Source organism: Danaus plexippus, chromosome 20, assembly GCF_018135715.1.
Source record: "Danaus plexippus chromosome 20, MEX_DaPlex, whole genome shotgun sequence".
In the NCBI taxonomy this organism is placed as follows: Eukaryota; Metazoa; Arthropoda; class Insecta; order Lepidoptera; family Nymphalidae; genus Danaus; species Danaus plexippus.
The window spans coordinates 2250910-2469861 of NC_083550.1; the positions used below are offsets into that span (position 1 = coordinate 2250910).

Genomic DNA, 218952 nt, shown 5'->3' on the forward strand with positions numbered 1-218952 from the left:
AAATAATAAAATCCGCGTAGTAAATCCGAATACTAGTTTCATTTAAATGAATACTCGCGAAAACCTTAGATCTCATTAAATACATTAACCTTTGTAAACTCATTTATAATCATAAGTCTAAGTTGTGAGGATCTGTTAATATTTATTATTGTTATAAAATATCTACGTCTATATTCTTAGTATTTCAAACAACCTAGTACACACTAGCACAAGCTAGAAGCGTCCATATTTTCCTTTTTAACCGGAATAAAGGATGTGTTGTTTCAATGAATATTTATCAAATCGTAAATCGCATTTTAATGTATTTTGCACACTTTACCCAGCCTTCCGACTTGGATACATTACGTTAGAGCCTTTTTAGAGCCAATAAATTCTTATCTATAGATAATATGTTATGATCTGTTTCTGTTTTGCTCGTAATGTGTTTGAAGAAGGTAATTTTAATATTTTTTTGTTGTTCTCTGTGATTTTGTTATTTTATTTGATAAAATTATTGATTATCATTAAGAATTAAAAGTAATTTTACGGTTGTTGCTATTATGAAAACAATTTTATAATAATTTAGGTTATATGTGAAAATCAAAAAAAAAAGAGCAAAAATTCTTTTCTTTTATTATTTTTATATGTTTAGGTAATCAATTACTATTAACTCAATACTTATTAATTACCTAATAATACTGATTAATAAAGAAAAAATAAAATCAATAATAAAACAAAATAAATTACAGTAAACACATATATGGGATTTACCGAACTACTAAGTAAGTGATTTATGCATGTATATATGTTTCTTATTTCATACAATCGCAATTGATACACAAGAATACAGATGCAATACGCAATTACAGAATACAGATGCAATTAGATCTGTTTCAATTAACACCATCACGTAGCCAGCCTAGTTAAATAATATAAATAAATTAAACAGCTTTTCCCACGGAGAGCGTTGCTTATAATACATTAATTTGTTTTCTGTTAACGAGTTGCACTAATGCGAATTGCTATGCTGCTTCTCAAATAAGTGGACGGTGTCAAACAACACGCACCAAGATAATGAATATTGTATATATACTTATTCTTTTTTTATTATACTTAATCTGATATATTTTTTTTTATGTTCACGGTTATCATATTATTTTCTAATATCATATTTATGTAATATATCATCTATACAATATTTTTGTATAGATGATATATTATAATATATATATTTCGAGATAACATAAACTAATCAATTTGTTTGACAACCAAATAGAATTATATCGAAACGTATAAATAGAAAAAACTTATGTTAATTTATTTCTGTATATTGAGATTGTCGACGTAAATACAGATAGCAGAATTAAAAAAAAAAATAACGTAGTTTGAAAAATTATCGAACAATATTTGCTATGGTGGTCGCCTATTCTGTTCATTTGTTTATGGTTAATCCATGGTATGTATCACGTAGTATTGACATCAATTATTCAAAGCGGTCAGGTGGACAACCTCGCAATAATAATAGCTTAGCTGAGTTGACGCTGGCGGAGCAAGCGGCGAGAGACGAGCGGGTTGTCATTATCGCTTATACATTTTTGTATTTATAGGTTTCTGGCAACAAAATAGTTTTTTGGTTGAATAAAATGTATATATATATAAATTACTTACAATTTCTGGAATAGGATGATATTAATTTTAACATACAAAGACAAAATAGTGTCAGTGTGGCTGGGTAAATATCATTCTTACTATTTGTACTATAAATTTCTATTTAAAAGGTTTAAAGAAGAGTGTCATTATACAACTTATTTTTATTATTATTATGTTATTATACCAAATTCATCGTATAATTAATAAAGCTGGAGAATCATAAAGCTCGCAACACTTCAAATTATTTCATAGCAACTTCACTTATAACTTGAACCATCCACAGTGGTATATGTTATTATCAATTTGACAACATTAGCGCCACAATTTTACGACGGCCTCTATAAATTTCGCTCATCTTTAATTGGCGTATCCATAAAAGTTCCATGCAAGTGAGTCATGGGGTCTTGATAAATTGGTCGAGACTACTAATCAGGTAGGGACAGATTTAAATAGGATGCATTTAAAGTATCTCTAGAAACTATGCAAATGTATTTATCAGTTAAAGAATTGCTTTAAGCTGCTAGACTGTGATGTTCAATATCGAGAATTATATGCACATAAAATACGCAATACGATATTTGTATGACATATTATAGGTATCAAGAATAGACTTACAGTATTAATCACTCGATATATGTTTTGTTAAACACGTGAAGTTATTAAGACGAGTTAATTAAACATACGCTTTAATATTTTATACTGTGATCCATGTTAAATAAGAAAGTATTTTTTATATTATGTGGAAATCATTTACTTGATTGGTGCCGCTATATCAACTCGTAAATAACTTGTCTGTCCATATGTGTGAAGATAAAAGCTCGCATCACAAATAACAAACACGTTTTCATATTATAATATTCTTTTTACATTTATAATAAAAGATATGTCATTTCAATAAAGTATTTATTTCATAAGTAACCTTTTTCTAAAACATATACATTAAATAGTTTGTATTTATATGTACAGAATGAAAGAAATTTATTCTTAAATTATTTCAACTATATAATTATTCCTTTGGAAAGCAATACAAATATTTGGACGGAACCATTTGCTATTTTTATATTATACCGTATAGTAAAATATTATAATATTATTATATTATTCTAAAATACTGATATACCCTCAAATATCACTTGAACTAAATGACATTAAAACCTATTTAAAACTATGTTAAACGTTATATTCATGAAATATTCACAATTATTCTTAAATAAGATATTTCAATAACGATCAGAAATTATACAGTATCAATTTAATTTTAACATAAACTTTAAGGCGTATTCAGTTTAATCTTATATTAAATTATTACTATACAGTTATTAAATTGCACTTATTATTTTATTGCACAATGCTTTAGCACTTCAAGAAACAGTTCTTACAGGGTATTAGTCATTGAGCACTTTTAATTATGACGCACTCACACTTTCACACTGTCCAAATGTGTATGCATGTAACTCACACACACACATGTGAGTTAATTGAAATTAAGTGACAATAGTTCTTTCCGTAGGCGCCGGTAGCATATTATATGTAAATCTCTGTGTGTAATCGGTCAGTTTGAGTGTATCAGACCAGGGCGGGCTGGGGTTCCATCTCTCCATGCCATCAGTGCCCTCTATGCTCAGTGGCGTCGTTAATCTCATTCTTTTAGCGGCCGGGTATTCGATTCCTAGCGTTCAAAAAGGTTATTGATGAAAATTAAACCAAAAAGGTTGTTAAAGGAGAAAAAAAAATAAACAAAATTTAAGTAACTGGTATAAATCTGTTTTTGACATTAATGCAATGTTGAGTTGAGGTATAATAAAATTTTAAATTAAAAAAAAAAATCATAGACTCAGGTAGGTTTCGAACCCGTAACCTTTGGTATTCGCTACAAAAAAGTTCTAGTGTCAAAAGCTTGAAAGAGGAGTAATAATTATATTGCTATTATTTAAGTTAAATTTATTACCTTCAATGTTTCCACTGCCACAAGCTTCTTGTGTGTAATGAACCTGCGCGTATTGGTCATAATATTCTCTCTTACTGCACATATACATGTTACTGTTCACAACGACATCACCTGTTTCGTAATGTAAAGGAGATCTGGAAGGAAAGGCATACAATTATACTGTTATAGCCCAAAATTCTACTACCGGAGAATTGTTGGCACTGTTACGTACAAAACCGTAGTTAATTCATTATAAACTGTACCCGAACGTAGAGCCCGTACCAATATCAGTAATAATTTTAGGGTCATGTTCGAAACGTCACTCAAAGCTATCACTGGAATGAGATTCAAAAACGACTTACGCCCTTCTCCCAAAGTTCTCGACATATTTGGTTAACATTGACAACTCGTAATTCATGCTATAATAAAAATATTATTCAATTTTGATTCTTATTGCTTTGGTAAAGCGGTTTATTGTTTATTTAGTCAGTGGCATGTGTTCGTGGTTCTCCTAACTGCACAATAAATATGGTAATGAAAGGTGTCAAATTACGCGTACAGACTGACGGGCGGGGTGATGATTTTCTTATTTATATTCCGATGTGACATGACGAAAACAAATCGTATAGTGACCTTGGGTTTTTTTAAGACGATGGGATGTCTGGTAAACACTTAATATAAGGGCAAATTAATTATCTTGCGTATTCGATTTGAAACAATTGTCGGGAAAAGTGAAAAGATTTTATTATATATATAATAAATAAAACTCACCTTTCTTCACTTATTGTAGATTGTGGAGAATGTGTGGAATAATCTACTGGACCTCTATCAGTGTATATTCTCTCACAGCCATAATCGTCAGCTTTTTGACAAACATACGGCGTTATGTGGTAACCAGTGTAATCGATCTCGTTTTCTACATATTGGTATTCTGGATAGGGATCAGGGTAATATGGTTCTCTTCTAAAGAACTTTTGACATCTGGGGTCGAGCATCCCACAATTCTGGTTCTGGTATCCATAATATTGATATAACCATGAATTGGACACCATTATAGATGCTTCTTCTTCACTGTTGAAATAAAATTACTTGTGTGAGACGAGACAGATTTTTTTTTAATTTGAAAAATTAAGAAAATAAAATTATGAATTGTCTAAGCCGTTCTTTTGATAAAAAAAGTGTAGCTGCTTTGATCGTAATTGTCGTCCAAAAAATACTTTGAAATTACAATAACTTACCTTAAGACTTGGTTAGTAGCTACAATGAACTGCCTGGGAGCATCCGCAGCCTCTTTGACTTGCAGCACCATATGTATCCATAGGAACGAACCGCTTCTTTGCTGTAGCTTTACTAAGAGGATGCAACATTTGTCTTGCTCCGATTGGGTAACTGTAAGATCGAATACTTGCTAGTACATTCTAAGTTTGTAACATTTGGACGTGTTTAAGGAACTCTCACTTAGCATAAAATTTCGAAATTTTAATTTATTTTTCACATACGATCGACTACTTGAATTAATTTAGAATCAAATTATGTTGAGGCTATTATGAATACCAAATAAATTTGTATCAAAAATTATTGAATTAAACCTTTTTGATAAAGTCGTTATAAGTTGTACGTAATAAACTATTTGATTAAATTTAGAACTGTTTTTGTAATTAGTTTATGAATACTTACTTAATCTATGTTTGGTTTGAGCTTCTCTTAAACTATCCCAATGTAGTATTTGATACCATGACACGTCTATCAGATCAGTTTTCTTCCAACCTAAGTACCATTCACCGCTGAAAGTAAATTTTGTTTGAATTATTTTTTATAATGTTGGCAACACAAAAAAACACTTTTTTTTTTATCGTCGGTAGCTGTTTGCATTTCTTTGTTTCGAATTATGTAAACTTTTAAGAAGGGATATTGCCTATATTTTTATGTAATCTGTATCATGTTAGTTAGTAAACTTACTTGGTATCTATGTGTAATATCTTCATGTCCATCGAATGTATGGTAGTGAACACATTGGTGGCTCCATGAACTATACATTCCCTTGTTTCAGGCATAGCCAAAGGCGTACATGATGCTAGGAACACCGGCTCATTGCGGCTACAAAGCGGCAAATATGACACATAATGCCCTTGAACTAAAACTACCTGAAGAAATAGAATTTTCAGTGAGTTAAAAGAGAGCTAATTAAAAAATATACATATTTAAATTTCATTCTTGTTCCCTTATAAATGTATTACCATTACAATTTTAAATGTAGATATTCTATATTTCTAAATATAATTATCGGCAATGTTGCTTAGATTTGGATCGTTGTTTATTGATTATTATAACTTACTTTTTGGTCACCAAATCTCATTTGGCGTCTCGCATTTCTTGAGACGTTCATTCTGCAGAAGAAATGTCTATTCTTTGGTACATTTTCAGTCTCACTGTTGCTAGTTCTGTTCAATTCAAGTTGAACCATCTGGTGGTCTTGTCTGTCAATGATATCGTAAACGCTATCGCCATGAATCAGAAGATCCTCCTGAAATACGTAATTAATGTTTATTAATAGTCTATAAATCTTTAATTTTAACTATTTGTTAATCGATTACCGACCATAGAATGTCCTAAATATTCCGCAGCGTTCTCTGATATATACAACAGTTTTCCGTTCTGTGTCATCATCATCATAAAACCATTCATTGCCTGAAAGACATTGTAAATGTAACAAATGTTTTATAGTTTCACGGTGAACGGTCGTAAACTTGAAAAAAAAAACAAAAATTACCTTTGAAAATCCGATATTTGGTGTAGGAGTAGGTTGCTCTTGGTACTGATAACTAAAGTCGTGACTCTTGAACACTAAAACAGAAAGAAAGACCGAGTTATGGGTGAAGTAATAGCAACTAGAGATAAGATAGCGAACTAAATGCATTTAAAACGTCTTAATACGAGTTTTCGTGACTGAAGGTGAAACAAAAAGTTTGGGGACGTTTTCAAAAACATGGTCGAGATTTTGGATAACGGCATACGTGATGAGCTTAGACAAATCTGGAGCATGGGAAGAAGCGAATTAGTATAGCAAATGAAATGTTACCGATCACAATGAAGGATTTTAATTAATGCTAATGTGTGCAATCACAATGGCAACATCGTGCTTCGCTTATGACTGATAACATCGTCGTCCATATCTTACGATTATTATTGTACATTATACTTATAATTGCGCTTTAAATATAATTTTCATAGATTTAAAACATCAATACTTATTACGTTTAAGGAAATTATTTACGAAATTTTTAAATGTTTGGAAAGTAAAATAAATTTAGCATGCATTTATTTAAATTCTTATAATGTTAAGGGTAATAATAAATATATCCCGAAAAAGTCCTTCGTTTTATTGCAAACTGTTTGTCGGATTACGACTTACATTTTAGATATTACGCTGTCTTGTATATTTTTAAGTGCAATTATATCATATTGAAAATTTTTTTGGTATAATTATCTTTCTTATATTTACCTTGTTGGAAGTAATTCATTTTCCTGACGTACACACAGACCAGTGCCATTAGTTGCAGTTGTGACAGTCTTTGTCTTGTGGACGGTGGTAGGGGTAGCAGATCGCGGAGGTTGGATATCTCAGCGTTGATGAGATCGCGACGCATCTTGCTCGCGCCTTTCGTCGATTTGGTTGGCTCGAATCTGGCCAATAATTACCGATGAGTTTATTTAGAAATAGTTATAATTAGTTTATAATCACGTTTTCATATACCTAATAGTTTATTTTTCATATATTTTTTTTTTGTAAATTTTATATCTTTTTATGAAATAATTAATTTTGTGCGAAATACTTTTTATATTACATTATCCTTAGCTATAAGAACCGATTGGGTATGGCATTTCATGTTGTGATGAGTGCTAATGCTGATCTCTTGGAGAAATTATAAGTTAGATAATTCAAAGGGAAAGGATTCCAGGATTGAAACAATGCGCGGATACAGTATCCCGGACAGGTGTCTGTCGGTTAATACATTACAATATTTGTGATAGCGCCGCAACGGAAAGATGTCTGGATTTATTGCTCCTTCCAATATGTTATTGTAATGCAAATTCAACGAGTTCATTTCAAATGCAAACAATTTCTTTTCCTATATCGTTCGCGGGAATACTTAATAAGTGTGGAATAATTTTTCATTCATTTCTGTTAGATATTATCGCGTACGTGAGAACTATACGTGTCCGAGTTGACGATGTTCAGTAACGTTAATTACGTCGGTTAAAAATATAAAGATTATTTAAAATTTTACCTTCACCTTGAACTGTTTTGTTATTAAGCTGTTCTTAATTAAAGTTTTTCGTAAATTAACAATTCAAACAGAGATTAGACAATTTAAATAACGTTACTATTAAAATACTGTTTTAAATCCTTCTTTGATGCAAAATAAGTTTTCGGTGACATAACTTATAAGAAATCGTTTTAATTGGATAAATAGTCATGAACACTAACAAAACTGCGTGCTACAGTAAATTCAATAGTTAGTTAAACCGAGAACTATTTATTTATGTCTAATACCATTTACTTCTAAACCGAAATTCTCCTGTTAAATGTTTATTAATCACGAGGGCCAAACGTTCGTGAGATCCAACAGTAGAGGAAGTAGCGTGGACCGCCGCTAGCGGCGTCTTTGATCCCACCTGGCTGTGGCCACGATTTTGTGATTTTTTTGGTACCGATAATGATTGGTGCCCCGTCGATTTATTAATTTGATTGTATTGAATGATTGTTTGTTTTGAAACTCGTATTATTTGAGTTGCTATCTTTTTGGTTTATTCGCAAAACGGTAATTTCTTTTTCAACTATGAAATACTTTATTATTGTGTACAAAAATCTGCGGTACTTACATTCGATTACATTTATTTGTGATGTTTCTGTTACAGGAAACTTCTCTTCAGACTAATTTCTTTTTAACAAAAAAGTAGAATTCGAAATATTTATATTCGTTGTAATAATCTTGGATGTAATTCATTTAAAAGTAATTTAGTGACTTAAAACAATTTTAGTTCTGTCATAATATTAAAAATTTCGAAACTGACAACGGTATCGTAAAAAGATTTATTTTAGAGAAGAGTTATTTCTAATTAACTAGTTATTTCTACTTTTAACCGGATCACATGAATATGTCACTGTGAATTAGTTTCTATTCAGAAGTATGTGTAATACTGACATTAGAAATTTCTACATATTACTATTTTTGGGGGATTTGAAACTATCCTATGAACCTTGTAAATTCTGTAAATAAACGGCATAAAGAAGTAAGTAACCGCAAAGTGACTGTCTAACTTAATGTTTAAGTACCTGATTTATATTAATATTTTGTAATTTTTCATCCGTTATCAATTAAAAATATTATTAAAATTCCTGCTTGGTTCTGACAGCGAAATAAAATTTTATTTTATATGTATAACCTAAGTATACTAAGTTTATCTTTTAATTATATATAAGATGTTATACTTTGAGTAAACAAACAAGAGTACAAGAAAATACTTGATTGATAAAAAATTTTAATCGACTTTAATTTAATATTATCGAAATTTTAAATAAAAAATCAATACATTTTTGTCACGCCAACACTACTATAATATACTATGACCCTTAATCATAGATTCCTTTAAAGTAATTCATAACGAAGTAAATAAAAAAAATCTTTAAAATTAAAAATATAATATAATTACATGTTTCTAACGATAAATAATTAACTTCACAAGTATGAATATTTTCTGTATCTTGCTTATATTATCTACGTCACTGATGTATTTATTAAATGTTGACAGCAGTAGACATACCGATTATATTTTTGTTTCAGATATTGTAAAAATAAATTAATTATACCACTGCTCTTTTACAGTTTAAGTTAAAATATTTAATTGTCCGAATTATTATAAACTTTAATTTAATTATATATTATAAATAAAATGTATAATTTAATAACAATTTGAATAAGTTTCTATTGTCAATATATAAATATATACATATATAAGTATATATATATAATCTATTTTGAGTTATCCTCCTTCCTAAAAAATATGTTTTTTGTTTTCTTTAGTAGCCCACAGTAGTGTTTGCAGATGTAAGAAAAATCTTTCGTGTTTTCTGTCATCCAATCTATTTACTCATTATTTTTATACATACTTTGCAATATACTTTTTATACATTTTTTTTTATATTTACTTTATATTTTTTATTATCTCATTTAATGCGTTTTGTCTGGGTGAGATTGTATTTTGCAATGAAAGGAGTTGGTTCTTTTGTTAGAGAAATAGAACCTCTTTAGAATGAAATAAATTAAACCGTCTAACCAATGATGTCTAGTTTAAAAAGATGATACAGTTTTCTGCTCACAATGAAATATAAAAAAAAAAACAGCCTAAAATTATAAAAATAACAGTAGGTACTAAAAAGATTGGTCTCTTTTTTTTAACTTTGCCGTATGTTGATGTATATGTAACTTATATAGATTTTCCTGTAATTCTTGTACTTCTCAAGATTCCCTTTTAAAAATATCATTAAATTCGTGTTTGTTTTCTATAAAAAACTTACTTTACTTTCAACTGAAATAGATTGAAGAAATATTAAAAATAAATGTGATTATTAAAACTTATCTCGATAACAACAGAAACTATCATAATTTATACGAAGACATTTTATTAAGAAACTTTATAACTTATTAGAGAACAGACATAAAAAGGTAGAATATCAATAGTTCTCCTTCGTATTATGATAAAAATGATATCCGAGAACAAAGCACGTCTCGTTATTTTCAAATAATTGTATCTATCATTCTAACCAGAGGTATTCCAGATACAGCATCGGTCTTAGCTCAATTGACGTGATTACTTGATTACATACGATAATTCTGTCAAAAGCCGGTGAGATTTGACATAATGACGACCAGAGTATTTTATCGTCCGATCGATTTTCTATCGAACGTTCGGAACGAGATTATCTGTTGTTTTGTTACTGTTGTACTGAATTGGTCTGTCCCTATGTATTTATATAGCCGATCGTATTTGTTTTGATTTTGTATTGTACGACGGGTGTTCCTTTTTCAAACGAACCGTATTTTTCTTAATAATGTTACCAGATACAAAAATTATAATTCTGTGTAGTTTGTAAGTTTTCTAGCAGATTTATATAAAAGTAGTATAGTAGTATAGTAAAAATTCAATGTATTTATTTTGTTAAAAGTCAACATCACTAATATTTTGTAATAACGGGCAATTTAAATTTCTTAATATATAAATAAAATGTAAAAACTAAATTAAATAAACTACGTAACAGTTAATACGCACTCGTGTTTATTTATATATAAGGTTAAATATAAATTAACTTGACAAGCAAATGATCATCGCAAGTGAATTTAGTATCTATTTTTATATTATGTAAGGCGAAAATGCTGTGAGATAATGTTGTTTGTTTTCTTGTTAGTACGTTTGACACTTCAGTAGCATCTGTCTTCATCCGTTTAAGATTCTGTAAAACCTCAATATATAGTATTCTCAGTTACTTTAACGTTTTAAATTTAAATATATTTTTATAGTTGATTTTTACTAATATATCAAATAAGTTAATTTCTGTAATTTACTATTGTACTATCAATATAGTTGGGAAGTGTTAAGTATGAATTTTTTAATGATTGAAAAATTAATCCGTTGGAAATATCATTCTTAGTAGTTTTCTCATAATTGCCAATGTGAACAATGTTTTTATTTTATAATACATTGATATAAAAGTTACAATTTTATTTGTGTTAATTAGAAAAATATTTTAAGCGCAAGTTAATTTAAAAATAACATACCTACATTTTGATTATTTAAAAAAAAAATATGCTATAATTATTAATTAATTTCAAATAATTTAGAAAATGTATTAATTTTTATAATTAAATAAAAAAAAATTCTCACCTTAAAAACATTTTGCCGATAGAGCGTCAGTAAATAAACACAACACAGTTTCAATTAATCACCATATTATAGTAATATTGAATGAAACACGACCACACGGTATGAATGAAGAGGATCCAATGATGTCTCAATAACAACTAACAACCCTATTCATAAAATCACTAAATCGATGTCATATTATGGCTATAAAAAACCCATAACCGCACGCGCGGCACACAACCAGCACCCATACAACCTCGCACTACAAAAACTATTTTATTATAATGATAACGCTATATGCGTAAGCTTTTTATTAGAACTGTATTAGTATCCGAAGCCCCGATACTTCCGTGCGCGAGCGCATCGGACCAACGACTATGGGGTAGAGCCTCTCTTTCGCGCGTTCTCCTTTTGTCCAAATTCGATGCCTTAACGAGCCGCGTGTTGGCCACAAGCAATTTAAAATTTTTTAAGCTTTCGTCTTGTCATCCAAGAAAAGTAGCCGGCATTTGGTAGGTTTTTAAATCATTTGATGGCACTTAAATACGGTGCGAGCGGGATGGATAGATATTATTTACGTTTTACGTTTTGGAAGAAAGGAACGGTATGTCCGTTGTCTTACGTGCTGTGCTGTGTATAAATGAGTTTGAGAGGGACGTACGTAATGCTGTAATTACGTTTCGAGTAAAAGAGACGCTATAATGATTCTCTTTGATGACAGTTATTGATACTTTACTTAAGTGCGTTTAAGCTGCGATCCCGCGGAGGCATGTGCTATGAATCTTGATACGAATTCTTAGGCTAATTACCTTTTAATGAGCTAGCTCTGAATGGACGCTTTGTTTAGACATTGATCTACACTTTATTTCTTTAATTAACTGGTTTACATGAATTCTCCTTTCTTATATGAAATTCATGTTTAATTTCATGCTGTCTCGAAATTATTATTTTAAATTTAATCACATACCTATCGATCATGTCGAAAATATGTCTGGAATGTGTTAATAAAATATATTTTTGACGAAAATCATTAATTATCTATCACATTGCCAGATATAATTTTGGATGAACATCAAGATGTATCAAATTTAGGTAAAAACTAAAGTTATAAGCTCAGCCCTAAGGCGGCTCCCGTTTTACGCGAGACCACTGTAATCTTAAATCTAATGCTTGTTACAATCAATCACAAAAAACCGAAATACATTTACACGAAACGTTCAGTTCGCCTCACACGGATATAACAGTGATTCATTATTGAATCGTGAGAACAAAAATATGAATATTAATTGTATGTTGTATCAATGTTTTAAATTCACATTATCCGGTTATTAGAATTACTTGTAGTTTTATATAAAATCGCTGACATCACCTCCATTCATCAAAGGTTATGTTGTCTCGTACTAGTTGCTCGCTGCGGTTTTACACTCGACGAGCTTGAGATAAATATAATAAATATATTTTTTTATTTTTAGTCTTTCTTATGTTGGTTGTGATATTGTTATATTTTTTTTTATTTTAAGATTTAATACTTTTTTCTTGAAAGCATACATAATTTACATATATATATCTTAATAGACTTTTAAAGTTTGCTATATTTGGTGTATCTATAAGTTAAGATTGTTTTTAAGGTAATATAATAATAGGTACTCTAACATCTAAAGAATTCAAACATTTAAGTTTTGCGGGTTTTACTATTTCATTATTTTACTTACGTTTTGGGATTTAACTAGCGTATATTAACATTTTTAGTTTTCAAATAATATTTTCATAACATTGCAATAAAAGCTTCAGGAGTCGTTCAGGGAATAGCTTTGATATTAATGTTCATGAAATTTATGAACCAATTCAATAATAGTACATAGTTAAGTTTGATTGAAGTTTATATAAAATAAAATTCACACCAAACAACCATAAAAGCTAAACAACATTGAAATAGCAAGTGACATCGTATTTCGTACATTGATGTTTAAAAAAAGCTCTTCTCTCTCACTTCATATTTACCACCCAATAACGCAATCCCGTTATATTAATTTGTAGGAATATTTAAAATAAATTATAAAATTCTAGGAATCTGAAACAAAGAATATAGGAAGGAAGCATTACAATGTGATTCTTAATAAGGTAATATTATGAAGGTACGATACTCATTTCGGCTTTTCAAAGATTCGATGCTCGGCGGCCTGGTGACATGGGGTCATTAAGGACCCAATCACGCGCCGACTAAACTGCGACACGTGCTTATGGGGGGTGCGCACACATACAGGGGGTTCTCATAATAATGTTACATTAATTATAAAATTATTACAAAGTATGTTATATTTCCGTTGGTTATTTTTTTTGGAAAAAAATTGTTGAAGTCGCTAAATAATAATTTAACATAACATAATGCTCTTATATTAAATAGCTTATTTAATTTAATTTATATGTCATGAATCTTCTGATAGGAAGCGTTCGTCGTAGTTCATGTGATGGTGCACCATGTGTTTCGTCAGACGACGACGGTGTGTTCAACCATAAAGTCAGGGAGGTCCTCAAAAAGGTGCCGGCGTGACTTACCAAATCACGTACTGCACCCCAATGTAAACAATAGACAAAGGTACCGGGCGGTTATTAGGCTAAGCGATTGTTATCACGACGCCCTATCTCGTACGAGGAATTGGAGATGATTTCTACAGTCTTGGGCATGTGATATAAGATTCTGAAACAGCTTCCTTATGATCAGAACTACAAGGAGGATCCACTATAAGATTGAATTGTCTGCATTTTATATTGATATATAAAATTTTCTTGTGTACACATTTAAAATGATAATAAGTTTTTTGAATTTTATTATTTTATTTTTGCATTTTCTCGACGTTTCGATTACTTTACATCGACCGTGATCACGGACAGACGATATGAACTCATATTGCGAAAATTTAAGTCTCGTAGTCATCTTTAAAACTTAGTTTAATTTTTTGCCTGCTTTTTACTTGTAAGCAACAAATTAGATTATTTCTTTAGTTTCGGCAGCGTTTACGGTGTATTATTTTCCTATTTTGACGGTACATAGTATAAACCCGAATTAGGTATAACGTTTAAAAATACTAGAAGTCGGAACAGTTGACTGAATAAGTCGATGTTTATTAAAAAGAATTGTTTTAGAACAAAAATTATTTAGAATAGGACTATTGGGTGTGTAACAATAATTTTATATCAAACCAATTACGTAGTTTAGAGAATCAGTTTTGTATAACATGCTGTTAACTCTTTTAATCTGCACAAGGATACCTAACAACGGGTTAGGTTATGGCGGGAATATCTTTTTGAATATTTAAAGAAAAATAAAAAAAATTAAGTGTCTGAAATAAAAATCAAAGGCTTGTTAAGTTGTGTTGAGTTGTTAAGTTGTCTTAAAAGAGAAAATATTTCCATTGAAGTTGATCTAACCATAAAAAATATATTAATTAAGTTCTTCTTATTTATATACCTACTCGAATAACTTGTTATAAGTTAATGAAATAATGGGCCCATTAGTTGTGGTGTAATAGTTTTTAAAGTTATAAGCTCTATATACTGTGAGGTAAAAGAAACTTTTTGTATTTCCCCCTTCCACCTAAAAAACGCTACCTTTCAATCATAAATGTAAAAAATAATATGAGTTTCCTTCGATTTATATTTTATTTTAAAATATTATTAAACAAAAAAGTATCATTACAGCGCAAAACATATTTAATATCGTTTTTTTTATAAGGCTCAAATATTTTTATTAAAATTTGTATCCTTGACCCCTTAAATCCACCTGTGTTAAACTTGACCCGTAGTGCCTAATCAAAGAAATCGGCGGGCGGGCTCTGATTTAATGCCCTCGCTAATTATGCCTTGTTCAAATTGTACCTTTCTCACGGAACGCAAGCCCAGAGATATCGCGGCTTGTTTGCTTACAGGAATTGTGAATAACTTTACCACTTTAAGAAAATATTTCATATTAGATTGACAAATTTTTAGTTTAATATTATACGTTTATTAAGTAACGAAAATAAAAAGATTTTACAATAGGTCGCATGTGACGACCTTCTCGCTGAATGTCTCTATTTAAATGTAAGCTGGAAAGCCTCCATTTGCACGTAATAAAGGCAAGCCGTTGAGATTTCTTAGTGGCACGTTAAAATCTTTATACCTCAATAAAGATTGCACATTAACAAACTGTCGTTTAAACGCAGTTTACGATATTGGTATACTGTATAAGGGCTCGCTTGTACCTTATGCCCTCACTATACTTACCAACCTGTTGCCGGTCAACCTTCGGGATATTTTCATCTCTGTCACGCCCACAAAACTCGCAATATCTCTATCGCCATGGCCAATCTCAGGTCAGACTAAGCCAGTAATGGTACACATATTTAAGTAAAGATGTTGTTTTTGCAAAAAAAAGTTACGCTTGATTTCTGTACTGCAAATAACTAGTCCCGGAGCGCGATTCTGCTTTGTAATTTCGATGCTCGTTTTATTATACTCGCATCGGCGTTTACTTAATAAAAGGTTAAAATTTTAAGAACTTTGCTTTATTGAGGGACATCCAGGAATATCTTCTATGTGTGTGAACACTGGAAATGTGAATGAACGAGTTTGTAACATTGATTATATAAAGTTAGTAACAAGTGACACAGCTGTTTTACCCTGATTTGTATCACAGGCGTATTCGAGTAAGTCGCACAGATCCAGGAACGTTCTCTTCTCGTCTCCCATTCTTCCGCAAATTGGTATCGTGTCATGAATACAAGTCTCGGCCAAACTGCAGAATTGGTCTATCTTATTCTGCAAAGAAATCATAAGCATGTTCATATATAGGTTACATGTATTCTACTGTATTTACCAGCAACATTACCACTATGTTTTAATGATTTTAATTCTTTTTTTTTATGTAGTGCATATGTTTATCTTAAATATTATCAAAAACATATACTATAACGACAAACAGGTATGCATATCTAAACTTCAAAATTGTGTAAAAAAAAACTATTTCTCGATTCAAATGCAAGCGATTTATATAATTTGCATATTTTTTTCATAGCCAAAAAAATTTTAGGATCAAATTCAATCAAACAACCAATTAATCAAAGTAATAATTTATATGATTCTTGTTATTATTTTTTGTAATAAAACGAATGTTTGCATCACCGCTTCCTCAATATATCAAATCCAGTGACATCACTATCTATTAATATATATGAAATCAAATATAATTTTAATTTATAGATCAGTTCTTACGGACGGAGTGGATGCGTAATCAGGAAGATGGCAGGCGGCTGGTCCGAGAGACAATAGTATATCTGAAATATAAACACAATTATTCTTATAAAAAAAATATATATTTTTATCATATTAATATATATTTGAAAGAAAATAAATAGACCGTTTAATTAATTTCAAAATACCCTCAAAGGTATGCTAGTAATTAGTTTTAGAAACTATTTAGTCTAGATCAGATGCAATTACATATATTTATGGTCTTATAAATATACATAAGGTCTCATACAAGTTAATAGCTGTAATATATTAGTATTGGTATCGTCGAGCAATTAAGATATTGCCTGGTAATATGATAATTCCTATTTATTATTATTGTATGGCAACATCTCTTGGTCAATGTGTCTGTAGTGAAAATAAGTTTTTAATATAATCGAATAAAGACGGAATGTTAATTATAACAATTATAACAAACAAGTACTTTTCATACAAATATTAAACATTACTTTCATTATACAGGTTGTTTTTATGAGAGGATTTTTTTTTAAATATCTTAGATGTTAAGAAAATATTCTTATGTTTTGTAAACTTGTAGTAATTAGTGTACAATTCTGGTTTTAACTAATCTTCTATGCGGAACATCCGATCACTAGTTATTTAAACAGAAACTAATTGAGTTCAAAAATTTGAATATTCATTTGTCATTAACGTACATCCAGTCAGTATTTTATTACATAGCAAACTTTTCTTGACAATTTTCGCGGTTTTGAAATACATTTTAATTGTGTTAATAAATAAATAGACATATTTATAGCAAAAAAGTCTTATTTTTGTCAAGAAATCAATTGAAGATAGAAGGCTAAAAAAATTTAATAGATTTTTATTTTAGGACCCAGATATGCCCTGAATGTATATAAATTTTTTTTCACTCATTGGAATTTTTTTCACTCATTGGAAAGTTTCTGCTCTTATAATTAATGTTTATGCTTAAAATTAAAACAAAGAGGTATATTTAAATTAAATGTATCCTAACGTATTCAGTTTTAAGAATATCTGATAATTTCACTTAACGGTATAAACGATGACATTGAATTGGGAAAACGGATAGATTTTAATTATCTTAATTAGAATATGAAATAGTTAAGTTAAATTTGCATTCTTGGAATTTACGTATAATCTGTGCTTAGCTTATGAACTTAATGGTTGAATGTAATGCATTTCTCTGTTTAAGAATTCAAACGCGACGTTAAAGGACTGGTATGTCATAATATATGGCATACGGCATTTTATTTTAATCCTCATATTTTGTCTCATGAGTTTTCTCAAGGAAAAAAGGGGATGGACTGGTATAGTAGATTAAAATTTCACATTGACAAACAAGTTGGCAACAGCTACTCCAATTCGTGTGAATCTCTTAATAGATATTACCTCATAAATATATTATTTCTCGATGTGACTCCAAACATTGGCCGCCAGCATTTGTACTGCCTATAAGACAAAGTTATGCCGCCAACCAATTCGGTTTGATCCGGTATGTTGTCTGATAAAGCTAATGGAGGATGAGTCTCAATAGTTGCTTTGATATTGGTGCCGAGTATAATATGCCAAGATTTTCGTTGTTCCGCATCATTGATCTTGAAAAGGAGTTGGATTTAGAAATGGGCTTTTGAGAGCTTTGGGCTTAACTGCATTCATAAAATCAAGCTCATACTGGTAGTCGTACCATGGTTGTGTTGTTGAGTTATAGTTTCAAGGCTTCGTTTCACTTCTACCCTCGTTATTTCCTATTCACTATATCAGCATAACAAATAAAAGGTTAAAAAAGAGGAAGTAAATTTTTACAGCGGCATCAGCTTCATTTACAGAAAATGGGTCATACTTATATCAGAATTTTAATCTCTCGCAAGTCCACCACTACCTAGAGACTCATAAGACACACTTGTTTCTATACAGATGCGGCGTACCTAACTATCCAGAACGACTTGTGAGTATTTTTATGTGTATAATTTAAATGACATCTGAAATGCTGTCAGCATCCCAATTACTTTGCCTAAGCTAATTTCACGACACGCTGGATGTTGAAAGGCACTGGTGTGGACAAAATAGTATTTACCGGTGTCTATAGATAGCAGAATAGTTAATTCAACATGTCAGTCAGACTGTTGAAGTGGCTCAAAGTCAGTACCCTTCAGCACAGCTGGTCCTTTTAGAAAATTTTATTGCTCAGCATCAAAACTAACTGTTTCCATTTAAGCTTTCTGACCACCATGGGAGAATAGCGTTTATTAATAGAATTTTTCCTTTTCGCTATTTTAGCCAAGATGTTAAAAGAGGGCTACAGTTATGTTGCACGATTATGCAACAAATTGTTTACAACTTCCGGTGACCAGAGATCTAGAGGTATATAGATAGATATATCGTATTTACGATGGTAGTCTTATTCATATTGAGAATCTCGAACTTCTGTCTGGTTAAATCTGTATAGACATATCCTTCTCCCGATCACTCGCTTTTTAGTTAAAGGTGAATGGGGCTATACGAGTCAGCAGATTGGAATGTGATGATTTCATAAAATTTAATCCCCAGAAGCAAGTTTTCTTCTCTGCTGAAGGTCCTTCCAGATGCGCATAAAACATAAGTGACGTAATACTTTAGACTATAGAATAGTTTATTCCTTTCACTGACGTCCCCATGGGTGGTGAAGCTTGCCCATACCGCTCGACCAAATGTGATCACACTAAAAACCACTACTATTTTTGTTGTAATGGCCTGAATTTCTATGCCCTAGGGCTGCTTGTGTGAAAAGATTCCTCGATTTTACGTTCGTTTCACATAAATTACCTGCTATTTACGAACGTCTGGTTAACGCAGATAATAGTTTATTTTGTACTGGTATTAATACAGCTTTAGAAATCAGAGAGGCTGTGATAGAGCATGTTAGTTTCACACTTTAAGACCGTTTCTTGGGATAATGCCAGTGTTGTCAAATTTAATGCCACCAAAACACAAGCAAGTTCGTTTAGCTTGACTCCAACTTTTTCAAATGTTGGTTTTTTGTGGACCGACCAACTCCAGTTATTAGGTATTAAGGTGTTCTCGAAACTTATCATTTGGGGGTTCATTGCGTTCAAGGCTTTATTAGCTGCAACACAGCTCAGTGCTATTGCAAAAAAACTGCAGTACATCACGCCGAGGCAGGTTTATTCATTGTCTCTACAAAGTATATTTCCAGTGGTATGTGGAATTCTGCTGTCTTAATTGGGATAGTGTTGCCAAATATCATCTCATGGCTCTGGACCCCGTGAAGAGACAAGCAAAAAAAATTATCGGTAACCACGACTTTATTAAAACCAATATAGTCAGCCTTGAGTATAGACATAAATAGGGTACTTTCTCAGTATTGTTTAGGATATATTTCGGAGAATCCGGTCAGAAATTGTACGATTTTATTCTTACTTCGCCTTTTTACCATCGAATTACTAGTTGGGACACGTTAAAACCCCATCCTATTTTTGTAGATCTCCCTCGCATCTTGACGAAGCGAGACACTTTCCATTTTACGCAAGTCATGGAATTCGAATAACATGCCTGCGCCTGACTTTCCTTCCAGTTACAACTTTGGTATCTTTAAAGCAAGAAATAATAAGCTATTACAGGGACAGTACTCTCATCACCTTCGGTTTCAATTCCACGCACGTCATGTCAGATGGCATAATATTCAAACACTATATAGTTTCGTTTAAAATAATAATAATTGTATTTACTTACAATGAACAATTACGTTCATCCACATCTTGCTGCTGCCGATCTATTAAATGATAATATCCGATGCGTGCATGTTTTTGTATGGATGTATTATGTTTAGCGTGCCTATGAAAACTGTCAGATGTCTGGCATCAGGTAGTATAATTTAATTGCCTTAACATCATTTCTTTATAATCGCATATATGCAGATTTATATATCAACTAATATGTTACTGAAAGACTTTAGTGGCATATGAGGTGATATTTATAACAGGAAAAATTATTTTAAATTTTAATTTAATTCAAATTTTTATTATTTCTCAAACAGCCTCTTTAATTGTTTGTCATAATTAGTAATTAGTTCGATTAGATGAACTACATTAATAAAAAAATTATCTATTTTTCTAGGATTTAGTATATAATAATATGTATGTATACTGTAAATTAATATATAATAAGTTGTTAGTATGTTTGTAAATAATAAAATATTTTAAACATATATATCAAAATAACTAGTAAAATAAGACAGGTTCTATTAAAAATGTTGATTATCTCTGTTCTGTATTTACGAAATATTCATAGAACACTGTTTTGAGAAAATTTCCTGTCCCAAGATAACAATATAAACAAAACATTAAACTTCAAACTAGAGCATTCACGAGAGTCAGGCTGAACCAACACAGAAATGAAAGTTTTAAAGATACTCACATGTAATATTGAAATGTAAAAGGTATATTTATCTTTTGATTTTGATACACAAAATCATATTTTATTTTCAGGCATATTGATTCTGATATTTGTGTCAGAGGTTTGGTCGCATGTAGAAATCGAAGCGGAAGATTATTTTTTTCCATTAGAACCTGTAAGTATTATTAATTTGACTATTTTTTTGTATGACTTTTTTTTGTTTCGTAATTTTAATTATCTATCTCTTTTTGAACATTTATTTATTTACTACTGACTTTTATTCAGGACTCTTGTTCTTTTTTGTAACAAAAAATAATATTTGTAACTAAACAGGTAATTAATTTCTGCAAAATGGCCGACCAATGTCAACATGATTTCGTGCCCATTTGCGGACAAGACTCCTTGGGTATTTCTAGAATGTTTAATGACAACTGCGATCTATATGAATACAATTGCGATGAGAAAAAACGTGAGTATCAAAATATTTTGAATTAATAATTATAGAATTAGAAAATAACCCATTAGAAGGAAAATTTACAATTTTTTTTGATTTAAGTATCAGTATTAATTGAAAAGAAAAAAAAAAATGTAAGCTAGAAGCTTATGAAAGATAAAGAAGCATAATTCTTAAAGGACTACATATTTTTTAGTTGCCTTTGTGGTTTTTTTTTCCAGAGTACCGCCATGTTAAGATTGATGTATGCAGATACGAGGCAGCTGCTATGGAACGAGCTTAGATAATGTTGCCATTTAATGAATTGTAATTTGTTATTATATTTAATAATAAAAAATATAAAAAAATAGTTAATGATAGTAAACGTAAAAAAAAAATTTACTCTAATGTTTGTAAAGCGCTGACAAAATCTAGCGGCTATAGTTTGTTATTTTTTTAATGTTATTTTTTTAAAACAGTTTCCTGCAATAAAATAAACGTTAAAAATATAACCTCCACACACTAACAAGACGCCAATAGCAGAGTATATAATTAGATCGCAAATAATGTTCACAAACAGAAGCAACGTGTGCATGTTTGACAAACAACTGACTCGCGTATTTGACGTATGACTTACAGTGAAGTGTTGACCTTAGTGTGGGCGTTTTGAATAAGAGTGAAATACATTGACATCTAACTCTCGTTTGTTGGATTCACTTCACATTCTGTTTTTTTTTAATTATACTTATAAAAATTAACAATAACTTATTGATTAGAATTTAGTGCTTTTCTTAACAATAGAGTGAGTCATAAATTGATATATTAAATTAAGTTGACAATGACATTAAACGGAAGTTACTATTTGATATACTTTAAAGCCATGGTCATGTCAGTACCATTGAATCACAATTATTTTAATTTCGTAACATTTTCATATATAATAAATGTTGTGAAAAATATATAGTAAGTAATTTAAAACAAAGAAAAAATCAGTTACGTCTGGTCTATTTTATAATCGATTGTTGTTAAATTCTTTAAGATACGATAATACATACAATAAAGTAGTTTTTTGAAATCTATATTTACGTAGTTACCATAAAAGCCGAACAGTAACACGTGCGACTGTTTGGGCTCACATCTTTGATACATTTCCAGTTACCTTGCTACTTATATTGTAGACACAATCTACAATATACAGCGGGTGTAAAAAATTATCCGATGTACTTTTATCTGAAACTTCTATGAAATATTTACATATAATACTAATGTGTTATGTTTACGTACATATATTATTCATTAATTTTATTTAAATTAATTACTTATCGCAATCCACATATGAGCATCCTGTATATGTATTTATTCAGATGCACCGCTCTTACGATCCGGTTCCATTACCAAGTGTACGATAATGCCAGAAAAACGCCGAAATTTGCCTTAGCCCGCCTTAAGGTGACAGCACTCTTTACAATGCCACGCTAAACTATCTAGTTACAGCTAATGAGCTGAGCTATTATGGCCACTACCGTTTTAAGTTAGTATTAGAGTAAAAATTCTGACATATATATTTTTAAACTAATATTATTATATTATTAATTCAACGAACTAATTTGCTTGAAATTTTATCTTTACGTTGCTATAGAAATGAATAGCATATAGTTTATAACGTTTATTTTTAAAAATACCTCTGCATTGGAGTTTTTTTTTATGGTACCTATCCTATATAACCTTATTTTACTTAGGTTATTTTTAATGAGTTATTTATTTTAGTATTGCTTTAGATTTTTTTGTGTTTGTGTTATATTTTAGTACAATATCTCATTGTTTTATTATGTTCGTCTCCCTAAGAATAGATAGGTTGAGGTAAATATACTTATAAGTAAATTCAATAATATTTTATTAGTTGTGAAATGAATATGAATGTCATATATTAATTTAGGTTTAGTTTTATGTAAATAATAATTGCGATTTGTTTTTATTTATCTTGGATTGGATTAATTTATCTTGGACTAAGCTTTAAGCTCAATTGCAAGCCTATTTTGTTTGATAGTTTATGAACTACTCATTTAGTTACAGGATATTATTTACAAACAATATTTATAAAGATTAATTAATATTATTTTAATATATAGAAAGTTTTTAAGCAATTTAATATTCAAATGCTTTACATCTAGTATTTTCATTAAAGAAATATCTTAAACAAAGTGAAATAGATCAGAATTTATTTTCACGTACCTCCAATTCGAAGCCTCCAAAGCCTGCGAAGCTTCAGCCAACACAGATCCTTGTTAACCTAAAAAGTTAACAAGGATAGCAGCACTTAGCCGGTAAACGCTAATTCAGTGGACAAAGCATGGATTTGTTTGCGCCTAGTTGCAAGTTAAGTGGCCTAATTGTTGATAGAATGTCGGTATCACCTGTACACATCCCAGTACAAGATACGTGCAGCACTAGCTTGTACACGCGGTTTCACTCGAGTATTAGTAATTTAAAATTGACTTTACCTAGAGATGAATAAAATATTATATTGATATTTGATCAAAATACGTCGCGTCGTTTTTTTTTTATTTGAATTTAAATGAAAACAGAAACTTTGATGATATTAGTAGATATGTTTTATTGTGACAAATCATGATTAATGTCCTTGTAATTAATATGTTAGTCTGTCATTTAGATAACGGATAAATTTTTTGATAGCATCAAAACACTTAATTAAGAATATAACAGTATTATATTATTTCGTTAAATAAAGGTTTCCTTAATCCGTGCATTACTAATTTAAGAACAGTACATAAATCAGTTAAAATATTTATTGATGAACAATACTGTACACTTCTTACATTTACAATTCGACAAAACACGATTACTCATAATCGGAATTAATTAACGGAATGAATTAAGGATATTGTGATTGTTTGTTAATATGATAGTTGGTACATTTTTCTTCTGTTTTGTTCTAGAGGCAATTGATTAGTCGGCGTTCTTTGTGAGCGGCCGAGGCTTACAACAATTTCGCTCGAGGCCCGACCGCCCTAATTTTAATGGCCTTATAAAATTTATACTTAATGTATTTATCATAAGACGATGTTGAGTGGATCGGCCCTGTTTATTAAAAATATATGCTTCATTTGGTTTTCTATAGTTTTGTACATTATCGTAAAGAAATGGTCGTAAATATTTTTCAATATATAAGTACATGTGATGTAACGAATTTAATTAATGAAGGAAAACTTCTGTAAATAATGTAATGTAATTTAATGGTAGTAGAGGATTAATGTATTTTAACCAGATTTTTCTTGTTAACGTTCATCTAACCGGTTAATTAGATAAGATTAGATCTGACGTTAAAGCAAGTTCTAATTTAAGTGTCCAGGCAATGCGCCAACGACAGCGAAATAATGACCTTAAAATTAACTTAAACTTTATAAAGAACTATAAAATTCGGCCAGTAAATTAATAAACATCAAATTAATTACATTTTTTTAACGATGTTTGAATGAAAGTAATATTTTTTTTTAATATTTCTATTCTTTGGTATGTCCATATTAAGAAATATGCTCGGTATCAAATGTATTATTGTTTTATTGGTGTACGCATTAAGCATCGTACTGTAAAGGGCCACACGTAATCGATTTCACCTGAATCTTAATGCTATACAGTAAAGGCCATTTTGCAATAACAAATAAAAGATTCCGTCCAACAATGATGAGGTGGCTCCAAACAAGGATACTGTGATAAAAGGAATAATTGAAATACATGAATAATAGTGTAAAATATAATGTTAACTACACAACATAGCTAATATCTTTATCAGTATTACATTTATTTATTAATGAAAAAATAAACATTCAAGTATATATTTATCTAAAGACTTCTTGATATTCATATTACGGAATACAAAATTGATACGTATTAAATATTTTTAAATTTCATACATATGTACATTTAACGAATTCAACGGATTTTAATTTATGATAGTAATTGGTCCTATATTACCGTCGGTACGAAAACCGCTTAATTAAGTTCAAAGTACAGCTCATTATTTAGCCTTATCTTTGGGTTTTTTTTTCCCGATCACCACGTAGGGACTATAAGGCAGTTGTTAAATATTATATACCTACAGGATCTATAATCTAAAACTGCACGCTTTTATAAAGTTTTTTAATTAATATGCAATGAAAGCTATAAAAATAATTCTGAGCTATAAAAAACTGACGAGTTTCTGACGTCTCGAATGGTTCGATGAAAGTTTTTACAAGAATATCCTAAAAAAAAATACTGCCTAATTACTGCGAGAAACTTGTAAATAACAAGCTTATAAAATATTGTTACCAACAAACATATTTCAAAGTATATAAATTCAGTACTAAAAAGTCTATTCTCATAATTCTTTAACCATTAAAGTCTACCAGTAAAGAAAAACTATAATAGGTGTAATTGTTATAAAAAAAGGTATAATTTTATGTGCAAAATAATTATATTACTAATAATCATATAATATACCGTCTAAAGTTCAGGATGTTATGTGGTACATTCATGCACAGCATCCATTGATACGTGTAAATGAATCAGGACCTACCTCACGAGTGCGCGTCAATCGATGCGGATACACGCAGTGCCGCGCATGCCCGCTGTGGGTCTAACGTACATTCAGGCAGAAAAGCACTTTAACTTAAATTATATAAATATCTAATATGAAAAAATATATATCTTAATCTTGATTTTTTATATTTTTTTCATAATCTCATTTATATCTGATCTAGACTTCCCAGAGAATCCAGTGTTCTTATATCAATTGTTCCTGAATTAATACATAAAAAATAAAAATAAAAATATTTTAAGTAAAATATTTTAAGATCACAGAGTTAAAAAAAGATACATATTTTGGGTGATCACTTGGATCGTTTCATGATATCAAATCAATATGGAAAACACTCACTCTAATCCAAAATGTCTATGGTGTAGTGCCAAAACCTCGACCTACATACCATAACGCAGACTCAGAAGCTCCCCCTAACACATTTGGACGCGATGTTACTGCGGCCGATTCAGTTAGTCTTTGCGGCATTCGCGCGCTAGTGTAATACTAAGCCCTTTGCCTTACTTCCTCCTGTACCAGTGATTATTTTGGTAATAAAACCATAATGTAAGTATATCATATTTATATGAACTTCGTTTTAAAATGAGTATCACTTTTTTTAAGCTTTTTGACACTTAATCGCTGTTCGTCCTGAAATTCATAATTACTTGTATATGTAAATCAATAACAGTGGAATATGAAATTATTTCTGATGTCGCATTAATATATTTTAAATAAGATGATACAGACCATACAAGAGAGTTACGGACATTTATGATACATCGATTAATCGACAAAGTTATCGATATTGATAAAGTTATGAATGGTAGTTCAACGTGTGGGAACTATACGTGTACGTATGTATTCGTAGACAGTGGTCTTAGATATGAAACCTCATGTCTTTAATAATCACATCCGTGTTGTAATTAAGTATAATGCGGATGAAAATTTAATATTACGCCAATCGAAATAAAGTGACTCAGAATCGATGAGTTGTGTATTATTTAAGAATAGATAAAATTGCTTTTAATTTAACTTTGATTTGACATGTAACAGGAAAACAGATATTATAACTTATTGCTTTGTTATTTGAGTCACTAAATCAATGGCTACTTTTGCTTTATTTTAAATATTTTTTTAAGGTTTTTACTATAGGAAATAAATATATTAAATAAAACTATTGTTTTTCGGATATACTGCGGGTGTTTTAGTAATGTAAAACTACAAGGAACCGAAACGTCGGGATCCATTATTTGTATATATATATATATATATATATATTATATTAGGTTGATAAGATATTAGATTGTCGCATCTTGAATATGTTAGCTTGGCGTCCTTGCGCTGCTGATATGGCATCGTGCCAGACTGGTATTGAAAAAAGGTTTCTTCAATGTTACCTACTTTCTTTTGTTGATAATAATTTTCTTGATTTCAGGGCAGCACCAGAAGGCGGCACTCCTGGGGGTCTTGCCCCGGCGGAGCCCCAAACCGGTCCAGATGGTGAAATCATCGGAGGACCTCGTACTCCACAACAGATTGCTGCCCAGAGGAGGCTACAACAGACCCAGGCGCAAGTCGATGAAGTAGGTTTAACTTTTTTCAGGATCCCATGGATTTTTTATTAAATTCTTAAACTTAGCTGTCAAAAATATTTCACTCCAAACATATTGGATTATATTATATAATGACCGATCTTTGCATTATTTATATTTATAATATTAATGCAGTTATAATATTTTAAATGAAAGTGTTCGCTGTTTCCTGACTGAAAGTTACTTAAGTTTAAATACGCTTAAATTAAGTATATGAATCATATTTCAGGTTGTGGATATTATGAAATCTAACGTCGAGAAGGTATTAGACAGAGATGCCAAACTATCAGAACTTGATGATAGAGCAGGTTAGAGATATAAATTAACAATATTATATAATAATATAAATTACAACTACTTATACTAAATATTTAATGCTTTCTTTGTACATAGACGCGCTTCAGCAGGGAGCATCGCAGTTTGAACAGCAAGCTAAGAGTTTGAAGAACAAATTTTGGCTTCAAAATCTTAAGGTATAATATAAATAAAAAGCTGACATTTTCATTTATAATGAAATAATATTATTCCATGATATGATTCCAGATGATGATTATTATGGGGGTGATTGGTATCGTTATCATTGGACTCCTGTTTGGTGAGTATACTAAGATTATTACTATGAAACTAGATGTTACTTATGATTGTTTAGATGTGACATTGCCGTTAGATACTGTGATATTTGTTAAAATAGTGTTTTAATCGATGATTTGAACACAATTAATTGATTTAATATAGATATATTTGAATGGTGTGATGTTAAATATGGAATTGTATACATCCTTAATGAAATGATCCGCTTAGTCTTCTTGATGCTCTCCGCTTACTGAGGCCTTGATCTTTCACTTTTATATCTAGGATACTAGTTGTAAGCTTCACAAACCACATGTTACTGAAGCCCAGATGAGGTTAAGTTTGTAGTGCTAGAGGCTTCGTGGCGTATGTTGTGCTTACGGCTGTTTGCAGGTGATAACATTAAACAAATGTTTGGTTAGTTCGAAATCGCTCCACACCCACTATGACCGGACTCAGCCCAGCCGTAGCGGAGAATACAACAACACCTGTCCCAAGCCATTGTAAGTCGATCTGATCTTTCCTCATCCCCGCACGTTAGCTTCTAGATGTGTTGATGTTAGATGGACGCTGTAATAGCTTGCTCGGAAACTACGCTTCTATCAAATATATGTAAAAAAATATATAATTATATTTACAAAAAACATTTTTACACTTTCATTTGACATCGAGTACATGGACATTAGATATTTCAATATTGTGTGCACATTAACAAAAATCACATAAATTGTACATCGTTTGTTTTCGAATCACAGAAAATATGTTTGAAATAAGCTTACATTTTTTTACATAAAAATACATTAATTTTCGATTGAAAAAAAAAAATTATCAATTATGTTTAGAAACAACACGTCATGTACATTAATTCGCTTGTATTAATACATTACACTTTAACAAATCATACTGACGTTTTGTACACAAAATATTTTAGATATTTTGTGCCTGTGGTAAATATAAATAACTGTAATCTCATAAATTTTCGAAATTTCAGGAAAATACATGTAATCGTGCATCTCAACTTAAGGAATATTCGTATAACCGTTCGGAAATCAGCATTAAATATGAGGTCGCGTAGATTTAGTATAGATTAAAAAAGTTACGTTTCTATTTTCAAAATTATATATATATTTAAATTGTGCTTTATAGTGTTACTTACGAACTAATTATTTACTCTCACAGAACCTACATGTGTAACGATATGTTAATTTAACTAAATCCTCTTGAATTCCCATTGGAATACAATCAAACACTGTCATAAGAGTTTAAAGAAGTAATAAATTAATAAATACATTAAGATTAAACTCGGTTATAGACATAGATTAATGTGATTCGATTTATTAAATAGATAATAATATAGGTGTCAAATTTATCGTGTAATCTGTTCTAAATAGTTTGTTCGCTATAAAAAATAATTATTTGCGTGCCTTGCCTCATTGTAATTATATTTATATAAAAGTATGTTTCAATATCGGCCTACAACAATTAGCTATGTTATTTGATAGTACATAAATCGAATGGTGGTGTCTAAAATATATATATATTTAATATATAATAAAATAAATGAGTCCAAAGAATCTGTTTTCAATCCGAAATAATTGTATTATATTATTCTACACTTACCTGGAGTTTCTTCTTGAAAATCAATACAGACAGCTCAGAGTATTTCATTAATATGATGAAGTCTGAAAACTATCTTAAGTTTCAAGATGCAAAGTCGCAGTAAAAGCATCTTGTTTTCAATTTAATATATTTAAACAGCAAGAAACTTGTTGTTTTAGATGTATCCATTGATAATATAAAATATAAATATAGGCTGTTTGTTGCTAAGCATTATATTTTGCGTCTTGAATATGTAACGAAAGTCAATTTAGTAAATAAAAAAATTATTCTTTGGACTATATATTATAAAAAAAGATGTTTATTTAAAATTTAATTAAATATCGATTACAACTTTAACAACACCGACGTTTTAGTTTTAAAATAAGTAACGAAGTATAATTCTTTATTGACAATACGTGTAATATTTTTAGATTGTATCTTTGGTTGTGTTAAATAACATTGCCTTTAGTATGAGTTTTTTTGTTAAAGACAATATATCTGGAAAATAAACAGGAAGAAATTTGCAAACTTCAATAGTTTTTGCAAACAATTAAGCTCGGACTAAAGGCATTGTGAACTATTACTTATTTAAGATGTCAATTAAATTACAACTAATTATCTTTATTCTTCTGATAAAACCAGGACTTTTGACTGGAATGATAAAAAAAAAAAAAATTGTCAAAAGTTCGACGGAAGAGAAATTCTGAATTTAAAGTCTTTAAAAATAATAATAATATTAATTTTAGCTCAAATTGACAAGTTCGGAATGACGGGTATGACCTGAATATATGTAGGTACTAGGCGTTCGTTTCAAGTTACTATATTATATTCTGCTTTATATATACATGTATATCTATGTATTCATTTTAGGTGATATATTACGTACCTACATCTACAGGAAATGTAATGGTGCCATTGACAATATTAGTTTTTTATATGAATGTGTGTTGTAATAGATTGTTTTTTAATCTGTCACTATCGCTTAAGACTTTCGGTAACAATAATTAATTTAAATTATACAATTCATATTCTTAATGGCAATTTTTTTTTTAAGTACGGTTGGCGTAACGAGTTTTGATTTTTAAGTCCAACAGTACTTTGGCACAATAGTTACTGCATAAGTTCCTTGTTGTATTAAGTGTTACATTTTAAAAATATAAAATAAATTCACTTTATTATTTATTAGAATTAATGCATACATTGTTTTTTTGTTTTAATTTTTTGAATGTTTCGTTTCTTGTAAAATAATGTAAATTAAATCAATACATTATAAATGTATAATTTTTTATGTAAAAAAAATGTTACAAAAAAAAAAAAATCATTTAAATCTTTAATATTTATTAATAGTTAGAATAGTGAAGTTTTAATTGCACTTTAAAAAACTGTTTAGTGTAATAATAATTTCATCGGAATATTGTAAATTACACGTTATTGAAATACATCATATGAACCGATATGTGATATTATTGAATTCGAACCTTATACATTTCAGTTGGAATCATTTTGCAGCGAAACTGTTGCACCTCAATTTAATCTGTGTGTAACCGCCCTTATTGCAACAAAGGGCGCTAGAGGCTATTTATTATTATGGAGCTGGAACCTTTCAAATATCAATGACGTACATTACACCATTACAATGTGTTATGGTGGTGGCGATGTATCCATAATTTTATATTTAGCAACCATTGCAACGCCACGGACACGACGCTAACGTGTTAATAATGTAAGACAAAGCACAATCTTCGTAAATTGATAAATTTAGTCCTGTCACACGGGAGAATAAAATTAATTCGGAACTCATTGGATTCTCGACCGTATCCCGTTTGTTTAAGAACTATTTTATTTTATATTTCACGGTCTAAGCTCTGTTCCGTAAGCCCTCATAGACTATAGTCTGAGAATGATGTGAGAGAGCAGGCTTTCTCTTTGATACCCGCCATTTTGACTTACAGTAATGGTTGGTATGACGTGAGTTATGCGTTCGTGTCACTGGGCCTTAAGTAATGTCGGTAGTGTATGAACTCTTAATGTTAGGTTCAATTAAAAGGATAAACGATGCCTTTAAATATTTCTAAATATTGAAAAAAAATACACATTCAAACTTTTTACTCGTCCTAAATATGACATCTATGACATTTTGCATTAAGATTAGTAAATTTTTTTTTTTTAACAATTTACTTTATAATAAGGTTGTATGTGATAGTACATATTATTTTTATTTTTTAGCTTTGATCTACTTGTTATTTATGTGTTGGTACACAAGTAATGTGCGAATACGATATTTCGTTGAACGGACACTCAATTATTTTCGCTGTGGGAACTGTCTAAGAAAACAAAGCGTGTTCAGTTACAACTGATCTTGAATACAACCGAGACACTACTACGGTTCTTAAACTTTAAATTTTATTATAAATATCAATTTGATTCGATTTTATTATCATATATTTAATATATATTATTTTATACAATTAATAATTTCAATCAATATAACTCTTAAGTCACAAATATACGTTTTCTGTCCTTTGTACATAAAAATACTTATATATTATAGGTTATTTTTTTATATTTAAGTGAGAATCGAGTTATCTTAGTAGCATCATCAGAACTAGATCTGGATGGCTGGGAGATATTGAATTTAGTGTGAACACTTGGAGCATTATTTAATTGCACGTCAAGCTGAAAGCAGTTGAGGTGAGAGGTGATACTATTTGTACATTCCTAAGTACGAAAGAAATAAAAAATATTCTATTTAACGTTTGTATTATTTTGAGAATAAAATAAAATTAATACATTATATGGCGTAAGAATATATGTGATATTAATTTTGATTTAACACAGATAAATATACTTTAAAAAATGAAGAAGAAGCTACAAGTGTAACTATATTTGTATGTTAAATGTATATGTCAGTTTGTTTGTGTGTAGGTGCTGTGTTGATAGTTCCCGGTAATGAGGCTGTCAGGTGTTTGTGGTGTTTTATATTTAAGTTCTTTTGCTCCTTCAATGTTTATTCTCGTCTCCATGACCTCGACCCTCGCTTCATTGTAAATATAGACCGTGGTTTTAAAGTCGAATGACCTCAATACTTGTAACATAACAGACATATAAGCTTGGCCTGTTTAAGAGTTCATGTTATTACGTAACATTATTCTTATCAAATAAGTTGAAGGATATACTTTTAAACTGTCGAAAGCTATTGTTTGTATGATTCCGAAGATATTTGAAACCTGACTTTATACGTATTAAAAAGAATCTTAAAGTATTATTTTAAAAAATCAATTAATATAATAACTTTTTTTTTAATTATGGCTCCATTCGCACTGGAACCGCGGAATACTCTACCGAAGTCAACGTTTCTATTTGTCGGACAAAAACTGAATTGTTTACACACTAACATTAACTTTGACAAATTTCACAACCAAGTTTAAGCTTACCGGAGTCCTATGATACTTAGCAAATATTTTTCGTATTACGTAATTTATTCTGTTATGAATAATGTTTCAATACGACAGACGTAATTTAGTTCGCATCGAAAGTGAGACCAAATTTTGATTATATGTTACAAAACGTTCTGAATATATATTATCTGAACGAGATTATAACATAGGAACTTGCTTCAAACCTGACTGTACTGTTTATTTTGATTTATATGAAACCTTACGCGTCCCAAATAAATGTTACACTAGTTGATCACTCGCATATTATACAGATTATAGTAATTAGTTTGCGTAAAGCATGAGTCACATCTGTAACTTACCTTATTTTTCCGGTACATAGGTAATGATAACATCTTATCAACAATCGTGTACATTTTTTATCATTAAATATATAATTTATATTATAAATATAACTGCAAATAAAGCTCTTAAATTATTTACTTATTACCGCTATATATATATTTTTTTCTACGAGTATCTGCTGTCTGTACGGAGCAAGCCTTTGTCTTTTTTGGACATTAAAATTTATAACCAATGTAGCTAAAACATAATAATGGTTACATTTTATACTAGATATTTGCAATTCTCGAAATAAGGATACCTTAAGTAAAGTACTGCTCATAATCTGTATCATAGAAATTAAATTACTGAGGGGCAATGAAAATATAAAATAGCATTTAATCTACAAAGAAATAAAAAAATCAATATAAAAAGGGCAAACATTTATAAAAAGTCTTAGTGGTTAGTAAAAGCCAGTAACAAATATATATTAATATATATGTAAGCCATGAGCAAAGTTCAAAAATAAATATATACTAAAATTTAAATATGAATAAGGAAATAAACAAATCAAGCAATTCGTAGGTTCGATTCCTGCTCGTGTCCATGAAATTTTCATACTATATTTCATTTTTAAACTTTTGTTAAATATTAGCTCAATATTGCTTTAATGTTAAAAACATTATTGTCAGCATAATTAAGAACATGTGCATACTAAGTCCGAGCTGTGGTCAAAAAACTAACAAACACATACAAAGACTACGCCTTAATTAAATCTCAAATATATATCTAAAATGAAACAATAAAACAACTGCTTCTAACTGTACAAAATATAAATATTTTTTAGTCCCACGAAGGCACTAGGTAGGGTCTAGACAAGAATATAATGATACAATCATCGTTCAATCACGCCTGATCACTGGAGGCCGGTCCAGAATTGATTTCATATATTATTCCTATTCTATAACATTGTTTTATTAAACATCAAGAATTTAACTCTTTAAAACTGACTAACTCAGACAACAATAATAACGTTATTAAGAATATATTGCATCAAAGAATTAATTACTTCCCACATTTACTTGTCCTACATATTTCTTTACGATAACTAGTACTGTTACAGAACATTTTAGGAAACACGATGTAAATAATAAGTAAAACAGTATTATTATTATTTTATGCAGGATATATATATATAATAACGTATTTATGTATAATAATATGATCTCCGTTTACAATGAAGCTACTGGCGATCCAACGCGTGCGATATGAAACTAGATTGGAGCCCATACAATTTTGAATCATTGTCGTTATTGTTCTGACTAACACGTAACGTATTGTGATATTATAAATCATCGAGAATTACTTTTATAATGAAAATAATATGTTTATTATATTGACACTAATATGCGGTACAAGGATACGTGAGCAGAGACGCAGTAGATAGTCGTTTATGGGAACAATGTCTATGATTTCATGGACCTATATAAAATAATCAAATTATGTACAACAATATTAGATAATTGTTGATCGTTATCAATTAATTGATAAATGTTAAGCGAACGGTGGCTGTGTAACTAGTTTGAGGCAATTAACTTTACATGCTAGAGGTGTGAGATATGGACGGGAAAAGGGAGCATGCTTCATCGTGCATTCAGATATTATACTTATATGCGCATGCGGGTATGCAAGTATGACTTTGCATGGCATGCCAAAAAAATTGTTTTAAAAAAAACTTCATTATGTATGTTTTGATATTATCTATACTTAATGAATATTTTTTATTTACTCATAAAGTCATTCGATACATTTAAAGATGTTACGAACCGAACTAATAAAATCAATTCAGTGTTTACTGTAACAGCAGTACTATTAGAGGCTAAGTGCCGTCTCCGAGTACATGTTGGGGTTAAGTGATCTGAGTTATAAAATTTTACAATCCAACTACTAGATTGTTGATAATTTGATATCTACCATTATCACAGGTTTATATAGTTTAACTATATAGTTCTCATACGTTCCTTATTAAAGTTTATCCCTACTATAGTGTACTTACATAGATTTATTAATGAAAACTGGCAACACTCCGTTTCAAGTTGAAAGTTGCATACTTATAGTAAATGTTAAAAAACTTTTCATTGTATATAAAAGGTTTCAAATTGTAGCCTTCTTAGACCTATTTAATTTCGGCGTAATGCGTACTTAGGAATTATAGGATTATAGGTTAATAGAATAGAGTTGGCAATAAATTTACTTCACCAAGCCTGTATATATGTATATATACGGCGAAAGGCTTCATAGGAAGTGAATTGTTATGGAAGTACATATATATGTATTTTAAATCATATTTCTCTTTCCAGCACTGTTTTTTTTTGTGAAATTATTTAAATATCAGAATCAAGTGTCGTCATTTCCTGTTAGATCGTTTTACGGACTATCCATTATTATAAGTCTTGATATTTAACATTTCATATAACATGAGACCTTTACAAGTATCTTAAATTAAGGTAAATGTGAAATAAAGAAAGATACAATTTCAAATAAATTTATAGGAGAAATTGTCAAAATTATGTTTACAAAACTGCCAATTCTATGTATCGTTGCTGAGAGAGTTGTTTTCAGCTAAAAGTATTACTAAAAACCAAACAGCGTTGTTTTGTTAAGTTATTTAAATAAAATACAATTCCCATATAAATATTGTTCTAAATCTCATCTTTACAGATTCACGAGATACATGTCTGAGTTGAACTTTAAGCAAAATATTGTGAATACATTTCATAATGTACATGCAATTGTTATAAATGCAGATGTTGTAAACATTTAAATTGTATTTAATTATACTCTTATACTACACATAAACTATTGCTTCATAAACAACCTTTTTTTAAGTGCGTCGTCTTTATAACATATTTTAGTATAAAATAAATGTGTGATTTAAATAGTATCGAAGTTGAATTAAAACCAGTTGAGGTCCCCTGGAAGCATTATGAGTGGCCGCATTTGCACATTCGATAACATCGTCAAAGTGACATAAAATTGTACCGGCAACGCCGCGTACTAACTCTGGGTGAAGAAATATCAGCTGAAATAGAAAATGGATTTATGTATACTGGAAATGGTATATATTGAGGAGTTCGTTATTCAAGTACAAACACACGTTCACAAGGAGCTAATGCATGTGTACATTCTTTTTTAACGTTTATAATGACGGTTATATCAAGAGGTTTAATAGCTAAGCTTGCATTAGCAGGTTTATATATATATGTATTGTAGGATATGAGATGGATATGAGAGGGTAGGAGAGAATCAATGTAGGAATATGAGAGGGTAGGAGAGAATCGAACGACATATAAGCAGTTGTCAGAGGACATCAGGGCTCTTTTTCGTTCGTAACGCGCGTTGGTGTGATAGTTTAGTCGTTAGTAGATTTTAGAAGTGTGTTTAAATCTTTCGATTGTGTTATATTCGGATTCATGTAAAGATTAGTTTAAATCAAGATAGTTGAAAGTTATTCATTTAGAATTGTTTTTATTTTTGTGTAAATTTAATAAATTAGCGGTGGAATTGTATCGAATGTTATTTTTTAAAAAGTCAATTCTTACCTTGTTTCTAAGAGTATATATATATATCTATAATTTTTATAAGATTCTTACCTATGTTGTTATGAAATATGTCTTCCTAAAAAAGTTTTTCTGGTCATCAAATTCGCATTGTTATTATAATATAAACTATTCAAAACACATTTAAATAGAACGCAACTGTTTAAAATTGTATTAACCCATATATCAATGATAACATATACAAAAGAATTATGACTTCAGAAAATAAAGATTTCTTACGAAGCAAAAATCGGAAGCCTATTAAACAAAAGGGCCATCCTAGTGTAGGTTGTATAGTGTAATTAGTATAGAATAATAAAATTACTTCCAGTGTGTTATGTCTGTGTGTATGTCTTTGTTACCGGGGTTGCGCTGTGTAGTTATAGTTCTCGGGTCACGTTCGAGACAAAGCCTATGGGTTTATGTCTTAATTAAGGACCACACGTTCAAAACTATAGTACAACTGAATAACTGATATTTACTATAAGGAAGTGGTTCACGTATAGCGACATTTCAATGATCCATTTATTGTAATAAAAAAAATAAATAATATATTGATGTTTATATATATTTTGATGTTTATATATATTTTTTAAATTATTTTATTACAAACTCTTTGCTAACAACTCGAATTTCCAATCGGCTGAATGGATATGAGCAGCTAATATTTATAAGATAAAAAATTCCTGTCACGTAAGAAATTGCTTTAAATGGAAATATTATTTATATATTTCAATTAATAAGTAGCTTTTAAGTATAAAATATAAAACAATTTTAATGCATAAAATTCTCAAAAAAAAAAATCATTAGCTACAATAAAAAAAAGGTCTGATTGTTGGTAAGGATGGATGGAAAATGTAAATAAATTTTATTATCTTCCGTATTTTAGACTTCTGTAGTGTTGCGCTCTATCGATAAAAACCTTCTTTTAGTACCAAAAAAAAAGAAAGAACTAAGTTGATAATATTATTTAATAGACTTATATGGTAATATTTTAGTAGTTTCAAAACAAAAGACTCTCTTTAATTAAGTATGTATAATTTATATGTTATACAACTACAGTTGAGGTTTTTTATGCTCATTTAGATTGAAGACATTGAACTGTTTCTAATTTTAAACATTAAACATTACTTGATATTACTAGTTCATGTTGAATAACTTATTAAAAAGATATTATTTTCGTCCCATCTTTAATAATTAATATATTGGGTTAAATCTATGTTAACTTTATCGAATATGATCTCATTTGCATATGTTTTTTTCTTTAAATTATTAGTATAATTTAATGATGTCCTTAAGTAAGTAAAACTATTATCAGAAAGTTGATTTAGGACAGTTTCTTCTACATATAAAGGATAGTAAAGTATATTTTGAAATATTTATGGTGTAATATTTGTTATAACTTTTTATAGAGTGAGTTTAACTTTCTTTTAATTCATTAAATTGGGTAAGCTATGAATAAAAAATTGTGAAATATAAATACTTATATTTCACATTTTTTTTATTGTGTTTATTACTGTCAGGATCATAATAATGAAAAAATTGAGAAAAAGGGGAGGAAAAATTAGAGAATTTTAAAAAACTTCATCGTTACATATGTAATATAACTTTTTCATGTACCTACTCTTTTTTTTTATGCTTTGGCTTCATTCGCACTGGAATAGTGGAATATTTTGCCAAAGTCAACGTTTTTATTTTTTTAACGAATTATAATCTTGAGTACTTAATGTACTCTTTGCTCATCACATTTTAATAGCTGTCATTGTTTTGACAGCTGTCAGTTAGTCGTGTAGATAGATCGCACAACTTCAACATCTTTAAAAAAATTGCATAATTCCAAACTAACCTTATAATATAGGTTTGCGTTAATTAAAGTTATATTTGAATCGAAAACTTTATTATAGAAATCCATGGTTGGCATTAACAATGAATTCTGTTTATTACCAAGGTCATTGCTTGGAATGACATCTGTCACACACAATAAGGTCTGTAGGGTATTGAAGTGACATATACAAAAAAAATTATAACTCCAAATTATTAAAGGCCATATTTTAAACAAACAACAACATCCATATTCTTAAAAATCTATACAATATGTACATATATGTACTTAAAAATAAATATATTATTCCGATATTCATTGTATAAAAATCGTCAATACATTATCATACTACGTACTTAATTTAATCGTGTATATTTTGCAGAAACTCTATTTCCATGAATTAATGTAAAGTAATACAACATTAATATCAACTGAGGATAGTTAATATTAATGAAGTAATTATTATATGATTTTCGTTCTGGTTGTCTTGATATCTATTGTGTTTTCCTTTTAAATTTACGAGAAACAATCATTTATTGAGGTAAGACGGGATGGCGGTTAGAGATTTAAATATTGATTCCATTTGAGGAAAATGAATGGCAGAAAATGAAATTGTTTTTAATTTAATGAATGTAGGAAAGAATGAATGAAGGATTAAAAATCATATCATAATGTAAATCATTCATTGCTTGAATGCATGTTGCTTTTGAAATCTCGTCTGTCTGTGATCACGGTTGCTTTAGAGAAACCGTAACGTCGGGAGTATGTAGTAATAAAATAATAAAAAACGCGTGGTATTCGAAAACCTTAAATTCATTTAAATGAGAACACGCGAAAATCTTAGATCACATTAATTCTCTAGCAATAAAGTTCTTTTTTCTTAATAAATAATTCTTGCAACGGTTTAAACATGGAAGCAATGTTAAGCTGATATTTAAGTTGAAATTCATATAAAGAACATATAATAAAAATTAATAAATATTGACAGTAGCAGGATTTGACGTTTGCAACAAATTTATTTTATATTTAAATTCAAAATATTCAATAGAACATCGTATGTGACAGTGTCGGCCTTGTATTACTAACTAAAACATTAATTTAACGATCGTCCAAATGTAAGGATTAATTAATATGTTCTGACAGTTCTAAACAATGTACCGCCCGTGAGTCACCAGGGTAACATAAATCAATACAATAGTTTGGTGACAAATTCTGAGTTTCGTATCAATATCAATTGGAATTCTGTTCCCTGGTTATAAATTTACTTCAGTCTTGTTATAAATTGATTTAATACGTTAAGAATGAATGATACTATAGATAAACATAATACAGATAGTAAATAATAATAATAAAAAATGGCGGCTTCCTAAACAATACTCTATGTGTAAAATTATTATGTCAAAATTCCTTTCGCTAATTTATTCTGTGATTTAGTCATACGACCCAATTTACGTGCAGATATATAATTCGTTAGTGACAAGTGTTAGAATAGAATTTATGCATAATGTTTATGAAAGCCTTGCAGACTAATGGACCATATCATATCATATTATATAAAATATTCAAAGCTGAATGTTGCCATGATAAATTCTGTATAATGAACCTTGTGTAAATTTGTAATGAACTACAATTATACACCCATAAATAAATTATTATTATAGTTTGGCATAAACGTGTGTGCAAGTTATTAAATTTTTAAAATTGGAACACAACAGACGTTTAGAAACAGAAAGAAGATTCGGTTTAACATTATAATTATAACACCTCTTTAGGTTTAAATTTATGGCGTGTTTATCATCAATATCCCGTTCGTTGTTTTCTTTTGTAATTTATTGCCACGAGCCGTGTTTTTATGTTTAAAGGCGCCTTGTTTTATTAGTTTTTATGTCAATTTAAGATGTCTTTTATTTTTTACAATTTTATATTCGTCTGATTAAGAAATATTAATGAATTAAAGGAATTTGTCTCTATAATATAATGTCATAAATTATGATTATAACTTTAATGTTTTTGAATTACGACGAATAGTTATATATCACAGAAAAGGTAATGCACAAGAGTATCAATGTTATAGATTTATTGATACTTATAATTATGTGTAATAAAGATAGATTCTTCCACGAAAATGCAGTGCAATAATAATATTTTCCTCCTGCGTTGTGATTATTGGAAATTAAATAAAAAAATATGAAATTTAATCTCAAGAAAAACCAGATGACTACAATAATATGACATCACTGGACTCGATATTGACGTTGATAGAATCTTTGAAACCTTCGTCATGACGTAAATGGAGATGTATGTTTTTTTTCCAGTGACGTCATTAATATTCATACTGGCTGATATAAATCTTAGATTTGAATATAACCAAAAACAAAAATCCTAAAACAATTGCGATGTTATTTTATAAGGAAAGGTAGTCTTTATACAGCTTCATGGATCATAGAAAAGTAAAAAAGTTTTAAAGGAGAAGTCAGATGTACCAAACTATGATGTTCCACTGTGTTCTCATTTGAATGAATGAACCATGATCGCGACCTGGTAAACCATGGAAAGTATTTATATAATAAAGTAAAGTGTATTTACATAGTTTTTTTCGTTCATTTGTTATAAATTATAAAAAAAGTAACATATTTATCAATATTAAATTAAAGATTGCTACATTTACGTTTGGAAAATTTGAAATAATTTTACTTCATTTTTAGGTATACATTTTTTTTTTCAAAATTCATTTTTAACTGGAAAAAAATGCATAGATACAAATAGGGATTCATTTTTAAATATTGTATGTTATATAATATTTAAAATCTTTCCGCTCATTTTAGACTCAAATTAATAATAATATTTTTTATATAATGGATATATATAACAACTAATATATAATGATAGTCGTAAGGAAAATGCCATAAAACAACAGAGAGATCTGGTTCTAATTTAAATTTGTTCCAATAGGTATGATAACTGAATGTATGTATGATAAAGTGCTGATATTAGTAACAGTGCTTTTAAATATAATTTTGATATATATATAAATAAGCTTCTGTTAGTTCTATATTATTTTTGAGAGACGAAAATCAAGAGGTTTTTTTTTTATAATTGGCCTGTATGTACACAATATAAGCAGCTTTTTTAAGACATAAAATATCATCTACAGATATTATAAGTTCAGCTTGACAGTGAACACTGATGCTATGAATATACATCAGTGATTAATAAACATTCGTAACTAGTTTAACGTAAGGAGAAGTAAGTCTAAGTCCATTAAATTTAACTCGTAAGACGAACTGCTTATCAAATGACCTGATAAAGACCAAGCTGCCACCGAACAAAGTGACTTCTTCACTATTAGTACAATTTTCTTTTATGAGTAAAAGTCCTCCATTCCTATCCTCTATCAGGGAAGCCTTCCATACTTTATATAATTAACTTAAATTTTAAGAACTACTTTTATAATTACGAACTATGCTATTGATGCAAAGGGAACAGACGTTCATCACAAGTTGAATATTAACTGTAGTTTTTCGCTTTCACGTATAAAACGTACTCTTGAAAGAAGCTCAATAGTCTTCTCTTAAGATAAATAGTCTTCTATTTTCTATTAGAACATTGTATCGAATCATCTCATATAAGTTCTCAGCACTAAAAATCAGAATGCCATGTCCTATTTGAATAATCTATGGAAAATGCTAAATATATTTTATTATTGGCATATAATTAATAAAAATACATACGCTACATAAACTGTGTTACTCATATACTAACTGACTATACAAATACACTTTGTGTATTATAACTCGAACATAAAACCAAATGCTGTTAGTAACTTATATCATACAAACACTCGTTTGCCTTTCTTCATTTCGTCTTTCCCATCACAAAACGAAGCGTACGAAATAACATCGACAATCCCACGTCGTTAGCCAATCTTTAATTACAAATAAAATGTATCTTGTGAATAGCTGGTAACATTGAAATAGAATTGGAAAATATATAACTCGAATGCAATACCGGGCTGCCGGGGTTCCATAACTTACGGCATATTTATTATAGTGCGGCACAAAACACGTATCCATTGCACTCATTTGGATTATAAACGTATTTATATAAACAGTGACGTGTTAATATCGTTTTATATATCATTATTAAGTGACGTTGTCGTGTTCAAATCAGTCATTACAAAGTAATTACTGCAAATGTTTCATTTAAACTAGTCGCAACTAATATTTTCATGAATGTCATATGAAGTGTAAATTTTAATCGTTACAATTATATAGGTACAGATCGAAGCTATGACTTGCTTTTAAGCTCATTTTAAAATGTTATTCATTTTTCAAAATTACTTAATCGTTAAATTAATTAATAATAACGAAACTAGATATCGGTAATATAAAAAAATTACGCATACTTTTTGTTTGTTTGAAGGTATTTTATAAAAAATCATATAATACAGACCGTTTGTATAGTCCGTTTCGTAATAATAGATCAAACGTTCAAATCACCTTAACATTCTATCAAATAGTTGTTATTATTAATATGTGATCTCTGTTACAATGGATGCTGTATCTGAGATTAGATTAGTTGCGTATCGCACGTACATCCCGAGGCTTTGAGTTCAATCCGTATATAATCACTAATGTATACCGCGCGTAACTAGATTACGTTTGTGCGTACCTCGGAATGCTCTCTGTTTATAAACATTTTTAGTATCTAAGATAAGATTGTTATATTGTATTGTGTTTTTGGTAAGGGGGCTAGTGTCGGTTGGACCTGGTTTGGAACTCATACAAATATATAATATTCGAAAATTTGCTGTCATAAAAATTCGGTTTTATTTCCTATAATAATAAAGTTGAAATTTGCTTAAATGTTTTTATAATATATATTTTTAATGAAAACGTAAGTTGCGTATGATGGTTTTATGTGTTTTTATTTCAACATAAGAACCGTATAATACACCACGCCGTGACATTTACTGAAGAGTTTTAAACGTTTCTCTGGTAAACTGACCGTCAAATTTTTTAAATAAAAGTATATTTTGCTCGGTCTACTGATAGCTTGATAAATTGTCTAACAAGTGGAAAAGCGTTTACATTTACAGACGATTCGTATTCTGTGACTTGTAATCCGTTGTAATAGAGATCATTTTGGTGTAACTTTTGTAAGATGACAGTAAAAAAGTTTGCTAGTTAGATGCAGTGGCGGAGTGACAGCCTCCAGTTTTGCGATGCTCCCAATCAATTTGTGCCCACACGTTGTATTTCGATACAAAGTTACTACCGTGTGGGTTATTCTAAGATTTTAGAATAGAATTCATTTTATTTTTATATAAAAATAATAAAAATATATTTTCATTTATTTAAATTAAATTTATAATAAAACTATTCAATAAATCAAGTTATATATTTAAAAATTGTTGATTAAAATATAGGCTCAGCTAACGAAAGACTCTATTCGTGATTTCTGGGTGGCTCAATAGTTTTTTTGGGAAATCATAGTGGAATGGCCCACATGAGTGGTGTTTTATATAAATGCGATACGTCGGCGTTGTTTGTTCAGTAATCAAGTAGCCCTTATTAAATTTAATAACGAGCCACTAGTTATAGTAACAGGCAGCCAACAACACCACGCTCTGGAATTATAAAATGGCGGAAGCTTGTTAACCTGTGTCATGGGTTAGGTTAAAATGTACAGATAATAAAAATATCACTAATATTGTTTAAAAACAAAGAAAATCAGACAGTTTTGTCAACATCAGAAAGCGTTCTAAATTAAATTAAGTATCTGATATTTGAGGAAATTTATAAACAGTTAAATATATCTATGACTTGAATTTGACAAAAAAAAAAACTCTAAAAATATGTGTTGTTCTGAAAAAAAAAGAACCTCTTAAAAGCTCGGTTAAATCAAAAATTTAATACACATACAGCCACATACAATTCAAAAGCCATAACCCGCGCGTATAATGCGGAGTCCAAGCCTGAGAGCAGTCCAAGAACCGTCCATCTGGACTCGGTGCAAGGCCTTCAAAAGCTCCATAGCCCACGTCGCAAAAAGGAAAATTCCCAACTCATTTTATCAATTCTTCGTTTTAGTATTTGAATGAGACGGTATATCCCGCGATATTTATTGCTGCTACATATACCACTACCGACTCCATATTGTCCAGCTATAAACAATAAGAACAATAGCCTTAATGCGAATCGTATGCCGTATGTATTATTGACTAGCTTTTGTCCTCGTACTAAGGAAGCTTGGGATGTCTTTTTGTGCATAAAAATATACTCCGATTTTTTATGCCTGTGATGTTTAGATTATCGTTCTGATCTTAAAATTGACTGGTCTTGAACATAGCGATCGATTGAGATTAAGTCTTAAAACTTAAATACAGTTTGCATGAAATGTATTTATTTATATTATACGTGTGTATTTAAGTATAAAGCAGTGATTTTTTTTATCCGCTGTCGTTTTTCATCGATTATATTAGCGTTGTTTTAATCGATTTTTTCGTGGACATTATTCGATAGCATTCCACACAACAAAGGCATTGTTGAATACTTGTATAAAGCTATTGTAATATCGCGATGTGTGAGGAAACGGATAGTGGACGCGTAACACGAGATTCCTGCGTACGCGCAGCTATGCAAGGATCCATTTAGGGATGTTTTTAAACATCGATAAATTAAATGTCGATATAACATATAAATTACTTTCGAAACACTATTGATATAGAAAATTTATAATTTAATTAAGATTCAGGTAAGTTTTATCGTTACTATAAAAACGTTCGATAAGTATCCGTAGCGGCTCATCACTACTAAATTTCTTTTTTATTTTTAACCTGTGCACTGAATACTTTGCGGTATAAAACAATTTTTGTGTGCACGTGCCTTATAAGATCGATCGCTGGGTTTCTTTAAGATAAGTTACATATTACCAGAAGATTACCAAATGGGAATTACTTTAAATGTGTAATTACTCATTTTTTATTTCATACTTTACACAACATTAATTAATAAATATTATAATGAAATCAAAATATGTACATATAATTTTTATTCTTAAAAGCATCCCTTTTTGTTTTTTCAAATAATTATTTACGGTTTTTTCATATTCTAAATAGTTCAGTCAACGTTCAAATATTTCAAAAATGTGTTTTTATCGGAGTTTTTATTTTGTGGTTTGATTAAGGCATTTTATTCAACCTCAATTGACTGCTTTTCTTGTATGTTGTCCATTTTATCGAGGACCATATATACATGACGATGACCTGGGCGGAGGGACCATTTATTCTGGTGGACCCTGAATACCTACACGGTCCTTACTAATCGTATCGATTTAGTTACACTTCGACATTCAAAGAATTCACAGTAACTTTTTCTAAAGATAATTCCGTGATGGCATGCAATTTAAAATTAAATATTTATTTTAAAATTTTAATTGATCTTATTCAATGTGTAAATAACGTAATATATATTTTAATATATAAATCTATATATTTGTATATATTGAAATAAAACTAGTAACATGTAAACCCGACGTTTCGGTTACTTTGCAGCAACCGTGATCACGGGCAGACGAGATTCTCATTCTCTCAGATCTAGTTATAATAATTTTAAATGCTTAGGAAATCCGAAAAATATTACTTTTATTTCAATGAGCTCGCGGAAGTCTTTGATCTCAATCTCAACTTTGCATAGTCACATTACATTTGAAGAATTTCCTGTTACTCATTCAATGACCTTTATAATTTTCGAGGATTTACGAATGTATATCTGCAAATACACTTACTTCGTAGAATAAAATTAACAATATCTCAATTCAACCAAAACTAAATGATGAATTTGTGACACAAACGAAAACTACCAAATAAGGCAGTCAAGTCGCGTGCATCAGCTAGTTAAGATGCGTGCTACTTGAAGTCTATTGGCAAATTACACCTCTATACCCAGTACTGGTAACTGTTTTAGACTATATATTTTTTTTGTGATCGTATCTAATCTGTCAGCATCCAATGCACGCCGCCAACACGAAGCCGTCACAGTTGAACGGAACACAGCAATGTAACGCGTTTTTTTGTTTATTTTTTTTTCTTACGTCTAATTAATTTCACGCTTCCATCATTTAGTTTTTTCGTTCACATTAATTGAGTCGGCTCCAGCCTTTATCGTGTTTAATGTACACGTGCTTAAAATGTTATTCTGAAACTGAAAAACCCTAAAACGTTCCATTATTTTTTTTCTATATTTCTAAACATTTCTAAATATATATTTCACTAATTCATTTTATTATTTCGATTTTCAGATCAAAATATTATATACATGAAAATCTCTGTAAACAAAATCTATTGTCACTAATTAAAAAAAAAAAAATTTTTTTTAATAGAAAGTGAAATTTTGTGAATTGTTTTGAAATTCTCGATTCGTACATGTAGAGACATATTGATAGATAATATAAATGCCACAAATATATTAGAGACATGATTTATTTAATATGTTCATATTGAACTATATACGAAAACTCAAACTAAGGATAATACGTACAGTAAGTTTTGCAGTATTCACTAAAGCTGTTGCAAAGTCCGATTTTAAATACACATGTTTGTGTATATGTGGACTCTATAAAAACCCATAAAGTAACTTTTTGAGTGATAGAGCAACAGCAATCCATACATCCTCACGAACTCGCATTTATTTATAAAGTAGGTTTGTTACAAAACGAATATACAAGATTTTCTTCAAAATATTTCATATATATATATATATATATATTCAAACAATATCACATGACATTCACAGTTTACGAAATACGAACAAGCAGAAAAAGCAATGCACTAATTACGAAGTAATGTTTATATGAAGTGGAAAGTTTGTTTAACTTTACGAATTGATACCAAAGAAACGCGACTGTGTTTATTTCAACGTAACTCTCCTGAACTGTAGATCGTGGATATGAATAATCATGACGTAACGGAATCCCGAAAAAAAAATTGACAAATCTTATAGAGCATCACGAAAAAATATAAAAAACAAGAATGGAAATGAAATAAAATTTACTATTATTATTTGATATATTTTTGTTACAGAACATATTTTAAAGATATTTCTAAGATATTTTAAATTATTTTTATATGAGAGCTTTGTAAGGATATTTCTCTATTATCGAGTACAATCTGATCTCTGCCGCTGTAAATCACTGAACTCTACAAATTACGTCCAATACAAAAGATATCGTTCCATGGGAACAGAACTCTATGAGAGTATATAACGATATATAGAGTAGGTATTTTATTAACAGTATTCAAAGATTGTAGAGTTTTTTATAAAAAATGATAAGAGAGTCGCGCTTAATATTTTTGTTCCCTTCGTAAATAAGAAAAATTAGATTGTCTGATTCTAACAATTTACTCATGTTAATTTTGTTTTTCCGCTCATTGAAGCGATGTAGAGTCTTCATTTGTATTATTTTTATATATTTACTAACAATTTATATTTACTTATACATACCAAAATACTGTTAAAATTAGATTTAATATAAAAACCGTTCACAATTCTAACCGGAAGCAACATTTTAGTTGAGTTTTATTTTAATACCTAAACACATTTTACAGGGTCAATGACATTATTTCAAAGTTGATCTGAATTCAGTGAAAAATTCGACAGCATTAATAGAACGTTTTTCCGTCTCTATCTTAAAACGAAATGTAACTTAGCAAGACAGAGACAGCTGTAGATTGTGAGTGTTGTTATAAAAAAGCAGCAAAAAACTCAATCACAATGATGAAATAGCGCTTCCATCTCGCTCTTCATTACAGAAATATATTGGAGTGAAAGAGAGAGAAAGATATTTTGTGAGCTTCGTTACGATGTGGGCGGCGTGAATCACTGAAGAGGGAATGATTTTTATAGAACGATTCATAGTAGAGTCGTCTCGCTCTGTATATTTTTATAATATTGTCGTATTTTTCTTTTTATAACATATTTATTTTTAATTAAAAGTATTATTATATACCCAAATCGTACCAGAGATATATGTGTACTGTAATTCAGAATGCGTTAAATAATCATTTTTTATTAATACAAAATTAATCTGTTTAAATTTCATCTTTTTTTTTTATAAAAGTTATTTTAAATATTTTTTCAATTAAAATAATATTAAAAACTCTATATTTCGATATTAGCTTCCTTTCATCCTACGGGAACTCGTTGATGTCTTTTACTCGAGGAAGTGTGACGCAATAGACAACAAACATAATATTGTAATTATTAGTAAGTCTTACATGTATTATTAAACTAAGATAGATTTTTAACAAGCTTGATAATAAATTTAACACTCTACGTAGCGCAAACCGCTAACTTGATTATCACGTATACTGTTTGTTTGAATTTAACATGTGACAAGAAAGATTGTTAGTTTATTTCGAGCCACGTGAAATCTTATCAATATAAACGGCCGCTAATTGTATCTTAAATGAAACACAAATCCTGTCAGTTAGTCCCGTTACAAAAAAGCTTTAAAACAAAACCAAAACATCCATCAGTCAGAGGTGATCCCTGTATCCGTGAGAGTCATACATCCCACGAGAGGCTGTATAGTTAGTAAAAAGCGCGCGAACGCAGTGCACCGCCGATGCCCGTGCGCACAGCACGTACACACGCGCGCGACTGTCACAACTGACAACGACCATAGTATTGTCAAATTCAAAAATGGAACGAATGCTTCCTAATCGATTCTATTTCGATTTAACTTGATGTATGCGGCCAGTATTTTTTTTTGTTTTTTTTTTTTTCGGAATGGATTGAAGTGACTGTTGCCAGTATTTTGCTATATATATATTTTTTTGGAATGACATTTTTAAATACAGGTGTTAGTGTATCGTATACAGTGCTAAATACTTTTTAAGGTCCGACTAACTTTGTTCAGTCGGTTATGTGGTTACAAGGGCGTGAATTTTGACTCGTTACATGTGTGAACTGTTATCGTTGAAATTGAAGAATTCCATATGAGCATTTGTGGAAATAAATTGATGATAATTATAAATCAATAAAGGATTATACAGCCGCTGTTAAATAGAACGGTAATATTTTTTTTTGTATCTTGAAAGTAAATAAATATTTTACCTAAATATATATATATATATAAAAATCAAAAACAAAAACTTGCAAATATTTCTTCATATTTTAATAATTTTTATTTCAGTAAGATGTACAAAAAAAAAGAAGAATTAAGTATATATATACAATACATATATTGATAAAAAAAAATATTTAACATTTTAATATTTTTTATATAATAATTTCAATTAAACGTCTCAATGGAGCGATTTCGTTAAAATATATTTATATTAATATCAAAAATAATATTTTTATCTTCGACGGTATTCAAAAGGAAACATACTATGTACATCCTAGTTTTTCTAATATTTAAGGATTCAATCTGACATAACGGAGACGACCCTCGACGAAGTCTCACTTGATGAATGAGAGCATCTTTGACTAGTATAATCTCATAGACAGGACTTAGACGAAATTTGTATTCAATTTATCAAATCTTAAAACAGGATTATCGGTTCAGAAATATAATAATTATATATAGATTTTCTTATACTTCCATTATATTTTCGATACGTTGAATAAAGTTTAAAATATCCCTTAAAGTGCATACTATGTACAAAGTAGTATTACAAAGGTTCAATATAAAAGCTTTTTTATAATAATAATATATATATTTTTTTATATAACAATAGTTCAAAAACATGACGCACTTTGACGTTATATATTTTTTGTTGTCTATGGTTTTCCTAATCGCAGCCGAAATCCATTCCGGTTCACAGATTATGATTCTTGTATTGTATTATTTTATTGATTTATTCAAATTATTTGATTATCCTACTTAAAGTTCGGGTTTTATTTTTAAGATACATTTAAAATGTACAATAGTGTTAAGGAAGAGCTTTAAAATGGTATCGTAGTCGTATATAGTATGTAGAATAAAAAAATGGAAAGTATAAAACCTTATTTGAAATTTTATGAATTAGTGTTTTTTTTTAATTATCCCTATAAAGGGGTAATTTAAAAAAAAACTATGTGATTTGGAAACATGGATTGGAATTTATACCAATCATATAAATCAATGCCAGAAGTACTTATGAGACTACTTTTACTACTACTACTTCTACTACTGCTACTACTACTAGACTTTATCCAACGATTCTAAAAAAATCATTGGAAGTAACATTCACTCTAACCACGACTTCATTTTGTATGTCAAAATGTATTTTAAATTGGTTACGTAGTTTGAACACGTTTGGGTGAGAGACAAACAAACATATTTTTTTGTTAACAATATTTTAGCGTACAATAATATATACATAATTTTAGGCTGTATACACATGTAATATATAAACATATGCATTCTGAAAATTTTTGTCCGTGCAGATACTATGTAACAAGAACTCATTGTAATCAAAATATTAAAGATACATATTCAATCTTTATTTGTTATCTTGATAATAAAACTGTGATATAAAAGTATATGAATTTTACGCTTTTATTTGATATGTTAATAACTTGTCAAGCCATACTGGGTTAAGCGTCATATATGAAGAGGCAACATATAGGATTTCGTTAGGAGCCAGTTTTAAAATAGGTTTTATAAATTCAATAAGACGTACATATGAAGCAAATTAGACTTTTTTTTGTACAAGAAAAGAAAAGTTCCAAAAAAAGTCCTTAGTTTTTGGTACAAAAACACCATCGTGCCGTGACGCGCTATGGTTGACACGCTATGGAAAATTGTTTGAAATCGTAAATCACGCTTTAACGGTAGTGCTGGTGTAAAGTTTTTAATGCGTACAAATTAATATTAATTGTAAAAACAATATAGTTATTGTAAACTAATAGTTACCAATCGATTCTATAGATATTATATAGTATCAATTTACAATATTTAATAGACACATATTAATATAGTAATGAAATTTTACTTTGAATCTTAAGCTATCTTAATGCAAAATTTCCTCTGAATAAGTTAATCAGATTTCGCTTGATTGAATAATTATCACGCGTATTATAAGCACTTAATCTTATATGGATACACACTAGCTTCGCACGCGACTTCGTCCACGTTTTGAATTTGATACAAACACCAGCCAGCAGTCTATAGTCCGTTTTACGTGAATTTACACAAAATAATAAACTTTTCTGAAACAATCACACGTAGTACTTTGAGTATAATTTTTCTGTATATTTTTTCTTTTGTATGAGATTATTTACATTGAAGCGCTTCATTGGAAACCATTTATTATATTTTTCTTGAAAGAATAACAATTATGAATAAATAGTAACATAGAATGTTATAATTTTATTAGGATAGGTTATATATATAATTGCAAGAAATTGTTTAGTTGAGAGTCACACATAAATATTACACTTAAGAAATAACAATAAAAATATCTAAATATCATAAACAAATAGAGTAATAATAATAAAATAGAAGATATTTGATTAAAATGATATAATTAGATTTTTACCCTTAGAAATATATTAATTCACAAAAAAGGTTCATAATATAAAAAAAAAAATATGTTATGTTAATTTAGGTCGTCAATATCATATTTTTTTTTAGTTTATTTATTTTTTATTTACAAAATTCCTAATGAAACTGGTTTGAACGAAACAAATATCTGATATCGACCCTTGACCCCGGCCTCGTGAAACGAAATTAAATTTCTTTGCTCTCTATAACTTACACTTATACAAAAAACTGGTTCCGATTTCAATTTATCATGCCCCGTTTAAACATGAATAATTGGATGTTCTAAAATTTTTAATGGACTTTTTTTTTTAATTGTCAAGAAAAACAAGATTAAAACGCATAAATTAAAAATTATTCTTCCTAATATTATATATGTTAATATATTTATATTCAGCTAATAAAATATAAGAAAGAATTATATTGAATGATTAGATTAAACCGGGAGCCTTTTATTCAGCATGATATTCAGTGGTAAAACGAACAGCGAATGTCCTAGGAATATATTTGGATTGAAATCTGCAACGCTGTTTACTAACATATTAAATATTAAGATGGCAACATTGATTTCAAAAGGAGAATAGCCGATGAAGTCAGCCGGGTAACAGCGAGCAAATATTTAAATTTCAATTCGAACGTCGCATATCAATGGGGAGCCATAAGCCACCGGGTTTTGTTTTTATTTTTCGAAAAGCCGTACTGGCCGCACAGAGACAATAAAGAAAAAGGTACGGGAAAAAAATTAAAAAAAAAAAACAAGAAATAAACAGAATCTAGATTCGAAACACTGGCTGATTCGAGGCTGGAAACAAAAGAAGTTCGCTCCCGCCTGACCGAGATCTGAGTACGCGGCTGCATCGCGTTCAGACTTTTACTTATTTCTTTCTTTTTTTTCTGTAAACTTTACATCCATGTGATTCTTCTCCCAGATGAATCACAATAAGACTGTCTATCGATGTCAGCGGCTATTTTTTAAAATAATTACTATTTCATTTAAACTATTTTTTATAGACAGCGTACAATTGAGATGTTATACCAATTATATAATTTTTCATTTCATTGTACGCACAATGTATTCAAATTATATGAGTATTTGTTATGTGCATAATAAGTTTTTTTCCAACAACACATAATTTATTGCAATCTCTATAATCTGTACATGTTTATAAATAAATGAGATAAAATACAGACTCCAGGATTAGTTATCGACCTTGTATTAGCGTGTGCGATCATCTTGTTTGTAATTGCATTATATGTACTGTTGTAATATGACTAATACTTACATAGAAGCTCCTAAGAGATGTTTTGTCCTTAATGCTACTTATTTGTCGTATATTTCTGAACTATTACATAAAAAAACTCTTATCAATCTTTGTTTGAAATATATTTTTTTACTTTTAAATAAGGTTAAATTCTGACTGCACAAGTAAGAGAATTATAATAATGATAATATTACAAACAGGTTTAAATTACTCACTTATAAATTGTTTACCTTCCGTTTATTCAATTCAGGTAAAATTTTGGTCAAACACATATATTCTGTTTACTTTGCCAGCGGCTTCCTTCCAGTGTATGTTGCTTGTCTCATTAAGAAGCAAGCTCCGAAATTCTTTGTATCTCCGCGATGAACTTCACGGAAATCTGTTCAGCGGTTACATCCTTATAATTTAACCGACAGACAAACACACTTAAGCGTTTATAAAAAAAATATAAATGAAAAATAACGTGTATTTAAGCGACATTTGAGTTATAAAAAAATACACTAACTCATTCACCGCTATCTCCTTATATTGTAACTTAAAAAGCGCATTTATTAGCCAATTGTTAACAATATGGCGTGTACCGAGGGACGTGGTAACCCTAACCGACCAAATATTTGTCCTATATTTTGACACATTAGCACATATAAGACAGGGTGGTGCTTGTTAGCGGCCACTTAGCGGGGGTTGCAGGTGGTCTTTGTTTATGTGTTAATGCTTTTGATTTGAGGATACCAGCTGCAGGATCCTGGTACAGATCCTGGTCAGACCCGTACCAATAAATAACTGACTGATTACGTATTGTCAATCGTCTTTAATTGTATTTCGTGGTACAGGGTTTGTCAGAAATATATACGAATAAAAATTCTTTGGAAAGTATGAAGTTATTTTTAATATAAAACAATTTTTTTCTATCTAAATTGAACATGATGTAATTCTTTCAGTCTCAATATTTACAGCAACATAAGTAGATTAAATTTATAAATTCAAAGCTAATCAAAAAGGCCTTAATCTTGGAGCACTGAGATAAAGGGCATAATAAGTAGTCTTTGGCTACATGGACTTACGAATACAATCTGTATATTTTGGACGAGATTTTATTACTACTATGCTTAGTGCGATACATTCATGAAATATTACATTGAATAAAGAAAGGGAAACCACAACAACTTTCATATATTACAAAACATTGATTTTAATTGAATATAAAAACTTCGTCATAATTTAATCACTTTCTTAATAGTTTTTCTTTATTGTTCATATCATTAATTTAAGAGGACATTCAATGAGACTGTCTTGGAATACCACATCCAAAGTTTCTTAGATCCACACCTTAATTGTTAGCCATTACGCCCTACCAGAACTAATGCTCGCCTTATCATAATATGAATCGACGTCCGGATGACTTTTAGATGACAAACCTGTGTTTTCTTATACGGTTATTAATTTTGGGGCAGCACAATTTAGTTTAAATGCTAACATTATGAGAGTTCATTGATCTTTAGATATACCATTCTAACAGTTATGAAGTTTTTATTATATTAGGGACACGATGTTTGTATTTGGTACATATCACGTGAAATTTAATTTTATTCGTAAAGATATAGAGTTTATAATTGAAGACTTATCTAATATGAAAACAATTTGCATCAGACGTTTCAATAAGTCGGTATAATCGCGCAATTAATTTCTCCACTTGCTGTTTTCTGTTATCAAAGTCATCTAAGTCCATATAACTCGGGTCATCGACGCATTTAACTTAAATCTATTGTTCCTAAGTTACTATAGAAGTCACGGTTGCTTCCATATTGGCATATTGCAAACCTTACATGGTTGGAACCTAATGACCTACGACATTTCAACCGTTGTTACCGTCCCATTCTAATCCTATATGTTAGAGTAGATACGAGCACTGTATAATACGATATCGACTTGTTTTGTTCGATTTATAAGTGGCTAGGATTCGGAATCTGTTGCTCATATTGTTTCTTTAGTGCTCTGTCGATTTTATAACTTTTTTTTGTAATGTTTTGTTGTGGGGTTACACCGGGATTGATCCTGGCATATCATTTCTTATTTGTATTAAACGTTTGAATCATTTTACACAATGTAGCAACTTTATTGACCTATTAAAGTTTATATTAACGTAACACTGGGGGGTAATAAAGATTTATTTAGATTACATCGTAATTGTGTAAGATCTTTGTAGAATTTTCATAAAAGACCATGATTTATATTGCTTATATGGCTGGCTACGTAACTTGGTATATAATTTACAACTAAGCAACTATAAACAAATCTATATTAGTTATGAATTCATATATCTCTTACTTTAAATGTTTATTTTGTTTAAGTCTAAAATAGTGTTGTATATATATGTAATAATTCTTTGATGTATAAAACGGTAAAATATCTATAAAAATCGAGCTCCGTAAATGTAATCGTCTCAAACAACATAATCATAGCTCTGTTAATATAAGTACAGCACTAAACGCAGCTGTTACATAAGTTTGACAAATAAAAAATAACTTATAGTGTCCAATCACCGTTACAAAGTGATTGTAATCATTTTAAACGCGCCCTAACAACCCTACGAAATCATTGTCCCTTTAAAATCAGTTATTTGTGTGACTTGAAACGTTATAAGTCAGTTTTATCTTTAAAATAACACAAGTACAACATATCAGACGTCAAATAAGCGTCAGTTCGTTGTACTGGTCTTTAGATTTTCTATATTTTACATATTAAATATTTTTTATGACAATATATGCATTGTAATTTATACGCTTGGTTGTTTTTGTGTAATTTTTATAATATTCTCCTTTCTATTTTCAATGTCTATAGATCGTATATCCATATGAAATTTTATTAAATTCTATCAAGCTATGAGACGCACGACAATAATCAACATAACTACGAACCCTTAAAATATACTGCCCGTTTATTATATTATATGAACAATATAGGAAAATGCTATCAGCCTCCTTTATAAGCAAAGCACATTTAATTTAATCTGTACCAAAATTATTATTGTATGAACAATCTAAAATCAATTATATAAAGCCAGCCAAAACGTGCTGCTGTGACAAATATATCGCAATGAATGTCAACTCATAGATAAATGTTATAAGGAATAAATTGTAATTTATTTCATTCTATCGAAGCCCACATTAGTGTAGCCCGGTATCAATAAAAGCCGTTTTCTCTAAACCTATAAACTCAATGATAAATAAGTTAAGTATTTAAGCTAAACGACGAATTGTTATGCAAATATATCATATCGACTGGAAGCGTCATAATAATTCAATTTAATTAGTATTTTGGTTTCGGTGTGACAGCTGTGTAACTCCTCCCACTGCCTTTCCGGGATACCAAAGCCTTATTGGCTTTGAGGCAATTATGATGTTTAAATGTATTTTTATCACTCCATATATGTTATATGTTATATTTGTCATACCATAAGCGTAAGAACCAACCGCGGTTCATCATTTCCTTAATTCAGGCGTACTTTATTTTTATAAGGCTGTATCGTTTAAACTTATTTGAGTAGTTTTTTTTTGTTTAATATGGAATTCTAGTATGTTAATAGAGTTTTCTTTCTTTAGCTGTGTGAGTGTGGAGTGGCGGGCTCGGCGCTAATGATGACAACTGCGGGGGCGCGGAGGCACGCCACTCGGAGCGTACTGATACATCCTCATCAACATGTTCACGAGGTATGTGCAATGTAAGGACGAACATTCATATAATGAATTAATACACACACTATTTTAACTTATAAGAATGAATTCATCTAACCGAGCGGGACTAAGACCCGCAATCTCCGGTACATCCCTTTTCAGATGCTTTCCATTTATTTTTTTCTGAATTCTTAATTAAAGCATTAACTCAAATTTTCCTTAATAGTTAAAATATATTTTTACGTATTAAACCTTATTTAGAAAAATTATTTTGCAATGTTCATATATAAATAAACTTATCGGATGTCTTTTATAACACTTTGCATGAACACAAATGTCAGTATATATATTATATATATATTATTCACCTTACTTAACCAAATTTTCTGCGGTTAAAATTATTATTCAATTACGTAGCACACATAAGTTTTTAGTATTCGAGAAGAATCGCTGTATCACATCATATTTAGAGCCACTTCATATAAATGATGCTGTAATTCACCTATATTGCTTCGCTAAATCAATCGAAGGTTGAGTTTCGGTGATGACGACACGGTCTCCATAGTAACCATTACGGAGATACCATTTTTACACACGTGTTAATTACGACAAAGTGATTTGACGCCGCGTATATTTAATTTATATATTTGGAGACATCTTAACTTTACGATATCTAGTCGAACTATTCACATATTTGCTATTGAGTAATTATTTATATTTAACATCAATACATTGATAATAATTAAATGGCCAGGATATTGAGAGTTTTCTTCACTATCAATAAGGTCAAAATTATCGGTCTAAATTCTCTACAACGAGGACCGTAATTGAGATTTAATTTTGTTATTATTTACGTATGTACAATATTTCATCTTGCCAATGATTAGTATTTTCTAAAGATATAATATCCTTTTATTCACTTACATTGTATATTGACAGATACTTATAATAGATGCTACAGAACACAAACTTGGTTGCCTTCATTTAACAAAAGAGTTTTTTTTTATGTATCTTATTTAAAAACATGTAGTTTTATGTAATTATGGGACAAACATAACAACGATCATTAACATGGTATAAGGTATGTAAAATAATTAATTTATAAGTCAAAATTATGACTATGTTTAGGTCACTGCTACGAGTAATTTAAATAATATTTCAGCCGAATATGAGTTTACTAATGTTTATAATAATCGGTAATTGCATATAAACAAATGTTTGTAAAATGCGATTTTTTTAATGTGTAGCTATAGATATTATTATTGTTTTATTTTGACCACTTTGTTATACACATATATATACTACTATGTGTGTGTACTATTCTGTAGTATATATGTTATTGCTAAGCTTTGCTACGACATACTTCAATCCCTACAAACTGTTTATAATATAAGTAGTTATAGACGCGTAGTAAATTCTATGAGAATAACACTAAAATACGTAGAAAGGCAACTAGTTTACAGGTTCCTCGAGTGTATCTATGTACACTGTGTTATTAAACTCGTTAATAGCGCTAAATAATTACAATTCACACAAACGTATGCGGTGACGTAGAATGTGCTAAAACACAATCAAAATAGTGTAACGTTAAATATAAATACTTTTCGTTTCGTTTGAGAATATCGCTGTTAAAAAAAAGGTTATTTAAAACAATTTTACAAGAGGAATAACAAAGATTGGTTAACAATTGCAAAAGAAGGAATCGTTAATGTGTGCAAATCCATCATTCTGTTAACATTTTAAGTGTGGACCGCTAATTCAAATTGTCTCTATACTTTTTGTTCTAAGGCCTCAAAAAAAACACGTAATGGGAGTGCCATTATCGCCACAAAGTTGTGACACACAGAAAGACATACGATAAAAGAACTGTGTTTAGCTTATAAAAGAATACGATTTATTTAATTTTAATATTTTTCCTTAGGAAACATTGAGATATAAATAATATATCAGTGTGATTTAAACGTTATTTATATAATATATTAAACATATGTATTTACACACACTTATTATTTAAGTGTAAAATATTATTTCGGAAGGTGTACCACAGCTTTTTCGTAGATAGAGTATAAGTCGAAAGATTTGTATTAAAAATGACTTGCATTTGTGGTAACCTTAAAACATTTTAGAGCCATTCCAAAATTACATTATATTTTGTTTTTAACATGACGGATACAAACATAAAATCGTAATTTGTTCTTTATATTTTGTACGTCCTTTTATAAAAGAGAATCAAAATCAATCAATAACCTTGAAATCTATTGTTAAGACATACATGATAACACAATAATAGATACCTAACGAGTACAAAACAAAAATCGTAAACAGAACTTATACAATTCGCTATCCCTATCCCTATCCGTATCCCTGTCCCAATGCGGATGGGATGAAGAATGTCATTAATTCCATCCCGTTGCTATCCATTAATCAAACACTGACATATGACGACGGCACGTGGTAAGCCGGTCCGCAGGTTTGTACAGTCGGGGAGAAAACGCTTAATATTTATGACAAAATAAATTATTTAAATGAAATGTATTATATTATGATTAATCTATCATATAATGTGAACGGGTGTCGCTTGTAATAAAAATATCTTTCCTATTTTATGTAATAATAAATAGTTTTTAAATAGTCTATAGTTGGTAGGAAATTATTAACTCTATGAACGCTGTGGGCTTGAAAAAATTTATTTTGAAAAAGTTATAGACATAAATCGCTATCTCTTAAAATAAACGAATGAGTTTAATTCGTTTTTCTTTCAATTTTTAATAACAAACACAACGCTCTCACAAAAAGCTCGTTTTGTCACCGTCCATGTTACTATTATCTCTGTCACCGCTATACAAACGCTATTATTTCTTTCTATGTAAATATATTATTAAAATCGTAAAATAATATCAAACATAATATCATATCAAAGTGAACACTGCCCATGCGGTGAATTCTTGATTATTTATGTACATTATGCCTTATAATATTTATATAAAAAAAATATATAAAATATATTTTCTATTGGACAGTACATTTCCGAGTTGCATCATATCTCAGTGTGACATCCAGCCGACAGGATAGCGGTGTTTTGACATGGATATGTTCATACAGAGGCTTTAATTAAGCCATTGTCACATGATTCAGTCATTATTCTGATATAACTATCACTCACATCGAGAAATTTAGATTATATTAAGTACAAACTGTTATATTATTATTATATTTTTGTATACACTAAAGGTTTTAATCTTAACTGCAGTAACATAGACATGATCTCAAAGTGAAGTGGAACCGAAGTAAAAGATATCAATGAAACATTTAGTTATTATCTTTAATCTCATATTGTGATATAGAAAAATCATCAAAGCTTAAAGAAGAATACAATTTTTTTTTTCTTATTTTTCGTCACTGTTCTGTTTTTTGCTGTCATTATTGTGATATACTTCCTATGAACAAAAATATGAGGTTGTTCATTAAAGATAATTCTAACACATACTAAGTCTTGTTGTATCGTAAGTTGACTTACCATACGTACAAAAAATGTTAAGGAAATGTAACGATTTATATTAATACAATGAAATGTAGCCGGATTTATGTGGTTCAATATCAGGACCTTGACTGAAGCCGGCGCTATTAGAATAACAAGATATTTGACCCATTCTATTATTTGCATATCGAAATAAGTAGGTGTGTCGTAGGTGACTTTAAATATATATTTAATTGGATCCTCCTAACTCTTATTGTCTTCGTGTCTACAACGGATAGATAAAGATTCCTCTATAAAAACAAAATTAATTATAATTTAAAATATGACCAAAATTGTTTGCTCATTTGGGTATTGAAATAATGAGAACAAAAACGCCTTTGTAATAGATATCGAAGGTAGGTATAATATCCTGGCAATGCTATGGACAATGCTTATATATTTTACGTATGGACTATTAAAGCTCACTTCGTGAACATTTCTTAGCTTTAAAGGTCCTACTCACCAAAATGAAGGGTAGTCAAACTTTAATGATTATGTTCTTAAAAGAAACAGTATGCGATTTTAAAATCTCTAAATATCTTGAAATGGGTCTTCTGTATATGCATTATATGGGAGTACTTTCAAGTGTTAGATAAGCAATTTACAATAAAAATACATTTTAACACTTCTATACCCTTGCGGTAAATAACATGTTATATATGTATATTTAATTATAAATTTTACAATCATATAGCTCATACAAATATGGAATAGTAAGCTTTCGAATATACTTCCAACAATTATATGAATATTTTGTGACACAATTATTTGAATATAATTTAAAACACATGTTACATAAGTAATGAACACGTAGTTAATTCACTTTATTGTATTCATATACTGGAATATATTAAATCAAATCGTTGGCTATATAATACATTGCGGATTCTTCTTAATAATTTATAACACGAGATCGTCTAACGCCGCCATGTATAATAAACAATATTGTATCGTTCCCACGAGAGCTGTTAGTAATAAATAATCAGGATCCAATAACATTGACTACATTAAATCAAGTTCCTGTATTCGGTGTGTCTGTACTTTAATATCTATGTGATATATTGAAAGATCTCAGATATAGTAACTAGATATAAGATATAATAGAATTGTATTGCGAACAACAGCCGTAGTCAGGAAAATGGACAAAACACTATATTCTGATTTCAACTACAACCTACGTGCGTTTGTGGGTTTTATTTTATTTACCACAACAACAGATCTGATCTTAACATGAGTGGTGTCAAAGTAATGCATTTTGTTCTGTTAAAATTGATCTATAGAAGTGTTATATTTAAACTTTTCGATCGTTTATAAGGCGTTTCATACTGAGTGATAAAATAAAACACTTAATTCAACATCCTAAATTTTTCTCAAATTTACGTCTACCTCACATCACATACACAACTCGTATAGACAATAATAATCTTAGCCACTTTGAATGGATAGGCTTCGACAATAGAGCTACTATATATACAATGTACTCACAAGAAAATATGTGATCATTATATGATACTGCAGTAATTTTAATTTAAACAAGCGACCTTGGGCAGATGAGTAATTTATATATTAACCTTTAGCTAATAATGTCAGTCTTTACGTGTTACAATGGAAACAATGCCACAAAATGATTCAACAATAATGTTACTTTTTGTACCCCACCATTGTGAACGAATGGTTATATAAGTAAAATTTTATAAAGAAATAACTTTAAATAAGTTATATTATTCAGAGATATAGATATGGTCTGAATGAAGTTCATATATGAATAAAGGAATGGTCTTCTACGTTCAATTCCATTATATCATTCACTCATGAACATATGTTGTTTTTTTTTATCCTCATTTGTAATACACTTCCTATCACTAATCCAAGGTCAGTTTTAGCTTGAAGGATCCAAATAAAGCTCTGCCCATATCTCTTGACTGTATTAAATCGAATTTGTTTGTTGATATCACTTCAAGTCACGGTCGAATCAACGAAACTTATTGCAAGTTGTACGTACAATGTATTTCTAGTTGAAAACTTCATAAAAAAACATGCAATATTTTTTCTTACAAGCACAACGAACATAAATCTCACACTTTAGATATTTTCCATATATTATGCTAATAGGCTTTCAGATGGCTAAGAGGTTATATCACGTTTTATTTTACTTTTATTTGATAGATATAAATAATTTTATATTATCACTAAGATAGTAATTTTATTTAAAGCATTTCTAATATAATCGTAAAAGCTGGTGTTAATGACAGTTTTATTTATACAACAATTCCATTAGCAGATCATAAAGCAATTGAATAATACTGATTTATATCTACGATACCTGTGTGGTCCACCGTACATTCATCGAGATCGCCCGCTCAAAAATAAACATTAAACAAAAGATTTATTTCAATTACACATAATGAGCGTGAAAAACAATTATAAGGCCGTGGCTGAGGATCGGAGACAGACGTAAACAATACGGTTACACATAATACGCTTTCATATCAGGAAAGATAATTTTAACTACTATTATATACAAATACTAATATTAATAGATTCAATAGGAAGGTTTATTTTTTTGAAGAAATTCCGTATAATCTAAATGGTATTCACTTGTACGATACATAGATAAGCAGAAAAGAAATTTAAAAACCTTTAATAATATTAAAAAATATTACTCAGACAGTCGCTAGTTTGTGGGAGGACTGTGTACATTTAATTTTAATCTTCGTTTAACTGCTAGACTTCTGTCAGGGCTCGCGAATAATGAGAGTCGGGTGTTTTATCGCTGACGATATCGATTCATGAGCCTGGATACGGCCTGTTAATATATATTGGGTATAAACACAATAATAATGATTTAGATAACATCAGACCAATCTTTATATTCCATTTATATAGGATCGTAGAAGTGTAATTATATTTTTTTCTAATATTATTAATACGGTGAGTATATTGTTGTGTATATGTACGGCCATACTTCGAGGTCATATAAGCTTAAAGCTGTGGTGGTGTGAGACCGTGTCGTCGTAATTAGTGCATGCAAATGTGTTGCTAATGACTGTACATTGTGATAGCGTTCGTTGACCCCTGTGCATTTCTTGTTATCAATACATGATGTTACTCGCTGCTGAATCTAGTTGCTTTTAGAATCATCTTAGTAAAACAAATTCTTAATATATTATATAGAGAGATTTTACTTAGTACAGATAAAATTTTTATTAATTTTGTTATTACTTATACGAATCCATTAAGGTATCGGTTCAATACAAACGGATAATTATATATTTATTACGAAAATATTGTTAATTTAATTAGTTTGCCATTTTCAAAATTATAATTTGATTACATATTCACTGTTTTAACCATTCGTAATATCAATAATACAAGATCATCGGTTTGTAAACATGATTACAATAAAATATCTTAACAAAATGGCAGACGAAGGTTAATTGGTCGCTAATAACTCGGCTGGCTCAGTGTCAAATACTCTTTAGTTACTAATGCAAATATACTTGTTTGTTTGTTCAGAACATGGCAGATGTGCATACTGAATACGTTTAAGTTAAATCAAATCACTGTATGTCTTGTACAGAACATGATTTGCTGGATGTGTTATGTCTTTTAAAAGATCAATATAATTTTAGTTCATGAATCATATGTATTAAAATATTTCTCTAACAAAGGTTGATATGCTTTTAAGATAATCGTACGAAATCATGTTTGTTTCAAAATACACGATATGCATACATATAATATGTTTATTCTTTTGCGCTTGAAAGTTATAATTTAAAAAATAACCAAGTTGACATTCAATCATGAAGTTTCAGAAACGTTCTTATGCATTTTTATATAACTTAAAAGTTGGAGAGGAAACAAAATTTTAGATATAAATGTCGTAATATTAGTAGGCAGGTAAAACTCACTTAGAAGTCTTAGCAATAATTTTTTCAAGATCGTTAGTTTATTTACAATAAATCTAACTTTATATTAAATTAGCTGTCCATCTCATGTTTTTTATAATATAACTTAGAATTTGAATGAAAAATCTAACATGTATAATGGGGCGCCATCAAAATCTGACAAAATAAATAGCGTACACAAAGAAAGATCTCACTTATTACTGTGTACTGTATGAGACGTTCAAAGATTGCTTGCTCGGGGCCCCGTTTAGCGCACTTTCCTAGCCTATTGTTAGGAAAGTCTATCATAATCAGCTCTTTATAGAATGTGAAACAAGTATCGCACTTACATGGACACTTATATATTACACTTTTAGGACATAACCGGATAATATATATACATTTAAATGTGTTTTAAAAAAAAAAGTTGAACTAATAAAGTGACAACTAAAGTCTGGTCAACATGCCAATTATGGGACGGACCTCACTTGAGACCATTACTCAGATAGGTTAATTTAAAATATGTATTGATTGAAACAAAAATTGCTTCACCACAATAAAAACACCCTTTATATAAGAATGTTAAGGGTGTGTTTACATGAAATTTGAATTTCCAACGTTTGATATCGTATACGGTAAAGCCTTGTGCTGTATCGAGCTGATATGGCTGTGGTTTCCATACATGGTCTTCGACTATGGAACAAGTTACGAGATTTAGGTATTTTTTTAGGTAGATGTAAAATCAATATTTCTGGTTTCTATATAAAATGATATATATTATTGTTTTTTTTTTTTACAGATCGTCTCCTTTTAATAAATATATAAACTGTTCAGGGTTAATCTCGTCTTGTCTATTTTTAAAAAAATAAAAATTTTTTGTTAAATTTACCGTATCTTTGAAGTTTATCCACATGGTAGGTTCAGTATCAAAGTAATTCGGAATTTAAAAAAAAAAAACTAAGCCAGCATTAACTATCGTTATTTATCATTTTAGACAGACAGACATGTTCAATGTTGTGAAAAAAAAACCTTTATATCTGCTATCAGCAGATGGCAACTTTTAAGTAAATATTTAAAGTTCCTCTATCCATGATGTTTTATGTTATCCAAATCATCTGAACACATTGTTTTGACTAAATAGCCCACCTTTTCGAAGCAGAAGCAGAATTTATCATCCTTAGAAGCAGATACGGCAATACATTCGCAATTCCGTTAAAAATGTATATATTGGAAACATTAAAAACATCTAATCTATCAAATAATCTAATAGCAACGCTATAATATTAGAAAAAAACAAAACATTAAATCATAATACAATAAGAAACACAAACTATTAATCTTGGACCAATCCACAGGTCGATATTAGAAAATTGCCTAAATTATTGAGCGCTTTTGTACCGGCTCGCAGCGTGGGAAAACAGGCGGAGTTTTCACGTTAACTGGCAACCACTAAGTAAGCCTATTAGCTATCTTGAATATGATTGAGCCATTTCATTTTCACCTTAATGGAAATTGTTATAGAATATCAAATATTCCAACACTCTCGTTGACGGATAATAACTACTCTACTTCACCGATCCACAAGAGCTGACTTTCAATAATAGAAAGAGCTTTACAGCAGTAAAATCCTAGCCATAAATAAATAAAGGAAAAAACAATTTCAAATATGCAAGGGATCGCGTGCACAATTTTATTAACTAATAAGGGATTGCAGTACGCATGCGGCTCTTTATACTGATTGATCCCGTATTGGCTTTTTCTCTCCGTGGGAATTATGAGCGCAAAAACGACCATTACGTCGGTATGTCTGGAATTATTTAATATGTATGCAACCAGTAATATTAGTTGATTTCTAGTTATGACTCAGATAACTTTTGTATTGTTGTTTATTGTTCTGAGTTTACGTGACACAACAATATAATTACGGTTATCTTATTTTCGACATTGAATATTTAATTTGAAGTTTGTGTTTTATAATACATTTTGTAAACATCGTTTGAAATCTAGTCTTTTATTTTTTTTTATTTTAGCTTTTTATAACTTTTAATCATAATACAATTATGGGTTCTCGAAGAATAATCTGCGGTAGTACACAATACTTGCCCCGTAGTTCGTTCGAGTACAAGAATTAAGACTCAAATATATTCTATTATGTGGGTAGATATTAATAAATTATTTTACTCGTATACCATAATTTTATTTGAAAAAAGAATGAAAGAAAGAAAATGAAGCTCTATATAATATGTTATATCAGTAAAATATAACAAAACTACTGTTTTAGTCAGACAAACGTTCCAAAATTATCTGAATGGAAATTAAAATTTTATCGTCGATTACAAAAATATACAAAATCGGGATCAAAAGCCGACGTTAGTTTTTTTAAAGGGCATAATGACATTCGTAGACGATACAACTAAGACGTATCTAACCTTAAGCAACCAGCTATCATGTTTAAATCCTTTTTTTTTCCACATCCTATCATCATACGGAATGAATATATAATTTAACGAATAATATTAAAAAAAAAGTTTTCTTAACAAAGCACATTGTAGTCACTTAACATTTAGTTTCATAAGAAATCAACAAATATACTATAAATAAAGAATAAACATAACCCTTGTCTTATGCGTGCAGTTTACAAAAATTACACCCTAAATGGTGTACTGGACTTGAAGCATTTATCATAATTTTCAAAGATTACCTTCACTTGTCATGTTTGTTCGAATTCACTTATAAACAAACAAATTATGCGTAATAAATTTAAATGGGATTCATTATTTTCGTACATTTAACAAAGCAATGACGATAAATTTGTAACAAACTATCACAGTGACTACCTTATAAAATATAAAAACATTGCTGAAGTTTTATTTGACATAATATAAATAAAACTATCACTAAATAAAAATAAACTCAGAGAAATAACTCAGCCCAAACTAAAAATATACATCGTTACTATACTTCAGTTCCACGCGTTATATACGTAGTTACGTGCAATCAAACGTAATTTTTACGTTTGTCCTTGGTACATTTAGTTACATGTACAACTCAATCAACATATATTGAACAATTTTATATACATTGACCTTAAAACAATTGCTCTTTCACGTTATTTCAACTTCAATCAATAACGAAGGTTAATTTTAATGTTTGTTATAAGAAATCATGTGATTCAGTTGTTATAATTTATAGTTATCACAATCGTTGTTCTAATGAAATAAAACGCAATCAAATATTCATAATTTCATTTGCGCAATTTGAAATAAAATAAAGAAACAATTACAGAGTATTTTCATTTTATTGATTTCTGAAATTACATTTCCCGAACATAAACAAATCTTATGGTTACTAGTTAGTTATCATTGAAAATAGAACAAGCACATTTTCAAGACTTTGAGACTCAAATATTTTACTTATTAAAGTCTTTAAAAAATTTAAATATAAAACCTTATTACTTCTCATATGTGTATATATAAATATTAAAAAAAAAATTAACGCAATAAAATAATCTTTATGCGTTGATCAGTTTGAATACAACGTATTATAAAGTAATAATTGATTGATTGCAATTATTACCAGCAATTACACCGTGACCTCTGGCTGATACATCGTTTAATTCATTTTGCCTGTACTATAATTTATTAAATAAAAAATTAAATACAATTAAAGGATTTTATTCAGCACATATTTGAAGAACATTGGTTTGAAATAACATATTTTTTTAACGATATTTCGAAGCTCAAACATCTAACTATGCCAGAGACCGTGCAAAGTGGAGGAGTTTAAGCAGGAAGGCAGACCCTGGCTAAAGCCGGGATAATTGCCAGGAAGAAGACAATTTTGGAGCTTAAACATATTAATGGATATATGTAAAATTTATACTACATTAATTACATTTTATGGTCCTCTAGTGTAGTATCATACATAGAATTTTATCTTTCATTACCTTTTAATATTTTTAATTTCTATGGCCTCGTAGCTTTTTATTGCTATGTATTAAGGGCGTCTATGATTTTTCAAAAGTATTGAAATGGTTGTAGTCTTGACGTATGTATGTATTTGCCACACTGAGTTTGTGATAGGTATATCTCATGGAACACATGGATGGAGGAATACTTCAATAAAAAGCTGACCTGTTATCTAAGCTACTATTGACAAAATTTCTTTCAGTGATCCTTATATTAAGAGATTTCACGAATTTCTTCCTTGCCTTCTCTTGGGCACAATTACAGCAAAGTTGTCATATAGTCGTTTGACGTTCAACACCATCGTTTTTTTTCTATTATTACCGGTAATCTTAGAATTAATTGATATGATTAATCTAGTATAAATAAGCGAGCAAATGAGTACAATTGATTACATTTTATTTGTGTTTTAATCTTTATATTATTTATTTACAAAGTTAATTTTGTTAATTATATGAGGTGGCGACCGGAGGTTCCAGGAAAACTACGAAACACACTTATATGTATATAATAAAAAATTACATATTAAAACTTATAACCTATACCTAAGACTACATGATTGCCCCGATGTTAGGACAGCAATGCCATTCCATAGCTTGTGTGGTATCAGGAATCTTCTGGTTCACACGGCTTGGTGTTCGTTCCGCGGAGTCAGCGGCGTCACTTGTTATATGATATTTTATCCATACAACGATGTTGCCCCGACGATGTTCATTTATTCTATAATATGTAGCGCGTACGTAACATGTTAGAAAATATTTAATCATTCAACAATATAAATAAACCACTACCTATACGCTGCTAAATAAACTTAAATACTAAAGAAAAATATATAAATATTCATTAATAAAAACATATTTCAAAAATTATTACCCAACTTATCAGCTTAACGTCATAAAAACGTCCGAATTGATATAATGGTTTCACATCAAAAACAATATAAATATTAAATAAATCTAGTCGTAAATGATAAACCTGTCGAAATCACTGTACAGGCCGTAACGAATTTTTATATCGATAAATATAATCGGATATCGATAAACTGATCGCTTGAGATTTTAAAGAACCCACAAATTGAATGTTTAAAATTTTCGACACTAGCGTTCTGTTAAGTGTATTATTACCGTTAAGTTAAAATCAAGTTTTATATATAATACCATTAATATTTTGCATCTTTTTATAGTTATAATTAATGGTTAGTAATTTATGTTAAATAATTAAGTAATGTGACTAGTTGATGAGCAGTAAAATTTTACTATAGAGAGACGATGTATATTTTTTTTTATATTCTTTATGGTGTTGATAGTTTTGCTTATTTTACATTTCATTTTAGATATCATCGATTTTTATATCGATTTTTATATACTTAAAAGTGCTGCTGGAGATTTTTGAACTACTAGAAGGTATTGAGAATTAGAAGAAAAACCGATCGTTGAAATGAACTAAGATTTTCGGATACACTTTTTTATTTTGTTAAAACTACGAATTCCCAGCGTTTCAGTTACTTCACAGCAATCGTGATCACGGGCAGGCGAAATGAAAATTTTCATCTTAAAATCTTAGTTTTATTTAAAATGTTGGTTTTAACAGACTATTACGATATTGGTTCTGTAACTTGTTACTCAGGATGCTTAAAATATAAAGATTTCTTATTTTAATTTCATATTAATTCAGTAGTATATTATCTTTATAACTTTAGATTTGAATATCTATTATCTTTATAACGTGAATTTTAGTTGCAGTTCAATGGTACGGCAACAATTTGCAAACTTAATTAACCGCATTCCAATTTGTTGAAGCAATACTATTTTAGTAAACACACGTCATTATGAAGTTAACACTTTTATAGGAACCGGTATTGGATCGGTAAAAATGAAATACATCTGACAGCGGCAATCATAGTGATGTGCTAGTGCCTGTTTGTAACGACTTAATGGCTGTATAAATACAAATAATAGCTTTAAGACGTATTTTAGTGACCTATATCTGTTCGTAAATTAAAATGTATGAAAATAAACGAAATTAACATTCACTAATTAGGTACGAATAAAAATTACAGACAACCTTGTATTTCTCATTATCGAATAAAGTCCTTTACTAGAAAAATTATACAACTTCAACTAACATTTCGAAATCTAAACTGAAAAAATTCTCATTTATCCTTTCTCTATTATATTATACATATAAAAAAAAAAAATGATTTTAGTAAGAGAATTGTTAACATGTATGAATTATTTGATCGATTGAATGAAAAGCATACTTTAAAAAAATCCTAACAGAACTGGTATAGGTACTATTATGGTAAAAAGTGTTCAAAAATATATAGTAAGATACATAACTTTATAACATTTTCTCGCAGGTTCGACCAAGGCAAATCCACGAAAGGCGCGAGCAAGCTTCGACGCGACCTGATCAATGCGGAGATCGCCAACCTTCGGGATCTCCTGCCTCTGCCTCCCTCCACTCGCCAGAGGCTCTCGCAGTTGCAGCTAATGGCGCTGGTCTGCGTCTACGTAAGAAAATCCAACTATTTTCAGCAAGGTATGTACATTTGAATAGGTTCTATATTGAGATCTAAGACTTTCGCGAGTATTATATAATATTATCGGATTACTAAGCGTTATTTAAAACTACACACTCCAGACGTTTCCTTTGATGCAAAGTAACAGAAACGTCGGGAGTATGTAGTTTTCAAATATTAAAATATCACGTAGTAATCCGAAAATATTAGTTACATTTAAGGTACTATATTTATAAAAAAATTTTTAGGAATCATTATTATTATAGAAATTTGATTCTGGTTTTATGTAAAAAATACTAGATGTCTTTATATATATTATCTATATTTATTTCTTGATTTTTAAACTTTTAAACATGTTTTTAATTTGTGGCAGCCGGAGACTAGCTTATGATCGTAACATTTTATTGTTATTATAAAACTATCAATAACATCTGTAACTAGTAGCTATAGATAGTTTCGGCTTATTATATCAATTTACTGAAAAAAACTGTGTTAAATATAACTACCAACAAAGATATACTTACGATACATTTACAAGTAATCCTTCCAAGAATCTTCAACATATTAAATGCGTAAGACCTGTGAGTGTTTCGTTCAGTTTCTTTAGTGTATATTGGAAGAGATAAATTACACCTGTGATGTACAGCTGTGGCTATTAAATATACAGCTGTCTACAGCATTTACAGCACTTGTAATTTACCGATGATACCCAATAGTTCGACACGATATATTAAAAGGGCAGAGTTTAAACCAGCATTAGAACTTATCAGGGCGATCAACGTTCAGACTGTGTTCTTGAGAAATAATGTTGTTTTACATACTAATAAATAAATATTTTACGCAACACATCATTACTTTGTTATCAAATAATTAGCTATCAATTAAATATAAATAGGAACGTAATTATTTAATGTTTATTTTTATACGGTAATTTCACGAGTACCTATCACGGAACAAAAATTCCGTCACACTTGGATTCTCAATGGTTGGAATTAAGTATAAAATATAAATATACGTAAATTGTGAACGCAAGGTCTGACAGACGTTGACAGCCCTCAGCCGTGGAGATTAATTTATTCACGGTTTGTTAGAGCAACTGGGATTTAATATCACGAGAGTATTCAAAGGTTATAGATATCAAATGTACATTATATATTGTGTGTAGTATGTATAGTACAGGGGTTGGTTTAGGTCTGAGAGCGAATGACCTTTTCAATAGTTTCGTTGTAGCAACAAAACGGGTGTTCATGGAAAGTTATATGGTTTCCAGTCAATCAATCAAATGCATATATCTTGTCAGAGGACAAATATTCGTTTAATAATGAATAAAATTAAAAATTTCAAATTATATTTCTTTGTCATTTACTTTATTCGTTTTATCTTTTTTCTCATAATATATGTTGTTATTTCTTTAACTTTCGAATATTTCGATATAAATTTACAAAGATGTTATAAATACGAGTAAGTATTCATTTTCTGGTTACAACGGAACAAGAAACGCTAGTGAAAAGAGAATAAAACAGTCGCTTAGTTCCGCAGTTGGTAAATATAATTTATTTAAAAAGCTTTTCATCTCAATAACACAAACCAAACTCCTCCAAGCTATTAAATAATAACTATACCTTTCTAACTTGCTCGATTAACCATCAGTTAGTGTTTCCTTCAAGCTCAATTTAGCGGATTCTGGCAAGGTCGTATTACACCAAAAACGATACACACGCCATAAAAATACAGCCTTGAACCGAACAAACCGAAAATCGATAATTACATAACGAAATCGATGTTCTCACGATACGGAACACAGTTATCCTTATTGAGATAAACAATGGTTGCGGTTTTGATAGGAAAATTAGAGAAAATTAGCGAGTTGCAGCGGCTACTGTCTGATGGTTATTGGCATTAATGGTGCCCGCCGGGAATCGAACCTGGGAGAGCGGTGTCACGCCCGCACCGCACGTCTCTGACCGGCGGGAGTTCGTATTGGTGAGGAGGATACCAGCATTGAACCAAGATATTAAAATGTATATCATTTTATTAAATGACGTTTATAGGAAGTCATAATATGGAGCCCTAAATGTTAGTTTGTTAAAATAACAAACAGTTCTTAATTAGTAATTAAATTTAATTGATATCTTTACAAAATAGACCTGGAGCCTCCGTACGCGGTTATATTTTCAGTCTTGTCTTTTCATTATGTTGTTATAAAATCGTATCGTAAGATATTTATGACCGTAATTCTTAGTCGAGGATGCCGAAAACGGAAACTTGAAAACGAAGTCAGCTATCGTTTAAATAAACTCTTACTAAGAACAACATCCCATCACATGCATGTCGAACAATATAACTTTAAATTGGATGAAAAATTTTTAATGACATCAAATTATTTAGTCTAAAACTCAATCCCAGGACTTTTAAAAATAACAAAATTCCATAAATTATATTTTTTCTTGTACAAAAAACACCTAAACTCAGTATTAATTCTCGTTTATCTTATTCTTTTTGGCAATCATCCATTTATTTATTTATATATGTATACATCTTATCCATCTCTACCTTTCGTACTTTGGGACTGCCGCCTTTGTTTCAGTATGACCAAAGCTTCTAAAAGCAAGCATCGTGGGAATTGCAGTTTGCATATGATTTGCGAAGCTCGGTGATCGTTTGAATACAGATTGTCTTCTCAAACCAGTTCTAAAATAGTTTTTGTTATATTGAGAAATTCTTAACCCTTTTGGAATTTGAACCTTTTCATAAATGCTATGTGCCATTCTATGAAATTTGTTGAGGATATCTAAAAGTCATGTCATTTGGAGGGAGGAATCTCAGAAGAACGGTAATCGTGTTCAGTCTTCTAGAACAGTTCTAGAAACATCCAAGTAATAATGATTTATGAGTGATATGTTTTTAACTATTACGCTGGCAGGAGAGAAATTGTTATTGAAGTAATCATACGCCCTAAAAACCGCATCTAAATCTGTCGGTCCCTTTGAGAACTATTCAATTTTAACACAGGATGGTCATAACGTACCTTTTGTAATAACATGAAATTAATAAATGATTTAAATATATAACATTATTAACTGAAACAAAAACTGAAATTTAATGTACTACAAAACAATAGGTCACTTGAATTACAACCCTTCAGTTCCTCACAAATTATATAGCAACAAAAGTAAATGTTGATGAACAACAGATTTAAGTTCCTTTAACATCCCACTCCATTGAGACCCATCACAATAAAATACCGACAGCAATGACTGACTCAATTAAAAACCGCGTAACTCCGCGGTTCCCAGTCTTATATCTAAGTGAAATTACACAAAACGGGTCTCGAATTAGCGAACACGCACGTATGGTATTTTCTCAACAATTTTTGCATACCGCCATGGGAACTAGCGTTGAATCTTTCAGTCTAATTAGCCGGTAAACACCACTTGTATTGAGAGTTTCGATTTTTAATACAACCAGCTAAGGAATTTTTAAGCATCGGTTACAGTTTATTATTTTTAAATATCTAGGTTCAGGTAATATATGTTATATGTGGTATCTTTACGTAGTAAATGTTCATTATCTTGAATTGTTGGGATCTGGTCTAAACAGACGGTATTTGAATAAAAAAATTGCTTGTCTTTAGCCACCCCGATCTCAGTATTACTTTGTATAGCGTCATTGTTTCAAGGTTTTGTTGAGAACGACTGAAGTTTTTATATGATTGAATATTAATAGTCTTAACAAATAAAGTCCGAAGATATTTTTATCATTTTTGATACCATATAAATTCAAAATTAAATATGTACTTATAATTACATAATATGAACAAGATATTTGAGTTATTTATTATACTTTATTATGTAATTTATTATTTACAAGACGGTATTAATAAGGTTGAGTTCGGAGGCGTTTAAGATCAGATAATACATCGAAGGTGTTAAGAATGTTCCTAATGCTTTGATATAGATCAAACTGTTAAAAGCTACGCTGAATATTATGTCAGGGCATTTGTCGTATACTATAAATATAAATATAATATTTAATTCTCTTAATATTTTATATATTATATTTTTTTTATTCTCTATCACTAATTGCACTGGTAAATATTTTTTTAATTTGAAATACATTTAATTATATCATTGATGTATTAATATTAGAATAAAGAATTGTTAAATTATATTTCAAATTCATAGTTATTAGATTTTTTTTTAATAGATGGAACAAACATGTACTTATATTTTAAATAATATATTTTTTTATCTTAAGAAACGAATGAACTCAAAGTAACTGGAACGCTGTATGAAGGAGTTCTGCGAGTTTAATTTTCTTCGTGTCAATGAATTTTTCATTACAAATTCTCCAACTGAATTGCAATTCGAGTTGACTCGATGTTTCTTTAAAATAAAGAACTTAATCAAGTAAACTAATGCAAAAACAATGTATTCTAAATTATCTCTAGTATGCTTGAAATAAATATTTTAAGAAAGCCAAGTTTCGATGCAGTTTACCTACTGAAAGGTTTTAGCCAGTCATATATCTTTATATATATAGCAAACTATTTAGTGCGCTTAAATTTTTAAACGTAAAAGGGCAATAGTATCCCATAATATCCCAGCAGTAAGCAGTAACCTCAGCGTCTATCACTAGTCGTTAGTATCGATATCTTTTTACCAGACAAAAGATGTTAATAATTATTGTGGACATTGTATAATATTATCTAGATTCTAGAGATTTTGAGTACAGCTTACTTAAGATAATATTTTTCTGCGGTTTCGAAGTTACCCATATTAAAATATTTAACATTTCTTTCTTCATATCCCTTCCACGTCTTAACCGGAGACTACGATTTAAAAGGATCCCAATGAGGTCGTGAGAAAAAAGGTTCATAATATTTTACTAATATTTCACAAGTTTCGTCCATTTAAAACCATTATGTTTTTTAACTATCGGTGGTAGGTTTTTACTTAATACGTATAATATTATAAAAAGAAAATAGTTCGCTATTATTTAACTGCCGGTATATTTGCCAATATGTGCCAACCGTTGGGCCAACACATTTGTCCAATGTTTATTTATCGCCAACTTAGCGCCCAGTTTAAACAAATACATACGTTAATCCAATTAGCGTGCATGGCGCTGTATCGAATTAGCATTAATTTGAATTTTAAACAAGTCTGAAAACGTTGTAACAAGACGTAGTGACAGGTGGAGGAAGATATGTAGTCTCACAGACGCGTTATAACACATGTTCCTATATTGAGAAGTATTAAGAATTGGTAACATCGCTTACAGGTCGTAGCTAGTCTCAGTGGGTCATAGTGGGTCATAATGGGTTATAGTGGGTCAAGGCTTAAGCAAAGAGATTTATTACCTTTACAATACTCGTTTTACAATTGAATACTTTCGATACATACACAACGACCTTGAATAACTAATTCTCTCCGGTAACCTTACAAAATATTTTTAATTGAAAAAAAAATTTTGATTAATGTATGATCTCATGCGATTTTATATAATAACAATAAATAATTTATTGATCGTTCGTCATTCATGATTCAGAAATATAAAAAGTTTAGGCGAAAAAGTAATGATAAACTTACCGGCTTCTTAAACTATCCTATAACCAGGTCAATGTCTTGGAGAAAACAGAAAAATACAGGATAAGTTAATATAAATATAATATAAAAAAACATTTACATCTGTAAACTTTGTTTTTATATTATCAAAGAAAGGTAACTTACATACCCATTGGGCGAAAAGTAAAGCAAAAATAAAGAATTCGAATAACCCAAAACAATATAGAATTAATCAAAACTCAAATCCGGAGCCCTAATAATATTTATATAATAATAGTTGTATATTGATTCATTTAAGTAACAGAGAGGCAACACAAAATATTTAAAAGTAAAAGTATGTCTAGTATTGTAATTGCAACAATTTATTCAAAGCCCAAAATACTTCACGATCGTCCGGAAATCAATTAAACAATTATTAAATCCGACTTCAAATCTATACGACCTCCATACAGGCAGCTTTATTATAACTTCTCAATACAATTAAAAACTAAAATCTCACACACAAAGGGTTATTATTATTAGTCAATAAGTATTGTACAATGACGTCCAATTTGTAAGAAATTCTAGCAACTGATTAACAACTGTTTCTGTCTGTGGTTTTGTTCAACGACTAATTGATAATAATAGATAATAATCAATTAAATTAACGACTTTGTACATAGTTATTATTTAAAAATATATTTTATGAGGCTTAGATTAAAATTAAAACATTAATATTATTCTAATTTCAAATAGATTTAGTTAAATAATGAGATCTAAGACTTTCGTGAGTTTTATTCATTTAAATGAAACTAATATTTTTCGGATATACTACGCGTGCTTTATTTTTTGTTAAAACTACGTAATTCCAACGTTTCGGTTACTTTTCAGCAACCGTGATCACGGGCAGACGAGATGTGAATGTCTGTCAGTTGGTCCTGTTATTTATAATCTACCGCCATCGATTTCTTAATTTTCTGGCGTACCGCTCTGGATGCGCTCTGATATAGTTAAATGTTTGTAGAAAATCATATGAAATAATAAAGAGCTATTTGTTATCTCAAACACAGCATCGATATATTACTTTTATTCAATGAAAATTATATTATCATTTAAAAATATCACCCAAGCAATGAAAATAGAAACTAATAAGTATACTGAAATATAAGGTACATTTCAAAACAATTGTTTAATGTGAAATAAAACAAATACATTATTCTTTGAAACCATTTATGATCAAAGTATTTTATTTTTTCGTGATCCAGAACTCGTATATAAAATAGAAAAACCGATATGAAAATTAAGTGCTTCTTAATCGATATTTAAGTGAAGCGCACCAAAGGTTTCCGACTCCTGATTCATATTTAGGATTGTTGTTAAGGTTATAAGTCAAGTCGCTAGTACTTTATCGAGTTCAACATTTTGAGTTCGTTCAACACACGAAGGCTACGTCCGACTTATCACACGTCAATCCATTAACGCGTGTTTCGTTTGACCTTATATTGAAATATAAGTTCTCACTTTTTATTGTCTCTATTCAATAAATCTATTCTCTTCTGTTTCGCCGTTTTTAGTTTAAATAATTTCATTAAAGATTCATTAAACTACCAAGTCTCGATACAAATTTATTCTATGAAAGCTAACTCACTAACCCATACTAACAGATTCCAGTCACTGAACTTCTGTTATTACTAATAAATTCATCGTAAATTTTACGAGTATATTTACAATTACATGTGGTAATCGATATATCGATAAAAGTATAAAATGCCAGCCGGTTCAATTATTCCATTGACATGACGAATTTAAAATTTGATGGCTCAATCGATAATAATTATTGAAAGGTACACAAATATCATATTTCATTCATGTTTACTTTGCAATTTTTGTTTGTCATTCACTGACAGCCAATTTGGTGATGTAAATAAATGATTTATGGTAAATTTCAATAGTGATTGCAAAAACCGCGATTTCAAGGATATTAAATATAACGATTTTATCTCGTTCTATTGAATTCATGATGTGAAATAGTAAATGATTTTTTTTTTATTCTATACCCACATAAAGCAGGGTCGTATCCTAATTGTTGTATATATAATATGCGTTCCATTTTAATTCCGAGGAATGTGTTGTTACTTGGACCTATGCTATTTATTATCAAGCACAATCACCGCCCTATTATCTAATTTCTAATCTAACTACAACTTAATTAATAGTCACTTGTTGAAATCGATTTCGAACTTGATTTATTAATCGAATGACCTGTATTTATTCCTATCGATTTAAATACATAATATCGATTGTGAGTACACGCACTTCCGCTTTCATTTGTAATATGTTTTGACAAATGCTTTTGTTGGCTGTTTGTTTTAGTTAATGGCCAGGTGATTGGCCGTGTCCACTGGCTATGTTTGATGGATTCTTTAACAGAATGGAATGCAAAACATTAATAAGTTACCGGATTTTAAAAACATTAGATCACCAAACAAAATATCGATAATTAAAATCGTGTTTCATTTATTGCCTAAAATAATAATTATAATTATAGATGCTCAATCATGAAGCCTAACGTGTAATTTGGTAAAAACCGTGATTTTTCAATGAAAAAGTTTGTAATAATATTATACGCGAAATGTCAAGGGAATCTATGATTATAAAAATTAATTGCATTTAAATATAAACAGAAAAAACTACCTACCTTAAAATTATTAGACGCTTTATTCCTCGAACAGATGTCCGTACGTGTATAAATACGACGAATAATAACCGATCACTATTTAATATCTATTGATACAACGTAAGTTATATACTAATAAATTTAATTACTCCTTTATCAATAAAATGCATTTTTAATAGCAGTACAATGCAATAAATCATGCAACATTAGAAACACAAAGAGCTTTAACTGTGTGTCCACTGCTTTACAAGCTATTGACTGATCGGTCGTATTAATTAGTTTTGTGTCTGGTTGCTTAATGGCAACGAACAAAAGCTATACACGAAAAATATTTACACGTTATAAATGCACTACAATAATTTATCAACTAGATTAGACTGTAATTTCGCCGGGAGCTAAAGAAAAGTAGGATAGAGTATAGTAATATTCAACATTGTTTCCATTACAAGCAACCTCCCCCCATTAGCTGATATATTTTACTTTCAGATAAAGCTAAGTAAAAAAAATATATAATTATAGTTCAATATTTTGTATTAAATTTCTTTCTAAACAAAGACCCGAGGGTTTAAATTATTGACGACGGTCTCATTACGTGGTAATAATTACGACAAAAGACATTTAGCTTCCAGGGACTCACCTTCGGGCTAATGTGACTTCTTCGCGCCATGACTGGTTAATTCGGCTGACGAGTGTGAAGCCATAATTGCGGTTCGCTTGATAGATGAGCTCTTAGTACTTTATGTTTTGACAGCTGATATCTGATTGGTATACCGATGGCGTTGCGTAAACGGCAGGCTTATCAACTTTTGACTTTTCAATACCGATGTATATTTCCGACCTTGGTTTATATTAACCGTAAACTTTTATTATATAACTAATAATTATTGTTTTATTTACACATCAATAGATATATTATTATATATTTATAAAGACGTCACTTAAAATGTTCTCAATCCTACAAGAATTGTCGATTTTAAATGAAGTGTAAATGGACCGCAAACTCACGGTACAGGAAGACAAGAAAATATATTTCCCCTAACCTATTGCCATAGCAGGGTACGGGTCTATTTATGCAAATCGTATTGGCAATTACTACAAAAGAAATGGTTCCCTGTAGCTCACGAGCTTAGATTCGTGCGATTCCTTTTCGGGCTATATCTTAAATAATTCCATTGTCTGTCACTCTGGTTTATTAATTGTTTGGGTCATGTGTGAACATAAGGGCCGCGATGATCGTAAAGCTAGCAATCCGTTTGTATCGGACGCGGGTCTAATTAAGATGGCATTTGTAAACGTACTGTAAATAGCTTAAATAACGATCTAACCTTTCTCCGGTGTTACACCGTTTGGTAACTGCTAGGTCTTATTACCATTAGTTTGTTACACTATGACGCTATTTATTTTTAGAAAGCGCTCGGATTCCGATACAATTAAATATGCATGTGCTCAGTACTGAGATCTTATAAAATTTTAATAATAATTATTAACAAAGACAGTATTTTTTATATATTTTTTATTTCAAAAATAAAAAGATCGTCAGATGAAAATAAAAAATAAAAATTGAAATTTTAGCTGAGCCTGTTAATTCTGATCTCAAATGCCTTATAGGAATAGCGAGTATATTTAAACCAAGGCAGGTGGTTAGCTAAATTGAGATGTTCGTTAGCCCATAATGGTATGTATCTAGTCAATCTCAGCGAGTTATTTCTGTCGCCCGCCACCATAGCCGTGTGTGATTGGACGCAAGCTCATTTTTAATGCTATTCGCCTGGCTCGACATTTCAGACCAAAACCGAAAGTCATTCAGCCAAACAAATGAAGAAATAAAAACGTCCATTATAATATTAAATTTTTAATAAAATTGATTAATAAATTCTAACAAATCACAAATAAGCTAACATTTATTGAGTATTTCGAATAATGGCGTTGCAGTTTCAATTCATTAAGCGAAGCATGACGGTCGGATAAAATATAAGCATTAACAACCTCTTTGTTATTTATACAGTCGGTGATTTTAATTGCGGACACATAAAACATATGAAAATAATACACGGTACACATTTAAGTGTTACGGTTGTATATCGAAATACGTTAAGCATGTTATGCGTTAGAATCAGTTAGACGGTTCGTGAGGCTATTCGCAGTGACATGGATTAATATTCAAGACGAGCAAGCTATTATACAACGATTAAATATAATCGCCCTCTTTTATCTCGGGGGATTGTGTGAATTTATACCTCGTATTTATCATGGCTCAGGTCAAAGGTTATTTTCGCAACATTTTTGATCCAGAAACCGTTTCAACATTACTATTTAAATTTAGTCCTTTAATTGTTGGAATTATTATTAATGGTTTGAACTTATAGTCTCGCGTCGCAATTGGTTGACGTGTTTTTATTATTTATTTATATTAAAATGAATATGTTTAAAAGGTTTATGCTGAATTTATATAAATAGTTCATGTGTTCAATTTATTTTATAGTTATTATAAAAGCTCCTTTAAGATAGTTTAGAAAGTATACATTGCGTCGGGTCCATTACGGCTGAAATATCGATATCTTATCGATATAATCGGGTATAATCTCGGTTATTGTTTATCAATATTTCAAGTCGCCTGGAAAGTATCGATAGCATCGATTAATTACGATATTTGTCCATAATAGCTCGACATGACATTGATTAGGAAAGTTAAGGTGTTAGAGTTTTAATTTTTTAACATACACACATACACTTTTTTTTGTAAAATTATTTATATTTAAAATTCTCATTGTGTTTAATGATATTCCACAGACTTCGCTTTTTTTATTTTCTATTTACCTGTTGTTATATCATCTCCCAACCTATATCTATCTATCTATCTCTCGTCGTACATATTTTGATATACTTCTGAATAGGTCTAAAGTTTTAATCGAATATACAATAAATCGAGCGGTAATTAAACACGTTTTTTTAGTTAAAGGATTGTTTAGTACACACACACATTTCTTTTTAAAAACATTATATAATACATATTAATTAGTACAAAATTTTTAAATAACTATCATTGTTACTAAAAGAGAATTTTTGTAAAAATATCACAACTTATTTATTTCAATTTGATGTATTTGAGCAATAATTTAATAGTTTTGAATATTTTATAAGCCGTTCGCCCTTTTATTGACCACAGACTATAATCAATCGGTTGCACAACCTAACCGCATCTTTCAACAACCGTTTAACGAATAATATTCTCAATTACAATATCCTTTCACAAATAGTTTAATGTACTGTCAGTACAAAAAAAAATAGGAAAAGATTATATATAATACATTTATATAGAAAAAAATCCTGGTTTAAGTTAAATTTTAATTAATTGAATTATACGGTTTGTCTGGTTAACATTTTTGTGATTTTATACAAAATCAAGAAATAATATAACAATTAAATTCAAGTTATATATTAATCAATAACATTCATGGAATAAAACACTTTAATCCTAAATCTGTTTAACCCGTAATATAATCGATTGAATTCAGATATTTCCTGTTCAATTTACTTATCTGCTGACCGTACACACATAAAGGAGACAATACTGTAACATGTAATCCGATACAGATATATATCTCTGGATCTCGCCGCTCAAATTGTCAATTGTTTTGCATTTTCGCTAACAATTTAGACTTAGTCATTGTTTTGTTACTTCAGACTCTAAAATACAAGCGAGCTTCGAAACCAAACCCAAGTACAGTATTGTTTTAACAATAAATTTAAGTCAAAAATTAAAATCTGTAAAAAAATTGACATGTTTGATTAGAGCTCCGATAATGAAAAAAGCGATAAAAAATATATTTTTATTTAATAATCTTAATAAAATGAGAGACTTCTTACTTGATCTCATAGAACCAGGTGCATACAGACCTTAACAGATGGCATTTCACTTTGAATGGCAACGCTACATTTTCTTATCGATCCCAAGCACATTAGCTACGTATTAACTGTTTTATGGACGAGGCCGGTGGGTGTGTAATGTCCCTCTAAATGACAATACACGGTACATAACGCAATCAACGTACGCTTTCTCATATGCACTTATATTACGGGAAATCTCTGGAATATTCTAGCGATTTTAATGTTTTGATGCTACGTTCATGATGATGCTTGATTGATGACCCAGTCCATAAATGTAGGACTTAAACCACTCGATAATAGTATCGACCGTTCGATAATATATAGACATATTATGTACATATGTATATCAAAATGAATTTCTTATTATTTCATATAACAGATAAGGGTGCATAACTATTGTTACTTATAAAAAATTCCAAATTTAAAACCAAATAATTATTATTTGTAGACAGTTACTTATATGAAATCAAATTTATCTTAAATGTTCCTCAGTTTTCGGGTTCAAGTCATCCTATTTAATCATCTACAAATTAAATAGTGGCGCCCTTATACTATGTTAATGACAACATATTTATAATAGTATTTTAATTAAAATATTTCCTTTGTCGACAGTATTCAAACGCTTTGACATCAACCATCAACCATCGAACGCGCCGAATTTTGGATTTTCTAAGGTGAGATATATAACAAAAATGACATTTAATTCGTACTAAATTAATGAAATTATAAAATTAAGTGATTCTTAACATAATTATGGATCGAGTAATGGAAGAAAGAATATATAAAGTAATACACAAACAATAGTTATTCCGTCTCAACTCTAGCGTTTCCCACGCTTCATTATGCTCTACAAATTGGTAATTCTTATCTCCATCCCTTTTACACAAACGAAGTTACATTAACCATAGAGTGAGATAAATTATTGATTTTATTTCATGTAAACTACGTATTAAATAGGCGTGGCCCGAAAGCCTCTTATTAAGCTCAGTTCAAGTATTTTTAGTACAAATTAAATATAAATAATGTAAGATTTAGTTAATGAAATGTTCACAAATTATTATATTGTTAGCAACTATTTTGTACAAAATATTGTGAGGTTTCAATTTGAGACTTAACTATGTTACTAGTAATAAAATTACTATCATATGTATATACAAACACGATACGTAATCTCCAAAATGAAATCTGCTGTTTCAATAAAAATTTTACGTAAATTTTATTTAAATATTTATAATTGAATAACATGGTAATTATTGGTTTATTATAAAAATGTTTCAAAAACACTATATCGGCAGAAAATCGTCTGAACCTTGAGACTTGAACCGGGAAGTCGTTTATATTTTTTGTTAACGAAAAATTATTGTCATATTCCGTGAAGAAAAAAAAATGAATGATAAAATAAAAATTGTGTTAAACGAATGCTGTTAATTCATCCTCGCTTGTTCTAGGCTCTAAATGGCTTCTTGATGATGATGACTCAGAACGGAAAACTCTTGTATATATCAGACAACGCGGCAGAATACCTCGGACATTCGATGGTGAGTTTTTATTCCTTATTATAAAAAAAAAAAAAACTTGTCTATGGTCGATCATGTCTCTAACAATTTTATTATCTTGACTTCTTTTAGTTACCGCTGCTAACCGATCATATTACGCTTTTAAAATTTTAAGTATGTATTTACTAGTAATGAATGAGAGTCTATCTATTATTTATGTGTTTGAAACGTCAAACTCAGCTAAGTACGCAAGCAAAACCTAACCTGAAAATTCTGAATTACCCATTCATATCCTAACATAAACCACAATGGCGGCCATCAATCACTCGAATGTAATAACAAACTGCTAATACGTTTAAATGGTCCTGATATTTATTTACAATCAATATAGTATCTAATTTTTCTCAAAGACCGCCGGCGCGGGTCGAGCTGTGACCCCGAACGGTCGCTCGTTAGTATGGAACTCGATAAATTAATCACTTTGCTTTATTGTCTGCGCGCTTACACAGGATGATTTGTTAGATGCATAAAAATATATAGCAAACGTTACTAAATTAAACACATTATTTAAAAAAAAATATAGATATGTAATTGTTTTTTTATCACAAAAATTACATGGTCATCAATAATTATTTGTTTATTCTACTGTAAATAATGAATACGGTAATATTGTTATTTATTATTAATGCAGTCATTTTTATGTTTTCCTTGCGAAGCATCCTGTATAAAACATTTGGCGGTCGGTGCGCTACTACAAATGCACAATGATACCAGTTCAATATATTTAAATTATGATTAATAACAACTTCGATCCAAGTGTTGCCACAATGATAGGGATCAAGTGATACCTTATTTTTACATTATATATATATATATATATATATATATATATATATATATATATATGTATTTTTTATATAAATTGGTAATGAAATTGTAAAAGTAAGTGAAATGAAAATGAAATGTGTGATAGGTTTTATAATTTTAAAAAATCCAGTGAATGGAATAAAAAAAATGCACACGGAATTATATTGTTTTTAAATATTTGAAAGTGGGAACAGCCTAAATAAACATCGGGGAATTATGTAATCCATGAAACGTTTGAAGAGAATATATACGCTAATATGCAGGTGAGCTTTTTTGAACTTTAATAAAGGCTTTTGAATGGTATTAAAGCCACTGTATAATAAAACAACACAAGTGTGTAAACTGTTAATAGCAATTACAAGTCTGTTTCATTTATTTTATGGCGGAAGTTTTGATATCTGGAGCCAAAAATATAGGTTTTTAATTTGTTTTGACTATAATTTATAAAATTATGTAATTTTCATATTATTACCTTTAATATTAGGGATTTGAGCTAAAGAAAACCAAATTCAATGCAAATAAAGTAACTGGCATAAAAGTAATGCGTGGAGTCTTAGGTCGAAACTTCTCAGCATTCCATGGATTCACCGTGCTGGTGCTGAGTCCATCGCGTTGCAGGGAGAGGAGCTTCAACAGTGCCTGGGACTTGCGACCCAGGTGTAGGTTTAAGGTGCCCCTATCTAACGCGCGTTAAACGCTCACCTCCACCGTCCAAACTCCTCTCTCTGCCTAACCAAATTTTAAACGAACCTACTAGGGCCGCTTTCGAAGTGCGTTCCGAGAATGAATTGAATTTAATTCTGGACAGGCCCAAGCCCTTTAGTGACGTGTTTCAGAATTTATTGACAATACGAATAACTGTCACAAACGACTTCTAACTCACAAATAGCAAAGTATTCTCATTATGTTACTGATTCTGATAACAAAATATCGATGAATATTAACACAAACCAAATTTAATCTAGATTATCATATTTAAACATACAATAATATCATTCAAACCGATAATTTAAATACAAATACATTTGAAATTTCATTACAAATATTAATACAGAGCTGTGTTATGTATTACCTATTAAATTAATAATGTATTCGGAGACGAGATAGAATCCGTATGGTGTATGACTTCAAACATAATTCAAAAAATTATAATGACAAAAGCAAGTTTCTATTAGAAAAAAGATCTCAATCCAATCTCAAGCATCTCCAATATTCCCACGATACTGTTCCTACAAGGCCTGTAATGATCGGTGCTCGTCATTAAAATCACCAAAAAAAATACAATCAACCGTAGCACAATAACATAAAGCTCAATTTACTGCAGCAAAACTATCATCATCCGGAGCAATATTTTATTGTTATTTCGCAATTAAGATTAATGATAAGATTTAAGAGTTAATAAGTACTTAATCCAAATATCCAGTTAAAAACAATGCAGTCCAGTTAATACGGCTCTTAGATAGAAATTACGCTGTGGGCGGATTATTAAATACATCCGAAAATAATCGGCTGAATATTAAAAAAAAAAAAAAACTATCGCCGTATATTGATAATAAATACCTTTTAATTTTTATTGCTCAGATTATTTAGGTTGATACGATGTTACAGTTATTTGTAATAATGATTTTATATCACGATTTGTAGCAATTTTTTTTTTATCTTAAATTGTTTAATTAGTTTTCTATTAAAATTTTAACATTTAAATGTGATCGTCATGACATACATTCAAATAGGAAGAATACGGAAGAATAACGAAAACATCATTTTGCAATATTAATGTTAATATATATATATCTCAATTAGTTAAAGAATTAATGCTATCACAAACCTCTGATGAGAACCACACACGTTGTTAATCGACCGTATGAACAATGGCACGCATAATTGAATATGCGAACCGTACAATGTTATAACAGCAATGTTCTTTCGTCGCTAACCGTGGCGATATATTGATGTTAAACATTAATACCTTTGTTATAACATCGACCACAGTCATCTGGTCCTTCCATTTAATATCAATCGTTGGAAATTGGTTCAGTTTCTCAGCAATGGGAAGGGTAGAGAGGGTCGAGTTAGATTGGTCTCTACGTACGGGCGTAGCATAGCCCGCAGCGCGTTATGTTTATCATTGTTATGTAACTCTTTTGTGAAGTACGTTACAAAATTTATGTGATTCGATTAAACACTCATAATAATATTTAAAATCGACAATCGATATACTTTCTTAAATTAATAGATTAATAATCGATAAAAATAAGACGACACAACATATGTACTGAAATTCATTAATGTTATTTCATTGAAATAATATTAAAATTGGAGCAAATAATAAATCGTTTGATTAATTTGTAACAATTAAAGACTGTCTATCATCAACTCCCTCGGGGCCGGCAGAGGGCGTTGTGTAATGAACTTACTATGCTATTTGTTTAAACGTTTGAAGCACATGATTTATGCGCTGTATCAAAATATAACTCAGATAATTTTAGTTCATATAATAACGTTTAAACTTCGACTACAATACCAACAGTTAATGCGTCAACATAATCGTTAAACTGAAGTATTTTTTCATTTAAAAACACCATTAACTTTTTTTATTAAATGTTCCCGTATAAATATTACATTTATAATATAAAATTCATAATCAATAAACTATATCAAATCTGGGGTCATTGAGACGTCCATAACCTATAGCGTTTCGTTATTACAAATCTCAGTATTTTATTACCGTTAGTTCAACATTTAGATTATAGATAGAAATGATTGCTTGAGACGTCTCTTGTTTATTGTGAAATTCGTTTTGCTGGATACAGTTTTGCGGCTGCCGTGTTATTATGTGTAATTAAAATTAAAACTCTGTTTAATATATTCCGGTTCCGAATGTTCAGTGAAAGTTATTAAACAATTTGTATTATAAATAGGATATTATTTATGTAAGGATGTTTTTAATATGAATATTTTCTTATCAAATATATTTCATAGTTTAGAATCAACTCTCGTATTTACGACGCCTTCATACACTTACTTATAATGATTTATTACAAACGGAGGCCGCGTGTATATATCACTATATGTTCAGAGCAAGGACAAGGATAGTTTTATGGTTTTAAAGAAAATTATTAGTGAACTAGACATTTACGCCTCAGTAATAAACAATAGTTGATAGTAAAAAACTACGTTTAGTTTTTAAAAATGCATATAACTTAAAATAGTATCATAATGATTAAAGAATTTTCTCAATAAACATGAAATAGATATTACATTTAAATTGTATGTAAAAAAAGTTTTTATTTTATGAATAAACTGATCACCGTTGATCTTTACAGTTATATCCAAAAAACGCTATTCAGTCCCATGTTGATGCAGACGTAGGAATCTCGTAGTTTTAAACAAAGGTTCCAGATCAAAGTCGTCCATTTCGAAACAGTTGAATGATCTGAATACATAATAATAAATCCAAAAGTCATCGACACGAGCAGAATTTGAACCTGCAACCTGCAACCACAAATTAAAATCCATACGTTCTGGAGATGTGAAACCGAAATGTACAAAAACATACACGCATGACACAATCCTCATTTTGGATCAGTGGTTAAAAAAAGTAGGTTTCATCAATTAAATGTTCATTATATATCACACGAGATTTCAATTTAAATATGAATAAAATTTTTATAACGTTAATTGCATGGATAGTGTTATGCAACATAATATATCAAAATTTACTTGCAAGTCACTAAACAGATAAACGTTTTATAAATGTAGTTAAAACATTGTAACAATAACCAATAGTTAAGCACTTACGATTATCAAACCGATAATAATAGCTTAAATTAACCTGAGGCTATTTGTCATTACTTAGCTAACTATAATTGCTGCATATTCATAAGTACGGGTAGGTTTTTGTTCATCAAGAATAGAAGTTAAGAAGAGGTTTTAATTGTCCCAATATGATCGTCTAGTTTTATAGCAGATTTTTTTAAGTACTGTTAAGTTAATTAATCATCTTTGCATCAAAGCGGTTTAAGGACTTTATCACACAGTTTTTAACTGCAATGAGTTTCCTTGAATTACCTTTTCCAAATTTTTATATCACTTCATACTATGAATATTACCAAAAAAAATTATTTGTCGTTTTTTTGTTATCATATCGTAAAATCCTTACGCTATTTGTAATAAAAATGTTACTCAATTAAGATTATAGCTAATCATATAAATCTCCGAAATTCCTATACCTAATTTGTATCTACATTTTTACATTGTAATATAAGTTACATCTACTAATAATATATTTGATCGTGTATATTCATATACTATCTTAAATGAAACAATTATCGAGTATAACGAAATATTAGCAACGCAATACTTATAATCTCATAATTCCATAATAGCTTGAGTTATTTGCGGATATTCCGCAGCCCCCCATGCGGATGTCGGCTTGTGCGGGCGCATTATGTCTTAGCGGATCTCGTACGACAGGTGGGCGGGGCTTCACGTGACGATGGCTAGGGTTATCTCGTATATTTGAACGTAGGTTAATTAGAATTATAGTTAACAAAAAGAAAAAAAAGTAAAGACCCCTAATTAAGGGAGTGTTAATAAAATTAAAAGTGCCTTTTTATGATAAAAATTAAAAAAAAAAATTATTTGTTTTTGGCACAAATTCTGAGTTGACTTGACAACCCTAGAAGTAAAATATTTCCTGGATATTCTGAAGTGCTCTTCAAGGAATGTATGATTTAACTTAAGTTAATAAAGCCGACCTAGGTTAATTGAAATTTGTTTAATATTATACGGAAAACAAAGAAGATGCAACGATTTTATTATAACTGTCTAAGTCATACAACTCGAGGTTGTGTTGGGGTCTAGTAATTATTTTAAGAATCTGCAATTAGAGTCTAGAAAATTGATAAGCTAACTTTGTTCACTTATTCGTTGTGAAAATATATGATAGCGTCATAATTTAATATTATTGACGAATAAATGTTATACAAAAAATGTATACCAAGTGACATATATACTGAAAGTGTTCTTCAAATCAAGATCTAAATTATATTAATAAATGTGGCAAATACAAAAAGATCCCCAACGACAACAACAAGCCAACAACAACAGAGATTCAAAAATAGAATTTCATTTTTTTAAGTAGGTAAGTGTAATCTTTTGCTAGACTGCTTCGACATTTCATTAGTGTGCAAATCGCAGCAACTTTAACCCAGTCTCGTCTAAATCTAGTCTACGAAGATTTTTATCATGCAAAAAAAGTTTGCTATTTGCGTCAATCGTCATCAAAATCTCACAGACTAAATAATAATAATAATATACTTTACACATATTTTTGCACAAATTCTGTTTGTGTATGGCTACAGCAAGTCCTACTAATAATTTAATTTCTTATTGTCTTCTAAATCGAATAGAGAGTTATAAATATTAACATCGTGGTAACAAAAGGTATGATTTTTTAAGACAATTATTTCAGCAACCAAAACATTCAAAAACGTACGAAAACCCTACTGTTTATAATAATGGTATCATTTACCACACAATCCACCAGAATTCTCACTAAATTTAAGTTTTCTATCGATCGTCTTATTTGAGAATGATAGAGAACCTTTAACTATAACGCTATATTAAATATGTATAATTTTCCTTGATAAGTCACTAGTATCTCATTACAGGAGGACCTGTTGATTCACGGAGACAGTGTCTATGACGTCATCGACAAACAGGACCAGCAGGCGGTCAGGACGGAGCTGTCCAGGGCTCCCACTGACGGAGAAGACAGAGTGTTCCTCTGTCGTATGAATGTCGCTAGAAACGCGAGGAGACAGATGCGGTTTGGTGATCAAAAGGTTGGTTACATCTTCATTAGCGACAGAGATCAACAACAGTTGTCATCAACAACAATGTTGTTATGACTTTTGCGAGTTTTATTCATTTAACTGAAACTGATATTATTCGGATATACTACGCGTGCTTTATTTTTTGTTAAAACTATATACTTCCGACATTTCGGTTACTTTTCAGCAACCGTGAACACGGGCAGACGAGAAGTCTGCATCGCAGCACGCATTGTACATCCGAAAAATATTAGTTTCATTTCAATAAAAATGTTTTGTGGTACATATAACAACTTGACTTTACTCTTAATTGCTGCCTATTTAGTTTTTTAGAAAATTTCCATGGGTGTACTAAAAATTATTGTATAATTTGGAACCTGGAAGTTTGCTTGGTGGAATTTTGAGGAAAACCTCAATCAGTATGAATCTAGATAGTTTTACACTTTGACATTAAAATGATGTGTCATTTATATCAAATCCATATATAACTTTGTGTATATATTATTCGTTTGAAGAACATACCACGTATAACAAGTCTCCACATAATGAGATCTAAGATTTTCGCGAGTATTCATTTAAATGAAACTAGTATTATTCGGATTTACTACGCGGATTTTATTATTTAAAAACTACATAATCCCGACGTTTCGGTTACTTTGCAGAAACCGTGATCACGTGATCACACCTCGTCTGCCCGTGATCACGGTTGCTGCAAAGTAACGGAAACGTCGGGATTATGTAGTTTTTAAATAATAAAATCCGCGTAGTAAATCCGAATAACACTAGTTTCATTTAAGTCTCCACATTATATGCTTATACTTTAGATGTTAACAAAAACTTTTACATACGTAATTACATGTTGTATAATGGGCAATATAAAACCTACTTTATAAATAAAGTCTGAAAGATCTTAATTGACTGTTAGGCAAGAAAATTAAAAGCTACTTTTTAATTGCTTAAAGCAGAAACACATCACAACCTCCGCTCTGATTGATAGATGAAAGTCCAACTTTTAAAACCACAAAGATGTATTTTATAACAAATTAATATAACTCCATAGATTGGTTTGTAGTTTATTTAATTAAGGTTGTCTCGTATTTTTAATTATATGTTAGTGTCTATTACCTATCAAATACTTTGTAAATTAAAACGTTACTTCACAAGGAACGGTTGTGAGCACGTTGTTCAAATCGTAACGTCACTCATATTGACTTCGGTTTTAAATATAAATGAAATTGATGAGAACATAATTAACAAGTTTACTTTCCAATCGTTTTAGGTTATAAAATATACCTGTTCTTTTATTCAGTTATTGGTTCAGTAGATAAATATATTTTCTTGTTTATTTTTGTGTATATATTTTATAAAAACTGATGTTAAAACGTTAAACTAAACATTTTTTTAAATAAAAATATCTGTAGAAGAAGTCCATTGTTCCATAAAAGTCAAACATCCCTATATTTTATGTAGGTATGCACATACGAATATCCACTGATCTCTAAAAGAAGGCGTATCAGAAAAGGTCAGATTGACGGACAAATTGATAGCCATCGATACACACGTTATTACTCGTAATTGAATACTCACGTTAGAAAGCGATGGTGTGAAGTTTGACCAGATTTCCGTAATTATTTCTCCGAGGGTCATATGATGGGTTATAATCAGCTTAATGTTCTGATTACCTAAGCGGTAAGACCCACTGGCCTGAACGATTATCCCTTTACCTTGCGTAAAATATGACGATGATTTCATGAAAACGCAATAGCGAAAATAATAATTTTAAGTGACACTAAATATTCGAGTAAGACGAAAACTTTTTTTTATTATTTATACATATTCAAACGTCTAAAATAAGCTCGAACGAAATATAAATATTAACGTATATGTATAAAATCAAACCTTTAACAAATTATCAAATCAAAGAAGTCTTTACTGTAATAAATGAAAGTGGAATAATAAAAAAAAAATGACAATTTGTTAAGTGACAGTACTTAGTTTAATAGCACACGTCGGTGCTGCAGTGAGCTATTTATTCTGTCAAACGCCCACACTCAATAAGTGGTCCGCAGATAGAAGGCGAAGGGATATGGATATAACAAACATTCCCAGTTTCAAGTTTATTGTCTCCAATTAATATTCATGCAGCACGTGCTACTCCGCTGAACACGCACAGACACTAGACCTGTTTGCTTTTTATTTTTGTAAACACTTGAGAATTTTTTTAGTTTTATTTTTTTTGGTTATACATTTATATACGTTTTGTTTGTTCCATGAGTGAGTTGTACTGCGAAAATATTTTGTATAGAAAAGATAGGAAGCGAAATTTTTAACGGCCCTCGAGTTACCGTCTGTGCTGTCCCGATTCACTGTTTTTGTCGTGCGATATAATGTCGCACGTTCGCCTAATAATAACCTTCATATATCATTTTAGACGTACTTACTACGTGTACTGCAAATTGCTTTGGCTTTTATTTAAAGATACCGATGAGAATATAGTTTCCTATTATATTTTTAACTGAAAGATTTATAGTGGAAAAAGTATTTTGTAATTTTATGAATTTTATTTTGAATCTTACTTTGTTACACCACGATAATTTCTTCTTAGTGTTTTAATTTCAACATATTTTTACACTGTGACCATAATATACAATACATTTTAAACATGTTAACATTTATGTTTCATTAGTCTATTAACGAGTTTAAAATTATAAAATATATGGAAGTTAAATACAAATATATCAGCTTTTATACAACTGACGTCCATCTTATATCACTCAAATATGCTAATAGACAATTTTGCAACCTAATAATTTCTGCCAAACATATTCTAAGAAGTCTATGAAGAAATAGGGCCGTATAAATAAATTCTAAAATTAATTCAACATCATAAACAAACAGTTATGAATGTTTTTGTTATAATTTATCCCTTGTAAATGAATGATAAATGCATTATGATAACTAGATATTGAATAATGGTCACTTTATACGGGTTGTCTCATAATAGATATCAATCAGGGCAACTGTATAGTGTAGAAGCTTTGTTTTATCATTTTACTGTCTGATATGGTGTTCATTAAAAATGGCAACACCGCACCGGGAGTAATATAATTTATAATCTCATTGCATTTGAAAGATCTGTTTAAATTGTAAGTCGCTTAAACGAACGTAAGATTCAATTTTATTGCTGTAAAGCCGTAACAGTTTGATAAACCTTGTAACCTTAACTAATTAAGGGCAGATAATAAAAACAATGGCTGACATTCACAATTACAGTACGCTACGTAACTATTAACAGATACCCTCATCTGTTGATGAAGTTAAGAACTGCCACATAGCAGCTAATGAGGTTTATCGGTAACGGACCCGGTGATACTTGAACGCAGCCTCGGAACTTGTTAGGCAACTCAAAGTTAAGGATCCAATCATGTGTTTGATATATGTACATATCACTAAAACAACTAACAATATTACTTATCTCGAAAATTTAATTGTAGTCCTTATTTATTAACATATAATCTTACACTCCATACAGAATCACGTTTTCGTTAACACAATTAATTTACCTCGACTATCACTATGTCTTTTAAATACTTCTGATAGCTGCTATGTTTTGTTATCAATTGTTATTCCCGCTACCTTTCTTTAACAGTGCTATCATCTCCTCGTTAGTCGCTAACTTTTTTCTACAAGATAAACACAACAAACGACAGCACGAGACAACTAACCACGCCACCAGAATCGCTAAAACCATCCATAAGGTGATATCAATAATATCCCATTCCGCTCCCACAAACACCAGTTTATCTTTGAGTAATTTTGTACAGAGTGCACTTTGAGTACTATCCACGGCAAATGGATTTACGAGTATGGTATCATTAATATCCTTTGCAAGTTGATGGAAAACAGCTTTACACAGCCAATCAGCTAAATCGCTCCTGCCAAGTTGACGAAGTCTATGCGCTATAACACCGTGTGTCTTGTTTCCACCCTGCCAGGATTCCTTTCCGTCGCTGTAATCAATTAAGAGCCATACGCAGCTCATGTTGTTGCTATTAACAGAAGTTAACGAAGACGGCATCTCGTAGGAGTTGTAGCGGAGTGATGCTATGAGTTTAATGCATTCCTGATGAGAGATGCTGTTAGCGATGTGAGAAAACTGAGGCACATTCATGTCTATGATACATTCTGTTAGTGGTAGAACAAAAAAACTTATTAAAACGCCTGTACCAGAACAGCTAATTGGATACATGTTATTTATTTATCAATTTCTATTAAGTCAAATTTACTCGTTGACGTTGATATGTAATTTATCTGTCAATTTCAAATAACTTTTTTTTTGAGCATATTTTTTTTCTGCTAGTTTTTTTTCTTCATACTTAAATTATTTATGTGCTATGTTATAGATGTAAAATTAATATCTTAATATGGAGAACCTTATCATACTCGTGTACTTATATTTGTCAAATTATAGAATTAATTAATGGAATTAATTAAATCTTTTACAAAAGGAGATCTCGTCCCCCTCCAATGAAATTATAATGCCGTATATATAAAACTAAGATTTTTTTTAATTTTTACTGTAAACTCATACTAAATAGTTTAAAAAAGCCTTAAAACAACATTAGACTAATAACAAAACAAAAAATTGCGTATGAATTAAAATTGACTGTCATAATTACGATTCCATCACAATGGTCTGATCGAAAAGTGTCCGAAATATTAAATGTGTACTGTATATTAAAAGCGACACAGGAATGCAATTAATCACATTATTCCATTCTCTTCATCAATTATAACAAGTTTTAGCTAACATTATATGACTACCGTCCGAGCCCATCCATCACATGATCATAGGAAAACCTACAACATGCGATATTATGCTATTTCCTCACATAATAAACAACCTTATGCTACAATAATAAGAGCGTTTTCCTTTTTACACAAACGAAATAACGCGGACCGTTTAGTTATTAGTGAGAGAATAATCTATTTCTGTATGGCACATAAGTCTAATCGAAGCACATTCCAACACACAAAACATCACAAACGTTAGCCATCATTATACAATGACAAAAGAAACTTGTGCAACTGCTTCAAATGTACTCAGCGTAGCGTTCGCAAAAAATAGTATCATATCAAAAACAAATAAAGTTAATTTGTACATAAAAGTCTTAATTTCGCTGTCATACTAAATCTTTGACGAATTTTATCAAAAAAATTCTCTAATAATTCTTAACTTTTTTCTGACATTTTACATTTTAATGTTGATTACAAATAATATTCGATGCTCCACATTGAGCTGCGGACCGTACCTCGATCGGTTCCAGTATACTAATCTTATTCCATACAACAATAACGGCTCGGAACGTTCAGAGCAAAACATTCATACACAAGTATACGTCGCTTAGTATTTAGGTTAGATATAACAAATATGATTATCTATATATATCATACTATAGCATGCGGAGGCACCGTGTTATAAATAAATAGCATTTAAGCAAGAAAAATAAAATTTAAAATACAATTTTATTTCATCGAATATAGGCTGGTTCATAACTTCACAACCGAATATACATAGCTATATCCTACTTCGTATTGCCAATTTAATTTTCAAGGTTATATAAAAAAAAATGTAAACAAGCTCGTGTTTCGATTGAGACAAACTTAAAGGTCGAGAAGCACGCTTTGTGCTCGTCGTGGATCTTCACATGTTGACTTATAATGGACCATTCAGCATGAATTGATATTGTTGCTGTAATCCAGCGAACGCTTGACTTGACAAGGCTGGAATTTCTTTTGATACTGATCTCAATTTTACATCTATATAAAACACAAATTATTCTTCACATGCGATGTAATCCATCTGAATCGCGCAATGTTATTACAAATCGATAATGACTTATTAATTTAATTAACATCATATCGATAACAGAACGCCGAGATCAATCGATCACTAACTAAAACCCAAGTTTCGCAATCGGCTATGCGATCGTAATTAAAGAGCGGTACAATTACCGTAGTTTATAGATACCTCTAATTATATGTATTTGATGTTTTCTATGCGCTGTGACGAAAGAAGCCACATTGGTGTGGTCATTATTTGAATTAATATATGTACGTGTTGTACGCTGTATGGAATTATAACTTGATTTTTATAGCGTCCGTGAGACCGTGAACAAATGATATGTCTCTGTAATAGACTAATTCATTTGAGTATTCAGAATCGTATGTAATTGATGTATATTGTATGGTATTGGTTTTTTTTTCAATGTTCAATAGCGAGGCGTACGCTAAATGTTGCAATGACATTTGACATCATGCGAACCGATGTTGGCCGATTTCGAAAATGTATTTTTTGACAGTCACGTTTATGACATGAGATCGAACTAATGTAATTATCATAGCCAGAATCTTTACATTAATTTAGAGTAATAGACTTTGAGACCGATTCGGGACTTTTGTTTTATAATGTTATAATCAAAATATACTTCATATTAAAATTTATTAAATATAAATATTTTTCATATGATAAATTTCAAAAAAAAATAAAATAAAGTTGATATTAAATTATAATTTGTATTTTTCTACTAAATGAATGTTATGAACATTGACTTTGTTTTATATAAGACTCGCAATTATGTGATGTAAAGCGATATTTCGCAATAAACTCAATTTGAAAACGTATGTATTGAACGTTTAGAAATTGATGTTAAATATACGTTGTAAGATGATTGCTTCAGTTAATTAGCAGCACCAATTAAGATCGAAAGTTTATAACATTGCTATTCCGGATAAATGTCTCTGATTACAGCGCAGATGGGACAAACATTTTCAATCGATTGAATTTTACGAAACTGTTTACTTATAGTTATAGCATGGATACGAACATGGTTCATTAATATCTTATAGTGGCATGCAACATTTGCACAAATATGTAATCACATACAGACATGTGATATTTTGAAGAGAGATATTGTGGGCGCTTTTCCCTTGATGTATGAGGTAAAAAATACCCGAGATTAACTTCTGTCCGTCTTAATATTGAGAACTCTTATTACAAAATCAACTAAATTCAGATCTCTACAAACAACATCTTAATTCTATCAGATGGACAATGTCATGATCATTTGACGAACTCTTTGTACTAAATACAATAGTTACGATAACTTAAAACTAGGTATTTCAGGCTTAAGTCAAGCAAAATATCTACCTACAATGTCTTATATCGTTGTTGCACTCAGTATAACATTCCGTATAATTAAGATGCTGCCAGTTAGTATACTAATCTAAAAAGACATTTAAATCCTGATCGATGACTAGACTGGCCAAAGAAAAACTCATTTAAATTATTTATTCAGCGAAAGAAATTCTCAAAAAAGGTATTAATGCATTTTACGAGGCACTTCAGAAAACATTTAAAAGTCCGTGCCACCTTATTTAAATGAAGGCTCACACTCACACACACATGACTCGGAGCGTCGTTAGAGCGGCGATGCATTTATTTATGAAATGTAAATTCATCTGATTGTAATAGCAAAACTCCTGAGAGCCACCGCACTCTATATTAAGATGTATTATTTGCATACTGTATATTGTACGTGTGACCGTGTGTGATTTAATGGGCATATTTTTTCTTTTGCCGATCGATATATTAGTATTGCGAAGTAACATTAGGATTTACATTAAGTAATTTGATTTATTTGTATTATAAAACGGTAATGTTATTTATTCTAGATGAATATGTTATTTTTGCGATTATTGTTAAACATAAGAACGGTGAATGCCTTGGGGTACTGAACCCTTTTTTTAAGTCGTGTCTGTGTGAATTCGGGCAGCGTGCGCACGCGCAGGCTCCCATCAAGTGACGTCACCGCGTCACGATTCCTCTTACTAGAATTATAAAAACCGAACAGATGTGTGATTATTATGCAATATTTAATACGTTTCATGTGCAGTAAACAAATTTTGTAATTCATATTAAAGCTATATTTAAAGCAAGTGTATAAAAATGTCTATTATTTTTCTTACAATCATGTACTGATTTTTGTTATGAGAAATTTATAAAATTACAAATTATTTGTTAGCGAGACATGAAAATCGTGTGATTTATAATAAATTTATTAAATTACTAAATAATGTTTTAGAAAATCATGCAACGAATATAATTATCATAATTGATATTGATAATGATAAATTGGCTCTAAATTCTAATAAGAAATGTATATGAGACCTAATAAAATTTTATACAATAAATTATTATACAATTTAACGTAATTTTAGTTATGATAATTTCTTTGTAATATTATCTGGGGTGTTAAAATATTCTATTTATATGGCAACATTCACGTTTACAACTCATAAGTGCCGTTGAAGATGATTCCATGTAAAAAAAGTTTCTAAGATGGTAGGTGGTATGTGTATAGTGACGTAACAATTCGTGACTCCGGCCGAACGTGACTGATTTGACCGAATATTTTCAACAACTGTATAAAATTGTTTAGCCGATATTTCATAACAGCTGCGGTGCGCCTTTAATTGATAGTGTGTGTCTCAAATTTTCATGCAAATAATTAACAAACTTCACAATTACTGTTTGAGGTACAACAACTTGATTGAAAAACCGATCGATAAATTTCAAAGAAAACATAAAACCACAATCAAATCGAGGGTTAAATACTCATAGTTAATATCATACCATATCAATAAACGAACAGTATATTTTAATGTAGGCGGAGTCCTGGTTCTGGTATGCAGTAAACATGCTCAGACAATATTTACACTAGCTTAAATCGTATCGTAACAAAATACTAACAACAAAGCTATAAAATCAAAATTATCACACCTTTAAAACCTAGCGCCTTTCACTAGATAAAGACACCATAAACTCAAAGCACCACAAAGCCTAATAATAAAATAATTTCATATATATCTTCACATTTTAGTCGATTTAATGATCATCTAAGGTAATCGAGTCCCGTGTTTATGTTGATTAAACTGTTCCATAACTTATTATTATAATAGTTTAAATAACCAGATAGTTGAATGTTCGTTTATTAATTTTACTGTTTGTTTTCATCGAACGCTGTTAATGTAAAATTTCCATTACAACGTTAGATGATTAATATTATAGATTGGATTTACAGAAATATTAATAAAGAAACGGTCTGCCTTTTACGTAAAAAAGTTAGGTACTTGCTCGTTAATAAAAAAATAATTGTTATATGATTTATAACATTTAGTATTAATTCGACTTATTATATCACAAAGTAAAATATCCCGGAAGTATGTTTTTTTAATATTACATTTACTTATTTTTATTTTAGTGCCATATGTATTGAGAATTTTAATCGAAAGCGAAACCGCATTAAAAGTTAGTTAAATTAAGTACTGATGGATGGTGGGTTCAGCTAAAGACATACGTAACTTAATTATAACAGTAGGTATGTCTTGAAGTAGAAAGTTAAACCAAAGTTAAACGTCAAACCTTAGCAGTTGTTTGAAACGTCACGACCGTCTCCTTGTCAAACTGATTTGAGAGATTGAATTGTAATGATAGAGTGTTGGCGGCAACAATATTATATATATATATATATGCGTAAAATATTTGATATAAAAATTATTAAGAAAGAAATTTGTTGTCATTTTCTAACCTGGTTTTGAATCGCTTCTATCCGTACATTGTAGCGTTTAAAGCTACATTAAGTTAGTTAAGAACATTATGTTTTAGATAAATAAGTTATTATTTTAACTGAATATATTAACGCCTGTGTTCTGTAATCTCGATTCCCTAAGCGACGACTTACTCGCTCTGCTGGGGCGTTCCGTTTATTTCATTCGATATTTCAAATGATATCAGATTATAACCTCATTACATTCGGTTTTCGTAGGCGGGTACTTTGACGCAACTATTCATTTAAAGTTATCAATCTTCAAGGGAAACGATGAAATCTTGATATAGAATTTATTTTAAGCGTTAATTATGGTAATCACAGAGTTTAGTCTCAATTTATGTTATATATAAAATCGATGGATAGATAGCTGGGGATATCAATTTTAATATTAACAGGAATAACTAAGTGACTTTGTTTAACAAAACCAACTCGCTCATCATCAGGATCGTTGCATTAAATCTGGTAAAATTTCATCCCCAAAACATTCTCTTAAAAAAATTTAAGAGATGTTTCATTGTAATCAACAAGTACACGGTATGGTTTCGCAAGAATAGTAACAGTGATTCAACTATTCGCTTCACAAGTAAACGTTTCGTATCTTGTGCTCGGAGTGCAGTGGGCCCTATCGATTTCATCCGAACGCTAGTCTGATCGTGTATTGAGTAACCCACTATGAATACGAGAGCGCTCAACAATAAAATGTGTACCAAGGCCGGATCCCGGATCGAAGATTGTTGGTGAGCGGTTGAACTGTGAACTATTGTGTCTGAATCTTATCTTACCATTGTTGTTAAAACTCTCAGGAATGTCAAAGCTGCCCGCCCATGAGTTGAAGCCAGACGTATATAGAATTTCTCGTTATTTTGTCATTTTTTGCTTTAAGAAAGATTTATAGTAACTAGAATACCTATAGAACTTTGCACACGAAAAACAATTCTAACTTTCATACTTTTTCCTCTGACGGAAACAATTAGGCTCTAAATCGTATGAAAAGTGAGCAAATTTTATGTTTTTCGTATGTTTATACATAAATATGTAATAAAATAATATCTATTCTAAAAACAAACATTGAGTTCGCATTTTGTATTGTCGTTGTACCAGTTCTTAGCATAACTGTTCATTTTTCTGTACCAGGTGGTGTTGGTACGTGGTCATTTCGTGTCCTATCTTCCACTGTGCAGTCGCAACGAGCCAGTCTTCCTTGCTGCCTGCACACCACTCGCCATGCCGGAAACCAGAGAATGCGTTGTGCACGGAGCCACCAACGTCTTCACTACAGTACACGCGATGGACATGAAAATACTGCATATAGATACCAAGTATGTTACATCTTTATTATACTTATACTTTGAATATTCATGAACTACTTACTTACTACAACTGAACTACCTAATTGCTAAAAGGCTACAACTATTAATAACACCTTCGTCTTTGCTAGATTCACATTATCTGGCTTTAGTTAGAGGACTTTGTTGACCTTTCAGAATATTATTTTTTTGTATTCAGGATATGTCTTTATTTTTCCTACAACCGCCGTATCCAATATATACATATATTGTCGACATTGGCCTTTCTCGTCCAAATTCTATATCGTATAAATTTATAGATATAGTTTTTTTTAATACATTTCAATTCATACATCATGGAGGTCCATAATTTATCACTCGTTATGAAAATTCTAACCTCAACATTTGTTCAATATAAATTATACATACGTAACTAAAAAAATTTAATGTTTATACACACTCAACAAAGCCTTATCTAATAGCTTCAATTTAAATCAAATAAAAAGATGTCATTATATTTAAATAGAACATTAAAACAAACAAAAGCTCAAGGGCAGAAGTAAATCCTTTGCTTCCTTGTAAACACTAGTTCAAGGTAAAACAATAAACTGGTCTTATTCAAGATGAATGTCTGACAGAGCTACCGTCTGTCAAAGGCAGATGTATGACAACGTCTCTATAGAGCCGTTTCATATGCATGGAACAGCGCCTCAATGACATAAAATAATAAGACGACTCGGAATATGCAATGTATTATATACAATGGGTAGGATATACAATGTATATACATATATACATTATACAGTGGTCAGATGAGTGTCAGTCGGAACGTCACTGCATCTGTCATGGTGTATTTTATATGGATCGTGAAAATCCCTATTGTTCTGTTCATACGTACAATCTAAATTTATAATTTTTTTTATTGTATTTTTTACAAACTTACTATAATAAAAATATTTTTTTACAATACATGATGTAAATAATATATTGACATAATTATTTGAGTAAATTAAAGCGAGAGCCAAATCGATGTTCGTAAAGAAATCTGTGAAATATTCCAAACATATTATCGAATTTGTTTTGAAAGGCACGCTCATCACCTGCTAGCTTTGCATACAATGACAGTGTACAAGCTCCCTGAAGATATGCTGAATACACACTTATACAACAAGTTTTACTATTTATTCATACGACATGTTTTGCTTTGTAAGTGTCAATCCTCTCTAAATACTCTGCAAAGTAACATGTGAAACTAAACGACAACTACCAAACTATTTGCAACGTAAAAAATATATATTTTTATATTATATTTTAAAAAAATGTTAAAGATATTTTTATGAATATCCAATAGTCATTTTGCTCGACCATGTGTACTGTGCCTATAATTTGAATAAAGCTTAAAAATGTGCCTCCCTATTGCCATACTATTTACGAGAGTAAACAACAAGCCATAATATTTGTTACATACGTCGTTGTTTTGTAAAACACACATATATTGTTGCATTATCTTAATACGAATAATTTGCGTTGCATGAATAATTCCTATTTAAAACAATTGTTCGTCTAATGTTAAGCATAGTGTATATTTATGAGTTTTATTATGAGCTTTCTACACATCATAGAACTATTTACAGTAGCATGAAATAACCTTAGATGTAAATGTTAACACTGTATGATATGATATTAGTAACGTGTGCCCTTATGAGTTTCGTAATATATCAACGTCTGTCCTGGCCTTTATAAGCCGGTGGCTGATGAGCATGCATAGAATTTACAGATACTATTAAAACAAAATTACATATATTATACATTACTCGTACAGAGGTATAATTGTATAATTTCTATGAGTGATTTAGAATAAAAAAAAAGGATTTGTGGTTTTTTACGTCTCAGTTAATTTCATTCGCAAAGATTATAAATAAAAAATTGTAGGTATTATTTGTAAATTTATTAATTACTTTTAAGCGTAACCAATGTCCATACCCATGTATGCTTAGCACATGTTTGCAAAGTTACACTACAAACGAACTTTTTCTAGTCTATGAGCAGAGTTTATTAATAAAAATACATTAACTGTTCGTATGTATTGTGACGATAAAAACTTGGACTAAGATATTGGTATTTTAGAATTCCACGGGCTATGGTGACCACTTTACATTAGGTGGACTATACCCTTTTTTGTATGTATATCCCGAAATATATCCCGAAACTGAAAATAACCGTCATATTTTTATAGACGTTGAATTAAGTAGTTACTTTACATTTTTATCCTAACTTAATGCTGTGATGTTTGTAAAACATAATAATCAAGGTATATTGGCCGAGAAACTTTGTAATTAATATATTATCTATGATCATAATGGAATATGATAGAAATATTTATAGGACAAAGGTATTGATATTCATTATTAAGCCTCCTGTTTGACCTCTTTATAACATTTTATCGGTAATAAGTCACGGATATATATGTATATATATATATATATATATATATATATATATATATATAGTTTTGTTTGAAATTGTCAAATGTACCTTAAGAAAATATTCTATAATATCCTTCCTTCTCCTTAACACCATTTAACATTTTGAAGAATTGTCGTCAATGTTAAATATTTTCTGCTATTTGTTTATTGAGTACAAGTATTTATATAAACTTGAATTTCGATTGTTCAAAAACAATCCAAAACAATTGAATAATACTTTGGTTACTATTTCTATATAATTAAAAAATATATATTTCTTCGACACTAGCCTTTAGGTGAATGGGTTAAGGCTCACGCTGTTTTTTTGTGTATGTTTAAACAATCCGACATTATTTGCTTTCCTATAAAACAATGTCGACATCTTTTGGTTTGAGGTTACAACTGGGTAACGTAAATACCTCCATCAAGTTCTATGTCTTAAAGATAACATTTTGAAATATTTTATAAGAGATATCAATTTAAGCAAACCTAGTCATTATTACATTTATAACTGTTTTTCATAGTCTTTCTGTTAAAAATAAAATATTATCAAATAAAATCCTATACATAATAACAACATTTTTCTAAACATAAATTAAAAAATGTATACTTATAATAAGTTAGTCCGATTATCCGTTTTATAATTATGACAATTAATTTTCTACAAAATGTTTGTAGTTCAACGATAAACAAACTCAGTTCAGTACTACAGCGAAGGAAATCTAAGAGTTGATTAAAAAAATCGTAAATATAATTAAAATGAACTTGACACACACAAAAACAAATATGTCGGGGGTCATCAGTTATCAATCATATAGCCTTGTCAATAAACAGGCTTTTGAACCTTTAATTTGAACACTTTAATTACTCTTTTATATTCAGAGATAATTTCCCATTCAATGGTTAAAGTGTGTTTATATAATTTCTGATTTAATGTATGTAAAGTCAACATGAGATCGTAACGGTAAAATTTTAGATGAGTTTATGCCAAAGAAGTTTTTAATTTTTTTACGATTTTGCCTAAATTAAGTAGGTACTTCATTCGAGGCATACATTTCTGTGATTCAAAAGAATTTCCTACTGTCTAGTATATGAATATCTGATCAAAAGATGATGAAGAAAAGAGTGAGCTTTTGAAGATCAAAAACTCATCAAATATTCGCTAAGGTTAAACTTTCATTTCATATTCACAATATCCTTTTATTTTTTTCCTATGAAAGAGGAAATATTTTATAAGTTTTTTTTTTTATATTTGTAAATCATTTTATAATTTTGGCATATATCTAAAAAGTTTTATTTTATTAAATTTTTTTTCGTACAGTAGCGAGTGGCACCTCGGCTGGGATAAAAACTCGCTCCACGGAGTCAGCTGGTACCACCTCCTACATCCAGATTGCTGTAAAGAAGCGCAGAACAAACATAGACTTAGTGAGTATATTGATATTTACTTATAACCATATTATTATCATACTCATATATATGGGTATAGCTAAAGACATTTAAATGTCCAGCAAGTAATGTATTTAGCATTTTTAACGAACGGTGACCAACAAAACTTCTTTGTTTGTCCTTTTATTCTCGCTTATCGCATCTAGTTAATCGCTAGTAGATCGTTAATCTGTGACAAGATCAAGATCTTTGACAAGATTGTCAGTGGGTACGTCACTAAAATTGGCAAACTTTTTTACAAAGTATATAACAGCAAGTTAACCCGATTAATTATAAAAAAATATCAACAGAATATCAAATAATAAAATAACCAATTAAATAATTTAAAATCTTATAATATAGAGAGATAGGTTTTCTAAACAATGTTAATTTGTACGAACTCATTATACATAAAAGAAAAATGACGCGTGTCCTGTTAATTACCTTATGTAATATGCTTTTCTAACATAATAATATTTTTTCAAGATTAAATTAAAATCATGCTTGAAGTTAAATGAGACTGACAAGATAACGACTATATAAATTCGTTTAGAAAGTACTTATACATGGTTAAAGCTAGGACTTATTTTATAATACTGTAAGTAAAATCTATTTTAAGCCATGATTTATTGAAAAAAAAAAACGTCGAGAACACTTTGATATTTCCTTATCTTTTAAGAATATATTAAAAATAAATGATCTACAAATTCTCCATTGTTTCGTAATGCTAAAATAAAGTTCAATAAGGTACTGGCTTCAAGAACATTGTATCGTCAGTAACTTTTACCGGTGACCTCGACCTATAACTTAGAAAAAGAACGGTGAAGGCAAGATGTCAATCGCTTTGGATACTTGAAAATATTGGATTTAGTTTGTCTATTGTGTGAAGGTTAACGAGTAAGGATATATGTAGCTTTTAATAATAAACTATTTGAAAGTAGGTATTAAAGTTGAAAGGTACATTACGTCATGTGCGGTTCGATTTCTAACTTACAATTTTTTTTATTTATATTAACAGAAAAAAAATACTCTTTACGAAATTTTAGTCTTTTCAAAATTAAGATAAAAATACCATAGATCGCACTTAAAGGCCTACTCCAGAATATGCCAAGGAATCTTAATTATTTAGTAACCTATGTTTATAACTTCAAACATTTTATTAAAATGTAATTTAATTAAGGTCTAATAATACAAAAGACACCAAACAAATTTGTTTAAGTTACTCCAAAACAGTCGAGTAGTGGCAAAAAAATATATTTTATTTCGCTAACATAACCAATCAAGATAACACAATAAAACATTTCAGCTGTTGTATACCGAAACATAAACCTTCCCACGTTATTTTATTACCATTTTAACATTTCTAAACGTGGACGGTAAAATGTTAAACGCCTTGTAATGTTCCGGCCGTTGGCGGAATCTACATCGCATAGACAATAATGGTTTATAGAATATTATTTTGATTATTACTAGATTAGTTCTGTGTTTTTTTTTATACACAATTGACTTATGTATCAACAAAAAGGAATAAACATATCAATTGATATTAAGACTTTATTTTATATACAACGAAACAATACCTCGATGATATATTCTGTGTCAAATGTAAAATAACCGCGGAATTGTATTTATTTGTTATTTTGACAGTTGACTAAATTAAATTTATAAATGGCATGCAATTTACACCTGTCATGAATAGGTATTATGACATCAGCGCATGCGCACTGGGAATAAGACACATGTCAATCTAGGCCCTAAGCGATTAACAAAACCTAATAGATTATTAATATTAGTGTTTATTCAATATTTCTGATTAATATCATTCCTTTACTGTTCAATAACCTACGACTATTTCATAAAGTGATTAATTTATAGCTTCATTATGTGAGTAGATTAATATCGGAATGACAAATGAACCGAACTTTGAATTTGACCTTTTTTTAACCTAATCGTTAACCTATGCCTCAATACAAACCTCCTTTGAAAACTATTCGTGTTACATAACGTTCCTAATAAAATCAAATGCTCATTAGAAAAAAATAAAATGTCAAATTAAACTCAAATGTACCTGACACATGTCACCACTGATAACCCATGTTCTTGTTTCTTATCCATCTAACCCTTCAAAATAGGAGAAAGTGTAAATGACGCATAAGTTCTCGTGACAGTCGTGTGTGAGCGTTTGTCTCTACGTGAGCGATTAAATCAAACCTACAAATTTTATGCAGTCTTAAAAAGTTGTCAATTCTGCACTCTATTCCGACAATAAAGAAGGAAATTCTAAATTCAAACTTTTAGAAACGTGACTTTATATTTGGAACACTTTCAATCATGACAAAGGTGTGAAGACTTTCCGGGTTCAGTCCCTTATGCAACCAGTTCTGTAACATATGTACACACTGAATAAATAATTATTAAAATAAAAATGTTATTACAAATTTCATAGGGTTTTAGACGAAACCAAACGGTGTTTAGGCTATAAATATTCATTACGCGATTTATTTCTGATTTATTTGCCCAGCACCATTCATACGCGTAGGCAGATCTAAGAAAACGAGTCGCAAATCAAGCCCACTTAGCACACATAGATCTGCTATCCCAAGCGGAGCACACTAGTTACAATCCGCAATCATAGCAGTCTTCAATCTCCACAACTAAAACCAACATTCGAGATTACACAAATAATCGTCTGACATTAACCCTTATTACTCCCCGTCGACTTTCTTTTAAACGAAAAAATAATTTACTAACCTCACATCATAGCAATAAAGTTCGCATTTGAATGATTTCATTCTGGAGGAGAAGCGAAATAAGGATGCTCGTAGACGAAATATCTGTTCCGGCATGCATCTATCGTATGTCAGTGAAGTCATCATATGAATAAATTGATAATCATGTACACAAGGACCAGCTTGTGTGCACTGACCTTAACTTGATCTCATAGTTTTTTTGTTCTTATTATATATATTATTTCTTGATGATATATCATTGTTGTCTGAAGGTTAAAATAGAACATCGCTATAGAAGCCTATGTTTATACCGCGTACCAGCATCTTGTTGTTTAGGTATGTTATATATTTAAAATGTTTTCCTGCCTACAGTTCAAAGGAAAAACTGTAAGATTTTTCCATTGTTTTCATTAATGTCCAACTGTATAACTGCGCTTCACAATATCAACGTTAACTTTGACAAGGATCTTTTGAAACGGTCAATAAAATTATGTAATTTAATATAATTCTTAATTTTAAAAACACCTTAACCGTTATAGAAATATATAAACATAAAATTTATATAAGCCATGCTAATCAGATAAAAGCAATACATAGAGACCCTTGTTATAACAAGAATTGTATTATATTAAAATTAAATCCAATGGTTTTTTTTTACATTAATAGTAATTTTAGTCACATTTCTCACCTTTCTGTTGAAGTATCATTACAAACTTGGCAATAAATAGCATTATTATTTTTTTGTACAATAATTGTTTGTATACATCAATTCCAATTAATAACGTAATAGAAGGTCCGAGAACACGGATGTCCTGGAGGTCTGGTAGAATACATATTTAATGTCGACCTCAGATGTACAGCCGGCTACAAAAGTTGATAAGTTGCAATATTGAACTCTATACATATAGTAATACGGTCTATGAATATTAAGGTTCTATTTCAATATGTAAATTTCATGCGACATTCCTCTAAAATGAAGTCGTCTTAAATCCTTTAAGTAACGCTATTAATTTATTAAAGTTCATAGGAATTAGATTGTTCAATAATAATCAAATCAAGTTCCTATATAAATTTCAACAAACATAATTTTTTCTTTTTACTCTTTCGACAATTTGTTTTTTTTTTATTATTATTTATTAAAAACTTAGAACCTTAATTTTATTTTATACCAGATTTCAGATGAGGATAATTTTATGTGTTGTAACAAAGTCATACAGGTGGACATTTACGAGTAGCACCGCGGGAGAGAGCTTGTTTCAAATTAAAACCTTTAACTCAACTTTATAAATAAAGCTATTTAGATCCTATCATTATAAATTCGTATATTTAAATTAATATTATTTGCATTAAACATAAATGCCTTTCATAGTTTATTAATTCGTAAGATAACAAACCATAAAAAATATTTGTAGACATTAAACAAAATAATAATGCCAAGCCAATCGTGGTTACAATACTTTCAGATTAAGAACATTCATATCTGTTAGACTACTTATAATATAAGCACAAACACAAATTATAAGGAAAATTTGAAACTTACTTCAACCAAACAAAAGATGTATAATCGGCGATATATAGCAAAGCAATACAACCTTTATTTCAAACAAGTTTTGTGTCACAATTGTATACATAAAATAATCACCAGCCTTCCTCAGCGTGGCCGGCTACATACAAATGTGTAGAGCATTTAATTTAAAATTTTAATTGCAAACAGATAAAGTTCAAAATTCATTTGAGCTACACGCCGTCTGATTATTTCACATCTTGTTAGGAAGTGTATGCCTTAACACGATAATCCGTTTAATAACAATGATCTCATAATAGCATTCAATTATTACAATTAACTCTACATAGTGTTAATATTTTTCGAATTACCTCGTCTGCGGTCGTAAATCTACTGTATTTGTTGATGTTGCAAAAAAACACATGTTCTCTCAATATATTAAACTAATTGGACAATTTGTGATTCATATATTAAACGTTTTGCTAAATACAAATTTGATTTTATAAAATCCTAATGTATTTCTTAAGTGTCTTCAAAGTTTCGCATTCATAGTTATTGCGCGGAACTTATATACATGACGTTTAGTATAATTAGTCTTAAATAGATATTCCTTATTCATTTTAGTTTTTAGGTAGATACTGTTTTAAAATTATTAATTTAAAATCTGTGCCATTCGATAGTTTTACTCAAATCATTGAAATCAAATGCATATCAATGCATCCACTACTTTGTCATTAAAAATAATTGTTTTGTTTGCTTAATGATGCAAAAGATATGGATTTTTATATAGTCAGTGTGACTTAAGTGAAAACTGCAATTGAAACATAAACTGCGTTTGCTGAAAATTAAAATTTTCATTCTTTTTTAAAAATACTTTTACTTAATCCAATCGTAGAAGCTCTCACCAATAATTTGGCGGGTTCAAACACATGTATTAAACTCACGCATGACCTGCCTCTTACTGATGTCACGCATGATGCACGTGCATGAAGCCGCTACCTTGATGTAGCTTTCACTGACAATCATTTTCATTGTTAACAGTAACCCAATCAGAGCAAGAGCGATCTTGCATCGCGCTATTGCGCCTTCAGCGGCGATGTGGCCAATTCCTCTGGGTTCATGCGGTTCTCCAGCTCAAAGACAACCTGGAGAACTCTCAGAGGCCCGTCATCGTGTGCACCAACCAGGTTTTGAGGTAAGATCTACGGAAATTCAAGCAGGTATAGTGTTAGTGTCTGCAAATAAAAAACATGATAATGATTTTTATTTTCAAACTAAGGATATTTAATTATTTATCGTTTCGTATATTTATACATTATTGGAAGATAATTGTGGTCATTCGAACTAAAATTTCATAGTATTAGGACATAACACATAGATAAATCTAAAAAGTTTTTTCATCCATATGAAATATCCATTATCAAATAATGATAATATACAAATACATAAGGTTTATATAAAAAGAAAACTGATAACACACCAACCGATACACAATCAATTTATAATATTCACGAACCACATAATTAGTCCATAATTATAAATCATTACTTGCACAAAATACATTTTCGTAACAGCAAATCAAATATCATTACCATAATTTGTAAGAAACATTTGCACGCCACACATTTGCATAGATATGACAGATAAACTGACACTAATGTAACAGCTACAGTCTTAGTTATCTTTGTCAGAAATTTAACTATAGTCCATAGCATTATACACGTCGGACTATAGCTATTAACTTTCATACAAATTGGACTATCTCGGCAATTTGGCTGGTAACATCTCAATGAATTATTGGACGTACCTATATCATGAAATCGCCGGTGCCGTCGAAGGTAATCGGTCGTTCTTGCATTACTTATATGCCATTAATAAAACTCGGCAATCTAGCTATCAAGGGTGAAATCACTTCATCTCTGAACGCAATTATTACCTGAACAAACGTTAAATCGTGAGTTATGTACCGCGTTGATGAATCGTGTTATAAAATTTCCCCTTTTAAGTTTGATGTTTAAATTTCGATATACAATAAAAACACACTCTTTAAGCAAACTTTAATTATATCTATCAACATGTCTGAGGATACATTTTATACACATGATATAACATACATAAATATAAACACTCTTTAAACGTTAATTGAAGAAGAAGAGGAAGAAGAGAGGTTTTAAACTGAATATGAGTAATGTTTTTCAATGTAATTGAATAACATAAAAGAAGTCAACATCACGATATTTCACTCCAATATAAAATTATACTGACACAATTTTATTTTTTGTACCTTAAAATAAAACATTTAAACTTTAACAGAATATCAATATAATGTATTTAAGGAAACTACTAAACATTATTAAAATAATAGATAGAAATTCAATGAGCAATTTAATTCATAGTCGTTATTTACAATTTAAAAGCATAAATTACTTTAATACGCATTGAATCAGATACTTCCCTGTTCGTACGGCACAAATAAAAAAGCTGTGCAAACACATTACTCATAAAAGCTGGAAAGATTTGTAGGTCTGTTTACAAGACTTAAGGCTAATGCTTTTAAAAGGCGTTTCTTTGCTAACTAATTGGCTTAGAGCCGCCATTACGGCTCTTATAATTCCAAGGGCTATGAAAAATAGATGGTCATAATTTAAAACGGTCACTTACCAACTTCCCTATTGAGAGATCATTGCGAGATGACGCGCTCAGACTAGCGAACGCCCGTACTATTTGCTTTATATTTAAGTATTTCGAATACGATTGCAGTATAAATATGGTATTCATAATATAAAATTCAAAAATTTTATATAACATTAAAATCTTCAATAATACAAACAGCTTGAAACGCGTGTAAATAAATGTATTCACAAAAAATAACACAACACAACGCTTAGTTCTTACGGATAATTTATTTTAATGTTTGTGTTAAAGTTGTAGCGGAGTATATTTAACACCGGTAAACTCATAGTAGAGGTTGTAACGAATAAATAGTGTGGAGGGTGATTTATGAACTCGGAGCGGATCGATGTTACTATCGGGATGGTTGAAATATGCTCACGGGCCATTGTGATGTGAGAAACTGTGTTTAACAAGCATCGAGAGCGGCTCTTGATCGATGGTGTGGAATTTACTTCCAATATTTTGTTCGAAATATATTAAAACACCTGATTTTATGGAGTGATCTATCCTGTTTGTAATATTAAACAATAACCATTTACGACGGTCGTGTTCTTGGTTTTATTAACATCATTTTCTATGTATAATAATGAAAGTTTATTAAGGAACTGCAATACTTATTACACGCAAAAATTATGTACGTGCCAGCTTCTCAAATATATATTAATGAAGAAAAACTAAGCAGTAAGGTGGTAATTGCTTGAAATCTAAGATGTAACCAGTCCCACGTCTTCTTATCAAATTACCTAGGTAATATATTTATGACAATTACATCTAAACATTAAAATTTATATCTTTACAGCTAGCGGCATTCATGAGTATCAATTTTGCAGATAAGTCTAAATAATATCATTAAAGCGGTGACTAACATTTTAAATTAATCGTTAGTAGGCTGGTGATAGTAAATCTAAATTAATATCAACACGAGTGGGTGATGGAGTGACCTAAACAATAAGGCACAAAGAGCCAACCATTTTAAAGTCTTATATTATTCAACAGAAATTTATATATAAGTTCCATCCTCCGCGTAAATCTTATAACAAAAAAATACGGCTCGCACTATTCAATGCTTAATGCGATCACTTACAGTCAATTAACTTCAAATAAGTTTTACTCGTCAAATAGATTTTTACAGATGTAATAATGAAATATATATTTTGAATACCATTTTTTTATGAAACACGATATGCCTTAATATTTCTTCTCTCTCTTAATCCCACAGCTCTGTTGCTGCTCTCGATATAATAAATCCAGTGCTCACAGACTCGGCTGCATTGTTAGCCGGATTGCGTCATTTGTCATTCGCATGCTTGCGCAACTTGTGTCGCTTCACTTTCATAAACCTTTTAATAATACGAACCGTGGATCAACCAACCCTTTATTTCACTGACGTTTTGATGTATAAACTTGTAAAGATGTACATTTGTTTGTTTATTGTCTCTTGTATTCTCGATAGATTTATAGCTTTTAAACTATATCGTAATGTCTTAATAAATCCATAGAAAAAGGTAAATGTACATATGTAGTGCGGTGCAAATTGTCAACATGTAAGCCGCCTACGTCATGTCCGCGAGATTTATGCCCTCGAGACATACGTACTAACAAATTGGCGAATGTAAATTCCATTTAGTTGGTTATACATAACGAAGCCATATAAAAATTCTAAATAATAATATACGTATTTTCGTTAAAGGCAAATTGTATTATTTTACATTTTGAATATTTTTATATACACTTCACCTTCACTCTATAAAAATTTAATTGTAAATCAAGTAAAATTTCACAGTCCAAATCTCAAGGAGAACATAATCAGAAGTAGGAAAGGGAGGGAAAGAAATATCAGATCTTAAATTTAAACTTTTGTTACATTATGAGTCATAATTTAGTCATTTATATTCATAATGTTTCACTATATGAAATTCCATATTTACTTATTAAAAATAATAAAATAACTTTTTAGTTATTTTTCTCACAGGATGAACTTTACAATTATATATTAGAAGTATAACATAAACTGGTGTTCAAACACATTTAATTCCGAGTCAAGTTCATTATGCAGAACGTGTGTACCTTCTTATCCGTTTAGCCTTTGATTCGCGGTTATCTACGAATGCTAACCGATTTGTCGTCCAAAACATATTTAAACGTTGATTTTAGTACAGTCAAGTTCAGAAATCTTATATAATATTAATATTTCTAATCCTAATAATATTTAAGATTAAGTCATAACATAAAAGGGGACTTGGATACCACATTAAATATATAATAAAAAAAATTTGGCTTAATTGACTTTTAAAGTGTATAATGTACCTTCAATGGATCACGATGTGTTTATTTTATTATTTCTCTTGACGACTGTACCCGGGTCCAGGACTTCGTCCGACTATGTGACATTTCCCTGTATCCACTATCTAAAAGGTTGCTTCAAAGCTTAGGTTTATTTTAAAGGTTATTTTGGAACATTACAAATTTAATACCTCTCTAATGATATCATTGTTTTCTAAAACAACCAAAAGTCGAAAGGTTAAATTAAACAAATTATTTTAAACCTACAACAATAAGTAAAAATAAGATAAAAATATATCTATAATAATTTAATTCCGAAGTAAGTAAATTTTTCAAAGTTTATATTTTAATAAATTATTCTTCAGGAATACAAAATGAAAAAATAAATTCCAATGTCGTTATTTTTCACGATACTACCTTAACTAAGGACTAAGCTAAAGATTAACCACGGCTTATCTAGGTAAATAATTGTCCTGATAGTTCCATTTCATTACATAAAACGCATCACTTGTAAAATAATTTTCACACACAAGACACAACTACTTAATATAAACATTAAACTTTAGTGGCCCCCATTCTGGGTGCCGACTAATGGGCAAAGCATGTTCCGAAGTCATATGCACACTGATCTGTGATTCTTTACCGCAATAAGATTCCAATTACATTAGATCCTTTAATCATGTATCGATTCTAGTAATTTACATGCAAGCTTCAATACCTACTTATATTAGCTACAAATTTTTAATTAAAATTATATAAAATATATGACTTATGGATTATGGATTATAGTTTAGGAATATTGGTGTAAGTAATCTTTTCTATTTATTTTTCATGTAAGGATTTGATTGTTTTGCCAACAGTGAACAAGAAGCAGCTGTGATGAAAGCAAATCCGTGGCTTTATCACTATTATGCGGTTCAATCTAAACTTCATTATGGTTTGGCTTATGAAGCGGCCACCAGGATGTATGGACCTCCCCCGCCAGATATCCAGGTCTACCCTCCAACAATGCAATATACACCGACTCCCGCAGTTTGTCTTAATGGAAACCAAGCTATGATGATGCCAAATGCTGGTCTTCAGAATCACATCCCTCAAGTTCCTCCACACTTAACACCTATTCATTACGCTTACGAAAGACTTGATAATGGGCCAGTAGACTATTCAGTGTCGCTTCAAGAAAACAGGTAGGAAACCTATTACTATAGTTGTTATATTTGTATGTTGAATCTTAGTTCTACAATAAGGGTTAAGTGTTATAGTACCTATACCAAAAGTTTAACGTTAGAACTCCATTTCAGGGGATATCATAATATACGGATAGAAGATATCAGGTCTCCTGAAACGAAAAGAAAAGTGAAACAGGAGGAAGATAAAACTAGCGTACCTAATATATCGCCTAGATTTTCATCCGCTGCTGGGGACACTTTAGTCGCCATAGCAGCAACAACGGTTGCTACACGTAGGCCAGGCTCTAAAAATTTTAATATCACTGAAACGGAGATGATAGATCAATGGAATCCTAGTCCCACATGGTCGGAATCAGCTCTGCAGAAAGTTCCAGATGTTTGTCACCAGGAGTTAAGTCCATATGCAAACACAACTCCTCCGACACCTTCAGGAACACCATCAGCCTACACTCACAACTATAGCAATGCATTCGTGTTCGACTGGTCGCCAGAGCAATACGTTCCTTATACTAACAATAGATGTAGTACCGTAACAACAGAAAGTTCCTATCAACAAAATTGGAATAGAAATCATAGAACGACATTTGTTAGTGCAAATGATAGTTCCGCCGACGAAAGTTGTACTTCTAACAGGTTAAACCTTCCGGCGAGGGTTAGTCGAACGCCGCCAGACCATAACTCGTCAAGAGAAGACGAAAGCCTTAAGAGGCAAATGGGTAAATATTATTTATTAATTTTTCCTTTCTAGTTAACAGGAATAGGAAAGTGAGTTTTTATTGCTTTAATCGTGTGATCTTAACTACGGTTTTTATTAATATAAAATGACATGTTAACTTTCACTTCGCAAACAACAGTCGAAATCAATTATTTTATCAGCTAGTTTAAATAGTTCATGGAAAGTTTGACTTATCTTTTTAATGTCTTAAATTCTCGGTGCCAATGGTAATTTATATAATAAGTTGTCCTTGTTTCAGAACATCTTAATCCTGACTCTCCGTGTGCTAAAAAACCAGCGTTATAGCTATAATTTAGTAAATAATAACTATTAGATTGTTTGTGTAACATTATTACTGTTACCTTATACTCATAATATACGTAAAATCTTTGATAGATGTTTCTGGAACTCTCCTGTGATCTACGTGTTTATAAGAATCGTGTAAAATTATTTTTTAGTCTTTGTACAAACCTATGACACATAAAATGTGGTCTTATTTTAATAGATATAATTTAATGTATATATTTACATGATGATATTTTTCGTCACTATGTATATAATAAGGTAGATACAAACACGACCATTGTGAAATGTATCTTCATAGACACTTATTGTGCAATTGTTAAACCTTTGTTCTTTCTATTTGTAAGTAGTATACTTGATTATAAAGTTAGTTAGAAAAGTTTTATTTCTACAAAGTAGGCATGATTTTTATCATTGTAAATTTATTATATATTAACGAAACTAAATCCGTCCTTCCTAAGAACTGGTTTATTGTTATGTACTTATTAAATATATAAGTTTATTTAATTTCATAAATATGTTCATAGATTTAGTTTCTTTGATGGGGAAAATTTTAAAATTTACTTTGTTAATTGGATAGAAAAAAAAAGAAATATTAAAATAAAATATAAAACAAATAAAAGAGTTTCCTTCTATATATCCATTTATTATATCTAAATACAGGTTATCAAAGTCGATGCCTTTAAAATGTTTATTTATTATACTTAATTAAAAACTCCTACTCAGGCCTAAGTCGCATATTTCGTAGGAGACAAAGGTCCCTGGCCGTGTCTTTTCTACCATATGGAGTAGACAAATCGTAGAGTCTTAATATTAATCCTGTGTTAAAGTTATCTGGCAGAGCCTTAATAAGAGTTGGGACGATTTCGGATGGCATTTTCTGCAACACCACTTGAGCTCTATCCTGTCCACACTGTACTGCATAGCTGATAAACTCAAATATGAATTGCGTTTGAGGTGTCACGTCACCATTTTTACCAGCCAGCTGCGAAAATGACTTGAATAGCATCTCTAATGCCGACTGTAAGGGCTCCTTAATTATAATACCCATACTTTGACCTTGAGAATAATACAACGCATCCGAGGTATTGTCATTTAATCTGCGTACTTTGTTTGAAGAACAGATTGCATCCAAGTCTTCAGAATCATCGTGTCTTCTCTTTCTGGAGGTTGTAACCTTTCTCGATATACTATGTTCTAAAGCAGCATAAATACAATATACGCAAAGTTTTGCCAATATAGCCGATTGAGGTTCAACAAGTTCATTACATAATTTAGCGTTATATAGATATTGAGGTAAAACGTAAAGTAAAAGAGCCTGCGAGCATTTCTCTATATCCAAATGAAAGATCGCCACAACTATGTCCACAGACCTGTCTAAATCGTCTTGATATCTGAACTTAAGGGTCTGCTTCAGTAAATTTGTCACAAGCCAAACTGGCCCCGCAGTGTTTAATAAACTGTCTATAATATGAGTGGCATCAATATGCAAATACCCTCGAGTTTTTATATCATCCCATACGCTCTGCAATTGCTCTAAGATCGGTTGTTTAGAAACAATATAATGTGATAAGTTTAACGTTTTTGCCTTAAGCACTGACGGTGGATGAATGTCGTACTGTAATTTTCTTATTATTTGACACATAAGAATGGCTCTCTCTTTGAAATTATCAATTTGAGTCAATTCCACTTCACTTGGCGCAGACAGAAATTGTTGTATTATATTGATTGGCTTCAAAATAGCGTCCTGGTGAACTACATTAACATACGCGCACAACCAACTTGAGGCACAAACAGCTAATGATGCCATTTTTTGTCTAAGAGAATCCAACATCCTTTTCAAATCAGCAGACGAAATTGAACCTTGCTCCCAAGCAAAGAGAATTTCCTTAATGACACCACAAACATTTATACACAGGTCGTGTGGTTTCAAATTTGTATTCTTAAAATCGAAGTCTGGAGCACTTAAGTGATGTATGAAAATATCTATAACCTGTGAGTCACATTTCTGTAATATTTGCTCTGGAGATTTATGTACCCCTTTTTGTGGCATACACTCTCTGACCCATTGTTCGAAAAACGAATCACCATTTTCATCTAATACAGCCTCAGCACCATAATCTTGTACAATGGAACACAGTATTAGGAAAGAAATATCAAATATATACACTTTAGACTGCGGTGCATTTTTCTCACTAGCTGATATTAATGCAAACTCATTGAACTTAATTAGTCTAGACACAAACAACTTCAGCTTTCCTTCTACTGTTGCTACAGCCAAAATTGTGTCTAATGTTGTTCCGCCCACAATTTGACATAGCATCGCATGTAAAGAATCTTGTGTTTTATGAAAATCTCCCCCCATCGTTTTTAGAATTCCAGCTAAAGTCGGTTCGGCTCTTGTTATAAAATATGCTGGTACGGATCCTTGAAGTCCTGTAGGTTCTAACTTCTGAAGCATTGAATCTTTAGTTTCTCTTTTCTGATTGAAATAAGCTAATTGACTCTCGGCTACAACATTTAGCTTCACTAACGGATCTAACAATGACATTACACAATTACATGAATTCTTAGCATCAACAACATCTAGAAGTGGTGTTGATTGCAATAGTTTTTCAAAGGCTTCCACAACTTCTGTGGAATACTCTCCATCCTTGTTAGTCGTACCACAAATATTATGTAAATAGTGTATGACTTGTGGCAGTTTAAGAAAAGTAAAAGCGGCCCATATTGCTTGCTTGGAAGCGTCTTTGCTAGCATCATTAAGGGCAATAAAACATGCTCTAATTAATTCACAGTAGAGTGTTGACAAGGAGTAGCTCTTCAGTCTTTGTACCATCAGCAGCTGACTTGAGAGTTGTTGCATATCGGCACTAGGATTTGCTAATACATTAACAGCTATTAAAGCTTCTAAGCAGTGGGTAACCGTTTCCATTTTATTATTCAATGGTGCTATTTTGTCAATGTCCATATTACAAATCTTCTGTAATGTTTCATGTATAGTAACGGGTGCCTTAAACTGAGTATTCATCATCATAAATGTTGTTATTTCTTGACATTTTTTTGTAACCTCATTATACTCGTCTGGATCATTCTGTTTAGCTAAATAGAACATGGCTAACAGAAAGTCTGAGTGCACAATAGCATTGAGAATTGAAGTAGATTTTTCTAGTAGTTCTTGACTTTGAATATGATTTGAAGAAGGATATTTACTCAATGAATAGTGATATACTTGCAATAACCACAAGATTATAGAAGAAACAGCAAAGGCGAGTACCTCTTCTTCCATTTTACTACGGCATGTTATACTATCAAGAAAGCTCTCGAGAAACTCCAATAGGCTTGCAATACAATGTGGCTTATGAAATGCATCAAATTTAGCTATTCTTTGCAATACAGCAGCATATGACACTAGATGGGAAGCCAAGGAGTGTTTTAAATAGGATATAACCAGTTGGTTGGCTCCACAACCAACCATAGCTTGTTGCAGAATACAATCTGCTAGGTTATACAAATCTCCGCTCACACCTCTGGGTAATATTGTTTTAATATTTATTCCCCATTGAATATCGGTCCATCGCTCACGCCAAGCTTTTAATATTAAAGCTTTTAAAGAACTCGTTTTGCTTGTTATGTTTGATGCATCCATTTTTACCATTTTGACGGAATACGTTTCAAACATTACTCTTTTTACAGAATAAGAATCATAATTCGTCGATTCAGGTATATGTTCACAGTTAAAAAACAACTTATCTATTTATTTAACTCTGAAGAATCACATCTATACTTTTATAACTTTACACTTTGTACAATTGACAGCATCAGCATTAAACGATAAATTCCATTTTTCATATTGTGACATATTAACGAATAATAAAGTTTAATAAGGTTATATTAATATAATGCCATAAATTACAACATATGCTTAATTACAGTGGTATTTGAAATAATCAATAACTTTGCATTATTTTCCCCTGTAAAAGAAAATAAATACTTAAATGTTTGAATTTATCACCAGTGAACACTTTTGGTAAAACGGAACAACGAGAGTCGATGTAAACTCTCAGTGTCAAAACCACATGTAAACATTGTTTACTAAATTCAGAGCTTAGATAAAAAGAGTTACAGATTTCAGAATGAGTTTTAGAAATTTTAAGGAAAAGATAGAAGAAGGTGACACTGTTATTCTCTATTTAAGTAATCATTTACACGCAATAGAAGTTAAACCCGAGATTAAAAACAAAAAAGGTGAATTGATAGAGAATGTTTACCAAACAACATTTGGCGCCTTGAAGGTTAGAAATCTTATAGGTAGTGAATATGGAAGTAAAGTAAGTAAATACATATGTACATAATTTAACTCAATCTATAGATTCTTAAGTTTTTATCCTTATACACCTTCACAATGCAATACTGTTTTGTTCTTTAATTTAATTTTAAACTACTGGTTGTCTTATTCTCATTGAATATAATAGAAAAGTAGAATCTAAAAATTCTTATGTCCTTGAGTACATAATGTATAATTCGAATTTTTTTATAAAATTTACTTATAAATTTCCCAAATAGCCATTTCTACTGACAAAAGCATGCATGTAACCTTTATTTATGAAAAAAACATTATAATTTCTCTTATTAGGTTGAATTATCAAAAGGATGGGGGCATGTATTACAACCTACACCAGAGCTGTGGTCGCTCACTTTGCCACATCGAACACAAATAATATACACACCGGACATCAGCATGATACTGCTGCAGCTTGACTTGGTCCCAGGTTGTGTTGTCATTGAAGCAGGTATATAAAAATCATACATACATACAAGCAATTTTTATTCTTAATTCAAAAAGGTCATAGGATTGTTTAACATATCATATTTTCTTTTATGTGATTTTATTTAAAAAAAAAATTATGCAGTAATATCTATTTTTTTTTTAAGTAAAAATGATGAAACCTTTTTTGTCTTATGTGTATAGAAATTATTAAATGTAATAAGTTTATATATTATAATACCTATATTTTCTTTTTTTATTCTAAGATACAAAAACTAGAGTGGTATAACTTGAAAGTTGATGTTTGTTTGAATGTCTATATATGGCATTGTAGCTCTTAAACAGATTAACTGATTAGGATGGTTTTTTTTAATGTTATTTACCTTATACTTACAATAATTCTTAGCGATGTTTAGTTAATATGGTTCTAGCATAACAACAGTATCAGCTGTTTTTCAAAATCATGTTACCTTTGTAATGTACAATTATTTCGTCAAATTATTCATGCATCCCAATTCAATGGTTAAATGAAAATTATAGTGTGGGAGTATTTATAATGTTATTATTTTTATATAGATTTTTTGATTTTAATAACTAAGTTAATTGCCAGTAATTATTTTTCGTTTTATTTGCTAGACCTTATGGTACTAGCAGAGATTACATTAAAGCAGTTAAAACTAACTCACAAATAACATATACACCAGATATTACATACAGACATACGAAACTTGTAATTTTTTTTTATTACACACATGTTAAATATAAATCATTTATTATAATTCCGACTTGACGCTCCCATGTTTATTTACTTGTATAAATAGATATAGATAAAAGGAACGCCACAACAATAAGTGAAAGTTTTATTCAGTTGATTTTAAATATATAATTGATGCATAAATATGTGTATTATAATATATATGTGTATATATCATACGATACTGTCACAGTCAATTTGTTTCTATGGATTTAATAAATCAATAGCTGTTACCTATGCTGAGATACGTTCGCGATTAAAACCGCAAATTGTTTCCGCATACTATTTTTTCTATCTTTCAAGGCACAACACTTCCTTATACACAGGAAATTTCGGTATTTTATGGGCTATTACTTTATGAAACTAAGTAATAGTGTTACCTGTATTTTAATGGATACTACGATATTAGATTGAACAACACTTAATGTTACACGTTGATTTTGATCTATTTTATGCGAAAAGTATAAAACTGTACATTTATTTTTTTGGTGATAACACCATTAAATAAAAGCCCTTTACTTAATTGAATCAATTAATGCGTGAGGAATGTTAATCTATGCATATGTGTATACAGAATTTAAAAAAATTATAATAAAAGCAATCAAAAAGTACTGACTTAGATACCTTGTTAACGTAAGTTGAAAAGCAAAACTGTGAGTGAAAAATATTATAAATTAGAATCATAAATCTATAGGTACAGGTAGTGGGTCATTGACCCACGCGCTGATTAGACGAATTCGTCCCCATGGACACGTGTACACCTTCGACTTCCACGATCACAGAGCGATGCTGGCCCGAGAGGAATTTGAGGCCCATGGTATCGCGGATTTCGTAACTGTAAGTAAATCTAATTATTATAGAAATAGACTCTAACATACTTACATAGTTTTTCAATAACCTCTGTTAATAATAATGTGTGAAGATTAACGAATGAAAAACTATTAACACTCTTTAATTAACGTGATAATGTCAAATTATCTAAGCGTACTGATAAAGTTCAATCTATACAATAGTGGATGTTATTTATGATTTGATCTTAGCGTAGAAAAGTTATTTTAGATTAGAAAAACTGTTACTATGTTGGGTTCCGTACAAATTACAGTGAACGATTGGTGAACTGCCTTGGTCGTATAATGTAGAACGGATCTTATTAGTTAATGTGCTTTTTAGACTATTGTGTAGAGGGTTGTCACAATTTAAAATGAATTAAAATATATAGTATCCGGAATCAAATAGGGTAGAAATTTTCATAAATTAATGGTTAAAAAGTGTTTCAATTCAAACATTAATTGATTAAGACTCGGGCTTAATCATTATTAATGAACTTTATTATTATACGGATAATGTTTAAATTGCCAATCCTGTGTTTCGGTTTGTGTTCAATGCAGATTAAGTAAGGATTGGCCTAGTCTAGAATGTTCAAATAAAAACTTATTTCCAACCTTGATAGAATTTACAGACTTATTATTGCGGTACGCAGACTTATAACTCTATCAGAAGGCAAGTGGGTGCGTTTTAAATTTCAGTTTTAGTATCAATGATCCTTTCTGTTTTTATCGTGTATACACATGTCCTTGACAATATCTGCTTATATGAAGTTTTACAATAACGTGCAAAAACATAACAGACTGATAACAATCTAACATAAATGTAGTAAAAAAATTGACTCAGTTTTGTTCTGATATTTCCGAATCTAATTCGACAAGGGCAATCATAGTTTCTTTTGGACTTGTCATTCAAATTGTCCCTTATTTTGTTATTTCCGTTTGAATGTTAGGCACAGCACAGGGACGTTTTGGCGGAAGGTTTCGGTGAAGACCTCAATGGGAAGGCTGATGCTGTTTTCTTGGACCTACCAAGCCCTTGGACAGGTGTGAAGCATGCTGTAGATGCTATGAAAAACGAAGGTAAGAATATAAAACGGATATCCAAAAATAACAAATTTGAAACATACGTTACTTTATGAATCTTAAACTACTAAATTAAATTCTAGTTTAACGATCAATAAGATTTTTTTTTTATATTTGATACCAATAGTAGCAACTATTTTCGTTATTCGGCACATGTATTTTAATTTATTATAAAAGGAGGTAGTTAATACAATATTTACGAGATTATCCGATGTATACGTCGCAACCAATGTTAAACGTTTGCACATCCATTAATTTGCTATGCATGGTACAAGTAACATTTGTAAAGACTAAACATCGAGATAAAGATAAACTATCGCAGCAGGAAACCACTGATCCTTATAAATCGACAGAATCGATTGCGATCTGATTACCCAGTGTCGATTATACCAATGTAAGTTATTCGATTCTATTCAATAAACAAACTCCCGAACTAGATAACGATTTTAAAATCGATTCATCGGGTCGGACTCGTTAACTCATGTGGGTTCAGGGTTACTGCTAATTAGATCTACAGATATATTTATCTAGATTGTTAAAAAATATACAAAACTATTTTTATATACATATCTGCTGTAACAAATATTTTTCCCATAGTTAATATCTATTTATATAAAAAATATAATTTTACAGTAGTGACAGCCCTGCCTCACCCTTTGCCTAATTGGTAGATTCTTATAAAATCTAGATATGCATCTCTTACGTTCACAAACTAATGACACATTTTGCTATTTATCCTTGAAGGCTTTTAGTCGATTCATTGTTAGGCGACAGAAACTTTTTACAGCAACGCAATAAACATCTACAACTTCTTAATTTTTTTACCAGAAAAAAATTACAGTATTAAAGTATGATTCAAATATTCCTAAACTTTCATAGGTTTGACTAAAGTCGCGATTTGTACTGAATATATAGATCGATTAACATCAACTGATTAAAAACGTAATTTTCATTGAAGCCACATGTAACAAGCGAGACTGTTTGTTATATAGAAACAAAACAAAACAATATAAAATCAAAGAGCCACCGGCGCCGACATACATTTAAACCATCCTGCCATTCTTAAATTGGCCTATTTATTTCCCTTTTCAACACAACTTTATGGCCAAAGGCCATTCAACATCTCTGAACTATTTCCATTATGGTCGAATTAATAGCCATTTCTTTCAATTTACGCGAAACCTCTATGGAATTGGATGATAATTAATATCGAATTAAATTCTTTAGCTTTTATAATGCTGTCTCATGACTACAAATGCATAATGTTTTCGAATAATCTAACAGAATAATTGGAAAAAATATTTGAAGCCATATTTGATGGATTTGCGACAGTTTCAAATAAATGTTCGGGCTAAACTACTAAATTGGCCAAGAACGTGATAGCTTTATTGGTGAAACGTCTATGATTTCATATCTCGGAAGTGAAACCTGGAAACGAGATTATGTTAAGAATATTTACTACCATACAAACATCAAATTATTTATATTGACTGTAGTCTTTCACACGACTTCTCTCTCGAATATTCTTTATATCTTCTTATCTATTTGTGTTTTCCATCTGAGGTTGTAACTTATAAACTAATTGAAGTGATAAACACTCTTTTAAAGGAATTTAAAGGAAAATGAGTATTCTTTTGTAAAGAAATAAAGTTAACATTTTCAATACGATTTTTGTATCCGGGTAGTTATGATGTAAATGACCACAAGCACTTAAAAAACATTTATTTTAAGATCACAAACAGACAGTTCAAAATAATTTATATGTTGAAATTAATTAAGAAGCAAAAATTTTAGAAATTTCAAGTCTATTTTGCTTCTTGCATTTATGCAATACTATAATAGTTTATGTACAGAGAGCGACTAAGGTTAATATATTGAGATGAAGCAAAATACATTGGCTCAATTACGGATGCGCTTGCGCACCGCACATTCCTATACAAGCGACTTTGCCTCGGTTATACATAACAATATTATAAAGTCAGATTTGTTTGCAATAAATCTACGGGATCTTTATAATAACAGGGTAATAAATAACTCATCGAGTGTATAATTACTATATGTTAATTAAACCGTGAAGTTATTTATTAGATTTATATAAAACTTATATAGACCTGTGATATATAACTTATTTAGTACAGTTCCGATGTAACCTTCACATATTTTTTAATGTTTTCGTATTAAAACATCATCAATGCAATGTACAAATATCTAATGTTATGTTACCATCAATCAATATTACCACATAATGTCGTTCCATCCATATATATCTTTATACAATACTCGTTAAATTTCTAATAGCGGGCGTATCTAACACTTTCGTTTCAAATGATTTCTATAGGTTTATTTATCGCCCGTCGCGCTTGTCCAAATATGTCTTATTAATAAATGGTCAGAGATGGTCTCAGTGACAACAATGGCTAACAAATGTGCACTGTTCTTTGTCATCGTAAACACTGGACGCTAAACACATTTTAAACACACATTATACATCTCATTGTAATGGTGTCTGACATTTATTATGTAATAAATAAATATTACATACGTTTTATATAGACGAAAAAAAATACAACTAGATGAAATAAACCTCAATCGAAAGGTATGGACTGCATGAGAGAGCTAAGTAAATATTTTTAATAGCATTCCAAGATGGTGATGGCGGTAGTATGCAGGACATGCATTTTTCGTTCAAAGACTTAGAGGTATTACAGCACTTACTAAATGTCCGGTCGTAATCTCAGCGTTTAGTACATTTACAAATGCCTGCTCCAAGAGCATGACATATCAATGTAACTGAACACTCTCCCATGGTGGTCTTGGGAGAACAAACTAACCTCTAATAAGACGGCCCTTTAGCGCAGCTGTCGCGTCTAGAACGTTATCTTAGCGTGAAGAATAGCGCCTTTTGTGTAAGTAAAGGAATCGAGGTTCGCGAATTTCGTACGATGCTTTTCGGTACGTTAATTTACCGAGACTTATTGGGCAATTCGTGTTGTTATGCGGTATATAAGATTTATGTACGTGAACTTAAGATTAATCAAATGTACATTCAACTTAAACTTGTATATATGTTGGATATTCGATTATATCTAATCGTATAAATCTAGGTTAGACTTAGTCACAACTGTAAACAACTAAAATCGTTTGGTCAATCATGTTTTCGTGTTTGATTAAATTATTGTACGGCAGTCATAACACGGTCAAGGTTATGCTATTTTGATCTAATGTATGTAAGTTTTATTTAATTTTATATGGACATACGAATATTCTTCAAGTCAGTTAGTAAATCTCTCTCGTGACTCCGATCGCAGCCGAAGTGTCAACGACTGTTGATAACATTATCTGAAATACTCACTGAATGCCGTGTCTTCGCATGCAGCACATTTGTTATGCATTTACTATGGAAGGAAATCATAGGAATGTAATAGGAATTGCAATCTTATCTCAACTTATGTACTCAGAATTTGTTAATAAACAAAACAATATTATTCTTATGAGTTATAAAATTATTTCAAATGGAAGTTTTTTTTGTGCATAGTCAAATTAATTACGACCAATCTAATGCATTTTTAATCTTAAAATGTTTGCGTAATATCGCCCAAAAGCCAAAGGTCCGATCGGAACACGAAATACTAAATTATTTAACACAACATTCCTGAACGCGTTTAATTATCAAAACCAACAATTAGAGATATAGATCATGGAATTGTCCCAAAACATTTCACGCATACTTCTCGCACCCCTGCGGGGTACACCAATAGCATGGTCGGACGATAACAATCTTATATCCTTGTTACTTTCCAAATACATGTCATAAGTGTAATAACCACATGACATAGCCTGTCCCCTCGGGCGCTACTCGCCCAGCCATCTAGCAAACTTATACTTACAGTCGCTATACCAACACTATACTTTATTCAAATAGAAATAAGACTTATTTCAACACTATCAAACTTTCTCCCACATTATAGTAACTTGGTAAATATTCATAAATACAACCTTATATTTTGAACCCGCCATATTTTTTTCTTCAATAAAATGAACTCTATTATCAATATAAATAAGATCAATAGAAAATTTCAATACGTACGTTGTCCAAAGTATCCGCGCCACTAAATCAAATAGCAGTCAATTAAGATAAAGCTCAGAACGACAGCTTCAGACAATAGACCATATGACTAATACAGCATTTTGTTTGCTTAACAGAATTACAACCGGACAGATACTAGATAGAATGTCTATTAATAATGAATTTGTTTTATTATTTCTGATACACTACTGATCGGGCTATTTACTATAGGGGATAAACGTCGGCTTACCGCATTCACAGTAAAATATAGGCGTGCATTATTGTAAGTTTCTACGTGAACTATGATATACCGATTTCATATGGATTCAGAGCCTCGTTATCAAGTTTTAGAAAATAACTTTGAAATCTCCTTGTAGATTAAAGCTAGAAAGTTGTTGGAATACTCTCATAGTAGAGAAATTGCATAGAAAAATATTACGTACTTTTGAATTGGTATAATGTTGTTGTCCAGTCGCTGGTGTGCCCTGTTGCTGACAGATCCGGGGTGCACCAACATAGCGGACGATGGCTTTCGCAGTGGTTAGTGGTATAATATTGTCAGTATGACAACAAAAAGATTATACATTTACAAAAGATGCTCTATAAATTAATGCTGTATATAAAAATTTAACACTTATCGATAATTTTCATTTAACATATTATTATTAATTATACAACCGAAACTATTTGAAACATATAAATTCGATTTGAAGTGAATAAAAATTTTATTCATCCGCTAATAAAATTACATAAATTGTAAATCCTAAGTGGTGGATCAAATTAAAATGGTATATCAAATATAGTTCATATAAAATTCATTGTTAATGATCCCTTGAATGATATCTTGTGGCTGGATTAATTTATAAAGTGGTAAAATGCGGTTGTTAATTAATAGTAGTTCTGCTAATAGTAATGACTTTATATCGCGTTATTAATCTTAGACTTCTGATAATACCTATTGAGCCGGTACTCTTAACAATCTAACTGTAGTTATGCGACAGGCTATTAAATTTAATTTGTTATATTCAAAAATATTATTTAATTGCTTTTGACTATGTGAATTAATTAAAAATTTTATTAACTTCTACATTATTCCATTGAATTTGACTGTTATTTTATTCGTTTAGAAATATATCGGATATCATAAAAGTCCATGCAAAGGTGTTAAGTATTCCTCTAAAATATATCTATGTATAATAATATGTTGGCAATATTGGTGAAAAAGTGGTATTCTTGATATTACGCTATCTCATAGGAGGTTCCGTATATACACAATAATCAACATATATAACTATATATATGTTGACTAAGACTTAAGTTTTACAATAACTATATCATTGATCAACGAATTTCAAGCTCTGCCTTATATAAATATATTATCTCATATAATAGATATCTAAATGACATATTTGTCTGGGGCGTGGGGTAATATTTTTGCTGAGATTGTCATAATGCAAAAGTTATGTTTTATGTCTAAGACTCATTGCTTTTAGGTCACTCGTTTATTTACGACACTAGCTTTAATTTATTGCATAGTGTTATCTCAGTACGTATTTTATCGCTAACTAAATCGAATTCCATATTTGTGATTGATCGTCAATATTATTCGTATTGTCCGTCAATGTCGGTCAATAAAATATAACATCTACAGTTGCTTATAGGACATATCATTGTGATACATATGTGACACAGACAGAGAACTAAATAATACTTAGTATTTTAACTATATACGCATATAACAACATACTTTTGGTTCTTGCCAAAATACTAAGACTAGTCGTATCGTAGGCACAAATCAAAATATTCAAATTGGATATCATTAAACAGAACGACATAGCGATGTATTTATTGGTTATTGTCATATCTTTATCGCCCTCATAATTGCGTTTCAAACCTCGTCGTATATCAACAGCAATCACAGAATCATAATTTCTATACATTTACATAAGACACGTCCGAAACCAGAACAATTGTACTGCGGCGTGCCAATAACTGAAGTCTGATATTAATATAGACGTATTTCTCCTTTCTATGACCTCTCGCCTTGACTGCCGCGCCCTACGCCCGCCGCGTTCAGAGACAACGTCACAATATATAGGAACATTATTCAATTTACACGTGGAGACACCAATCTATATAATTGATTATACAAGTTTTAGTACGTTACGCAATCACGTTTATATATTTAAAAAAATATATATAAATGTACCTAGAATTTTATTTACTAAATAGCACACCTAATACGTAATAAACTATGGGAATGTTGACAGTTTTTTTGCTCGCATTCCGCATATAATAAAGCCGTAAGAACCGACGAGACAAATCAATCGGATCAATTTCTTTGAATGCTTGTGATTCATTGTTAAATAGCGTTTTAATTTTCAATAAACTTATTACAGAGAATAAATCAAATTTTAATCCAATTTCATTAACCAAGCAGTTTGTATTACGGGGGTTAGACTGAATGATTTAGTTCTTATCCTTTGAGACGTTTCTTGTATCGCTCTCATAATTTATTAAGCTCTATGTTTGTTATATTGTGGGAATTTATTTTATTAAGGCTGTTTTCATTTAATACAATCAATCCTGGAATTAATGTTTGTGTCTATGTATTAAATTAATTTATTCTTTGCGTAATTTTCTTCTTACTCTACTCGGAGAAAGCAAAAATTATTAATATGTGACCTTTTTTTATATAGAAGTTTCACTGATATTATTTATATATATATATATATATTCTTTCTTTCTTTAATAAATAAAATAACCGAATTATAACATTGCCATTAAAAATACAAACCAGCGACTCGATCGTGAACTACATAGTTAAATTTATTCTACAAAGTCATAGAATATTTTATTATAATCATTAAACTAAACTCACGCATTAAATTCATTTATGTTAGCAATTAATACGCGTTGAATGTTTTAAATCAATTCCTCGCACCCTCGAGCGATACTTGGCAGCTCGTAAGTAAATAGCCTATATCACGCTACGACTTCCAATACGAATTTTAAGTAATCTAATATTATTTATAGAATTCATATTTAAAAGCACTCGAATTTTTGAACTGAATTATCTCATAAATTTCCCCTCACTTTTTTATTTTATTCTTATATATATATAATTTTATATAAATAATATTAATTTAAAATAAATTGTACCTATATTTCTATCTATAGATTTATATTAAAATTTATTCCAAAGTTAATTGGCTGTACAACCTTACTGTAATCTCGAATCCCATTAGCCGGTTAAACGCGATAAAAATATTTGTCTCAAATAAAACGAACAACTAAATTCATATATAAATACGATAATAAATTTATCCAAGAGATTCTATATATTCCTACGTCATAATTGTTCTATACAAATTAGTATAATAGGTTAAATAATTAATGTTCATAAATTGTAACGCCTTACATAACGCCTATTAATCTATTTTGCTTATTTCAAATTCCCATTACATATTCCGCCTCTTGCATTACCCTGATGTGACGTCACTATCTCAGGCTTTATTACCCTTTGATAATATTATAATAAACAGACTGTTTTCTTGTGAAATATAATTTGTATGCTAATTAATTTTCGCCTCTTTCCTCGTTTATGATCTGCACCAATATAAAGTTTCATCTGGTTTTGTTTAGTACCCCCACCACGAGTTGGTTTTATCATGGTAAATACACACATTTCTTATAAATTTTTCATTCGTAAATCTTGCTATGTGATTATATCAATATGAATGGAAAAATAAAAGGTGTCTGTAAAAAAATTACGATACGTATTCCCTACTAATGTTAAAGTTGTTTTAGTTGCGCAAAAATTAATACGTACGGTATTTCTTTTTTGTGGCGTTACTATTAGAGTAATCTTATATATTCCAAATTATATTTTAAACAAAAATTACTTGATTTTTAATAAAATTTACTTCAATTCTATAACTATAAAGATTACTATTTTAATCTACGTAGCAACAGTATGTAACATATAGTTTATATAACATATGTTTATTAAAAGTCTGTATTGTTGGGTTTCCGTCACGCGAATCGCGACTAATCAATTTGCACGTGATGTCTTCATCAGACGCCCGAGGGCGCACCGCCCTGCGCCTGCGCAGCGCTTTGTATGCATCTATGCCTGCATTAATTACAAAACTATGAAAATAATACAAAACATTGCATTACACAACTTTAGACTATTTTATAATTAATAATGTAGATAAAAATTATACTATAGTATTTATTGGACGAAATTGTTAGTTAACTCGATATATATTAATTTTAACCACTCCTATTTTAAGCACGAAAATAAATATATAGGATAACAAAGTGGACGACATAGTATAAAAACATCCCTACTAGTATCGCGGCATTTACTTAGCCAATTGAAAGTGGCCACTTAAAGGAGTCAGTGTGCGAAGAGGCAACAAATTCAACAAATTGTACAGGATCGGCAATTACAGAAGACAATACGTGCGTGAGAGCGGCGCCTGCGCACGCAGCTCGCGAATTAGACTCGTTATCTGGGGCGGCGGTAATTAGGGAATCGTTCCCACGGCAGAAACCCCCGACAGGTGGATCTTATTATTTCTAACGGCGTACCACTCAGGTTCAACGAACTGTCTAAACTAACTTGCATTCGCATAACTTTTAATATTAGATTTTTGTCTCTACTTTCAAGTATTTAAACACACCTTTCAATAACCCATAGATAGTCAATAATCCATAGATGCATTTATATGAGGAAAATGAATATCTTATCTAAGAAGCGAACAATATATGTTTCAGAATTTATACCAATAAGAAACAATTAATATAAAATTAACATCAGTTAATAGTACGGTACTTCGAAATAAGAAAGTTATAAATGAAATCAAAAGTATATTATGTTTCTTTGTGTAAGAACACATCATATCATTATTAATAATTGTCAGAAGAAGTAAAAGTGTACCAAGAACAGAATTAGTGGATATTGTTCGATGAAAACAAAATGTACAAAGACGCGTTTAACCCTGACACGGGATGGTTAAAGTTTCTCAGTTACTTATGGCATTAAAATAAAAGCTTAGCACAGCACAGACTGTTCGTCGGTGTTGTGTAAACACGGCTCTACCTCTATTGTGCCTCTATCAAAGTACCGTATCTAAGGAATTACTAATCAACAAACATAAAATATATTTCGTGCGGACAAAGTTTGACATGAAGTCCTAGTATTCACAAAATGGGACACGAATAAATTTAAATATCTATGCGTATCTAAATCAAGCCGGTCTGGTGTACTGTATTAATTTCAATCGTGAAGATAGTTATAAATCGAGAAATGTTTCGTTTTGGTATCGATTCAATACCGTTTTTAATAAGGCATCGGTTTAGTTGACGAACGTGTGAATGAATTTTATCGCCTTTTGCGTCACAGACATGAGAGGCACTGGCATGTGCCTTAATAATTTACTGTGACACTGTTAAAGCAGTGCAATAAGTTCACGGTACATATTTAGCTAAAGGGAAATTAAACGGCTCCCAATAAACTGAGCATTCTGTTGTAAAGTGCTATTAAGAATGAGCTTATATGTGAGTGTTTGTATAGAGTTATTAAGGAACTTGGGTTAGCTCAAGTGTGTATATGTGCCTTTAGTCTATAGGTAAGATTATTTAGTGATAACAAAGATACCATTCTATCATTTTAGTTAAAAATTCGTTTACTAATAAAGTACGACAAAGATTCCTATTCCAAAATACATTAACTAATTTATAAAAAAATCCAGTGTCACGGATGTTTAAAAGCATAGCGGATTTTATTTGTTTATATATTTCTTAATGAGTAATTTGCTTTGTACTATATCTATATCATTTACTTAATATAAGTTTTTGAATCTATTTTTAATTTATCCAAATAAAAAGGTTCTAATTGAAGTTAACTCTGCGGTTGTATAGGCGTACATTGCCATTGAATGCGTATAAGGCTTTACAAGTACAAGGTCTAGTGTCAGGCTACCGTATACTCACACCTTTATATAAGGAGACGATTTAAAAACTTAAATTCCTTAATTTATATACCTATAATCCATGGTACTCATAGTGATTACATATACATATATATCTATATATATATAGATATATTAAATTAATTACTACCACTTTACAATGTGTCGACGCTATAGACTTAATTATTAATTTTCTATTTCAAAGTATACTTATTTTTTTACTTTATATTTATTAGTTTTCTTAACTATATCTGCGTAATCACACAAAGTAGGTTCCCTTATCATTTAGCTCAACAAAAATACTGTTCGTCTACAAAACACCATACAACTATTTACAATAAATAATAAAAACTTCAACGAAATATATTGTTCATTATTTATATGAACAGTTCAAAGTTAATATATATCTGTAATCAACAGTACGTAAAACAAGAGCAGACTTTGTTCTATTAGGTAATTCTATATAAGTTAAATAAAACAAACATAATACGTTATAATACATACATAGTATTTGAAATTATAATAACTAACAATTTAATATTAAAATTAAATCAAACATCACATGAGGAACTGCCAGCCAGCAGCAAAAAGTTGACTTTAAACAATATATTTTAAATGATTTATAAACTATAATAACTCTTTCAAGCTTTCCAGGTAAGATATAAACGTTTTTTACTGTTGATGTGTATTGAGCGATTGTGTTTGTTTTACACATTAAATGTATTTAAAATGTACGAAGGTTTTACTTTATATTAAATTATTTTTAAAGTAGCTAATGTAAATTTATTCCAAATTGACTCCTACTATAGTAATTTTGATGAAACTTTACATATGTATACACAATTTTTTTTAATAGTTTTGTCAAATTGGTATAACATGTCAGTCAACGGACGTTGCTTCTATAATCGGTAAATTTCATAGTTTTCAAACAATAAATAATATAACGAAACTCCTTGAAAACGACTTAAGCTAAACATTCTAATGCTGAATGGAAGATTATATTACAATATTAATATAAACATTATTCAGTGTTACAAATTCATTAATTTAATTAAACTATAAGTAAAACATTCTTTATTCTTTACCTACGCATATACTTGTCCTGGATTTCCGGTTGCGGAGGTCAAACGACACTCACTATTAAACAATTAAACACACATAAAGACCAGACTATATAATAGCAATGTCATAATGTATTACGAAGTCATAATATATTGAAAGTACTAAAATACATTCGTACTTTCAAAGATCATACATAGTTCATGATATTGAAAATAAATGTTTTTTTTTCTATGGCCTTCATCCACGCAAAGACGTGCACAGTATATTCTGCCAGTGTCGTGAAAATTAATGTTGCCAAGTTAATTTTGTGTTTGTTTAGAACTAACATTTCAGATGTCATGAAATATTTTTGATACGATTCGAGCATGTTTAGTTCACCCGGATGTCTTCTTGTGTTTGTTTCGCTCTATTTATCTTTTCTTAAGACAATCGAAATGTTAATTGATTATAAATAAACGTCATCGCTATTTTATGTGAGAGTTTCGTTTTATTATATCCCATCCGTACAGACGGGGCTGTGGTAATGATATCATACGAAAAAAGTAAGTCATTTATATAAATGTACCTATGTATATGATAACATCATTGCGTTTGTAACACAGCTTCAATATAGCGACATTATTTATAATACAATTGTTCCAACATCAACGTAACCTTTCAATTTAACCGGATTTTGCTAGACAAAGTTCGTTAGTGTTTCGTGACGATGATTTTTGCCAGGACCTGAGTTATATCGTGACTCAGTTTTCGCATACATCACTTTTACTGTTAGATTACTGTATTGGATCACGTTTCGTTTTATTAGCAACGAACTAATTAAATGATTCTCATATATACTAAAAGTATTATTCTGTAGTTCTAATTAATGATGTTATAAATTATAAAATTATGTTTGTGTAATTTATATGTAACTTTACATCCCGAACAAAGCCATTGCTAAGGTCTAGTGTTGCTAATTAAATAAGCTTTGAATAATATCGTAGTTATGAATGTTTAAAGTCACGAAAATGTCAATAGAAGGAACAGTATTGATGAAAGGAGAATTAATACTTAAAACACAGTAAATATTTTAACTTCATATAGATATAATGCACAACAAAATGGACGAACGGAGGGGAACAAAATAAAAAATTGTCTCATAGTCTGCTATAAATTGACCACTGACATATTTTCAATGCTTCGTTCGTCCGGAACCCAGTGCTAATACGCTGTATGGTATTTCATTGTCATCGATGGCTTACTCATTCAGCAATAATTCAATGCACACATACCACAATATGAACCACCCAAATTGATGAGACTCTGTGATTTCCAGAAATAAATAGCGTTGTATTTATAAAGTTAAAGCAACGAGATCTCGCTCACCGATTGTACTACGTTCTTGTATCACTTGTAAAATACTTTATTGTTCTACAGTAAGTACATCGCGTATTGGCCGTTTTGTTTAAACATAAAAATATCATGTATTTTAAATGTGATATCTTTAACTTCCCATATTTATTTTGATCGGATAAATTGTTTTAAAGTTAAAGAAAATATGTTTTTATTAATCAATACCAAAAAATATTTAAATATCATGTTCTTGTAAGGGTTATTTCAAACAATTTTGTGAAATGAATATTTAATCAATAAATAGATAAATAAAATGCCGTTGAAAGAAATCTTATGCCAATGCGAAACAACCTCATTAAGCGGAAAAGTTCAGATTTTTGGTATGAACAAGCGAGACGAAGAGATAGTAGTTATCCTTTTTTTAATTTATAACAGCGCCTCCCCGTTAGGTTTATCTGTATCTGTACTCTATGGACATATCTTTGTAACCACCACCAGATGGTACTAACAGACAATCATATTACACGCTTTAAAATATTAAAACAATTATTTACATAAATTAATTAATTATTGAACTATTCAAATATAACTTAATTAATAGTAAATTAAGATGCTATGAAAACAAACATCCTCATACATTTAAACAAATAAGTAATAGAATGCGAAATTCGTCATTCAGTTTTAATAAATTAATTGACGTATTTAAGTAATTTTATTTACTTTAATTTACGTGTGCATCGTACGAGAGCTAATGATGTACTGATTAACAATATTCGGTACAGATAGTGTGTTAGTTGTGGGGGGGCGGGCTGCGATTTTAGATTGCGCCTGCGCCGATTTATGCCATACCCGGCCGTATTAACTGATATCGTACACTAAATATCACATTATATGCGAAACAAATAACGCTCTTACACAAAAGCCTGCTATCATTTTATTTATTGTGAAGGTTATTTAAAACGATTTATGGGGTTAGACGCTTTGGATAAAATTGCTGTATAGACGCTTTGATATGAAATAGATCGGAATACGTTGTTTTATCTGACAAGGATTATTTATTATTTTCGTATGAAACGTAGCTGTGAAATAGAATCGTTGGGAGTTTTTAATGTTCTGATATTTCAGTATCTCTCGTTTTGGTTTAGTTTTAAGTAAACCGTGGATCCTAACCTCAGCTGACTTGTGACTCACGATTTTACAACGGCTGAGAATTAATTATGTGTATCATACAATATATTTCCAGAGAAATCCGTTTTCAAATCCACATTAAAATTGTTACATAAGCATATAAATTGAAATTATGAAATCTAACTTGTGTATGTTACATATTTTAAATAAAATCAATGTATTTATTATGATTTATATAATATAATAATCAGAATATTCGGGTAATTATGTCTCGTTGATTATCAGACGTTGGTATCATGTCCTTTGTTTAAACAGAATAAACCCAATTTATAAATTCGTCTGCTACACGATCGTCATTAATTATGTTGCTGGTTGGGTGGCTGAGAAAAACTTACTTCACTCATTTCGCTATCATCACCATCATAGCCCGTCTCTTTTATACACGTACGAAAATGTGAAAATCAGTTAAGGTTAGTCGACATTACTTTGTGTCGCAATACAATTGATTTTAAAACGTATTGTTCATTATTAGAGTATATTTTGGCTTGGTGCTATATAGCAGTTACGTGTTTTATTTTGGAGAACGGTGTAGGTTTTCTCTTTCGAAGGCTGTTGTGGCGAGCCTCCTTGCGTTAAATGGTGTTATCTCGGCCCTCGGATGCAGCACCTCTCAGTATATTTCTTTATCTTGTCTCCGCCGGCGGTTCACATTTTGTTTTTTATCCATTTGCTAATTTCGAAAATGAGAAGGCACTGCGATCACATCGCCATTGATCGTAGATTTAGGCTCGAGCATTAATAAAATTAACGAATGCTCTTTAAATTAATTGAACGCGTCTCCTGGAAGGTTATCATGCATCGCTCCATCCCGACTCTCCAAGACTTTACATATTACACTAATAGATTATTATCTAGCCATTGTAACTTATATTTTAGTTCTCAATTAAAATAACTGTAAATCCAATTGCAGTGACTTTTGTTACGAATTGAATACGACATAATCATAATATAAATGTGCGTTTCTTTTGTGGCGTTTTTTAGTTCAAATTATTTTTAGAGGACGTTTTTATCAGCGGTTAATAAACGCTACAAACACGCCGGTCTGTCATACTGGAATCAGCATATGAAAAAAAAACAAAGGGAAATGTTTACATAGAGCATTACAGGTGGTATTAGAGCGCCTGGGGCGAAGGCGGGCCGCCCACCCCGTAGAACGCCCAGCCCGACCTATATGCTAGCATAATTGCATATTCGCATGCATTTGAATTGTATACCATAGATGAATTGTGAGACTCATGCATTATGTTCTGGATTTCCGTTTGAACATTTTATTGTTAATTTTCCTCTTAGCTATCAAACTAATATTATAAATCTATGGCTTGCATCTTTGTTTGTTACTCAATCACGCATAAAAGTACAGAACAACTTAACATAAATGATTATACCTAGTCATATGCCTACTAAGTTATCCATATCTTTTCTTCAAGTATACTACTAGAAAAAAATAACTGAGACATAAAACTTTTCTTAACCTATTTTTTTGGTTTCTTCTTATAGAAAAAACTTATATATATATATTTAGATTAAGAAATTTTTCTTTCAAACTGTTACTTTTAACATTTTTGGTACAAACAAAAACATTAACCTCCTCTTTTTGTTAACTCGTGTTGGGCTGTGTTGTATTCTATAGTGTTATGCAATTATAATGAAATATTAATTTTAATTATAATAATTATTTTTCAAACTAACTACCAAAAGAACAATACTGTACAGTATGACCTCCTAACTCTACAATGTACAACTCATAAATTTTAATATGTGTAAAATATTCTCTATACCCTAAGAAGTAAGAGTCAATTCTCTTGCTTCGTTGAGGGTTGTACATATGTGATTTCACCGCTCAAGTTATCTCAGCTGATACATCAATAAATGTCCACTATTGTTAGTGACGGGACCCAAATCTTTTGTAATAGAGATGGGTTTTATCGATAAATTTAAATTATATTATTATCATTCCCCACCAAAAACAGAGAACCAAAAACAATTTTCAATAAAATTTATTAAATAGTAATAGTACCGGTGGAAGACCATCTAAGGGAATACAATTAATGCGAATATATATAATAAACCTGCCACATTTTATCAAATTTTATCTAGCAGCTTATTTTGTTTAGTATGGCGTCATGGATATTATAATTTAAAAAACATTCAAAATCATTCGAATCAAACGTTTAAACTGACCACAGGTAAAATAAAACCAAATTAATTATCCTTGAAAATTGATTCAATACTGGCGAATCATCACCGATCTTAAATCAGTGATATCATTGTATACTTAATTTATAACTCCATCGCTTTCAAGCGACTTTCATGCTTGAAATTACATTAATTGATAAAGGCTCGTCTTATCTAACTGGTTCATCACCTATTGTTGTGGCTAAATAGAGTTACTACAGCCAACCCACAATGGATGGCTTTCTGATTACCAAACCATAGGAAGTGTTAACTTTAAAAAAACTAATTGATTGAAGCTCCAGAATATTCTCAGCCAACGACAAAAAAGTATTTAATTTGAAGGAAACTTATTAGAAATTTATATCCCTTATGTAAAAAAAATAATCCAGTAAGTAATAAGTATTAATGAGGAAAAAAATTGAAACGTAATACCCATAAAATATTAATGAATATATGTAACAATTTAATAGAACATTTTTTAAACATAAAACACACTTAAGTTACTTGAAGAAGTTTATCCTATCCCATACTTACGTTTTTATGAAGATATACTGAAAAAAATATAATTAACATGCCAAAAATTCTGCTTCTAATGGACCATTAGCTTAAATAAAGCCTAAATTCTGGTCGAGCTGTTGTGTTCACATAATAGATCTGATGTCCTCACTAATCTGTCAACTAGTCGACATTCTTGCCCCATGACCTACTCACTATGACTAACAGCTATTGTTACCCCTCTCTGAACGATGTGGATATCCATTAAAGCTGTTTTGATGTATAAATTGAAATCAATATCTCGTTAATGGCAGCTTAATATATTTGCTGATAAAATTCAAACTTTCTTGCATCATAGTGATTTATTTAGTATAATGTCTTAATTATAATAAAAGTCACTAATGTAACTTTCAGTAAAGTTCAAATTAATTATGATTATTAACGAAATGAAAGTATTATTGAAGTATTATCGTTACTTCGTCCGAGTGAACTCCTGATCGACTCGAGGCTACGTGACTCGCGAGGCATTAAGATAACATAATACATATTTCGCCACCTATGCGCATGAGCTCCTATGGAATGGCTTCATTACCTCCCAGATCTGGCCGCATTATGCTAATATAATACGACGCCCATTATATCATCCAGCCACGCGATACGCATTTTAAGAAATGGTAACAATTTGAGAATACCCCCCCGCGGTGTTTCAACCCGAGCACAACACTCAGATTGGCAGAGTGAGTGACGTCAGCTGTCCCTATTGGTCGATAAGATTTGACAGATAACAACGAGCGGTATTTCAGAGATGTGTTCCGGATTTGGATGTTCCCAAAAATCATCTCATGCTCTGAGCGCTATCGCATCCGACTAGTCAAAAACGCTGACAACATTTTGTTCATCCTTTTTTAAAACTTCATATCGTATCTGTACATAATAATCGCTGCTCAGTCATTGCACGCTTCAAAATAAAAACTTGTCTTTGTCTTGTATGAGGATCCAGTCCAAGACACGCTAAATGTGATATGAATTGCTCATTTAGAAGGATACAATGAATTCCTAATAGTTGTATTAATTGTCACCAGGTGGTCGTTTCTGTTCCTTCTCGCCGTGCATAGAACAGGTCCAACGTACTTGTCTGGCTCTTGAAGAACACAGCTTCCAGGACATCAGCACTATGGAGATCCTACAAACGGAACTCAAAGTCAGCCGGCGTACCATTCCTGTTAGAGATCTATCATTTTTGAAGCACAAGGTAAGCTTAACATTTTAAAAGGCTCTTCAGCTTAATAATGTTTTCTGTATGTATTTTTGGCAGAGTCATATTTATTCACAAGCAAGCTACTTAATACGATACAACAAAGACCATTCAACAATTAAAATGATTAAATCTCTTTAAGCATGATCAAAATTCGAATCTAGGACCACAAGAATACCGTTACCAGAATTGATATTTTTTTAAATCTTGAACATCTGTATCATTAAATACAATATATAATATAAATAGCATATATTTTGCGACAAAGGCGAAGTAAGCTGCAGATTAAAGGCAATCTGGGCCGCCCATTGACCTCAGCTGACACATTAAGTTAAGTAATTTACGATCGCGTATACGAGGATCGATCAGAAACTAACAAGCTGGTAATTGACAGAATATCAGACGTTGTCTGAGTTGCGAAACGTATTAGCGCATATGTATAGGACGTATACTTAGAGATGAGCATCAAGAAATATAACCCAGACTTAACCCATCAAAATCTTTCTTTACTATTAAAGAAAAAACATCCTAATCTATTTGTAGTAAAAATATCATTCATTAGCCAAAATTTTTTTTTTCTTCAACGTCCAAAAAACTAAAGACTTGTTTACAATTTCCCAGCTTCATATGCACATCACGGATCTAGACAAAAAGATTTAGACTCGTAATATCTCAAACAACAAACCTGCCATCGAGTCCGTGGATTGAATAGAACCATATAACTATTTCAAACTGATATATTAACTTAAATAGATATAAATATATCGTCTGATCTCATTATTGACGGCTAGAGCTTTCGCATGGAATATTACTTATAAGGATAAAGCCTTGCGGTCAGAATACGTGGAGCTGGATTTAAGAATTTAAATTTACATGATACGCTAAATAAGCTATTAAGGCTTAATGTTTAATCATAAGTCTGTTGGATGTTACTGAAAAGTTACAGAACTTTAAGGATGAATGCAAATTTCTTTGTGTTATACTGACCATACTAATTTAATACGTTTAAAGACTTCGTGGTATTTCTTGGTTTTGCCATAACATCCGTTTTCGCTGGATAACTTCGGTTAATTAGTATCAGTAAACGTTAAAGAAAGAAGTATGTTTCTAACTGTGTAAAAGTTATGATATTTTTATCACGACTAAAATATATATATATATATATATATATATATATATATATATATATATATACGTTCGTCTTTGTTTACATCTTTTTTAACAAAATTGAAGTTCTTAGCGTAAATTTTACTTCATATTTTATTTCAAAGTATAAAATTATTAAAAATATATCAGTATTGACACACGTTGAGGCCGCTATTCGATTACATAAAAATATATCGTTATTTAGTACCGTTATATTTCTGAAAACAAAATAATGTGTCCTTATACACCGTCAACTAATTTTATTTCTCTTTCCTTTAGTTTTAAAACATTATTTTTATTTAACATTTGTAATTTAAATAACCGTAACGAGCATGTTTTGACTAAATTGGTAGTACACATAAAGTATTACATCGATAAAGATAACCGCAGGCCCTAAGTCGTGGGAAAATCTGGTTAGCTTTTTAAAATCTGTAGTCGAGATCGGGGCTCGTGTATTAATGCATTACTAGATTACAGCAGACATTACGGCTTGTACTCGTGAAAACACCAATTTTGGTACCCGCTGATATACTGTGGCACTCGAATATAGCGCAATGAATTATTACGTTTGTTATACAACGTGTTATGAACTGATAATGTTATCTATGTTAATGCAGTGCGAAACTATGATTTGCATATAACAATGTATACTGATATTTACAATGAAATTAATAAATTAATAAAATACAGCGCTTTAATGCAGCACTATTCATGCTGAACGTTATTCGCAAATCATAATGATTTGAATGCGTAGTTAAGACACTGTCATCTACCGTGGATTATACCCTTGTACCACGATAGTGTATGATTGTCTTTGCTTACGAGTTTCTCCGCACAGCACGGCTCTCAAAGCCTCGCAGTTTATTACTTTGGTAAAGGAATTTGCCACCGTTACATATTGCATTAGAATTATGATATCCTTGATATCACTTGAATGCATTTATAGTTAAATGTTCACCCTTATTGGGATTCTATAAGAACATTCCTTAATAATGATTCAATTTAGGCCAGTGTTTAAAATTTAATATAAATGTCTATTTACTAAATAAACCTTTTAAATAAAAGGCATTATTATTTTCCTAATTAAAAGCTATCTAGTTCAATTTCTAAATCGATTTATCTTTACGATTCCTAATATATACATGCCTCCCACAGAACAAATTCGGTCCACATTCTCACATCAGGTACGATCTACAAAATGACTGATCGGCGGACGTGACGTATTTATATATCTATATATATTCACTTAATAGCTCAATGTTGAACAATCAGCTCATTAGGCAATGTAAAATATGGTAAGATATTTAAGTCAAAACATACTACTTATTAGTCCTTATCGTCTTAAATTATTGATTTAATGTTTTTTATATTATCCTCTCAATATTATAGAGATATAGAAGTTCTAATCTAACCGAATAATTAATTGAGAAAGCCATTACGAACGGTTATAAATCGGTATCGATTTCAAGTCACAATCTAAACCGGTGGGCGCGTGCGGCTGTAGATATCATCTTATCAGATAGAGCGAGATCTCCTGTGTCGCCAGTTGTCGCCTCGTGTCGCCTTGTGTCGCGTAATATCGCTTGTGTCGCCCCGTGTCGCTATGTCCAAACACTACGCCTGTACAACTGACCGCGTCTATCGTAATCAATCGTTCAATACAACCCCGATTGTGACTGTGATGAAATGCATACCGAAATTTTATCTATAGACGCACTGTGATTGATTTCTATTACGAAATACATCATTTATATGCAACTTATAGTATTATATAATGTATATATATAATTAAATGTGATTAATTATATAAATTTAATCATATGGTATATAGGTATAGGATTTATGTTAGTTTTAAGGCAATATAAGACGATCTCAATATAGTCGTGTGATGTAATAAATCTGTCGCATCATTGACAGCCGTGGCTAAGACGCTCTTGGACCGTGAAATTGTTCCTTACATGTTGCAACACTTTGCATATACATCTTGTTTACATACACAAAATTATAATCTGAAAAGGTTCATTATATAATATAAATGGCGTCTTCAATTACGTAATAGTATGTCTATAGTAAATCTACATTGGAAATATACAGCTTCGGTTTAGAGATTTTTATCATCAATGGAACTCCGATGCCCAAATACCATCTTCATTCCATTTCCTTGTTAAATCTCTACAATTTGATCAAACCTCCCCTCATTTATATCTCCATAAAATAAAATAGTAAATCACAAAGTACTATAATCTTAATTAAGCTATTATCCAATACTTTTATAACTAACATCCCAAGATACTTAAAACTACCCGCGATTAAATCCTTCCGATTCATAATTCAATGTCGCCAATTCGCATGTACCTTTTATAAATGGTCCTAGTTCCGCTTATCCCGTTGATATCATCAGTTGTATGAACACACAGACGACCTTTAGAACAGCATCCATTCGAACGAGGCCGGGGCACAACACAGGTATACCGTTACAACAGCGATCTATAAATCCGCTACTTGACAAAATAATAGCAGACGCGATAGTTGGAAGCTATTAACGCCCAAAGAGATATATTGGGCTCACTCCTCTCCATCAGATACCTTAATACGGTTTGTTCTGGATGTTTCTAAGCTGCCCGATATCGAGATAATTACGATTGTGAATGTAACTTAGTGATCATGCATTGTATGCTTAAGACTATTATTCTATTTAATTGCCAGTACTTTTTGCTGTCGTGTTATTATTTCGTCTTCCTTGTGTTTTGTTTTTTGATTTATAAAAAAAACTAAATAATTTCTACTTGAGCAGAATATATACCTATATATACATACTATAACATCAATTGAATGCTTCTTCTTATTTGAATTTTATTAGCGATGTTTATCCATTTTAATGATTTTCTAACAAAAATAAAAATCATCATTTGTGAGTTGTATGTATGAATGTTACTAAAACATATAAAACCTGGAGATTTTAGGATAAAATTCATATTCAAATAACTGTAAATCAACACAAGGCTATCTTACGTCTTTTAAATTTTTTAAATAATGTTCCCCAAAAGTATTCTTTAAGGTCATTATTAAGTGCAGATTGTTTAAATTGTATATAAATAAAATTATATTCTCATACTCTTCTACCTTATAAATGGAATTAAAGTTTATTCAGTAGATCACTTGACAAATTTATTTCCAATGACACAGAGCATTACACTGTGGCAATATAAATGCTATGATCATTACCCTAGTAATATATCTAATATTCGTGCATATGCATATGTTCATGCATTTGTATTTTGTAATACAGAAAATGTGTCACTGTCCCACGTACTCCAAGTCACTGCTTCTTCAGAATATTCCGATTAATATACAATATTATTCAAATGTACAACTACGTACTACAAATACTGCTTTGTTACAAAATATCCAAGAGTAAGCACAATTCATACATATGAATAAAAACTTGATTCTTTGTTCTGACAAATTAAAATTTGTATGATAAATACATTTACATATATCTCATGTCATAAAAAACTAATATATTGTCTGAATGATGATCTAATTTGTCCTATCTTGTAAGTTTATATCAATTCAGTTTAACCTAATAAACATATCTCTCGATCCAAACTCTACATGCTCTACATTGCGAACGAACAGCTCAATATTCAGCTGTCACTGATTTGGTAAGCAAAGCAATGTTGAACGTCTCGGGTTTGGATTTAGTCGTCACTTGCATGTAACAAAAGGGCTGGCAATAAATTAACTAGAGTTCCAGTGTTCCCACGAACGGGACTCTATCAAGATGAGCCAAACAACACGTCCTCGGGGACAACGAATGCATTATATTCTCACTCGATTTATTTCCACATTCGATTTATACTCGAGTGACATTCATTCTGTTTTACGTCACTCGTAATCCTGATACGTCTGAAAGTTCTTTATTAAGGTGAGACTATGACATCACTATATAGATCTTAATTATTATATTTTAATTATAAACGTAATAAGTTATTTATAAACCTAATATAATATTTTTGTAAATAATATAATTTAATTAGTAGTACGTATTCAATGTTTGTATTGTTACTCATTTGTTTATATTTTAAACAATTGTCTGAACAAATTCTTACCTCAGTTAGTTGTTGGTCGTGAACAATAAATTGTAACTTAATATCTAGTATATGATATATATAAATCAATTATATCTAGACTGTAAAGTGATGGAACCAACTCATCATGAGGGCTGTGTTCACTAATAATTCACTTGGATCCTTACGAAAGCGTTTTGATTAATATTAGTATAACTTATATCAATAAGTCATATTTCGTTTCATGTAAATGCATCTTACACTCTTAAGTATTAAAATCATTGTATTGGATTTTAAAGAAGTACCTAACAATACGACATCAACCTGACTAATAAAACAATTTTACACCCCACATCTTAAACCATGATAACAACACTGTCCTCATATAAATGTAAAAGAGAAATGCAGAATGAAAACCTATTATTTACTTTTATAACTTTCTAATATATCAAACATTAAATTTTCTTGCTATTCGTCAAATTATCAGAAAGTAATCTATCTTGACCTTTATTTTATTATAATATATTATATCCTAAAGATATATATAAAATCTTATTTAGAATGCGCCAATAACTCTTCAAATGTACAAACAAGATTTTTGACAGCTCAATATTTCATATTTATATATTCTAATAACAAAAAATAAATCTATCAATAGGCTGGCAACAATGTAAATAAGGCCAAACAGAATACCAAGCCCCTCCCACATTATAAAAAGCAAATCCTTAAAGGAACTGGCAAACCTTGATGCTAATTACATTACTGCAAAGTATGATTGAACAGTACAATGGAATGCTTTGACCAACCGGACTGCAACATCACGACGTTTGACAACTCCATTGGACTTCGGCATTGACACCCCTGATTGATAAGCTTGCTAATGAGATGTTTAGTTAGTATACAACAAATAAAGACAATACAAAATAACAATTTTAACATAGCTAACGAGTTTGACAAACGAAATTTAAAATTTTGAAATTGGAACGACTTTGACGCATTTATCTTTTTAATATGTCTAATTATATTCAGCCAAGAATGCAGCTAATATGTACTAAGTTAGGAAGTTGTATCACGGAGGCAGCGTGACCCCAAAACTAGCTAGCCTGTGTCAGTTCGTGACCCGCCCTGACCCCGATATACTAACCGACCGTATTGTCTCATAGCGTGTGCCACAATACATAGAATAAAGCTTTGGCCATTTGAATTTAGAAGCTTGCAACATGCCAAAGTTATTGGATTACAAAAAAAAAACACATTAAATACATGAACACGGCTTCAGATAATCCGCAAAATAATCTTGACATGTTTAAAATCCTACATTTTATAGTTTCAATCGAATTTTAAATTACCACCAAAATATTGATGTAACAAATATCGATTCCTATAATCGCGAAATATATATTTTCATTTTATTGCGATCATGAAACACCACTATTATTTATTATATCTTAAAATTTTAATCCATTACAATTTTCATATATTCCAAACGTTAAATTCAATTTGACAGACGTCAAAATTAACTGCATCAATTTCTTAACAACAACGGCACATAATTTTCACACTCTCACAACTTAAGCCAAACAGATAAGCAATTTGACAACATAATAATAATTGCGTCCGTTGTATACTTTGAAATAGGAATATAGAATACAACTAATTGATCTTAGTTTATTACAAAATCTTAGTACTGTATTATAAACAATGCAATCCGTAAATAAATTTCGAAAGTTAATGAGCACATTCGGGTGCCATTGTCTAACGCTGAATGGTTGAACGGATTAATGATATTAGGTTTGCCCTCCGACCTAAGATGAAGATCACAATCTAATGTAATCTGAGATTGTATTTGTAAGTGATCGCACCATTGTCGTTATGATAATGTATATTATTTATTTAATTGCATTACATTGAATCGGTTCACTCATTATATAAATAGATCGAATATTAAGTGAATTTATGACATAAAATAATGTATTTTATGTCAACAAATATATAATATAGATAAATTGATTTGTAATTTCTTGTTAAAAATATCAAAGAAACATGAAAAACATCTATAATATTTTATTTTTTTTATTGTTATAAACTATCCGGTATCGTGATCGTACGCTCCGTAAACAATTAGTGTTGTATTTTACGGTATTTTCTTACATTTCATTCTTGGTACACTTCTATAAGTTATTGTCATTGAACCGTGTCTCAGGTCACGACTGCTGACCGCTACCCCTTTCCACTGCTTTCGGAATGTTTAATATATTTTTTTTTTTTTATAAAATATAAAACCCTAATCACTTCACTCAAAAAGTGACGTTTATAAAATTGGCAGTTATACTTCGAATATCTTTTTTTGATCGGCTAAATTAAATTAACCATAGATTAAAAATCACTTATATACATAAATACATATATATTTTCTTTACACAATATTAAAAAATATAATCCACATTAATAAAATGCACCATGGACAAACGTCCTACCGACCTTCGACACGTCAATCTATCGTCCACGAATCGAGAAGAAATTACCAAAAAAATATAACAATCCGATCGTGACATAGCCCCGTTTCATTCATAAATGCTGAGAAAAGTCTACGTGAAAGCATTTGCGCGGCAAAAGATTCGATACGCTGGGATTAAAAAAATAAATTATCGAGACTTGGCATATGGGTACATCGTTTAATGAGTGCTATTAAACAAAAAACAAATATTACTATTTTCTTGATAGTTTAAATAAAATTTCAATATCTCAAATTTTCTATAATAAAATATGAAAACATTGTTATTTACAAAAATAAATAAAATCAACCAAATTTTGCTCAGACGACAGTCGTGACATCTGAAAGAAACGCACACGAAATTTAGTACCAAACTCTGCTACTAGATGTCGCTACGGTGCTCCTGAATCACGCTAGCATTTGTTTCACCGGAGAAGTATAAGTCTCTCCTGGTTCGATGTTCAAGTTAACTTTGCGCAGAGGCAATATCGTAACCAATGAGGTTTATCCGAGGTGCGATTATTGCTAGTTGAAAACTTTACCAATACCCCGCCTTGTGGTCGTGAAACACCGACCGCTATGGCAATTTTTGAACGGCTGTGATGGCCTAATAAACTCTTGTAAACATTAATCCATTCTTAAAAGAATCAAGAATATTTTCAAAGTATTCAGAATTCTGCAGATATCCGTGTTTTGCTTAAAATAATTAATTAGAGTTTTATATATAAATAAAAGTTAAGCATTATTCCGCCTATATTCCTATTATGTATTTGCGATTTCAAAATAAAATAAAACTTAGCATTTTTTTATATTAGATTAAATAAATTGCATTCCTAAATTCGAATATTTTTTTAAGAACACCAATCCTATAAAGCGACTATTATTTCGACATATAGGCGTTTCACTTATTAGATATTAAATGTTAATAAATTTAACCAATGTCCATGACAGAAGGGATAGTGTGACAGAACTAAGAGATTATAATCGATCCAGATTTAATAATGTCACAGAAATGACATTTACAGTGGTGAAAGTACTGGCTTATTGAGTTGAATCGATTGATCGCTTTATAATCGTATTATCGGCTCATGGGGGGTCCAAGGCAAAGGTACCATGGGATACAGCTTAGTGTGTTAATTATTTATAGAGAATTGGATAGTTTATTAAAAGTGTACATGACTGATTTTATTTCAAATTAATAATTTGACAGAATGTATGATACCGTCTTTACACACAAAAATATCTCGATAAATAATTATAGAGATGACTAAACCTGAAATCTCGAAGACTAGTTTAATATCGTCAAATAATTAACAAATAAGGGTTGTTTCTTAATATTGGCTAATGTACCAATTTAACATTTCAAAAGTCGAATCAATCATAACTAAGTGGTTCAATCATCGATATTTAAGGACCCGGTCACGAGCACAAGCCGGATGTTTTAAAAAAAAGTTGCCTAATCGTTTTTACTCTCATTAATTCAATACCTACATAATTACATTCTAAAAACACTACACTTTATATACTGGAAAATAAATTGCTTAAACCAAATATTTCTTTAACAAACAATTAATTAAATAAATAGCATTGGTATATAAATAATATTATTTTATGTTCCTTATCTCAATACTGGTCTGAATATACTGACGTCCAATACCGCAAATTATTTTAAAAAAGTAAACAACCTTCTTACAAACCGCAACATAATGTCTGTCGTAAAACCAGCAAATGGCTGATCATTCGTTATTATGTTATAAAAACGATCAAATCAGAGATTATTGAAGCAAATGTGTGAATTTTGACGGAGGTAAAGTAATAAAGTTCCGTTTAATTGACTAAATCTGAACATATTAACATACAGTAGCGAAAATTATAAAAAAATTATATACGTATGGTCCTTAAAAAGGTTACAGTTGTGTCACATTTGAAAATAGAATTTGTTGTGAATATGCATGGATTTATTTATCTAAATTCCATTTGTAAAAAATAAAAAAAATAAACAATTTTAGTGTTGTAACAAACAATGTTTTTCATTGAACCGTATAAGTATACGTACGTGTTTAATGCGAGAAACCGATAACATTTTTTTTATTTCGGCCCTTCAGAACTATTAGAGAGCATCAAGATTATATTCCATCCTTCTTAACAGACAAGCCCGGCTCCCGTCAACGCTTGATAGAATTTAAGTGCATTTATTACTCAATTATTTTTCGTGATACAAAAAAAAATGTTCCGTTTCACTGTTAGCATCATAACTGTCAGCATACTACAGCGGCGTCTCACATCATGTATCTTTGATGATTATCGCATTAAGAATATAGGAAGCTGAAACAAAAACTTAAAAGCGCCGAGTACGGTCCGCGACCACTGCTATGTTTTCTACGTATTTAGTTGTATATGATTGCTATGTCGCTCTGTGTACAACCTCCACATGATTCATTTGCTCTCATTAATGACAGATGGCGGCGTAATGGCGATTGATTTACGACACCGCAACGTTTAATGGTTTCGTAATAATATTAAGCTCATATACATACATACATTCACGTATATTAATATTAATGCATGTAATGTATCAGATATAACAAAGAGTTGGAGTTATTCCATCGCGACAAAACTTTTTTCAGTAGATTCTTTCTGTTGGAATTGGACCAAGCTGTTTACAAAATAAAAAAAAAATAACGGAAGCCCCAAACATGATATAAAACTTGGAGTGGAATGTGGAAATAATATTTATGATTAATAATAATCAACACGTATATCAAATTACAAGATGGCTGTATTAAATATTTCAAAACGCTACCGACGCTATTCGCATTATATCACTCGTTTTAACATTTTCCATTACTTATTTATACGGGTAACGTCTAAATTTAAACGCGTATTTATCGACGGACATTAAAGAGTAAAGCTGTGTGATAAAACTTGTATTTTGTCGCTGTTTTGGCAGCTGCGTCTCTTTATCACCTTTTTCGATGGTCATTTGCATTACGTTGTTTTTGTTATTGAATTATCAGGTTTGAAGGATTTTGTGTTCTATTGTAAATGTCTAAGGATCTTTTTACTATGCCGGCAGAATATTGTGGGTTTTCGCTTGCATATTCAAAGAGTCTGAAAGATATTTACAATTCTTATGGATTTAAATATAAGCATAGAACACACAATATTCAGTTTAATAAAAAAAATATATTGTTGTGTACTCGGGTTTACTTAGACTCTATACCTTTGTAAGAATATTTTCTAATGTGCTATAAATTATAACTACAAGTATAATTGAGGTCTGCGATACTTTCACTGACAGTTGCTATTATAAAATGAATTATCTGCTTATGAATTAAATAGAAACTAACGTCACAACACAATAGTTTAAGTCTAATATATTAAACAATTTTGAACAAGATAAAATACACATCACGTTTTCGCTACTGCGTACTAGATGGCGTTACTAATCTTTTAGCACACGCTAGTATTTGGTTTGACGTCTCATAAATTAAACGTGTCGTTTTTATTTTTGATTGTCGTTAAATTGTAAATAAGTTGTCCATTACGCTGGACTTAAATAAAAATCGGGCTATTTCTACAAATATAATAACATGTAACTGTCCGAAATGGAACTTCCGTAAATACATTTCGGCACGGGCCAAACTACAGGCACATGATTATTTTTAAGTGTCAATAAATAATAAAGATGGCCGCCGCTGAGTGCTCGCCCATCTCTCTTATCTCAATTCTTAATGCGCCTCTTTGCTGGTCATTCTTTTTTAGAACTTTTATTTTTCTCACGTCATGCTTCAGAGAGTTTAAATTTTATGTTGACACCATAAGGGTTTTATGTTTTAATCTCGGCTTTACCATTGTATAATAAAGAATACGTTTATCTTAGACGGTAGTGTAGAAACATGTGTGTGTCGTATTTATTCTGATACGATATTTATTATACGAATATATTTTTGTTTATAAAATACACATATATATTAAACAAACTTAACTAATACCCAACAGAGAGTATGATCCAAATTATGAATGATTTAACGCGTTACATAAATCCGTAACCATAAATCAGGAGTGCAAGAACAATATTTTGTTGCATTTCCGAACGAGACGTACCATCTATCACGCGCGTTCAGACTCTGAATAAATTTATGTTGCGTAATTGCAGCGAAGCAGTGTACGTTGGACGCGTCTACAGAGATTATGTTGTTTTTAAATAATGTCTTCATAATCACAACGAAAATTATCTCAACAAAACACGGCGGACAACTTAATTAGTCGGATCAATATTATAATTACAATGTATTTAATATATACAAGAAGCTTATAACGTCTAAATACTTGTGTAAATAGAAGTACCCAACCTGTACCTATAACAAAACTTACAGCTTTGGGTCATAAAACAAGATAATTTCACATAGAAGTCGCAAAAAAAAATTAACATCCCTTATACGTTAAGATAATTCAAGAAATGTCATTATTTCTAAATATTTCCAACCAGTATCCTGTTATCTCTCTGACGTTAAAACGTAATTTTGAAGGGCTTTCTTATAATCCTCAAGGTCTGTTTTGAACGTATTTTATAAATTCATGTAATCTCAGCAGCTCAAGGTTCTATATCTATAGTACACTGTTATTATTGGATCACGTAAATTATTTGTAAGTAAAGCCTAATTATTACATGGTTCTAATTAAAGGCTAATCATATATGAATTACTTTTTATTATATTTATATAATAATACTAATTTCATTCAATTGCCACACAGATAAAATACTTTGCATAGGAATAACAATACCTAACACATGCCGACGTAAGCATGTAAGGAATATTGTAATGTGTACATACGAACATAATTGAAAAGGCCGTCAGTTAAAATTTACTTTCAGCTCACACCTGCAAAATATAAAATATAAATTGCGGACACAAAGTTTTTAAACTAAGAATAATATTTTCAAGTCACTTGAACAATGGACATATTAAATTAAATATTAAAATAATATCTGGCGAAACAAATGACTGATACTATTTTTATTACAAGAGCTCTTTTATTATCACAGAAAACTAATGAAATTGAATTCCAAAAATAAGCCAAACAAAAAAAACGTGTCGTTGTCTCCTCTTGAGATTTTTTTATAATGTGTTTATATTAAGACAAACTCGTCACTATTATAGTTGGTGGGAAGTGATTCGATGATTTTTATTGAAAAAAATATAAACTAGATGGCATATTCACTGAAGTAGAGAGACGTGACGTTTTTAATTGTATTTTTGCCAACGGCTTAGAAATTAAATAATAATTGTAACCAATATTTCATAAAAATTTTAAATTATCTAACTCATGGATAAGTCTATTTGTATTTTAGACAAAATGTGTATATATAAAAATATGTTTGAAGGATGGGGTCATCATAGCAAATATTTTTGCTGCCTTTTTGAATTTGGAATTTTATTATAATTTGATTGTATCATGGGTTACACCTCTATAAGTGTCAACGGCCTACATTTCTGTATACGTAGATTTTGTTTAAATAATGAACCGTATAATTTAATTGAAATGACCCCCAAAATGGATCCCTGTACCACATCTTCACTTAGGAAAAGATTCGATATTCAAATAGACGTCTGCGTGTTGCGGAGCGTGAAAATAACTTGTAAACCATTCCCAAACCAAATTTAACCTGCTCCTACAAAAAACGCATCAATTAGATTTCAGGGAAAATAACTGAAGCACTATTCCATTTACCTTGTGCCTTAATTTCTAAGTTTTCTTCATTTCTTCTCTTAATATCTCAGTTTCCACCTTAAATTTATGCTTCAAGATGAAAAGTATCCTCTTAGAAAGAGAATGTTGAGCTACAACTGCAAATATGAATTAACTACGTAATCATTTCACAACTATTTTTTCAATCATGGCTGATCATTGTAAAATATCAGGTAACAGGTAAAATAAACCCCATAAATTGTGATATTAACTTTCGACATGTAATATTAACATCAACTCAACCGGTACTTGATAAAATTCACTAACAAAAATACATTAAACGAATTATTATCAACGACAAACTTATAAGTATTAACACGTTATAATTGTCTGTCGGTATATGAAAGGCCGGCCGTTACAAAGGACTCGAACATCTGAGCGTCCCCTGTCATTACGCGGCGCCACCGCGTTCAATGCGCCATATTATTTGACGAATGACGAAATTCAACAATAGAATGTTGTGACGTTATTTATCTAACCGTTACGGCAATGACCTATTTTGTTCTAATATCTGTCGATACAGCGTTTTATTACTGGCCAGATATAAATATGGAGTTTATTTAACAATTTTATTTTAGTCTCATGAAAATCAAAATAGATCATAAGTGTTACGATCTTTATTTGGAGGATGTGATGTTCGCGCGCAGCCGTGACATCAATAATGACTCGCGCCCTGACCCCCTTGGAGATACAATCCTGAATATAATATGAAATATTCATAAATTATTATTATAAGGATAGTATTGTTATTTTTAATTCAGTGCGGCCAGTCAGTATATGACAGAGCTGTAACTGGCTGGTAATAAATATAGTTTTTTTTATAAATTTAGAAATAGAACACATTCTAATGAAATTAAAAAAAATTTTACACATTAATAATACGTCGATGTTAATATGTATAGAAACACTATTTATTTAATAAATCCATATAAGTATTATATATTTTTTTAATATATATAAATGTGAAGGTTTTGTGCTCGTGTGTACTACATCATAGAGCACGTACTCCATCCAGAGAGCGCAGGTGTGTTGATCTTACATTTAGCACACGATGACGCCATTAATAATAATAATTACACCATAATGATGTTGCTCATTAACAGACTGTTTATATGCAATACATTTTATGTTAATATAGTATTTATTTGTTTTAAAACCAAAAAAAATTAAAAACTTAAAATATTTAAGAACAAAAAGTAGTTTGTAATTTGTTCAGAATTATACTATAACAGGTTTAGTTATTTATAAGGGTAGAAATATCATTATATCAGTTTTCGATGAAATTCCTGACTCTAGACTCAGAGCTAGAGCCAAAATATTTTCAGACGGAGCCCTATTGTGTAACTTGATACTGTTACAAAAAACATTACTATGTATTTTTTATATATTCTTGTTTTTTTCTAGAGTTCAAACAATCCCGTAGAAGAAAAGCCAAGCAGTGAAAAGAATTACATAGTAGGGGCGTGGCCGGCGACCGCTCCCGGGCATACGGGATATTTGACAGTGGCAACACTCCCACCACAGTATATACGAAGTAATATTATTATTATTAATTCTTTCATATTTTTTTTATTGACCAAATATATATTTATATTTTTATTTGTCAATTTTAAATGAATGAATATTTTTAGCAAAATGCAAAGCGGATAAAGACATGATGGAAGATTCAAAAGCTGAAAACCAAATTGAACTCCAAACATCGGATCACGAAAATGGCAAAATGTGCATTGAAGGAAATCCATAATAATTTGCTAAAATTATTTAATTTTTAAATAAAATACATTGATGAATAGAAACGATTGATTAATAAAAAACCAAGTAGACAGTTAGAACTTTAATATTTAAATCGCTTACAATAACTTATAATATCAAAGTACACACTTATATTCTCCGTCGACACAGTCTCCTGATTTTAACGCCCTTATTTTATGGAAGTGCAAGGCAGTGGAACTTGTTTTGGCTTATTCTTTCAGTTATACTTTTTTTCTATCACAGAAATACATTTTTCTATAAAGCAATAATATTTTTGTCAGATATATATTTCACTACTGTTTCCTCCTTTATTTTATTATACGGAATGCCAGGCATTCACTATTTATAAACTTAAGTTACACAATTATACTTAACTCTAAGATAGTTTTCTATGACAACACAAGAGATAATGAATAAGACAGACCAGCAATCAGTTGTAATTTTTGCCAAAAATATTATAATATTATTTTTAGTACATACATAAAATTTTATAATAATTTAATATAGTCTTTAATAAAGCCTTCTCGCTATTTCTATATTTCTTATCACTATTTTAAAATATTTCCTAATCAAACTTCTGTTGGTTGTTAATTTTTTTTAAATTCTTTTAATACCTAAACTAAATTTCTAACGACCACAGAAAGCTTCCGATGGACCTAGTAATATTTAATCTATATACTTGATAGTATAAACATATTAATGTTAATTTAATAATTTATTTATCAAAATAGCGAAGAAGAGAGAAAGTATTTCTAACTAAACAACTAATGTTATCTCATTCGATAAACCCTAAACTCTTCATCAATCAACAGTTTCAATAGTGACATATGTTACTTCATATTAATCTGATAAATTCAAGCGTCTTCTCTGTAACTCTAAGTCAACACTAAGAAACATTTCAATATTACTCAGAGGTGACGCCTCTGTTTGTATTGCGTCAAAATCGTCATCTTAAAATATTAACAAGTGCATGAAATAACTATGTATAGTTAAAATGTGACTTGGTCCGAACAAATGTATGTTAAAATTTTATTAGAAACGTAATATGATAAATGTTTATTTCTTTTGGCCATGTTTTCCCTAAACTGTCAGTTGTCCTAACACGGCGTCCTCGATACGATAATTGTTTTAATTAAAACTATTACCTCCGATCATTTTCAAATCATTTTTATATCACTCAACTATGTAGTTTTGCATCCTAACAGGAATTTTGTGTATTTTCCACGATACAGTATACACCTCAATGAAATATGTCAGCTGTTATAAAATAAACTTCTAAATAATAGTATCTTAATCAATATTCTCCATTTCTCTCCTACTCCTTCCCTCTCTTGGCGTTTCTTTATAGATTTCGCCAAAAAATGCCATGTGTGAATATTATACTGCGCTATGTAAGGAGGGATTTGTGAATCTTACGTAATAATTTCCATTTAAACAATGCCAAACTTGATTGACGTTTATATGACAGTGACATTTGCGATAGATATTCTGACGTTTGATGTCACCAGCGTTTTTCTTTAATAAACAAATATAGATAAAGACAACTTATGCCGCACGAATTAAAATAAAACATTTTAAATAAAAAAATATATATGCTTATCTGACAAACAAATTATTTTGGACTGTCAACTGTGATCGGTCTCAGTGTGACGTATTGTTTTATTGTCAGTAGTGATGTGCGGATAACAAACCGCAAAACAAGGTTTGTATCCATTGCATTTTTGCCTATCTTCTTACCAATTGCTTTCAAATATTATAAAAAAAATATACATTAGTAATAAGTTGGCAATGAACATGATAGCATGTAGAATGTGATTATTTTATATCTGTATCCGCGGATATTCACTTTAAGCGACCTTAACACTATGACATTTGTTCCCCATTTATCTGAAGTCACTAAAATCTGTCCTGAGCTGTATAGTGGGCGCATGCGGCGTTTGTTGTCTGTTCGTGTGTGTGTGGACACGCGGCGGAGCGCGGGCTTTCACGGCGGCTTCCAACTTGGACCGAAGCTCGGGTGACTGAGACAACATACTCTTGAACTCCTGGGCAGATATAACATTAATTATTACAATATATTTACATATATTGGTTTTACTCAATACAAAACTTTTATTTAGATATTTTCAATTTAACAGTACCGTCAACCACTATTGCAGTTACATCTTAAGACTTATATAATCAATTTTTTACAAGTTCAATAATCGTAAAACCCGACTAAATCCAATCTATTGTTGACAAAAAGTAATACAAACTCTTGAAAAATTTTACTCATCATAAGATATTTTCATAAATTAAAGAAGGTATTAGGCCATTAGACGATTTTTGGTAATTACTTTTCATTAGTTTCTAATTTATTAAGAAAGTAGGATTTTTCGATTTGTGCGAAACTTTGCTGCGGTATGATTACTTGGTAAAGTTTCGTAAATTGAGGGTATATATTGAGAGATTCTTTTCGCTTCACAATATGCAACACATGTTTTAGTTGACTGTTACATATTTTTTCTCTTTGTATGTACCTGCGGATGTTTCGGTCCAACTCTCATGAGCCACTGAAGAGCGAAATCGTGTAGAATCTTCAAGTGAGGCGCCTTCTCGAGCTCAGGGGGTTCACGGAGGTATGACGTCACTATAGGGACCAAGATCCACAACATTTGGATCCCTGGAATTGTTATTATAAATAATATATGAAATTAAGACCTTATTGACACTGAATTCATTAAAAATGTGATTTTCACAGAGCACAACACACAGAGAGTGATAACAAATAAAAATAAAATACTTTGAAATAACAGATAGTATGTTTATAATATGGACGGACAAAAAGCAGTGACACATTGAACACATGTTATTACCTTTGTGCGGATCCTCTATTGAACAGACGAAAGAAATTGTTAATTTATTATATACATATATACAATAACATAATGTTGAGATCTCCAAGGCAATATGTAACTTAATGCTATAGTGATAGAGTTGTATTTTTATATTGAGGTGTCGTGTAATCTTATTTTCTTGTACGTAGATGAGAAGCAGTCTTTTTAACTTACAACAGTTAAATATTCATTGTAGTTTCAATATAATGTTAATCCATAAATTTTTAAACGTCCACATCTTAGTGATTAAGGTGTTTTTTTTTTTTAAATAAATTATCCATATATTATTTTACATACCGACACTAACAACTAACAGTCCCGATGACGAACTCTTTATTTTCTTATTATATTATTTATGGGTTATGAAATTAAATTAAATCAAGTATTATATGAGCTCGCAGAAATACAGGATTGTGACAAGAGAACTTACAAGAGATTAATTAAAAAAAAAATTATGTACTTCTATTAAAACAGGATTATTGTCTATTTAAACAGGATTTATATCCGATCACATAAAACCTGTATAGTATAATACTAACTGGCAGCGTCGGGCGCGGCGTCCACGAGGTCGTCTAGGGCTCCGACGGCGGCCACCGCGGCCCGCGCTTCGCCCGCGTCCGCGGCGTGGCGGGCTCCAGCCGCGAAACCCACCACCCTCCCCGCCAGAGACCGCGCCCACCACGATACGGAGCGGGGAGGGCACGAGCGACACCAGATGAGGCGGAGGATGGAACACACGGACGAGAACACCTGCATGAATATTGTTAGTAATGATTATTTGTAATAATTTAAAATGTGATGTACTTTATAATTCTAAGTTTAACGTTATTTATATTCTGATATTTATTGGGAATTCTTATGATAGTGAACTAGCGCCATCTGTATATTTATTATAATAGTGTAAATCAATGTTGATAATGTTTCTGTACAGTAATTTAAATGTCCAAATACATAACGATTGGTTTTATAATTTATAATAAGAGCCTTACCATTTTTATGTGATGTTTAGTGTTTTATTATTTAATGGAAACTCTTATGAGGGAAGCTAGCGCCCTCTGTGTGATATTGTAACGTACCCTCACCTGAATGTTACCTTTGAATATTATAAATAGGATGTGAGTGCTAGACAGGGGACTCTGTAACGAGTTGTGGAGCAATAAACATCTAAGTGGAAGTAATGCCTAAATTTATTTCTAACAATATATATTAACTCGTATTATATATACATATTTTTACATCACTATTATTTTTATTTGTGTTAATTGTATTCAGCCCATCACCGTTCATTCAGCATAGTGCTCAATCGGTGTAGCCGTTTCTGGACTACACCAGCAACAACATGCAAATCCTACCATTAATTGTTTTGTGCATTACATTCATAGTATTCCCAACCACAGTTCTCCTCAGACATTATATCATGATCTTCCTATGTATGGAGGGGGGAGATCTTTCTATTCTTAAAAATATTTGTGAGAATCCTTTGATATTTATATTTCATGATGTCCATAGGCATATATCAGTCACCTCTGGGTCCTTGGTGTCGAGACACTGCCGGAAGTGGTTTATACAGGGGTAGTGGAGCGGGGGGTCGGGCTCCGCCCTCGCCACTATCGCCGCCATCGCCCGCGCCCCCGTTACACTGTCTATACGTTGTTCGGGATCCTCTGTCAACATAACATGTATAGTAAGCACGTTCTGTCCAGATGAGAGCCAGTAATTAACAACTTTAATTTAATAATTTTTTTAATCTAAACTAACAATTGTTTATAATGCACATTATTATTACAGTGTGATAACAGAGACAGCAGCTGGGGTTCATTGAAGTAATATCTAACTAAAGATTTTTAAATATCTAATATACGAGACATCATAAAGCCCATCCAACACGATCGATTGGTCAAGGGGATCACATAATATTCACCTGTCTTAACACGTTCCAATATATTAGCGAGTGTGGCTCGCAGCAGCAGTGCGTGCTGTTGCCGCACCTGTGACGTCACGGGCGTGCTGCAGTCCGCCGCCAGCTGCAGCAGCAGCACCCCCGCCTCACACAGAGCGGGACTGCTCTGCAGAGAGCGGATCACCTCCGTGGACAGGTACAAAATGGTGGGCAGAATTGATAAGGCTCCTGAATATATGGGATGACAAATATATTATATATCACAGATAAGAATTATAGTTGATTAATGTGCAAAAAAAAATTATATATAGTATCGCATGTATAACAAAAAATATATTAAAATAAGGCCATAAGCAAAAGTTAAACATTGAGCAAGGTTTGAAGCTTTTAATAGCCAGAGCATATTTACTCAAAATGAGATAGAAAACTTTTATTTACGAACTAAGAAGTAGCTTTTATATCAGTATATAATTTAAACAGTGAAACAATATACAATCAATTTTATAATAACAACCTTGAGGACTAGTCAGTGTGGTCAATTGTGACATGGAGGCCAGGCTTTTTATCAGCAGTGTATCTCCGTGTACCCCTAGACCCTTCCTGACTCCAATCACCCCCACCCTCCCCTCCTGCTTGAGGGGACTCAAAGCCGGCAGCCTCCGCACCAATAGACACAAACAGACTTCCAAACAAGCGAACACCAGGGACTTCCCCGGCGGTAGATCCCCTGTTGGCCCGCCCTCCCCCAGCGTATGCACAACCTCCAACACAGATTCTGGCATGCTATCAGGCGTTGCATCCGGGGCTAGTTCTGAAATTTTGGTGAACATACATCAATACACGTGTAAATTTATAAATTCATATGTTACAAAGTACCTTATGTCATTGTTCGTAGTTTCGTTTTCGTTCGTAGTTAGTAGTTTGTGAAATTTATATGACTACATATTTCTATGTATGAGTACTGGGTACACAATAGTGATACTTGTGTGTGTTATATTATAAGTTGCGTATATGTATAGTACCAGCTGTCTTATCAGCGATGGCAGCTCTCAGGTGATCCTTGGCGGCTGTTATCACTAGTTCCAGTACATCAGCACACAACAACAGCGCCTCGATGCTCTCCTGTGTTAGACCAGCTCGGTGAATGATCTGACACACCTCGATGGCCAACGCTCTGTGAAAACATACCATATTGTATAAGAAATAAGCTTCATAATTCAATGGGTACATTTTGTTCCATTATATTTTTTTTAGTACAATTAATATTTGAGCTTTTTTTTAATTCTTTTATATTCAGACGCGGAAGTAAGGAACTTATTAGTGGAACATTAGATTGAGGTGATCAAAATATGCAAATGTATTACATATATATTTATATATAGTTTTACTAACCTATCTTTCATGAGCCTTGCTCTGTTCTCAGGAGCGTCAAGTAAAGTCACCAGAGAAAGTAGGACTGTTATTGTATTTTCCACCGTCATATCGCGCTGAGCGCACAGAGCCTCCATACAGATACCTGTAACCAATTAATTCAATATTAACATTTATAAAATAAAATCTAAACAGATACTTTCTAAAAGCGCTTCCTTAAAGTTTGCCATTGAGCTTTTTGTTAGGAAAACGAATCGTTTTATTTGACAATAGAAAATTAGAAAGCCTTACTATAACAATTATGGTATTTTTTTAGAAATGCTTCTTTCAACTTAATAATATTATTTTATATTATATGTAACAGGAATCTGTCCGTACCAAATAGTAGATGGAATTTTTCATCAGCCGGTTCGAAAAATTCAAAGTTTCCATTTTCCGTCTTGCTCGACCTGTTGTCTACTTTGTTGTCCGTTTTCTCTGAAAAAAAAATTTTAAGATTTAAAATCTACTATATCTTTAGTACAAAATAAACATCTCTAAACGCATTTTTTCTTCGCTTATATTAAAAGAATAATATTAAAATACTCTTTCTTGTGGTTTCTTATATACATTGTCTTATCTTGATTTTATTTCTTAATGTTGATCTTAAAAAATTTTTTTTTTGTTTAATTATGTCTTATATACTTTTAGTTGTTACTCCAGTTATAATCTCACCAGTATGGACGCCAGTCGTTATATCAGCATTATAGCGTAGCGCGGCAGCGTATAGCAGCGCGGGCCAGGCGCGGCCGTAGTGAGCCCGGGACGCCTCCGCCGTCTCCATGGAGTAGAAGGCACCTCCACCATGCGGCAGTTGGGACGCGAACTCTGAAAAAATTAAGATCGGAATATATATGTGGGTAATCAGAAAATAACTCAATATATACCATTTATTAAGGCTTCCTTTAGATAAAGATTCTAAAATCGCTAGCCAAACCTGTGTTCCGGGGTCTTTGTTATTTGTTTATAACATACATAATGTATAAAAATCTCAACTGACTTTTGACCCGTAGTCAAACCACAGGTTGCTTGGTTGACTATTCTACTTGAATAGTCGACCCTCGTAGTACTGTGTTTAGTTAAAATTATTGTAAAATACTTGTTTACAAATGTAGTACCCACATGTAAATGCAATATAAATCACGGATTGCCAGCAGGTAGAACCGTTTCAATTAAAATAGTAATTATAGATAAAAAGATTCATCGTAAGTAGCGGGAAACGAACCTGTGACCTACATTTGCTCTTCTATATTTTCTCTTTTTTAATATTTTATATTTATATATATTTTGAATTATTACAAATATCAATATAATTTGGTAATCAATATTAATGACAAACCCGGTGGTAGACTCAGTAGCGCGTGGTCCTTCAAGGCAGCGAGCCAATTCTCCCCTAAGCTCTCCAGTTCCGGTTCAACCAGTTTGAGCAAGCTCTCCCCCTTCGACTCAAACTCTCCGTAATCGTCGTCCTCAGTCTCCTGGGCCGTGTTGTCTGTTTGATTGTTACTCTCGTGCACTCTGTTCCGCCATTTCGCTATCTCCGCCTTGTTATTCACCGGCTTAGTATCCAGCTGTTTGACGTAGCTTCCCGGGGCGCTGTCGTTGCTGACCATGGCCACTATATACACCTAAAATTTTATGTTACCGATAAAATATATTCTACAACTTTTTTAATAAATTATAGGGATGTACCGATGTACAGCGTTATACCTCAGCCCATGCTTTAAGAATGGACAATTTCTCCAATGTTGCCATACTCTCGTTGTAAATGAGTGTGGTGTTGCCTTTTTTATTTAATTTATCCAGACTTGACACCAGCAGTTGGTGCACCCTGGAAATATATTTAAATATTCATAACCTATAGCAGACGAATGTGTTTAGAAAAATTACATCGGTTAGCATGAGATACTTTTTGTGTTTATATATTATTTACTGTGAACTTAGCAAATCCATCGAGGAGCAATGCGATCCTAGACTCCGGTCTTTTTATATTTAGAATCACTACAACCGGAACAAAGGAGTAGTATTGAATATGTAAAGAAGTTATACCATTGATTTATTAAACATGAAAAAAAACTACAAAATACAGAGCAACTGACATAAATAAATCTATTAAAGTGTCATTTCAATTGGGTAAAACATTCATCTACGTACATATCACACACAAATCTGAACCTTTCACCCTATTCATTAAGTCACCTCTAATACGCACCATCAAGTGTCGCGCACGCCTACGCACACACACAAACAACTCTCTCACTATATACACGGACGTATTGAAACACACATCATTCCCACACACACACACGCGCACGTCCCCAGTATATAAGTCCGCGTCACCTGCGCAGGTCGTTAATGTCTCTGGCGACGCCGCAGCCGATCCACGCGGAGCAGACGTCGCAGGCCGCCGCCGTCACGTGAGACGCCGTGTCTCCGGCGAACGCGGGCCGCACCGCCGCGCCCACCTTACAGATAATACACATACCAATGAGATCTAAGACTCTCGCAAGTATTCATTTAAATAAAAATTAATATTTTTCGGATTTTATTTATATTTTGTTATTTTAAAAACTACATACTTCCGGACGTTTCGGTTACTTCGCAGCATCCGTGATCACGGGCCGACGAGGTGTTAACTTATATACATAATATTATTATATTTGAAATAATTAATTTAAATGACATAATTTTTCTTATAACCTACATGGACTGAATGTAACCTAAAATATTTTAAAATTTGATAAATTTATAATTTTTTACAGCCTATTATTATTATTTTTCAAATTGTTACACGACTCTCCACTTAACAGAACTATGTAAATTTATAATAATGTAATCTATGTCTGAATGTTATGTACCTGTGCCTGGTACTGTTCCAGAAGTAGATGTCCGGGGAAATCCGGTTCCGGTGCCCTCGCGTACTGTTGTATGATGAGTTGCAGCGTGTTCAGTCCGCACAGCCTGAGAGCATCAGATTCACCAGTCGCCCCAACGAACGACATCCGCACGAGGTCGGAGAGATGCAACGAGAGGTAGTCAGCTGCGTGGAGAAAATAGTAATGATAAGTGACACGCATGCATAATCTACATCATATGCATGCAAGTTCGAAATCCCGTAAAACGTCGGCATTACGAAATATTACATGTGTTAATTAGTTATTATTAAGTTATTAAAAAATATCATATACTATTCGATTACTCTATGAATAATAACATAAAAAATAAATTTATCGATGGCCAACGAAACAAGATAAAGATTAAAAATAAACCGACTAGTAATGCAAAATCGAAATCGGTCCTAAACGTTGAAGTAGATTTCATAGCTACATTTGATATAATTCGAGAATCAACGGGTCATAAGTCGTAAAGAGTCCTGTCTCAATATATATATGTATGTGTGTGTGTGTGTGTGTGTGTACATTAAAAGTAGTATAATATAAAATATTGTATATTAATATTTCCTATCTCACCGTTCGGATCCTCTTGTAATTTCTCTTTTGCCTTCACGAGATCAAAGTGTGCGCTCTCTCCAGTAGCCTCGCACGCCCCCATTACCTTCTGGATACATTCCATGGCAAACACCTGTATACATTATTATTGTTGTATTAATACATGAATATGTGAAAAAATTAAGTTCTACCTTTACTAATGCTATTTAATATTTCATATAACTTTTTGTTTCTTTAATATATTAGTTTAGTTGTTGATATCTGTATATCTATATATCTGTATATCTTTACGTCTATATGTATATATATATCTATTTACCCTTGTAGGCCACCGCGGCTGCACTGCCGGGTGCGTCGCCTGTTCACTCTCAGCGTGGAACTCCGCCTGATCATCGTCGTCTTCCAGCTCCGTGTCAGGGTTGTTGCTATCCTCTGTATAAAATTAATTTGTTCTCTTTATATTATCATATTATAATAATATTAATTTTATAAAATATTAACTTTTATAATATGATATTATATTATTTATTGAAATGTATCACGTACGTTTGAGGATATAAACTATTAAATTAGGTATAATAATGTTCTTTAATCAAACTCACCCAATTTAACAGTTAGCACTCGTTTGGCCAAAAGTAGCCAATCCTTGACCGACTTATTGGCGGCGGCGGCCAACAGGCAACAGGTCAACGTATCCTTGGCGTATGATATCGCCATTTCGTCACGCTCCATATCAAGGAATGCAAACAATGCACCTGGCAGACCTGTGTCTGTTATCACAACCCCTGGAATATAATGTGATGACATAAATGACGTATATATAATATATAGAAGAAAATTAATTATTGCTTTAATTAATGTTAGCACAGCAATGTAGTTTGTATATTTCTTATTATTATATTATATATATACATATTATAAAACAAAGTCCCTCGCCGCGTCTTTCTGTCTGTCTGTTCGCGATAAACTGAAAAACTACTGCACCGATTATTATCAAACAGTTATTACCACTCAATAGCGTGATTCTCGAGGAAGGTTTTAGTATATAATTTGTTAAGCTTTTGTATTTACTTGTGTGTACATTAACGATATTTTTTGCTGGTGTCGGGACAACAGGAGCCGTCTCTGATAGAGAGCTTTTAACGAAAACGCTTCCTAAAGTTTTTGAGATAAAAACATATAATATGTGGTGGAATTGTGTATCTTATATAGGTCTACAGAAAAGTCCGCGGTGGCATATGTATCTATGTTAAGGATAACATACTATATCCAATTTACAACTTTTACAAATTGGCATTCCTAAAGCGTTTATCGGAAAGCTATTTACATAAATACGGTATTAAGTCTTAACAAAATAAATTAAATCGTTTTCAAGCCTACACCAGTATCTGTAAATTACTTTTAAATAATTTAAAACGGGCGTACCATTTGATAGTTATCATAATATAAGTTTAATAATTATTAAAATTAAATAGGCTATTTATTACTTTTTTGTAAATAGCACGTGCAAAGCCGGGGCTGGGACCTAGTATATAATATAATTACAATAACATTACGAGATGCCAGCAGTGACGTGCATTCCATGCATGTTATATTCTTAAATACATAAGTAACACTTCACTAAATATTAGTTATCAAAAAATTTATAATTCCATTCTATTTATTTAGTGGCAGCGCCATCTATCAAACGGAAACAGATTCATTTTCAAGCACTCGCTTCTAACGCCGCCTTTCAGCCGCCGTGTCCGTAAGCAGAACTACTCGCTGTTTATTCTCCTTTCAAATACCTACTTCAGGTTTAAACTCGTGACGGGCGCAGAAAATATTTGTATGCGAGCGTAAATATCTATGCACGTGTTTGAGATTTGAAGGCACGGCTGTAACCCAATTGTTTAAGTAGCCGATTATGTTGGTTGATTGTAAAGGGACTATTTATTTTGGGCGGTAACATTTCAGATTTTTTTTCGCTATTAAATATCTATATTAAATATCTATTTATTTTTTTTCGCTATTAAATTCTACCTTAATTACTTTTTAGGCGCAAGAGTTATTTGTAATTATCTAGCAACTTGAGTTTACAGTAGCGAGTTTTGGAAAATTACAGCTCCGTGGTGATGACGTGCTTAAACAAATTAAATAGAAACCTACACTCCGCCTACCCTACCCTACATATCTGTGAACTCCTCTGGCTGCATTTCGTACATTTAACCATGTATAAGGCCTTCATTTTATTTAAATTTACTAAAAATCCGACAGCTATTAAAGTAGTAAAACACATAATGATCGCCAATAAATTAATAAAAGTATTTTCATAGCAAAATATGTACCGCAGTAAGGTTTAGTGGGCACGTGGTCCTTAGCGAGTAGCGCGTACTTGCACACATCAGCGGCATCCTTCTGGGACAGCTGCCGCAAACAGCACAGTGCTGCTCGGCGTACAGACAGCTCGGGATTGGATAAGTCGCGCTGAAAAACATACATACATTCGTAATTTATCAAAACGTAGAAGACTTCTACACTAAGGAGCTGAAATCTAAAAGTATATAATGTGGTCTAAGTTTGAGATGAATATCACGAAAATATCTAAACTAGATAAAATACGTTTAACATATGTAGGTCCCATCCAGTATGTTTATATTTTTCTGTTTTTGTACCACCCATTTTTAAACAATACAGAAACCACTGTAATTTACTCAATTTTGTGGTTAAATTAAAAACATTACACATAATTTTATTTATGCTTCGTGGTTTAAAAACTAAGTTTTCATAGTTTTCAACGGAAATGTATTTCGAAGGTAGACAAGAAACAGACAAACGTATAGTTTATCACGTACACACAGCTGCGGAACGAGAGTCCGTAGGTTAGCGTGTCCAGGGGCGAACAGATGTAGTTGCTGCAGGCCTCCGATGGCGTCGGCAGCGCTGCCAGCACCGCCCCCCTCCCGCAGCGCTGCGCACGCGCACGTGAAGCGACCCACAGCGCTATGCCCGCATGCTAAAAGGTTTATATATTTCTATAACTCTGCTTACAATGAAAGATCATATTAACGTAAATATTATTACATTTGCTAGTTTGCCTTTTGATAAAGTTTAAGAACTTTTTCTATTTTTTGTTAATGCCAAATAAATAAATAAACCGTTAAACGCCTTATTTTTCTTACTATGTTAAGAATAGCATGCATATATATAAATATTTGATAATCAATGATGCCATAATTATTATTTCAAATAATTAATACATGCAACTTATGCTTAACTGCTCGTTTGCCATCTTCGATATAAAAAATGTTTAACATACACTGTAGCTCCGGTCCAACAACTGTGATGAGGGCTGCGAGGAGTCTGCCGATACTTCTGTGCAGGTCGTCCTGACTGGGCGGAGCGCTGAACAATAGTTTCAAAACCAGGTTCAGAGTTGACTCAACATGACTCCGGAACATCGGACCCGAAGCGTCTATTAACACGGACAGCGCGTGAAGCGACCACACCTGGGAAAAATAACTAACACTAAGTATATGGAAATAAAAATTTGCGAAACAGCTGATTTATAAAGTACTTGAAAACTAATACATAAACTGTACTATATGTACTGCGTACTGGACAAATATAAAATTTATGGGAACATCTAAAATTAAATTCTTATGGAATGTAAAAAAAACTAAATTGGTTATAATAGGAATATTGATTGATCTAAATCTATTCTCAGTAAGGAATATACAAGTATATTCCAACTGGGAAAATTTTAATAAAATTGTTTTTGGAAAAAGATTGCATTTTGGAAGTATAACATAAAATTAACCTGCACTTCCACCGCAGCTGTATCCTGGGCCAGGGCTCTTAGCACTGGCAGCGCTGCAGCGCTTGACGCAGCGCCTCTCGCCCGCTGCACAGTTCCGACGGCGGCTGCAGCGGCTGCACGGACCGATCTATTAGGAGACGTCCTAGCGAGGGCTATCACGCGTTCGCTCAGTGCCTGCGTCTCAGACTCGGTGATACACCCACAGAGCCTTCCGGCGCATGACGCTGCAGCAGCACGAACCGATGTGCTGCTCGCTGACAACCCTGCCTGGAAGGTGTGTTATGACAATATAATATATTTGAATACAGAGGGTATGGAAATATATTATAAAAAAGCTTTCGAGAAAAGACTATTTTCTATTTCTAACAAAAAACAATTAGTTGATTTTATTTGTTATTTATTAAAACGTACAAGAACAAATATAAGTTTTTGTCTAAGAAATACATAAAAATAGTGCGTGGAGTCCCTCCTAAAGAAGTGAAACTTCGTAATGTGGAAATGAAAATGGGAGGAATAGAAAAAAGTTTTTAGTGAACTCATATTGTTTCTTTAGGACAAACTTTATAAACATCGCTTACAATCCACCCATTTACTCTCGTCCCGTCTCTTTCTATTCCCCCTCCCCTTAACCTTGCTGGCAGTCGCATTAGAAGTTTCACTTCAATAATATATAATCAATTTATTTACTATGATGAGTTCGGTAGCGGTATTCTTGACAGCGTCCTGTCCCAGTGAGCTCTTCAGCTCTCCCAGCGTCCTCAGCGCCAACAACAGCGCTGTGTAAACATTAATTTGTATGGCCTCCTGACGGGTTCCTTTCGACATTTTGATGCATTCAACGAAGTGTTCGAGCATTTGTTGTCTGAAAAAATGTATAGATCAAAACTCATTAATAAATATTACTCTATAATGCAAATTATTCTATTTTCATATTATATCATTTATATATAAAAATGTAAAAAGTTTTGAAGGATTGAATCAACAAAACAACAACAATTTATCTTAACATTTTGACGTAAAATATCAATCAAACAACGGCATGAAACACAATTAATTCAATTATAGACAAGTTATATTATTACTTATATTTATTACCAATTAAAAATATAGTAAAATTAATTTAATGAAATAAAAATATATATTATATAAATATGTATACACGGGTATAATTCACCTGTGTTTGTTAGCGGCTCGTGCGAACACGGCCGGGAATAGTGCCACGGATGCGTCTATGACAGCGACGCCCAGAGGCTGAGCGCCGCTGGCGTCGCGGTACAGGCGACAAGGATCGTGCTCAAGAGCACCCGATCCACTCGCACTTAGCGGAGATATCAGCTGTGCGAGAGAGATAGAACTATTGTATTCAAGGTACATAAACCACACGCTCTCAAAAAGACTGAGACAACGTTATAGCTAAATAGTGTTCCTCTCCCATTCACACTCAGCAGAGACATCACATGTATAAGAGAGATAGAATGATTCGTTAAATAATTATTTAAGTTTTGAGACATGACACTGTATTTCACATCCATGAAGGATTACTGGTATTGATTTGTTCAATTTAGTTAATAAACAGTTGCGACAATAAAACCTTTTATACGATACCAATAATCTGGAACATTAAATTCACAGATAAAATATATTAAGATACTGAGTACATGCAAAGCTATTTAACGGGTATATACTAACATTGTTAAGTGTTAACGAACCTGTTCTTCTATGTCAGCGTGATCAGTCTCATATATCCAAGCTTCTTCACCCAGTAGGATCGTATCGCGAGGATGCATCGCATTTCTTAACATACCTAGAATGAAAATATTACATATCATTATATTAGAAAAAAAAAATCATCTTTCTTCTAGGACACACGTTCAGAAAACTGTTTCTACCCTCAAAATCATAAGACCCACTAACCAGTTGCGACGATAGCGCCTCCGGGGTCAGCGGAGCCGGCCAGCTCGGCAGCCAATAACCTTAGTAGGGGAGCCGCGGGGGCTGACAACGACCCCAGCGCAGCACACGCCTGGTATAGACGCAGACGGAGCAGGGCAGCGGGGGCTTTCAGTGACCCCCCATAGTTACGCACAACCTGACCCACGCTGGACGAAAAAGTATATAAATATGTATATTAGTCAGAAAGGAATCCACAATATATCATTTAATGTACGTGATATTAAGAGCTCCTTCATTCCTTAGAAGTCTTACAAAATGCTTATTTTTAATTTACGAAATCCTACTAAATTACCACGAGACAAACGAATTTGACAAGATATATTTAACTACATTTATTTTATATTACAAAACCAGTGAAATATTAATATCACGTGAGTTTCTTAAATTTAATACACATAGAAACAAATTGCAATGTACGTACTTGGTCAAGACAGCAATAGCGCCATCTATCGGCTGTGCGAGGCGTTTGGCGGTGTCCTCATTGTTTACGAGTGACGGACAGTGTATTAACAAACTATGTAGAGCAGACAACGCACCAGCACGACCTTCCAGAGTTACCTAAGAGGGTAAAAAACTATGGCATAGTGTATTTCTTACTTATATATGACCCAAAATCTGAATATACTCCTCATATAAATGTTAAAGGTTATGTAGATGTATGGATGTTTGTTTTTCTTCCAAGCAAAACTACTCCCCATTTTTTTGTGACATTTCACAGTAATGAAGATAAGACATAATCTCCCATGGGCCTATAATATATACAAAAAAGTATTTCTCGCGGGTTTATGGCATAAAGGTTTTATAAAAACATCACGGTGTTTGCTATCAGTAATATTTTTTATAGGATCACCGTTAATTTATTACTTAAGCCAATTCCAAAATCCAAATGGACAAAGCCGCCGACAAAAACAAGTAGTATATATACAAAGAGTAATAGAATGTTTGTACTTATACTGTTACATATACAATAAAATAATGTTGCCATAACCTATAGAGTGATACACTCTAATAGACATTATAATATTTGAAAGTAAATTTTTCTTTGGAAAGCCAAGAAATCAATTACAGTCAAGAAATAAATTAGTACTAGTAATATAATTCCCTCACCTGCCAAGTAAACGCATCGCCTCTGGCTTTTTCCGACTCCAGTTCTTTGGCTGATCGAGGGAAACTGTTCCTCCACAGTAACAACATCCGCGGAAGAAGACCACGCACAACAGGAACTCCTGATAATCACAAGACAGAGATAAAAAATAGATTAAAAAAAAAAAAAACAGAAAAAAAGGTTTTCAAAAAGAATACCTTTTTTAATTAACTTATGATAGTTACATGACGTAATTATGTAACGATGTGATAGTTATTTGAGAAATTTATGTTAAATGTGAACTATTTAAAAATGTTCTCAAAAATAACGTATGTTTTTCTTGAATAGAGAGGCAACTATTAGTATGACGTCATATAATGGAATTAAGATTTCATTGACCGAATTAAAAGAAAATTTTGTTTGCCTTAGGGGTATAGGGTATGTTAGCATCCCAGGGGTAAAAATACTAATATGAATTCTATATCAATTTGGTAATCAATTTTCTTATTAAAAAATAATTGTTCATGGTGCCATCTATAAGTGCTAAAACCAGAAAATATTATTTACGTGGACTGACATTGTTAGACCATATTCTTTGGCATTAACAAAAATTCTTGTATAACATACCCAGGGTACATATAGCACCGACTATAAGCCACCCGGCGTTAGTTCTAGCGGCCGTTAGCCGGCTGCTCTGCCCAGCCGACCTTAGTAGTTGTTCAGCCGCGTTGAAGGCGACCTTACCGCGACCGTGAGGCACACCGAGCGGTGACCATTGAACGGCACCCAGGATGGCAGCGTACGCGGCGGAATAACCTTCAAGGTAAAGGATCACAAATATTTTATTCTTACATACATACATATATTTACATTTTCACTATAATAACCATACTTTTTATTACTAAATTCAACCAAATTTTTTATAACTTTTTTATATTACAGCTTATAACCCTTAGTAAAAACATAACAAAAGCAAAGAGTTTTAATGTAAAATAAACTCAAATAATACTAATAATGTGGTCATGAAACCAAAAAAATAATAATCATATGAAAAAAGCAAATCATATTGTTTATTACAATAAAATACAACGCTTAGATCAGCGATTGTCAATAATTCAATCTGCTTACGTATAATGTACTAAGAAACTATATTATAATAATTTTAAATTAATTCTAAAATAGGTATATCTAACCGGATATCCTATGCGGTGTAGGTCTGGGCACGTCCAAGGCGTCAGCACACCTGTCCAACAGCGGCGTCAACAGCGCCGGGTGAGCGCGCCCCAGCGACCTCGCGCACGACGCCGCCGCCAGCCTCGCAGCTACACACGGGTGTTCCAACACCTACGATACAATATGTATTGTTAATAAAATCACTTAGTTAAACATTTTCTTAATTTTTTACAAATTTTTATATTAAATTTGAGCAGCAAATATCGAAAAAATTATCCGACGGTTCATACAGCTGGAAGTATTATCATAATGACATAATTTATTCCATATCAACATTGTGACAACACCGTGTGATATAATCAACTTTGGCAAAAAACTCTAAGAGAACTTAATTACATAATAATTATTTATTTTCTAACCGAGAATATGGTGTCTATGAGGTGCAAGCCTGGGTCAGATACGAGGTTATGTAACGCTGTGCCCAGAGCCAAACACAATGAGCCTGCCTGCGTCAACGCACACACTAACAGATGTTGACTGAACAGCGTCTCCTGGGAACAGAACACATGTATCAATTTATACGTGTATTAGGTATTAATTTTTATTATTAGTACCTACATTGAGGTAGCATTAAGTTATACACATAATCTTTAAAAGTGTATATAAGAAACATTACCATTTTTAACATATAACAAATACAGATATGATATTTTTTTGTAACAAGTAGATAATTAAAACATAATATAATAAACAGATTAAAAACATTACTAGAGATAAATTTTTAATACATATGTAGTTGTAAAAAACGTATTACTATGGAAGTGGTATTGTCAAAAAAAAAGAATTTAGGTAATAAATAAATTGCGAAGTTAATTCATAATTATTTTTAAATGTTAGTTTTTTTCAGTATAATAATATAGTGGCTGCACTTTGTATTACTGTAACAAAGAATTTTATTTGGGTATTTTTGTCACTTTTTGATATTATATATTTGTATATATACATATATATGTATATTTATATATGTATATGTAAATTTATATATGTCTAAATAAAATTTCTACACCGAATAAAACTTTTCAACCTTCATTTTAAAATACTTAATATATTCTTAAAACACTAACAGCTTATTTCATCCCTTATATAGTTCATATAAATGTACATAACATAATGTTCTTGTCACCTGGTTACAATCCTTAGCATTTTCCGGGTTGAAGTCGATACTGTTCATCTGCTTTGCTATAATCTGTATTATTTCCCGACAAGCGGACGCTTGGGCTTTCTCTCCGAGCATCTTTCCCAGAGTGTTCTTTAATATATAATTGATACATTTTCTGGAATAAAAACTGAGTTTGATTGATACAATTTTTTGAAAAATATATAGTAAAGGCTGAATCTGACTTTTTATTACTGTCACACACATCCAATCTGAGAGTATAATAGTAATACAATTCACTAGAATATAACTAATGAATAGTTGTTTGTTTCATAACACTAACCTCAGGAACCACTAGCGCATAAGTCTTTAGATATAAAGATATTTGTATTTACAAAACATATATATACCTGGAGTACACAGCATCCACGTGAGAACTGGCCGCCTTAGGGTTTGCGACCAGGTCTAACACGTGGCTCAAGAAAGTTGTCAAATTCCGCTCTAACCAAACACCTCCCATGTTCTGAACAAAGATCACGTATGCCTGGAAAATATTAACATTTTTACTTATTTGTAAATACTATTTTATAGTGCATTTTATTCAACAAGGTTGCGTTAAAGGTTTTACGCTCCTGTGGGGGGGATATGAAACAGAGCGAGAGGGAATGCGCCGCGCTCGAACGCAAGCGGGCAATCAATCGTGACTTGTAAGTAATGTTAATAAAGTTTGTCTCAAAGAAACACTAAAAACTCATTAAATATGAATTTCTTCCCCTTCCTGTTTTCATTCCAACGTTACGATGTTTCACTTCCTCCGCGCGGAGTCCCTCCACGCAATATTATTATTATTATTTTTTTTGTTTAGTACATTACTGATTGTTTTTCTATAATAACATAATATGATAAGTTATTTAGAGAGCTAGTGATGTGACATACGTATACATGTAAGACAGTTTTTAATCACCTATTTGATAATATAATAGACAACTGTTATCTTTTTATATGTGTTTGATAAGCAATACACTACTGGCGTGATAGGTTACTAGTGACAATGTATGTATATTTATCAGGGATAAACCCCAAAACTTGTATATCTTGTTTTATATTTCTTTAGTTTTAAATATAAATTACTAACATAATATTATATCTTACATGCGTAACACAAACACGGACTTCCCTGTTGACAGCGGAGCCAGACTTGATGATCTCACCCTTAAGGAAGGAGGTGCCTCCTCGTAGGAAGGCACCCATTAGGAGATTTAAAACCTCGTCCAGTGATATGACATTCTTAGGCGGGTCTTTCTTGTTTTGGTGAACTAGAACAGGTATTGAGATCTAAGACTATGACGAGCATTCATTTAAATGAAACTAGTGTATTCTGATTACTACGCGTTTTTTTATTATATTTATAACTACACGAGAGTTCACGTCCCGTCTGCCGTGATCACGGTCGCTGCTATGTAACCGAAACCTCGGGAGTATGTGGTATTAAAAAAATGAAATGACGCTTAGTAATCCGAAAATATTAGTTTCACTTAGAACAGATGTTCTTGTTTGTACACACTTTTAAATGTATTTTTGTTATTCGGTTTGTTACGTGACGGTGTCATAGTGATAGTTAAATTAAATAATGAGAGAGTTGCGGTGTAATCGGAGGTCGCGCTAAGCTTCTGAGTTAACTTGTTCATTCTGCACGGGCGTAACGTAAGTTCCGTGTGAACAGACTTTGTAGTATTATATTTCTTTCAGAATATCACCACACTATTTGTTCAAACTGTAGCCGAACTGTCAAATGTGGCCGAACCAATTAATTTTTATTTAGTTTTAAAATGAAATTAAGTAATTTAATTTTTTGCTTCATTGCATCCACCGACCGCTGAAATCATGATCGGTTGCTTTGCAAATATCAAGGCACAGAGTGTTAGAATTTTACCAGATTGCATCCCTATTTTAGTTTTGGTGTTGATAGAATTTGTTTCTCCGGCCTGAGTGGCTGCTACCAAAGCTCCTAGGAGATCTGCTACAGAGCATCTGAAATATATACGTAGCATAGCATATATAAATACTATATTTTACGATAATCTCCGAGATATATTAAATATGTATTAAGTATTGTTTATTTGTTTTTTTTTTAAATTTAGTTCTAGGATAAATGATAACAGACTAAAAAAATTACAGAACATTTCAAAATTTTGTTTGTAAACATATAGTCGAAGCGATTCGTTCACAATTTTCATGTAGCTCAGACATTTGTTACAGATGATAAAAATATACCTCAAAGCATAATCAGCAGTCTGTGCCGCTCTTAGACAAGCAGCGGCAATGGCGTCAACATCAGCGGGAGTGAGTCTCATCAGCGGCAGTACGTGTTTCAATGCTGTTGCTGCTGCCGCTCGTACAACTGGCGCCCTCTCGTGTTGGACCGAGGAACGAGCGGCACGAGACACCTCACGGAGGGCGGAGCCTGCTGCTGTGCCCATACCCACACAGATCTAGACAAACAGATAGATAGTAATAATAATTTTAACTAGACTTAAGAATGCCTTCGCCTTTTCTTATACCTACTATATTTTTATTTTAATATTTGCTTGTTTATTTTTTTATTTAGGCTATTTTTTTGTTTTGAATAAAGAATAATATATTATTAACTCATGTCTAGCACTAAACGATAAAATGAAATAATAAGTGGGTATTTTTATGAAGATTCTAACATACGACTTTTTAAAGTTTCTATAAAAAAATAAGAGATTATCGAGACAAAATCTACTATTGTAGTTTTTACATCTCATAATATAAACATAGATATACATATATTAACTCATTGACAGTTAATGCTGGTATATCATCACAATACCTTGTCCAGCGTAATCATGATCTCCAGCCTGGTCTGAGACTCAGCACTTTTCATGGACCTCACTAGAGTGGTGACAGTTTCTTCGTATGAACGTCCCATCATCCTGCCCAACTTTTCATACATGCTGCCCAGACAGCATATAGCAGCCCTGTAATATATATGTTATATATTAAGTCTTAATTTTTTTACATATAAAACATATACATACATGTATATAAAGCGTGATTAGTAGTACTTTCTAATAAGAAGGTAAGAGTTTTCAAATTTTCCATTAATAGATGGCCGAGATACGATATTATCTTTTAGTTTAGTGACGAAAAAACACTTTCAAGTCTGTGTTAAGTCAACGAAATAAAACAATTAGCAGTTTATTAGTGATTTTAAATGTGTGATTACATCAAATTTACGAGAAAAAGTATGTTTTGGAATCAAAGAATTTTTCTTAATTCAAAACAAGTAACTAGAGAATATTTATTATATGTATATTAAGAAATAATTTTGCGAGATATATATAATATCATTCTCTTTGATTGAAAGCAAATGTTTTGTAAAAAAAAAAACATTTAGCTGTGGCCACCTAATAATTTAAAATTAATAACTAAGACAAAACTAACAACTTTCTGAATGTTCATCTTAGTTTTGTTTTCTGAAATGCTCTGCCCTTTTGATGGAAAATTAAATTATTGTATAAATTTCAACAAAGAATATACTTAGGTGTAAAAAAGTTATTTAAATCATATCTTCATAGTTTTCAATCAAAAAATTTGAAGGGAATTATGTATGTATGTATGTGTATATGTATATATATAACAATACTTACAGTCTAGTTGGCAGGTACGATGGAGAGTCATCCTTAACTTTTATGATGTCATTGCACTTATTGACTGTTTCAAACAACAGGAATGTGTCACCGACGGAGAAGAGTGTGGCCAAACATCTCGCGAGCAGCCTCCTGGCTGGCACTCCGAGATTCTCACGGAAAAGATTAACGAGCTGAGCGACAAGCTTTTGCTGGCAGTTTTTGAGATCAGACTGGAAGAAACAGACAAAAAAATCAATCCATAACGACTATCCTATCCCTACCAGATAATAATAACAGTTTATTATTAATATAATGGTTTAATATATTCACTTTTATTTTATTCACAATGTCAGTGCCCTTGGCATTGTTTCAATCAGAAAGTGCTCTTCCATCAGATGTAACAATACTTTTGAAAAACCTTATGAACTACTTATAAATGAACATACTTAAACATAGTGACTTACATTAGTACTAATTAAAATAACACATATTTTATCCGACATTTATATAAAATATACTGAAGAAATTGTGTAGTTGACAATAATTAACAACAATAACGTCGTCGTGGCCTGGAGGTTGGAGGCCCGGCTATCATATGTGAGTGCACGGGTTCGAAACCTGACAAGTACCAATGTGATCTTTTCCGAATCACATGTACTTTCTAAGAATATTTAAACACCACTGACAGACGGTGAAGGAAAACATTGTGAGGAAACCTGGTCTTTATATTCAAATTATAAGATTGAAATCGCCAACCCGTCTTGAGCAAGTGTGGTGATTAATGCTCTGACCTTCTCCGTGTGAGAAGAGGCCCTTGCTCAACACTGGGCTCCGATAGGCTGATGATGATGATGATGATAATCAACAATAATTTAATTTATATATATTATAGCATTTGATTTCGATTAAATTCTTCTTCTTCTAGTTAATTTTTTTTCTACATGTCAGTGTTCAAGATATAATTGAGTATATAAATAAGGCCAACTTCGCTCACATCAGGCCCAAAAACAGCATGTAATGTGTTTAAATATTTACAAAATAATTTTTCTTCTTATTAAACCACTGAACTCATTTTAATACCATTTTACATATGAGGGGCTTTACATATATTTTATATATAAGGACATTATATATATAAAGGCTATAAACCAATTTTTTTAATGAAATGTTACTAATATATCAGTATATATGTCTCTACTATGCTAACACAATATTTTAGTACTATTTTTATATATACAATATTCCATTGACCAAACAGTTATACTATAAAGTAATGGGATAACTCTTAAAACCTTTTATAATTCTTTAACATAATAAGCCATTGGGCACAATTCTTGCACACACTATAATTGCATTTCTTCAACAATATGTTGACTGAAGCCATATAATACTTAAAGATACAATAAATTTGCAAGAATGTCTTGCTATTTAGTTATTTATAGATATCTTAGGATATATGATATACTTTATACTCAAACTTTATTTAATACAAATGTTTATATTAAAATAATTATTAATATAATTTTCACCTTATGGGCAGCTACAAGAACTTTGTCCAGGAACCGAAGCCATTCAAAAATGAAGTGCGGTTTCTTATCGTCGGGAAGTTGCTGAAGAGCCGCCTCATTCAGAGTCAAAGAATGTGACACCTCCATGTTAACTTCTGAATAAAATATGATTTGAGTTTAGAATTTTTTTAATAATTATTATATTAGTTTGTCTGGAAAATATTTAACACAAACAAGCTTTCCATACAATAATGTTCCATGCACTTTATAATATATATAGGATGTAAAAATTTTACGTTTATTAATTCATTATTTTTTATGATTAAAAATTAGTGAAAAATTCGTTTCATAATTATAATTGAGAAAAAATAAACTTTTGACATATTGTAATAGCGATTATAAATCAACACTTATTAAAATATTTGATGCATATCACACGTCCCATGAAATTGAAGTTTTATTATTCCCTGTAAACAATGGCGTCACCAGTGAATCAGATGTAGGCGTTTATAACAGCTGACCCAAATTTTGTATAAAACAACGCTTTACTATATCTGATACAATTATATTTGTAAAACAATGATATTAAAAATATTTAAGAATATTTTTATCCAATAAAATACATACTTACAAAACGATATCCTTTCGTTTCGATTTGGGTTAATAGTTACATGCTAGTCACCATATAAACTTAAAGATACACTGCAATAACTGTTTGAAACAATTATTTTATAACACTATTTTACAACACAATCAACTTACGATACTTAGAAAATAACATACTATAATTCTGACAATAGGTAGGTACCTACTAGCCACTTTATAAAACCAAAAGCTTTACGTCAATATGACATTTGACATTGTTAACATTTGACAATTTACGTTCATGATTATTTAGTTCAAATCGTTATACATAGGTTATTAAAATAAAGAACAGTATTAAAAGAAAAGGATAAAGTCAAACCAAAATATTAAACAATAATCTTTTAAAACTCAGTCTTGACTTATTTTTATAGATATCTATTTAAAATGTTATCTTATGGAATGTGAAAGGGAATATTGACACCAAGTCAAAAAAAGTTTGGAAAATTTAAACATCACAGAAACAATATTTAAATGTCGTTTAGGATCTTATATCTCATTGTAGGATAATTTTACAGTAAATTTAAATTTTATCGCCAAGAGAATAAATAGATTTTTTGTCGATGACGCTCCAAGTCGATATTCGATATATGTGAATAAATATGGGTCATCCCTAATGAATAAATACTGCTGGCGTGTGATATTGAGAGCTGTCAAATTATTTCTAAATTTTTAATCTAGTATTAAAAATATTAATATCATAGTCTTTAATTAGTTAGCTCAAAAATATTTTTAAAAGAAAATATATAATTTAAGACAAGCGTTTCATATATATAATGCATAGGATAACTATGCTCTTAAACTTGTATAAAATCAAATTCCAATGAATAACATGAGTGCACAACAAAGCCCGGCTAATATGCAGGCAGCCGTGGATCGCGAAAAGATATACTCATGGATTTTAGAACTATGCAATCCAGAAACACGTGAAAATGCTCTTTTGGAACTGAGTAAAAAGCGTGAAGTTGTACCAGATTTGGCGCCAATGCTATGGCACAGCTTCGGAACTATTGCAGCTTTATTACAGGAGATCACTAACATTTACGTGGCCATGATACCACCGACGCTTACGGCCCACCAGAGCAACCGAGTCTGCAACGCTCTGGCTCTTATGCAATGTGTGGCATCACATCCAGAGACGAGATCTGCATTTCTTCAAGCTCATGTACCTCTGTTCCTGTATCCTTTCCTCCACACTGTGTCAAAGACGCGTCCATTTGAATACCTGCGCCTTACCAGTCTAGGAGTTATTGGTGCTCTAGTCAAAACTGATGAACAGGAAGTCATCACATTTCTATTGACAACAGAAATTATACCATTGTGCCTGCGCATCATGGAAAATGGATCTGAGCTGTCCAAAACAGTAGCAACATTTATATTACAGAAAATTCTCCTGGATGATAGCGGTCTGAGTTATATTTGCCAAACATATGATAGATTTTCTCATGTCGCTATGATATTAGGAAAAATGGTGTTGTCATTGGCTAAAGATCCATCTGCAAGATTGCTAAAACATGTGGTCCGTTGCTATCTCCGTTTGTCTGACAACCCAAGAGCTAGGGAAGCTTTAAGACAGTGTCTTCCGGATCAATTACGTGATGCGACATTCACTGCATGCCTTCAAGAAGACAACTCAACTAAACATTGGTTGGCTCAACTGATTAAGAACTTGGAAGCCCAGCCGCCACCAGCAAGTCCCGCCCAACAGAATATGTGAGAATTAACTTTACAGAGTTTATCCCGGTACAAAGTCTTTGAAAGGTAACCATAGGTGTTTATGGACCTCATATATCTAATAAGAATATTAGATAAAACACTTGAAATTTCCATTTCACTGTGTGCCTTGTGTTGGGATAAGCTCTATGTAATTGAACAAACTAGTGAAGTACCTTGTTTTCTGTTATCATATTAAATGAGGAACATGTGTATGTGCAAATTCAATATCAGATGGAAATGTATTAGATTGGGCTAAACATTATAACCCTTTAGTATTATATATACCTAAAAATGAATTTGCACTATATGTCTAGTTAGCATTTCTTATCAAAATGACATTAAAGTAATATTTTATTATTATTTACTAAATATCAATTAGCCACATGTTGCAAACAATGTATTATTTTTTAGGTACAAAACAAGAGAGCACTAATTTTGTAAGGATGTAGTGGCCTGGACTAAAATAAACATAATATACATCAAAATGTAGCTGTGATTTATTTTTTTATTATATTTATAACAATATGATCATTTAGAAATCTGGGCCTCTGGTTGGAAAGTTTGTTACTGCCCAGCGTTTTGCACTTATGTATCTCAAACTTGGCTTACAGTTGGTGGTAGGTGGAAATTTACTTCTATCCTGTGATTTATATGTACATCTATCAGAGTTTTGATCAGTGTGATAAATGTCTTCGTCAAACTCTTTCCTTCTTGTTGGATTCAAGTTATTGACATTTATACCAATCTGTTTCATAACATTACTTTTGTTATTAAGAATTTGGGTGCCACAGCTAACCTGTTCAATGCATTGAAAGCAAGCTTTGTCTGACAAAGAATAATTAACTTTAAGCAATGTTTGCGTTTCTTTAGCGCTCCCTTTTCTTTTATTATCCATACATTTGCAAATTCCCTGATTATTTCGTTTTCGAAGTGATGTTACACAGTTGTTGTCGCACCTCAGTGGTCCCGACACGAGGGTGTTTACTGATGCATTAGTGATATTCTTTTTTGAAACAGTTATTCCAGATTTATTGCCTCGTACTTTGGAGCTATTTGTATGGGGCGGTTCATATTTCAATAATTTCGCCCTGTCCAAACTCCCGGAACGCTGGCTGATTGTTGATTTAACACTGTGCCTAATAGAACTACTAAGCAACTTTCCAGACGACATACCTTTTATATTTTCGTCGAGCTTTAATCCTGGAACTACAATATCCTGACATAATTTCTGTGCTATAGTAGGCATTAGTATTGGATATTTCGATGTCAGAATGTAAATTGTAATTAGAGAAATGGCATATTTAATGTTCAAATGACGATAGTGACGTGTTATTATAATTTGTTAATGAAAACTGTTTGATAATTTTAGGTTCATTATTACTTAAACTGATGCATTTTGAATTTGCCACCGATGGTGACAATAAATTGTATAAAGTCATCACATCTACATATTAAAGATTAAAAAATTTTACATAGACAACTCAAAAATATTGTTTTAATACTGTGATTTTTAGCAAATTAAAAGTAAGTCTAAAATTAGTCAGATTTTTATAAACAGTTAGATATCCATTTCCAATACTAATATAGGTGTCAAAAGTGTAAATACATTAACATTTTTACCTAATTAAAACCTTTATAATTTTAAGTCATAAGAGGAAAACGAATTATTTGTGTTACTAATTAAATACAGTTTTATAAGTTAAACATAAATAAATTATACAAATATTTACATTATATATAACTATCACTCATATATGTGTATGTAACTAGGTTTCTTAGTAACTATAATAAAACGTCTGAGTATAGTTTAAGTCATAAATACATTAGAAAATTTTATTTATATATAAATCTGAATTATTATTTTAAGATCGCAATAAATGTCATCATTTCAATAAATTACATATAAATATGATTTTTTTTTACTAAATATTTTATTAATAATTTTAAAAATATTTATTTTAAACTACATGTCAAGTATAAATCTTTACATGTACAGTGTCTATATATAACGACTAGATAGGAACAACATTTCGCATTCTTCTCTCACTTTCATTCTATTGTAGTTATTTTGGTTTCCTTATACATTTTGATGTATTGTATTCTTGCCTTAACAATTGTTCTGTGAAAAATCAAGTATGTCACTTAGACATTTACCGTATCACAATTTTAAGCTGTCAAAAGTTACTACATAAAGTGAGCATTCTAAAACTTAGAATAATGTATTTTATAAATCTTATATTAAAAAGACAGTGAAAGCAGGATATAGTATAAAATTTTAAATGAATATTAGTATTAAAAATGTGGGTGTTTGGTTACGGATCCCTAGTGTGGAAAGTAGATTTTAAATATGAATACAAAGTTGTTGGTTACATTAAGGGTTATCACAGGAGATTTTACCAGCATAGTATAGATCACAGAGGAGTACCAGAAAAGGTAATTGTTAAAGGTATACAAATCAATACAGAGAATAACAATTTTTAATCTCCAATTAAATCCATCCATAGATCAATGACAATATAAATGTAATACTTATATATCAATTGAATAACAATCTAGAATATTAATAATATGATATTAAGAACAACCTATTAATATTAAGTATTTCTAATATAACCTTGCATACATAAAAATATTAGACAATTAACTGTTGAATACTTAGGTATTTGTTTTAATGTTTTACTGTTATTTTTCTAAAATGAGATGTGTTAAATAAAGTATGTTATATATACATTTTCAGCCGGGGCGAGTGGTTACTTTGATTCCGAGTGATGATCCCAATAGTATTGTTTGGGGAATAGCTTACAAGATAAGAGACGAGGACATTGAAGAAGTAACTCACCATCTTGACTTCAGAGAAAAAAATGGCTATTCCAAAGAAACTGTGACTTTTTATCCCAAAGACGGAGTTACAGAGCCATTTAAATTGACTTTATATGTAGCTACCTCCAACAACGAATCCTACGCTGGTAAGATATGCCAAGCTAATTTACAAATTATTCTGATTATAACACAGTTACATTATAAAAGTATATCATAACATAGTCCATAATATCTTGAAATTTATTATAGAAGAAATAATATATGTGAAGAAATAATAATATATAAAAGAATGAATTGTAACTTGTGAACTATGTTTGTATAAAATTTATATTAATTTCAAAGATATGATTGGAAAAAAACTGTAAATATTTAAAAGGGGAAAGTCTGATATTTATTGGGTTCTTAGTTACTGTTCTATTAAGGCTTAATAGATTATTGGAGATTTTCTTTGAATGTCGTATTGCCATAATATGACTATTCAAATATTTAACTTCAAACAAAGGTCAAAACAAAAACAAGCAAAAATTTCTCATATATTAAATATTAATTTCTTATAATCATTTATTAATATAATTTAATCATGAAATTATTATTCCATGGCAGGGCCAGCGTCAATAGAAGATATAGCCGAGCAAATTATATCTTGTCATGGGCCTAGTGGGGCTAATAAAGATTATTTGTACAATTTAGCTGAAGCGATGCGTCAACTTGCTCCAGATGTAAATGATGATCATCTCTTCTCCCTAGAAACTGCTGTGAGGAGATTAGATAAGAGTTAATGAAAGTCTAATTATTAAATAATTAAAAATTCCTAGAAAAATATATTTATTTTATAAATTAATGCTATGTTATTTATGAACAAAATTATATATATATAATTATCCTTTTATCATTCCACAGAAATATTGTTATAATTTAAGTAATTCACTTTATTTGTTATGTCGTATTTTTGAAATTAGAATTTAAAATCAAAAAGAGAACATTTATTTTTACTGTCGAGGAACTGTTCAGCAGTTGTACTATTGTATACATTTATTAAGCAACAATGTTTTAAAATTTACATCATATGACTGTAATGATTTATGCTGTAATATTTAACAAAATGACAATCAACAGTTGAGTCATCAATTTAAACAAAAAGTGTTGCTGATTATTATAATAACTTAAATAACATGTATAAATAAATTATTTACTTAATACATATATCGTTTCTTTTATAAGGTTTTAATAAAAATATCAAAATTTTTAATAACATTTATTTATAAAAAAATAACATCTCACATCAATTATTTATAAATCTGTTAAAACCAGGGTAATATGAAACTTTAGAAAAATACATAATACTTTTTGACACTAAATTATGTATGTAACAATAGAAAGAATTTTCCGTTTGCACCAACATTACATAGCCACCATTATCACACCACAAACATGATTCATTTGAAGGAAATATACAACGGATCATTAATATAAATAGCTCTCAGCGTCCCTAAACATTATACATAAAGGAAAAAGGTAACTTGTTTGTAAAATATAGTACACATTATATCAAATCCTTACAACTATTTGAAGATACGGAGTCAGTTTATAGTCACGTGGAATCCCGGATTTATCAGTGATAACCCTGCATTATGATAGCGAATGTTCGGCTTGCTTCGTAACAGTAATTGAGTACAAACATATAACTTTTAGGTTTAATTAATTCTTTTTATCGACAGATAAGAACTGATGACGTCGTTGTCGTCGTGAAACCGGACCCAATTCGAATGATATTATAACTAAATTTTGAAAGTCATTAATAAGTTAAAAAAAAAATTAAATTGACAACTTATACATAAATTATGAAAATGTCTACCAAAATGCTTGTAAATGTCAGAGTTCAGTTACAACGTTTATGGTAAAGGAAATTGAAGGTCATTTAGGTTATATCGTAATTACCTAGATAAATTACAATCTTTGGCAGAATTGTTTTTGCATATTAAATAGGTAACTAACTCATTTTTCACTTTTCACTCCTTTATTGCGACCCAACAATTTGTCTAAGAAACTTCTCTTCCTTTTAATTTTCTTACCTTCAGCTTTATGATTTTCAATTTTTTCCGCTTCTGCAGTCATTTTTTCTATCAACCCTGGAATGGTGAGATCGACAAACTTATCGTTAGTCGGCTTAGTGGCAGAGTCCCTACTGAACTGTCGTTTTATTGTTGACAATTCAGGGACGTGGTCGTTTTCCTCTAATTCTAAGGAATTCCTTGAATCTATGGTCTTTTTATTATTCTCTGTTGTATCTATTTCATTTTCTGTTTCACTAAGTTCGGGGCCGTTATGCAAAATTTCGACATTTGGTTTAATTTCATTGACAGGTTTCTGTTCTATATTATCATTTTTGTCTTTAATTTCTTGTATTTCATTTTTATTGTTCTCTTTTGACTCAAACACTTCGTCAGACTCGGCATTATTAATTTCGGAATCTTTTTTATCCGTCGTATCAATGCTATCGGCTGTACTGGAAGTGGATTTCTCAAGAGAACCCACGACCTTCGGCCGTGTTGGAGGTAAAGTCCAATTAATAGGCTTATGTTGTGGTGAGTAACGTTTAACCAATTCTTCATACATTTTCTGGCGATCGATGATTGGTGATCCGGGACTTTTGTTTGGTAAACTTTGATGTTTACCTTTGTTTTGGGAATGATTACTTTCATTAAGATCCTCATCTTCCGGATCACCCAAATCTACAACAACGCGACGAGTTGGCGTCGGTGTTGAATACGGTTCGGCAAAAGGAAATTTATGAATGGTAAGATTTTCAATTTTGTACCTTATCGCCGAGACGGTGCTAGTAGTAGGAAGGGAAGCGCGGACACCGCTTCTAGTGAATGTATTCTCTCCGGGTTCATGTATATTCGACTTCAAGAAATCCCGTCGCAACTTCGATAATCGTCTGGTCCTTTCGGCCATATTGTATTTGTATTCAACATCATCGCTCTGATTGAGATCCGATGTAAAATTGTCGGAATATTTTCGCGGTCGGTAATCATAGTTTCGATCTTCGCTTCTCGTCTCACGCATACTGGAATACCCGACAGTATTGCGTTTAAAATTAGACGTCGTTATTCCGTGGTTGGTCGTTATGATGGGATCGACTTCCTTGTAGGTCGGTGTCAACGCGGTCGGGGAAGGTAGGGGCAGAAACACGGTGTCGTGCTTTTCGAAAACTTCGCGTCGTCGACTGAACTGGTCACCGCCTATCATCTCCCGCGACTTCACACTAGCTGTAGGCGATTTAGCCGCCATTTCCGTTCGATAACAAACCACAACACTTTTGTTATTGATACTATTTTCCTGCAAACACTGTATTTCTATTTTTATACGGCACACATTATGACTTCACCGGTAACATCGCGCCTATAAAAGAGTACACGTCTACACGTTAAATTGGACAATAAAGGTAGTCAGGTCGTCCGTATAAGGCGAACCGTTCGCGATATAATGATGAGTGATCAATAGAGTGTTTCCGATAAGATAGGACAGCCATGTAGCGCTTCACGTATTTCATTTATCTTTTAACAGTCAAAACAGTTGAGTAAATAAAAGCGAACGAACACAATCATGTTCGTAATTAAAAGCGGACTGAGTGAAAGCAACCGGCGGCGGCGGCGACCGAACGCCGAGCGTTCGTTATATAATGAATATTAAGCATGCGGCCCGAATACGACGTGTAGAGTTTGGACTAGCGACTTAGCACTCGATAAACAGCGACATACGAATAATATATACGGCATTCTCGTGAGATGGTAAAAAATTACAAGGTTTCAAGAAATTGTAAAGTAATTTATCCAATGAAACTATAACAAAACTGAAGGTTAGAATGTGTAGAAACTGTAGTATAATCTAGAAATACATCTTATTGTGTTTGCGAAACAAAAACACAACAAGAATTCCAACGAGTATAGTCGAACCAAATGATCAATTATATTATTGTTAAGTAATCAGCATCAGCTATTAGGTAATTGACTTTTAATTACTTTCGAAACTTTTTAATCATGCCATTTATATATAATGTAAAGTATCTAACTGTTACAAGGACTTCCACTGAACTAAATGAGAAAATTCATAAAATGAATCTCCTCATTTAGGTCATCTTATTGTAGTCGGGAATTTTGAAATCTTCACCAACCTTGTTTTCGTAATCTTATGAGGGCAGTGTTATTTCCTAATACGAATATGTAGGTACGTTATGGGAGTTTTTAATACATATTTTATTAATATAACATAAACACTTTTCAAAGTTACCTGTAAAACAATATTTATGACCGAACTTCCATTAACATTCCATTATAATATCTAAAAACATAATATTGTTTACAAATAAAAGCAAAGTGCGTGTTAAACCACGCACACAACAAAAACAAAGCATTACTTCCCTGAAATCATGTGCTCCTTAAATAGAATTGACCAATTTTTTTTTGTCATTTTACCCGGGGTACGGCGCTAATTTTATTTATATAACTATGACTAAGTACTAGTGTTTCTCTATTTGTAGGAATTCTTGTTCGGTCAATGACTCGCTCACAAAGTTGCTTCCCGAAACGGTCCCCAAATATTCGATAAAAATCTTGGATATCGACTATTTGGACAGTGATATCATAATAATTTACATTCGACTTCTCGAGCCATATATAGCTTGTGTGAAATATTGCTAAATGTAGGTGGGCTAAATGTTCATTGTTATTTCATACATATGTAAATCTTCATTGTTAAATATTTGTGAGGTGCCATTTACTTTAATAAAGATAAGAGATTTAATTTACTAATGACGTTTATTTATTCATTTAACTTGTTTCGAGTTACAGAGAACTTAAGTACCTACCTATGTCTATTTAATTACTTTTAGCTGAAATTTATCGAAAATAATCTTACCACCCTTTTAACATAGATATCCAAAAATACAATAATTATTCATTAAGTCAAGGAGTGGTTGTTAGTTGAGATTAATATTTATCTTAAAGGGTCGAAGGTCATTTGAATTAAGTATGTCATACTTGAATACATACACGTGTCTTTCTAGATGGATAGCTAGTATTGATTAGCTACACTAAAATATATGAGTGTTAGAAGTAAATAGACATATATATTCTTTATTAATGCGTTTCCACGTACAGATATTATAATTTACTTCTTGTTATTACGTAGTACTCGGTCTTAGACGTAATAATTAATACGAGTATTTATTGTCTATTCAGAAACCGACAGTTTAAACGTATTCCGTAACAATTAGGAAAAAAAATTCGTTACGCCAAAGATACATAAGTTGACAATGTAAATTCTATTTGGTATACATTTCAAGCGATGTATTAAGAAGTCTGTAAACTTTAATATATATATAACTGATATTTATTATAAAAATTGTTCCCTTATTTGGTCTCCTGTCTGTAGTTCCTAGTATTTCATTGAGTTGAGAAGCTAATGTATACATACCCTATATTAAATTAGTCCATTTATATGTCCTAGTTTAAACAATCAGACTAACAACAAAATCTGTATTATTAAATTAGCTTTAATACCCTGAACACATCCTCTTTATATTACGTCTGGTATGGCGATTTTTACCTTTAAAAATGTTTTTACTAGATTTAGGTATCAAGGTGTTCAACTATGACTAACCGCATTCGCTTGATTTACTGTTCATTCGTGCGTGGAAATTCAAGAGACTGGATAAAAGCGGATGACGTCATATATTAAGTTTTACTAATAGGTACATTGACTCTGCAAAAGATAGCGTCCTTTCATATGCCACACTTCTCGGCTTGTCTGTTACGTCACAATATTAAAAGTTGTTTTCATGTCTTACATAATATGTCACATATGTTGCATGCGTGAAAAACAGAATTATTGAACATTGATTTTATTCCCACGCTGCAACTATCAAGCTATAACAAGAGTGAGCGGATATGCTCGATTAGAGGTCTGTATCAGTATCACCATACATAATATAATATTATAGATACATAACATAACATATTATTATGTATTATTTCTATTTTTCTTTGAAGTAATTTTTTAAATGTTTTTTTTAGGTTTGAGACTCTTAACTGAAGAACCCTAAAAACTGACGATAAAATTCAACGCATACAGAGACAAGATAGCCTTGAAATACAAAATTCATGCATTTGCATTTAAAGTTACTTCTTTTGTGTTTAATTTATTGTTGTGTCATATTTGTTATAAACCGAAAATATTATATTTTGTTGTAAATATATTGGTATTAGGTAAATTTATTTTTAAGAAGTAAATGACATATAAGCTTATAAATGGAATATTAACAGAATATATCTTACAAAGTTAAACTTATGTAAGTAGGTACTATTATGATTATTTTGGAAAACATCTGGACCAGAAATTTTAAGCGACGTCAGTCTTCAATATATCGAAAATGTTAACACAGCCAGTTGTTTCCTTGTTAGTTAGTTAGTTACATGGAGTTGGTTAGTTGTTAGTTGATACGTGGAGTCCAGTGCTACCAGAGAGCTTAATTACTTTAAACACATGGTCGTGATTAACCTCTCATAGCTTAACTATTGCCTTATAAAAAGACGCCCCAGCTAAGGTCTCCTGAGAGTCAGTTATGATAGCAAATTGTATTGCTGAGTTAGACGAAAGGTGAACATCTCTTCAGTCTCACTTAGCTGTAAAAGGCCTAAGGTCACACATCTAGTCAGGAGGGATTCTTATGTTCATGAATCTAGTTTTCTAGAGGACTTATTTCTGTCATTGCTTTGATGTCCAGTTTCGTAAGAGTGACATTTTAAACCAAATCAGAGGGTGACTCATGAATGACATCGGTTTTAAATGTTTACTTTGTTTGTTGAATAATATAATAAAAGCCCTTAATATTCGAAGTACAGCCTATCGTATTCGGTTGTTTTAACCCAACTTTTTCCTTTGTATAAACAATCTTCTGATTTAGACGCAAAATTTTGACCCACTACATGTTCAACCTTTCCTTTGACTGACTGACTGGATGACAACTGATAGACAACACAAAATTATATTACTTTACTTTTACAACTTACAAGCAACGTATAAACAACATCCGTACTCTTAAACAGAACTAAATCTTTCGATTCTCAGAAGACGGCAAGAAACTAATTGTGATTGTCGGCAGTCAAAAGCCACTTTATTAAAATAAAAAAACTTTTTCTATGGGATTCAGATTTCTTTCACGAAATATTCCAATTATAGGGTATAGCTTTCTCGTGTTGCAAAAGAATCAGTTTTCGGCTAACTAAACGTGGATATTTCTCTGATGAAACATCATAAACTCGTTTCAGCTGTCCCCAATATACCTCGACATGGATATTCCGGCCATCTGGAATGATTTCGAAGTACACTAATCAACCTTAAATAATTCCACCAGACACACAAAAGACTTTCCGCTAATAATTTGATTTTGTCCAACCACTGATTTAAGATGTTCGGCTTTTTTAGATAAATCCATTTTTCATCTCAAGGAAGAATGCGTCTAATAAAACGATAATTTTTGGCAGGGCCAGCAGCTTTTTTCTCTTATAGTATTAAATAATTTTAAATGGTTATGGTATCCTTAGAAAAACCAAGGGAATCTGATAAAAGGCGAGTGCTGGTACAAGAGTATTTTCCCTTGTACCCCAATATCCTATACAGATAAACGATCTGAGCGCGAAGGGGCTTCAAACGTCAAATGTCCAACAACCAGAGAATTCCATAGAATTCTACCAAACTGATATCAGCAGTGCTATGTTTTCATGATAAAGTTTGTAATGAATAATCTCTATTGACAGTCTACCAATTTATAAATATTTTAACTGTTATGTGTAGCGTTATTGCAATAATTCCAAACGTTCTTGGACTTTTAACTATATATATATGCTAATAATTGACCTGATATCTCCATGTTACGATAAACTAAGATATAAGTCTGCAAAACTGTAATGAACCGTTGGCATCTATTAAATAAATATTGTTCTTAAGATGCTACTAAAATATAATAAACATTGTGTCATCAAGCAAGAAAATGTATTGCATTAAAATTATATAAACAGCAAGAACCAATCATATGATCAGACTTTATCTATTAAAAGAAATCAACCGGAGAATTACGATAAAGATATAGACGTACTTAGCGATAATTATGATGATAACGCTCCTTACCATTATGCAATTAGGGCGTTGGTTCATGACAATTTACATATAAAGTTAATTTTATAAAAATATAGCAGATAAATACAATGTACATTGCACAAAAATTCATATTGAATTACTTGAATACATTAAAATAAATATGTTTACCCTTAAGCCTTTCAGCAAATAATAATGTTTCATACGTGTATACTATTATTTTAAGTAAATTTGAACGTTTTAGTGATTGTCACGTAATATCTGGTATCACTTAGCTACTGAGTAATTAATTCAAATATATTTCAACTTTCATATATATATATATATATATATATCATCTGTCAAATAATTGCTTTCTCTATACAACTTCACACAAAAGTTCTTATTAAATAATAGGTCAAAGCGATAACCTTCTTTTCGATTTGGAATTTAGATTTCCTGTTCGGAACAAATACGAAATGAACTGTAGCTATTAATTAATAGATAAATAAACGGTTTTCTTTTGACTAATGTATGTATTTGGGTTATTGTGTATTTTATTAGTTTAGAATACATTACGGATACAGTGAAAATTCTTTTAACCAAAAATAACGTTCGTCTAGAACCAACTAACTTACTATCACGCGTTGTAACCAACGCTGGCATTATTATTTAATTTTATATCTCTTTGTTGTCTTTTATTTCACGATTTTATTATTATTATTGGCCATAATTGTAAATGAGTACCTATTAATAAGGTGACTATTCACATAGTTTTTATTTAATGTAAACAATGTAATGCATCTTTCGATGACCGTAAAACGTAATCCGTAGTCCACTTTGTTGTTTTTTTTTTTGATTTTGTATATATTTTATATCTCCATCGTTTGTAAAATTTTATTATGCCAAGTATATAATAAAAAAAATATTAACATAGTATTATTGATTGGAAAATGTAACAAAGGTTTTTCTATATTAGATTCTGATTTTAATACGTCTACGTGGAAATTGTGAAGTGTATTCGATATAAAGACGGAAGACATTGATTTGGTTTAAACATCCATATCGTTTTTTAAAATATTAAATTTGTATGTAATAAAAAAGTGTTATAAATAATTTTTCTTTATAAATTACCACAGTTTGATATCAACATAGATAATAAATTATCACATTGTTCCCTAATAACGGATGTTATCTTTATCTGTTCTCAAGATTTTTTTTTTTTTTATTATTATATAATCGGTTTTTTACAAGAATAAGTACATAGTCATTTGTTTTTTTTTAAATACCGGTATTTATAATTGAATACAGGTGAAAGTCAAGCATACGTTATCTCGATAGAATATGATTTTATATTTCCCTAAGCCTTAATTGTGAAATGGGTAGAAACTTTCAAAAGATGGTACAGGTACAATTTAAAATAGATAGTAGAATAATAAGTTACTATGAAGGTCGTTATTATCGTTACACTACACACACAATTCTTTATTTGTATATCTAAGTAGTAATAATTACATAGTGAGTTTTTTAAGGAAAAACGAGAAACGGTCCTTAAGTAGTCTGACGATGCAAAATCTTAGTAAGGGTCAGTAATCGTCGCTTTTATTAGTCAATACAGGTAGGAGTTATTTAACAGCAGACGAACATTTTCTTTGAAGAATGGTAGACTTTAAGGATGTTCAATATTTCTTTTAGGTTGAAGATACAATTTTTTTCTATATTCATAAATAGAACATTAAAACTAATGAAGGAAAAATAACAAAACGCAAAAAACGTGAATAGTTTATATTGTTACGATTACAATAAATATTAATTGTGAAATAACACAACGGAATATGCAGATTAAAAATAACGGTATCATAACATACGTCTATTATATTATATTTTTTAATCTATGACTTAGTTAATATTTCCTTCATCGCCAGTTCTATCTTGAGTTGTATACAAGCGACTCTCTCTTGGAATATTTGGTTGATCAAATTTATTCTCTTCTGTTCTAACATGGCGTTTTCTTTGAGCAGCTTCTGTTTCAATTCTTGTTCCTCTGGTGTGTTCATGTCTTTATTTTCTTTATTGTTCTGTGTGTTCCCTTCCTGTTTATTCTTTAACGTGACGTGGCTTCTCAGTTTAACTATTTCAAACTGCTCGGAGTTGATTTTGGCTTGTAGTAATGATTTTAGTTGTTGGTATTCAGCGTTTTCCAACTGTAGTCTCAGTACTTGCAATTCCTTTTCCGTGAATTTCGGCTTTTCGACCACCGAATCCGGCTCGGCCTCGACCTGTTCATGTTTGAAGTCAAATTCGTCTTCAGCCGGTTCGAAATTGAATTTGTCATCCGGTGTCTTAAAATCGAAACTGCTTTCGGGCGTTTTGAAGTCAAATTTATCCTCTTCCGGTTTAAATTCAAAATTAGTTTCAGGCGGTTTGAAATCGAAATTATCTTCAAATTCGACCGGAAACGTCGGATCTGCTGGAGATTCTTTAATCTCTAGGAACGCGTCTGTCAGCTGAGGTTTATCCAAGTCCTCGGATTGTTCGTTGCAGGAGTTCCGCCTCGCGTTTTCTTCCTCAGGTTTTTCTTCTACGGATGGTTGGCTGATCGGGGCTGTATTCAACTCCACAGATTTCTGGACAGCACGAAGTTTCCTCTATAAATGAAAACATAATCATTACTCTCAATCACCAGGTTGTCTATGGTCTTGTTACACTGATTCGTTTTAGAAGAACCTGAACCATGCACGTGTCAAATAAAAATCATTTGCAAAATGTCACATATGTATTTGAAGCCATGCTATTTTACTGGTCAAGTTAAATGAGAGGAGTTTGAGGTTTTACGTAAAATATCAAATGGCACATAAATATTATTCATAGGAAACGCTGTGTATTTTTGTTTAATTTAATAATCGTTATATTAACAGCACTATTGTATGGTCTTAATTTGTTTCAATAACTAGCTGTCCGGTTAAACTTCGTGATGTCCAAAGTTGATAGAAAAAAAATTAACAAATGTAACGTTTTTCGAGTGATAACCTTATTAGTATTCCAGCAATCAACAAAAAAAAATGTAGACAACTGTACTTTGTAAACTTGGTGATACACATTCTAATGCTTTTTGGTATACAGTATTTTTTGTTTGATTATTTGGGGCGTAAACGAATAAGGGCGATGGTTTCCCGTCCCAGGAACTGGCCCTACAACTGCCCATGAGATAAACATGGATTTAATAGATTAAAGGCGCAAATACTTGAATACAAACCCTGTGATTCACTTATAGTTTTTGCGAAAGCAAATCGCAGCGGAAATAGCAGTCGCTAACGTTAACACTACAATACGTAACGTTTTTTTTAGTGAAAGTGTAATATAGTGTAATGTAGTAATATTGAAAATTATATTCAAACAGTCTGTCTTATCAATTTGCATGTAAAATCGTAAAAACGCGCATTTTTTTTGTATGTTTTGATATTTACAAATTACATACATAAATTTTTTAGAGATTGCATGTAAAAACTTTAAAGAATGCTTATGAATACGATATCCTAAAAGATATATATCTATATATATATATCTATATATGTAGATCTATATATGTATATATATATATATCTATATATATCTATATATGTAGGTCTTAGACAAGGTAAATTTCTATTGTAAAATAATATATATATATATATATATAAACATCATAAGAATTGCATTGAAACATGGGTTTATTGGACTTTATATATACTGTTATTCAGATGCATGTGTACAGGCTAGTAACCTTGAGCTGGGTAACAATCCTTTGTGCTTCCCACAGTTGTTGGTCCCTTGCTCCCGTAATAAATCCGGCGTGCATCTCAGCATGTATCTGGTTCAGTAGAGATTCCTGTTTGCGAAGCTCCTCGCTTATTTCTGGAGCGGTTTCTGGGAAGTCCGAAGGAATCGCGAGGAGTGGAGGAACATATCTGAAATAATTTTAATACATGACCAAGCTAGGTTACTTGTTTTGAAATAAAATTAATATTTTCGGATTTACTACGCTATTTTAATTTTTATAACTATATACTCCCTACGTTTCGGTTACTTTGCAGCAAAACGTGATTACGGGCAGACGAGATACGTCTCGTCTGCGGTCGATCGACGAAATTAAAATCTACTTGTACTGATTCATATTAACCCAACGGTGTAGAAAGAACTGTGCAAATTCCAAAAAAAATAACAATTAACTATTAATCGCAAGTACTTCCTATATAGATGGGACAGTTATTTTAAACCACTTTGGTAATATCCCATTTCTTCAGACACTAACGGCCTATTAGTTCAGACACATCCAAGTTTTACAAGAAATGCTTTACATTAGGAATAAAATTAAACGAAAATGCTTAGCACTTCTAATACACACTTTGTGAGCCGTATGTCGGGGAATAACTTGTCCGCCTTAGTGATGAAGTAGCTCAGAAGATTGTGAGTCATGTTGAGGGCGGGGCACATGAAGGTCAAGATAGTTGACATATTCGCATGGTTTACCTGAAATTATTAATCCCCTTACACTCTTTACGATAATAATTTTAATATAATAAATAAACAATTCCTCGCAATCTTCATCAGATAATTTTTTTCCTGTATCCTCAGTACAAGGTTGTACTACGCTACATCATAGCTTTTGCTTTATATTCGCACGTACCAACTTAGGTCTTTGGATAAAATGCTACGTATATACTAAGGATGCAGGCGTATAGCTACGTCCAGGTGCTTGTGTTATATACAGCTGGGTTTGAATACCGTTTCATTGGCCAGCACTTCTTCCAGGTGTCTGACGAGCCAGCCCAGCAGGCTGTGGTTAACAGCCGGCAGTCTAGCCAGTATCGAGCGAACTGACGCCTCCCGTTGAGGTTCAGACATAGCTGTGGTCTGCTCTAACTGCCCGTGAAACTCCTGGGTGAGGATTGATTCTGGAAGTTCGCTGTGAACAACAATGACTTGAAGTTATTACATTATTATGGCTTAGGTCGTTGATTCCGGGTTAGTAAAAATATTGTATATTTTTTAAATCTGCAATAATTTGCATGGCAAATAAATTGGTAAATCTAAATTTTAATCTCAATTTTAAAATTCTATGGCCCAGTACGGAGAAGAAACAACAGTAAAGTGTGCAGAAAAGAATTGAATTCCTGGGACAGGATCGATAAGAAGACGAAGTTGGAGTTCTCTGTGATTTGACAATAACTGTAGATTTTTTATGATTAATGGCTTATATATAACATATTTTTATCCTCGGATCAGAAAAACATTTGGAAATATTTATATAAAAACGTAAAATTAAGAATTAATGTATTAGAAAAAATATTATATTATTTCTTGCAATCTGTATGGGCCTCTTTAAATTTTGAGCAATACATTGCTTTAATGTCAAAAAATAGATAAAACAAATGATTCATTTGTTTAAGATTGTAACTGTCACAGGTACACGTTTAACCTGGTTAATTACGTTTATTGAACTATTTATTATCTGTTACCTTATAAAACTTTTGAGCATAGCACACGCGACGGGCACGTCCCAGTGGTAGGGGAAGGTCGGGCCTCTGTCTGTGTAAAGCTTGCGCAGTTGTTGGAGTTTGATCTTGTCCGGCTCAGCACGATATATTTGTGGACATTTCAGACCGTGTGCCTGGTGACATAAGGTGATACTGAACAATTTATTTGTTATTACAAAAGCTCTACAATAATTATTCATCTGTATTATAAATTTCACAAGTAACATATAATTATCATTTTTAATTGTATATTATTTTTTTATTTTTCAAAAGACTGATTGACAATGATCTTGGGAAATTACCGATAATTTTCTTAAATTAGATTTTTTTTTCGCAATGCTTTTTCAGCCAGCGTCTCGTATAACTTAGTTTATGTCTTTGTAATGATGAAATCTATATTTACGGTTAATTGTTATGGAAAATTTTGTTTTGAATTTATAATACACAGACACAGTTAAGTGTGGCCTGAATAATTCATGATCTGTCCAAAGACATTCATTATGACATGAGCTGTCAGGTACGTGTGTGTCACTTTTACGTCGACAGAAACGGCGCGCAAAATTACTAACATTTGCATAAACAGTTAGTTATTGAATAAAAATAGAAATAAATTATGTAAATCTACTTAATTAAAGCAAATAAAATTGTGATCTATCCTTATTTTATACAAATAATTTGCTTGGCTTTACACACATGTACATACGTCGTTGTTAATGGTCGTTTGACGGAATGCACTATCTAACGTTATATATATCCGTATGGGAGTTTTTGAAAAACTGAATATGCATGCTTAACATGAAACAAGATATCAGCTTGTCCATTTACTACAACTGAAATGTGTATAAATACTTCAGTGAAAAACAGTGTGCCTACACAGACACTCACAAATTCGTCTATCCTTCCATATATACTAATACGTAAAATTAAAAGACTATTTCTAATTTTAAATTGAAGCTGTTCACTAAACCCATATGAAAGTAATTACGAGACCTACCGAAAACGCAACTTTTTATATTTTGTCCGTATGTTTGTTCAGGCTAATCTCTAAAACGATCGGACCGATTTTGAGGGAGTATTAGTGGCAGGTAGGTAATATAGTAAGGAGTAACTTAGTGTGCATTTTAACTGACAACAAAAATCGATTAAGGTTTTTTGGATAAATCGAACGAAGACACATAACAATGATAATGCGTACCTCGAGGGGGGTTTAAGCCGCAGTCAAGACTAATACAATAATAACTTCTCACTAACTAATTTCATTTTGTAATTAACTTAAAATCCTTAAATAAAATAATTCGTTCATCCATTTGAGAAATACAATAGCACAGACTATCAAAATTCAATTCAAACTTAAAATACGTTTTTTCCGAAGTTTTAATTATTTTTTTACTATTTTATATTTAACAACTTCATATATTTATTGTACATTTAATATAAAAAAACCCAAAACCAAAAGTCATCAATATCAAATCTCTCTGACCTGTAGGTAGTCTATGCTGTTTCTTACTACGAGAGGTAGACCGGTGTCGTCGTGACATCTAGAACGTTCCACGGATTGTTGCAACGGCACGCCGAATATTGGAAGCGCAACTGGAAGAAATAATTAAATTAAATATATCTTGTTACATTTTATTGACTTTTATGGACTTGATGAATATACTTTTTTTTTTGTACTGAAGTTAATTATTCACGATCAATGTACAACGTAAGAAATAAAAAAAAAATCTAGCAACGAAGATATCTATTGCACGTATGAAACAGTTTTGTTAAAGTATAAAGTATAGTACAGATAAGTTATAAGCGAGCAATACGTTCGACTTCTTAGAACAATAATCCAAGCGTGATTCCCGTTATTCCATAGAGAATATGATTTATTAATTATCATTTCTAATAAAAAAAAAAAAAAAATTTTTTTGTTTCTTTTTCTCTATATAAAGAATAATCATATATTTCTCTATTCAATTACCAAGAGTATTGCTCGTTACCCGAGGGGATCATACCTGTTTACGGCTTAATAAATTGAACGCTGGCTGACATTTACATATAAGCTACTTCTTATTACTCAGAAATTATGTTTTACGACCGGAACAATGTTTTAATCCAATAATGTCATGAACACGTAAAAGTACGTACATTAGAATGTATATACGCCTTTGATTATTTTTATTGTTACATTTAAAATGTATTAAACAGATTTGCAGCGTTTAAAACTATACTTATCAGTATGCGTACAGTCTCAACGATTTTTCATTTATAAATCTTAACACATAGTATTAAACTAAGTTATTGAAGTGAAAACTATTCGTGTCGAGTGTACCGACGGAAACTTGTACTAAGGAATTAAATAAGGCGGGGCTTAAATTTAAGAAGATCATTTCATATGTTTGTGTAGTGGTTTAAAAGTAAAATATATACCAAAATTAAAATATAAATAAATTTAGAATTGAAAAGGGAACACGCGGACACACAGTCAGTTTTATAGTTTGATATTGCTACGTTTGTTTGTCGTTGTTTTAAATGGATTGTAATTAGTGGCAAATGAAATAACTGTAATAAATAATGAATCTATACGCCTGTCTAAATGGGATGCTACCAATTGACGAATTGATGAAAAAAAAATTGCCTGAAGCAGACACAGGATAAATAATTTTCATCTCCAGTTTGTAGATTCATTATGTATTAATATTTTCTGCAAAGTATGTATATGTTTCCAAATATGGGAGGATTTAACTATGCTCTTAATTTATAGATATTAATTAATTATGAAAGTAATGACAGAATTATAAATGAAACTTACAAGATTTAACAAACAACAATGGATGGCGATCCCAAGCGGATAGTCTATAAACCTTTATCTTAATAGGGTATCATTATTAGATAAAAAAAAATAAACTAACATTCTGCTATATAACCTCTTTTAACAAAAACTAAAATGAAAAAAAAAGAGACAAATGGCTATGTACTACGATTGCATACAAAGAATCTCTAATATAAATCTTACCGCCAATATCAAATCCGTTTAGAAATGGATTCGTACTAAACATTTTCAGATAACATTACAAAAACAACTGGCGTTGACAATTTAAGAGACTCGTTTTGCATCGAAAATCCTTATCACTTATCTCGACTTGTTTTGTTTTGCCATTAGCACAGATAACGTAACCTATTGTCATTTCCGAACGCATCAGGTGGATGGAGTTTTGAATTAAATTAAAGAGAAAGAGAAAAATATTTTGCTCTACAAAAAAATGCTATAATTGTTGAATTGCATTAGCGTTTTTTATAGTACAAATTATTTCAGTGCTTCATTATATAAGTGACGTACTTTAAATTAAGGCAGATATAACTTTGCAATAGGAGGCATCGCGTTTATTAACAACAAATATAGGTCTTTTAAATTATTTACATTGTGATGACGTAAAAATATAAATTTAACTTTTTAATTTACATTTTTCTTTTAGCGTCAGTATAATATTTATTCACACTATTGACTTATGCAGAAGAAAAAAACTCTTTTCAACTAATATTATTCTCTAATAGCTACAAATCTAGAAGAACATACAATATATATATATATATATATATATATATATATATATATATATATATGTGTGTATTTTATTTTTGTTTTCTTCGATGTATTGAATCCGAATGTTTTATTTTTAAATAGTCTCCGTTGACAGGACCCAATACTGTATGCAAATTAATGTCATTTCAAGGTAATTCTTAATCATATAAAAAATACACTTTTTTATATATGTTACGAGAGCGTAACATATATAAAAAAGTATATTATTCATTTTAATACATGGTTATATAGAGATATAACCATGTATTAAAATGAATAATATAGTAAATAAAGATGTCAACTCACCACCCAAAGTAAATATCTCCTCGAAGGGTACCCCAGACGTGACAGTGGACGGCATTTTCGTAAGCTTCTTATCCTTCTTGTCTTTATCCTTTTCTTTTACTTTTTCCTTTTCTTTATCTTTATCTTTGATTTTCTCTTTCTTATCATCTTTTAATTTCTCTTTCGATTCGAGTTTAAACTTTGCTTTCTCTTCTTTTTCCTGTAATGTTTTTTTTTTTAAATTTCAAATTCGGATCTCTTATTTATATACACTACAGTTCCTGACGGTTATATTTAATCCACATTTGAAACAAATTTAAAAATATAGATACTAATTTTAAGATAGCCGATAAAGCATAATATTGAGTTGCGCTATTTGGAACGCTGAATTAAAAAAAAAAACTTAATGAACCAGTATTAGAAAATTATATTTATCTGATAATATAGATTATAGATAACGATTACAATTAAAAAAAAAAAAAACTTTAAAATATGTTTTATACGTTATTATCTTCAACTTTCTATTCACAGTATATCACTGTATTGCATTCGTTTAAAACACTATTACATTGTAACGCAACAGAATAATAATCGTCTACAAGGGAACCTTATTAAAAACGTGTCGCAGGTGATGCATGACGAACTATCAAAACACAACTGAGTCAAACGCTCCGGAGCTACCAAGGTCAGTTCTATACAACTTTGATATTATACACGCATTGAGATGTGAAAATTAATTGATTACCATTCATTATAATTTTATATTCTACGTTATTTTCGGAATATTGTTAATATAAGAGTTTGATAGATTCACCTTCCTTTGTGACTAACTAATACTATAAGGCAACTATTTTATATCTAAGTGTCATAACATCAAATTTATATCTATATATTATGTTAATAATCGCATAAATTTCATTTAGGAACAATACATTGTAATTTCCCTTTTAAAAATATGATATTAATTAAAATATTGTATATATAAATCGTTGATTTCATGAGGGTAGGTTGATTTTTGTGACAAATTGTTTTGAAAATTATTTGTTACTACACAAATAGGCTACGAAGCCTCAATGACACTTGACGGATCACAATCCGTGTGTGAAGGCTAAACTAATTAGTTTGCAGACTTTCAGTGACCTTAAGTACAGTTAAATACTAGTGATTTATATGAATGTCTGTATAAATCTCTAGTAGATCTGAATACAGAATAGATTATATTTTTCATATTGGTAATGGTAATTTGTTTTTTTTTTTTTTAATAATTGGTTGATCATTATTATTCCATTGCAGTAATTAACTTTTTCTTTTTAATTCAGTTCATAAACATGCCAAGCTAAAAGGTCAAATACATAGACGGATTCGGCTGTAAGGACAAAATTTGTCTTCTGCGGAATTTAGTAACCCTTTTTATTTTTTTTAAAGTAATTTCTGACTTGCAATAGCTTTACGGTATTAAAGAAGATTACAATGATCCTTATAAGTGGCTTTGAAATTTATTTAAACTAATTTGAACTTTATTGCTCTGATATAAGACATATTATGACTCCATCTCTTAAAAGACAAACATCTTTCCGCCCATGCAGTTTCTTAAAATTTGGTATCTTATATGTCCTTGTAAATAATTTATGTAATGACCCACCAACGCGCTTTGTTGCATGTTACCTTAGATGTACTACTTGCTATAAGCAATATCATTCTCATTAAAATAAAAGTACTACTTCCTGCAATTATTATGACATATCGATGTCTAAGATTGTTGAGTATACTCATTTAAACTAATCTAAGGTTTTCGGATATTACTACGCGTTTTTAGGGTTCCGTAGCCAAATGGCAAAAAACGGAACCCTAATAGATTCGTTATGTCTGTCTGTCCGTCCGTCCGTCCGTATGTCACAGCCATTTATTTCCGAAACTGTTGGGCTTACATAGTTGAAACTTTGTCGGTTGATGTATTCTGGTCACCGCTATTCGAATTTAGAATGAATTAATTAATTTTCCTTAAAAAACTACAAATGTGTGGGCAAAGATGCAGATTAAATCTGTGTAATGTCATATTTTACTACCATGGTTTATGAAATACGGCCTTTACACAACAAACCCTAAAATCAACCTCCTTGAGACAGTGTTTCAATAGAACAAAATTTTTAATGGCCCAAAAGAAAAAGCAAAACTGAAATATATTTTCAATTTTCTGGAAAAAGGCAAATCACAAAATAATATGACAAAAATATTTCAATTATCATCCCATACCGTGTAAATCAGAATATTAATAAATATTATTGAAAAAGATTTATCAGGGAAGATTTAAACTGTTATAAAATTATATATATAAAATTTTTTACTAACCTTATCTTTCTCTTTCAGTTTTCCCTTCTTTTCCTTTTCCTTTTTCTCTTTCTCTCGTTCCTTTTCTCTTTCTTTCTCCCTTTCCTTTTCTTTTTTCTTTTCCTTTTCACTCAGTTCTTTTTGTTTTACTGCATCATCAAGAACTTTTTCTTTGTCTCTTGATTTCTCTCTCTTTTCTTTACTTTTAGTGGGGAACTTAAATGATTTTGTTTTCTTAGTTTTGGATGGACTTCTGTAAAAAGAAGGTAATTCAGTAATTATAGGTAATTTATTTCCAATTTTTAAAACACTTACTAGTAAATTATAGTTTTATCTTCATATGACAGATATAATATAATTTGTCAAATTGCATGAAATTGGCTTTATTATGTTACCTGATGAATATTCATTTAATAAAAAAATGAGGTCAGTGCAATAAGAGCTTTAAAAATATTTCATTCATGCAGTTGTATACAAAAACAGATTTGATATGTATCAGTTTGTTTTAGTAAAACAGAATATTTACTTTGTATCTGTGTCTTCCTCCGGAGAACTTTCCCCTTCTAAAGCAGCATAGCCTCTGTCTTTCTTTTCTTTCTTATCTTTACGACGTCCGAGAAGATCCTTCTTGCTTGGTTTTTCATGCTCGGCACCGTCACTGACTATTAATGTATAATAACTAGTATTAAGAATTTTTCTTTTAACAGATAAATAACGTAAAATTAAGCCATTTATAAGGTATATACAAATATTAACAAAAATTAGGCTAGGTATAAACTGTTTACAAACATTAAAATGTATCACTTACAATCGCTTTCGTTACTTTTTCGTCCAGATTCAGATGCGTATAGACCTGGAAAATCTTTTTCTACATCAGGACTTTCGAAGTCCATGATTTTTCATGAATTTAAGTGATATTATATTATAGCCAAACTATGATCAGAAATAATTTCACTTCTATCACTATTATTGATTAATAAAGTCAAAATAATAAGGAAATAGACTTTTTTAATTACTTGAGCTGTCAAATGTCAAAATAACAATGGACACAGCATATATATACTAAAAAAGTACTGCAAAAGTCCAACAAATTCTTGATCCCTTTCAAAACTTTAATAAACTATGGTTTTTGTATTAGAACGACAGTAAAAAAATATTTAGTTTTGTCGTTCGGTTAAAATATTCCAGTTTACTTTTCATATTTACAAATACTGAGTTTATTGCAAAAAAATAATGTTAGTCCTCTTCAGTGAGGACACTTTTTCAATCTAGAACGTCGACGTGTTTGTCAAAGTCACTATAGTGTCAAATTATATTTGTCAATAAATGTAAAATGAAAGTGAAATGTAATTTCTGATGTAAATTTGTTATTAGTATACATTTTTTTAAATTAATAAAAGCAAATATTCAAATTAGTATTTCCTCATGACTGGTATGCCGTCTTGTCTACGTTTCTATTTTTTTCTGTGGAGTGTAACATGAAAAGTTTAAACAGGTTTTTATCATAATATAATATTTTTAGACTAATTCCCTCCTAAATGTCATGGTTCGCGGACCTCGCCGGTAAGGCGGAGAATCTTCTCAACAATCTAGACGAACAGACAGGCGCGGTCCTGCGGAATACCAATGGCATTAAACAGAAAAAACATGATCTGCTTCACCCAGAACCAACTTGGAGTCAGAAGAGGAAGCCCCTGGCGCGTAGTTCAAGACGAAATGCAACAATTTCCGATACGAGATCAACTGTTACACCTACAAATAGAAGTCCTCCAAGTAAATCTGCCCAAGTGAAACCTTTTATAAAAACGCAAGATGTTTCTTCTTCAGAAAGGTCTCCGAAAAAATCTCCACCTAGAAAACCTAATTACAGTCCCAATAACAGTCCCAAAACTTTCGCTGATGATTTCAAAGATGACATATATTTCACTTATGGTGTGAGGAAAAGACGTAAGTCATGTTATTATTTATATTTAGTAGAAATTAGATCTTGAATAAGCACCTCGATCTACCTAAGATTTAATATTAGGTGGATTTTTAATGACTATTTTAGTTGACTTGTTAACAAAGCTAATATGAAGTGCCGTCAGCATTCAAGCTATTTTTCTAAATGGGCGACAGCAGGATGTTTCTTTATACAGGACTAATAAGGTCCATAGTCTCAACTACTCAACTCTTAATGAGATCTAAGATTTTCGCGAGTATTCATTTAAATGAAACTAGTATTATTCGGATTTACTACGCGGATTTTATTATTTAAAAACAACTACTCAACTCTTACCAAACATAAGATGTCACACCATATCCTTCCTGATGTTTATCTTATAAGTATTCATGCTGGGCTAGCATTGGTTTGTAAACTTTATTTTGAATTTAACTAGGTTAGAATGTATCATAATCTATTATTGTTACTTCCAGAATAATGGATTTTTCCCAAATAAAAAAAGGTTTTATTTAGATCCCTTACTATGGTAACAATTTAAGTTTAATTTGTATTGAATTTAAATTTAATTTATATTGACCCCAGTAAAAAGCGTTAATTTTACATAATATGATTTACATTTATTAAAAAAAGATTCTAAACAAAAACATTTATTCTGAACAATTAATGAATTTAAATCATTTCAGACGAGGCAAAACAATCAACAATTCATTTTTTCTATATAATCTGTCACATTTATGTTTTGTAATGATGTCATGAAAAAAATATAATTGAACTATGTTTATTTTTTTAGGACTCAGCCTACCATCAGATTTAGAAACAATCAACACTGAACAGATGGCATATAATATGCAAAATTTGGAAGTTGAAAATGCTATGTTGAAAAATGAACTCAATGTAGTCAACAGAGAGGTTTCAGAGTTGCTTGACAGATTAAGAAAGACTGAAGATGGTAGGGCATTTTATTGATAACTTAATATAACAACATAATTTATATGACAAACATGCTAAGATTATTTGTCCTTAACTGAAGTGCTTAATTGATTTATCATGTTTTATCAAATATTACAATGAATAATATATATGTTTGTACTTTTTATATAATTTTGTTTTTTCATAAAATGTCTTGTAAAATTCACATTTTTCCAATTTTAATTAAATATCACTCAAACAAATTTGTATAATAATGTAAACTCTCAGACAAAATAATATTAATTTAATCATTATGTCAGTGTCTGAATAAAACTATGAGAAATTCCTATTATTAATCTGTGGTTAGAAATTATAGTTTTTAACAGGCTATATAATATTTTATAAATTTAAACGGATACAATGATATATTTTTGCAGAATTAAGAAGTTCTACAATAAAATTGGAAAATGTCGATAAACTTAATCATCAGCTAATTGAAGAAAAGGAACTATTGAACTCAGAAGTACGGAATGTAGCATTAATTGCAAGCAATCAGAGCAACGCTGAGTTGAAATATAAAGAACATATACAAGATTTAAAAACACAGATGACTTTATTGAATGACAGAAATACGGAACTTGATGAAAAGTGCGATATTTTAACGGATTAAATAATATAAAATTCTGTTTCAATAATCTAACAATCTGTATGTGATATATGGGGTTTTCCAATAGGGACGCTTGAACTTTGACAGCTGATTGCGGCCATGTTGTTTGAGTGACAGCTGTCAAATGCAGTGTGTTATATTCATTCCGTCCTTCCAAACCACCATGGCAGGTTACAGTGTCGAGCAGCACGTGCAAATCATAAAATTGTTTTATGAAAATGGGTCTTCAGTTCGAGCAACGTTCCGCGCACTTCGCCCGTTTTATGGTCGCGATGATCGTCCTGCCGAGTCGACTATCCGTCGATTGGTGGACAAATTCGAGTCAACCGGGTCAGTTAACAATCAGCCGGTTCCCGTGCGTCAACTTAACGCGAGATCTGCCGAGAATATCGCCGCTGTGCGCGACAGTGTCCTCGAAAACCCGCGGCAGTCAATTCCGCGTCGCGCACAGGAACTCGGCCTTTCGCAGACGACAACTTGGCGAATTTTGCGTTGTGACTTGAGCCTGCACCCGTACAAGATCCAGCTGACCCAAGAGCTCAAGGTTAATGACCATAGACAGCGCCGTGTGTTCGCTGACTGGGCATTAGAGCAGTTGGAAGTTGACGCCGATTTTGGCAAAAAAATCATCTTCAGCGACGAGGCGCATTTTTGGATGAATGGCTATGTCAACAAGCAAAATTGCCGTATTTGGGACGAGACCAATCCACACGAGGTTCACCAAGTGGCAATGCACCCGCAGAAAGTGACTGTTTGGTGCGGATTTTGGGCCGGAGGCGTGATTGGTCCGTATTTTTTCGAAAACGATAATGGTGTGGCCGTCACCGTCAATGGTGAGCGATACCGGTCGATGATAACCAACTTCTTTTGGCCTGAAATCGAGAATATGGATCTGGACAACATGAGGTTTCAACAGGACGGCGCTACGTGCCACACAGCACACGCTACGATGGAAGTTCTGCACGAGCAATTTCTGGACATGGTCATCTCGCGCGGAGGCGACGTGAACTGGCCACCGAGATCGTGCGATTTGACCCCGCTGGACTTTTTCTTGTGGGGTTTTCTTAAGTCGCAGGTCTATGCCAACAAGCCGCAAACCACCGATGCCCTCAAAGTCAACATACGCCACGCCATCGATCAAATACAGCCCGATTTGTGCGCCAGAGTCATCGAAAATTGGACCTTTCGTGTGCGCGCCACCAACCGAAGCCGTGGCGGTCATTTGAATGATGTCATATTCCATACATAATGGGGTCGATAGACCTTCCAAATAAAAAAAAAATTCGCAAATATCTTTCCTACATGTATTTTTTTTTGCATTTCAAAGATCAAGCGCCCTTAATGGAAAACCCTATAAAATAAGAGAGAGTAAACCTTAATCAATTTTATAAATTTATATTACTAACTAATCAGTCACTTACATAACTTTGTTATATTTTATGTGTAAATAAAATAATTCTTTCATACAGAATACATAAGCTGTCTGAGGAGTTGGAACAGAAAGTAAATACACAATTGAAACTAGAAAATGAACTGCGACATACACACACTACTATAACAGAATTGCAGAGTAACTTGGACAAATCAAACTCAGAGTGCCTTAGACTAGAAAGGGATTGGGAAGCTTATAAATTAAGAGTGAAGAGTATGTTACATGCCAAAGACAACGCGATCAAATCGATGCGAGACGGCTCTAATATTGACGAAGACACCAAAGTGTTGATGGAACAGTTACAATCCTTGAAGTAAGTGTACTAGTTTAATCTAAAGTATTTCATGAAGTCATTGTTCTGTTATTAATTATAAAAAGTATTGCCAGTAATAATAAGAATAGACATTAAAATGTCTTTAATTTTTTTCACTGAATATTATTGCATAATTTTAATAAAATATTTGGGTGTGTTGAATGGGGTTATGTGACTGCAGGTAATTATTGAATATAGTTTCTATAGATGAGAATAATCTTAAGAATCTGATTCATACTACCCAGCCTATATTTTTACATCCTATAGAAGGCGAGGGTAGGTTTGCGCCTCAAATATGTGATAGTGTAACCAATTATGTACAAATTAATTTCCTTCACAGAGAAGAAAAGGAAGAGTTGTCAGTGGCTATAAACGATGTTCGGAATGAGTCTAATGATTTGAAGCAACACATGGCTGAACTAGAACTGAAGTATAGCGCTGCTGAACGCGTCGTGGCGGCGTTGAGGGATACTTTGAAAGAGGAACGCCTTGCAAGGAACAGGGCCGAAGCTCAGTGTGGCTCTTTTAGTAAGGTAATATTTTATATATTATACAACATATATCTCAATGATGTTTCATATGTTAATGTTGGTCACTGTGTGTGGATGTTTGTTACCTGTTTTGACGAAATTTTGTACTAATGTAAATAAGACATCAGAAGACGATATGGGATATAATTTATCTTGAAATTCATCTGCGACCGCGTAATCATGGCATAACAGTTTAGTTTGTATGAAGTCACGTGACAAAGATTATAGATGTCGCTGTACCTTAAAAACTATATCTATTGTTTGAACACCCTATATACTTCTCTCTCAGCCAATTTGTATATTGAGAGGAGCTGTGAGCAAAAAAATATATAATATAAATATTAAATACCATTCAAGGAAATACAAAACATACAAATGGAAAACGGCCAGACAATAGCCAGTTTGCGTAAAGCATTACAGGATAAGGAAAACGAATTGATACATTTACGAGAAACGGCGTCGTCTATACGTACAAGCGACACGAGTGCCTTGAACGTAGCGGACTATGACGTCATCAGGGATATTGACAGCGAAAAAATACATTACTTGACACAGACATTGATACAGAAGCAAGGAAAGATTGATTCGCTGTTGGCTGACAATAACATACTGAGGATACAGTTGGATAAATTGGAGGTAACTGATCAGTGATTCGTTATATGTGTTGTTTAAAATGAAACTTAAGTTATTCGGATAATTAGGTTTTTTTGTTTAATTATTTTATTTTTACATTTTCCCGTCGTTTCGGTTACTCTTCAGCAATAGCGAAATATCGGGAATATTTAGAATTAAATTAAAAATTAACGTGTACTTATCCGAAAAACTTGCTTCATTCAAATGCGTACTCGAAAATCAGATATAATTATAATATATAATAAAAAACTTCTTACAGTTACATATATTTTTAATCTCTGTTATTCATTCAGTCTAAACACCGATCTGAAGTGGCGTCACTTCGCGCCAAATATTCCCATAGCGTCGTTCATTTGCAAGATGGCGGGAGCCGTTTACGTCACCACAGTCCGTCGCCGTTGTACGCGTTGTCTTTGAGGCTCGGGCTAATGATGAAAAGATTCCCGATATTTAGAGTGCTCATACTGATTTATATGGTAAGTGTGATTGGGCTAAATTTTGTTCAAAATGACGCTAGAATGAGATCTAAGATTTTCGCGAGTTTTTTTCATTTAAATGAAACTAATATTTTTCGGATAAACTACGCGGAATTTTATTATTTAAAAAAAGCAACATAATCCCGACGTTTCGGTTACTTTTCAGCAACCTTGATCACGGGCAGACGAGATGTGAGTGTCTGTCAGTTGGTCCTGTTATTTATCATCTACCGCCATCGATTTCTTAATTTTCTGGCGTACCGCTCTGGATGCCGGCAGAATGCGCTCACGGTGTCTTGAGGTCCTGCGGTGTGGTTTCGGACATGGGATTTTATATTTTTAGAACGGGGTCCCCCAGGTGTTTGATAGATTCCAGCCATCTTCTCTATTGAAATTGGGATGTTTTTTAATTTCAATAGCCTCGCGAATTAATCTCGGTATATACTTGTCTTCCCGAGCGAGGATTTGAGGTTTATCAAACCGAATGTAATGGCCTGGTTTGTCCATTGTGTGTTCACACACTGCTGACTTCGACGCGCGCCTGTTTTTGATGTCTGAGATGTGTTCTTTAACCCTAGTACCGATGCTCCTCTTCGTCTGTCCAATGTATGACCAGCCACAGTCACAATCGAGTTTGTATACACCCGCTTGTTGTAAAGGAATGTTACTCTTGATTGGTCTCAAGAATTGGCTCACTTTCTTATGTGGTTTGTAAATAGTTTTAATGGAAACCTTCTTCAAAATGTTGCCTATTCTGTCAGTAACTCCCTTCACAGATGGTAGTATCGCAGGTTGTCGTTCAACTGTGGGTGGCTTCAAGTGGTTCTTGCGATGCTGGGGCGAGGCACGGGCAGGTTGTTGATGGTGAGAGCATGTTTTACATGTTGCAGCTCGGCCTCTGAGTGGTCAGCATCACAAAGATGTTGGGCTCTCTGCAACAAAGATTTGCCAACGGTTGCTAACTGGATAGGGTGGTGGTGTGAGTTACCATTGAGGTACCTGTCCGTATGTGTGGGTTTCCTATAAACAGGATGGCCCAAAGTATTTAAAATAATAAAAATCCGCGTAGTTTATCCGAAAAATATAAGTTTCATTTAAATGACGCTAGAATTAAAATAGCTACTTATAATATTGGCTTCGTGGCAGATCCCAATCGGGGACGAAATAACTTTTAGTTAGGGCATAAAAAATACGTTTGCATTTATCACAACACTACAGAAATTTTGTTATTTGTTGATTATTATCAAATAGTTTAGTATAAATATAAAAAAATGTGGAAGAATATTTATAGAAGAGGTGTCATAAAAATATTGTTAAGGCCGGGGAAGTAAAATTGGTAAACCATGCTAATATTCTTTAAATATATTATATGAAAGTTTTTAAACCTTTATTGAGTTATATATATATATATTGTTTATAGAACAGTATTTATTTTATATATCTGCATTACGAAGCACCCAAATTAATATTAATTTTTGTTGTCAAATAATTATGATTCATTGCACTACTTACAGATTGGTTTGCATTTGTGGGTGTTGACGGTACTGTTAACAAGTACGCCAGAAGACTACGTACCAAGGTCGAGTAAATCGTGAAAATCAAAATAACAATTATCACACTGTACCTTCGTTAGAATAGCAATAAATATTTTTTAATGTATAGATTAAATATATACTAAATATAAATAAGAAATTAACGGGCATGTTTGTGTTATGTAATTCTTTTAAACATTGTTAAATCCGCACAAAAATCGAGGACTAGTACATAATTGTTTTTCTTAATAAATTTATATATGTGTTTAATCATAACATTCCCACGTGCTTAAAAGGTTGTTCTAAATTTAAATTTTTAAAAATAATGGTAAGTGTTCAATATAAATAAAGTTAGTCATACCCGCATATATTTGTTTTTTGTAGCCTCTTGGGTATTTTTTAAATTAATTGACCGCGATGCCTTTTTACTCTCCGAAATATTTTTCCCGTATTGCGTTTACTGATCAACATAGTTTTCAGTTCCTTTTTACTAACGTCTAAAAAAAAATGTTGAATGTCATATTCTTACTTGCCAGTAACAATGTTTTTTCTTTTTTTTTATATGGGATAAAATAAATATTGCTCAAAGCCAACATTGTTTTAATTTTCCTAAATCATGTTTTATTGACATTACTAAACTTCTGTGGGGGGTATGAAATAGTTTTCAATTTTTTTGTCATATTACAAAATGTATGATGTTTTTGTGATCGACAATATAATAGACGATGTATATCTACACGGTGGTTTTTGAGAGAAAAAATAAAGATTATTCAGCTTTACCAACTTAACAGATTTCGCATTTGATCGCCGATGTTTTCAATGGATTTTTTTTTTGTGATTGTTAATGAGACGAAGGAAATTTATTATTCCTTGGGTATTTCTTATAAATGTTTAAGCGGCCACTATTTATAAAAATGATTTACAAATAGTTATATTTATCTATTGTATATGTATAGCATTATTAAAGTTTTGTTATAATTTCAATCACTTCAGTATAAATAAGGATTTTATTTTAGATGCCAGGAAAGATTGGCATATTGTTAAGAACAAGTCATCTTATTAGTAATCAATAAGCGTAACTACGTTCGGAAATGGTATCACGGTTATTCGTAAGAAAGCACAATTGATATAACTATGAGGAAAATGTATTCACAAATGTCAAGTTGTTATCGTATACATGATTAAACTAAATTAGATAATTATGTTATTTCAGATTTATATTTCATACATTGATATTGCACTCTTGTGGATCTTAAAGTTAAGATATATTTAGCCTACAGTCTTTGATAAATGGACTAAGTAACACTAATCTGTTTTGGCATATGAATCGACTAAAGTAAATATACATTTTAAAAGTAATGCACCATAACATCTCCATAAAATCTCCTGACCCACTTGACGGTGTTAATTTGAAAATATTTTAATATTTAAAAAGTCTCAATTTTTATTTTCAATTGAAGACAGCGAAAGAGTAAAAGTATTTAAATATCTGTTGGAAAATAGTAGAGAAATATAAAAATAATAATAGGAAAAACCTGAAGATTTGGGCGCGTTTGTTTTGCAATACAGATTAAACAAATGCTACATTAGAAGCTGTCAGAATAATTATTATTATGACACAGAATAAACAACACTGAAATAGGAACGTTGATGTTTATAAGGATTAGCCGCTACGTTGATTTTATTTTATTTTTGCCAACGGGAATATCCCTGACATTTTTTCTATACAATACAGTATGCTTACCAAATTTGCATCGTAATACAACATAGAGCGTTAACAGGTTTCATTTAAATTTTCGCACTTTATAATATTAACGTCCTATCCAATGAAAAAAGCGTATTAAAATAATAGTTTAAAAAAACTAAAAAACACGCTTGTTATAGAAAACCGAACTAAAAAATAGAAAATAAATTTAAATTAAGAAAATAGTGTTAAAAATTTCAATAAATATAAATTAATAATAGTGTGATTAAAAATAATGTATTTTATTTTGAAAAAAGCGTGTGGTGCATGGTGTCAATAGTTATAAATATTTTATTGACAGATATGAGTAGAGTGATTATCATTTCGATAATATCTTAAAAAGCACCCCATTATTTTCTATTTTTTAGTTCGGTTTTCTATAAAAAGCGTGTTTTTTAGTTTTTTTAAACTATTATTTATTTTCTACTTTTTAGTTTGGTTTATTTATAATAGCTTGTTTTTTAATTTTAATTAAGTTTCTTACCTTATCGACTATAGATCAAAATTATATAAATGAACAAAAATAATATTTTGCAAATTTAAAAATGGAATAATTTTATCATATTAGTGTATTGTCATCGGTCCTCGATAAATCTACAAAGTTTGAATGAAATCTGGCCGTTTGAAGTGGGTCAAAATCGCGCCCAAAGAAGTCGGTTACAAACAAACAAACAAACATACATGTGAAGCTAATAAAAAGCTAATAAAAAAACAAGAAACTCTTCATATTATGTTGATGCACTTATGCTATGCATATAAAGTGCAATACGGTTTATAAGTACAGTACAGTTTATAATTTATATTAAATGATACAGTTTTCAAGCAAAGCGCTGAGCGTTTATTACAAAAATTTCGTTCACAACCATAGAGCTCACGATGTATCGTTTTAAATACGGAGTGGTAATGTTTGGTTGGTGATTTGATATTTTGTTGATTGAAATATTATTCAATCATTAAATTAAAACAAATATTTATTCCTTTACATCAAAACACATTCACAAAAGTGTAATTAAAGCGATCGTCTTTTAAAGCATTCTCTAATAGCTAACCTTAGGTTATAGAGAGTATAACGTTATGGATTATAAACAAATGGTACGAGAAAAATTGTAACCGACAGTTTATTAATACTGATAAATGATGATATTCTATTTTTTAAATGAGTTGTAAAATGCAGTATGTATTTTTATATTAAACCATAGAAGAGAATGCAGAATGAAAACGAAGATAACTCGGTTCTCATCTATTGTGATTCGATATACAATATTCATATATTTCAATAAAATATTTAACTTGAAAATGTTGATTCTTTGATGTCAATAATTGCCCAATACTGATGTAAGCTTCGTTCAACTTAAACCGTTCAAATGTTTGCATTACAAACTTGTTTATAAATGGTATTTCCCTAATTCAATTCTCAAACATTATCTCGGATGTTTTTTTGTGACTCAATATATACAAATTAATTTCTAGTGGGAATTTATTTCTTAATCAAATTTCGAAAACTAATTATAATATTTTTGTCTATAAAAATGTATATTGCTTGTATTTTTAAAATGAATGGTAATATTTTACAGTCCATTATTTTGGCTAAACAGGCAGTTTGTTTGGTAAATTTATTTAACCAGCACTATTCA

At 31.1% G+C, this 218952-nt stretch overlaps 13 protein-coding genes and 1 non-coding gene across 19 annotated transcripts; 8 read left to right on the forward strand and 6 right to left on the reverse strand.

The window, feature by feature from the left end:
* Positions 1-2518: 2518 nt before the first annotated feature.
* On the reverse strand, positions 2519-11842 carry LOC116774121 (PAS domain-containing protein cky-1-like). Its single transcript, XM_032666776.2, has 11 exons — positions 11501-11842; positions 7059-7240; positions 6327-6400; positions 6155-6244; positions 5892-6080; positions 5516-5700; positions 5234-5340; positions 4795-4945; positions 4328-4627; positions 3578-3711; positions 2519-3298 (listed from the first exon to the last, which is right to left on the reverse strand). The coding sequence occupies exons 1-11, from the start codon at positions 11509-11511 to the stop codon at positions 3114-3116; spliced, it is 1608 nt and encodes a 535-aa protein (XP_032522667.2). The 5' UTR covers positions 11512-11842; the 3' UTR covers positions 2519-3113.
* A 9249-nt stretch (positions 11843-21091) lies between these two features.
* On the forward strand, positions 21092-22805 carry LOC116774026 (uncharacterized). Its single transcript, XM_032666633.2, has 4 exons — positions 21092-21162; positions 21232-21314; positions 21473-21608; positions 21815-22805. The coding sequence occupies exons 1-4, from the start codon at positions 21138-21140 to the stop codon at positions 21874-21876; spliced, it is 306 nt and encodes a 101-aa protein (XP_032522524.1). The 5' UTR covers positions 21092-21137; the 3' UTR covers positions 21877-22805.
* A 3726-nt stretch (positions 22806-26531) lies between these two features.
* On the forward strand, positions 26532-31366 carry LOC116773861 (neuronal synaptobrevin-like). 2 transcript variants are annotated; one of them, XM_032666394.2, is made up of 7 exons: positions 26532-26715; positions 27587-27734; positions 27973-28051; positions 28137-28216; positions 28287-28338; positions 28736-28816; positions 29305-31366. In XM_032666394.2, coding segments are annotated over exons 1-7 (444 nt in total). In that variant the 5' UTR covers positions 26532-26713; the 3' UTR covers positions 29307-31366. The 2 variants fall into 2 exon arrangements, 1 of the variants encoding a protein (XP_032522285.2); XR_009753060.1 differs by having other exon boundaries at positions 26533-26715; positions 28707-28816.
* Positions 31367-49660: 18294 nt separating this feature from the next.
* Positions 49661-118530, forward strand: LOC116773860 (PAS domain-containing protein cky-1). Of its 2 annotated transcripts, XM_061523833.1 has the most exons (13): positions 49686-49798; positions 49911-50123; positions 57444-57551; positions 71244-71425; positions 84129-84190; positions 84965-85054; positions 91555-91728; positions 102522-102706; positions 106460-106566; positions 111841-111994; positions 116616-116942; positions 117057-117661; positions 117920-118530. In XM_061523833.1, the coding sequence occupies exons 3-13, from the start codon at positions 57541-57543 to the stop codon at positions 117964-117966; spliced, it is 1944 nt and encodes a 647-aa protein (XP_061379817.1). In that variant the 5' UTR covers positions 49686-49798; positions 49911-50123; positions 57444-57540; the 3' UTR covers positions 117967-118530. The 2 variants fall into 2 exon arrangements, with proteins under 2 accessions (XP_061379816.1, XP_061379817.1); XM_061523832.1 differs by having other exon boundaries at positions 49661-50123.
* LOC133319445 (uncharacterized) lies at positions 94886-96004 on the reverse strand. Its single transcript, XM_061523892.1, has one exon. The coding sequence runs from the start codon at positions 95963-95965 to the stop codon at positions 95333-95335; it is 633 nt and encodes a 210-aa protein (XP_061379876.1). The 5' UTR covers positions 95966-96004; the 3' UTR covers positions 94886-95332.
* Positions 118531-118588: 58 nt separating the features above from the next.
* On the reverse strand, positions 118589-121775 carry LOC116773916 (mediator of RNA polymerase II transcription subunit 24). Its single transcript, XM_032666495.2, has one exon. It carries the CDS (start codon positions 121643-121645, stop codon positions 118682-118684), a length of 2964 nt encoding a protein of 987 aa, XP_032522386.2. The 5' UTR covers positions 121646-121775; the 3' UTR covers positions 118589-118681.
* A 238-nt stretch (positions 121776-122013) lies between these two features.
* On the forward strand, positions 122014-158209 carry LOC116773975 (tRNA (adenine(58)-N(1))-methyltransferase catalytic subunit TRMT61A). The gene is made up of 7 exons (XM_032666575.2): positions 122014-122294; positions 122600-122756; positions 124180-124322; positions 125263-125392; positions 142777-142946; positions 157818-157947; positions 158045-158209. Exons 1-7 carry the CDS (start codon positions 122100-122102, stop codon positions 158155-158157), a joined length of 1038 nt encoding a protein of 345 aa, XP_032522466.2. The 5' UTR covers positions 122014-122099; the 3' UTR covers positions 158158-158209.
* On the forward strand, positions 151128-151266 carry LOC133319469 (U4 spliceosomal RNA). The gene has a single exon (XR_009753068.1). It is a non-coding gene; the product is annotated as a U4 spliceosomal RNA (small nuclear RNA).
* A 23-nt stretch (positions 158210-158232) lies between the features above and the next one.
* LOC116774156 (HEAT repeat-containing protein 5B) lies at positions 158233-182957 on the reverse strand. Of its 2 annotated transcripts, none has more exons than XM_061523713.1 (39): positions 182761-182957; positions 182151-182284; positions 180640-180851; positions 179820-179967; positions 179240-179457; positions 178899-178996; positions 178118-178281; positions 177376-177509; positions 176993-177143; positions 176229-176360; positions 175830-175980; positions 175264-175452; positions 174660-174778; positions 173974-174110; positions 173514-173698; positions 173309-173403; positions 172774-172934; positions 172287-172461; positions 171600-171866; positions 171099-171288; positions 170635-170795; positions 170128-170266; positions 168403-168585; positions 168120-168232; positions 167822-167933; positions 167210-167391; positions 166692-166816; positions 166062-166182; positions 165691-165979; positions 165027-165179; positions 164691-164789; positions 164334-164457; positions 163964-164115; positions 163456-163752; positions 162963-163169; positions 162566-162705; positions 161581-161791; positions 160685-160827; positions 158233-160210 (listed from the first exon to the last, which is right to left on the reverse strand). In XM_061523713.1, the coding sequence occupies exons 2-39, from the start codon at positions 182274-182276 to the stop codon at positions 160049-160051; spliced, it is 6165 nt and encodes a 2054-aa protein (XP_061379697.1). In that variant the 5' UTR covers positions 182277-182284; positions 182761-182957; the 3' UTR covers positions 158233-160048. The 2 variants fall into 2 exon arrangements, with proteins under 2 accessions (XP_061379697.1, XP_061379698.1); XM_061523714.1 differs by having other exon boundaries at positions 182757-182957.
* Positions 182958-183395: 438 nt separating this feature from the next.
* Positions 183396-184983, forward strand: LOC116773977 (CCR4-NOT transcription complex subunit 9). Its single transcript, XM_032666577.2, has one exon. The coding sequence runs from the start codon at positions 183595-183597 to the stop codon at positions 184486-184488; it is 894 nt and encodes a 297-aa protein (XP_032522468.1). The 5' UTR covers positions 183396-183594; the 3' UTR covers positions 184489-184983.
* A 1409-nt stretch (positions 184984-186392) lies between these two features.
* LOC116773979 (putative glutathione-specific gamma-glutamylcyclotransferase 2) lies at positions 186393-188148 on the forward strand. Its single transcript, XM_032666579.2, has 3 exons — positions 186393-186920; positions 187225-187453; positions 187911-188148. Exons 1-3 carry the CDS (start codon positions 186786-186788, stop codon positions 188084-188086), a joined length of 540 nt encoding a protein of 179 aa, XP_032522470.1. The 5' UTR covers positions 186393-186785; the 3' UTR covers positions 188087-188148.
* Positions 188149-188548: 400 nt separating this feature from the next.
* LOC116773974 (uncharacterized) lies at positions 188549-191726 on the reverse strand. The gene has a single exon (XM_032666574.2). The coding sequence runs from the start codon at positions 190599-190601 to the stop codon at positions 189303-189305; it is 1299 nt and encodes a 432-aa protein (XP_032522465.1). The 5' UTR covers positions 190602-191726; the 3' UTR covers positions 188549-189302.
* A 5487-nt stretch (positions 191727-197213) lies between these two features.
* On the reverse strand, positions 197214-208154 carry LOC116773972 (ralA-binding protein 1). 2 transcript variants are annotated; one of them, XM_032666571.2, is made up of 10 exons: positions 207949-208154; positions 207667-207802; positions 207162-207393; positions 204834-205032; positions 202440-202549; positions 200942-201093; positions 200208-200388; positions 199828-199952; positions 199207-199390; positions 197214-198091 (listed from the first exon to the last, which is right to left on the reverse strand). In XM_032666571.2, the coding sequence occupies exons 1-10, from the start codon at positions 208031-208033 to the stop codon at positions 197336-197338; spliced, it is 2160 nt and encodes a 719-aa protein (XP_032522462.1). In that variant the 5' UTR covers positions 208034-208154; the 3' UTR covers positions 197214-197335. The 2 variants fall into 2 exon arrangements, with proteins under 2 accessions (XP_032522462.1, XP_032522463.1); XM_032666572.2 differs by lacking the exons at positions 207162-207393; positions 207667-207802; positions 207949-208154 and adding an exon at positions 205420-205537.
* A 258-nt stretch (positions 208155-208412) lies between these two features.
* On the forward strand, positions 208413-216167 carry LOC116773973 (golgin subfamily A member 5). 2 transcript variants are annotated; one of them, XM_032666573.2, is made up of 9 exons: positions 208413-208572; positions 208663-209087; positions 209873-210031; positions 210429-210639; positions 212128-212403; positions 212744-212936; positions 213291-213569; positions 213860-214042; positions 215557-216167. In XM_032666573.2, exons 2-9 carry the CDS (start codon positions 208679-208681, stop codon positions 215635-215637), a joined length of 1791 nt encoding a protein of 596 aa, XP_032522464.2. In that variant the 5' UTR covers positions 208413-208572; positions 208663-208678; the 3' UTR covers positions 215638-216167. The 2 variants fall into 2 exon arrangements, with proteins under 2 accessions (XP_032522464.2, XP_061379825.1); XM_061523841.1 differs by lacking the exon at positions 213860-214042.
* The last annotated feature ends 2785 nt before the right edge of the window (positions 216168-218952 follow it).

Excerpts from the sequence above, each read along its gene's own strand:
- LOC116774121 (XM_032666776.2), bottom strand. Across the intron at positions 6,401-7,058 it reads AATGAATTACTTCCAACAAG|TGTTCAAGAGTCACGACTTT; the intron begins GTAAATATAAGA and ends TTTCTGTTTTAG. Across the intron at positions 5,701-5,891 it reads TGAGATTTGGTGACCAAAAA|GTAGTTTTAGTTCAAGGGCA; the intron begins GTAAGTTATAAT and ends CTATTTCTTCAG.
- LOC116774026 (XM_032666633.2), top strand. The coding sequence starts at position 21,138 with ATGAAAGTTTTAAAGATACTCACAT. Across the intron at positions 21,163-21,231 it reads AGTTTTAAAGATACTCACAT|GCATATTGATTCTGATATTT; the intron begins GTAATATTGAAA and ends TTTTATTTTCAG. Across the intron at positions 21,609-21,814 it reads CAATTGCGATGAGAAAAAAC|AGTACCGCCATGTTAAGATT; the intron begins GTGAGTATCAAA and ends TTTTTTTTCCAG.
- LOC116773861 (XM_032666394.2), top strand. Across the intron at positions 28,052-28,136 it reads AGAACTTGATGATAGAGCAG|ACGCGCTTCAGCAGGGAGCA; the intron begins GTTAGAGATATA and ends CTTTGTACATAG. Across the intron at positions 28,217-28,286 it reads TTTGGCTTCAAAATCTTAAG|ATGATGATTATTATGGGGGT; the intron begins GTATAATATAAA and ends ATATGATTCCAG.
- LOC116773860 (XM_061523832.1), top strand. Across the intron at positions 102,707-106,459 it reads ATACTGCATATAGATACCAA|TAGCGAGTGGCACCTCGGCT; the intron begins GTATGTTACATC and ends TTTTTCGTACAG. Across the intron at positions 111,995-116,615 it reads TGCACCAACCAGGTTTTGAG|TGAACAAGAAGCAGCTGTGA; the intron begins GTAAGATCTACG and ends TTTTGCCAACAG.
- LOC133319445 (XM_061523892.1), bottom strand. The coding sequence starts at position 95,965 with ATGTATCCAATTAGCTGTTCTGGTACAGGCGTTTTAATAAGTTTTTTT.
- LOC116773916 (XM_032666495.2), bottom strand. The coding sequence starts at position 121,645 with ATGTTTGAAACGTATTCCGTCAAAATGGTAAAAATGGATGCATCAAAC.
- LOC116773975 (XM_032666575.2), top strand. The coding sequence starts at position 122,100 with ATGAGTTTTAGAAATTTTAAGGAAAAGATAGAAGAAGGTGACACTGTT. Across the intron at positions 122,757-124,179 it reads TTGTGTTGTCATTGAAGCAG|GTACAGGTAGTGGGTCATTG; the intron begins GTATATAAAAAT and ends ATAAATCTATAG. Across the intron at positions 142,947-157,817 it reads TATCATTTTTGAAGCACAAG|AGTTCAAACAATCCCGTAGA; the intron begins GTAAGCTTAACA and ends GTTTTTTTCTAG.
- LOC116774156 (XM_061523713.1), bottom strand. The coding sequence starts at position 182,276 with ATGGAGGTGTCACATTCTTTGACTCTGAATGAGGCGGCTCTTCAGCAA. Across the intron at positions 167,934-168,119 it reads AGCCGCGGTGGCCTACAAGG|GTGTTTGCCATGGAATGTAT; the intron begins GTAAATAGATAT and ends TAATGTATACAG. Across the intron at positions 164,458-164,690 it reads AAAATTCCATCTACTATTTG|GTATCTGTATGGAGGCTCTG; the intron begins GTACGGACAGAT and ends AATTGGTTACAG.
- LOC116773977 (XM_032666577.2), top strand. The coding sequence starts at position 183,595 with ATGAATAACATGAGTGCACAACAAAGCCCGGCTAATATGCAGGCAGCC.
- LOC116773979 (XM_032666579.2), top strand. The coding sequence starts at position 186,786 with ATGTGGGTGTTTGGTTACGGATCCCTAGTGTGGAAAGTAGATTTTAAA. Across the intron at positions 186,921-187,224 it reads ACAGAGGAGTACCAGAAAAG|CCGGGGCGAGTGGTTACTTT; the intron begins GTAATTGTTAAA and ends ATACATTTTCAG. Across the intron at positions 187,454-187,910 it reads CAACAACGAATCCTACGCTG|GGCCAGCGTCAATAGAAGAT; the intron begins GTAAGATATGCC and ends ATTCCATGGCAG.
- LOC116773974 (XM_032666574.2), bottom strand. The coding sequence starts at position 190,601 with ATGGCGGCTAAATCGCCTACAGCTAGTGTGAAGTCGCGGGAGATGATA.
- LOC116773972 (XM_032666571.2), bottom strand. The coding sequence starts at position 208,033 with ATGGACTTCGAAAGTCCTGATGTAGAAAAAGATTTTCCAGGTCTATAC. Across the intron at positions 202,550-204,833 it reads GGAGATATTTACTTTGGGTG|TTGCGCTTCCAATATTCGGC; the intron begins GTGAGTTGACAT and ends TATTTCTTCCAG. Across the intron at positions 198,092-199,206 it reads GGATTGTTACCCAGCTCAAG|AGGAAACTTCGTGCTGTCCA; the intron begins GTTACTAGCCTG and ends TTTCATTTATAG.
- LOC116773973 (XM_032666573.2), top strand. The coding sequence starts at position 208,679 with ATGTCATGGTTCGCGGACCTCGCCGGTAAGGCGGAGAATCTTCTCAAC. Across the intron at positions 209,088-209,872 it reads TTATGGTGTGAGGAAAAGAC|GACTCAGCCTACCATCAGAT; the intron begins GTAAGTCATGTT and ends TTATTTTTTTAG. Across the intron at positions 213,570-213,859 it reads TACAGTTGGATAAATTGGAG|TCTAAACACCGATCTGAAGT; the intron begins GTAACTGATCAG and ends TTATTCATTCAG.